The sequence below is a fragment of the Ochotona curzoniae genome, unplaced genomic scaffold, assembly GCF_017591425.1.
Source record: "Ochotona curzoniae isolate NIBS_2020 unplaced genomic scaffold, NIBS_Ocur_1.0 scaffold_2310, whole genome shotgun sequence".
Lineage (NCBI taxonomy): Eukaryota > Metazoa > Chordata > Mammalia > Lagomorpha > Ochotonidae > Ochotona > Ochotona curzoniae.
In genome coordinates this window covers 1-251,158 of record NW_024467091.1, presented here as the reverse complement: position 1 = coordinate 251,158, position 251,158 = coordinate 1, and the positions used below count along the sequence as shown (strand labels likewise).

The 251,158-nt window shown below is 45.2% G+C and overlaps 5 protein-coding genes across 5 annotated transcripts; all 5 read right to left on the bottom strand.

The window, feature by feature from the left end:
• Positions 1-16,781: 16,781 nt before the first annotated feature.
• LOC121169643 (testis-specific Y-encoded protein 3-like) lies at positions 16,782-154,320 on the bottom strand (the record flags this gene model as incomplete). The annotated part of the gene is made up of 7 exons (XM_041000209.1): positions 153,637-154,320; positions 152,518-152,629; positions 152,240-152,385; positions 17,444-17,521; positions 17,209-17,320; positions 16,973-17,118; positions 16,782-16,884 (listed from the first exon to the last, which is right to left on the bottom strand). Coding segments are annotated over exons 1-7 (1,381 nt in total), but the record flags the coding sequence as incomplete, so codon positions are not given.
• Positions 154,321-158,126: 3,806 nt separating this feature from the next.
• On the bottom strand, positions 158,127-160,550 carry LOC121169642 (testis-specific Y-encoded protein 4-like). The gene is made up of 4 exons (XM_041000207.1): positions 159,828-160,550; positions 158,709-158,820; positions 158,431-158,576; positions 158,127-158,216 (listed from the first exon to the last, which is right to left on the bottom strand). Exons 1-4 carry the CDS (start codon positions 160,548-160,550, stop codon positions 158,127-158,129), a joined length of 1,071 nt encoding a protein of 356 aa, XP_040856141.1.
• A 3,968-nt stretch (positions 160,551-164,518) lies between these two features.
• On the bottom strand, positions 164,519-166,898 carry LOC121169641 (testis-specific Y-encoded protein 4-like). The gene is made up of 4 exons (XM_041000206.1): positions 166,215-166,898; positions 165,101-165,212; positions 164,823-164,968; positions 164,519-164,608 (listed from the first exon to the last, which is right to left on the bottom strand). The coding sequence occupies exons 1-4, from the start codon at positions 166,896-166,898 to the stop codon at positions 164,519-164,521; spliced, it is 1,032 nt and encodes a 343-aa protein (XP_040856140.1).
• Positions 166,899-170,869: 3,971 nt separating this feature from the next.
• On the bottom strand, positions 170,870-173,249 carry LOC121169640 (testis-specific Y-encoded protein 4-like). Its single transcript, XM_041000205.1, has 4 exons — positions 172,566-173,249; positions 171,452-171,563; positions 171,174-171,319; positions 170,870-170,959 (listed from the first exon to the last, which is right to left on the bottom strand). Exons 1-4 carry the CDS (start codon positions 173,247-173,249, stop codon positions 170,870-170,872), a joined length of 1,032 nt encoding a protein of 343 aa, XP_040856139.1.
• Positions 173,250-177,057: 3,808 nt separating this feature from the next.
• LOC121169639 (testis-specific Y-encoded protein 4-like) lies at positions 177,058-179,437 on the bottom strand. The gene is made up of 4 exons (XM_041000204.1): positions 178,754-179,437; positions 177,640-177,751; positions 177,362-177,507; positions 177,058-177,147 (listed from the first exon to the last, which is right to left on the bottom strand). Exons 1-4 carry the CDS (start codon positions 179,435-179,437, stop codon positions 177,058-177,060), a joined length of 1,032 nt encoding a protein of 343 aa, XP_040856138.1.
• Positions 179,438-251,158: the final 71,721 nt, after the last annotated feature.

The following is a 251,158-nucleotide window of genomic DNA, read 5'->3' as shown; positions in this document are numbered from 1 at the left end:
GAGGGAGCAGCAACAAGTGTGATGTGTAGTAGCTGTTTTCATACTGTATACTGAGACATACAAAGTAACATAAATTGTTTTACACTTGATTACGTAGTCATCATGCTGCCAAATTGAATTTTTGTTTGTAATGCATATATTATCTTAATAACATCAATATATTTTGGTTAGATTATTCAATTGTTTTATTCACTTTTGTAACTCATTTTCAGATAAATATTCTGTTCTCTCATCAGATTGTCCTTTGGAAAATCTTTTTGATTGGTGGAATGTTTAATGCTTATGTGTGAATTACAGTGGCTGTATGGTCAGTAGTATCAGATGAAACTAACGAACTGCTTGTAACAAGCATTAAGAGGAAATGACTCTATTCTCCTGAAAAGTTGGATTCCCTGTAATGAAGGACATTTGAGGCATCCATCTTATATACTTTCTGTGGAATGCCCTGTTAATAAAACTTGGGATGTGACTGTTACCTAAAGAGTAATAGGTTTTTGTGTACAAAGATAGCTGTGCTTTGAGTCTGGTTGATATATCTGAAAGCACTATAAACATTCAACTAAGTCTTAGTTCCCTATATCTGCTCTCAGCCCCATACTTCCAACATCACTGGATTCTTCCATAGTTGTGAGAGTCTTTATCTATTTTTATTACAAAGTCAGATATACAGAGAGGAGGAGGGATGCAGAGGAAGATCTTCCATCCAATGATTCACTCTCCAAGTGACCCCAATCGCTGGTGCTATGCCAATTCAGAGCCAGGAGCCAGGAACTTCCTCCAGGTCTCCCACGCGGGTGCAGGGTCCCAAGGCTTTGGGCCATCCTCCACTGCTTTCCAAGGCCACAAGCAGAGAGCTGGGTGGAAAGTGGGGCTGCCGGGATTAGAACTGGCACTATATAGTATCCTGGCATGTTCAAGGAGAGGACTTTTGCTGCTAAGCCATGACGCTAGGCCCCGTTTTTCAGATTCTAAAAGCCAGGGATGTTTAGCCAGGATGCTGTACCAAAAAGAGCTTACTTTTATCTTTGATATTGAGATAAAAATACTTCCATAGTAAAGAAAAGTTAAAACAATAAGATTCTTCCAAATATGTCCTACAAATTATACTTAAAGATGTATTTTTGACAGAGAAAAGGAATAGTGGCCGCCAAAACCAAAGGCAAATGTGAAGAACATCCCAGTAAAATAACAACACAATACAACCCATTGCTAAAATAGCAAGACATATGACCACCCATACTATTAACCCTGAAAGTAAGTAGCTTAAACTCAATCAAACGTCATAGATTAGTAGACTGGATAAAAAAAAAAACAGATTTTTTTCCTATAGGAGACACATTTCACCAACAAAAATCAATGGAAACGATATTTAATGGATGTTGATTTTTTTTTATTAGTTTTGTCTCTTCTAAATATGTTGTTCTGACTAAATTTTCAATAAATCATAGATCATATGACAGCATCATTTTGTTCAAGAAGGCTCTTGATTTTCGTTTGCATTTCTTCAGTGACCCATTGGTCACTAGCAGCATGTTATTTAACTTCATGCTGTTGTTAATTTCTTTTTTAATTCCCTTCCTGTTGTTGATTTTGTTTTGTGGCTTTTCATTTCAGGGGATGTGTGTGTGTAATGTGAGACTGTGTAATGGAGATTAACGTACCCAGATGTGAGGATACAATGTAATATACATCTATACTTACAGAGTAAAAATGTACTCCCAATGAAACTGCTTACATATCTTGAAAATAGGATGCTGGATTCTGCCCTTGTCCATCCCTACAATTACAGACTTATGATTGGGTATGAAGAACTATAATTAGTGATGATATTGGGGAAATCACTGGGGGGTAGCTGGTTACTAGGGAAGAGATAAGGAAAATCCCAGGGCCTATGGAACTGTACGATAAAATGATAATTACACTGCTAATAAAAAGCACAAATTAAAAAAAAAAAGTAGAACATTTTCTAAAAAAAAATGATTCTTTTCACTCTCAAACCAATTGTTATTTCAATATATACATTTTCAGCACTGAACAACACACACTGGCTATCACACACTGGCCAGATCAATTACATTCCCTCTTGTTTCCAAGTAACAAATATTTTAACCATGGGAAGAATATAGTAACCATAAACACAGTATTTTAGACATAAGCCTATTTGAATAACATATCCAGTAAATTAGGTTTCTATATTTTGGGTGGTGTCTTTGACACCTAAGCCGCCATCCTTATGTCCCTTCTCTTGAGATCTTCTCTCTTGGAATTCATGGGCTTCAGGCAGCTCTGTGCAGGATAATTGTCTGTCCTTTGCTTTCTTCGGCCCTGTGCACTTCCTTTCAGCAGGCAATCCTGGAAGCCAAGATTTCTCTATCAGCATCTTTTACTAATGTTAAATGTACAGTCAGACTAGTATCCGTGCAGGAGTCTCTGAGGAGGCTGCTGTCTCCAAGCTTTATATGTGCTCGGGTTTCTGCTGCTGTCATTTGTGGGGTGAACCAGGAGACGGGAAGATCTCACTGTCCCTGTTTCTCTCTGTGAAATCTGATATTTCAATAAAAATAACCATACCTTTGGAAAACAGCAAATTGAAAGTACCTGTTTGTAGGTTATGACCTATCGTCTATTCCCTAAGCACTTCTATCAGACAGAGAAGAAAGAAGTGTATTTACTGATAAAACATTCTTTGAAAGCAATTGAAATCTGTAAATGAGATCAGAAGAAAGGTGGTCCAAGTAGCAATTAATCAATAGTTATTTTTCAGCTAAGGTCAGCACATAAAAGAGTGCATGAGAGCCTGTTATAGTTATAGCTTGTAATCAATTGGTAATCAGGGCCTGGAGCAATGGCCTAGAGACTAAGATCCGTGCCAGGATTCCATATCAGTGCTGGTTCTAATCCCGATAGTTCCTCTTTCCATCCAGCTCCCTGCTCGTGGCCTAGGAAAGCACTCTACTAAAGCCCAAAGCCTTGGGACCCTGTATCTGCGTGGGAGACCTGGAGGAAGTTCCTGGTTCCTGGTTTTGATCGGTGCAGCACTGGCCATTGTGGTCACTTGGGGAGTGAATTATTGGACAGATATCTTCCTCTCTGTCTCTTCTCCTCTCTGTATGTCTGCCTTTGCAATAAAAATGGATAAATCTTCAAGCAACAACAACAAAAACAGCAGCTCTTTGTAACGTCCCTGCTCTGCTTTATTAAAAAAAAACAACAAATTGTTCATTAGTCTTTGAGGAAACAAAATCATAATTTAAGTATAAATTTTAGAAATCTTTTAGAAATATTTAAAGAAATCCATATTATCATTTGTGAAAGGGTAGAAAGAGGAAGCTGTTCCACTTACTGTCTTTTGGCATGAAAATGATTTGATTGTCAATCTTAGCTGTTATAAATGGATCTGCTATGGACATGTAGGTGTATATCTCATATGTTGGTTTACATTTAGGATAAAGACACGTGGCGAGATGGTCTGCAATACACTGGATGCAATCTCAGATAACTAAGAGTCTATTTAATAACATTCCAATAGCCATTGTGATTATTTTACGGTATTACCAAAATAGCAAATCATAATTTAATGGTTCACCTTCTCTTAGTTTTGTTGCCATGTGTTTCTATGTTTTACCTTTAGAAGATAGTTTTTGTAAATATGAGTAGGAGTTGAGAAATTGGTTAAAAATTGGTTTTATTTATTTGCATCTCCCAAATGTCTAGATAACTTGGTTTTACTGTTGTGTTAGCCATTCACATTTCATCATTTCAAATGTTTGTGTCAGTGTCTTTTGCCACTTCTTAACCTGAATGTTTGTCCCACTGTTTTGACTTACCTGAGCTTTTATACTTTCTGGATATTAACACATGATCAAATATGTAATTTTCTAGGCTTTTTTGTTATCTATTTTCCCCATTTACCATTCTGCAAGTATTCTTTGTGTTGTAAAAATTTGTTATTTTGATGTGATCACATTTTTAAAGTTTTTAATTGCCTCTATTTCTGATGTTTTCCATAGAAGTCTTGAATTTTACACAGTCACCAGTATTTTTCTCTAGGACTTTGATGCCATCAGGTTGTAGATCTGGCTCATCGATAAATGCTATGATGACTTTTGTGGTCATGGGTGCTCTGATTTAGTGCTTCTGAAAATTAGGATCAAGTTTTCCAAGGCTTGTTGAAGAGACAATTCTTTCTCCCTCAATGAATTCAATTCACTGATCAATGATCACCTTTTGTTAGATGTGTGTATTTGTTGCTTGTAACGACTCTTCTGTTCTACTGGTTGTGGTCTATTTTTAGTCTGTGAACACAGTGTTTTGATTGTTACAGCTGGAGTCTGTACTGCAATGTCCCCAAATATATTTTTGTGATTGAACCTTGTATTAGCTGGTTGTTGTGTCCATATTCCCTAAAGGTTTTAGGGTTTATGACTGTAGATGTGAAAAAATATCTCAGGCAATAGAGTGGGAACTCTTTTAAACTAAACTTACTTTTGGTGTGGTAGGGGTTCTCATGTAGGCCCTAGTTGGTGCCTGTACTGCTGTTTTAGGGTTAGGGCTTCTAGTGAAATCATGGAATAATAGAAGTATGAGTGGTCTCCTACAATCATACTTCTGGGAAGCATAGAATCAATTTCTCTCTGTTAATATATTTTAACAATATTATTTCTTCAATTTTTTTTGAAATTTGTCTTAAAATATTGTATAGTTATTTTCTACCCTCTTATTGATTTTTTCCATAATGTTACCATGATCAATTCTAGAGAAGGTTCCATGCATTGTTGAAAATACAAGTGTATTCTCTATCTGTAGGATGAGAATTTGATAGATCTAAACTAATTCCATTTGCTCTAAACTTTGGGTGAGTTAGGTTGTTTCTTTGCTGAGTTTCAGTTTTTTTGTTTGCTTCTTTGTTATCTCTTTGTTGATCTTAAACGGTAGGCACTCACTATGATTGTGTCTGAGTATATTTCTCTCTTTAAGTCCATTAACACTTGTTTCACATAGCTTGATGTGTTGGCATTTGGTGCATACATATTTAGTATGGTGATCTCTTCTTGTTGAATGGATCGCTCGATCATTAGATGGTATTCTTCTTCATCTCTTTTAATGTTTTTCACATTGATGTCTATATCTTCTAAGAATAGCTACCCCTGCATGTGTTTCCTTACCATTCACTTGGAATATCTCTTCACATCCTTTAACTTTCAGTTTCCTCTGATCTTTGTTAGTGAGATGTATCTCCTGTAAGCAGCAGATAGATGGGTTTTGCTTTTTGATCCATTCCTGTAATCTATGGCATCTGATTGATGAATTTAAACCATTTACATTCAATGTTAATATGGATAGGGGGCAATTTGGTTCTGTCATCATAGTAATGTGGTGTTCTCTGCTTGAGTCATCTGGTGGCCTTTCAGTGGGATGTTCTCCACAGTGTCCTTGACTGCTTTCCTAGGCCACAAGCAGGGAGCTGGATGGGAAGTGGAGCTGCTGGGATTAGAACCGGCACCCATATGGGATCCCAGCTCCTTCAAGGCTAGGACTTTAGCCAATAGGCTATCATGCTGGGACCCCCAGACCTGAACTGACTTGGGAGCAGAAGAAAGCTCCTGGCTGTTGTGCTGGGATCAGCTCACCTCTGGCCATTGCAGCCACTTGGGGAGTGAACCCATGGATGGATGATCTTTCTCTTTCTATTTCCTTCTCCTCTGTTGATCTATCATTCCAGAAAAATAGTTAAATCTTTTACAAGAAGAAAGGAGTAAATGATTCAGGCAGCTTGAGATGACACCAGAAGCATGTGAAGTGGGAGCCTTGGAACATCAGCCTCCCCATTTGATGCCACTTGACAAAGTCTGCAACTAGGAAAGAGAAGCCCTGTGACAGAGCCCAGGGTGTTTGGAAAGTGTCAGAGTGTTTGGAAGTGGGCATTACTGAGAGGACAAACTTAAAGAGTTTGTATGCCTGGTGCTTCATGCTAAACCTCTCCATCCTCCTGTGCTGTGGTAATCCCGTGTTGTCCCTGAAGACATGTAGGCACTGAAGGTGACAAATCTTTCTCTGAGAACAAAAACTGCTGGGTGAGCCAACTTTCCTTCAGTTGCTGGCAGAGTTCCCTCAGGCTACCCTCATTAAATCTGCTCTTCTCTCTAAGTCCTTTTGTTTCTCAAGTATGCACTATGCCCCCTTCAGCAGTACTCAGTGCCATGCAATTTTGGCCCGGTGAGTTTTCAAGGTGGAAGAAAGCCATGAGTAGTTCAACTGAGATCCTATTGAAATCTGTAGCTTGCTCTTGGAAGTAAAGGCATCTGAATTCATAGAACAAATATACAAGCAGGCCTTTTTCATTTGTAAACTGCTTGGAGCTTACAAGTTCTTTGGCATGGTGCCGTTTGTGTTACAAAGTTTACTAACTTTTGTGGTCCCTGGTAGTAGTCTCTTATTGATGTATATTCTCTTGTGTAGACAAATCTTTACTTACTTTTATGGAATAACTTACTACTTATAAATTACATAAAGTTTCCCGTTTTCTCTGGTAGTAGTCTCCTGCTTGTGTAGGTAACTGTTTCATGTGCTTCCAGTGCTCTCCCGATTTCCTCTTCTGCATTGTGTAATCATCTATATTTCTATATCTTATAGAATGTCTCTGGATTATAGTTCATGGCAGGAGTGAGAATGTACATTTTTATTGGTTCAGTATCCTACTGTAGGTCCCTAGAAACTTGGCCACATTCAATATGCTGCTGGGCTGTGAGTGCTAAATGCATTCCTTTAACATTTTGAGAAATATTCCTCATTGCAGACTTTGCTTTAGGGTTTGAACATGAATACAGGTTATTTCTACCTTTTTTTAAAAAAAAAGATTTATTTATTTATACTGTAAAAGCTGATATACAGAGTCGGACAGAGACTTAGAGGAAACTCTTCCATCCAATGATTTACACGCCAAGTGGCCACAATGGCTAGAGATGAGCTAATCTGAAGGTTAGAGCCAGGAGCTTCTATGGGCCTCCTGTGCGGATGCAGAGTCCCGAAGCTTTGGGCCATTCTTGACTGCTTTTGCAGCCCACAGGCAGGGAGCTGGGTGGCAAGCCGGGCCACCAGGATTAGGCACAGCACCTATATTGGATCCTGACATGCTCAAGGCAAGCACATTTAACCACCATGCTATCACATCAGGCATGCAGGTTGTATCTTAAGAAATGCTTTTTCTGTGTACTGAGATTATCATGGCTTTCATTTTTTCATAGGCTATAGCATGTTGCATTTATTGCTTTCCAATATCAAACAAACACTGCACAATGATGTTTATGGTGAGCTGTGGGATTTGATGAGTAGTGTTTTCCTGAGGATTTTTGCAATGATTTCAATCAGGGATAGTCCTCTGACTACCATCATTGTGCTGTGTGATTAAGCAAATCAAGGTGCTTTGGGATTAAGCACAAAATTCTCAGAAGAAGTTTGAGAGGATTTCTGCCTTAAAATTATTTGGAATTTCTAGAGAAGAATTGCTATTGATTAGTCTTGGAATGCTAGAAGCTCACACTGAAGCCATCTAATCTGAGTTGCTTTATGTGGTGACAGTCATATTTCCTTCATCTATAACTTCCTCAGTTATTTCTCTGTTTAGGTATACTATGTCATCAGAGCTGAATATTGCTATATATTCACAATTTACTTTATGTTTGTTTGTTTCAAATAAGCTTGTAAGATGCATGGGGGCTTTTAGGTAGGGGTTGGATTGGGACAGGAGCTTTGCAAGCCTGGACTTTTTGGCAAAGGAGGGGAGAGGGAGGGGGTTGTGGGTGACATAGAGGGAAACAGTAACAGACAGTGTGTGTGTGTGTGTGTGTGTGTGTGTGTGTGTGTGTGTGTGTGCATATGACAGTAACAGAGACAGATGGGACTATTGGGAAGTGTGGGAGGTGGCAGGAGGAGAGCCGAGTCCTCGAGAGTCTTAGCTCTGGCCAAGGCTCTGACTGGATCAGTCACTTCTACTGTGGTAGGAAGCCAGAAGCCAGGCACTAACCACCCGGAGCAACCTAGGCAGTAATTTGAATGTCATGGGTGTTGGGCTGTGCATGGTGTGGGGCTGAGCAGCCTGTACCACAGGTGGTCTCGGCTAGCCTCAGCTGCACTCAGCTCGGGCAGCACCCTGTGAGCAAGAGTAGGTCTTGCTCACAGGTCCAGGAGAGCTGAGGCAGACCTGCCGGATCCAACCCACAAACTGTGTGCAGGGCTGTGGTTAGCCAGGCCTGGGGAAGGGAATGTGGCAATGTTCTGCTGAGGATCCAGTGGTGTGGTACAGCCAGAGGCACACTGCTGCCGGACTGGAAGTTGAGGTGGTAGCAGCAGAGCAGCTCCTGGCAAGTGCAAGTTCAGGCTGCGGCCCAGAGCAGAGCATCGGGGTTGTCCGCAGTGGAACCCCTGTAATCCTGAGCATGGCTGCTGGTGCTGTAGCTCGAGGGAGGCGAGGTCTGGAATCAGAGGCCTGGTGAGCTGAGGCCCAGCCTGTTGGGCAGCACACGGGGCTGTGGAAGAGAAGGCAGTGTGACTCATGCTGCAGGCTCCATGTTCACTAGTGCCACGGGTGTCTCCTTGACCCCAAGCGGATTACACACCACCCCGAGCTGAGGATTGTCAAAATGAGCAGGATGAAGATGTGCTGAGCTACGTGATTGGCTTGGAGGTGGGGACCCGCGGGTGTGTGTTGTTGCTGGTGAAGGGGTTGGGTGGTGGTGAGAGTGGGTTCCGGGGCTGGACGTTTGCTGGGAGGAAGCAAGAGAGTGTGGCTGGGGATGTGGAGACGGGGCGGGATGTGCCTCTGGGCACAGTGGGCTCACCATGCTCCCTTTGGCAGGTCAAGGAGCTGAGCTGTGGACAGGGGCACTGCAGGATACGCTTTTGCTTCTGGCAGAGCCCCTACTTCCGCAATGACAAGATCTGCAAGGATCAGAGCCTGCATGGTTGGAAAGCCATAGACAGTGGATTCAGTGTGTGTCCTGCCCAGTCATAGGTCCTTTTTGAGATCCCATTCCCACAGGATAAAGGGGTGCAGGTTCAGCGCAACCCAGTGGTTCTGTGACTGTGATGGTGATCCAAACGGCTCCAACCTGGGCTCCTGCCAGCCAAGCTTTTTGCATTGTCTGACAGACCATGCCTTTCCAGGCACCAACAGGATTGCCTGGATGAGGCCACCCCTCATATGCATCATCTCACTCGACTCCAGAGCCTTTGCTGGCCTCAGGCAGGGAGGCCGCCAGACGTTGGTGAGGGCCATAAACCAGTGCCAATGAGGTGGGATGGTGATATGTGATTATAGTAGGCAAAGATGCCTGCAAAGAGGTTCAGGTGATCTTAGGCCGTTCCTGCTTACATGCCCTCCTTCCCCTCCCTTTGCCCAGATCATCTGAGATAACCTAGGCTCAATGCCCTGTTGTACTAACACAGGGAGGATGTCAGCTTCACGGGAACCATACCAGAAGTAGAGTGAATAACCGATGGACTGGAGCATGAGCGTCCCTCGGCTGGAGGCTGGGAAGCCGGTGCAGTATAGCAGCAGGCTCCTGCAGACAGGAGATATGCCCTCATCCGAGCCCCGCAGAGGTGCCCCTGCACCTGTATGGCACAGGTGGGAGGCTTGAATGCTGCAAATACTTCCCCTTTGCTGTAAAGACTGGCGGGTCCACCCTCTTGCAGCCAGGCTACCAACCCTTACCAACTTCTGCCTCGGACTGACACCAAGGGTTGTAATCTGCTGCTAGTGCGTTTGACCCCTGCCACCAGCAACCCACCATGCCTGGGAGAATTGTCAAAGCATGGGCTGCCTGCCTTGCAGACACATTGGGATGTGTGCTGGGTCTGGTGTGGTTGTTGGGTATTCAGGCTTGGTTGGGATCCAGGTGCCAGTAGGGGGGGCAGCGAGAGCAGGAGCACAAGTGTCTGCACCACGGTGGCATCTGCCAGGAGCACAGTGGGCCGCAGTGCGACTGTGCTGGACATGGCAGCAGAAGCACGGGGTTGCAAGGCAGCTGGGATCACTTCACCACCCTGCGTAATGCCTGGGTACCATGCAGCATGAGCACAGCTGGGGTTTGGAAAGCCACACGAGACCCTGCCCTGCTTTTGTGTCTTCACCCAGGTGCGTGCAGCAGGTGGAGCCAGAGGAGGAGGAGCAGGAAGGGGAGGAGGAAGACCACTGAAATTTCCAGTGGCCCACACAGAGAATGACATGTCTCTCATTGCCAGCATGTGGGCATGTCCTTTCTCCAAAGGTGGTGTCCCTCCACACCCCTCATTCCCCATCCCTCCACAGCCACTGGGAACACAGTTTGACTATGAAATGACACAGAGCTTGAACGATGTGCTGCCACAGGAGATTCCTTTGGCTTAGGTGGTGCTCACAGTGGTTGAGAGGTACACATGTGTGCAAGGCGGGGTTAGCTGTTGTGCCTGCAATAGCAGCAGCAGCAGCTCTGGTGGTCTGGGGCTCTGCAGAGCTGGCCATTATGTGGCATGTCAGGTTGGACCCAGGCAGCACTCCTGGATTGGGTACAGCTTCTAGAGCTACAGGGCAGAATGGCTCCCTTCAAGAGAAGGGGAAGGGGAAGGACAGGCTGTGCCACACACACACAAGCTGGTTGTGAAGGCATGTGTCTGGCTGAGCAATATCTCTGCAATTCTGAAATCCCAAAGAAAAATCACAGAAGCACCAAGCCAGGGAGCTTGCCGCTTTCAATGTGAGAGGAAGCCTGCATAACTGCAGCATATGTCCATCTTGTGTGGTGCCTGGCCTGCAGCAGGGTGTTTGTCCTTCCAGCGACCTCTACAGCCATCTTTAGCAGGACCCAGTAAAGCATGCGCAAGAAATATATGCCATGCCACCCAGGTGGGAGGGATTCCTAAATGTGCTCTTAACACTATTCCCAAAGGGTCCCTTTTAGGAATGTGTGGGGGACATGTCAGTTTTCCTTCCAGGTGACTAGTACTTGGGACTTTTCCCTGAATTAGGCACCTTTCTCTACATCAGCCCTTATTTTGTACCTCATAATTTTACTTTCTTGGTGCCACTTTGTACTCTTAATTAACAAACATTATCCTTCAGTTTGTTTGCTCATGTACAAAAATGTTTTTCAATATTGATGAAAACCTATCTCAATCAACTTATATAAATATTGCTTTCTTATAAATTTTTGTGAAATTTTGTTTCTATCATTTTCATATGATAGCTCTAATTCTTCACCTTTGCTTCAGAATAAATCTGTATTTAATGTCAGCATTATATTTAAATGTTATACCATGATTTATGGGTTTGCTGCTGGTGGTGCCAGGCCAGGAACGTATTCATGCTCAGAGCCACGATTCCAGCCACCATGTCCACACGATGATTTGTCCGTGGGCCTGCCCGAACTCCAGACACTTCCCTTCATCATGAGTTCACCAAGTGGGCATGTTTGGTGTGCTGGCTGGACCTGGGGCTAGGGCCCCACCTGATGCCACCACGGTGTGGGGGATGGGATTGGGCAGGGGCTAACTTGTGATCTGGGGTTTAAACTTCCAGCAGTCTGTTGGCTGCTGGGGGGTACCAGGCATGAATCATCTCCATGCATGGAGCCCTGATTCCAGTCACCAAGTCCACATAGTGACCTGTCCCTGGGCAGCCAGTGTGCCATTTAGCACCAGGCTCTGTCTGCTGGGTGCCCAGTGACCAGCTCTGGGTTTTTGGGGCTTAGAATTGCTGATTAGGTAGCTCTGTGTTAAGCCCACTGTGCTTCTGGGATGTCAATCAATCCTAAAGACTTGCAACAACAGAGTAACTTTTCCTGTGAAGGTAAGGAAGGGTAATGAGACCTAGTAGGTTGGAGGAGAAGGACTAGGTGATTTTTATGGATAGGACTGATAAACCAAACTCCTTTAAATACTGTGTAGTACTTTTAATCACTGAATAATGTGAGCACCAAACACCAGTCCATGCAAAAGCTAAGGTTTGGGAGGTTATCTAGCAGGACCATGATAATGGATCAGGAATAGGGTCATGTTAGACGTGGCCATGAGATTAACTAGCACACAAGAGAACCACATCCAGATGTAGATTCTATGGTGGATGTGTGGGACATACCCTGTGGAAATACTAACCCTACTGGGTAGCTCAAGAATTGAAGGGGTGATGGACTAAACTAGGTGTGACCCAGGAGCATGCCTTCACTTACAGCTAAAGCAACCGACCACTGTCTGGACTGGTCAAGGCAGCAGCACCCGAATGTGCATCCTGAATAGAGTGAGGGGTGGGCCGGACTGCAACATTCACAAGCTCATACAAGGCCAAATGGAAGGCCAGACTTCGCTGGGCACTGGCATAAAACGCAACAGCACATATGAGAACTGGGTCAGGGAGTGGATCAAATTGAGGAACTTGTAAAACTCCCCTGATGATTCATAGCTCCTACTGGTGACATGTGGGTCAGACCTGGGGGTTGGATAAGCTGGGCAAAGTAGCTCCAACAGCTGCGTAATGTGTGGGTTGGTAGGTAATGGAATGGAGTGGACTGGGCAGAACTGAGCAAACCTTAACCCACAACTGAAACTAGAAACCGGCATAGAGCACAGGTTATGCCGAGCTAGGATGTTGCACCTACTGGTCTGCTTGAGCCAGAACGCTAAGCCACAGTGTCTAAGGCAGAGGCCAGGCAGGTTGGGGACAGAGCCATGCTGAGTCAGAGCAACTACTGGCATGCATATGATCTATGGCTGGGAACAGGCCTGGTTGGGGAGCTAAGGGGACAACCTTAACTGGATTGAGGTTCCCACCAAGGAGCATGGTGTTGGAATGGGGACTGCGTTCAGCACACGGTTGTAGATTCCCTTGACGCAAGGGTGGACTGGGACTGTACACACCAAGCAGGGCCAGATTCCAACACCTTCTTGTGCTCTGGAGGACCAGGGTAGATGTGGGACAGACTAGGCTAGGTCTCAACCCCTACTGAGCCATGTGTGAGCTGTATGTGGGTATGGACATTCCGTGGCTGGGCTGAAGCATCCAACAGTAAGAACTAGCTTGGGTTGAAGGCCAGTCAGGAAAAACCACTGTTCCTGCTAGGACAGGAGGTGAACTGAGTAGGGCTGGCTCATGGACCCACTGGCATGCCCAAAATTTGGCATTGGGAGAGGTTCTGATGGAGGAGACTAGGCAATTCCTCTGGCAGGACACAGAACCGGCAGGTAAGCGCAAAAAGCATGATAGGAAACAGCCCAGACAGGACAAGGAAAGTTGCCTACTGGCATACATTTGTCATGGGTCAGGGTCAGACCAGGCTGAATCAGTTCACAACATCCACTGACAAATCTGAGCACCAGAGTGGGCTGTGGGTCGAGCTAGGTTTGGTCACGACAAAGACCAGTATACAATACGGAATACCAACGTGAGGTTGCCTGTACCAGACGTGACTGTACTGCCCATCCAGCACGAGTGAGAACCAGAAAGGGAAGGGGCGGAGCCGGCAGTGGGGAATCTGGGTGGTGCTTCCATTACTTCACAGCTACTCCCATTGGAGAGCATGAGCTGGGAAGGGCGCAGACCTGACTAAACAAGGCTACAACACCTGTGTGCCTCATGTGGAACAGAGCAGGCAAAAGCCAGTCTGGGCTGATTATTCCAAGTAGTGAAAAAAATATATATGAGGGTTGTTTGGGCATAGCCACAGCATTAGCTGGCAGAAGCTGGCTGGGGCCTGATTCTGTCAAGTTACACTGCAGAACCACCTGGAGAGTGCATAATCCGGAAGTGGGAGAGGCCTGGAAAGGAAATAGTGGGATCCTCCTTCTTGGGTTACCTCTACCACAAGAAGGCATGGAAACTAGGAGAGGTGCTGGGGATGGCTAGACAGAAAGGCACCCAACAACATCCGTGTGGACTTCATAGTGGAGCTAGTTAGATGGAACTAGGTTTCAATGCCCATTGACATTTATGAGAGCCAAATGGGATGAGAGACAGAATGGACTAGTCTGCTGTACGTACTGGCAAACCAGGGTAAGGGGCGAGCCTGGTGGGGGTTATTGTGAGTTGCTCCAACTAAGCTGCAGTTCCCACTTTTTAATGTGAGGGCCAAGTATATGCTGGGCAGAACCAGGCTGGATTGCAATGCCCATTGGTTCCAGTGGAAGTTGGGGCTGATAACAGAACAAACCCAGCAATTGCAACCACCAGCTGAGTGGAGCAATGAACTGTGCCGGGCCCTGTATTTGCTAGTAAACACAAGAATCTGGTCTGAGAACACTCAGACAAAGTTTCTTTTGGGATCTCCCCAATTGAACTGCTGGACTCAGAACCCTAACCATGAAGAGACAGAGGACAGAACAGGTCAATCAACCACCTCAGCCATATGTTGGCAGTGAAAAACAGGGCAGAAACTCTTAAGATGAACTGTCAAACAGTGGATTCTTCAACAAACTCATAATGCTTGGAGTGGCGAGATTGGCAGTGATTCATAACTGGTGAATATCCAAACCACTTGAGCAAGTATCTCAGAGCATGCCCCACATCCAGGACCTGGGGTAGGTGGGAAATTGGGCTGAGCTTCTCCCTTATAACCCCCTTTACCTCAGATACATGAAGGAAAAAATGGAGAAATAAAAGTGTTAACCACTTTGCTGTAGCCCTTGAACTTTTTTCCCCAATTAACTATGTAAAGATTGCAAAAATATAATGAAAAATGGAAAAAGTAAAAAAAAAATTAAAAAAAGATACAGAGCTGAGAGATTAAAATATAATTTATGCTGTGCATGATTGAAATTACTTCCAGGCATCCTAACATTTTTTCAATTTTCTTATAATATTTTAAAACATTTATATTCCCCAGGTAAAGTTTTTAATAGGTTTACATTTTGGCCTCTTACAATTTAGATTTGTACTCTTGTAAGGTGGCATTTAATGTTTTATATATTGAAAATCATGAAAAAATGATTATGAGAAATTCTGTTGTCATTAAGAGGTTTTTTGAATCAATGAAGCACAGATATCTGCTAGGCACTGAAAAAATCAGTACTACAGTTAAGATTTCAAAAAAAAAAAAACCAACACCTCAAGGATTTTTGTTTATGCTAGTATTTAAGACATCATTGCCCATACTCAGATATCAGCACACTTTCTATTCTACCAAATTGAAGACTAATTGGTAATCCCACCAACAGTGAATAATCCAGCCATCACACTCATGGGAATTACCTACTCCAAATGAAACCAGGGCATGGCAGGCTTAGTTTTAATACCTTGTAATTAGCAAATCAATCCATATGAACTAAGACAAAGATCCTGGAAGTCACTCAATAGTTAAGTGTATGTAAAAATTGTGGTTCTTATCCACTATAGAATATTACAAACTCATAAAAAAGACATCTGGGGCTGGTGCAGCAAGGAAGCAGGCTAATACTTTGACTGTAGTGCTGGCATCCCATATGCGCAGCAGTCTACTCCTGGCTGCTCCATTTCAAATGTAACTCCCAGATTTGGGGCTGGGAAAGCAGAGGCTAAACGTAGTACTTTGGTCCCTACCCCCATGCGGGAAGCCTGTAAGAAGTTCCTGATGACTGTATATTGGAATCAGTTCTGACCTGCACTGACTCTTGCATATGCTACCCAGGTCAATATCAAAAGCGAGGAAGAGCATCACTAATCCCTTATTTGGAGCATTTTATCACAAGGCTTCTGTTGTAGGAGCTGGACTCAACAAAGAAGAACTCCAAACATCCCTGCTTCCTCTTTTCTCTCTGCTTCCAATACAAAACGGTTTTTTGAAATACTTATTTTGAAACACTTATTCTGGCACTGGTATTTGAGGGCAGGCTTAACCCATCTCTACAATGGTCTTAGCCCAAAAACTGTACAGAATAGCACATCCCAGGCTTGGAACAGGAAATCTCATGTGGACTTGATCTACATTTCTTTTCCCAATCTGGCGTAGAATCACTGGAACACACACAACATGCACATCACAGAATTTATTGTATTAGGTTGGGTTTACACAGCTGTTCCCAATGTGCACTCGAGGTCTGTATCTTCCTTCAGTGATGTGGCAGACAAGCTCATATATTCCATACCAGGATTTTCAGGGTTTTTACACATCTCCAACAGATTCCAGTCTAAATGAAAAGCTCTCTGAAACACACAAATTCATAAGGACACATGTCCCCCTCAGAACAACACTAAATGTGTATCAAAATGGAAAGGATCTGCATAGAAAGCTATCCAAAACTCACGTGTGACCCTTCATTAGCGCTCCCACAAGAGAGCACTAATGAGAGGGATTAAAATCTGTTTGCCCTTCTTCCAGAGCAATTGCTAGTGTTCACTGAAAAAATACATTGACATATATTAAAATACAAGGACATCTATTATTAAAATCTAAACTCCTAATGTGTCTTAGGACAAAGATGTAACCTAAATAGTCATGGATATTTCTGAAATCAGTGATGAAAGAAACTTAAGATGAAACAAAAATATAACTTTCTGGTATGGAGCTGAAGATGGACTTGACATTGATGGCCAGGAACAGGTCTGTTAAAGTGAAGTGATGCTTCAAATTTATTTAGTATCTGCGTGGGTGGCCATAAGCATGCCTACATGTTTGTGTTCACATACAACCATGAGCCAGTTTGTATCATACTTCTTCCAACATCAGCTTCACTCTGATAGGCAGGCTGACCAGAATTTTGTGAATCCCATTTTTCTCCACTAAACTTCAGCTACACCCTTTGGGAATTAAGGGACCATGTCCCTACACACAAGCTCTTACCCAAGGACACGGGCTGCTCATCACCTTTCTCCTTTCCATCTTCAGCTGCCTCAGTCCCAAGGTAATATGGCAGGGGTTTGAGCCAAATATCCTTGCAGATTATCTGTTAAGAATAAGGACAAATTAGCTCACTGTTAAGTTGCCCCGGAACTTCCAACATGCACTTAGAATTTCCCCCAGTGAGCACCCACCTCAGCAATCCTGCTGCGGTCTAGACAGTTGTGGTCCACAAGCCAGTTGAACATGCTGACACTGTTGTTATATGCCATGCACCTTGGAGCTTCACCCATATAACCCTGAAGCCACTTAATTGGAGAGGAACGATATGCTCTATAGCCTAAGGGATGAGAATGCAGAACAGAGCCAGATCACATCGCCAGTTACCTGTCACCCATGTCAAATATCCACTCTCTTAGTAACATCTCACCATTGATGTTAGCTCGATATTCCTTAACAATCACTGTGTTAGAGAAGTAAGGATTGCTGCGGAAGAACAACCTGATCTTGAAGCGATTCCTGGGATGCTTGAGTTTGACCACCTGTCAGGATAAGATGGAGCATGCTGATTTTTCACCAGTGAGTCTCCTTTCAACTGTTCTAAACTACTTCTGTTACTCACAGTGCCTTCTGAATAGGACTAGCCTGAGGCTCAAGGAACTCACCTGTAGGTTGGTCATGTAGCTAAGGATGTCTTCGTCCTTATCACAGATGATGGGAGATATCGGGGAATGGTTCACAAACTATCTATCAAGGAAATTTCACAAGAAAAGCTCAGTGAGTGTGAGTGTGTGTGTGTGTGTGTGTGTGTGTGTGCGCACAAGAGAGCCAAAAGCAAGGGGAATATGGAAAGAACGGGAAGTGGAAACAAGAAACCATAGTTGTTGGGTGTTCCTTAATATATCGTTACGTAGATCTTCTGTCTTCCAAGACTTGTCTGGATATTTCATTTTCACAACTCACAGGAAATAAGTGAAGAGCAAGCATCACATTCTCAGAGCTGTTTGAACATACAACAGAATCATGAATATCGAATTCGAGTCTCATCATGTGGGACTAGAATTCAGACCTACACAATGCACAGCTGGGTTATTAATATTACTGGATCACAAGGTCCTAATACATCCTAAAATAAGAGCTCCTGGTACATGTTAATCTTTAAGTGGTGGACAAAAGGAGGGCCTCTGTCCTCAGTATAGTGAGAGCCCTGATTCTTGTGAGCTAAGGATGAACTGCACCGAGCACTTCATACCTCTGTGTGCCACAGGTTCTTACTGGCAACCTGGCAGCAATGGCAAAGACAAGAATCTCGTTTCTCTGACAGGATCCACACCGAGCTGGTGCTTCCTTTGAGAGCCACCTCAAGCATCACAGTTATTGGCAGTAGTCTTCCAACCAGTTGTCAGTGACTGGGTTGGAGAATCGTTCTGTTACCCTAAAGTCTCCAACACAGGCAAGACTGTGCTTTCAAAGAACCTTCCTTCCAAGTTGGAGGAATACCTTGACAGTTGGTGGACTTGTGCATAACAGTGTAGGTTCAGTCAGCATGCCCTCCAGGCCTCCCTAGAGTGTTTTAATGTGCTGTGGAGGAAATTCACTTTCCTCACAACAGACACTTTTTCACAGTGATGCATTTCCTCAATGCTAATTGGGTAACTGGCTACACTCTCGACTCTGACTCAGCACATAAAAGGATACAACTTTAGACCAGAAGCCAGGGAGGTTGTGGATGATCATCCCTCTGCGTTCCATCAGAACCTTGCGTTTCTGCTTCAGCTTCTGCAGCAGCCTCTGCTTCAGTCTCTCATGGGCCACGGTCGATGGATGTCTCCCAGGGTACACTTGTAACTGGGGTGTCCTTGACCCAAATGCCGGTGGGGCCTGCTGGTTCTCATGCCGCCTTTCCTGGTGGGCAACACAGACTGCTAGGAGCTCCTGCTCCTCTCCTCCTCCTCTGCTCACCTCCCTCCAGCACGCTCCTCCCACCTCCTGCTCAGCCACTACCCCAGCACCTTCAAAGTACACAGCAGCCATGTTGATGCTGCTGCCGCCCAGCAGGGCCGGACTCTCTCCCTCAGCTCACAGACCTCACTTTCCTGGGGTTCTCCTCAGAACGGACACAGGGCCCCTTTTCCCAGCAATGGACACAAACCGCCTGGCACCTGACGGCAGTGGTAGCTGCGCAGGCCCTGCCGCCTTTCCTGCGAGGAGGCTCCATGTAGGGCCTCTTTCCTAAAGCCCCTCTTGGCCCTTCTACCCGCCCCGCACCACAGCCATACTCCACCTCAGTGGATTCTGGGCCCGGGTCTGCAGCTGTTGCCATCCTGAAAGGAGCGTGTGGGGAATGTCCCGACTTCTCCCTGCCTGAACACTGCCCGGGTCACCCCAGGGCCCCGCACTGTCTCCCGGAAGTGGCGACAGGCCAACGCCAGGCGCATGCGCAGAGATCTCGGCGTTGACGCGGGGCGGGGCGACGCAGTGCGTGGAGTGGACCCCCGACCCACCCCCAGCGTGCTGAGCTCTCCCGGGAAGTGCGGTGTGCGAACAGGAAAGCGAGTGTGTCAACCTGAGCCTGGCCCCAGGCTCCCTGTGCACAGGGAGGGGAGCCTTTGCGGGGTGTGCCCAGCTCAGCCTTGTACCAGGGATGCAGGGTGCGGGTGAAGGGGGCAGACAGCAGCCCTCCTGTCTGACACGGGCTGCCTGGGTTCAGCCCTGCTGCTGGGCCATGTTTCTGGTGTAGGCATGCTGAGGCAGCCATTGTGGGTCTGCTGGAAGAAAAGCATGTGGAAGGACACGTGCCCAGAGTGGGCTAATATACGATTGCTCTGGTGGTGGGTCCTGGGTGGCTTTGGTGGGCTCCCTGCCCCACCATGCTGTGGGTTGCTGGATCCCCTGTCCTTGGGATTTCAAGTCGACCTGTATTGCAGACAAGAACTTGGGAACGCACGTTCTTGGGAACTCTTCTTGCCAACTTCCAGGCATGATCCTCACATTGCAGGCAACTAAATGTTAGCAGTGTTGCGAAGTGTGAGTCTTTCAGTGGCAGCTTGTGCTGCCCTGAATGTTAAGGAACCCTAGTTGGACTGCACTGTCCGTGTCACAGTGTGGGTTCACAACAAGTTAAAAGTCTGAGAATGTCCAGCATTATTTTTCTGTTAAAGCCTAAGTGATTGCAAGAAAGATGAATAAATAAATAAATAAATAAATAAATAAATAAATAAATAAATAAATAATAAAAACATTGCCAGCAAAAACCAGTGGGCTTAACTTTTCAAAAGTAAAGTCACAATAAATATTCTCTATTCATATCGTATGGACTGTGTAGGTTCATTATGTAAAGGCACACAGTGAGAGTGAACAAAACAGAGAAGGTCTGTCACACACACTCAGAAATGGATCTGGATGAGAGAGCCTCCACAATGTTTAGCTTGCTCCTGGTTGGCTTCCCAAATGGCAGTCTACATGCTGACAGAATTGGGCTGTCTGGAGTTACATCTGGGCCTTTCAATTGGGCGGTAGGGTTCTAAGTACTGGGCTCATAGAGTTTGCCCACAGGAATGAGCACAGGGCCATATGGTATTGGAAGTCATGTCTTCCCCAAGACGCCCAGGGAATGCTTGTGACTGAGCCCAAATAGCAGCCACATTGTGATTCTTGTATTCAACGACTTTCTCCTTCCTGCATTACTTGATAAACATCCAGGGTTTCAAATGATAGGTGTCAATATAGAGGTATCAATGACACGGAGAGCAGCTTAGTACAGACCTTGGGTTGGATAGAACCTCTTGATGACCTGTAAAATATATGGTGTGCTCTATGTTCTTCAGCACATAGATCTACTTTCAGAGCTAAAAAAACAGCAGCAGTGAAGCAGCTCACTATGGATTAGCTTGAAGTAATATCAGGTCTTTCAAATGCAGAGTAATGCACACTCTCTTATTTTCTCCCTCCCTCCCCCACTCTTCCTTCCCTCCCTCTCTGCCTTCCTTCCTTGTCCCTTCCTTCCTCTCCTCCCTCCTTCCCTCCCTCCCTCCCTCTCTCCCTCCCTCCCTCCATCTACCCTCCCTCCATCCCTCTACCCTCCCTCCCTTCCCCAACCTTCCCTCCCTCCCTCCCCCACTCTTCCCTCCCTGTCATCCTTCCTTGTCCCTTCCTTCCTCTCCCTCCCTCCCTCCCCCAACCTTCCCTCCCTCCCTCCCCCACTCTTCCCTCCCTGTCATCCTTCCTTGTCCCTTCCTTCCTTCGTTCCTCTCCCTCCCTCTCTCCCTCTTTCACTCTTCTCTCCCATTCCTCCCCACCCCTCCCTTCTCTCTCTTTCTCACTTTCTGCTTACCAAGTATTGGTTGTTACTGGAACTGTGAGAGCTGCTCCTGGAATGTGGGTGGGTGGGAAACAGGAGCTGGCTAATCCTTCTGTGATGAATAATGGGCTGAAAATGGGATCATGACAGAGGAACATGTGGCAATAGCAAAGGTTCCTATGGTGGGCAGACATGAGGGCCAGTGATAAAATTTGCCTCTTTAGGTTTTCCCACTTAGAGCATCATGTCCTCTGCACACATGAATATTGGACTTCTTCTCTTTCTCTATTGAGCCAGCGACTTCTTTCTTTCCCCTCCCGGTAAGAATGGCAGAAGTTGATATGCTTGGCTTGTTTCAGATCTTGGAAGAAGTTCAGCTTTTGACAACATAATTTGATGTGGCTGTTGACTTTGATATATATATATATCCTTTATGCTTTTGACAAGAGTTTTTCTATACTTAATTAGTCATTTTTTTCTGAGGGTGGGTTTTGAATCCAAATATGTTTCTGATTATTTTTAATGGCCTTACAGTTTATTCTTCATCCCGTAGATACTATTCTTATATTCCTTGATTTACATATGGTGATATGTATTGCATTTACTGGATGAATTTGATAGATTAATATGTATGACTATTATATCTTTACATTTCACCTATCTTTAATTATTGTTTGCTTCATACTGTTTTGTGGTTCATTGATTGCAGTTATGCATTGGTTTTCTTATCCCTTTTGTTGTGTCTTGTAACTTGACATGCTGTGCTATTATCTTTATTCATTATTCATTTCTAGGTTTCTTTTAATTTTACCATTGACCCATTGTTCATTCAATAATGTGTTGTTGAGCCTCCATTTTATGGCATAATTCCAGAGTTTCATGAATTGTTGATTTGTTTTAGAGATTCATTATATGATTCTAGCTATTACACTTTGAGGTCTGACTGACCCAGAGTACACATAAACTCTGTTACTTCTTGCTTGATTTTTTGTGTAGTTGATATGGCCATTTACTAAGTTGGAATGTAGCTATCAGCCATTATTATTGTAGTGAAGACTTCTTTCGCTTTATGTCCATTAATAATCACATTTTATTAGCATGTAGCATTGTGAATATATATATGCATTTATTATAGGTTCTTCTCCATACTGAATTATTTCACTGTTCACTGTGATGCACTTTGTCATCTCTTTTAATATATATATTTTATATATAAAATATACATATATTTATAAATTTATATAACATATGGTTTTATATAATATATTATTTTATTTATAAAATATTTATTTATTTTATTTATATATATTATGTAACATATGTTATATATATTTAAATTTTATATATATATGTGACAAAATCTATTGTGTGTGATATCAGTATACATAAAGCTTCTCATTTGTGTTGTCGCTGGCATGGTATTTCTCACCCATCACCTCATTTTGTCTAGTCTTTTTTTTTTTTTTTTGGTGAGTTGTGTTGTTTTTGGGAGGAAATAGTTATGCCCTGTTGTTTGTTATGTTTAGCAAATGTTTATCTTCTTACGAGCCGTTGGATCTTTGCCTGTGGAATTATTAAGTTAACAACCTGATGTTGCCAGTTTTTCATAAATGTTTTCATGGTCTATTTGTCTATTTACCATGCATGTTTTAAAGTTTTATTGATTTTTATTGGAAAGTCAGATATACAGAAAGGAGGAGAGGCAGATAGGAAGCTCTTCCTTCTGCTGACTCACTCCAGCAAATGGCAGCAAGTGCCATAGCTTCCCTGATCGTGAGCCAAGACCTGTGAGCTTCTTCCAGGTCGCACATGGGTGCATGGTGCTAGGACTTGGGTTATCCTCAACAACTGCTTTCACAGACCTTATAAAGGGAGCTGGATGGAAAGCAGGATCACTGAGACAGGCACCAGAACTGGTGACCAGATAAATCCCAGAACTCGCTAGGTGAGAACTTTAATGGCAAGTTTAATGGCATGCTGGGCCCTCCTCTCTATTTTTATTGCTGAGTTTTCCCTTTCACTGTCTTCAACTGTAGTTAGTGCAAATCTCCCCTGTTCAGTTAGGACTTCAAAAAGCATCTTTTGTACCTGAATGAATAGTGGTAAATTCTTCAAAATATCATTCTGCAATTTTGTTTGCTTTTGTTTGTTTGCTTGTTTGTCTTCATTTACATGGACGGCATTTTAGGATGCAGACTTGTTATTTCTTTCTTTGAGGCCTGAAGTATCTATCTACATCTCTCCTGGCATATACAGTTTCTAATGAGAAGTTAGATATTAGTGTATTAGGGCACCTAAGAAAGTAATCCAGCATTTCTCTCATAACAGGTTAGGATCATATCCATTTATTCTTGACAGTTTGACTAAAGCATGTCACATTATACTGTTTGTTTCTGATTAGGCCGATCATGAGTTCTGTATATTTCTACTTTGATGTCCCTTTCATTCTACTCAAAAGGGCCATTTTCTACTGTTAGTTAGCTCAATAGGCCTTCTAATACTTTCTCTCAGAATCTTCACAAGACCCTAAATTATAAATGTCTGATTGCTTTGTATATACCCATGCATCTCCCAGACAGTTGCCAGTTTCATTTTTAAACATAGCTTTTTAATTTGATTGATTATTTTTAGCCTTTTGGGGCAGGAATTCAGCAGATCAAGCAAGTCAGAGATGATAGTGGCATCAGGCTATGCTGCACAGCATACAATTTTAAACCAAAGCTAAGTTTCTACCTTGCACAAATGAAAGATGTTAGAGCAACTTCCTGGAGCTGCAATGGTGACTCAACAGGCAAATCCTCCACCTGCAGCACTGGAAATCCATGTGGGCATCTGTTGAACAACTGCTGCCTCATTTCTGATCCAGCTCACTGATTATGAGCTGATAAAGCAGCCAAGGTTTGCTCAATCCTTTTACATTTGCATCCATGTAGGAGATCTAAAAGAATGTCTTGGCTCTTTCCAGATGCAGCCAGTCATTTGGGGATCAAACCAGTGCATAGAAGATTCATATTTCACAAAGGAAGTTCCATTAGCAGACTCAGTTGAGGAGAACAATGTTGTATCCACGTATCTTTGGTATTTGGATCACGATAAAATGTTGTCCAAACCAAGCTGTCCATATTGCCTCATATTGTATCTTATTTAAAGAACATGCATGTTATTTGGGGAAAAAAAAGTCTATGGCATATTAATTAATTACTAGTGGCTCCCTTGAAAGCTTCAATTATAACGTAAAATCAGTCATGTTATCTCTGCTCATCTGCAGATATGTGAAACATGTAGTTGATCAAAAAAGCAAAACAATAAAAAAGCTCATGCATCAGTTCTGAAGGGGAATACAATTTCTGTCCTTTCAAAAGTATTGGGAGTTAAAATGCTGCTGTCTTTAGTGTAGCTTCCACTTATTTATTCTTCTCATCACTTGAGGATCAAAGCTGAAAATACCTACACAGCTATATCTGCAGCTTATCTTTGTGGTTTAATTGTTATCTGTTACTGTATTAACTGACCCTTCTGGAATTCAATGCATATTTTCCCTAGTAGGAAATCATTTTACTAACTTTGGAAAGCCTTTCCATTACTTGATATGCTGTTACTTCTCCTGATTAGAAACCCCCAGCTGATATTTCTTCAGTCTATATAGACACTATATCTTGATACAGTATGTATGCATGCACATATATATAACCATATATATTCACACACATATATTTATATATATACTGATGTATATATACATATAGTATATATATGTACACATATATACATTATATGAATTTCTAATTGCTCATAGAGTTCATGGATCCAAAGTTGAAGCAAATCACAGGTTCTGATGAGACAAGTCATGATATGCTCTCCACTGTTGTACTAAAGAGAAGACTGCATTTTCTCTTTCTCAGAGACATTAGTAAGAACTTACTGCTAAGAAGACATTTCAACTTTGCCAAATGTATCCTCATTTTACAAATGTGTATTTGCTAGGTTGATGTGGAAGTTGAGAGAGCAAAAGTGATGGAGAAGGAGACCACCGCCACCATTCACCTGAAACAATGTTTTCCCCTGTATTGGAACCGTATATTATATTTGCACAACAACAGTCACAAGTCCAGCATTGTACTATTGAGACGTATTCTGACATTGTAGGCACATAGTATGCAGAACACTTTGATATGTAGCCCAGCATTCTAGTATATAGTTAATGGTTTCAGTGGGAGTCCATCTTTGATTCAGAAGTAGAGATGCATACTGTAATGCAACTCCGAATCATGGGGTACTTCCCTTCATTACACAGATCCTCCAGATAGATATGTGTATCTAAATGCTTGCCCATAAATCTATTGACCCTGTAATTTGCAGGAAGGTTTCCTTATATTGGAGAGACCATATGATATTGATGCTCCTGGGACTGGATCATTTCACTGATCATAACGCAATCTATTTGGTACCATTTTGCTGCAAATGTCCAAAATTCATTCATTCATTCTAATGGCTGAGTAGTATTCCAGAGAGCAGATATATCACAGTATCATTATGTACTCCTCTTTTGATGGGCATCTGTGTTGTTTCTGTGTCTTTCATGTTGTGGATTGTACTGCTGCAGATTTCTCATATGCAGCAGTTTTCTTGATCACATGGCTTCAGACACCACTTGGTTCAGTTTTCATTATATTGCCTATTATGATATTGAGTATTTCAAATCATCAATGTACTTGATTTTTTTTCACTTTTCTGACTTCTCTTGCTTTTTCATATGAGATGTTCATTACAAATAATTGCACATCTTTAGAGGAACTTATTAGTGTATTTGAATTTTCTGAAACAACAGTGCTACTTTACTTTTTCTTTATTTAATTATTTTTTATTTTATTTTTGACAATCTTTACATAGCTAATTAGGGTAAAAAGTGCTGAACAAAATGAGTAAGACTATTATTTCCATATTGATTGTTTCTTTCATGTATCTGAGGCAAAGGGGGTTTTGACAGAGAAGCCCCATGCAGTTTCCCACCCTCCCCAGGTCCCAGATGTGGAGCATGCTCTGAGATTCTTGCTCAAGTGGTTGTGATAGTTCACATGAATCACTGCCAATCTCACCACTCCAAGCACTATGAGTTCCGTGAAGAATCCACTGATTGACACAGTCCATCTTAGAGTCTCTGTTTGCCCAGTATTTTGCTACCAACATATAGCTGATGTACTTGATTGACTTTATTCTATCTTCTGTCTTTTCTTGGTTGGGGTCCCGAGTCCAGCACTTGCATTGGGGAGATCTCAAAAACAACTTTGAGGTGTTCCCAGGTTCTTTCATGCACTAGCAAGTACAGGGCCCGGCACAGGCCATCGCCTGATTCAGCTGGTGGTTGCAATTGCTGGGTTGGTTCTGTTACCAGCCCCAACTTCCACTGAAACCAATGGGCGTTGCAGACCAGCCTGGTTCTGCCCAGCACATACTCGGCCATCACATAAACAAATGGGAGCTGCAGCCTAGTTGGAGCAACCCATAGTAACCCCCACCAAACTCGCCCCCTGCCCTGGTATGCCAGTACATGTAGCAGAACAGTCCAGTCTGTCTCACATCCCATTTGGCACTGATATATGTCAATGGGTATTAAGGTATAGTTGCATCTAACCAGCTCCACTATGCAGTCCACATGGATGTTGTTGGGTGTCTCTCTGTCTAGCCATCCCCAGCCCCTGTCCTAGTTTTCATGCCCTCCCATGGAAGTGGTAACCCAAGAAGGAGGAGCCCACTATTTCCCTCCCAGGCCTCTCCCACTCCTGGATTATGCACTCTCCAGGTGGTTCTTTGGTTTGACTAGACAGAATTATCCCCCAGCTTCTGCCAGCTGATGCTGTGACGAAGCCCAAACAACCCTCACCCACTCATATTTTGTTTGCACCAGTAGGAATAATCAGCCCAGACTGGCTTTTGCCTGCTCTGTTCCACATGAGGCACACAGGTGTTGTAGCCTTGTTTAGTCAGGTCTGCGCCCTTCCCAGCTCATGCTCTCCAATGGGAGTAGCTGTGCAGTAAGGTAATCACCCCCCAGATTCCCCACAGCTGGCTCTGTCCCTTCCCTTCCTGGTTCTCACTCGTGCTGGATGGGCAGTACAGTCACGACTGGTACAGGCAGCCTCACCTTGCTATTCCGTATTGTGGACTGGTCTTTATCACGACCGAACCTAGCTCGACCCACAGCCCACTCTGGTGCTCAGATTTGTCAGTGGATGTTGTGAACTGATTCAGCCTGGTCTGACCCTGACGCATGACAAATGTATGCCAGTGGGCAACTTTCCTTGTCCTGTTCTGGGCTGTTTCCTATCATGCTTTTTGCACTTACCTGCCGGTTCTGTGTCCTGCCAGAGGAGTTGCCTAGTCTCCTCCATCAGAACCTCTCCCAATGCCAGATTTTGGGCATGCCAGTGGGTCCATGAGACAGCCCTACTCAGTTCACCTCCTGTCCTAGCAGGAACAGTGGTTTTCCTGGCTGGCCTTCAACCCAAGCTGGTTCTTATTGTTGGATACTTCAGCCCATCCATGCATCATCCATACCCACATACAGCTCACACATGGCTCAGTAGGGGTTGAGAACTTGCCTAGTCTGTCCCACATCTACCCTGGTCCTCCAGAGCACAAGACAGTGTTGGAATCTAGCCCTGCTTCGTGTTTACAGTCCCAGTACAGCACTTGTGTCAAGGAGACTACAACTGTATGCTGATCAGAATGCAGCCCCCATTCCAACACCATGCTCCTTGGTGGGAACCTCAATCCAGTTAGGGTGTCACCTTTGATTCCCAACCAGGCCTGCTCCCAGCCATAGATCATATGCATGCCAGTAGTTGCTCTGACTCAGCATGGCTCTGTCCCCAACCTGCCCGGCCTCTGCCTTAGACACTGTGGCTTAGTGTCCCTGGCTCAAGCAGACCAGTAGGTGCAACATCCTAGCTCTGCTTGACCTGTGCTTCATCCTGGTCTGTAGTTTCACTTGTGGGCTAAGGTTTGCTCAGTACTGCCCGCTATAACCTGTTCCATTAGCAATTAACACATTAAGCAGCTGTTGGAGCTACTTTTCCCAGCTTGTCCAACCCCCCAGGTCTGACCCACATGTTCACTAGCAGGAGGTATGAATCATCAGGGGAGTTTCTCAAGTTCCTCAATTTGATTCACTCCCTGACCCAGTTCTCATATGTGCTGTTGTGTTTTATGCCCGTGCGCAGCAAAGTCTGGCCTTTCATTTGGACTTGTATGAGCTGGTGAATGCTGCAGCCCAGCGCACCCCTCACTCTATTCAGGATGCACATTCGGTGCTGCTGCCCTGACCAGTCCAGACTGTTGTTGGTTGCTTTAGCTGTGAGTGATGGCATGCTCGTGGGTCACTTCTACTTCAGTCCAACACCATCCCAGCTCTTGCGCTATCCAATGGGGCTGGAGCTTCCACAGGGTTTGGCCCACATACTCCCCACAGAATCTACCCTCAGATATGGTTCTCAAGTGCTAGTTAATGTCATGGTCATGCATAATGTGACCCGTTTCCTGAAACATCATCATGTCAGGTATAGGATATAATCTTGTTGGACAAGCCCTGAGCCTTAGCTTTTGCAAGGGCTGGTGTTTGGTGGTAAGCATTGTCATTGGGAATCTTTAGGATAGATTCATATAGCAGAAGCACAGTGGGTTCCAATGGGAGCTACCTAAGCAGTGATTGAAAGAACCAAAACCCCAGAGTTACCCAGCGTGGCTGTCAGCAGGCAGAGCCTAGCGCCAAATGGTTGGCTGCCTGCCCAGGGACAACTGACCACATGCACGTTGTGGCTGGCATCTGGGATCTGGGCATGAGACACCTCGGCCTGAGAGCCCCCTCAGCAGCTGGGAGGCTGCTGGAAGTTTAAACCCCGAAGCCCAAGGTTGCACCCCTCCCCCATCCCATCCACCACTCAATGAGGGTGGTGGGTGTCCCCAGGCCCCTGGCCCCAGGCCCGCCCAGCCCCAGAGACTTCCCCTTCAGTGTACTCACCCTGAAGGGAGCAGCCCCTGGAGCCCAGGCAGGCCCAGGGACAGCTCACCACGTGCATGTGGTGGCTGGCGTCTGGGATCTGGGCAAGAGACGCCCGGGCCTGAGACACCCCCAACCGTTACTTTCTTATAGCTTCCTTCTGAGTTGTAAAATGCCATTTTGCCCGTTACTCCTAGGAACTCCAGACATCACTTAAGGTTTGTGGTTCTAAGAATTAGAGGATCAGACTGTCTATAAAAAGGAGAATTTCATATTCTTCCTTTCCAATATGTATCCCTTGAGTTTTCCTTTCTTGTCTAATCACTTTTTACTAAACTTTCAAGGACGAGATATAGCAGAATAGGCCAGAGCAGAGAGCCCTTTCTGGATCTATTGAGTGTGGCTCCAGCTTTTGCCAGTTCAACGGGTGCTGTTTGTGGATGCATCATACATATATTCTTAGTTGTTTTGATTTATCTTCCTTTGTCACATTCACATACGCTGCTGCTGGCCATAAAGTTGTCAGCTTTTGACCAAATGATTTCAGCTTTAAACCTTTGTAAGAACCTATAATTTCATCTGTCAAATTGTTAGAAATTATTATTCTGGTTCACTGACCTGTATACCCTGCATCAACTCTGCTTTCTTGGGATAAATTTCATTTTCTTTGGATGATGTATTTGACGAATAGTTTCTTTCTATCAAGTAGTATCTTGTTGGGATTTCTAAACAGATGCTCATGAGCACATGATTTGTGCAAGGTTATTTCATTTTCTTTCTTCCATTTTTCTTACGTTTTATGATCAACAATATCAGAAATGGTCTGCCCGGATTTGCTCACTTTCAGGATTTTCTTGTTAATGACTTACAAAGAATTGGATTAATTATTTCTTTTGTGGAAGAATAAGAAATAGTAATACCTGAAACTGGGCTTTTGTAAAATGTTATTTGTTAGATACTAAACCACAATGAAACACCAAAGCTAAAAAGACTAGAATGATGTCAAAACCAAGTTTATTGAGATCTACTCCCAAGTGAGGCTCATTGGTTTGCGAAGAAGCTAATGTTCATAGGCCACAAATTTGCACCTGAACTAAACCACACACTCGTTAATTAGTGATGCTAATGTGGCTTGACGTAAAGTTGCGTGTTGTCTTCTGATTGGTCGGCTCCATTTTAATGAGTGGGAACTTGTGGTGCCACCTAGGAGCTTTTCCCCTACCTCGGGTCCTCTGGGCTAACATTATTAATGATCCAATTTTAACCTGCTTAGTAACACAGTATTATTCTATATATTCCTACTTAACTTCACTGACTTACTTAGTTAAATGATATTTGTCAAGAAATTTGTTTTTCTAAATTTTTGAAGCCTTGACCTTAAATGCTGCTATTGACAAATAACTGATTTTGCTGTGATGGTCTCAATTGTAGAATCTGCCCTTTTACCAACAATTCTACTAAGGTGTTTGCTATCCATTCTGTGGTTTCATGGCCTGGTAGTATACACATTTCTTTGCTTATTTCAAGTAAACCTCCTATTGCTTTTTCACTAAATGCTGTACACTATGTTTTCAATTGTGTTTATGGCATGTCGACTTACGTTATCACTTGCCCTCTAGTAATTTTCAGCAGGATTCATGCTTCATTGTCTGTGTCCTAGGCATCCATTGGTAGATCATTTACCAAATAGGTTGCGTTTTTCAACTTGTGAGTGATTGATATGCATTTGCCTCTTAACATATTTGATATACCCAAAACCTCAGATATTGTATAGAATCATATTCAGATGTTCTTTTGGACTTAGCATATTTCCCTTTAAATGTTCTTAGTAATCTACTGTTATGTGTATGTTGCTTAATCATTACTAGCCTGCACTTAACACTGTTTGATAATTAGTTAAACTCCATCTGTTTCCCAGCACAATTTCACCCAAGCAAGATACAGAATTTTCCAAAGCAGAGACTTAATTCTGTATGTTTTCATTAGTCCTAAAGTAATCCTTTCTAAATGTTTTCAGGTATTTCTGTAAATCATCTTCACAGTTTTCATTTCAAGTCTTGTAGTTATTGTGATGCGGATAGGATCTGTGTGCTTTCCTGTGACACCTTTCCTGTGTTCTGGGTTGATCTTATTGGCTCTACAATCTCCCTGTGCTCTGTAACCCTCCTCTGTGCATCTGGAATAACTGTACCCTCAGGGGAGAGTCACAGCAATGTCACCGGATAAAGGAGATCTGCCTTACACTGCAGGGAACAGGGATCCCCAAGTGGCACCCTGTTCTGCACAGTGTATCTCCTCTATAGGATGCAGGAAAAAACACAGCATAAGAATAGCTTCAATGATGGATGCTCTCACCACATCCTCCTACCTCGGAGTCAGGCTGACCCACTTTGTGCCACAATCCCTATATCCTCAGGTGCTAAACCACATAGATAATCTGTGTACTCCTGAATATATGCACGTATGCTTCCATGATGCCCACTGTCTGTACTCTGGAACATCTGAATTCCAATGTTGCAAAAGGTCCAGCCTCACTTCAAATTCTCTTTTTTTTGCCCTGTTTCTCTCATTTCACAAGGTTCCCTCAAGCAAAGTGCTTTGCATGTTACTGACTATCTTACAAGAGAAAAGCGCAATGTTGTAGAAGGAGATGGAGAAAGGCATCAAGTTACACCGTGTCCCCTGCCAAATCTGCACAGCAGAGTCAAGTAGCTTTATTTTGGCAGGAAAAACTTCCTAAATGGATCTCCATGCTAGATTCCAGTAGCCTTAATTTGGAAGGCAGAACCTCCAACTTCTGTGTCTGGGAACCTGCCTTATTAGGGAGATGAACAGAAACCATGAGCCCTCCCTTTGCCTAGCTCTGCTCCAAAGAATCAATGGAGACCCACAATTTCCTAAATTGTCCAGATGTGAGGATGCAATACAATGTGCATCTCTACTTCCGGACAAAGATGGACTCTTAGTGAAACTGTTTACTCTATCTTGACAATAGGATGCTGGACTCTCTGACATTGTCCATGCCCACAATGATGTATATGAAGAACTATACTATTGTAATGTTATAGGGGAACTCGGTGATGGAGGAGGAAATTGGGGCAGGGATAAAGGAAACCCCAGGGCCTATGGAACTATATCATAAAATGATAATAATAAAACAAAGGAAAATAAAAAATAAAATAGGAGAAAGATGTATTGCTGCAAGAAGTGCATACAATCCATTGAAGATTATTCAATGTTTCCTACATATGCCTTATGGTATACAACTAGTCTTCCTAATCATACAGTTACCTAGTTGTAGATGCAATAGATATCCCTCTGATACCACTCAGTGTCATTAGACAAGTGACCTGCTGCTCAACAAAATGCACGATGAAATTCAGGCAGAGAATTTCCAAGCTTTAACATAACTTTCAGTCCATGGCATGTGTGAGTATCTAACAATCCACTTGGTACAAACACCCACAGGTGACTTAAATCCCTGTTACACCGAACTGTCTCCATTAATAAAATAATTTGAAGCTCAATAATTTCAATAAGGTTATATCTTATTATCTGAAATCCCTGTTACACATGCACAGAGAAGAGCTGTTCATTAAAAAAAAAAAAAGGATTTTCAGTATGTCATAGAGAAGGACAGAAAAACCAAACATATTTGACAAAGGACCATATTCAGTAACCCTTTCCACCCAGCCTTAAACCCACCCATGAGTAAGGACTAATATGCTCAATAAAATGATCTCAAGACATAGATACATGCTAAAATGATCTCACAGATAGTCAAATATTGAGCATCCAAAACCTTGTGTATCTCCCAACTCTAAAGAAACTGTCATTGCATCATGCAAATGTACCTCCAACTCCTTCCAAATTTAAGAGAGATCATGTCATTTTTAAGAATTATTTCACATAGTGTAACCCATACATACATGTGTACCATTTGTACATACACATTTATAAGAATGCAACTTTTTAATTGTCAGGAAATGAATAACCATAGGCTCAATGAACATATGTTGAACATTTTTTGGTAAATACTGAATTGATATGTGAATCAATCACAGAAAAAGCTGTGAATATTATAGGGTGTTAAAAATTATGCAAAAAATCATTGAGGGTACAGAAAATATTAAAGACAGGCACAGAAATTAAGACATCAATTAAACAGGAACTGAATATTGGGGATACAATTCAGGAAAATAAAAATATGAAGACAAAATCCAACTGTAGCTTCTCAGCCATATGAGCTTAATTTGTTACGTCAAATACAAGATATTGGAATGAGAGCGAGACAGAAACTGCATCAATGCACCCTTCAAACACGTGGATCATTGTTGCTCATGAAGGTGACGTGACAGACAAATCCTTCTGAGTTTCAGCTAAGGCCAGGATGAATGTAAACACCACAGTCCATCTGCTGCTGCTGCTTCTGAGAGGCTCCTTTTCAGGACGTTGCATCAGGTACTGAGACAAGCTCGCCATCAGGTGGCCTGATGAGGAATGTGGACATGCCAAGTAGATTTGACAACCTGCCACAAACATAGCCCAAGTGAATCTCTAAAGTGGAAATTGGGGTGATGTGTGTCTACTGAGGAAAGACTGATATCTAAAGGACAGACACAGGTCCAAATACAGCCTTTCACAAAGTAAAGTTCACGTACAGCTGTCTGGAGAAACAAAACTCAAGGGATTCCAGCAGATGTGACAGGCCAATCACATGGCTTACCCTCACAGATCTCAGAGTTATTTGCCATCTGAAGTAAGAACATCCCAGTCTCAAGTTGCTTCTGTCAAAGGTTGTTGGCCATGACTCATCCACTGCTCCTGGTCATCAAACAGCCGACCACAAAACCAGCAAGTAAGTTTGAATTTTGTGTTTCCACAGGCAAGGATGCTGCCACAGGACGTTTGTTCTTGCACATTTGAAACATTCAAGTCATTTTCATGCCCACATTCAAAGTTTCTCCCCATATGAGATTCCAAAGAAACATTTTCCTGCAACGCAAACAGATTTACAACAAGTTTCTATGTTCTTGTGAAAGCCCTTATGTCTCTTGTTTGAACTGAAGAGTTCCCAGGGACTACATCAGCTGCTGACTGAGTCTTCAAAGCTGTCACCTGATAAGTACGTTCTTCTGGTGAGGTTGACATAGCCATGTCAAGACTCTTGTTTCTAAACTGAGTGTGCTGCCTTGGCAACATCTGTTTATTTTATCTGCTTATTACTCTTTTCGTCTTGTTTGGTAGACACTGGCTACACTGTCATTCGCATGAGTGGAGAGCAGAGCTTGGTTCATACAAAACAGAAAGTTTCACATGAGAATAGTAACAGCACCTCCAAATATTTCACCTTTCCATTCTCTGGAAAAATGGGGAAAAATCATAAAATGTAGTAAAGGTAGAAAGATACATTTTTGCCAAAATGACACTAGATTTTATTAACCTCAATAGCTTTATGGTAGATCTCAATATGTGATCTTTCTTTCAAGATGTCTTTATTTTTATCTGAAAGACAATTTACATGTAGAAAAAGACAGGGACATGTGTTCCCTTTTCTTGTTCACTCACCATACAGCTACAATGTGGAGCACAGCTGATGTACATCTGGGGAGTTAAATGCTTCTTCCCGGGATCCCAACTGGCTGCCAAGGCAAAAAGACATGGGCCATCTTCAATATTTTTTTCTGGCCTTAAGCAGAGACTTGGATTGGAGCTGGAGCATCTGAGACATGAATCTTTGCTCACATGTCATGTCAATACGTGAATGTGGAGGATTAGCCTACAGACCCCCATCCTGGACACCTAATATATGATCCTCAACACCTTTTCTTTCATGTGTACATTTTTTTTTGTTTTTGTAATGAATATGTGCACATAACATCAGAATTGTTCAGGGTGCTGCTGGTAGTCCAAATGGCACTAGTTTGTGTCTCAGATGCTCCACTTCAGAAAGGCTTCCTACTTATACACTGGGAGAGCAGCAGGCAATGACTCACATCCTCGTGCCCCTCTACCCAAAATGGGAGAAAAGGAGAATTTCCTAGGTCCTGGACTTGAAGCAACTCTGCTCTGGCCAATGCTACCATTTAGTGAGTGAACCAGCAGATGGAAGATCTCTTTCTGTGTCCCTTTCTCTTTTCAGTCCACCTTCCTAACAAGCATAAACCCTTAAAAACTAATGGCATATACACCAAAGGCATACAAGGAGTCACTCACAACACCTTCAGACAGGTGTTTTCCGTATTAAAACTGTATTAACACAAAGAAAATTGATTTGATGCTTCCAAGAAGTATGATTCTCTCTAAACCATCACACTTCTACACTCCATGGTTTCACCAAAAGTCCTTCACCTAAAAGAGCAGCAGAGGCACCAACCAGGGTCTACATGAGAATCCCTACATGAGAAACCTGTGAGATAGAGGCAGCCTCAGCAACAGCTTCAAATAGCAGCCCTTACACACACAGTCATTAGACTCTCTGCACCACAATGCTAACCCAGTGTCTCTGCTATTATGTAGAGAACTCACAGCTATTTCAAATAGAGACACAGTGGTGGATAAAGAGACACGTAAGCTTCCTTGCTAACCACAAGCCACTTATCTACCTCTGACTGGCACAAAGAAGAGGTCTGTCATTTACAGACGAAATACAAAACTTTGATAACTACCACATATACCTGACTGACAAGGCTAGGCAATTTCTTGGGGTCTGCACAATTAGGGCATTCATGTACACACTGATTATCTGACTTCTGAAATGAATTAAACATCACACATCCTTAATCAGCTGACAGAAAGCAAACTATACCTGTGCCTGTTCTTAAGACCTGAAATTAAAAAAAAAAAAAAAAAGGAACTACATTGTTTCCAGTCCTTCCTAATATGGACGGCATCTGGCATTTCTGGGCCGTCTAATATTCTGAGACAAAAGTGCCCCAACCATCAAAGTGTTACTTTTAAAAATGGGTTCAAATCTAAGATAAATTTAGATGCAAGCATTTCTAAATATGGTTAAGTAGAAAACAACTGCACTAACCAAGATTTTCAGAGACATAAACAGCATAGAGATAGGATGGAGGGTCCAGAAGACAGTCAAATAGTAATTTTCAGCAGAGTATGAGAGAACAGTGGAAGCCCTACGAAACGCACAGCAGACACTGGAAATGCTATTTTCAGTCATCAGCAAGGACACAGCCCTCTCCTACTTCAAGTAAGAACAACTGTGCCACAAATCATGAAATCCAGCTGAGCAGAAAGAGGTGCACACAAAGTGTGTAGAGTGAATTGCTTCCAGAATTGATGGCAGTAGCAGGCCCCCACCAAAACTCTGGACCAAGGCAAGTGCTACAGTAAGGAAAGATCTAGCTGTACTGCCATGGGAGGAGGCAAAATCCTTATTCCTCTACTTTATGGAATATACAAACTGGCACTGGATAGACATCATTTTGACAGTGACTGTGATCAGGCTGCAGACACCCTGTGCACTTCTGAGTGGGTTGCAGAATTCACTGTTGGTGTGCAAAGGCCTAATCAGGGCTCCTCACTCACTATTACCCAAAGCTGGAATCTGATGGGAAGATTCGTATACATGTATCTACCATTAAGTATATTACAACATAAAGTATTGCCATGCCAGCTCCTAAGGCTGTTCATCCAGATCTGGCTAGAACTGGCATCTATGCTGGTCTCTGAAACTGGTTCTGCAGAGAATGTGAGCAAAGATTAAGCATCCTATTACTGTGGGATCTTCCACACAAATACTCTGGGAATTCAGTGATTGTAGGGTGTAGTGTGGATTGCTGTCTAGTGAGGCACACAGAGATGCAGTCTGATAGAAATCGCTGTGAGACCGACGTGATAATCTTTACAGGAACTGGAGCACTGTGCTGTAACTTGGAATTGATGTCATGGAAGAAGTAGAGGCCACATAGATTTACACCATTGTGATGATTGTCTCTCCAGGTCTGAGGGAAAACAAAAAACAAAAAACTTGACGGTCTCCCCTCATAACAAACAACATTTCCTCTGGACTATGTAACTTTTCCAAATGAACTCTGTAGAACTTCAGCATAAGGTGAAGAGACTGACCATATGCCTGAGAATAGACCCAAAAATAATATAAATAGAAGTAATGCCAGTGTTGCTATCATACAGCTGAGGGAGGAAATATTATTCATTGAAGAGATCTCTTTAAGAGTGAACAAATGGAAATAATATGAAAGAATTGTCGAAACTGTAACAAAAATGTGAAAGCCCTAAATGCAGGCTCTTTAATGATGCAGAAAAAAGTTAGTGCTGTAAGATAGTTCTTAGGAAAAATCTCAGTACTACAAAAGAAAAAAACAATGTGCTAAAGTAAATGGGGACCTTATCCAATGACACATCTGTCCTTGGAATTCCTGTGGGTGAAGAGGCAATGGATGAGAAAGCCTACTCACATAAATACAAAAAGAAAACGTCACTATTACGAAGAAAGAGAGGGTATTCAAGTACAAATCTACAACAAAACAACTCATTCTGGTGACCAGGGAAACATGCCACAGGTCATGTCATGTTAAAATTTCCACTAGTGAAATCAGAGTAACCATTCTAACAGGTGGACAAGAGAAACTCCAACCAGCATGCTGACTTTTCATGTGAAAACACACAACTGGGCAGCATGGAGGCACAGCACTGGTATAAAAGACACAAGAGCCATCAAGAATAACATGTTGAGGAAAACTGCTAATTTTTAAAATTCCTTATTTTTAATGTTTAAACATTTCTACAGAGAAGAGACTGAAAGAAAGATCTTGTGTCTGCTGGTGCACTCCCCACGTGTCTGCAATGTTTACAGCTGAGTTCATCCAAAGCCAGGAGATAGTGTCTTTTTCCAGTTCTGCCACAAATTGCAGTTTCTGAAGCTTGGGCTATCCTTTGCTGCTTTGCCAGGCCAAAAGTGGAATACCCAGAATATAAACTCATGCCCACATGGATCCCAGCACATGAAAGGTCAGGACTTGAGACACGAGATTACAGTGCTAGAACTGGAAAATTTTCACTTTCACATGAAGGCAAAATCAGCACCTTTCAAACCAAACAATAAATAGAAATAAGTTGGCAGCACAAGCCAGGAAAGTGTTACTTTTACATGTAGGTGAACTATGCACTTTCCCAAACAAACATGAATAGAAATATGTAGGCAAGACATGCCTTGTCCCAAGTTTGAGGTTTCACAATATTATACACCCAAAGTAGATTATTATAATCACCAGCAAGAAAGGAAGGAAGATAGAAAACATTGGTTAAAGGCAACAAAGAAATTCAAAGCAAACAATGAGAAAATATAAGCAAAAGTGGTAGGGCGATGTCTTTGCATTTCCAAAATGAGTCTGCATAGAAAGCTCTACATTTTAGCCAAAATTTACTGATTGTATAAATGGGCTGGAAAATAAGACCATTCTATTCTGGCCAAATAGGAGTATGCCTCGCCAGCATAGACACACAGCCCAAGATTTTGACAGAATGGCAATAGAAATCGTGCAAATGGAAATCAAAATGAGAATGTGTGTAATCTAATAGCAGAATTTTTAATACAAAGTCAGATATACAGAGAGGAAGAGAGACAGTGAGAAAGTCTTTCATCTGATGATTCACTCCCCAAGTGAGTGCAACAGCAGGTGCTGCACTGATCTGAAGCTGGAAACACGGAACCTCTTCTGGGTCTTCCACATGGGTGCAGAGTCCCAAGGCTTTGGGCTGTTCTTCACTGCTTTCCCAGGCCACAAGCAGAGAGCTGGTTGGGAGGTGAGGCTGCCAGTATACAACCGGTGCCCATATGGGATCCCTGCACATTCAAGGCAAGGACTTTAGCCACTAGGCCATGCACCCGGCCACACAGAAACAGATTTTATTTTATTTTCATATTTTTAAAAAATTAATTGTATTGCATTATGTGACACAGTGTTATAGGGACCTCTCCCCAAAACCTCTCCCCTTGGTGGATTTCTCCACTTTGCTCATTACCACAGTTCAAATTCAGTTGAAGCACTTTCATTAGAAGTATTTAACAAGCATAAAATCCAGCATCTTATTATCCCAGTGAGTTCAACGATTTCTTGGTGAGACCATCTCTGGTCTGAAGGTAAAGTTGGCCAAGTATTGTCCCAATCAATTAAAAGCCCCAACATAACATCAACAACAATTTACGCATTTTGGCATTAATTGACATGGTATTGATTAATCAATATGCTAATAGGAAAATGCAGATTCTTAACTGCATCCTGTGACTTCTTCATAGACATTTCAATTTTCGTTTATATTCAACCAGGTTCTATACACCTTGAAATGGCTATAGATTACTATTCTGCTGTCTCGTGTCTATTTTCATTTTAGTGTTTATCTGTTTATAGTGTTAAAGCATGACTGTGCTGAATTTGGTTGTTTTTCTGGTGGTCTAAACTGGCTTATAATCTTGCAAGACATGTGTTATCAGTTTAGGTACAGAACATTTTATTTCTAGGAGAGGTGTGCAGAGAACTCCCCAATACCCCAGTGAGGCGTAACTGATCTTTGTGTCCCAGTTAGTGAGGTATGTATGAGTGAATCCCCGCTGACCATTTCCTGTTTGATTCTAAGCTTTCTTTGTTGTTGACTGTCCGTTCTAGATTTTTTGTTGGGTTTGTGTTTGTACATTTGTTTTTGTTTTTTGTTTTTAAGATTTGTTTAATTTTTATTGGAAAGGCGGATATACAGAGGAGCAGAGACAGAGAGGAAGATCTTCCATCCAACAATTCATTCCCCAAGTGAGCACAACGGACGATGCTATGCCAATCCAAAGCCAGGAGACTCTTCCAGGTCTCCCATGCGGGTGCAGGGTCCCAAAGGTTTGAGCCAACTTCCACTGCTTTCCTGGGCCTCAGGAAGGGAGCTGGATGGGAAGCGTGGCTGCCGGGATAGAACCGGTGCCCACATGGGGTCCAGTGTGTGCATGGGGAGGACTTTAACCACTTGCGCTGCCGCGTCAGGCCCTGTTCATTTGTTTTGAGGGGTTTCTGGAGTCATCCTAATGGTCATCGCGAGAGAGGGTGGGGACTCAGAGCTGAAGCTAGATGAGGCCCAGAGAAAGCTCGTCTCTCTAGTCCCAAAGGAAGTTTATTATTCTTCTGTTTCTGCGGATTGCTCAGGGCTCCTGGTTGTCGTTGTGATGGTGCTGGTTTCTGCATGGCAGAGTTTGGACATTTTCCATCCCCTGTGGAAGCTCCAGATGGGGGTAGGTGACCTAAGAGTTCTTGGCCTTCGAAGGCACTCAATTTCCCCGTGGTCTCCTTGGCAGTTGGGATGTAGTCCTTGGTGCTGGTACTGATAGTCCTTGGTGAGGATCTGGGAGTCTTCAGGGTTGGGATACAAGCCTCCTTCTGTCCATCCCTCCACTCTGGGGCTCCCTGCCTGCTCCATATGCACAACCTCCTGTTAAGAGGCTGTCAGGATTGCTCCCAATCCCCCCCTTATGCCTGGGTCGCTTTACTACTGTCTAGTGCAGAGAAATCTTCCATCTCAGTAAAAAGTGTGAGGAAGACGTGAAACATAGCCTTTCAGGATCAAAACTGGTAACTAACAGACAACAGACTCAAGTCAGCACTAGACAATAGTAACTACATAGATTTTAATAGAAAATGAGTTTTAAGAGATGAAGATGTGTATTATTCTTTTGTTTTTTAGTTTTGTCAATCTTTACATAGTTAATTTGGGCAAAAAGGGTCAAGGGCTACAGGAAAGTGGGTAAGACTATTATTTCCATATTGTTTCCTTCATCTACCTGAGGTAAAGGGGGATATTGAAGGAGAAGCCCCACCCGGTTTCCCACCCACTCCAAGTCCCGCGTGTGGGGCATGCTCTGAGATGCTCGTTGAAGTGGTTTCAATAGGTCACCAGTTTTGAAATTGCTGCCAATCTTACCTCTCCAAACACGATGAGGTTGTTGAAAAATCCATTAATTCACATTGTCCATCATAGCGTCTCTATTTGTCCGGTATTTTGTTGCCAACTTATAGCTGAGGTGGTTGATTAACTTGTTCCATCTTCTGTCCCTTCATGATTTGGGTTCTGAGTCTGGCATTTCAATTGGGGAGATCTCCAAAGAAACTTCGTCTGAGGTGTTCCCAGGCCACATACTTGTATGCACCAGCAAGCACAGGGCCCAGCACAGTCCATCACCCAGTCAGCTGGTTGTTGCAATTGCTGGGTTGGTTCTGTTTTCAGCCCCGCCTTCTACTGGGACCAATGGGTGTTGCAGTCCAGCCTGGTTCGGCACAGCACATGCTCGGTCTTCACCAAAACCAGTGGGAGCTGTATCCTGATGAGAGCTGCCCACAATAACCCCCACTAGGCCCAACCCCTACCCTGGTTTGCCAATATGTGTGGCAGACCAGTCCAATCTGTCCCACATCCCCCCTGACTCTTGTACATGGCAAATGGCATTGAAGCTTGGATCCATCTAACCAGCTCAACAGTTAAGCCTTCACGGGTGTGGTTGAGTGCCTCTCTGTCTAGCTACCCCAGCCCCTGTCCTAGTTCTCGTGCCTTCCCTTGCAAGTGGTAACCCAAGAGGGGGGAACCCACTATTTCCCTCCCAGGTCTCTCACTCCTGGATTGTGCACTTTCCAGGTGGTTCTGCAGTTTAACATGACAGGATTAGCCCCAGCGCCAGTTTCTGACAGCTGATGCTACAGCTATGCCCAAACGGCCCTTTCCCATTCTAATTGTAGGTTTCACCCATAGGAACAATCCACCTATCCTGGCTTTTCCCTGATCTAGTCCACATGAGGTGCACAGATGTTGTAGCCCTGCTTAGTCTGGTCTGCCCCCATCCCAGTCCATGCTCTCCACTGGGAGTAGCTGTCCAGCAGGGGAACCACCCCCAATGACATTTTAACAAGTAAGGTGCATAACTGGTTTGGGGGGGGACTTACAGAGAAATCTCTCAAACTTTGGTGATGGGTACTTATTCTTTGTGCTCTATCTAACAGGGTATGTGTGAGTCTTTAATGTCCTATCTTTCTTTATTCTCTGCTTATATATTCCTGTGTGTGTGTGTGTGTGTGTGTGTGGGTGTGTAGAGGAGGAGGAAGTTCTGGGGCAACCTTGTTGGTCATTGTACCGACTGGAGGTCCAGAGCTGGAACTAGGCAAGGACTGGAAAAGGCTCTTCTCCCATGTTCTGAAGGAAGTCTATTGATCTTCTGATTCTGATGACCAATCGTGGTTCGTGGTTGTTGTTCTGATGATGTTGGTCCTATGTGGAAGGACTCAGGCTTCTTTCGTCTCATGCAGTTTGTCCAGAGAGGGGGATGTCTGCCCTCTGGGTTCTTGGCCTCCGAAGGCAATCCAGTTCCCCGTGTTCTCTTTGGCTGTTGTGATGACATCCTTAGTGCCCATTCTGGTAGACCTTGATGTGAGTCCAGAAGCCCTCAAGAGTGGGATACTAGCCTCTTCCTGTCCTGCAGCTCTGCTCTGGGATTCTCCCCTATTCTGTGCATATGACCATGTTTTAATGGATTACCAGGGTTGCTCCTGATTCCCTCTGCATGTCATTGTAGTTTTTTACTGTTGTCCAATACTGTTCCAAGTCTACCAGCTATAAGATACGTGTCCAGATCCTGTAAGTTTCACTTCACTGCTTCCTTACTCTTTCAAGGAGATGAGAGATTTCTCTGTGCTCCCATCTAGTTGTTGTGTACCACCAGGATTTAGGAGCGTGTTGGGTATTACAATCATTCAAAACACATGGGGTGAGACCATGTTAGTTGCATATTCATCTGAGGAAGATTTGTCATCAATGGAAATCTTTAGGATTGCTTCCCGTCCCTTAAACACTGCAGATTTGGCTAGGAGTTGTCTGAGCAGCATTCAGAGTGCCAAGTTCCCAGGCTCCCTGGCTGAGCAGCCAGCAGGCGAAGCCTGGCGCCAACTGGCCACCCGTGGTGGTCCCCTACAAGGACGCAAGGATCGCTGGTGCTTACTGAGCTAAAGGCGGCCCGAACGGAGCACTCCAACACCCGCATGGCACTGGGGCACCATCTCTCCGGCTTCAGTTATTATTCTTTAATTTGAAAAATTTTAAAGTTTGGGCCTGGTGTGATAGTGTAATGGTTAAGGTCCTCACCTTGAGTGCACTGGGATCCCATATGGGCGCTGGTTCTAATCCCGCAGCTCTATTCCAGCTCCCTGCTTGTGGCTTGGGAAAGAGTCAAGGATGACCCAAAGCCTTGGGACCCTGCACCCATGAGGGAGACCCAGAAAGAAGTTCCTGGCTCCTGGCTTCAGATCGGCGCAGCACTGACCATTGCAGCCATTTCGGGAGGGAATCATCAGGCAGATCTTCCTCTCATTCTCCTGCTTTCTAATAAAATAAATAAATCTTAAAATTTTTAAATTTATTTCTATTTGAAAGTCAAATATACAGAGGAAGATCTTCTTCCATCAACACTCCCCAAGTGGCTGCTACACCCAGAGCTATGTTGATCTGAATACTGGAGTCAGGAGCCTCGTTTGGGTCTCCCACATGAGTGCAACATCCCATGGTTTGGGGCCATGCTTGTTTGCTTTCCCTGGACACAAGGCTGAAGCTGGAATGACAGTGGGTTCGCGAACCTGAAATGGTGCCCATATGGGACCCCAGCACATGCAAGGCATGGATTCAGCCATTAGGCTACTGCATCTGTCCACACTATATTATTCTTAAGTGATCAATACAACAAGAGGAAGTATCTGTCTTAACTGTGTTATACCCAGTGCCACGGCACTGTTAACAGATCTAAAGGAAGACACACTCCTATACAACAATGAGGGTCTTCCTCAACATCCTATTTTCATCAATGGATAGATGTTCTTCTCAGAAAGTCAACAGCAGAGCATATATAAACTACAGAGAAAATGGACATATTTGAAAGCTACTGAAGAGTGTATGCCACAATTACGTCATTCACATTTACAGAGGGTGCATTCTTGTATCAGATCATGGGACATATTCTGGGATGTACCACGTGGTAGGCTGTACAAAGCCACAGCCAAATGAATAAACAGATTGAACTCAAACTATGTCACTTTCTGAATAATCTTGGATCAAGCTAGAAATCCACAACATAGGAAATTCTAGAAAATATGCAAACACAGGCTGACATACATCTCAGCAGATGCACGTAAAATAATGAGTAAAGCACAACATGTTTTCAAAACAATAATGATAATGATAGTAAGAAAAAGATTAAAGCAAGTATGGAATAGGAAGATAATTCTTCAGGGCAATCAGGGTATCAAAGCAGGTTCAAATTGAATAACAGAAATCACTTATGCTTATTTGCACAAAGCATGATCCTCCTTATAAGGGAAGTGTGAAGACTCTACTAGTGAAACTCATCTGGGAGGTTGGGGAAGTACCAGCTTATAAAATCAACTACCCAAATCAGTATCCTCTTCATAATCGACTCAATCCAATGACTGACAAAGGACTTGGAAGATTAGCTCCACCAAAAGTAGCTGCCAGACAATTAAATGCCTTGGAAAAAATCTAACCAAGAGAAAGAGGGATCTCAACAATGAAGATTACACAAGATTCAAGAAAGTAATGCCAGAGGACATAAACAAGATGAAAACAAACTTCATGTTGGTGGATTTGCAGAATCCTTGTCCTCAAATTCCTACACTCCACAAGCAAAATTACTTCAAATGAGACCCCGGTCTATTACCTGTGACATTCTTTTCTGATCTATAAGCATAAACCCTAAAACCCATATTGAAACACAGAGACCACAAACAGTTAATGCACACACTTAATTACAAGAATAGCTTGGCGGACGTCACAATACACACTCCAAGATGTTTACAGAGCAGTCACAATCAAAATAATGTCATCACAGAGCAAAAATCAACCACATCAATAGAACAGAAGAGACGTCACAAGAAACAAATACACACATCTAACAACAGGTGATTTTTGATTGGTGCATTGATTTCATTTAAGTAGAAAGAACTGTCTCTTCAACAAACCTTGAAAATCTTGATCTTAATTTTCAGACGCACTAAATGAGAGCACTCTCTAATACAAAAATCAGCCTAGAATGTATCCATGAAGCAGGTCTACAACAAGACAGCGTCAAAGTCCTGGAGAAAAATGCCAGTGACTCTGCAAAACTCAAGACTCTATGGGAAACTTCAAGCACTGGCAAGCAAAATAACGAAACAAACAAACAAAACAAATGAGATCACATCAAAATAACAGCTTCTCACAACACAGAGGATACTTCCAGCATTGCAAATAAATGGATGTTAGAAATTACTAAAAAATACATACAATGGATTATGTGCTAATATCCAGAAAGCATAATAGTTTAGGTAATTCAGGAACAGTGAAGCAAAAACTCATTTTAAGAAGTGGCAAAGGGGCTCAGCACAGTGTCATAGCAGATGAAACCCTTGCCTTGCACTCAGGGATCCCATATCGGTGCCATTAGTATCTGGCAGCCCTCCTTCCCATCCAGAAATAAGTGGCAAAGGACACTGACACACACATTTGAAATCATGAAATGTGAGTGGAAACACAACTGTGAAAACAGGTTCTCTAGATATTGGGGCGATGGAATATTTTTTTTAAAAGAAGGATTAACTAAACTCCTACTCCTATTTGCAATATCTATCACAGCAAAATTGTACAGCAACAAGAATAAACCATGATGAATCACTAAGTTATTATTTGCTATATTGGTAAAACCTAAACTAGTCACAATGGCCATGGGGAGGTCATTAAAGTGACACTTCAGACTTCTGAAATTATATCCAGCATATTGCAAACTATCTCACGCATATGCATTTTCCCCAAAGCAAAACAACATATGTACCTCCATGTACACAACAGACCAATTATAACAGCTAAGATTGACATCAAATCATATGCACTCCAAAACAGACGGTAATTGGAAGAGCTCTGTCTTCGTTCTTTCACCACTGAACTATCTTTCATAAGATACGTACGTGGTGGAGTCCCATATGCTCCCTGGTTCTAATCCTGGTGGCCCTGCTTCCATACTGCTCCCTGCTTGTGGTCTGGGAAAGCAGTCGAGGATGGCCCAAAGCCTTGGGACCCTGCACATGTGTGGGAGAACTGAAGAGCTCCTGGTTCCTGGCTTCAGGACAACACAGCACTGGCTGTTGGAGTCACACGGGGAGTGAACCGTCAGATGGAAGATCTTCCTCTCTGTTTCTCCTCCTCTCTGTATATTGGCCTTTCCAATAAAAATAAATACATAAAAAAAATAAAAAACGCACACACCTACTGCAACAAGGTGGAGGAATCCACCATCGGGGGAGGGTACAAGGAGGGTTGGGGGAATCCCAGAGCCTGTGAATCTGTGTCACATACTGCAATGCAATTAATAAAATAAAATTTAAAACACACACACACACACACACACATATTATCAACAACGAGAAGCACTTAAAGCAGGCAATCTAGAATTTAAGGAATATGTCACACTGTAAATTGATCAAATGAAAGATGAAATATCAGAAATTAATAATAGAATGGGACAAAATAAAGGTACAGTGGAGAGTCTCCAAAATAGAATGAAGCATGCTGAAGAAAGAATCTCAAAATTAGAAGATTTTCCTGTCATCACTGGAAGACAAAAAAAAAACACAAACAACAACAACAAAACAAAAATAAGCTGGGAGAAGAGCTGGATCAGCAAAACATACATATATTCAAAAATTTAAAAACACTGTCAAAAGACCAAATATAAGAATTAAGGAATCCAAGATGGTAAGATGGTGCAGAAAGAGAAGCTATGTTTACAAATATATTTAATGAAATAGTAGGGAAATTTTTCCTAATCTAGAGAAAGAACTAGGAAACATTCAGCAGGAGTACAGAACCCCCAACATTGTTCACCAGGTCTGATCTCCAGCATGACACATGTTTATCAAGCTCTCTTCAATCAAACATAAGAGAAAAATCCTTATATGTGCACATGAAAAAGAAAACCAACTGACATTTAAAGGAATGCCAATTAAATTCACAGGAGACCTTCTACAGGAAACTCAATAATCCAGAAGAGAATGGAGCAACTTTTTCCAGATTCTAAAAGCAAAAACTTGTTGGCCCAAGATAATGTACCCAGGAAAACTTCCTATGTCTTTGAAAATTAAATAAAACTGTTTGACAGCAAATTAAAATGAAAAGAATATGCCTCTTTCAAATCTGCCCTACATGTGATAATTAAAAAATGATACTTGTCAGAGAAAAGGAATAGTACCAACCAAAACCAAAGGCAAATGTGAAGAACATTCCAGCAATATAAAACAGAAGACTAAATCAATGAACAATCCACAGCTAAACTGACAGACAAGATTACCACCCATTCGAATCAACCCTGAATGTAAATGTCTTAAACTCATTAAACAACTATCATAGATTAGTAGGCTGGGTTAAAAACCAAAACCCATCTCTTTGTTCCCTATAGGAGACATTCCACCAGCAAAAATCAGCAGAAACTGGGCCCAGCTCGGTGGCGCAAGTGGTTAAAGGTCCTCGCCTTGCATGCCCGGGATCCCATATGGGCGCCGGTTCTAATCCCTGCAGCCCAGGTTCCCTTCCAGCTCCCTGCCTGTGGCCCGGGAAAGCAGTCCAGGACGGCCCAAAGCTTTGGGACCCTGCACCCGCGTGGGAGACCCGGAAGAGGCTCCTGGCTTCGGATCAGCATAGCATCGGCTGTTGCGCTCACTTGGGGAGTGAATTGTTGGACTGAAGATCTTCCTCTCTGTCTCACTTCTCTGTATATCTGCCTTTCCAATAAAAAAATAATAAAATTAAATCTTTAAAAAAAATCAGCAGAAACTATAATTCATGGATTTCTTGGTTCGTTTCACCTCTTCAAAATACATTTTTCTGATTAAATAATTCAGTAACTCATAATTCATATAGTAGCATCACTTTCATCAAGAAGGGTCTTGATTTTCCTTTTCATGTCTTCAGCAATACATTAGTCATTCAGTAGCATGCTATTTAACTTTATGCTGTTAATTCTTTTTTCTTCTTTTGTTGATTTTGCATTGTGGCTTATCTTTTAAGTGTATGTATAGCAACTGTGTAATGGAGAATATCATACCCAAGTATGAGGATACAATGCGATATGCATCTCTACTTCCAGACAAAGATGGATTCCCAATGAAACTGTTTACTATATCTTGACAATAGGATGCCAGACTCTCTGCCATTGTCCATGCCTGCAATGAGGGACGTATGACTGTGTATGAAGAACTATACTATGGTAACTTTATAGGGAAACTCAGGGAGGGGTGGGGGAGGGAATCGTGGAAAAGCTAAGGGAAATGTCTGGGTCTACGGAAATGTATTATAAAAATAACAATAGGAAGTGAAATTAATAGAAATAAATGCTTTTAAAAGGTGAATATGCATCTTGTTTTCTGCAGAAATCTAAAACTAAAAGAAGAAGAAATAATCAGAGGCAGTTGTCACACTGGGGTGGAAAGAATGGGCAAGCTGACCATCAGGAAGAGTACAATGGATTTGAAGCCAAGCCGGATGCGGACGTAACTACATTATTCTAGAGGCTGAAATAGAGTAGGAAAAAGGAATTGCAGGGAAATGCGGCCGATGCTATGGGAGCAGCCAGAAATGAAGAGTTGGTGTTCTGCTGACACAGCAATTCTAACTACCCAGCTTTTCACAGTCGGAATGCTGAAGTTGTGCCACGACCAGGAACCAGGGAATGTATGTGCAAGGCTTGGGAGGTTGAGGTCCTAGCTGGCCACAGAACAGCCTACAGAGGGAGACAGTGCTCTTCTCAGCAGAATACACTGCCTGAAACTTTCCTGTTACTGGGCACCAGCTGACACTCCCCTTCCAGAGCTTGCAGCTTAAACTTCTCTCCAGAAGGACCAATCCCTGTTCTCCTCCCCAGTTGCCGTGTCTGCTCTCTCTCTTCCTGAAGGACTCTTCCACCTCCATCCTCTCAGATCAGGGACACCATTCCTTGTCTGCTACACTTCTGAGGAGCATCTCTGAGCAGAGCAGCCCTTCCCACAGAGGCCTTGTAAATCTCCTGGAATCCCTCAGAAAACGGTAACTTATCAAGGCTTCCCGGCACAGACTGGCCAGTTGGCTCCTCCTTCTCCCTTGTCCACCAAGAACATCTGACCTGCTAGGGCCAGAGCACCAAGTCCAGTCTCCAGCCAGTGCACATTGCAACACTGCAGAGACTGTCAGACCTCTTCCCCCTCAGCCTCGTAAATGGCCGCTGTGATAACTCAGGGTCTTCCCTCCTCATGTGGTAATCCAGCATAACTCTCTGCCTCCAGTTCAGTGACTCACCAGAATGTCTAATCTCCACTGTACACATTAGGAAAGGCATCTCCAGCTTCATGAGACTCAATCCGTGCTTCCATTGTACAAGAAAGAGTCAGCAGTAGCAACAAGACCCCAACCATCTGGGTCCAGGAATGAAAGTGCAGATCAAGATGAGTCAGGGGCTGGGCAGAGCTGGGCGAGGGCAGGGCGGGTCCAGGGCGGGTCCAGGGCGTTGTGCACAGGTGCTGTGGGCCATGGTAGAGTTGGGGCTTTCCTATCACAGATGTGGAGAACTCAGAAGGAGCTCCTGGGACCAGGAAGTCAACATGGAGGAGAAAGGAAGGAACTCCTGGCACCAGCATCTATGAGTGAGTCTTGCATACTCCCACCTGGCTTCTCCCTATCACACTTTATTATTGCCCTCGTCAGAAAAGTTAAATACTGGTCATAACGAAGACCCAATTTAAGTGTCCATTTTCTTGAACTTGTACATCATTCTCAGTGCAATATCATCGTTAACTTTAGTACGTTGAGGCAGAAATACACACCTGCCCTACTCTCCACCCAGATCATCTGTGAGGACCTGTGGCTCAATCCCCTGCTGTACTATCACATGGAGGATGTCAGCTTCACGGGAACTGTGCCAGAAGTGGGGTGTGTAGCCCAGGGAGTCGGGACATGAGCATTCCCTCAGGTGGGAGGCTGGAAAGTTGGGTGCAGTAGCCTAGCAATCGTACTGGAGGCATGAGACGTGCCCTTACATGAACCCTGTTGAGACCCCCTGCACCAGTATCCAGGGGTCCACAAGCTCAAGTCTTGATTCCTACAAATCCTTCCCCTTTGCCATAATCTCTGGCTATACCACCCTCTTGCTGCCAGGCTTCCCACCTATGCCAGATACCAAGGGCTATACTTTGGTGTCAGTGTGGTTGACTCCTGCCATCAGCACCACACCCTCCGCCCCAGGATCTATCCCCACCCAGGAGCATGGCCAAAGCCTGGACTGCTTGCTTTGCAGACACACTGGGATGTGTGCTGGGTCTGGTGTGGTTGGTGGTTATTCAGGCTTGGTTGGGATCCAGGTGCCAGTGTGGAGGGCAGCGGGAGCAGGAGGACAAGTGTCTGCACCATGGTGGCAGCCTGCCAGGAGCACAGTGGGCCGCAATGTGCCTGTGGTGCACATGGCAGCAAAGGCATGTGGTCACACAACACAGCCGACCTAGGTACCACAGCAGTGTGAACACAGCCAGGGTTTGTGGGAGCTACATGGGACACAGCACTAGCTTTGGCCAGGTCAATGCAGGAGATGGAGAAGAGAAGGAAGAGAAGGAGCAGGAAGACAACTGAAATGTCCAGTAACCCACACAGAGAATGAGACTCCATATTGCCAGCCTGTGGGTGTGTCCTGCCCTCGAGGGTGTTGTCCCAAGCCAGAACTCAATCACCACATCTAGGAAATGGGAAAGGGCCTGCTGTATTAACAGCCAGTGAGAGCACACAGTGTGACTGTGAAATTACCATATTATAAGAGAAAAACGTGTGTGTTATTCATGAATGGAAGATAGAAGAAACTACAAAAAGAGTACTAATTCAGAAGAACCATTTCCCTGAACTGCTGGGAAAGAGGCTGAGGGAAGATTGGTGAGAATCCTGGCAATGTGCATTGTCTGTCTCTCACTGTCTGTCTAGGTCTCCCTCATTCGCTCCCGCTCTAATTCCCGCATTCCTGACCGCTGCACAGGTGCAGGAATGTACTTCCCAAAACACCATTGCTGCACAGAATTGTTCTTCAGTATACATGTTTGGCCTATGGTGGTGTCAGGAATCTCCACGCAAGGGGACAGAGGGACAGCTCCTTTAGCATATAGGAAGAGTCATGCAGCAGAACAAATCAGAGCATGCAGCAGCACAGGAGTGACAACGGGAGGTGGCTGGCGTGATGGATGACAGGGAAAATCTCAGGCTGGCGGACCACCTCAAGGCTCCCAGGAGTGCGTGGCATGGGACAGCTGCCTCCCTGGACCCGCACAAAGGATCCTTTCTTGGGGAGGCCCACAGGCCTAAAGGGCTCCTGCCCACCCTTGCCATACCCGGTGGGTGGCTGCCTGCCCCAACTGCCCTTGACACTGGTGTCCCTGCTACTGTGCCAACAGGGAGTGTCACGGGATGCCACGGCACTGCCGCATAGCCAGGTGACAGCCGGTGGAGGCTGCTGCCCTCAGAGGAACATGCAGACCCAGAGAGGAGACCGGTGCTTTCAGGCTGGTGAGGACAGGGATGCCTGCCTCCTCACAGCACAGCACAGCACAGGGCCACCCAGCACAACAACCAAGTGCCACCAGAGCACATTCCCCTCCAGCATTCATCCCGTAAACCCTGTGCTCCCACCACCATTCTTTATGCACCTCTCTGCTGACAGTGCTGACTCCTTGACTTAAATTCGATGGTGAATCACCCGGAGATCTTAAAGACCAGGGTGGGGCAGGTGCTGGTGTTGATAGTGCAGAGTAGTCTAAATGGATTTGCTGTGTCTGTTGGGCTGATTCTAGGCTAATTACAATGCAGCTTGTGCACTATGGGACAAGCCGTAATTACCCTGAGATTGTTTTGTTTTGTATTGTATTGTTTTGTTTTGTTTTGTTTTGTTTTGTTTTGTTTTGTTTTGTTTTAAGATGTATTGATTTGGACAGCAGAGCCACAGAGAGAGACAACAAACCTTCATATGGCTGTCTGAATTCCATTGGTTTCAATAGCTGAGGCTGCTGGACCAGGCCAAATCCAGAGGGCCAGAGCTCCATCTACTGTTCAGGTGAGTGGCTGGAGCTAAGGAAATTAGATTTTCAACAGCTGTTTTCCCAGGCACATTAGCAGGGCACTCGATCAGGAGTGGAGCTGCCAGGACTTGAAATGGTGCCCTGATCTGTGGTACAGCTGTCACCCCACTGCCCTCCTCACCCAGGTCAGGTGCCCAGATGTGGAATTCAGCGGTCACAGGGGGCTACCCCTATTGTCCTGCACACCAAGCTTGCCTCAGTTGGTCTGATGTGTGTTTCCCTTCTCTTTCCAGTCCATCATTGTCTCACAGGACAGAAATTCCTTCCCTGAAAATCGGATACATAGATGGTTGAATCTGAGACCACTGATATGGAGGATATGATGGACTTGGCCAGGCAGCATCAGCCATCTGGGGCTAGGATCCCTCCTGAGGAAAGCCAGAGTCCATCCCAAGCCTTGTAGGGGCCAGCAGGGATGCAGGACCCATCTGGGGTGACTGGTGAATGGGTGGTCTGTGAAAGGCACAGCAGACCTGGTGAGGCTGTGGCGAGTTCAAGTGGGACTAGACCTACTGACCATGGTCTTAGTACATCCTCTGATGCTTCTGAGTAATGTGAGCTCTGAATCACTGATTTTTGTCCTTCTGCCAATAAGTCTTTCAGTGTTAAGGTTGTAAGGAAATAGGCTAAAGAAGGATAGCTAAAAGCTAATTTCCCCATAGCCAGTCTCCTCAGAGATACTTCTAGAAATGATTGGCTAAGAAAGTGTTGCAATAACTGTCTGAACCTTCTTTAAGCGTGATACACATATAGGCAGATTTTTTTCTTTTCTTTCTGGGTTATGTTTTCAAGTTTTGAGTTACTATAGTTCCTGAGGTCAGTGATGGTGTGGTGTGTTAGTTGCCTGGTGTTGGTTGGTCCAGCAGCCTTCCTGGGCAGGAAATAGGGCAGCCCCCACCAGAGGCAATGTGCAGCCCAGTGCAGTCACAGTGTTGCCAGTGTCCACTGCAGGGAGAGTAGGAGGACATTGCAGAAAGCTCATGGGAAATGTACTTGCCTGGTACCTTCAGAGGTGGCATTGTTGTATAGTGGGAGAAGCTCCCTCCCGTGTCACAGTGCCATGTCTGCTTCTCAACCAGCCTTCTGGTAAAGCATCCTGAAGGAGGCAGGTGATGGCTCCTGTGACACCTGGGAGACCCAGGGGAGTTCTGTGCTGCTCGCTCCAGGCTGGCCAGTCCTGGCTGTCACAGGTCATGTGGGCAGTGAACCAGTGCATGAAAGACCTGTCTTTGCTCTGCCTTTCAGATAGATAAAAATAAATATATTTCTTAAAGATAAGCTAATTTAGGTATAAAATTTTGTTAAAGCCAACTGCAATTTTTTGTTTTGTTTTTGTTTTGTATTTAGTAGGCATTTTCTATGACTTTTTTGAAGACAGTTTATGAGCTTAAAGCAGTACAATTGCAGAAGTCACAGGCCTGGTATGGTTTATGGGAGACGACGGGCAGTCTCCCAGAAGCCTCTCCAGGTCGTGGCCAAGAAGCACCTGGTGAGCCCTAGTGGAGCTGGCATGTCAGTGATTGCTGGTTGTCTTTGTCAGGTAGAGACACCCCAGAGGAGGAACATAGCAAAGAGAGACCCAAAGGGAACAAATGCTTGGCCACATCTGAACATGGAGGACAAGAAGAAGGACAGGGAAAGGCTGCAGCTGCCATGGGCTCCTGGTGAGTGTGGGGCTGAAATGACCCTGATGCCCTCAGATGCTTGGCACTGGGGAGTTGGCTGTTTTGGAGCAGGCATGGACTGTGGCTGGTTCTGTAGGGTCCCAAGGTTGGGACCTACAGGCAGCTGAGGCTGACTGTGTGACTGCAGTGACCATGGGTACTAGCTCTGTGTTAAGTGCCAAATATTAATTTTGCTTCTTACAGCAGATTCAGGGGATAACTCCAGTGAAGAATTTGTTGCCAAAGGCTCAGGTACTGACCCCTCTCCCACCAAGGTTTTGGAGGGAGAAGCATCAACCTGCAGGGGCAGTCGCAGTCGCCATCGGAGAAATGTCAAAAAAAGGAGGGTCTTTCAAGAGGAGTCTGGGGGAAAACCTACAGGCAGAGAGTAGCCGGTTCCCAGGACCTGCCTGCCTGGCTGGGACAGAGCCCCTACACTCCACAGAGCCAGCCACACATCCGTGTCAGTGTGGGGACTGCAGCAAGAGTTTCTGCTACAAATCCCATCTTGTCATCCACCAGAGTTCACACACTGGTGAAAGGCCATTCCAGTGCAAGGAATGTAACAACAAGGGCTTGACACAAGCCTCTGACCTCCGTGTCCACCAGCGGATCCACACTGCGAGAAGCCATTTGTGTGTGTCGAATGTGACCACATGTTCTCATACGAGGCCAGCCTGGTCACACACAGGTGCATCCACACACAGGAATGGCCGCACATCTGCAAGTACTGCAGCCTGTGTTTCAGCCACAAGGGGAACCTCAATGTGCACTACCTCATCCACACTAACACAACATCCTACTGCTGTGAGATCTGTGACCTGTCCCTCCAGCAGTTGGGCATCTTCAGGCACCATCTCAAGATCCACCTGAGAACCTTGTCCTTGTACAGGAGCCATGACAGGCAATATTATGGCAGGCGGATTTTCCTGGCACCTGCAGCATGTGTGTGGAATGTCCCTCACCAGGAGCCCCCCACTGGCACACACCTGGTACCCGGCTGGCCTCAATTTTGACTTTGTTGAGCTGCAGGTCACCTCATTCATGGGTTCCTGAAGAGAGAGCCCATCACGCTGGTATCACCCTGTTTACAGCTTAACGACACTCTCCAAGTAGGGTGTCCAGTGCCAAGGAGAGGTGTAGATGTGTTCCATTTTAATAGTGTGGAACTCAGCTTGGGCCAAGTATTATACTGAACATCATGCCCGGCAATTTTTAAAAGATTTATTTGTTTTTATTGGAAAGGCAGAAATACAGAGAGGAGCAGAGACAGAGAGGAAGATCTTCTTTCCAATGGTTCACTCTGCAATTGACTAAAACAGCTGGAACTGAGACAATCCGAAGCCAGGAGTGAGGAGCTCTTCTGGGTCTCACATGCAGATTGCAGGAACCAGCTGCATCAACCAACACACACCTATGTGGAAGGGTGGCAAAACAGAATAGAGGGACATGCCTGTGCTTATCACATGGAAGAACAAGATGTTGAGTGACTGCACTGATGATTGGCCAGACCTGGGACTTGGAGACAATCAGGATGCAGAGTTCCTTTGTTGGTTCAGGTTTTGTGTGGCTTAAGGGAGAGGTGAGTATGTGGAACAGCGGGCATTGTTTAATAAACCTGTGTTGTACACACCTTCATTATTTTTAAAGTGAATAGACACAGATTTTAGAATTTATATAGCCATTTTGGGAAAGGCTCAGCAAATGGCAGCAGAGGTCTTGTTGTGCTGAAGTGTTGTGCTGGGACTTGACCTGTTTAATGTTTCAAATGAATGATGCTGTTTTATCTGGTGGACTTTGGAATGAGCATCTTGGTCTTTCTGTTTTTGTTGAGAAAACCTTCTGTGGAAGGTAGGGCTGGAAGAGGGAAGGATAAACCCCCATTCCTACAAAAATGTACTGTGGAAAACAATACAGACATTTGAAAACTTTCTGTCCAAAGGAGGTTAAAGTTGGTGCGTCATATGGAAGTTCTACCTGATTTTATTTTTCCTTTTTCAGAGATGCTTTTTTATTTATTTGACAGTCAGATTTACATGGAGGAGGAGAGACAGAGAGGAAGATCTTGGATCCATTGATTCTCTCTCCCAATAGCCACAATGGCCAGAGCAGTGCCAATTGGAATCCAGGAGCTTATTCTGAGTCTCCCATGTGCGTTCAGGGTCTGAAGGCTTTGGGTCATTCTCAGCTGCTTTCTGGCTACAAACAGGGAGTTGGATGGGAATCCGGGCCACCGGGATTAGAACCAGTGCCCATATGGGATCTTGGCATATACAAGGTGAGGACTTAGCTCCTAAGCTACCATGCAGGTCCTTTTTTTATTTTTCTTTTCTTTTCTTTTCATTTTACTTGGAGGATTCATTTCAAGCTCTTCTTGTTATCACTATACATATCAAATGTTAAACTTAAAGTAGAGACATGATCCCAGAACATCCCAAGTACACTATAGCAAATTTGTCTTTTCAACTCTAGTTCCCCTTCTGTTGACTTGAGCAAACAAGGCATTTGGCACAGCACTTAAGGCTGTCACAGTCCTCTGTCTGGTGGAGGCTCCACTCCTGTTGTTGTGCACCATGGGAGGTAACACCCTTTGCCCTAGTTCTGGGCTGCTTGCTGTGTGAGGCCTGGCTGCTGGAGGTAACAGGAAGAGAGCCAGCAGGTGACTCTGAAGGAAGACTTTCCTGGGATTTCCTCTGGATGCTTCCCAGGAAGCACTAAGGGATGGTTTCTTGCACAGGGTCTCTGGTGACTGGCTTGTGCTGATACTGCAGGACACTCCTGGCATGAAACTTGCCCTCTGCCATGCCCATGCCCAGGAGGCCACTGCATGGCTTCCTGTGCTCCCAACTCCTTGGCATTATTGAGGATTGGAAGTCAGTGGTGTCACCTGGTCTGTCAGTCCTCCCTGGGTGTGTACCCTTACTCTGGGGTTTATCCATGTGGTTCCCATTTCACTGGCTGAGCTGAGGACTTCCCACTCTGAGGGGATGCTCTTTCAGTGAGATGTGACAGTTATGCACAAGACCATCCTGTATGGGTTGTAGGTAGAGACAGAGTGTATTGTGATGTTCCATCCTGTTCTGGAGGTCTAGGCCATATATTAAAAACATGTTCTTTATCAGATTTATTTTATTTTTGATGGAAAATCAGATATCCTGAGACATAGAAGCAAAGATCTTCTGTTCATTGATTCGCCCCCAAGTGGTCGTAATGGCTGGAGCTGAACCAGGGTTGAGAGTCCAAGGCTTTGGACCATTCTCGACTGTTTTCCCAGGCCACAAGCAGGGATCTGGATGGGAAGTGGAACAGCCGGGGTATTAACTGGCACCCATATGGGATCCCAGCCCTTATAAGGCAAGGATTTTGCATTTGAGCTGTTGTGCTGGATATTAGTCCATTTTTTATTGTTCTTGCTTGTTTTATTTATTTAATTTGCATGTGATATTTCTTTTCCATGTGAACTTTTACGTGCACTGAAATTCCTATCACATATCCCTTTAAAAGTATCTTTGATCTCTTTTTTATTGTTAACATTGTATTATGTGATACAGTCTCAGGCAGTGGGATTCCCCCCACCCCTCTCACACCCCTACTCCCATCGTGGATTCCTCCACCTTGATGCATAAAAACAGATCGAGTTCAGTTGAGATACCTTCATTGCAAGTAGATACCTAGCATAGAGTCCAGCATCTTATTGTCCTGATTAGTTCAGCAGCTTCTTGGGGAGACCTTCTCTGGGCTGAAGGTAGAGCTGACAGAGTAAAGTCCCTGTCAGTTAAAAGCCCCAACAAAATATCAGCAACAGTATACAATGTTATGGAATTAATTGACATAGTATTGAGTAAACAATATGTTAGAGACAATGCAAGTTCAATTCTTCAATACACATGGGTTGATACAGTATCAATGACAGGTTCAAAAACAAACAAAAAAGGAAAACTACAGGTTAAATGAAGGCAAACATGTGATATCTAACCTTTTGGGATTCGCTCATTTCCCTTAGCATTATATTTTCCAGTTGGGCCCATTTAGCCACAAAGAACTGCATTTTGTTTTTTGTTTTTGTTTTTGTTTTTTTTTCAATAGGTGAGTAGTACTCCATGGAGTAGATGAACCACAGCTTTTTTATCCAATCTTCTGCTGATGGACATCTCAGTTGCTTCCATGTTTTTGCAATTACTGATTGTGCTGCTATGAACATAGGGATGCATGTTGGTTTGACGTGAAACAGGTGCTTTGTATATATTCCTAGGAGTGCTATTGCTGGGTCATATGTATGCAGATTTTGAGTTATTTAAGTGTTCTCCATACTGATTTCCATAAAGGCTGTACCAACCTGCATCTCCACCAGCAGTGGAGTAGGGTTCCCCTTTCCCCACATCCTCTCACAAGTGTGGTTGGTGTTCTTGTTTATGTGGGCCAATCTTACTGGTATTAGGTGGTACCTCATCAATGACTTACTTTGGATTTCCCTTATTGCCAGGGATCTGGAGCATTTTTTCATATGTTTGTTTGCCATTAGGGCCTGTTCCTTTGTGAAATGTTTGTCCATTTCCCGTGCCCATTTCTTGAGTGTTTTTTTGTTTTGGTGTTTTGGTTGTTTTGGAGTTCTTTGTATATCCTGGAGATTAGCCCCCTATCACCTATGCAGTGTGCAAAGATCTATTCCCATTCTGTGGGTTGCTTTTTTACTTTGCTGGTTATTTCTCTTGCTGTACAGAAGCTTCCTAGTTTGATGAGGTCCCATTTGTTTATTCTGTTCTTAACTGCTATTTCTTTTGGTGTCCTTCTTAGAAAGTCAGGACCTACTCCTAGGCCTTATTTCCATGTGAACTTTATGTGCACTGAAATTCCTATCACATATCCCTTTAAAAGTATCATTGATCTCTTTAAACAAAGAAACAAACAAACAAACAAAAAACAAACAGAAAAGTTTTATTGGGCTTCCTGACCTCTTCCTCCTACTAATGCTGGTGGCAGAGCAAACTAATTCCTACCTCTGACACCAGCATTCCATACAGATGCTGTTTTGAGTCCTTGTTGCTCCACTCCGATCCAGCTACCTGCCAATGCAGCTTGGAAAGCAGTATAGAATGGCTAAGTACTTAGGCTCCTGAACTACCATGGGAGAACCAGAAGCTTCAGGCACCCAGCTTCAGTTTGGCCTAGCTCTGACTGTTGTAGTCATTTGTATTGTGAATCAACAAATGCAAGATCTCTCTGATTATGTCTTTCCAACAAACTTTATGAAAAGACACACACAAATATATATATGATAAATATTTATATATACAGTATGAATGTATACATACATTATTCCTATAAGACATGTATCATAAAGATACAGATATGCACATTATATAATGCAGAAGAAATATGAGAACAAGAAATAGATCTATACAAGGGAATGCCATTATCGTGGTTTCTCTTAAGAAACAATAGATGGGGCCCAGCGCGGTGGCGCAAGTGGTTAAAGGTCCTCGCCTTGCACGCCCGGGATCCCATATGGGTGCCGGTTCTAATCCCGGCAGCCCCGCTTCCCTTCCAGCTCCCTGCCTGTGGCCTGGGAAAGCAGTCGAGGACAGCCCAAAGCTTTGGGAACCTGCACCCGCGTGGGAAACCCGGAAGAGGCTCCTGGCTTCGGATCTGCATAGCATCGGCCCGTTGCGCTCACTTGGGGAGTGAATCATTGGACGAAAGATCTTCCTCTCTGTCTCTCCTCTCTGTATATCCACCTTTCCAATGAAAAAATAATAAAAAATAAATCTTTAAAAAAAAAGAAACAATAGATGACACACATTGGAGGTGAGGGATAGACCTCGTGCCAAGTTCTGGCCATGATGCCTTGCATATGCATCAGACATCCACCTTCACCACTCTATAAAGGTGTGCTCCTCCTTATGTGTGGCTGAAAACAACATATAAGTGATCAGCCTGGCTACCAGTGTGCAGGCAGTTGTGGATTCTCCTTGAGCAGTGACCTGAGGGAAGGCCATCCTGGACATGTCCCAGATGTTTGATGATGATGACAGGATGGGCAGGACAGTAGGTGGAGGTAAAGAGAAGCTTGAAGGGTGTTGCAATGGACCTGAGAGGAGTGTGTGGCCTGGCAGTTCCCCTAGAAGAACCCAAGGAGAGGGAAAGAGGCTCCTATCTGGGGAATATGTGGATGGATGATATGGGAGCAGTGGGAAGTGTTGGGTGCTAGCTTTGGCCTCAGCAATACAGGATGGCAGGCAGCAAGGAATGTGTGGATGTGCTGGTGAACCCCAATGACTGATTGGGGCTAATGGGGTTGGGCCTGTAGCGCTTGGGACCTGAGGAAACATACAGTCTGCAGCATCCCTTCAGTGCCACCAAGACCACAGTGACACAGCACTGGGTGCCTCTATACTCACCTGTGAGCAGGTTCCTCCCATACCCATCTCACTTGAGCGTGACCTGCTGCTCCAGCCCCAGGGACTCTGAGCCAGCAAGCCCAGGTGTCCAGTACGTTGTTGTCAACTGCCTCTTACTGTTGTAACAGTGCCACAAACCCTCCTCTCTGCTGACCTCCTTCCTGACGCCTGGCAAATTTTTCATCAATGGCTCTGAAAGAATTTGTTTTGATTTTCCTGTGATGATTTATTTATGGGTCCAGCACAATAGTGCAATTTACTAAGCCTCTACCTCTCAATGCCAGGATCCCATATAGGTGCTGATTTGTGTCCCAGCTGCTGCAGTTGTCAGCCAGCTCCCTGCTTGTGGCCTGGAGAAGCAGTGAAGGATGTCACAAAGCAATGGAGCACTGCACTCATGTGGTAGATGAGGACAGAAGCCCTGGCTCCTGGCTTCAGCAGCAGGCCAGCCCAACCCTGGTTATTGTAGCCATCCAAGGATTTAACCAATGGATTGAAGATCTTTTTCTCTGTCTCGCTTTCTCTGTGTAAATCAACCTTTTCATTAAAAAGTAGTAAATATTTATTTTTATTATTTTATTTATTTTAACTTTGTCTTAATTTTAAAAAAGATTTTATGTATTTTTATTGGAAATCCAGATATGCAGAGAGGAGGAGTGACACAGAGAAAGATCTCCATCCATTGATTCACCCACCAAGTGGCCATCATTGATGCATCTCAGCTGATCCAAAGCCAGGAATATGGAGTTTCTTCTGGGTCTCCTCATTGGATGCAGGCTCCAAGACGTTGGGTCATCCTCAACTGCTTTCCCATGCCACAAAAAGTGAGCTGGTTGGGAAGCAGGGCTACATGGACACAAACTACTACCTAGATAGGATCCCAGTGTGCAGAAGGCGAGTTATTTAGTCGCTACGCTACAGTACTATGCCTTTTGCTTTATCTTTAAGATTTGTTTTTATTGGTGAAGCTGGATTACTGATTGAACAGAGACAGAGATTTCTATATGCTGGTTCACTCTCAAACTGGTTGAAGCAGCTGGAACTGAGCCAATCTGAAGCCAGGAGCTTCATCCAAGTCTCACATGAGAGCAAGGTTCCAAGGACTTGGGCCACCCTCTGTTGCTTTCCCAGACCGCAAGCAGAAAGCTGGATAGGATTGTGGAGCAGCTGGGAATTGGCACTCATATAGGAGGCCCGTGTTGCATGGAGCTAGATGTGAAGCAAGACCACTGGGATTAGAACCAGCACCTTTATGGTATCCTGGACTGTGCAAGGTGAGGCCTTCAGCCTCTAGGCTAGCATGCCAAGACCCAACTTCCAATCTTGGATCACTGTCATCAACTAACCAACTTTTCTATGGACCTACAGCCCTGGTGAGCATATTGGATATATGTTAAGGGTGAATAGATACATTGCCTTAAACAAGTCCAACTTAATTTACACTAAAATAAACCAGGGCACAGATCTGTAAATCTGTAACATCCTGATTCCAGCTTCCTGCTAACGTATAACATGGGCAGCATCAGATCATGGCACAAGTCCTTAAGCCCCTGGCACCCATGTGGGAAACCTAGATGAATCCTAGCTTCTGCCTTCGACCTGGCCCAACTCTGGCCTTCAACTCTGGCTGTTGCAGGTGTCTGAGGAGTGAACCAGAAAGTGGCAGATCTCTGCACATGTCTGTCCCTCTAAGCAGTGGATAATCTAAGATGTATCAGCCATTGCTGTGACTTTCTCCTGTTTGTCCTTTGGGAAAGTGTAATCTGCCCAGAGAATGTGTCAGCTTGCATCCACAGAAGCAGGACATCAGGAGACAAGGGGTGACTGTCCCTGCCTGCTTTCTGAGTGTAACACTAGGCTCACTGCCCTGATGCTTTGCAGCACCCTTCCAGGCAAACACTTGCACCTCTAATATTGATCCTATATCAATTCAGGGCTTTCACAAGCCTGCCAAGACCCCTCCAGCCAAGTTGGGTGATAGAACAAGTGATACCACAGTACAAGGTTGGGAGCCAGAATGCCTAGTTGCAAGGGTGGTGGTTCCTGGACAGGGACAGAATACATCTCTTCCACTAGGATCAGCCCTGTAATGTGACATGCTGAGGGAAGACATGCTGAGGGAAGATGAAGTCAGATTTTGTAGGGTAAGACAAAGATCTGCTCCGGAATTCACAGTGGGATTGTTTCAGGAATGTCAGCTCTTGAGACAGAAAATACAAGGCTCCTGGAACCACTTCTAGTCTGACATGATTCGGCAATCAGAGTAACTTTTGGGAACGCTCTCTGTGGCTCCTCCTGGATGTTGCAATGTCGTTTGAGTTAAGCCTCCCAGTTGTGCACTTTCTCTTTTAAGAGTCAACTTCCTTCCTCTTAACTTCCATAGAAATAACACTCGCTGAGTGCTGTCAATATTGCTTGTTTCGACTTTGATCCCAATTTTACAGCGTGTTAGGACAGGAACCCACACATTTTCTGGGAAGGGTCAGGGAATACTTCAGGCTCTATTTGTGAGCCCCTCTCTGTCACAACTGCTCAACTCTGCTGTTGTAGTATGCAAAAGGCTCTAAAGAACACATACAACACCCACGGATAGCTGTGTGCCAATACTACATGTGTGGACATTGGAATGCACATCCTACAGACATTTCACACATCATTAACTATTCTTCCCACTCCCCGCTCATTTAGCAAATGTGGAAATACCACATACTGTATGGTCCTGTACCAACAGGCCAGGAGTAGTTCTCTGCCTGCAGGTTGCAGGATGACAAGCACCATGCACAGCATGTGATTGATCTGAAGGCTATTTTCAGGTGGAGAAGCAGGTTCCTATGGGAGGGAGCTGTTGTTTGACTGGCCATGTGGGCATCAGCCTGCCTCCAGACAAAGTAAAAGCATGTGTGTGTATTTAGTGCAGCTCCTGGAGTCTGGGAGAGTGTAGGTTACTGGAGTGCTGTTGATCCTGGAAGGAGAAGGTACAACTGAATCCCTCACCTCACTATGTGCCAACCTGACCCTCTGCTGCATATGTCCTTGGTGTTTCTGGTGATCCTTGGAATAGCAGATGTCTGCATCCCTTGGAAAGACAGTGTTTCCACTTCCCACAGTGCCTTCTTCTTGCCATGCTCCTTAGGATGGGGAGGTGCCTGAGGCTGGGTTCCTAAATGGTCTTAATGATTTCAAGCACATTTTAACTACAGTTAGACATTCTCATCACCTTTGGTGGATATGCTAGTGTGTTCAAATGCCTCTCCTAGGACTCAGATGGGCATTCACCAGCATTCTGTCTTCTGTGATTGTAGGAACGACACTGTCTCTGTCAGTTCTGCTGTCCTGGCCTGCACAGTGAGGGTCATGAGAGATCCGGCCTCCAAGAACTGCTGCATGACCAAGAGTATATATTTATCATCAGAGTTGCAGTGAGATTGTAGACCTTATCATGCAAATATTCCAAAAATGTACACTGGGTAAGGTGCTCCAGGCTTATCTCCATAGGGTTCCTCTTTATTTTTGCATTGCTGGTTTGTCCTGTGTGCCCAGCACTGGGAATATGGTGATGAGAAGAACAGGCACAGTCACATTTACATGAAATCATCCTGGTAAACAATTGAAAATCTTCTGGCTTGGAGATTCTGAGATTTCATTGGCAAAGGTTCAGATGAGGCCTTGGTGAGGAGTAGGAGCTGGACAATGTCCATGGCTGGGTAAGGGGTGTTGCTAAAACAGAGAGATATGCATGCAAAAGTCCTGGAGAGGATGACACAGAGAGTGTGAGAACATGGTACACAGAAGAAAGTGGATGAGATTGTTATAAGCAAGGACAAAAAGGGAATAAGATATTCAGGGCCTTGTATACCATACAAAGGAGTTTGGATGCTATTCAAAATACTGAATAATGAATAATAAATGAATAATAATAGAAAATAATGCTCTGTGTGTGTGTGTGTGTGTGTGTGTGTGTGTGTGTGTGTGTGTGTATGTGTGTGTTAACAATCAACCTGTCCTTCGGTGAAGAATGAATTAGCTGGGAACCAGAGTGGAAACTAAGGCACAAGTCATAAATGTTTCAGGCATCAGAGATAAACTGGGCAACAGTAATTTGCCTTGAGACAACAAGAGAAACAATTATAGAACTAAGGATCATATGCCTTAGGTCATGGAAAGATAAGTGAATAAAAAAATAAAATCCATGTCTTTTGCAACTTCCTGTGTCACCCACGCTACCTTTCGGAGAGATGATAAAGCCCTCTGAGACAACAGATTCTGAGAAGTCACAAGAACAGAGTTCCTGAACACACCTTACCCAGTTTCCTCTGATGTTGACATCTTTCCTAACTATGGCACAATGACCAAAACAACTAACACAATGCAAACTATGAATCAAATTACATGGATCATTTCATTTCCACCATTGCTCCTGTTGAAGAAAAACTGTTACATGAAGCTGTAATCCATCACCCCACAATGAATTCCATTATCACATTGCTCTAGTCTTGAGATCCACCCCAAGAAATTGTGATTAGAGTTAAATGGTTCTTCTCTGGAATGTCTCCTGGTTGGATTTTGTCTGATGTTTTCTCATGGTTACACTGAAGTTATATTTTTGGGGGAAGAATAATACCAAAGTGAGCCTCTGTTCTTCTCCATAATTAATATCAGGAGTCATAAGGAATGAAGGTGCCTGTTACTTATGGTGTTAATTTTGGACCCAAGATTTCAGACTTCTCACTTCTAAGTTGCCATTTTGTCCTCTAGTAAAACACACTAATTTTAGGGTTCGCTCATGATTTTGTTGGAAAAAAAATATTGCTATAGTAAAAATTATCTCAATTGTGACTTTTGCAATACCCTAACTCCTCCTACATGCATTTACTGGCCTTTACACTTAAAGAAGCACTGATTATTCTCTCCCTTTTACTTTAAAACTGCATATTTTTATTTTTTAAAAAATGTATGTATTTGTTTTTATTGGAAAGTCAGATTTACACTGGGAAGAGAAAGATCTTTCTTCTGCTGGCTTACCTCCCAAGTGGCCGCAATGGCTTGAGCTCAGCTGATCCAAAGTCAAGAGCCAAGAGTTTATTCTAGGTCTCCCATACAGGTACCACATTCCAAGGGCTTGGGACATCACTGACTGTTGGTCCAGGGCATAAACAGGAACTGGATGGGAAGTTGAGGAGCTGGAATATGAACCAGTGCCCATATGGGATCTGGTGCATACAAGGTGAGGTCTTTAGTCACTAGACTACCATGCTGGGCCCTGTTCAAGTATTTATTTATTTATATCCACGTGAACTCATGGATTTCTGCTACTTTATTACCAGCATTTGTTCATCAGTGGGATAATTATCATCACAAACCACCCTGGACATATTCAGTCTGGTGAATATTTTTGAAATGACTTAAAAATCCTTAGTTTCCCATAAGAACAGGCCATGGTTTATCTTGCTCATTCCTTCACCAGCATTTCTTTGCATTCAGAATTTCAAATGCCACAAAGTAGAACCTGAATCACATGTATCAAGCAAATATTGGATGTGTGGAGCACCAATTAGATGGAGGGAGAAAAGGAGGGAGTAGGGATGAAGGAAGGAAGGAAGGGAGGGAGAGAGGGAGGCAGAAAGATGTGGGAATTGATTTAGAGAGGATGAATGGATGGAGGGATAGAGGCATAGATAACAATTGGATGGAAGAATGAGTGAACTGGTGTATAGACCAACATATATATTTATATGTTGTTGGTGGTCAAGCCAGTAAGTAAGTGGGCAGTGAGTTGATGGACAGGTTTGTGAATGGATGTGATGGATGAATGAATTTAAGCAGTTTTTTCATGGGACAATGGGAGGCTTAGCTGGTCTCTAAGTCCTTGTATAGCTCTTTTCCTCTGTGATGATCTCTCCCTGTTCTCTGCTCACTAATCTTGATAAGCTGTTATAAACCTGAATGGCTGATGCTTCTGCTTCCCAGCGCCATTTGAAGAGAAAAGTAAGACTCAAGGGAATCCCACATTTGAATTCCCATAGCAAAGAGTCTCTTGAGATTCCTCTGGATCTTGGGACCCTTCCAGAAATCCTGGGAATGGTTGGGATGTGGATCAGGTGCTGACTCTGCCCTCGGATGAGGGCATAACTAGTAAAATAAACCACTGCCATTTTTATATTCCATTCAGGTACACAATCAGAAGAGCTTCTCTCCTTCATTCACTTTTCTGGTAGGAGTAAGGCAAGCATACCTGAAGGATATCAAATCTGTGGAGTGACACCCTCACTCACTCTCACTTTAATTGGGGTTGACAGACTTTGGGTTCTTTTTTTGTTGTTGTTGTTAAAGATTTATTTATTTATTTATTTTTATTAATAAAATTTATTTTGACATTCTTTACATAGTTATACTAAGAAAGTTCAAGGGCTACAGGTAAGTGGATAATACTAGTATGTTTTCCATACTGTTACCTGCATGTTTAAAGGTGGGTATTAAAGGAGAAGGCCCACCCAATTTCCCACCCTCCCCAGGTCCCCGATGTAGGGCATGCTCTGAAGTTCCTGCTCAAGAGGTTTTGATATTGCCACAGTTATGAATCGCTGTCAATCTTGCCACTCCAAGTATTATGTGTTCTTTGAAAAATCCACTGATTGACATAGTCAATCATAGCTGAGATTGTTGGTTAACCCGTTCTGTCTTCTCTCTTTTCTTCGTTAGGGTTCTGAGTCCAGCATTTAGATTAGGAAGATCTCCAAAGAAACTTCTTGTATGTGCTAACAAGTACAGGGCCTGGCACCGTCCATTGCTCCAATCAGCTGGTGGTTGTAATTGCTGGGTTGGTTCTGCTTTTCACTCCTGACTTCCACTGGAACCAATGGGTGTTGCAGTCCAGCCTGGTTCTGCCCCGCACATACTTGGCCCTCACATAAACCAGTGGGAGCTGCAGCCTAGTTGGAGCGACCCACAATAACCCCCACCAGGCCCACCTCCTACCTGGTTTGCCAGTAAATGTAGCAGTAATCCAGTCTGTCCCACACTCCATTCCACCCCAGCTGCTGTCCTAGTTTTGATGCCCTTCGGTGGAAGTGGTAACCCAAGAGGGATGAGCCCACTATTTCCCTCCCAGGCCTCTCCCACTCCCAGATTCCACTTAATGCTGCCCAAACAACCCTCGCCCACTTTAATTTTGTTTGCACCAGTAGGAATAATCCGCCGAGCCCGACTTTTCCCTGATCTAGTCCACATGAGGTGCACAGGTGTGGTAGCTCTGCCTAGTCTGGTCTGCCCCCATCCCAGCCCATGCTCTCCTGCGGAAGTAGCTGTCCTGCAAAGGAACCCTCCCTTATCCCCTGCTGGCTCTGCCCACTTCTTTTCTTGTTCTCAGGCTGGTTGGACGCTGCGGTACAGGCAACCTCACCTTGCCATTCCGTATTGTGCACTAGTCTTTGTTGCCACCGAACCTGGTTCGACCCACACTGGTGCCTGCATTTGCCAGTGGATGACGTGGACAGATTCAGCCTGGTATTGCCCCCACATCTGCCAATTGTATGCCAGTGTGTAGCTTTCCATGGCCTTTTCTGGGCTGTTTCCTATCATGTTTCTTGTGCTTACCTGCCGGGTCTGTGTCCTGCCAGAGGAGTTGCCCAGGCTCCTCCATCAGAACATCTCCCAATGCCAGGTTTCACTCTTACCAGTGGGTCAATGAGCCAACCCTACTCAGTCCACCTCCTGTCCTAACAGGAACTGTGGCTTTTCCTGACTGGCCTTCCACCCAATCTGGTTCTTGCTGTTGGATGTTCCAGCCCAGCCATGGTTTGTCCATACCCACGTATGGCTCACACATGGCTCAGTAGGTATTTGAGACCTTGCCTAGTCTATCACACATCTGCCCTGGTCCTCCAGGAACACCAGGGGGAGTCGGGGTCCAGCCCAGTTCGGTGCATCCAATCCCAGTCCACATTTGTGCCAAGGAGACTACAACTGTATCCAGATCAGAACGCAGCCCCCCTTCCAGGCCATGCGCCTCTTGGTGGAAACCTCAGCCCAGCTAGGGTTGTCTTCTTTTCTCCCCAACCAGGTCTGTTCCCAGCCATAGATCACTCGCATGCCAGTGGTTGCTCTGACTCAGCTTGGCACAGCTCCTCACCTGTCCCGACCTTGCCTTAGACACTGTGGCTTCACGTCCCTGGCTCCCGTAGACCATTAGGTACAAGAGCCATCTTGGAATGACCTTTGCTCCCTCCTGGTTTCTAGTTTTACTTGTGGGCTAAGATTTGCTCAGTGGTACCAGATCTACTCTGTTCACTACCAGTTGACAACATTAGCCAGCTGTTGGAGCTACCTTTGCAGGAAAAGCTCCAAGCCCAGGCTTCTGCATGGACTGGTATTTGGTGCTCAGCATTACTAGTAATTACAAGTTTTACAAAGGAAGAGTTACTGCCTGTTCAGACTTTGGGTTCTTAGACTGTTAAAAACAGTTAGGGGCCAAAATAAGTTTGTTTGCTTGTCTCAATTTTAAACATCATTTGTATATATTTATTTTATTAGCAGTAAAGCATTTTAATTTAAAATGTGCATTCATATAAATAGTCAACAGGTTCATAAGGAGACATTCAGCATCCTTAGCTATTTATTTTATTAGCAGTAAAGCATTTTAATTTAAAATGTGCATTCATATAAATAGCCAACAGGTTCATAAGGAGACATTCAGCATCCTTAGCTATCAGCAGTTTTCAGGTCAAAATCTCAATGAGTTATCACCTCACATTCATTAGGATGGCTGTATTCCAATAGGAGAATGACATAGAGTGTTGACTAGGATGTGGAAACATCATCTACTGTTGCTGGGAATGGACAGTGGGTCTGTTGTTTTGGAACACTCAGGAAAATTTTCCAAACTTTGAACATTGCACTGCCAATGTTCAATGTTACTCTTGGAGGTATGCGCAAAGAAATTAAAAGAGAAATTGCCAGGAGTCAAGATGGCCGACGGAGTTTGACTGATGTAGCCAAGGGTCCTGGAAAACAGGGACAGGAGCAGTCTGAAGTGAGCCCGAGTGGAAAAGAACCATGGGGAATTCTGTATTCCCCAGTCCCGCCAGGATTTAGAGAAACAGCACACGACATTGATATATGGGGATCAACAACTGGAGAAGGAGAAAGAGGGAGCCCTGGGCTGCAGAGACTCCAGCGAAACTTTGGTGAATTACTAACAAAGGGGAGAAATTGGGGAGTGATCTGAGGTGAATCAAGAAAGCAGGTAAGCAGTCAAGAGGCAGACCTGGCTGAAAGTCAAACAAACAGCACCCTCCCACCCTCCAGCAGGAGTTAAATCCGGGCTAGCAAAATCAGACTAACGCAATTCAGTGAGTCACTAGCACAGAGAAAAACACATCCTTAACAGGAGGAACAAAACAACACCAGCAAGAATTCAGGTCACCTACTAGGTGCCAGCAGAGGTCAAGGGGGTTAAGCCAGCAATACCTCACAGATATGGGGCAGTCACAGAAAAAATAAATGAGCCAGAGGAAGCAGCCAGTACCACCCCAAAAACACCAATAGACCTGGTCAATTGCAGAGATTACAGATGAAGAAATTGAAGACGTATCAACTAAGGAGTTCAGAAAAGTAATTATGATACTTTTCAGAAACAATAAAAAACAATGTGAGGAACTTCAGGAAATGAAAACCCACATGATCACAGAAACAAAATTACTCAGAAATGAAATTCTTGACCTCTAAAACAGAGTCAAAAACCTTAACCAACAGAATTACTGCATCAAAAGATAGGATATCCGAATTGGAAGATTCCCAGAATGAAAGCAGGCAGATCATTAACCAACTGGAAACACAATTACACCAGGCATCCAAGGCAATCCAGGAGATGAACAACAACATCAAGATGTTAAATATCAGAATTATGGGGCTCCCAGAAGGAGTGGAAAGAGAGACAGACATACAACTGGTGCTCAATTAAATTATATAGGAGAACTTCCAAAATGCTCCACACATGAGCCCAGTCCAAATCCAGGAAGGCCAGAAAACACCCCATAGGCTTGTCCCATAAAGATCTTCTCCCAGATAAGTGGTAATCAAGCTCCCTTTCAACAAACACAAAGAAAGAATCCTGAGGCTAGCCCAAAGCAAAGACAAGCTTACATTTAGAGGCAGGCCCACCAGAATCACTGCTGACTTCTCAGAACAGATGTGCCAGGCTAGAAGGGAATGGAATAAAATCTTTCAAATACCAAAACAAAACAAATATAACCAAGAATATTGTACCCAGCAAAAATCTCATTTGTATTTGAGAATGAAATTAGATACTTCCATAGCAAAGAGAAATTAGAAGAATGTGCCAACAAAAAAAACAGCTCTACAGAATCTTCCGAAATGCGCTACTTCCAGAGAAAAAGGAACCAAACCACAAGCAAGAATAGCAAGTGGGAAGACCACCACATTAAAGCTCATGCAAGAAAAGACACTCAGAAACCAACAAACCTCAAAGACATACGCGCATGGCAGGACAAAATCACAATCTGTCAATATTAACACTTAACATGAATGGCCTCAACTCATCAACCAAAAAACAAAGATTGACAGACTGAATTAACAAACAGGACCCAAATATCTGCTACCTACAAGAGACACATCTAACCAGAAAAATACTCTTAGAATCTGAAACTGAAGGGCTGGGAAAAGATATTTCATGCCAATGGACGAGAACAAAGGGCAGTTGTAGAGGTCCTAATTTCAGATGATATACACTTCAACATGACAAACATCAAAAAGGACAGGCAAGGACAATATGTATTGTTGAAAGGCAAAATCCATCAGGAAGAAATTACCATTTTTAACATTTATGCTCCAAGCTGAAATGCACCCAGCTACATGAAACAATTACTTATAGACTTAAAAAGAGACATAGATGAACCTACAACAATGCTGGGACATCTGAATACTCCGTTAACACCAAGAGATAGATCAATGAGACAAAACTCAACAGAGAAGCTACACAGCTCACACAAACAATAGAACAACTGGACCTACTAGACATATACAGAACAGTCCATCTTAAGGCCACAGACTATACTTTTATTTCAGCAGTGCATGGCACCTTCTCTAAAATAGACCACATGACAGAGCACAAAGCAGTTTGACTAACCACAAAAAAATCAGAAATAAACCATGTACATTCTCAGACCATCACAGAATGAAACTGGAAATCTACAATTCAAAATGCCCCAGGAAATATGTAAACTCTTGGAGGTTGAACAATATGCTCTTAAACAAGCAATTGGTTAGAGAAGAACTTAAAGACAATAAAAAAATTTATGAAAACCAATGACAACTCAGATACAATAATCCAAAACTAATGGGACACCACCAAAGCAGTATTACGTGGTAAGAATGGGAAACAAAAAATTATCAAAACAAGGGAGGAACCGAATCAAATAGAAATCACAAAGATTATACAAAATTTCAATGAATCAAAAAGATGGTTTCTTGATGATTTAAATAACATAGACACCCCACTGGCCCAATTAACAAACAGAAAACAAGAGAAAGTAAGATTTAGCAGCAAAAAAATGAAAAAGGCAACATAACCACAGACACTGCTACCATTAAGAGAATAATTAGACTGCAACAAAGAACTGTACTCCAACAAATTAGATAACCACTTGGAAAAGTACAAGTTCCTTGACTTCCACCACTTACCAAAACTTATCTCAGAGGCAACAGAGGACTTGAATAAATCCATAACTGAATCAGAGATAGAGTCAGTGATTTAAGATCTCCCAATAAGGAAAGCCCAGGCCCAGATGGCTTCACCGCAGAATTCTTCAAAATATTCTAAACAGAGCTAACCACAATCCTCTACAAGCTCCTCAAAGCAATAGAAAAGGAAGCAACTCTTCCAAACTCACTCTATGATGCCAACTTGACTTTATTTCCTTAAGCGGATAGAGACTTAACAGAGAAGGAAAACTACAGACCAATCTCCCTGATGAACATTGATGCCAAGATTCTCAATAAAATCCTAGCCAATAGAATTCAAATAACATCAGACAAATAATTCATCCGGACCAAGTAGGATTCAACCCTGGAATGCAGGGATGGTTCAATATTCAAAAACCAAAAATATGATACACCACATCCAAAAACTGAAGAACAAAAACCATACAATGGCATCAATAAGATGCAGAATTAGGCTTCGGCAAAATCCAACACCACTTTATGTCCAAAACTCTAACCAGGGTTTGCATAGAAGGAACAATCCACAACATAATCAAAGCAATACACAAAAAAACAACACCAGCATGAAACAGAATGGAGAAAAATTGGATCCCTTCCCACTGAGATCTAGAACAAGACAAGGATGTCTGCTATCTCTGCTGCTATTCAACATAGTCCTAGAGGTGCTCACAAAGGGCCTAAGACAAGAAAAAGAAATCAAAGGAATCCAAAAAGGGAAATGAAGAAGTCAAGTTTTCACTATTTGCAGACGACATGATCCTTTACATAGAAGAACCAAGAGACTCAGTACAGACGATGCTGCAACTTACATGAGTGTTTGGAAGAGTGGCAGGGTACAAAAGTAATGAACAACAACAACAAAAAAAACCCAGCCATATTGTATGCAAACAGCCCCAAGATGGAAGAAGATCTAACCAGCAAGTAACCTTTCAAAGTAACAGAGTAAAGTATGAAATATCTAGGAATAAATTTAACCAAAAGTGTAGAAGACCTTTTTCATGAAAACTACAAAATACTTTTTAAAAGAAACTGTGCAAGACCTTGAAAGATGGAGAACTATTTCATGCTCTAGGCAAAATTAATATCATTTAAATGTCTACGCTACGAAAAGCAATATATACTTTCAATGCAATCCCAATTAAATTACCCAAAACATTCTTAATTGAACTGGAAAAAATGATACAAAGGTACATCTGCAACAACAACAACAACAACAAAAAATGTGAATCGCCAGTAACATTTGAAGAATACGAATTTATCAGGGGAAATCACAGTTCTAGACCTCTGGACATACTACAGGGCATTGATTATCAAAACAGCCTTGTACTGGTACAAAGATAGAGAAGAGGACCAATGGAACAGAATAGAAGCAATAGAAGGAAACACACATAGATACAGCCAAATAATCTTTGCCAAAAATACGACAACCCATACAAATGGGAAGGTCTCTTCAACAAATGCTGTTGGGACAACTGGATGATAGACTGTAGAAACAAGAAGATAGACCCATATTTTCACCATACATTAAGATCAAATCTAAATGGATGAAAGACTTAAACCTACATCCAGAAACATACACACCTTTGGAAGAAAATGTAGGAAACACAATATAAGATCTAGGTGCAGGCCGTGACTTCCTAAAAAGCATACCAAAAACAATAGCAATCAAGACCAAAATAAACAAATGAGACTACATCAAACTAAGAAGCTTCTGTACAGCAAGGGAAACAATCAACAAAGTAAAAGAGCAACTCCCAGAATGGGAGAAGATCTTTGCACACTACATAGGTGATAGGGAACTAATCTCCAGGATATACAAAGATCTCCAGAACAACCAAAACACCAAAACAAGCAAGCTACTCAAGACACAGGAAATGGGCAAACATTTCACAAAGGAACAAACCCAAATGGCAGAAAAACATGTGAAAAAATGCTCAAGTTCCCTGTCAATAAGGGAAATCCAAATTGACACATTACTGAGGTACCACCTAACACTAGCAAGGATGGCAGACGTACAAAAAGCCACCAACAACACTTGCTGGCGAGGATGTGGGGAAGAGGGAACACTACTCCACTGCTGGTGGGACTGTAAACTTATACAGCTTCTGTGGAAATCAGTATGGAGGATTCTCAAAACACTGAAAATCAGCATACAATATGACCCAGCAATAGCACTACAAGGAATATATCCAAAACACCCGCTACATGAGAAACCAACATGCACCCCTATGTTTATAGCAGCCCAATCAATAATTGCAAACACTTGCAAGCAACTGAAATGTCCATCAACAGAAGATTGGATAAGAAAGTTCATATACTCCATGGAATACTACTCAGCTATTGAAAAACACAAAATGCATATTTTTGTGGCCAAATGGGCCTAAGTGGAATCGACTTTACTAAGAGAAATGAACCAATCCCAAAAGGTTAAATACTACCTTTGCCTCAATTTGAGATGAAAAGATGACAATCTGGAAAATAGTACCTGTATATTGTAATATTATTGTAATCTCTTGACAGCCTGTATCCATTGCAATAAGATAATGTGTTGTAATCTATAAAGCAGCAACTAATGTAAGTCAGACTGCTTAAGAACTACAGCAAAGAACTGTAAAACCTTAAACACTCTTAGTACTTTATGTTAACCTGCAATGGGGAGAAAATGCAGAGAAATTTACCATCTCCCAAAAAGTGTGAGGAAGTCGTGAAATATAGCCTATCATGATCAAATCTGGTAAATCATATACAACAGATTCGAATCAGTACTAGACAATAGTAAAGCTACCCAGGAATAAAGGGGTGGAGGCGAGGATCGGGAGCGACCCTGAAAGCCTCTTAACAGGAGGTAGTGCATATGGAGCAGGCGAGGAGAACCCAGAGTGGAGCGGAATGACAGGAGAAGGCTCCTATCCCAACCCTGAAGACTCCCAGATCTTCACCAAGGACTATCAATATGAGCACCAAGGACTACATGCCAACTGCCAAGGAGACCATGGGGAAATGGAGTGCCTTCGGAGGCCAAGAACTCTTAGGTCACCTACCCCCATCTGGAGCTTCCACAGGGGATGGAAGAAGTCCAAACTCTGCTGTGCAGAAGCCAGCATCATAGGAACGACAACCAGGATCCCTGAGCAGTCTGCAGAAACAGAAAAATAATAAACTTCCTTCGGGATTAGGGAGGCTAGCTTTCTCTGGTCCTCGCCTACGTCCAGATCTGGGTCCCTACCCTCTCTCGCGATGACCATTAGGTCACTCCAAAAACCCCTCAAAAGAAACAAACAAACATACAAACCAACAAAATACCAAGAACGGACAGACAACAAGGAAAGCTTAGAATCAGACAGGAAATGGTCAGCGGGGATTCACTCATTCCTCACTAAGTGGGACACAAAGATCAGTTAGGCCTCACTGGGGTATTGGGGATTTCTCTGCACACCCCTCCTAGAAGTAAAATGTTCTGTACCTAAACTGATGACACATGTCTTGTTAGAGTTATAAGCCAGTTTAGACCAACCAAAAAACAACCAACTTCAGCAAAATCATGCTTCAATAATATAAACAGCTAAATACTAAAATGAAAATAAACATGAGACAGCTAAATAGTAATTTACAGCCATTTTGAAGTGTATAGAACCCAGTTGAATATAAACCAAAATGTTTAATATAAACCAAAATGTTGAAATGTGTATGAAGAAGTCACAGGATGCAGTTAAGTACCTGCATTTTCCTATTAACATATTGGTTAATCAATACCATGTCAATTAATGTCATAATGTTGTAAATTATTGTTGATGTTATGTTGGGGCTTTTAATTGATTGGGATGATACTTTGCCAGCTTTACCTTCAGACCAGAGATGGTCTCACCAAGAAATCCTTGAACTCACTGAGATAATAAGATGCTGCACTTAATGCTTGGTAAATATTTCCAATGAAACAATCTCAACTGAATTTGAACTGTGGTAATGGATCAAGGTGGAAAAATCCACCATGGGGAGAGGTTTTGTAGTGGGATGGGGAGACTCCCAGTGCCTATAACATTGTGTCACATAATGCAATACAATTAATAAAAATTAAATAAATAAGTAAATAAATAGGATTTACACCAAAAAAAAAGAAAAAGATAGAAAAGATTTATGCTGTAAATGCTATGGAATTACTTCTAATACTTAGAGAATCACTGTGAGAATAAAAACCTGAAAATATCTAACACAGACTCATTTTAAGTGAATTTACCCAGGATTACTAGATATCTAAAGATGTATATGTTTAAATTTGAATCAAAATAAGTATATATTTGTTACATTAACGTTTATAAGTTAGAGGTTATACAAGTTTTCTAGCACCTATGCCAAGACAGTACTATCACTCTACTGATTTACATAAAATTAGTCTATTGAAGTCTCTCCCAATATTGTAACATTCAAGTACCATAAATGAGTGAGGAAAAGTATGTGGAGATGGACTGAAACATATCATGTCAACACTCACCCAACACTTCTCCTTTCTTTCTAAAGAGTCCTCAAATCCATGGCAATGGTCCAGGTTAGCCATATTCCCCTCAGATCCATGAAAGAGCCCTAGCTGTTCAGCCTGACCCTCAGATCCATGGGCGAACCCTGCATGACCGGCAGAACTCTCACATCCGTGGCAGAGTCCCAGGTGGTCGAATGGCCCTCTAATCCATGGCAGAACTGTGGGTGAGTCATATTCCTTTCAAATTCATGTCTCAGTGCCATGTGGTCTGCACAACCTCAGATCCATGGCAGAGCCAAATGTGGTTTGCATTGGCCACACATCCGTGAAAGAGCCCTGAATGAACTGCACACCCCTGAAACCCATGGCAGAGCCCCTGTTGTTCCCATAGCCCTCGTAACCATGGCAGAGTCCTGTCTCATTTGCATGCTTCTCAGATCCATGGCAGAGCCCCATTTGGTCATCACAATCTTCAGGTCCATGGAAGAGACCCGCTTGAGCTACACAGGCTTCAGATTCATGGCAGAGCCTAGAGTAGTTCACATGGACCTCAGATCCATGGCAGAGCCCTATGTGGTCCATACAGCCCTCAGATACATAGCTGATTCCCATGTGGTCTACATGGTTCTCAAATTTATGGCAGATCCCCATATGAATTGTGTAACTCTCACATCACTAGCAGAGCCCCATGTCATTCTAACAGCCCTTATTTATGGCAGGGACAATTTGGTCCAAACAGCCCTGAAATGCATAACAGAGTTCCTTGTCATCCTCATGGTCTCAGATTCATGTCTGAGAGTGTGGTCCACACACTCTTCAGATCACTGTCAAATTCGTCTGTGGTCCTCACACACCTCCTATCCATGGCCTCTCTCTGTGTGCTGCATGAACCACAAATCCACAGCAGAGCATCAGTTAATCTTCACAACCCTCAGATCCATGGTAGACATGTATGTGCTTCTCACTCCCCTCAGATCCAAGCAGAGTCTCATATTGTCTTTATGGGCCTCAGATCCATGTCATAGCCTTATGTGAGTCATATGCCTTTCAGATCCATGCAGAAGAAAAAGTGAATTGCACAACCCTCGTTCCATGGCTGAGCCTCTTGTGGTCCTCATAGCCAACAATCCATGACAAAGAGCTGCATGAACCACATAACCCCCAAGTCCATGTTAGAAACTTGCATGAGTCATGCACCCCACAGATCCATGGTAGAGCCCTGGGTGATCCACACTCTACTCAGATCCATAACAAAGCCTTTCATAAGCCACATGCTCCTCAAGAACATGGCCACACATGAGCCTACAGCCTTCAAATTTATGACAGAGTACCATGTGGTCCACACACATCAGGTCTATGGATGAGACCCATGTGGCCCTCATGGCCCTTAGATGCATTTCTGCAATAGTCTAACTCCATCTGCTCTCAGAACTCTTGAAGGGTGTATGGATGAGGCACAAAGAGGAACAAGAAAGCCTACTACAATTCCAAGATTATAACGGACAATGCAAGAAAGCTGTTCCCTTCATTTATACAGAATAACTCAAAGGCATTGCCACAGAATTTTGACGTCATTGGCATGTGGGTGTATGCAATAAAAATTCTGCTATTTGTTTCACCTAAAAACAATAGAAGTTCCTGCTACAATGCTTATTCTACAACTCAGTAATTGTCTTTCAATAATGAGATTATTTCTCTGCCTTATGTATTGTGTTATTCCAATTTTCGTTCAATTTTTTAAAAAGATTTATTTTTATTATTTCTTTATTGGAAAGGCAGATATACAGAGAAGAGAGGCAGAGAGGAGGATCTTCCATCCGAAGATTCACTCCCCAAGTGAGGGCAACGGCCAATACTAAGCTGATCCGAAGCCAGGAGCCTCTTCCAGGTCTCCCACACGGGTGCAAGATCCCAAAGCTTTGGGCCATCCTTGATTGCTTTCCCAGGACACAGGCGGGGAGCTGAATGGGAAGTGGGGCTGCGGGGATAGAACTGGCGCCCATATGGGATCACGGGCATGCAAGGTGAGGATCTTTAACCACTTGCACCACTGCACGGGCCCTTCGTTTAATTTTAATTTGCTGAACTATGTATTCATTTTAATATTTGCTTTGTTTTTGTTTCAGAGTTATTTCTCTGAACTTCTGTTTGCACTTCGTGCTGTATTTAATGAAATTGCATATAACCTTTTAAAAAGTGTTCTATCCCCCACGTATCTTGATGTCATCTTCAGTGAAATATGAGTTTAAGCTAAATATTTTTCTCCCTTGTTGAATGTTTGCTGGTGATCTTATATTTTGTGCCCATGTTTCTTCTTTAATTCCTGGTTTTAGTCCATATCTATTCAGAAGATTCTTCTCATTGGATTTGTTATGGAAGCTGTTTTTCCCACTGGTTTGTATATTGGAGACATGGTTAATCACATGAAGAAGGATATTCCAAGGTGCAGCAGAGCAGATAAAATCCAAGAAAATAAGAGAGGACAGGATGAAGGCAAAGGAACACCTGGGGAACCACCAACACAGGAAAGCAGCAGCAGAGATAGAGAGGATGCATATTGCTGTGGCATTCGGAGGCCCACTCATGCAGGGAGTTGGAGACTGAGTTCCTGGTTTTAGTTTTTATTTCTTTTTCTTTTTTCTTTAACTATACTATTCCATCCAGCAAATTTCTTCCAGTCTCCAATGTGAAGCTTTGATCTTGGACTCAAAAGCACCTATCCCCAGCTTGCCACTATAAAACCATTGTGATAATAATCAGTGGCTACACCATTGCCGTCTCAGACTTGCATCCAATCCTGAATCCAACAATACCAAGAATAGGGAGGGAATAGTTATTACAGGTTACAGACACTGAATAGCTCACTTTATCTTGCCTGTTCTTGCTGGAAATTGTGAATGGTTCTTCCAAGAGGGGCAGAGCAGCTCAATGGGAAATCTTGTCCAAGACTGGAGGCAAAAAAGAACAGTGGTTCCAAACATATCACATGGTGGAAAAACTGGAAGAATTGTGTATCTCCAATTACTTTCTCTTCCTGCTCTTAGTTGGAAACAAAAAATTGTGAAGACTTGAAATAATAAGCTATACAATTCAAAGATTTCTAACTATTTTATGCATTGACATTATACAGTGACATTGTACAGCCTTGCTCTCATGCCTGCTTAATTGTCTATATAATTACCCTATTTCTCTGCAATACGACTGGAGGAGTCATGTGAATGTTATTTACAAAATTGTGTCATTAGGCCCTTCCATATGTTTGTAAGATCTGTTTCCAAAATTGTATCAATGCAATATATGGAAGAAACGTTGTGTTTCTATTTAGTTTACGTTCCCTGACAATTGACAAGGGTAGGAATCTTTCAGTGGATCTCATGTCTTCAATACAGTGGTTATGGTAAATGAGGGGAAGACCCAGCTCAAGAAGACTGAAGGAGGGATTGATGTCATCACTGAGGGATGAAAGCAGAAATACATTGACTTCAGAAGTTGACATGTGTACAACACCTGGTGGCAAGTAGATGGAGCTGCCCAGATTTAAATTTCTATGAGGCTACTAACATAATCTCTGAAGATACGTGGATTCTTGGAGCAAAATCCTGATTTATTACCAAAAATAGGATTTTTTTTTTAATTAGAGCAGGGACAATAAAATTTGGAATTAGTGTTTCTCTCAAACCATTGGGAAATGATGAGGAGTGATGTAACAGACAGTTGAATTCTGATGATACAAGCACTGATCTGCGTAGAAGCAGAAATTCAGAAAATAGTGTATGGACACATGAGATGTTCTTAAATCACAATGATACCAGCACATGCCTCATATTTATAAGGAATTAATATTGGACTCACTTAAAACCTTAGCAGACATTCATAAATTCCACACTTTCAAAATATGTGATACATATGTGTCATATAGGGGAACCCCAGTCAAACTCACAGCTGACCTCTCATAGGAAACACTATAGACCAGAAGAGACTTCAGTGACATATTCTAGATTCTAAAAGGGAACAATTTTCAACCCAAAATAACTTACCCTGCAAAGCTCCCCTTTGTATTTGAAAATAAAATAAAATTCTTCCACAATAAAGAAAAACTTAAAATTTTTCTCATCTAAACCTGACCTACCAATGATACTCAAGGATGTTCTCATGAAAGAAAAAGCAAAGAGCAACTACCAAATGCAAAGGTAAAGGTAGAGAACATTCCCCTGAAAAGCTAACATAAGACTCAAATATAGAACAACACATCGCCAAAATGACAGGACCAAACTGCCACTTATCCATAATAACACTGAATGAACATGGTTTAAATCATCAGTCAAATGCCATAGATTGGAGGACCGGATCAAAAAACAAAACCCAACTATCTGCTACTTACAGGAGACACATCTCACCAAAAAAAAGATCAGAAAAAGTTGAAAGTGAAAGGATGGAAAAAGATATTCCAAGCAAATGGTAAGCAAAGATGAGCAGATGTAGCCATTCTTATATTAGATATAAAGAGCATCAAAAGAGATGAAGACAGATAAGACATAATGATCAAAGGATGCTTTCAGCAAGAAAAGATCAGCATAATATGTTTATGCTCCAAACGCCAAAGCATCTAGCTATGTGAAACGAGTATTAACAGGCTTAAAGGGAGAAATAGACTACAATACGATCATAGTTGGAGACCTTAATACTCCATTAACACGAATAGACAGATGAAAAACCTGAAACTCAAGAAGAAACAGTAGAACTCACCCAAACACTAGAACAAATGGGTTTAGTTGACATCTATTGGACTTTTCATCCTACAGACAGAGAATACACTTTTTTACATCAGTACATGAAACTTTCTCCAGAATTGATCATGTTATAGGCCATAAAACAAGTCTCAGCAATTTTTTAAAAGTAGAAAGCATACCATGTATTGTCTCAGATCACCAAGGAGTGAAGCTTGAGACCAAGCAGTCAAAACACCAAGGAAGACACACAAACATATGGAGACTGAATAATATGTTACTAAATGAACAATAGGTTAGAGAAGAAATCAAAGGGGAAATTTCAAAATTGCTTGAAACAAATGAAGGTATCAATACAACTTATCAAAACTTGTGGAACACAATCAAGGAAGTGCTGAGAGGAAAGTTCATTTTAATCCATGCTTATGTCAAGAAACTACAAAAGCACCAAGCAAATCAGCTAACCTCACAGCTGAAAGAACTAGAAACACAATAAAAAAGCAATCCCAAGATTAGTAGGAAAAAGAAATCATCAAAATAAGGGAGGAAATAAACCAAATAGAGACCAAGAGAACTATACATAAGATCAATCAATCAAAAAGTTGCTTCTTTGAGAAAATCAACAAAATAGACTCCAGACTAGCTCAACTAATCAAAAAAAGCAGGGAAAAAATACACATCAATAGTATCAGAGATGAGAAAGGAGATATAACAACAGATACCTCAGAAATACCAAGAATCATCAGAAACTATGACAAGCAACTATATGGAAACAAATCAGAAAACCTAGAGGAGATGGATAGATTCTTGAACACATTCAGTCCACCAAAATTGAATCAAGAAGCAATTAACAATCTAAACAGTCCAATAACATGCACTGAGATTGAATCAGTAATTAAAGCCCTCCCAACCAAGAAAAGTCCTGGACCAAATGGCTTCACTGCTGAATTCTACCAAAAATTGAGGAGAAACTTACCCAAATCGTACAAATCCTATGAAGCTAATATCACCTTAGTAACAAAGCCAGAAAGTGAAACAACAGAAAAAGAGAACTACAGACAGATATCCTTGATGAACATTGATTCAAAGATCTTCAGCAAAATACTAGCCAACAGGATCCAACAACACATCAGGCAGATTATTCACCCACACCAGAAATGCAGGAATGGTTCAACATTCGCAAAATGCTTAATGTGGCACAAAACATCAAAGAGTTGAAAAATAAAAACCATATGATCCTCTCAATAGATGCAGATAAGGCATTTGATAAAAGTCCAACACCACTTCATGTTACTTCATGTTAAAAACCCTACACAAGATAGGCATAGAAGGAACGTGCTATAACACAATCAAAGCGATTTATGAAAAACCCAATGCCAGCATCATACTAAATGGGGAAACATTGGAAGCCTTCCCACAAATATCAGGAACTAGACAGGGATGTCCATTCTCACATCTACTCTTGAATATACTTTTGGAAGTCCTTCCCAGAGCTATTAGGCAAGAAAAGCAACTCAAAAAATATAAACTGGAAATGAGAAATTGAAATTATCGCTATTCGCAGATGACATGACTCTAAAGCGGAGACCCAAAAGACTCAGTCAAGAGACTATTGGAACTCATAAGAGATTTTGGCAGGATAGCAGTATACAAAATTAATGAACACAAATCAATGGCACTAGCATACACAAATAATTCCATGGCTGAGAAAGAAATTGTAAGTACAGTCCCCTTTAAACTAGGGGAGAGTTAGTTTAAATACCTAGGAATTAAGCTACATAACTATGTGAAAAACCTCTATGATGAAAAGTATAAATCATTTAAAAGGAAAATACAAGACCTTGAACAATGGAGAACCTTACCATGTTCTTGGATTGGCAGGATCAACATTATTAAAATGACCATAATTCCAAAAGCAATATACAGATTCAATGCAATCCCAATCAAAATCCCAATAACATTCTTCTCAGAAATAAAAAAGATGATACAAAAGTTCATCTGAAATCACAAAAGACCATGAATAGCTAAAACTGTCATGGAAATTAGAAACCAAACTGAAGAATCACAATTCCAAGCCTCAACACATGCTACAGAGTAGTGGTTATCAAAACAGTCTGGTACTGGTACAGAAAGAGAGAAGATCAGTGGAACAGAACAGAAACACCAGAAGGGAATCCACACATGCATAGTCAACTAGTCTTTGAAAACTGAAAACAATCCAGGTAAAAAACATGGTCTATTCAACAAATGCTGTTGGGACAACTGCATAGCAGCTTGGAGAATAAAGAAGCAAGACCCACACCTGTTGCATTATACAAAAATCAGCTCTAAATGGCTCAAGGACCTAAATCTACACACAGAAACCATCAAACTATTACAGCAAAACATAGGAAACACAGTCTAAGATATAGGAACAGGGAAAAACTTCTTAGAAAAGACGCCTAAAGCAAAGGCAATCAAATCCAAAATGAGCAAATGAGACCACATCAAACTAATAAGTTTCTGTACAGCAAAGGAAACAAAATTAACAAAGTGAAGAAGCAACCAACAGAATAGGGGAAAATTTTTGCATACTACACAAGTGATAGGTAACTAATATCCAGGATCTACAATGAGCTTCAGAAGCACAGGGACAGCAAAAACAAACAAACAAGCAAACAGACAGACAGACAAAAACAACCTTGTAACAAAATGGGCAAAAGAAATGAACAGACATTTTTCAAAAGAACAGGTTCAAATCGCTAGCAGACATGAAAAGATGCTGACTCCCTAGTCATCAGAGAGATACAAATGAAAACTACATGGAGGTACCACCTAAATCCAATGCGACTGGCCTACATTCAGAACTCAAACAACAACACCTGCTGGTGTGGATGTAGGGAGAAAGGCACCCTCCTTCATGCTGGTGGGAGTGTAGGCTAGTACTACCACTGTGGAGATCAGTATGGAGAGTGCTTGGAAAATTGCAAATAAACCTGCCATATTACCCAGCTCTCCTGCTCCTAATAATATACCCAAAAAGAGTTAAATCTGCATGTGAGAAGGGGATCTGTAATCCTATATTTACACCAGCACAATCTACAATAGCAAAGACATGGAAACAAACCAGATGTGCATCCAAGGAAGAGTGGTTAAAGAAACCGGTGGTACATCTACTGCATGGAATATTATTCAGTTATTTTTTTTACATATTTTTTATTGCATTTCATTTTATAACAACATTTCATAGGCACTGATGTTCCCTCTCTTCTCCCCTTGCCCTCCGCCCATGGTAAATTGCTTCACCTTATTGCATTATTACAGTTCAAACCTAGTCTTATTTCTTTCAGTGCAAGCATATGCCTTGCATAATGTCCAGTATTACAGCTGCACAATCTAAAATAACAAAGACATGGAAACAAACCAGATGTGTGTCCAAGGAAGAGTTGTTAAAGAAACGGTGGTACATCTACTCCATGGAGTATTATTCAGCTATTAAGAAGAATGAAATTATTCTATTTACAACCAGGTGATCCCAACTAGAAACCATTATGCTTATGGAAAGTGTAACTCCAACAGTCCAATACATACTGTTTTTTTTTGTTGTTGTTGTTTTTGTTGTTGTTGTTGTTGTTTTTGTTTTTTTGGCTGTATCCCATGTGTTTTGATGTTTTTATTTCAGTTTGGCTCCTTCCCAATAATCTCTTTTCTGTAGTAGAATTCATCACATGCTCATGAAGTATATGATGGCCAGATCCAAGCAGATTTGATTTGAGACCAGGTGCCAGGAACTTCTGGGTCTCTCCCATGTTAATGCACAGTCCCGAGGCTTTGGGCCATCCTCTACTGATTTTCCCGGACACAAGTAGGGAACTAGAGGGGAAGTTGAGTAGCCAGGATATGAACCAGTGCCCACATAGCATTCAGACAGCCCCAGGGCAAGGTTTTAGTGACTGTCGCAGTCTTACAAAACAAAGAGAAAGGTTTTACAATTCTTTGATGTAGATCTGAGTCACATTGATTGTTGGTTCATTGGTTTCTTCACAATGTTTTATTGCATGAGGTACAGGCTGTTTGGGATTGAAATAATATTACTGTTTTTTGGATTGACATCATTTCATAATGCGCCACTGAGTAACCAACACAACGTGAAAAAAAGGAAACCATGTGAAAGGAAAAGCCTGACTGTCTATCTTGGTGTTGAAATTTGCAATGTCGTATATAATATAATAATAACATAAAAATAATATAATATAATATAAATAAAAAATATATGACAGAGAATATAGAAATATATGCTATATAATATAAAATTCATGTATATGAAATGTACATGTATGAGGTTTACATATATATATTTATGTGATGTACAAATGATAAATAATTGCGGATTGTGCTTGTATGTCTACTGCAATTAGTAGATATTAATCAATGGTAATTTATATAGTATTTAGTTTTGTGCATGCTTTTATTTCATGTGTGTTGTGTGTGTGTTTTGATATGAGATGTTTCTGCCAGTGTGTTCTTGCTGAGAGTTTCCTGAGAGTGTCACTTACTGAGAGAGCACAGCATGGTGGAATGGACTTTAAGACTTGTAATGGTTTAAGGACTTTAAAGGGTCGATGGTGTTGTAGAAACAGTTAACTGTTGTGTCCATGACTTGTTTCAAATTCCATTCTCAAAAAGATCATATGCAATGAATTTGGAAATTGGCAAGGTTGTCTTAGGAACACATAGTAAAAATATATACTCATATATATATACATATATATATATAAATAATATATACATGATATGTATATGAATATAGAGCCTCTCATTGTAAAATGTGCTTGGTATGTTGTGTAGTTTGCATTTATGTATGTGTTATTCTTAGATTTTGTGTATATATATATGATATGATTTTGATGCTGTGGCTATTGCATCAGTAGAAAAGGTTTGAGAAGTCTCCTGTATGTGTCAGTCATACAGACATGAGACATAGCATGTGGCAAAAGCAAGTGACATTACATCACACACAGTGCATAGAAGCCCTGAAGAGTTCGCAGTTGTTCTGACTTGCAGTGTCAATATCTTTCTATGAGTGTGCATGCTCAAATGAATTGGTGAGCTGGCAAAGACATGTGAATGGAAATGCATTGTGAGGATGGATTGTGAAAAGGGGAAGCAATTTATTCCACAATGAGGCCTAATAGAGCATGTGAACTTGTGAAAACCAGCTTGCTCCCAATGCATGGGGGAGGCTCTGGAAAGATCTGTGTTATTCTCACTCCCATGTCCACACATGAGGATCTCCCACAGCTGTCAAATCTGACTTGGTGCTCAACAAGCTTTGACTTGTTCCTGGGAATGCATCCCCAATGAATCACTCCTCAAAGACCTCCTCCTAGTGACTGTGTTGAGGAGCATGCTTTGTGTGGGGGTAGAGATTGAGGAAATCATATGCTTTGCACCTAATTGCAAGCCTTCTTGGATTTCAGGCTTTGCCCTTATAATCTGGCCTACCATCCTCTGTGGGAAGAATGTCTTTAAAGCAAGCTGAAACAAAAGAGAAGGTAGTGAGATGGAGAAGGGCTCTCTTTCTTTCCTAAGACACACTCACAGCATCACTCACATCTCAGGAGCCTCTTCTGGAACCTTTTTGAATGCTGGGTGCAAAATGGCTGCCTGGCAGTCTACAGATGGTGGCATCGTCTGAGTTGTCTGTTTTCAGAACAAGAGCACATCAAGTGAATACGCTATCAATCACAAGCGCACTCATGGGACTTGATGTTGTCTGGGTGTAGATAAATTTGCCATTCTTTCCCTCTATTTCCTTCATGAAAATTTAACACCAACTGAGGCATGTACCTTGTCCAAGGTATCACATCATGCATATCTAGGAACATTCCCTTAGTCAATGACCAATAGTAACAAGAACATATACATTTGCTTGCCATTTAGGTTTGTTTGTGAAATATTTGCCCATTTCCTGTGTCCATTTCTTGAGTGGTTTTTCTGTTTTGGTGTTTTGGTTGTTTTGAAGTTCTTTGTATATAGTGGAGAATAGTCCCTATCACCTATGTAGTGTGCAAAGATCTTCTCCCACTCTGTGGGTTGCTTTTTTACTTTGCTGATTGTTTCCCTTGCTGTACAGAAGCTTCTGAGTTTGATGAAGTCCCATTTGTTTATTCTGTTCTCAACTACTATTGCTTTTGGTGTCCTTCTTAGAAAGTCAGGACCTAATCCTAGGTCTTGCAGCGTATTTCCTACATTTTCTTCCAAGAGTTTGAAGATTTCTGGATGTAGGTTTAGGTCTTTTATCCATGTAATTTTGATCTTAGTGTATGGTGATAGATGTGAGTCTATCTTTTTGTTTCTGCAGGCTATCAGCCAGTTATCCCAAAAACATTTACTGAAGAGGCCTTCCCATTTGCTTGGACTGTCATTGGCCTTTTTGTCAAAGATTAATTGGCTGTATCTGTGTGGGTTCCCTTTTGGTGCTTCTATTCTATTCCATTGATCTTCCTCTCTATCTTTGTGCCAGTACCAGGCTGTTTTGATAACCACTGCTCTATAGTATGTCCAGAGGTCCGGGATTGTGATTCCCCCTGCTAACTTCTTATTCTTCAGGATGGTTCTAGCTATTTGTGGTTTTTTGTGCTTCCAGATGAACTTTTGAATCATTATGTCCAGTTCTGTGAAGAATGTTATGGGCAATTTGATTGGAATTGCAGTGAAAGTGTATATTGCTTTTAGTAGTATAGACATTTTGTGCTATTGATTTTGCCTATCCAGGAGCATGGGATGTTATTCCATCTTTTGAGGTCTTGTTCAATTTCTTTTTTGAATAGTTTGTAGTTTTCTTCGAATAGGTCTCCTACACTTTTGGTTAGATGGATTCCCAGATACTTCATACTTATTTCTGTCATTTTGAATCGTGTCTTGCTGGTTAGACCTTTTTCCATCTTGGGGCTGTTTGCGCACACCATGGCTGTTGATTTTTGTTCATTAATTTTGTACCCTGCCACTCTGCCAAACTCTTGTATAAATTCTAGTAGTTGCTGTATTGAGTCTCCTGGTTTTTCTATGTATAGGATTATGTCATCTGCATATAGTGAAAGCTTGACCTCTTCATTTCCCATTCGTATGCCTTTGATTTCTTTTTGCTGTCTTATGGCCTCTGCAAGTACCTCTAGGACTATGTTGAATAGCAGTGGTGATAGCGGGCATCCTTGTCTTGTTCCAGATCTCAGTGGGAAGGGTTCTAGCTTTTTCTCCATTTAGTATAATACTGATGTCGGGTTTTTCATAAATTGCTTTGATTATGCTGTGGATTTTTCCATCTATGCCTTCCTTGGTTAGAGTTTTTAGCATGAAGAGGTGTTGGATTTTATTGAATGCTTTTTCTGCGTCTATTGATACTATTATGTGGTTCGTGTTTTTTAGCTTTTGGATGTGATGTATCACATTTATGGATTTCTGAATGTTTGGCCATCCCTGCATTCCAGGGATGAATCCTACTTTTTCTGGATGAATGATCTGTCTGATGATTTTTTGCATTCTATTGGCTAGGATTTTGTTGAAGATTTTAGCATCAATGTTCGTCAGAGAGATAGGTCTATAGTTTTCCTTCTCTGATGGTTCTCTATCCGGTTTTGGGATTAAGGTGATGTTGGCTTCATAGAATGAGTTTGGAAGTGTTGCTTCCTTTTCTATTGTTTTGAAGAGTTTGTAGATGATTGGGGGTAATTCTGTTCGGAATATTTTGTAGAATTCTGTAGTGAACTCATCTAGGCCTGGGCTTTTCTTTGTTGGGAGATCATTGATGACTGTTTCAATCTCTGCCTCAGTTATGGGTTTATTTAATTCTTCTGTTGCCTCTGGACTAAGTTTTGGTAAGTGGCGGGAGTCTAAAACTTTTCTGTTTCTTGATGGTCCTCAAATTTATTGGAGTACAGTTCTTTGTAGTAATTTCTAATTATTTTCTTGATGGTTGCAGTCTCTGCTGTTATGTGCCTTTTTCATCTTTAATGCTGAAAAAATGTTCCAGCTCAGTGGCAGTAAAGGAAATCCAAAGTAAGACATCAATGAGGTACCACCTAATACCAGTAAGATTGGCCCACATAAAAAAGAACACCAACAACACTTGTTGGCAAAGATGTGAGGAAAAGGGAACCCTACTCCACTGCTGGTGGAGCTGCAGGTTAGTACTATCTTTATGGAAAGCAGTATGGACAACACTTAAACTCAAAATCTGCATACCATAGGATACAGCAATAGCACTCCTAGGAATATATACAAAGCACCTGTTTCACGTCAAACCAACATGCACCGCTATGTTTATAGCAGCACAATCAGTAATTGCAAAAACATGGAAGCAACCAAGATGCCCTTCAGAAGATGATTGGATAAGAAAGCCTTGGTTCATCCACTCCATGGAATACTACTCAGCTATTAAAAACAAAATGCAGTTCTTTGTGGCTAAATGGGCCCAACTGGAAAATATAATGCTAAGGGAAATGAGCGAATCCCAAAAGGTTAGATTCCACATGTTTGCTTTAATCTAACCTGTATAATTTTTCTTTTTTTTTTTTTCTTTTTGTTTGTTTGTCTGTTTGTTTTTGAACCTGTCATTGATACTGTATCAACCCATGTGTTTTTAAAAATTGAACTTGCATTATTTCTAACATATTCTCTACTCAATACTATGTCAATTAATTCCATGACAGTGCATATTGTTGCTGCTCTTTTGTTGGGTCTTTTAACTGACCAGGACTTTACTCTGTTAGCTCTGCCATCAGACCACGGAGGGTTGCCCCAAGTGGCCACTGGGCTTGTCTGGACAATATGACGCTGGATCTATGCTGGGTATATGCTTGCAATGAAGGAATCTCAACTGAATTTGATCTGTTTTTATGCAGCAAGGTGGAGGAATCCACCATGGGGGGAGGGTTGTAGGAGGGGTGGGGGGAATCCATGTACCTATAAGACTGTTTCACATAACACAATGTTACTAACAGTAAAAAAAAAAAAACATATACTGAATTGCACAGATGCATAAGTCTACCCGTCCATAGGTGATGTATTCATTGTTGCATGTGTGTGTATCTATGTGTTTGAGTGTATGCATTTGAGTGTGTTGTGTATGTGTGTGTTAGACTGGGTTCATGTGTTCAATGTATGATCTACCTAGCTGATTTTCCTGTGTGATTTTTCCTGTGATAAAGAACTTTTTGACTATGTCAGTCTACAGGACACCAGGTAATACATGTCCCAACCGGCATACTTGAGATCAAATAACACACAATTCTTCTTTTTTTTTTTATTGCCTTTCATTTTATAACATCATTTCATATTCTCTGATGTTCCCCATTCCTTTAGCCGTGTCCTCTCCCCATGATGGATTGCTACACCTAATTGAAGCATTGTAGTTCAAATCCAGTCTTGTTTCTTTCATTGCAAGCATGTGCCATGCAGAGTCCAACATCTTATTGTCCACCTGAATTCAACACTTTTTTCGGGAGACCAACTCTAGTCTAAATGCATAGCTGGCAGAATATTGTTCCAACCAATTAAAAGCATAATATAACATCTACCACAGTTTCCAACATTATGGTGTTGATTGACATTGTATTGAGTAACTGATATGGTAGAATATGCAGGTTCTTAAACACATCCTGTGACTACTTCATTATCATTTCAACTTTAGTTTGTATACAACTGACTTTTATCTACCTTAAAATGGCTATACGATACTTTTCAACTGTCTCATGTCAATTTTCATTTTAGTATTTAGTAGTTTATTGTATTGAAGCATAATTTTATGGAGCCTGGTAGATTTCAGGATAGTCTAGACTGTTTTATAGCTTTAACAAGGCATATGTCAGCATTTGAGGCACAGAACACTGTTGGGAGGAATGTGCAGAAAAATCCTGCATACCCTAGTTAGGAGTAATTTATTTTCGTGTTCTACCTAGTAATATAGATGTGAGTCCCCACTGATCATTTCCTGTGCAGTTCTAAGCTTTCCTTGTTGTTCTCTGTCTATTCAAATTTGTTGTGGTTTGTTCTTTTTTGATTTTGGGGGAGGGAGGGATGGTCTCCATGGTGAACATAATGGTCATTGCAAGAGAGGCTGGGAATCCAGAGTTGGAACTAAATTAATACCAGAGAAAGCTCCTCTTCCTCATGTACCAAAGCAAGTGTACTGTTCTGTTTCTGTAGACTGCTCAGGCTTCCTAACTGTTTTTCCGGTGACATTGGGCCTGCGAGGAAGGATTTGGGCTTCTCCCATCCCATGTGGAAGATTCAAATGAGAGTGGATGACGTCAGAGGACTGGCCTCTAATTCCCCATGGTCTCTTTGGCAGTTGGGATGTAATTCTTGGTGCCCATGATGATAGTCCTTGGTGAGAATCCGCGAGTCTCCAGGGTTGGGATACAAGCCTCCTCTTGTCCACCTGATCCACTCTGGGATTCCCTCCTGCTCTATGCATATGACCTCCTGTTAAGAGGTTGTCAGGATCACTCTTGATTCCACCTGTTGTCTAAATATTTTTACTACTGTCTAATGCTGATTCGAATCTGTTATCTGTAAGTTAACTCTTATGTCTATAAGTTACTGGTTATGTCTTCCTCACACATCTAGGGAGGTGGAATTTCTCTCTGCTCTCCCACCCATTACCGGGAAGCATACGGTCATAAAAGTGTATTAGCAGTCTGACTCACATTGATTGTTCATTCTTTGATTACATCACAGTATCTCATGGCATGAGAAACATATTATTAGAGGTTGAAATAATATTACATTTTTTAGTTACCATATTTCTGATTGACAGCATTTCATCTTAAGTAAAACTTTTGGGATTAGTTCATTTCCCTTTGCATTACAGTTTCTAGTTGCGCTATTGGCCACAAAAAAGTGCATTTCATTTTTTCTTTAATAGCTAAACAGTATTCCATGGAGTAAATGAATCATAGCTTTCTTATCCAGTCTTCTGTTGATGGGCATTTCAGTTGCTTCCAAGTTTTTTGCTTCCAAGCTACTCTCTGCCTATCTTAGGTATTGCTTGAATCAGGAGTGGGAGCAAGCCTGAGAAGACAATAGTGTAGCTACGGCATATTATGACAATATTTGGATAGTGGTAACCTGGGAGTAGGGAATTTGGAGTCTATGACCAGTGTTTCACATGGGAACCTGACACGAACTCTCTGAAAGCTTTGGCATGGTTTACAATAAATAAATAAATAAATAAGAACCTAATGACTCAGTCTCCACATACTTATGTGAGTGTGCCTCTTATTGCCATGGACTTTTCATCCTCCCTATCCCTGCTGCTTTCCTGTGTTGGTGATTCACCAAGTGTCTCTTTGCCTTTATCCTGGCCTCTCTTATTTTGTTGGATTGTGCCTGCTCCACATCAACTTTATAATCCTCCATCTGTTTAAGCATGTCTCCAATGTACAAACAGTGGAAAACAAAACTTCAAAAACAATTCCAAGGAGAAGAATCCCCTGAGTAAGTATGCAATATAACCATGAATTAAAGAAACATAGGTACAAAAGATAAAATTACCAGTGTCTACCCAACAAGGGAGAAAAACAGATAGATTAAACTCATATTTTATTGAGAATGATATCAAGATACCCAAGGGATATGAAATGTTTTTATTTTTTTTAAAGATTTATTTTCATTATTTTTTCATTGGAAAGGCAGATATACAGAGAGGAGAGACAGAGAGGAAGATCTTCCGTCCAATGATTCACTCCCCAAGTGAGTGCAACGGGCCGATACTATGCCGATCCGAAGCCAGGAGCCTCTTCCGGGTCTCCCACGTGGGTGCAGGGTCCCAAAGCTTTGGGCCATCCTCGACTGCTCTCCCAGGCCACAGGCAGGGAGCTGGAAGGGAAGCGGGGCTGGGTGCTGCCGGGATTAGAACCGGCGCCCATATGGGATCCCGGGCATGCAAGGTAAGGATCTTTAACCACTTGCGCCACCGCGCTGGGCCCAGAAATGTTTTTAAAATGTTAAAAATTTAGTTAAAAACACCAAGAAGTTTGTATAGAATTTCAGCAAAATAAGGAATATATCTCACCAGAAAGAGCAACATTGAAACAAAAAGATTCACCATTTCCTTTTCAGGAAATTTCACTTGCCAAAGAAAAATGGAATGACATACTAAAGATCTTAAAAGGAATCTATTGCTTTTTGTAGAGATTTATCTATCTTCATTACAAAGTCAGGTATATAGAGAGAGGAGAAGAGACAGAAAGGAAGATCCTCCTCTGGACGATTCACTCCCCAAGAGAGGACAACGAGTGCAGGATCCCAAAGCATTGGGCTGTCCTTGACTGTGTTCCCAGGCCACAAGCAGGGAGCTGGATGGGAAGTGGAGCTGCTGGGATCAGAACCAGTGCCGAAAGTGGGTCAAGGCATGTTCAAGACAAGGACCCATCCTCTAGGACACACCACAGGGCCCAAAAGGAATATTTTGTCATCCATGTATGATTAATCAAAAATGCTTTTGCTTATCTTTGAGAATAAGAGAAAAAAACTTCCACTGCCAAAAAAAAAAAAAAGCCCAGCCAAATCATGTAGACTAGTCCTGCAGTACAAATACAATTTTAAAAATGTGCTCTACTGAATGAGAAAAGAAATTGCACTATTAAAACCAATGTCAAATACAGATACATAGCAAAAAAGGGAGAGAGTAACAGAGCAAACAGTTATTAGCAAAATGACCAGTAAAATCATTACTTATCACTTTTTTTTTGTACATTTATTTTATAATGCCATTATATAGGCTCTGGGGTTCTCCCAACTCCTCCCTGTACCTTCCCATGGTGGATTACTCCACCTTATTGCACTATTACAGTTCAAATCCAGTCATGATTCATCCATTGCAAACAAGGATCATATATAGAGTCCAGTATCTTCATCCAGATGAATTCAACAGTTTCTTGAGGAGACTATCTCTGATCTGAAAGCAGAGCTGGCAGAATAACATCCTGACCAATTAAATGGCACAACACAACAGCAACAACAATTTACAACATTATGGAGTTAATTGGCATGGTATGAGTGACTGATATGTTAGAAAATACAAGTACTTAACCACGTTCTGTGACTACCTAATTGACATTTCTATTTTGCTTTATACACAATTGGCTGCTGTACACCTCAAAATGGATATAGGATACTACTCAGTTGTCTCATACCCATTTTATTTTTGCATTTGGCAGTTTATAGTATTGAAGCATAATTTTTCCTGAACTTGGCAGATCTTAGGATAGTATAAACTAGCTTATAACTCTAACAAGGCAATATATCAACAATGAAGGTACAGAGCAGTTTCAGGAGGGGTCTGCAGACAAATCTTCAATATCCCAGTGAGAATTAAGTCCACACTGACCATTTCCTGTCTGGTTCCAAGCTTTCCTGGTTGTTCTCTATCTGTTCTGATTTGTTTTAATTTGCTTTGCTTTGTTTTCTTTTGTTTTGCTTTAGGGCATTATGGGCAGCTCCAGAGGGACCCTGATGGTCATTGTAGGAAAGGTTGGAGATCCAAAATTGGAACCAAATAAAGACCAGAGAAAGCTCCTCTTCCTCATGTATCAAAGCAAGTTTACTGTTCTTCTGTTTCTGCAGATCGCCAGGGGTCATGGCTGTTATTCTCATGACATTGGATCAGTCGAGGGACGATTTGGGCTTTACCCATCCCATGTGGGAGATTCAAAAGGGAGTGGATGACATCAGTGTACTGGCCTCCGAAGGCACTCCAATTCCCCATGGTCTCCTTGGCAGTTGGGATGTATTCCTTCATGCTCATACTGAGAGTCCTTAGTGAGGATCCACGAGTCTCCAGGGTTGGGATACAAGCTTCCTCTGTCCACCTGCTCCAATGCAGGGTTGCCCCTTGGCTCTATGCATATGGCCTCCTGTTACGAAGTTGTCAGGATCACTCTTGACTAACCTGCATGTCATCAGAGTTTTGCTATTGTCTAATGCTGATTCCAGTCTGTTTTCTAAGTTACGTGTTATGTTCTTGACAGGTTATACTTCGTGTCTTCCTCACATATTCTAAGGGGATAGAAAATTTCTCTGCTCTCCCACCCATTACCAAGAAGCATAATGTGGGGTTTGGGAGAGATTGAGGGCAGGCCCCAGGGATTGGTGCTTGAGACTGTCACAGGTGATTGCCTAAGAATGATTGGTAAGTGGGTAGAGTTGTGGATGGGGTTGAGAAATTGGGGGTGGGATTCTCAGGTAAAATGCCAGGTTACACCTGATTGGCAGATGGCTAGACCAGTGCAAGTTCGTGAGCTGTGAGATTGTGGAAATGGCGGGGGGGTCCAAGATGGGATATTCAAATAACTGCTTACACTCACTGCCCCATTCAATGTATATTTAAGCTTGTATCTTTGTTTCAAATTTATAACAAGCATTATGGGCCCAGCGCGGTGGCGCAAGTGGTTAAATGTCCTCGCCTTGCACGCCCGGGATCCCATATGGGCGCCGGTTCTAATCCCAGCAGCCCCGCTTCCCTTCCATCTCCCTGCCTGTGGCCTGGGAAGGCAGTCGAGGATGGCCCAAAGCTTTGGGACCCTGCACCTGCGTGGGAGACCCGGAGGAGGCTCCTGGCTTCGGATCGGCATAGTATCGGCCCGTTGCGCTCACTTGGGGAGTGAATCATTGGACGGAAGATCTTCCTCTCTGTCTCTCCTCTCTGTATGTCCACCTTTCCAATAAAATAAATAAATAAATAAATAAATAAATAAAATAAAAAGATAAATAAATAAAATAAAAAGATAAAATAAAAAATATAACAAGCATTAGAACTTTGGGTAAATATATTCTAAAGCTGTTATTTAATAGTTTTCACTTGATATTGTTACTAAGCATGATTAAATTTTCCTCACTTCTCTTCTATTACCTCTGTAAAACTCCAGAAGGCCTTCAGATATACAGTTAGATCTCTAGAATTTATATAGGCATGGCTAACTGACATCTCAAAGACTGCCTCTAAAGCCCACTTTCCCAGAGGCCCAGAGGAAGAGTAGTGAGCTGGTTCCAGGAGGAACCCTACTGCTATTTCCAAACAACATTCTTTTGAGAAAAAGAGATCATGAATAACCAAGTCTATCCTGAAAAATGAAAAACAAAAGGGGTCACAATTCCACACAAGATGTAGATAGAACAGAGTAGTGCCATCAAAACAGCCTGGCAATGAGAAAAATTTTACTATTAAACATAAGTAATGTAAAAGTATTTAGAAAAATGTTACTTTCATCTTTTCTATGAAACAATCTCTTGCAAGACAACAGGGTCTTAAATCTGTACGATTTTGATACAACTGATTTTGAAATACTTTTGTTAAACCAAATCACTTCTGTGAGTACTATGTGGACTTATGTTTAAGTCACACTTTAAAGTAATTTGTATTGCATGTAACTTACTTTGACCCAAGCTTTTCTTTAATTAACAATATGTTGACTCTGAAGTCAGTTTTACACAGTGTAGGTGCAAGTGTGAGGAAGTGAGAGACATTATTTCAATTGCTTTATAGTCTCCAAAGAATTTAATGGCTATGTTAGCAACAGTAAAACTAGAAAATGCGTTATAATGTTTGTTCCAGTTATGATTTGCTAATAATAGTTAGCTAGGCAAAGGTAAGTAAAACAACCCATAACTGGCACTGCACAGCAGATCTGCACTGACACAGAGTAACTTTTAATTATCCTTGAAAGTCAAATATGTTGTGTTGTTTAGTCATTTCCTGTTAAATTCTCTTTACATTATAGTTAAAAGATATGAATGGTCTGTTTCAAGATCTAGTAAAGCTGTTTTATATGACTAAATGCTGGAAGCCAGCTCCAGCCAGGTTGGGGAGCCTTAGAAGGGTGTGTAGCATCAACCAAAACAAAAGGACATTGCAGCCACCTGGTGCCTTCTTGTAACAGCGCAAGAAGAAGCTGTCCTTTTTATTCACACAGTCACAATACAAGCTTCTGCACAATCATTTGGTCATTCTATGTTTACCTCGTGTTTAATTTTTTTTTTTTTTACTTCCTGGTCTAGCAGAGATAATTCTGTCAGTTATCATAACCATTTCCTTCCAAGCAAGCCCTTATTCATTGTTCACTAGCAGGCACTGGGTGACAGCCGGGACTCCAAGGCCAAGGCACACGTGATTACCTACTAAATCGTAATATATTCCTACTACATTTCTATGTCCACAACTTGCCCATCATTTCATGGGAGAAATGTGTTACAACAGAAAAACTGGAATAAAATCCAAGACAGAGGTTTCAAATATTAAATCCCCCTGCAATTACAGGCTCTATAACTGCACAAGTAACCAAGCAATAATCAAAAACATATTTCTATGCAATTAATAAAACAACCTATATTTCCTCTTGTTAAAACATCAGAAAAAAACTTGTAGCTAAAAGAGCTACAAGTTCAACGCTGTAAAGAAAGGCTAAACTTTTAGGGTCACAGTAACTATATTTTTTGCCATAGCAGTTTCGGCTCATGAAGCTATCACTTCCATTATACTTTGTTACATTCTTACCAAGTCAGTTCCGGGGAGTCATGCCACATGTCTTGGAGGGTCATTGACATCAGGAGGGAACAGCAATGACTAAAAGCACTTGGGGAGAGCAGCAATAATAGGCCAGAGCCCAGCCTTTTCCTTGTAGTGAGAACCTTTTGACCTTAGCCCACGTCAGCGGTGCCTTCACCCTGAGCACATACCAATCTCCTCAGGGTGATAGAGCAGGGATCCTTGACCATTCAGGGACCATGTCCACTAGCTGGAGAGTGCCCATAGGCCTCAAACCTGGTGGGCTGCAAATAATGCCCCCCCCAGCAGGTCACCATTCAGAGTTGCCCTTCGATCAAAGTCCAGCGCCAGTCCTAAACTGCCCAATTGAGAGATGCCACACCACATCCACACAAATGCTCAGCCCAAAACAGTGCCTACACTCACCCAGGCTTCACTCACCTCAAAGTAACAAAGGCACATACTCTTCAGTAAGGCTCATAAACTTCCCATTTTTAGACTCCAACACTGTTTTACCTGAGACACCAAACTTTATCCACCTGTGGGGAAGCCCATCATTCTCCAGGACAAACCTGAAGGTATGCAAGTTGGCATGTTTGGTCCCCTCCCCACCCAAAGCAACCCAGAATTCCAGCATTCCATTAACTGCCTGTCTGCCCTACATTCTGGTTTCCATGACAATCCACCGCTCTTTGTTGAGGCAGGAGATGTCCATAGCTGAAGGATATCAGTGAGCGTGGAGCCTGCCTCTTGATCACTATCCTGCAGGTGCCACAGCCCATGGCTGGGTTCTGGTTATTGGGCCTGGCTCATAGCAAGGCCCTGCCTCTTCCTTCTCTCAGAATTCTTGCCTAATGACAGACTCAGAGGAGTTGGTGTGGGATGCCAGAATCATGTATGTTGAGATTCCTGCCAAAACAAGCTTGGACATGCCAGGATCAGAATTGAGAAATCTGGAGGTGAGAGCCTCAGGCACACTGCTATCTTGGTGAGGATGGCACAGGAGTTGCAGGACAGACTTTAACACTGGCAAAATGACACTATGTTCTTCTGTGGCGACTGTGATTACACAGCCAACTCTCATGTCTTCTATCATCCCAAAACGCCTTCCAAGAAATTCCCATTAGTACTCCAAAGAATAGTTGGTAAAGATTGGCAAGTCACAGACAACCCACTAACAAAAAGTGAAGTAGAAATATAGCATGCTGGTTATATGGACCTATGCAGCATCAGCCCATTTTTTGGCCTGTGTGTTTCCTTTCCTCTTGTCCCACCTGTTCAGGGATGAATATGGACAAGGATGCTTGTGTTCTGGCTATGCAGACCTCTCTCCTGCACTCTATCCTCCCAGCCCATCCTGCTTTTGGTGCTCTGGATGGATGGCTTCACCTTTCAGTTCTCTCTCTAGCTGTATTCTCAGGAAGTGAAGATTTTGCTTTAATCTATCTCTGAGAGCCTCCTCAACTGGCTTTCTTTTTTTTTTTTTAAAGATTTATTTTTATTATTTTCTTATGGGAAAGGTGGATATACAGAGAGGAGAGACAGAGAGGAAGATCTTCCGTCCGATGATTCACTCCCCAAGTGAGCGCAATGGGCCGATACTATGCCGATCCCAAGCCAGGAGCCTCTTCCGGGTCTCCCACGCGGGTGCAGGTTCCCAAAGCTTTGGGTCGTCCTCAACTGCTTTCCCGGGCCACAGGCAGGGAGCTGGAAGGGAAGCGGGGCTGTCGGGATTAGAACCGGCGCCCATATGGGATCCCGGGCGTGCAAGGCGAGGACCTTAACCACTTGCGCCACCGCGCTGGGCCCATCAACTGGCTTTCTTATGAGTGCTGGCAGTCAGAGCCCCTGGACCACACTGATGCTTTTGAGAATAGAGGCCTAGCAAAGAAAGTGAGGACCAGGAGAGATAAGCAGCGACTGAAAAGCATTCTTGGGAATAGACTCAGCAATATTTGATTAACGCCATTCACTACCTTGAAAACAGTGCCTATCACAGGCTGCTGACATGAGATCCTAGAACAGCAACTGTGCTATTAGGTAGACAAAATGTGGAAAATGTATGAACATTTGACAGTTAACATGGAATAGCTAATTCCAAATGGAAGTACAACCAAGCTTGTACATAAATGGTTTGTTTATATTTTTGGAAGTCAGAGTAAGAGAGAGAGAAAGAGACAGAGAAATCTACCCATTTATTCACTACCCAGTCAGTGCAGCTGAACATGGTTAACATTAGCAACTGGAAGCTTTTATGTGGGTAGAAGCATGCCAAGCCTTAGAGCTTTACCTGCTGTTCCCCAATTGCAATGGCATGAGATGAAGTGAAAGTGACAGGAGGGACTGAAACCAGTGCTCAGGAATGGGATTGCTAATGTTGCAGACTGGTGACTATGCTCAATTTGTTTATTAACTCTCACAAGTTGTTGATGGAATATTCAGGGTTTTCCCTGTGTAAGCTCATGCCAACTATGAATATAGACAACATATTGCTTTTTTTCCAAATTGGATAAGTGTTGGGGGCACTGACCATTTCCTGCCCTGTGATTGGCCCTTTGCCCTGATTGGTGTGCCTTGGTTCTCTTTAAATTGATTGGTCAAGTTTGACAGTTAAGCGGGGGCTTGGCGGGGGAGGGGCTGGAGCGTAAGGGTCATAACGGACACAACAGAGTTAATGGACGGAACGGGAGATCAGAATAAAAGCACCTTGGAGACTCTTTCAAGTGTCCGGTGATTTCTTCCGTGGGACGGGAGGACCCCCGATATCTGGTGCTGTGACTCGGATAGAAGATAACTGGCTCTGTGAATCGATAAGAGTCAGCTGGTGAACGCCAGGAAGGTAAGCTGAGCAGATCGCTCAGGGAGCCACTTAGAGCGGGGAATTAGTTTACAACTGAGCTTTTTGCTCAGGAAGCAGCAGCAGCAGGGCGCCCATTTAAGCTGAGGTTTCAGGTTACCTCAGGGAGCCGCTGATAGTTAGCCTAGTTCGCGGGTAGCAACCATTAAAGCTGGGTTTGCCACCATTCACGATCGTGGTTTACCGCCATTCAGGGTCGCAGTTTACCACCATTCAGGATTGCGATCTAGCGCCCATTCAAGTTCGCGGTTAACGATCAATTTCGCCATTTGACAATCGGTCAAGTTTGCAGGTTAGCGAAGATCAGCGGTGTTAGAAACATGGGCAATTTAATTTCTTCAAGGCAGGAAGAAGCTTCCTTAAAAGGCGGAGATAGCAGTGAAGAATGCTCAGACTCAGGCAGTCAGGCGGGGGCCTCTGGCGAGGATATTGATGAACTCGCACAGAAACTAGAGACCCCTTCAATGCAATCAAAAAGGTCTATCTGGCAGCCGGATCCCCCTCCGGGAGACCCCCCACTCACGCCAACTGCGCCGCCCTGGCAATGCCAGGAGCGAAAGCGAGATCGAGTATGTGCCCCCTCCCCTCGGGGTACAAGTTCATGGTGCGATTTTGCCGAGGCAGGCCAAGTGTTTCCAGTTACAGAGGATAGAACACAAAATCCCCCAGTTTGCTCCTGGGTCTCACTTGATTTCAAGTTAATTAAAGATTTGAAGACCACTGTTGATTCCTATGGTGTTCATGCCCCCTTCACCCTTGCGGTGCTGGAACAGATAGCAAGCTCAGCATTGACTCCTGATGATTGGAAAAATTTAGCTAAAGCCACCCTGTCCCCTGGACAGTATTTGGTCTGGCGGTCAGCATTAGACACTGCACGCCGTAATGCCCAAGCAGGCAATCCTGCATGGGACGTAGACGTACTCCTTGGGGAAGGTGCTCGAGCGGGACAGGAAAACCAAATAGATTACCCCGAGCCTGTTTAAGCCCAGGTAGCCACTATAGGGAGCAATTCTTGGAGGGCCCTTCATAGCAAAGGCGATCTGCGCTTTTCCATATCTAAAGTGACCCAAGGGCCTAATGAGCCCTATGCGGACTTTGTGAACCGCCTCATGGAGGTTGCATCAAAATTGTTTTCTGATGTAGAACAAGCTATGCCATTAGTGAAGCAATTGGCCTATGAAAATGCTAATAAATGGTGTCGTGAAGCCATACGCACTTGGAAGCATAAGGACTGGGATACATGGATTAAAATCTGTAGAGATGTGCATGATCAAGTTACAGCTGGAGTTATACAGGCAAGGGAACAGGCTAAAGTGATAATGAATGCTATGAAACAGGAGAACGGGTTTAAAGGGCTTAATCAGATATGCTTCAGATGCGGTAAACTGGGGCACTTTAAAAGACACTGCCGCCAAAGAGAGCCCACTCATCCTCCTCCTCAGCCTCGGCTATGCCCGAGATGTAGGAAAGGGAATCACTGGGCTAATGAGTGTCGCTCAGTGCGAGATATTTCTGGCCACCCCCTGGAAGGGAACTTTAAGCCAAAAAACGGGCAGAGGGGCCTAGCATCTCGGGGCCCCCACAGAGCATACGGGGTGCACCAGGGGCAGATAGAACAGACAACCAGGCAATACGCCGAGCCACGCCTGGAAGCGCAGGATTGGACCTCTGTGCCACCTCCCACATGGTATTAACCCCTGAGATGGGCCCACAGGCACTTGGTACTGATTTTCATGGACCACTTCCTAATGGCACACTGGGATTGGTGTTTGGACGGAGTTCTAAGACCATACAGGGCCTGATTGTTCACCCAGGAGTAATTGATTCTGATTATACTGGCATTGTCAAAGTTATGGTTTCTTCACCAAAGGGAATAACTGTTATAATTCCAGGAGAGCGTATTGCCCAACTGTTAGTCCTTCCTAGCTGTCATGAGAGTTGGCGGAGTCGCCACGCCACCCGTGGGGACAAAGGCTTTGGATCCTCCGGAGACGCCTTAGTTAATCTATCTGTCTCCCTCAAGGACCGACCATTGGCCACCCTTATGCTACGTGGCACCCCATTCGAAGGCCTTTTGGACACTGGGGCAGATGTCAGCATCATTAGGCAATCAGATTTGCCAAAAAATGGCCCCTAAAGCAATCTAATCAAACCTTATGAGGCTTAGGAGTGGCTAGCCAACCACAACAGAGTGCATGTGTTATTTCCTGGGTGGACCACGAAGGTCACAAAGGGTCCTTTCAGCCTTATGTTTGTGCCATCCCTGTGACCCTATGGGGCCGGGAACTATTAAGTGCTATGGGACTTCGTCTTAGCAATGAGTCCTACCAAACAGGAAGCCAACAAGCATGGAATATCATAGAGAATATGGGTTATTCAGGAAAGGGTCTAGGTAAAGAAGAACAAGGAAGAATAGAACCAATCGTGGTTAGACAACACCCAGGAAGGGCAGGGTTGGGTTTTCAGCTGGGGCCACTGCGAAACAACAGCCATTGAAGATTACGTGGATATCAAATGAGCCCATATGGGTATCGCAGTGGCCCCTAACCTCTGAAAAGTTAATGGCTGCCCAGGAGTTAGTGTTAGAACAATTATCATTGGGACGTATAATGCCTTCAGTATCTCCATGGAACACACCTATCTTTGTTATTAAAAAGAAATCAGGGAAGTGGCGGCTTTTGCATGATCTTCGGGCTATAAATGCCACTATGCAACCTATGGGTGCAGTACAACCTGGTATGCCTTTAGCCACCATAGTGCCTAGAGAATGGTATCTTATTGTGATTGATATTAAGGATTGCTTTTTTTCTATACCTCTACATCCACAAGATTCAGAGCGTTTTGCCTTTACTTTGCCTTCTATTAATCATCAAGGCCCAGATCAGAGATACCAATGGGTTGCACTCCCACAAGGTATGATGAATAGTCCTACTATATGTCCACTATATGTAGCTCAAGTACTGTGCCCTGTAAGACGAAAGTTTTCGCGGCTTTGCATATATCATTATATGGATGACATTCTTGTGGCAGGAAAGCAGAAAGAAGAAGTGCAGGCCGCCTTAGTGTGCTTGAAGCAAGAACTGGCACAGTGGAAATTGCACATTGCCCCTGAGAAGATTCAAGAGGGCCCCAATGTAAAATATCTGGGACTACAGATGACAGCCCATCAGGTTGCCCCATTACAGGTTAAAATCAGAATGGATGGTTTAAAGACCCTTAATGATTTCCAGCAGGTATTGGGACATATTAATTGGATCAGACCATATCTTCATATTACCACCAAAGATTTAGAGCCCCTGTTTTCTATACTTCATGGAAACCCCACATTAGATTCACCCTGAGAGCTTACTTTGGAGGGATGCAAGGCCCTTGAATTGGTCCAGAGTAGACTCCAAGAAGCTCAGGTTGAGCCTTGTGATCCTTCACAACCATTGTCTGTTCTGATTATACCTGAAAGTATTCCTGCTGCGCTGCTATGGCAGGGGGGGGGGGCTTTAGTCTGGATCTATTTACCCATGCAACCCTCCAAAGTGCTTGCCACCTTCCCTGAACTTATGGGCCAAGTGATTCTTAAAGCAGTGGAGAGAGCCCGAGAAGCCTTTGGTGTTTATCCTAGCTTATGTGTTACCCCTTATTCTAGAGAAATAGTTGCCAGTCTATGCCAAATGGTAGATATTTGGGCCATTTTGCTATCCTGCTTTTCTTGCAATTTGATACGCATTATCCATCCCATCCATGGGTGCAGTTTTGCAAAGAAGTCCCATTGTGCTTTCCCAAGGTGGTTAAGGAGCGGCCCATTAGTGGAGCTCGGCTTGCTTTTACAGATGGGGCTAAAGGTGGTACAGGGGCAGTTGTCTTGGATACCCAAATTTTCCCAATTGCGGTTGCTTCCACTTCTCCACAAACTGCAGAATTGGCCGCCGTTGCTTTGTCCTTGTGGCTAGTGCCTGAGCCCCTGAACATTCTTTCTGACAGCTTATATGTGGTGAATGCCTTGAGATGGTAGAATATATTTTACCTCGCTCTAAGGTGCATGAGGCCCTGTTTCAAGTCCGACAATTGTTATTATCCCGGACCAATCCTCTTCTTGTGGGCTTTATTCGGGCACATTCCAACTTGCCTGGATCTTTAGCCCAAGGCAATGACAAGGCTGACTCTGCTTCTAGATTCCTCTTAGCATTCTCCGTGGAGGAAGAGGCAAAGTGCTTTCACCAACTGTGGCATGTTAGCACACAAACCTTGGTAAAGCGCTTGCCAATCTCTCGGGATGCTGCCCGCACTATTATTAGACAATGCCAAACTTGTGTCCCATTTTTATCCCAGCCTTGCTTTGGGGTTAATCCCCGTGGTCTTATGCCTAATCATATATGGCAGATGGATGTTACCCATGTTCCCAGTTTTGGTCGCCTTTCTTTTGTTCATGTCTCTATTGATACTTGCTCTGGGGTTCTTTATGCCTCAGCTCATACAGGGGAAAAGGTTCAAGATGTTATATCTCATTGCCTTCAGGCTTTTGCAGCCTGGGGAGTCCCACAGTGTTATAAGACTGATAATGGACCTGCCTATACAGCCAAAGCATTTGATAAGTTTTGTTCTGAATTTGCAATTAAACACTCTACTGGCATCCCATATAATCCCACAGGCCAGGCTGTGGTAGAGCGTGCCCATGCAACTCTCAAAGCATTATTAATAAAACAAAAAGGGGGAGTAGGAGCCACCCTATATCCCAAAAGTCCTAAACATCAATTGGCTTTAGTTACTTATATTTTTAACTTTTTGATTCTGGATTTGGATGGCCATTCTGCTGCCGAATGCCACACTGTTGGCGCAGGCCCCTGCAAAGATTGGGTGATGTGGAAGGATGTTTTAACAAAACAATGGATGGGCCCTCATCTTGTCTTGCGATGGACGCGAGGAGCAGTTTGTGTTTTTCCGCAGGATTCTGATGGACCGGTGTGGGTGCCACAATGTTTGACGCGAGTGATAAGAAAGCTGGAGCAAGATGTACCTGTGGACGTGGTGGATGGTGCCCAGCCTGATGTTCATTCAGATACCGAGAGGAGACAGCCAGAATCTCCAGCTAAAACTGCACCATAAAAGGGGTGCAGCAAATATTGACTCGCTGTCTAGGGCCTTGGAAATGGCCCCCAGAATGGACTGCTGTCAAAGTACTGTGACTCCTAAAAGAGTAGCACCTGATCTTGCTGTGACGAATTGATTTCCTACCTGTTCAAATTCTGCCTTTGTGGGGTATAACTATACACATGGTAACCTTGTTCAATCTGTTTCTGCTCAGTCTTGGAATGTCTGGGTACTTTGCACTAATAGGGGTGGGTGTTCAGATATATCAGCTTTTGCATTTATTGATAAGGTAGTGATAAGAAATTGTAATTATAGTAGTAATAGTTCTAGAATATGGGAAGAAAATGTTAAAGTTAATTGTAGTTGTGATGTTATCTATAATGCTATTTATGTATATGTACAAGCTCCATTTATGTTTATTGTTTCCATGAGTGCTAATGTTACCCTTTTGAATTGCTCTGTAGTTAAGTGAGACCTTAAACAGTGTTGGAATGGCTCTGGCAGTGGGGTGCTGGTATGCATTCCACAACTTATTTCCATCATATGGGGACCTCCTGTGTGCTTAGTCTACCTGGAATGTGTGTCACTCCCTCTATTGTCACCAATGGTTCCTGAGTATTGAATTTGTCCAGAGAGTTATCCGCTATGCTATCCCCTAGTGGAAGCTGGGCCATACGATTCGATAATTTGACATAGGAACTAAGATCCCAAATTATAGCCATAAATAGCATAAAAGTAGAGATTGCCACAGTAAAGCAATGGACAAATTGCATACTAAAGGATCTTTCCTTTGCACACCAATGGGCTGGTATAGTAGCCCTGGGCCTTATATCATTCTTTGGGGTCTGTGGATGCTTCATCCTTGAGCACAGCGTCAGCAGCAGTAACAGCAGCTGCTAGTGCAAGCTGTGCTTGCCCTTCACAACAGATAATCCCTAAAAGTCTGGCTAGGCATGCTGGACTGGTAGCCAGAGATGGGTAAGTATCCGATATGGCTTCACCAACCTAAGACAGGTGCCACATTCCTAGCCACGTGGTTAGCCTATGATGGGTAAGGGGAGCCTGAACTCGGAACACCTAAGACAGGCACAGTCCCTTGCTTAATAAAACAAGAAGGGGGAGCTGTTGGGGGCACTGACCATTTCCTGCCCTGTGATTGGCCCTTTGCCCTGATTGGTGTGCCTTGGTTCTCTTTAAGTTGATTGGTCAAGTTTGATAGTTAAGCGGAAGGCTTGGCGGGGGAGGGGCTGGAGCATAACGGTCATAAAGGACACAACAGAGTTAATGGACGGAACAGGAGATCAGAATGAAAGCGCCTTGGAGACTCTTTCAAGTGTCGGGTGATTTCTTCCGTGGGACGGGAGGACCCCCGATAGATAAGTTATTTCCTTGCCTCATTGTTTTGTCTAGGAAAAACTTCAAATCAAATAAAAGTAATAAGTATGTAAAAACCATGCCTTGTTCTGATCTTAGAGAAAAGTTTTCCCATTTTTAAAAACTAAGTGTGGGGCCCAGCATGGTGGAGCAGTGGTTAAGTCCTCGCCTTGCACGCCCGGGATCCCATATGGGCGCCGGTTCTAATCCTAGCAGCCCCGCTTCCCTTCTAGCTCCCTGCCTGTGGCCTGGGAAGGCAGTCGAGGACAGCCCAAAGCTTTGGGAACCTGCACCCGCGTGGGAAACCCGGAAGAGGCTCCTGGCTTCGGATCGGCATATTATCGGACGTTGCGCTCACTTGGGGAGTGAATCATCGGATGGAAGATCTTCCTCCCTGTCTCTCCTCTCTGTATATCCATCTTTCCAATGAAAAAATAAAAAAGATAAATCTTTAAAAAAAACTAAGTATGGAATTAACTATGAATTTTACATATGATTTTTATTTTATTTTTAGGAAATTTTCTCCTATCCCTAATGTGTTCATCACTTACATTCTGAAAATCAAATTAGTTTATTTCATTGAATACAATAGAGCTAAGTAGGAGCTGAGGTGGAAATAAAAGCTTTCTTTTTTTTTCTGTTTGAAAGAAATAAAAGTTTCTTCAACACATAAGTGTATATCTTAAAGATAATTAAAAGATATTTTCATGTCACATCTGTATCACAGGAACAATCACTACCTACTTATTGAAAATTCTTTTCTTGTAAGAGTTCACAAAATTTTTAAATATGTATTAATCCTTTCTTCTCTCTTTCTAGCCAGGCTCCTTAGATGACCTGCAAAATGAAACACCCCAGACAGCAGAAGGTGAGTAGGTCTTAGAACCCATTCATTAAAAAAAAAAAAAAAATTACAATAAAAAAAATAAAGGTAATTCTTTTAAGTCCCTCACAGGTAAGAGAAGAGAGGACACCAAATACTATTTACTGTCTTCTTCCTGTCATGATCTTTCATAATAGCTGTCATGATCATAAACTGTAAATAAGACAAGCCAAATTATCACTACTTCTTGTTTTGTTTTCACAGTATTTCAGACTTTTTAAGGTTTAACATCAATACACACATTTAAACCTTCCAACAACCCTATAAATCTTTACCTAAATACACTCATTTAAAAGATTAGGAATATGCAGTATAGGAATGTTAAGTGTTTAGGAAATCGATTTAGAGCAGAGAAAGTCTCCAAGGTCCTAGTGGCTAAATCCTCATTTTTCACACTCCGGGGTCCCATGTGGAAGCCAGTTCATTTCCCAGCTGTTCCACTTCCCATCCAATTCCCTGCTTATATACTGGAAAAGCAGCAGAGGCTGGCACAAAGCCTCAGAACCCTGCCCCACATGAGAGATCTGGAGGAGGCTCCTGGTTCCAGGCTTCATATCAGCTTGGCTCCGACTGTTGCTGTCTCTTGATGAATGATTTGGTGAATTGATAATGTTTGTCTCTCCTTCTCTGGAAATATTCCTTATCAATAAACATAAAATCTCAAGAGAGAGGGAAAACCCTCAAGCCTGAAGACTCCCAGGTTTATTCCTGAGAATGTATCAAATAGGAAATTACTTAAACCTCTCTCTGTGTTCGTTCATACCTTAAACAGAATTGTACCTTAAATTCATGTTCTCATTCTTGTGGGACAAAAGAACATCCTCTTTCTCTGGGCAATAAGTAGATAGTCTTTACGTGTTTGGAATTATTATTTTTTTTTCCAGTTGCTTTTGCAATGCACCATGAGTTTTTGAGTGTCCAGGGGATTACAAATACTTCTCCAAAATTTTGACACAATTTGGGTCATGAAGAACTTCTGCAAGTTTTCTGGGAAATTCATTCAACATTTTCTGATGAAACAAAAAAGGCAAGTTCAAGGAATTCTAAAGATTTTTTTTTTCCCATTGGTATTTGGTTATAAAAACATGATAAATATTTAGCATCAGTATAAGAAAAAAAGTTAAACTCACATTAATGAGTATGTAATAGCTAGAAAGTATCTATGCCAATTTACAGGTCAGGAAAAGTAGCTGTGGAGAAGTAGCTAACAGTACACCTGGATTCAGGCAAATTGATATAAGCAACAGCTCATCCAATCTCCAAATCAAATATTCTCAGGATACTATTATTTTTAGCTTTTATCACCATTTTACTTTTTGAACAATCATCTGATTTCACCTCTTCCTCACCTCATTTATGCAACCAAATGTTTCCGCTGCATTTCATCCTCTCTTTGCTTTCCTATATCTTCCCTTGACTGTCCACAGGTTCATAAGACATACTTTCCTAAGAAGCCCTACCTACCTGCTTTCACAAATGTTGTTCTCCAGGTTATCTTTCTAAATGTCCTTCCCTTTTCCATTTTCATCTGTGCAGAAGAAGTTGAAAATGATCTAGATGGAAACAGCCTGAAATGATGTGATCACGAGAAATACACGAGAAATACAGACACTGTTTTCCCTATAGTATTCAAACACCTCAGATAGTTCCCATGTTTGCTGATACATTAAAGAATGCCATGCAACTGAAAACACTTTGCAATCCCAAAGGATAACTAAACTGGATAGTGAGTTTAAAAACAAAAATATTTCTTCGTCAATAAAGGGAAAGCCCAACAGGCCTTGACATAATAAAATGAGTGTAAAGCAATCATCAGGAACAGAAAATTTACTAAACACAACTGGCTCAAAGAAGGGCCAGGAAACAGTGCTTCATCCTAAAGAATCAAATATCTCAGAAGAGCACTCTACACAAAAGTTTGGTAAGAAAAATAATTTCAGGAGTTGTCTCCAGCCCACTAGGAAGCCCAAGGTGGGTGAGGATTGATGAGGATGGTCAAGCTGTGAGAGGTGCAATTGCATACTTGGGTCACACTCAACACAAAATGAATAGAGCCTCTAGAAACACAATTATATTTTAAGCTCGTTGAGGGCTGATCTAAAAAAAAAAATGGGATAAGGTTACTTAGGTTATATACAAAAACTTTATAGAGAGGAAGTCAGTTTTCCTAGGAATAAAGATGCTAGTTAATATGCCTGTTTCCCATGGCAAAGTCCCTGGGTTCCAGAACTGACTCTATCTCTGACTCTAACATGTTGTTGATGTACAACTTAAATATGCTTGGTGATGAGACAAGTGATTGAGACCTTACCAACCTTCTGTGAGATCTAGATAAAGCTTCCTGATCTGAGTCTGGATTGGCTTCTTTCAAGGTTACCTTAAGATTGAACCTTGCTAACTGAGGGTCCTAATGTTTAGGAATGGGAGCAGTCTGAATTGAGCTTTGATAGGAAAAGAACCATGAGGAAAACTTTGGAAGTTTCCTCAGTCCTACCAGGGCTAAATCAGTTAGCAAGAAGCAGCCAAAGTAATGCAAATAACTGGGATCTGCAACCTGAGAAGAAAAAGGGGGAGTGAAAAATAACAAATTTTGGGAGCAAAACTCGATGAGTCACACAGGGAAGTTCTCGCCCTTAGCAGGAGGTGATGGGCAGGTGGATCTGAGCACAAAATGCCAGCAAAAGTGCTTGAACTCTTGCCTTGGATCTGGGCAGTCTGGGAGTAGGAAATTTTGGGATCTGGGCAGATGTGTGGCAAAGGGCAACTAGACACAGAAACACAGATACTGGGACACCCTGAGAACTGGAGCTCCCTAGCACTGGGCGTTGTCAATCCCAGGGCTACAAAAACTCCACAGAATTTACACTCACAAACTACAGTAAATATCACCTGGTTTTAAGAGCCCACAAGTCTGTAGACTTAATAGGGGAAGGGAATCCAGGCACCACAAAGAAAACAGAAATCTAGGTCAGCAAGACCTCAGAACAGCCACTAGGTTTCAGCAGAGTACAAGGGCTTGAAGCCAGCAATACCTTATATCACATAGACATGGAACAATGTCACAGGAAAATAAATAAGTCGAGGAAGGAGCCAGAACCACCCTAAAAATTCTCCAAAAGACCAGATCAGTTGCAGAGATATAAGACAAGGAGTTCAGAAAAATAATTATCAAACTCTTCAGAGACAATGAAAAACGATGTGAGAAACTTTAGGAATTGAAAAACCGCATGATCACAGAAACAAAATTAGTCAAAAATAAGATCCTTGACTTGAAACACAGAGTTGAGAGCATATCCAACAGAATTATTGGAGCAGAAGACAGGATATCCGAATTGGAAGATTCCCACAATGAAAGCCGGCAGATTATTGAGAAATATTTGAACAAAGCCAGAAGGCTATCCAGGAAACAAATGACAACATCAAGAAGTCAAATATCAGAAGTACAGGCCTTACAGAAAGAGTGGAAAAAGAGTCAGTTATACAACTGCTTGATGAAATTATACAGGAGAACTTTCAAAACACTTAGGACACGAGCCCAGTCCAAATCCAGGAAGGCCAGAGAATGCTCCACAAATTTGATCCCAAGAGATCTTCACACAGACACGTGGAAATCAAGCTCCCCTCCAACAAATATGAGGAAAGAATCCTGAGACTACTACAAAGCATAGACAAGCTGACATTTAGAGGCAGGTCCATCAGGATCATCGCTGAGTTCTCAGAACAGATACTCCAAGAAAGAAGGGAGTGGAAGAAAGTCTTTGAAATCCTGGAACAGAACAACTGCCAACCAAGAATAATGTACCCAGCAAAGATGTCATTTGTATTTGAGAATAAAATCAGATACTTCCATAGCAAGAAGAAACTAGAAGAATATGCCAGTCCAAAACCAGCTCTACAAAATCTCCTGAGAAATGCACTGTTCCCAAAGAAAAAGCAAGCAAATCATAAACAAGGATGACAAATTGCAAGTCCTCCCCACTAGAACCCACCCAAGGTAAGATAATCAGATACCAATGACCACAAACACACACACACACACACATGGCAGGACCTAATCGCAATTTCTCAATATTAACCCTTAACACAGATGGCCTAAATTCATCAGTCAAAAGACATAGATGAACAGATTGGATCAACAAAACAGGATTCATTCTCTGTTGCCTGCAAGAGATGCATCTAACCAGAAAAGATACGAAGAAATGAAAGTGAAGGAATGGAACAAGCTATTTCACGCCAATAGCTGAGAAAAAAAGGCTGGTGTAGCTGTCCTAATTTCAGATGATATAGACTTCAATATGACAAAGAAGACTGCTTTATATTGTTGAAAGGAATGATCCATCAGGAAGTGATTACCATCCTTAACATTTATGCTCCAAGCCCAGATGCACCCTGCTATGTGAAACAATTACTTACACACTTAAAAGGAGACATAGATGGGAGATCTGAACACCCGATTAACACCAATAGGTAGATCAACGAAACAAAAACTCAACAGAGAATTTACAGAGCTCACACAAACAATAGAATAACTGGACCTACTAGACATATACAGAACAGTTCATGCTATGGCCACAGACTATACATTTTTTTCAGCAGTGCATGGCACTTTCTCTAGGATACACCACGTGATAGGACATAAAGCAAGTCTAACTAATTTCAAAAAAATCAGAAATAAACCATGTACCTTCTCAGACCATCACAGAATGAAACTGAAAATCTACAATTCAAAATGCCCCAGGAAATATGTAAACTCTTGGAGTGTGAACAATATGCTCTTAAACGAGCAATGGGTTAGAGAAGAAATTAAAGACGAGATGAAAAAATTTGTGGAAACCAATGAAAACTTAGATACAACAATCCAAAACTTGTGGGACACCGCCAAAGCAGTGTTATGTGATAAGCTTATTGCAATGGAGCTCATGCCAAGGCCAAAGAAAGGCATCAAGCACAGGAATTAAGCACACACCCCCAAGAATTGGAAAAACAGCAGCAGAAGAGTCCCACGCACAATAGGAAACAAGAAATCATCAAAACAAGGGAGGAATTGAATCAAAAAGAAATAAAAACGATACACAAACTCTATGATTCAAAATGCTGGCTTCTTGATGATTTAAATATAATAGACACCCCACTGGCCCAATTAACAAACAGAAAACAAGAATGAGGAGCATCAAACATGAAAAAGGCAACATAACCACAGACACTGCGACCATTAAGAAAATAATTAGACTGCAACAAAGAACTGTACTCCAACAAATTAGAAAACCACCAGGAAATGGAAAGGTTCCTAGACTCCCAACACTTACCAAAAATAACCTCAGAGGCAACAGAGGACTTGAATAAATCCATAACTGAATCAGTGATAGAGTCAGTGATTTAAGATCTCCCAATAAGGAAAGCCTAGGTCCAGATGGCTTCACCGCAGAATTCTACAAAATATTCTAAACAGAGCTAACCACAATCCCTAACAAGCTCTTCATAACAATAGAAAAGAGAGTAACTCTTAAAAACTCATTCTATGATGCTAACTTGACTTTATTTCCTTAAGCAGATAGAGACTTAACAGAGAAGGAAAATTACAGACCAATCTCCCTGATGAACATTGATGCCAAGATTCTCAATAAAATCCTAGCCAATAGAATTCAAATAACATCAGACAAATAATTCATCCGGACCAAGTAGGATTCAACCCTGGAATGCAGGGACGGTTCAATATTCAGACATCCATAAGTGTGATATACCACATCCAAAAACAGAAGAAAAAAATCATATAATTGTATCATATGATGCAGAAAAGCTTTTGACAAAATCCAACATCACTTCATGCTAAAAGCTCAAACCAAGGAAGGCATAGAAGGAACAATTCACAACATAATCAAAGGAATATATGAAAAACCCAACACCAGCATCATACTGAATGGAGAAAAACTGGATCCCTTTCCATTGATATCTGGAACAAGACAAGGATGTCTGCTATCACCACTGCTATTCAACATAGTCCTAGAGGTGCTCACAAAAGCCCTAAGACAAGAAAAAGAAATGAAAGGGATCCAAATGGGAAATGAAGAAGCCAAGCTTTCAATATTCACAGACTACATGATCCTTTACATAGAAGAATCAAGGACTCAATACAGAGGACCCTGAAACTTACACAAGCATTTGAAAGAGTGGCAGGGTACAAAATAAATGAATGAAAATCAACATCCATAGTATATGCAAACAGTCCAAAGATGGAAAAAGAACTAACCAGCACAATACCAATCAAAATAACAGAGAAGAGTACAAAGTTTCTATTCATAAATATATACAAACTTGTAGTAGACCTTTTTGAAGAAAACTACAAAATACTTTAAAAAATAAACTGAGCAAGACCTCTAAAGATGGAGAAATATTTCATGCTCCTGGACAGGCAAAATTAATATCATTAAAATGTCTGTACGACCAAAAACAATATATACATGCTTCACAATCCCAATCAAAATACCCAAAACGTTCTTCACTGAACTGGGAAAAATGATACAAAGGTTCATTTGGAAACAGAAATAGATACAAATAGCTAGAAGCATCCTGAAGAATAGGAAGTTAACAGAAGGAATCATAGTCCTGGATCTTGTAATATTCTATATAGGGCAGTGGTTATTAAAACAGCTTGGTACAGGCACAAAAATAGGAGGAGGATCAATGGAGCAGAATAGAAACAACAGAATGGAACCCACACAGATACAGCCCAATAATTTTGCCAAAAAGACAAACAACAATCCGTACAAATGGGAAGGTCTCTTCAACAAATGCTGTTGGACAACTGGTTAATACCCTCCAGAAACAAGAAGATAGACCCACATCTCTCACCATATATTAAGATCAAATCTAAATGGATAAAAGACCAAAATCTACACCCAGAAAACTTCAAACCTTTTGAAGAAAATGTTGGAAATACTCTGCAAAATTTGGGTGTAGACCGTGACTTCCAAAAATGGACACCAAAAGCAATAGCAATCAAGACCAAGATAAACAACTGGGCCTCATCAAACTAAGAAGTTTCTGAACAGCAAGGGAAACAATCAACAAAGTAAAACAGCAACACACAGGATGGGAGAAGATCTCTACATAGGTGATAGGGGTCTAATCTCCAGGATATATAAAGATCTCCAGAACAACCAAAACACCATAACAAACAAACTACTCAAGAAATGGGCATAGGAAATGGGCAGACGATACAAAGGTTCATTTGGAAACAGAATACAGAATAACATAGGGCATCACAAAGGAACAAACCCAAATGGCAGACAAACGTATGAAAAAATGTTCAAGTTCCCTGTCAATAAGGGAAATCCAAACAAAGACAACAATGAGATACCACCTAACACCAGTAAGAATGGTTCACATAGAAAAAACCCACCACCAACACTTGCTGGTGAGGATGTGGGGGAAAGGGAACCCTACTCCACTGCTGGTGGGACTGTAAACTTGTACAGCCTCTGTGGCAATCAATATGGAGACTACTCAAACAACTGAAAATCAGCACACCATATGTCCAGCCATAGCATGCCTAGAATATTCCCCAAACACCCACTACATGAGAAACCAACATGCTCCCCTATGTTCATAGCAGCCTGTCGCTGTCCCGCAGCGACGGACTTGGTGCACAGAGCCGATAATAACACGCGTGGACGCTGACTGATGGTCAAAGCCAAAGTTTATTAGGGGCATCAGACTTTATACTCTGAAAGTTCCTATGGGATAGGGGAGGAAGTATCGAGCTCATAAACAAAACCATCAACTGTTATCGCACTCTAGATTAGAATTCCTTTAGTCTTTACATCACACTAGGTGTTCTCATTTACATGCTGTTTACTCAACCCGTGGGAACTATCTCCCAATCAGGTATGCAAGAGATAGCCATTTGGTCATTTTCATGCAAATACTGCCAAATGAACTGTAAACCTGTGCTCCCTGGCCTTCCATGGACACAATGTCCTCATACAAATCCCCCTTCTGTGTTTTATAAAATTAGGCCTGAAAGTTGTAGCTGGGGGAACATGCTCTTGGAAGAGCAGAGAAGAATGGGGAGAAACAATGTTATATATATTAACAGCTATAATTTCTCCCGAGCTAACATGGTTTTGAATTCAACCTAAATCAGAGTTGCACAGGAACAGTGAACAGTTAACATCCATCATATGTAACAGCTGAGTATAAACTTAACATCATAGTTTCTATACAGTTAGTATTAACAGTTGATGAAAGTTTTGGGGAGAATCTCAACTTACAATTTAAGCCTTGCCATTTATATAATTGAAGTGTGATTTTACAGATTTCTGTGCATTTAGGATAATCAAAACCGTCTTATAATTCTACCAAATCATAGAAAAGTGTTAGGCAGGTGAGCAGGGAAATCTCCAACAACCTAGTGAATGAGGAAGAATTTAACTCTATATCCTAACCTAGTAAAGTCCATGAAAAGCAAATAGGGAGCCTGACCAGTAAGTACAGGCTGAGCGATTATAAGTTAATGGCCTTTGTTCTGACTGTTCCAAATACTCTATATTCATGTCTCTCTGTAGCCTGATCAGTTAGGTATAAGTTGAGTGATTATCAGTTAGCTGACCTTTATTAGTCTCTAGTATCTAAAATAATTTTGGGGCTCACAAGCAACCCTGATGGTCGGTGTAAGAGAGGGCTGGGAACCATGGCTAGAGCTAGGTAAGAATTAGGAAAAGCTCCTCCTCTGAGTCCAGTCATCTCTGAGTGCCACCCAGGGCTCCTGGCTGAAGTTCCAATGTCACCAGACCCTACCACGAGGGAAATGGGCTACTTCAATCTCGTGTGGGAAATTCACTAGGAAAGGACTGACCTGAGAGTTCTCAGCCTCCAAGGGCACTCACCTTCCTTGTAATCCCCTTGGCAGTCGGGATATGGTCCTCCTTGATGAGGCAGGCATCCACTGCTTCTGTAGTGAAGGCACATGGGAGACCTCCGGGGGTCTCTGGGACTAGGATAGAGAGCTCCTCTTATCCTCCTGCTCCACCTTGTGATCCCTTCCTGCTCTGTACACACAACCTCCTTTAAGAGGGTGTCAGAGTCGTCCTTGGATCCCACCACAAATTAATATGGCTTTTCTAATGTCTAAGGCAGTTAAGAATTTATTATCTATGAATAATAATTTACACTTAAAGTCTTCCTCAAACATCTTAAGAAGGTGGAGAATTTCTCTGCACTCCTGACCTGTAATGGAACAAGAGGAATATTAAACCAATTTAGTTTTCAGTTCTTAGAGGCAGTTCCACTGGGGGTTCCATCTTCTCCAGGGGTAGCACTGCGTTGAAGGGAGTTGCTGCACTTCCAAGGTCAGATGAGTCATAGGGAAACCACAGTTTTGAGAATCTATCAGGAAATTCTAGGGATAAAAGCATAGCCTTTCCCATAGATTATGAGTGTTCCACAGTATCAATCATTCAGTTGTATTATCAAGTACATCATGTCAGGGACAGTTGTGCTTGATGCACCAATCTCTTAGAACCTTCCATGTCACCTGGTATTGGGAGGGGTCTGTCCTCCTCCTCCAATATTTCCTTGATGGTGATGGATCTTTCATTATGATGTCGTGAAGCTGTCTTACTGCAGGCGCTTCCTCCAGAGAATGGGGTCCAGGACTTTACTTTACGAGTAGGCATCCACACAGGCTGCAGCTCAGTTTCTGGGAAAATAAGCATATCCTCTTCCCACAGTTAGCAAGGGGTCAGGACCTCTACACTTGTGAGTGGCTAGGTCCCTCCATTGAACCAAAGACATCTGCGTTGGGCCTGCAAACTGCCTCCAGTAATACAGAGCTGCTGCTTACTAGAAGGCAAAATCTGAAGAAAATTTAAGGTGAATAAGACCAAATTAGTGCACGCACAGGGGTAGCATATTCCCCCCTCTGATTTTAAAACATATTGTTGGACAAAATAAATTAGATTTAGTAACAGTTTAAAATCATGCAGATACTTTTACAATTCTATCAGAAAGCTCTGAGCAACCTGCTCTTGTTGATAAACAAACAGCAACACATGATAACAATTTTAAACAACTTTTACAAAAGACAAAATGTTAAGACACACATGTATGCGTGCACACACACAGACACACACACACTTTTGGAGACTTAAAATATTATTCTCAACCAAGCTTAGTAGTAGTGTTCACCAGAAATCTGTAAGTGAAATGATATTAAATCAATAATCTTGAACCAAGAAACTCAGTGAACAACATTGATCGCCACTATGAAATCCCTCTGTCAATCTAAAAATGCAAATTTCAGTTTTCCCAGTAATATAGGCATCCTAAGAATGCATAGTAAACAACCAGATACAACTTTAGAGATAAATCATTAAAAGCATGTAAACTAAAATTTAAACCTTCACAATTCCATGGAAGCATACAACATTTTGACACAATAAAATTTTACTGCATTTTGGATTTGGCAATAATCTTAATATAATTCAATAGCCTGGTCAACTGTCTCCACAAAACAGGAGATAGATCCATTGGCATTCTTGAGGCCTCGTAAGAATACCAAGGGAAGCCCTAGGATTTGAAACCTTTGAATACTTAAATGCTTTTTTAAAGGTAGCTGAAAATATCTGAAAGATTTGTTGTTGAAGTTAGCATGACACATTATACATTACAATTGGTTCCCAGTTTTCTTGTATTACAAAACCTTGACACATTAAAGGCAGTGAGAGATTTGATAACTAGCCAAAAGCACAAGAATTACATTAATACATGCAAACACTTTGTAGACGATATCACATTAATTTAACTTATAGCTTGAAATAATCTAACAGTGTGTTACAGTTCAATTCTATACCAAAATTACGATAAAATTTCACTCCTTTTGTAAAAATGTCTCCCCAAAAAAGCTTCAAGATTTACAAAAGCCCAGTCTTTTCTTTGAATTCCAAGTTCCCAAAAGTTGCAATGTTCCAGCTCCCTGGCAATAAGGGAAACCCAAATTAAAACATCGATGAGGTACCACCTAACACTAGTTAGATTGGCCCACATAAACAAGAACACCAACGACGCTTGCTGGCGAGGATGCGGGGAAAAGGGAACCCTACTCCACTGCTGGTGGAGCTGCAAATTGGTACAACCTTTATGGAAATCAGTCTGGAGAACACTCAAACAACTCAAAATCTGCATAACATGTGACCCAGCAATTGCACTCCTAGGAATACATCCAAAACACCTGTTTTACGACAAACCAACATGCATCCCTATGTTCATAGCAGCACAATCAGTAATTGCAAAAACATGGAAGCAACCAAAATGCCCATCAGCAGAAGGTTGGATAAGAAAGCTTTGGTTCATCTACTCCATGTAATACTACTCACCTATTAAAAAGAACAAAATGCAGTTCTTTGTGGCTAAATGGGCACAACTGGAAACTATAATGCTAAGGGAAATGAGTGAATCCCAAAAGATTAGATACCACATGTCTGCCTTGATTTAACTTGTAATTTTTTGTTTGGTTGTTGGTTATTTTTTGAACCTGTCATTGATACTGTCTCAACCCAGATGTTTCGAAGAATGGAACTTGCATTATTTTTAACATATTGTTTACCCAATACTATGTCAATTAATTCCATAATGTTGTATATTGATACTGAGGCCTTGTTGGGGCTTTTAACTGACCGGATCTTTACTCTGTTAGACCTATCTTCAGACTAGAGAAGGTCTCCCCAAGAGGCCACTGAACTTATCTGGACAATAAGACGCTGGACTTTATGCTAGATATGTGTTTGCAAGGAAGGAATCTCAACTGAACTTGAACTGTGGTTATGCATCAAGGTGGAGGAATCCACCATGGGGGGAGGGGTATGGGAGGGGTGGGGGGAATCCCCAGTGCCTATAAAACTGTATCACATAATACAATGTTAACAACAATTAAAAACAAAAAAAAGCTGGAAAAAAAAAAACTGTGGTACATCTACTCCATGGAGTATTATTCAGCTATTAAGAAGAATGAAATTATTCTGTTTACAACCAGATGATCCCAACTAGAAACCACTATGCTCAATGGAAAGTGTAACTCCAACAGTCCAATACTCCATGGAATATTATTCAGCTATTAAAAAGAATGAAATTATTCCATTTACAACCAGATGTTCCCAAGTAGAAACCATTATGCTTATGGAAAGTGTAACTCCAACAGTCCAATATATACTGTTTTTTTTTTGTTGTTGTTGTTGTTGTTGTTGTTGTTGTTGTTTTTGTTTTTTTGGCTGTATCCCATGTGTTTTGATGTTTTTATTTCAGTTTGGCTCCTTCCCAATAATCTCTTTTCTGTAGTAGAATTCATCACATGCTCATGAAGTATATGATGGCCAGATCCAAGCAGATTTGATTTGAGACCAGGTGCCAGGAACTTCTGGGTCTCTCCCATGTTAATGCACAGTCCCGAGGCTTTGGGCCATCCTCTACTGATTTTCCTGGACACAAGTAGGGAGCTAGAGGGGAAGTTGAGTAGCCAGGATATGAACCAGTGCCCACATAGCATTCAGACAGCCCCAGGGCAAGGTTTTAGTGACTGTCGCAGTCTTACAAAACAAAGAGAAAGGTTTTACAATTCTTTGATGTAGATCTGAGTCACATTGATTGTTGGTTCATTGGTTTCTTCACAATGTTTTATTGCATGAGGTACAGGCTGTTTGGGATTGAAATAATATTACTGTTTTTTGGATTGACATCATTTCATAATGCGCCACTGAGTAACCAACACAACGTGAAAAAAAGGAAACCATGTGAAAGGAAAAGCCTGACTGTCTATCTTGGTGTTGAAATTTGCAATGTCGTATATAATATAATAATAACATAAAAATAATATAATATAATATATAAATAAAAAATATATGACAGAGAAATATAGAAATATATGCTATATAATATAAAATTCATGTATATGAAATGTACATGTATGAGGTTTACATATATATATTTATGTGATGTACAAATGATAAATAATTGCGGATTGTGCTTGTATGTCTACTGCAATTAGTAGATATTAATCAATGTTTATTTATATAGTTTTTAGTTTTGTGCATGCTTTTATTTCATGTGTGTTTGTTTGTGTGTGTGTTTTGATATGAGATGTTTCTGCCAGTGTGTTCTTGCTGAGAGTTTCCTGAGAGTGTCACTTACTGAGAGAGCACAGCATGGTGGAATGGACTTTAAGACTTGTAATGGTTTAAGGACTTTAAAGGGTCGATGGTGTTGTAGAAACAGTTAACTGTTGTGTCCATGACTTGTTTCAAATTCCATTCTCAAAAAGATCATATGCAATGAATTTGGAAATTGGTAAGGTTGTCTTAGGAACACATAGTAAAAATATATACTCATATATATATATATATATATATATATATATATATATATATATATAAATAATATATACATGATATGTATATGAATATAGAGCCTCTCATTGTAAAATGTGCTTGGTATGTTGTGTAGTTTGCATTTATGTATGTGTTATTCTTAGATTTTGTGTATATATATATGATATGATTTTGATGCTTGTGGCTATTGCATCAGTAGAAAAGGTTTGAGAAGTCTCCTGTATGTGTCAGTCTTACAGACATGAGACATAGCATGTGGCAAAAGCAAGTGACATTACATCACACACAGTGCATAGAAGCCCTGAAGAGTTCGCAGTTGTTCTGACTTGCAGTATCAATGTCTTTCTATGAGTGTGCATGCTCAAATGAATTGGTGAGCTGGCAAAGACACGTGAATGGAAATGCATTGTGAGGATGGATTGTGAAAAGGGGAAGCAATTTATTCCACAATGAGGCCTGATAGAGCATGTGAACTTGTGAAAACCAGCTTGCTCCCAATGCATGGGGGAGGCTCTGGAAAGATCTGTGTTATTCTCACTCCCATGTCCTCACTTGGGGATCTCCCACAGCTGTCAAATCTGACTTGGTGCTCAACAAGCTTTGACTTGTTCCTGGGAATGCATCCCCGATGAATCACTCCTCAAAGACCTCCTCCTAGTGACTGTGTTGAGGAGCATGCTTTGTGTGGGGGTAGAGATTGAGGAAATCATATGCGTTGTTCCTAATTGCAAGCCTTCTTGGATTTCAGGCTTTGCCCTTATGACCTGGCCTACCATCCTCTGTGGGAAGAATATTTTCAATGCAAGTTGATACAAAGCAGAATGTAAGTGAGATGCAGAAAGGCTCTCTTTCTTTCCTAAGACACACTCACAGCATCACACACATCTCAGGAGCCTCCTCTGGAACCTTTTTGAATGCTGGGTGCAAAATGGCTACCTGGCAGTCTACAGATGTGGCATCGCCTGAGTTGTCTGTTTTCAGAACAAGAGCACATCAAGTGAATACGCTGTCAATCACAAGCGCACTCATGGGACTTGATGTTGTCTGGGTGTAGATAAATTTGCCATTCTTTCCCTCTATTTCCTTCATGAAAATTTAACACCAACTGAGGCATGTACCTTGTCCAAGGTTATCACATCATGCATATCTAGGAACATTCCCTTAGTCAATGACCAATAGTAACAAGAACATATACATTTGTTTGCCACTTGGGTTTATTTGTGAAATGTTTGCCCATTTCCCGTGCCCATTTCTTGAGTTTTTTGTTTTGGTGTTTTGGTTGTTTTGAAGTTCTTTGTATATAGTGGAAAAAAGTCCCTATCACCTATGTAGTGTGCAAAGATCTTCTCCCACTCTGTGGGTTGCTTTTTTACTTTGCTGATTGTTTCCCTTGCTGTACAGAAGCTTTTGAGTTTGATGAAGTCCCATTTGTTTATTCTGTTCTCAACTACTATTGCTTTTGGTGTCCTTCTTAGAAAGTCAGGACCTACTCCTAGGTCTTGCAGCGTATTTCCTACATTTTCTTCCAAGAGTTTGAAGGTTTCTGGATGTAGGTTTAGGTCTTTTATCCATGTAGATTGGATCTTAGTGTATGGTGATAGATGTGAGTTTATCTTTTTGTTTCTTCAGGCTATCAGCCAGTTATCCCAACAACATTTACTGAAGAGGCCTTCCCATTTGCTTGGACTGTCATTGGCCTTTTTGTCAAAGATTAATTGGCTGTATCTGTGTGGGTTCCCTTTTGGTGCTTCTATTCTATTCCATTGATCTTCCTCTCTATCTTTGTGCCAGTACCAGGCTGTTTTGATAACCACTGCTCTATAGTATGTCCAGAGGTCCGGGATTGTGATTCCCCCTGCTAACTTCTTATTCTTCAGGATGATTCTAGCTATTCATGGTTTTTTGTGCTTCCAGATGAACTTTTGAATCATTATGTCCAGTTCTGTGTAGAATGTTATGGGCAATTTGATTGGAATTGCATTGAAAATGTATATAGCTTGTGGTAGTATAGACATTTTAATGCTATTGATTTTGCCTATCCAGGAGCATGGGATGTTATTCCATCTTTTGAGGTCTTGTTCAATTTCTTTTTTGAATAGTTTGTAGTTTTCTTTGAATAGGTCTCCTACACTTTTGGTTAGATGGATTCCCAGATACTTAATACTTATTTCTGCTATTTTGAATGGTATCCTGCTGGTTAGATCTTTTTCCATCTTGGGGCTGTTTGCGCACACCATGGCTGTTGATTTTTGTTCATTAATTTTGTACCCTGCCACTCTGCCAAACTCTCGTATAAGTTCTAGCAGTTTCTGTATTGAGTCTCCTGGTTTTTCTATGTACAGGATTATGTCATCTGCATATAGTGAAAGCTTGACTTCTTTGTTTCCTATACGTATGCCTTTGATTTCTTTTTCTTGTCTTATGGCCTCTGCAAGTACCTCTAGGACTATGTTGAATAGCAGTGGTGATAGCAGACACCCTTGTCTTGTTCCAGATCTCAGTGGGAAGGGTTCTAGCTTTTCTCCATTTAGTATGATACTCATGTTGGGTTTTTCATAAATGGCTTTGATTATGCTGTGGATTTTTCCATCTATGCCTACTTTGTCTAGAGTTTTTAGCATGAAGAGGTGTTGGATTTTGTCGAAAGCTTTTTCTGCGTCTATTGATACTATTATGTGGTTCGTGTTTTTTAGCTTTTGGATGTGATGTATCACATTTATGGAATACTGAATGTTGAACCACCCCTGTGTTCAGGGATGAATCCTACTTGATCCAGATGAATGATCTGTCTGATGATTTTTTGCATTCTATTGGCTAGGATTTTGTTGAAGATTTTAGCATCAATGTTCATCAGAGAAATAGGTCTGTAGTTTTCCTTCTCTGATGGTTCTCTGTCCGGTTTTGGGATTAAGGTGATGTTGGCTTCATAGAATGAGTTTGGGAGGGTTGCTTCCTTCTCTATTGTTTTGAAGAGTTTGTAGAGGATTGTGGGTAGTTCTTTTTGGAATGTTTTGTAGAATTCTGTAGTGAAGCCATCTGGGCCTGGGCTTTTCTTTGTTGGGAGATCATTGATGACTGCTTCAATCTCTGCCTCAGTTATGGGTTTATTTAATTCTTCAGTTGCCTCCAGACTGAGTTTTGGTAAGTGGCGGGAGTCTAAGAACTTTTCTGTTTCTTGGTGATCCTCAAATTTGTGGAAGTACAGTTCTTTGTAGTAATTTCTAATTATTTTCTTAATGGTTGCAGTGTCTGTTGTTATGTTGCCTTTTTCATCTTTAATGCTGTTGATTCTCGCTTTCTCTTTTTTTTTTTTTTTTTTTTGGTCAATCGGGCCAGTGGAGTGTCTATTTTGTTTATTTTCTCAAAAAACCAACTTTTTGATTTGTTGATTTTATGTATAGATTTTTTGATTTCTATTTGGTTTATCTCCTCCCTTGTTTTGATGATTTCTTGTTTCCTAAGGTGTTGGAGGCTCTTCTGCTGCTGTTTTTCCAGTTCCTGGAGGTGTGTGGTTAATTCCTGTATGTGGCATCTTTCTTGGGCCTTGACATGGGCTCCAATTGTGATGAGTTTACCTGTAGCACTGCTTTGCCGGTGTCCCACAAGTTTTGGAAATTTGTATCAGAGTTTTCATTGGTTTCCATAAATTTTTTTTATCTCATCTTCAATTTATTCTCTGACCCATTGTTCGGTTAATAGTATACTGTTCAACTTCCAAGAGTGACTATATTTGCTGGGGAGTTTTGAGTTGTTGATCTCCAGTTTCATTCCATGGTGGTTTGAGAGGGTACCTGGTATGATTCTAATGTTTTGGATGTTATTTAGATTTTCTTTGTGTCCTATCATATGGTCGATTCTGGAGAAGGTGCCATGCACCTCTGAGAAGAATGTATAGTCTGTGGCCTTAGGATAAAAAGTCTACTAAGTCCAGTTATTCCATTGTTTGTGTGAGCTCTGTTGCTTCTCTTTTGAGTTTTTGTTTCATAGACCTGTCCATTGATGTTAAAGGTTTGTTGAGGTTGCCTACAAATATTGTGTTTGTATCTATGTCTCACCTTAAGTCTGTAGGTATTTGATTCATGTAACTAGGTGTGTTGAAATTTGGTGCATAAACATTAACGATGGATCATTCCTTTCACCAGTATAAAATGGCCTTACCTGTGTCTTTTCATGTTAGTTAGATTGAAATCTATCTCGTCTGAAATTAGGACAGCTACCCCAGCTTTTTTTTCTCGTCCATTGGCATGAAATATCTTTTTCCGTCCCTTCACTTTCAGTTTCTTTGCATCTTTTCTGGTCAGATGTATTTCTTGTAGGCAACAGATAGTTGGGTCTTGTTTGATGATCCATTCCATTAATCTCTGTCTTTTGAGTGGTGAATTTAGACCATTTGTGTTAAGAGTTAAAATTGAGAGGTTGTGATTTTTCCTTACCATGCGATTGTGTTTTGTTTGTATTTTTATCTGTGTAATTGCCCTTTTTGTGTGGGCTTCAGTTTGGAGACCTTCCTGTTTGCCATCTTTGTTTATGGTTTGCCTCCTTTTTTTCTGGGATTAGCGCATTTCTAAGGAGATTTTGCAGAGCTGGTTTTGTGTTGGCATATTCTTCTAGTTTTTCTTTGCTATGCACGTATCTGGTTTTGTTTTCATATACAAATGAGATCTTTGCTGGGTACATTATTCTTGGTTGACAGTTGTTTTGTTTCAGGGCTTGGAAGATCTTTGTCCATTCTCTCCTTGCTTGTAGGATCTCTTCGGAGAAGTCAGCAGTGATTCTGATGGGTTTTCCCCTGTATGTGGTCTTTTCTCTACTTCGTACTTATCTCAGGATTCTTTCTTTGTCTTCGTTGGAGTAGAACTTGAGCACCGTGTGTCTGGGTGAAGATCTCTTTGGATCGTGTCTGTTGGGAGTTCTCTGTCCATCCTGTATGTGGGCTGGATTCATGTTCCACTTGTTTTGGAAAATTTCCTGTATAATTTCATCGAGCACCGTTTGCATTCCTGACTCTCTTTCCGCTCCTTCAGGAAGCCCCATAATTCTGATATTCAATTTTTTTAGGTTGTCTTTCATTTCCTCTATGATCTTGTTGAATTTGTTTAGACTTGCCTACAGGTCTTTAATGAGCTGGGTGCTTTCATTCTGCATATCTTCAGTTTCCGAGATCCTCTCTTCTGCTGCATTTATTCTGTTGGTTAGACTCTCCACTTTGTGTTCCAAGTCAAGGATTTTGCTTTTCACTTGTTGCAATTCTGTGGCTGTGTAATTCCTGAATTCCTTGAAGTCTTCCCAGTTATTATCATTTTCTATGCCAAGTTTTATCATCATTTTTTTAAATTCCTTGTCTGGTAGAACTTCCATGTCTTCATCTTTCATCTCTGATATAGATATTTCCTTTTGGTCTTTTTCTGGTGGGGAGCTGGCTCTGTCACCTGGATCATTACTTTTTCTGATGATTTTTCTCATTGTGTTATTGTTTTCTGTTGATTTGGGGAATTTATTCTCTGATTTGTTTATTCACAGTTTCTGGTCTCGGTGCAGTAGTCTGGAGTAGGTATGAATCTGCTACTGTTATTTGGCTTCATGATGGATTTAGGTGCACACCTCCATGCCTCTCTGCTTGCTGGGGTCTTGGGTGGCTGCACGTAGCTGATGCTAGTGTGCTGCTATTTCAAGATGCTCCACACAGCACCTGTGGTTGTCTGTGTCCTGGGCGTTTATCTGTTGCAAACGTCAGCGCCTCCAAGAGGTTCCTGTCATGGTCTGCTTGTCCCCTGTGGTAATGGGTACTTCAGGTGCCAGTACTCCTTAGGAGGTTTTAGGTGCGGTTCTGCACTTCCTAACCCTGACACAAAATCCAGATGCCAGTGTGCTGAGAAACCTCAAGGGCAATCCTACTATCATGTCCCACCTGCCTGTACCACCTCAGGTCGTGCAGGTGCGAGTCAGTGCTTGCATTGACCTGGTGCAAAACCCAGGTGTTGCAGCACTGAAGGCCTTCCAGGTGCTATCTTACTGAGAGCCTGAGCCAAGCCACATCCCAGGCGCCATGCAGCTGAGGGGACTGTAGTTGGGTTCTGACCAGCCCCTATGCTAATTGGAGTGATCGACTCTGACATAGTTTCAGTTTTGGAGGAATCGATTTGCAGGGTTGGAGCATGAGCCTGGAGCAGATTCCCATGTTGGAAATTCCACGGGTGGGAGGGGGGGGGAGCGGGGCACAGGCAGAATCTGGCTCCCTGTTGTCTCTCCCAGAGAGCAGGATCCGCCTGGCCCTTTATCCTAGCTGTCCCTGCCTTGCTGTGGTCCTGATTTGCTGGCATTATTGTAAAGATGCATCCACGGCAGGTCCTGCCAGGTGCTTGCAGAGCCTGGTGGCTGAGGCAGACTTGCCGCTGGGGTTGCTGGAGTGGGGGAGGGCGGCAGCAGAGTTGGGCCCCCTGTACCTCTCCCAGTGAGCAGGAACTGCCTGGCCCTTTACTCTGGCTGTCCCTGCCTTTTTGTGGTCCTGACAGTCTCTGGTTTGCCAGCACTGTTGCAAAGATGCTCCAAGGCAGATGTGGCCCGGTGCCTGTGGAGCCTGGTAGAGCCCGGTGGAGCCCGGAGCCTGAGGCAGATTCGCTGCTTGGGTTGTTGGGGTGGGGGAGGGGTGGGAGTGGAGTGGGGCTCCAAGTGGCACTGGCTCTGGAGCGAGCCTCTAGTTCACACTGCACTGAAGTCTCTTTCCCTCCTGCAGACAGTAGCTATCACTGGTGGGGACATTCAAGAAAGGCAGACTGCCCAGTTTTTATCTGTCTCCTCTGGGTCGGCTAGGCTTCCCGCTTGTGCTTCCCCTGCTTGGGGTGACTCACCACGTTTGGAGCAGATCTCTGTGTTCCCTGCTTTCTTTCTCTGGATTCCTTCCAAGTTACGTGATTCTTCTTAGTTGCTGGGTCTTCAGGAAACCTTCAAACACTTTTTTCTGCAGTTTTCTCTATTCCACAATTCCCTTAACTATATCCCGTCCTGCTTTTAGCACATCCTCCTCTACGCCTGCCCTCCTCGCACTGCCATCTTCCTGCCTCCTCAATTACTTTCTTACTTGTTTGTTGGTTGAGGTTATTTTCACAATCTTTCTATGCATAGATATCAACATATAAATGTGTATGAATATGCACATATATGTCTGTGTATATACATTTATATGTGATATATATATTCCTTCTGTTTTTATGTGTAAGGTTTGTGGGATGTTATTTATACTTCCTTGGCTGAAATGTAACTGTTTGTGACGATCAGTAAGCCACCAGAACCAGTATTTGGAAAATTTCATTGTGGCATTCTCACCACATGTATTTCTTTGAAGAGCTAAAGAATCTGTGGTTACAGAGACCAGTGAGGCCAGTGGTATCTATGAAATCTTCTCACAGAACCATTCTGTGTAATGTTTCTCAAGCATGATAAGGAAATGCAAAATGAAGGCAGATTTGAGAAATTGGTTGAAAGATTATTGATTCCTTTTATGATTAGGAGTAATATTAGGAGTAGACAATTTGCACATAACTTATCACTGCCCATGTTCTCACTTGGGGACCTCCCATTGCTCACATTATACTTGGTTTCTGTTTAGCTGTGTGCCCTGTAATTGAGTCCCCCCAAGTGATCATGTCCTGAAACACTGCAGCTTAAAGGGAAAAAGAACTTGGGCTGCGGCTTATTTACAAATATTCTCTAATTTTAGACTTGTTATTTGAAACTTTCTTACCATCTTCTATTAAAAACATTTCATTCCAAGCTGAAATAAATGTGACATCATCATCATCTGAGGAGGAACTATTTGCTTCTTTCATTTGGTGAGATGGGTGTTTCATACATATCTCAGGAATGTCTTCTTGTGGCTATTGAAATGCTGCGTAAAAAGAAGTGGCCCTCTGTTCAGAATAGTACATGAGGTGTATATTTTGTTAGTCAAGATGGGACGTGCTATCATTGGAAGGAACTTAGCTTCAACATACCTAAAATTAGATATGCTACCCCATGAGCACTCTTATATATTCCCTGGCCAAGGAGTCAAATGAAACGTCATCAACAAACTTCATTTTATCTGAGTTTATTGTTATTTGGGCACTGTGTGTGTGTTTGCAAGAGAGAGAGAGTGTGTGTGTGTGTGTGTGTGTGAGAGAGAGAGAGAGTGAGTGTGTCAGCATGTGTGTATGTGAGTCTATATACTCATCTTAGTCATGGGAATTTTCTATTTCAGAACTTTTCATCGTATACAATGTATCCATGTGTGATGTTTAAGTATTCCTTTGCTATTCAACATATCTGCTTTGGTGTTTAACAGTTATAGTACCATTATGAGTTGTTTTGAAATGCTCTCTGATCAATATGCTTTATTGTAGATTTCTCAAGCTAATTAATGGCACCAACTGTGTTAAAATGGAAATTGTTAAAGCCAGCCAAGTATTGTTCCAAACAATTAAAAGCCCCAACATAATATCAATAATAATTTACAACATCATGGCATTAATTGACATGGTATTGATTAAGCAATATGTCAATAGGAAACTGCAGGTTCTTAGCTGCATCCTGTGACTTCTTCATAGACATTTCAATTTTTGTTTATATTCAACTGGGTTCTATACACCTCAAAATGGCTATAGATTACTATTCTGCTGTCTTGTGTCTATTTTCATTTTAGTATTTAGCTGTTTATAGTGTTGAAGCATGATTTGCTTGCTTTACCTTCAAACCAGAGATGGTCTCACCAAGAAATCCTTGAACTCACTAGGATAATAAGATGCTGCACTTTATGCTGGGTAAATACTTCCAATGCAAGAACCTCAACTGAATTTGAACTGTGGTAATGCAACAAGGTGGAAAAATCCACCATGGGGAGAGGGTTTGGGGAGGGGTGGGGAGAAGCCCAGTGCCTATAACACTGTGTCACATAATGCAATGCAATTAATCATAATACCAAAGAATAGTTGAAATACATGAAATTTGATACGTACAAAAGATGGGAATTGTTAAACGTGAGAAAATTAAACATTTTACAATTCAAAGATGATTCTGTATTACAATTCCAGTTTGACTTAATACACAGAGGCATCAAAAATCAAATTTAAAGAAGCAGCAGAGTGACAGGTGTTAGAACTAAACAATTTAGGTGGTATACACAGAGAATGTACATACAAAATATGAAACCATTCCCTTCTTAACCCACAGAAAAAGTAGCCTTTGTGTAGTTAATTCGTAGCCCATAACATAGGCTGAGTTCATTTTCACCTACACAGGCTAAGATATCTGAGAATAGCTTGCTACATTTTGTTTTAGTTTCTGCCAATGTGTGACACTTGTTAATACACAGTAGATAAATTCACTAAGCTTGCGTTGAGGTTATATCTAAGCCATGGGTAGGCCATTCTTTTGCAATTGCTTTCATTTTTTGAGTTCAAAGCAGTTTGAGCTTTTCTAAGACAGCCAATTCTTAGAACACTTCTAGTCATGATCTGATGTGTCATTGTGATACCACAAGTTAATTGAAGGAATAAAAATAAAGTCTATCCTACTAAACACCCAAACATAATGTGTGCACCTTTGTTAGAGTCGGGATTAGACATAAGGAACTGAAACAGATTTAGCATGTGCAGGAGTCTTGTGTCTCTCAGTGTTTTGTACCATGAACCTCAGACACAACTTTGTTGGATAATGTTTTTGACTCTTTACCTCCACTACATTTTTAACTCTCACTCCCTTCACTTCACCTCAATATGAACACAGGCTCAAATGAAGCAATATACATATGTTTACTTTTTCAAATATAGTTTCAAAGAATATAAATCTTCATGAATGTTCAGATCATTGTTGCTATTGATTGTTAACACAGCTCAATACGTGGTTCTCATTTCTTGAGATTATCTGTTGTCACGAATGTGTTTTATTTGTCTGTAATTAACCCACAGGATTCACACAAGGCAGAAAAACATGTCAGTGATTTCAGTGTTCTGGTTATATATGCTCTCATAACATTAGCACACATTGTGTTGAAGCTAATGTGTAATTGATTTAGTGCTTACTAAAGTGAATATTGCAGTGAGTATTGAGTTTAGAAGGAAATTTCATTTATTTGTATGACAGCTTTATACACTCCTGTATATGTCAGTGTCACACCATTCCATTTTGAATTTCTGTATATTGTCCTATACAGTGTATTTTGTGGTGAGTTTGTGTGTGTGTGCTTGTGTGTGTGTATGTGTGTGTTGTAGTGCATGTACCTAAGTGTTTTGCATTTTCACGGGTTGAATTTTCTGTGGCTTCAGTGACCTGTGAGATGAATGGATGTTCGTGACTATATTGTCACTAATATAAAGGTGTGTGTCAGTTGGAGAGTTGATGGAGAAAAAGAAGGAGAAATGGAGGAGGAATCTGTATTCCTTTAAAAATAATTAATGGAAAATAATAGCATGTTAGGAAAGGAAAATGAATTCTCATCATAAACTCAGTTGTTGTCCATGTGGTCTAAAATTAGGCTTTTTTATTGGAATGGGTGGCAGTGTATCCATTACCCATGGTTATAGATAATCTAAGACTTGCAGGTATAAATATCTCACTGTGCAGTCAATACAGGGTAGCGAAGGGCAGGATGAATGCAGACAGACTTTAGTTGATGGGTTAGGGCCTGTGGCCCGGGAAAGCAGTCAAGTACGGCCCAAACATTTGGGAACCTGCACCTGCGTGGGAGACCCAGAAGAGGCTCCTGGCTTTGGATCAGCATAGTTTCGGCCATTGTGCTCACTTGGGGAGTGAATCATCGGACGGAAGATCTTCCTGTCTCTCCTCTCTGTATATCTGCCTTTCCAATAAAAAAAATAATAAAAATAAATTTTTAAGAAAAACGAATGGGTTCATCCAAGTGGAAAGAAAATATACACCATCACAGGTGGAGCCACTTTCTCCTTCATATGTGAGATGGGGTGGGACCTCAACACACATCTCAGCATCCTCTTGTGGCTTCATGGATGCTGATCAGAAAATGACAACAAGTTAACCTTGGGATGTGGCATCTTACTTGTCTGTTTTCCAAAGTACAGCACATAACACACATGTTGTTTTTCTCATGGGAATACTCACAAATCTTGCTGTCACAGGAGTGAGGGTGATTCCATGCATGGCAGGTGCTATGACAGAGGCCACTCAAAACTTATTGCAGAAATCCTAATTTTCTTCCAGGATTTTCTTTGTCTTAACACATTGATGGACACAGTAGTTTTGTGTCACTTGTTGGTTTGCATCTGGTTTGAAGCTGAATGTATTGTTGAATGTATTATAGTTTTGTTTAATTATGTTTTTTTTTTAATGAATTCATGAGTGCTGTGAACAGCTTGAATACAATGGTCGTATGTTAATGTCTGGAGCTTGTGAATGTTACCATGTAAGCCAAGGGCAAGTTGGCAAATTGTGTGGCATAAAAGATTGTGTGGTGCAGAAAGATGCCTTCAGTGACATATGCAGATGTCAAATATGAATTAAAGAAACATACAAAAGGGAGATAGGAAGGACAAAGGGAAGGAAAGGTATGTGGCATTGGTAGCTATGTGTTGAAGGTAAGGATTGGAGAACCTGAAAACAAGCAGTATCTGAGAGAAAGGCAGGAAAATTCTACTTTAAGAAACTGTTCATGTGAAGACTTAGTTCAAGAAAATGAGTGAATCCCAAAAGGTTAGATACAACAAGTTTGCCTTAATCTAACCTGTATAATTTTTCTTTCTTTTTTTTCTCTTTCTGTTTGTTTGTTTGTTTTTGAACCTGTCATTGATATTGTCTCAACCCATGTGTTTTGAAAATTTGAACTTGCATTATTTCTAACATATTCTCTACTCAATACTATGTCAATTAATTCCATGACAGTGCATATTGTTGCTGCTGTTTTGTTGGGTCTTTTAACTGACCAGGACTTTACTCTGTTAGCTCTGCCATCAGACCATGGAGGGTCGCCCCAAGTGGCCACTGGGCTTGTCTGGATAATAGGATGCTGGATTCTATGCTGGGTATATGCTTGCAACGAAGGAATCTCAACTGAACTTGAACAGTGGTTATGCAGCAAGGTGGAGGAATCCACCATGGGGGTAGGGTTGTGGGAGGGGTGGGGGGAATCACAGTGCCTATAAAACTGTATCACATAATACAATGTTACTAACAATAAAAAAAAAAGAAAATGTGTTTTGAATGAAATAACACAACGATTCATTCACTCATTGCCCCTCTCTTTTCATCTTTGTTCTCCCTCCACCACAATTAGTGGCATCCCTTCTTCTCTTTTACATGGCAGTACCAGACTATTCTCTGCCAAAGACTATTCCCAGACGTACCTGTCACAGTCTTTGCAGCTGGTGGGCAGTTTGTTCCTTCCAGATGTTTTGTCTTTTGCTTGTGCTTCATGGCCCAGCACTAGGGAATTACTCAAAGCTGGTCCTTTCCCCCTAAACTCTTTGTGTTATAGTCAGTGAATTGTAAAACATAATAAAATTAGAATATTCAAAAACAACAAATTTCATTGATATCCCCTCCTCTAGTTTCCTAATGTCCTGCCCGCTACTCAACACAGAGTCAGGAATGTTATAAGTCCTCTCCAAGGTACCAGAAACATTCTATCAGTGATTGATGATGTCACTCCATTCCAATGTCCCAGCCAACAGTTGCAGGATGACAGCTCTGCCAGAGCCAAATTTATATGTGATTTATTTCATCTAATGGAAACCTAGTGTTGATTTTAATTTTTCTATCTTTTCTTGAAACCAAGAAGAGAAGATGGAGAAATTATGTGATGTGAAATCATGATATGATCCATATAATTTGATTTAGAACCACACTTATTCTTCTGTCACAGAAGATATTCAATAATATTATTTGTATTATCTAAATTTTGCATAAATATAAATATTCTAATAAAACAAATTCATTCTGCTGGAAAAAAACCACAAAACACACACTGATTGAAAAATGCACAAAGTACATGTGTGAAACTATCTCACATATTTTGAATAGTGTGGAATTTATGAATGTCTGCTAAGCATGTGCTGGTATCATTGTGATTTAAGAACATCTCATGTGTGCTTCTACGCAGATCAGTGCTCGTATCATCAGAATTTAACTGTCTGTTACATCACTCCTCATCATTTCCCAATGGTTTGAGAGAAACACTAATTCCAAATTTTATTGTCAATTGTATAATAAAAAAAAATATACTATTTTTGGCAAGAATCCAGAATTGTGCTCCCAGAATGCATGTATCTTCAGAGATTGTGTTAGTACTCTTATAGAAATTCAAATCTGAGCAGCTCCATCTTCTTGTCACCAGGTGTTGTACACATGTCAACTTATGAGGTCAATGTGTCTACTTTCATCCCTCGCTGATGACATCAATCCCTCCTTCAGTCTTCTTGAGCCGGGTCTTCCCTTCATTTACCATAACCACTGTATTGAAGACATGAGATCCACTGAAAAATTCTTACCCTTGTCAATTGTCAGGGAACGTAAACTAAATAGACACACAAAGTTCTTCCATATATTGCATTGATACAATTTTGGAAATAGATCTTACAAACACATGGAAGGGCCTAATGACACAATTTTGTAAATAACATTCACATTACAACTCCAGTCGTATTGCAGAGCAATAGGGTAATTATATAGACAATTAAGCAGGCATGAGAGCAAGGCTGTGCAATGTCACTGCATAATGTCAATGCATAAAATAGTTAGAAAGCTATGAATTGTATGGCTTATCATTTCAAGTCTTCACAATTTTTTGTTTCCAACTAAGAGGAGGAAGAGAAAGTAATTGGAGATACACAATTCTTCCAGTTTTTCCACCATGTGATATGTTTGGAACCACTGTTCTTTTATGCCTCCAGTCTTGGACAAGATTTCCCATTGAGCTGCTCTGCCCCTCTTGGAAGAACATTCACAGTTTCCAGCAAGAACAGGCAAGAAAAAATGAGTCATTCAGTGTCTTGTAATCTGTAATAACTACTCCCTCCCAATTCTTGGTATTGTGGGATACAGGAGTGGAAGCAAGTCTGAGACGGCAATGGTGAAGCCACTGATTATTATCACAATGGTTTTATAGTGGCAAGCTGGGGATAGGTGCTTTTGGGTCCAAGACCAAAGCTTCACATTGGAGACTGGAAGAAATTTACTGGATGGAATAGTATAAAGAAAAAAGAAAAGGAAATAAAAACTAAAACCAGGAACTCAGTCTTCAACTCCCTGCATGAGTGGGCCTCTGAATGCCACAGCAATATGCATCCTCTCTATCTCTGCTGCTGCTTTCCTGTGTTGGTGGTTCCCCAGGTGTTCCTTTGCCTTCATCCTGTCCTCTCTTATTTTCTTGGATTTTATCTGCTCTGCTGCACGTTGGATAATCCTTCTTCATGTGATTAACCATGATTCCAATATACAAACCAGTGGATAAAACAACTTCCATAACAAATCCAATGAGAAGAATCTTCTGAATAGATATGGACTAAAACCAGGCATTAAAGAAAAAACTTGGGCACAAAATATTTAATCACCAGCAAACATCCAATGAGGGAGAAAAACGTTTAGATTAAATTCATATTTCACTGAAGATGACATCAAGATACGTGGGGGATAGAACACTTTTTAAAAGGTTATATGCAATTTCATTAAATATACCACGATACAGAAGTTCAGAGAAATAAAGGAATATATTATACCACAAATACCAACACAGAAACAAAAACAAGGCCAACTATAAGAAATGAAGAAACAGTTCAGCAAATTAAAATTGAGTGAAAACCTGAATAGAATACATGAGGCAGAAAATAATCTCATAATTGAAAGGCGATTACTGCAATACTGATGAAACCGTCAAAAAACAAGCAAGTGGAAATCAGTCTAGCTAAGAACAAATTCTGGGATTTAGGGACACCTTCTAAAGGCAAAATATAAACTTTATGGCATTTTCTGAAAGTACAGAAAAAGAACCTGGGACTAAAAATGTACTAGTTCTGTTGACCGTTATAGATCCTTCCCAAACTCTCTTCAGTTAAATTTATAGAAAATATGCTTAAATATTCACATACACAAAAATGCTCACATACAAGCAACTAAGACTCACATATACCTTTCACAATATTCCAAACAAAACTTCAATGACATACTGAAGATCTTAAAAGTAAAATATTGTCAACCAGTGATCATTTCATGAAAAATGTTTTCCTTTGTCTTTGAAAGTAAAAGAAACATACTTCTGCACCCCAAAAAGCTCAGTGACTTTACATTCACTAGACCTGCAGTACAAATATAAATTTTAAAAGCTGTTCTACTGAATGAGAAAAGAAACAGTACCACCAAAGTCAAAGACAAATTCAGTATGAAACACAAAATTCACAATGTCTAAAACAGTGAACCTGATGTGGGACCACTTGCCATAGTATTTAAAAATGGATTTGTATCACTCTTCTCCCTTATAGTGATTCACTTGTCTCTTGGAGTGATGGTAAAACTCATCTGCAAGGAGTATGGAATGACACATTTACTAGTCTTAGCATCCAAGAATTACCTGCCCGGATTTCTTCCATTTCTCACTCTCATCATCGGGCTTCCTCTGCAGAAGGCATTACTAATCCATTCTTCCAATCTCTTTCATATATTTATTTCTCAAAAGACCTTCTACTGATTTTGTATAGTATACATTTACGAATTACACCAATTGTTCTCCTTTTTGTGTTGTCTGAGGGATGTGAGGCTTATGATGGTCACTTACATGTACCTGAGTGACGTATGTACCACGTGGGCACTGCCATGAATCTGAGGGGTGTGTGGCTTATGCAAGGCTCTGTCATGGATCTGAGTAAGTTGGATCAGCCAGGGCTCTGCCATGGATCTGTGGGGGGTTGTGGCTCTTGCAAGGTTCTCATGGACCTGAGGGTCGTGAGGCTCATCCAGGACGTTGCCATGGATCTGTCATCCATGAGGACCATATAGGGTTCTGCCATGGATATGACATTTTTGCAGACCAAAATGGTGCTCAGGCATGAATTTGAGACTCATGAGGATGACAAGGGGCTCTGCCATGCATCTCAGGGCTGTTCGGACCACATGGGGTGCTGCCATAGATAAGAGCTATCAGGACCACCTGTGGCTCTGCCATAGATCTGAGAGCAGGTCATCCTTGGCTCTGCCATGTATCTGAGGCCCATGTGGACCACGTGGGGATCTGCTATGTATCTCAGGACCATGTTTACCATGAGGGGTTCTGCCATGGATCTCAGAGCCATGTGTCCTATGTGGGGCGTACCATGGTTCTAAGGGTAATTCATCATACTTAAATTTGTTCATGTATCTGAGGAGACTGTGGACCATATGGGCTGGCTCTGCCATGGATCTGAAAGCATTGCAACTCACTTTTTATTCACTGTGCATTTCACATGGGTCTCTGCCATGGATCTGAGAGGCATGTGGATGATGCAGTGCTCTGCCATTGTTCTGATTGCCATGTGGACCATATGTGTTGAGTAATGGATTTGAGGGACATAAGGCTTTTGCAGGGCTCTGCCATGATATTGAAGGTCTTGTGCTCATTCAGAGCTCTGCCATGATATGTGGTGTATTCAGATCACATGGCACTCTGACATGGATGTGAGGACTGTGCATTTTAATTGAGCTCTCCCACAGTTATGAAGGTCTTGATGTTCATTCAGGGCTCTGACATGTCCTGTGGGCCAAGCAGACCACATGTGGCTCTACCATGGATCTCAGAGCTGTGCAGACTGCATGGTAGTCTACATTGATCTAGGATTGTGTGGATGACGTGGAGATTTGCCATGGATCTGATGGGCACGCAGGTCACACATGGCTCTGCTATGGTTCTGAAGAAGAAGCAGACCATTTTGGTGCTCTCCCATGGATCTGAGGGGCGTGTGGCTCAAAAGGGCTCTGCCATTGTTCTGTGGGCCATGCGGACCTTACAGGACTGGACCATGACTTAGAAGGGAGTGTAGCTCACATGGTGCTCTGTCACTGATCAGAAGGGCATTTGGACCACATGGGCATTTGCCATGGATCTGAATACCTTTAAGAGCATAGGGGCTCTGTCAATGTTCCAAAGGTGACATGGTTCACGTAGGGCTCTGCCATGATTCTGAGGGTGACATGGTTCACATGGGGCTCTGCCATGTATCTAAGGCCTGCAAAGACCACCTGGGGCTCAGTCATGGTTCTGAGAGCTGTGCAGGTCATGCGTGGCTCTGTCATGGATCTGAGGGCCATGCAAACCATGTGGGGATCTGCCATGGAGCTGAGGGCAATGAGAATTATATTGCTCTGCCATGGATCTGAGTGCCATGCAGCTCACAGGGATCTGCTAAGGATCTAGAGGTGTACGGCTGATTCAGGACTCTGCCATGGCATTGAAGGTCACTGCTCATTCAGGGCTGTGCCAATATTGTGTGTCTTATGGATCATGTGGGGCTCTGCCATGGATGTGAAGACTGTAGACCTCAGCCAGCCTTACCATTGGGTATAAGGGTGATGCATGATACTCAGGGCCATGCAGACTGGATGTAGGGGTGTGTGGACCTAGTGATGCTCTACCATTTATCTGACTGGTGTGACAATCACACAGGTGTCTGCCATCGATTTGAGGGATGTGTGGGTCGCATGAGGCTCTACCAAGGAGTTCTTAGCTGTGTGGATCTCTTGAGGCTCTGCCAGTGATTAAAAGATCATGCAGTGCTGCAGTCTGTGTAGTTGATATCACGCACATTAAGAGGTGAAGTGTATTGTTCCATTGCAGGCAGGGCATCACGGAACTTCTGCTGTATGGCAAGGCCCAGCAGATGTCTCTAAAACCACTTGAATGCAACTCCACCTTCCCTTGCTTGGACATTGGACCACCCTTCAAAAGAACACTAATCCATTCAGACTTTCTTTGCTACTGTGGAGTTGGCCTTTCTTTCAATGTGAGCTTGGAGGTTAATGTCAATAATAACATCGTGCAAAAGTGCCTTTTATTACTCATACTGTTTTGGCTGTGCCCATTGAGCTTATGGTAATCAAGGGACCTGCATTTATGTTTTCATTCTTTCTTTGATGTTGAGGTTCTCCTTTTCTTTGTGATATAAGATGGACTTGTAGAATACGCATTGTAGCAGGAAGTTCTATTGTTTTAAGGTGAAACAAATGGCAGAATTATTCTTGGATACACCCACTTGACAACCATGTCAAAAGTCTGTGGCAATGCTTGTGAGTGCTTCTGTATAAATAAAAGGGACAGCTTTCTCGCATTGTTCATCATGCTCCTAGAATTGTTGTTGCCTGTTTGTTCCTCTTTGTACCTCATCCATACACCTTTCAAGAGTTCTGAGCTCAGCTGGAGTCAGACGCTGGCAATGCAGCCCATGCAGTCTCTTCCACGTATCTGAGGTGCATATGGAAAACATTGTGCTCTGCTTACAGAGCACACAGGACTTTGCCACAAATTTAAGGGACATGCAGATTGTGCAGGCTTTGCCAAAAGCCTAAGACCTGCGGACCAGCTGGGGTTCTGCCATAGAACTGAGCGTTGAGAAGCCCATGCTGGGCTCTGCCATGAATCTGAGTGCCTTTAGAACCACATTGGGCTCTGCCATGGATAAATCCCGTATAGACCACATGCTGTTCTGCCATGGATCTGAGGGTTGTGTGGCTCACCTTGATCTCTGCCATGAATCTGAGGCCCACGTGAACCACATGGGGCTGTGCTTTGGGTCTGAGGGCTGTGTGGCTTATGCATGGCTCAGCATAAGACACATATGCAGGGCCGAGTCTTGAGTATGAAGCCTGTACAGAACATGAGGGTGTATTCCATGACTGTGAGGGGAGTGTGGGACACATGGGGTTCTCTCTGATGAATCAATGGCCTTCTCACCCACATGAGGCTCTGCCATTGATCTGAGGGCTGTGAGGAGTACATGGGGCTCTGCCATTAATCTGAGAGATGTGCAGCTCACATGGGGCTCTGACATGGATCAGAGGGGAATATGGATCACTAGCGGCTTTGCCATGGATCTGAGGCCTCTGAGGACACATGGGGTCTCTGACATGGATCTGAGGCTCTGGATGCCCACGTGTTCTTCCATGGATCTGAGGGTTGCATGGCTCACCCAGGACTCTGTCATGGGGCAGAGGACCAGCAACCATATGGGGCATGCCATTGACATAAGGTTGTGAAGCTTACGCTGTGCTCTGCCATGAATCTGAGGTTCTTGTGGTCATGTGGTATTCTGCCGTGTGGACACATGGGGCACTGCCATAGATCTAAGGGTTAAAAGCACACCATAGGGCTCTGTCATGGATCTGATAGCTGTGCAGATCACACAGGGCTCTGCCATGCATGTGAGGGCTATGTGGTTCGTGTGGGCCTCTGGTATGAACCTGATGGTTGTGAAACACTTTGTGTTCTGCCATAGATCTGAGGCACTTAAGGCTCACCCACAATTATGCTATGGATCAGAGGGACATGCAGGTTATATGGGACATTGCCAAGGGTCTATGGACCGGAGGACCACATGGGGCTCTAAGTGGATCTGAGTGCTGTGAAGCTCATGCTGGGCTCTGCCATGAATCTGAGTGCCTTTAGCACATTATGTGTTTCTACCATAGATCAGAGGGTCGTGTGGCATAGCCATGGCTCTATGATGTATCTGATTGGTGCAGCTACATGGGTTCTCCCATGGATCTGAGGAGTGCATGAAGAACATGGGGCTTTGACATAGATCCAAAGGTAGTGCAAACCGCTTGGTGCTCTGCCAGGGATCTAAGTGCCTTGAGTATGACAAGAGGCTCTGTGATGCCTCTGACGGATATTGGGATCACATGTTGTCTGCCATGAATCTGAAGGGCATGCGAACCATGCATGGCTCTGCCATGGATCTGAGAGATGTGTGGTTCATACAGGGCTCTGACAAGGATCTGAGGATTGTGTAGCTCATTTTGTTTTCTGGCATGTGTGAGAGGCTTAAGGCTTATGCAGGGCTCTGTGATGTATCTGAGGGCTATGAGGGCCACATGAGGCTCTGCCATGGGTCTGAGTTTTTGAGGGTAATGCAGGGTTCTGCCATGGATCTGAGCAGCATGTGGCTCCTGTGATGCCCTGCCATGGATCAGAGGTGCATGTGGGACACATGGGGGTCTCCTCATTGGAGCAAAGGCCTTCTGGACCACAGGGGAATCTGCTATTAATCTGAGAGCTGTGTATTGTACCTGGGGCTCTGCTATGGATCAGAGGTAAATGTGGCTCACCAGGGGCTCTGCCATGGATCTGAGGGTCATGAAGACCAAGATATCTCTGAAATGTATGTCAGTGTCCTGAGGACCACATGGGGGTCTGTCATGGATCTGAGGGCCGTGAGGACCACACGGGGCTCTGCCATGGATCTGAGGTCTGTTTAGCTCACGTGGGTTTCTTTTGTGGATCTGAAAGTCATCAGACCACATGGGACTCTGACATGAATCTGAAAGTTGTGTAGCTCACACAGGGCTCTGACATGGAACTGAGGACCATGCAGACAACATGGGACACTTTCATGGATCTGAGGTTTCTGTGGGCCAAATGGGAGTCTCTGCAATGAATCAAAGGTCTTCCAGACCACATGGGGCTCTGCTATGGATCAGAGGGAAGTGTACCTGAACAGGAGGTTTGCCATGGGTCTGAGGCCAGTGAGTACCACAGAGGTTTCTGCCATGGATCAAAGGGAAGTGTACCTCAACAGGAGCTTTGTTATGGGTCTGAGGCCAGTGAGTACCACATGCATTTCTGCCACAGATCTGAGGGCCATGACGACCTCATGGGTCTCTGACATGGATGTGAGGGGCTTTTGACCACTTGGGGTTCTGCCATAGATGTGAGAAGCAGACAAATCAAACAGGACTCTGCCATGGATCTGAGGGTTTTGCAGAATGACATGAGGCTCTGCTATTGAACTGAAGGTTGCAATTCTCAGGACCCAGGTGTGCTTCACCTAACAGAGTCTACACAACGGATTTGAAGGGCCTGCAGTCCATATGTGGCTCTGTCATGCGTGAGGACCTTGCAGCTCCTGCAGGGCTTTCTGATTTGTATGATGGCCGTGAGGCTGACATAGGGCTTTGCCTTGGATCTCAGGAGCTTGTGGCTCATGTGGGGCACTGCCATGGGTTTGAGGGCTAGGTGGCCAATGTGGCACCCAGCCATGAATCTGAAGGCCCTGCAGACCACCTGAGGCTCTGCCATAAATCTGAGGTATGCAGCTCATGCATGCTCTGTCATGAATCTGAAATGTGTACGGCCCAAGTGGGGCTCTTTCAGGCGTGTGATAGTTGGGGCTTTGAGGGCCCAGGTGAACCTCACCTGCCACAGTCCTCACCTCATATACAGGCAGAGGACTCACACTAACTTTCCTCTCTCTGATCCCACTTGTGATGGCTCAAAGTCCCTCCTCCAAACACTAGCATTTGGGGTCATCTCACACACTCTGAACTTGTGGGACACAGATGTTATAACTCATAATCAACTGAGTGGAATAATGGCTGGTGTCCCCAAGCAAAATGGGGTCCTGACAGATGGAATTCCCCAGTCCCCATGTGTCCTACTCTCTGCAATGTCCATGATGACTCAGGAGCTGCCATTCTCTCCTCCTTGCACTCCTCCTGGAGTTGAGGTCAGACACAGTTCCCTCTGGAACATTCTCCACTGAGGACAACAGTCCTTGTATTGGAAATCAGGTGTAGGGATCCTGTAGCTTGTGAGGTGGGTTGTTGGAGGGAGCCACTTCCTATCCAGCTTTCTGTTTGTGACCAGGGAAAGCAGCAGAGGGTGGCCCAGGTCCATGGACCCCTGTTCTCATGTGGGAGACATGGAAGAAGCTCCTGGCTTCAGATTGGCTCAATTCCAGCCACTTCAACCAGTTTGAGAGTGAACCAGCATATAGAGATCTCTGTCTCTGTTCTCTCTGTAAACAAGCATCACCAATAAAAACAAATCTTAAAATAAAAAACAGAAGCTTAGTGCTGTAGCCTGGAAACTAATTTCCTCGCCTTGTACACACTGGGATCCTATCTAGGTAGCAGTTTGTGTCCATGTAGCCCTGCTTCCCAACCAGCTCACTTTTTGTGGCATGGGAAAGCAGTTGAGAATGAACCAAAGTCTTAGAGCCTACATTCACTTAGGAGACGCAGAAGAAACTCCATGTTCCTGACATTGGATCAGCTGAGATGCAGCAATGATGGCCACTTGGTGGGTGAATCAATGGATGGAAGATCTTTCTCTGTGTCACTCCTCCTCTCTGTATATCTGGATTTCCAATAAAAATACATAAAATCTATTTAAAAATTAAGACAAAGTTAAAATAAATAAAATAATAAGAATAAATATTTACTATTTTTTAATGAAAAGGTTGATTTACACAGAGAAAGCAAGACAGAGAAAAAGATCTTCAATCCATTGGTTAAATCCTTGGATGGCTACAATAACCAGGGTTGGGCTGGCCTGCTGCTGAAGCCAGGAGCCAGGGCTTCTGTCCTCATCTACCACATGAGTGCAGTGCTCCATTGCTTTGTGACATCCTTCACTGCTTCTCCAGGCCACAAGCAGGAAGCTGGCTGACAACTGCAGCAGCTGGGACACAAATCAGCACCTATATGGGATCCTGGCATTGAGAGGTAGAGGCTTAGTAAATTGCACTATTGTGCTGGACCCATAAATAAATCATCACAGGAAAATCAAAACAAATTCTTTCAGAGCCATTGATGAAAAATTTGCCAGGCGTCAGGAAGGAGGTCAGCAGAGAGGAGGGTTTGTGGCACTGTTACAACAGTAAGAGGCAGTTGACAACAACGTACTGGACACCTGGACTTGCTGGCTCAGAGTCCCTGGGGCTGGAGCAGCAGGTCACGCTCAAGTGAGATGGGTATGGGAGGAACCTGCTCACAGGTGAGTATAGAGGCACCCAGTGCTGTGTCACTGTGGTCTTGGTGGCACTGAAGGGATGCTGCAGACTGTATGTTTCCTCAGGTCCCAAGGGCTACAGGCCCAACCCCATTAGCCCCAATCAGTCATTGGGGTTCACCAGCACATCCACACATTCCTTGCTGCCTGCCATCCTGTATTGCTGAGGCCAAAGCTAGCACCCAACACTTCCCACTGCTCCCATATCATCCATCCACATATTCCCCAGATAGGAGCCTCTTTCCCTCTCCTTGGGTTCTTCTAGGGGAACTGCCAGGCCACACACTCCTCTCAGGTCCATTGCAACACCCTTCAAGCTTCTCTTTACCTCCACCTACTGTCCTGCCCATCCTGTCATCATCATCAAACATCTGGGACATGTCCAGGATGGCCTTCCCTCAGGTCACTGCTCAAGGAGAATCCACAGCTGCCTGCACACTGGTAGCCAGGCTGATCACTTATATGTTGTTTTCAGCCACACATAAGGAGGAGCACACCTTTATAGAGTGGTGAAGGTGGATGTCTGATGCATATGCAAGGCATCATGGTCAGAACAGGGCACGTGGTCTATCCCTCACCTCCAATGTGTGTCATCTATTGTTTCTTAAGAGAAACCACCATAATGGCATTTCCTTGTATAGATCTATTTCTTGTTCTCATAATTCTTCTGCATTATATAATGTGCATATCTGTATCTTTATGATACATGTCTTATATGAATAATGTATGTATGCATTTATACTGTATATATAAAGGTTTATGTGGTATATATATATATATAAATATGTATATATGTATTTTTGTGCCTTTTCATAAAGATTGTTGGAAAGACATAATCAGAGAGAGCGTGCATTTTTTGATTCACTATACAAATGACTACAATAGTCAGGGCTAGACAAAACTGAAGCCAAGAACCTGGAGCTTCTTCTGGGTCTCCCATGGTAGTTCAGGAGCCTAAGTACTTAGCCATTCTATACTGCTTTCCAAGCTGCATTGGCAGGTAGCTGGATCGGAAGTGGAGCAACAAGGACTCAAAGCAGCATCTGCATGGAATGCTGATGTCAGGGATAGGAATTAGCTTGCTCTGCCCCTAGCATTAGACGGGGAATAGGTTGGGAAGCCCAATAGATATTTTCTGTTTGTTCATTTGTTTGTTTAAAGCAATCAATGATAATTTTCTTTTATTATTTGAAGGGCAATATACAGAGAAGAGACAGAGAGGAAGAACTTCAGTACCATGATTCACTTCCCAATTAAGCACAACAGCCGATGCTATGGCGGTTCAAAGCCAGGAACCTCTTCTGGGTCTCCCACACAGGTGCAGGATCCCAAAGCCGTGGGCCATCCTCGGCTGCTTTCCCAGACCACAAGCAGGGAGCTGGATGGGAAGCAGGGCTGCCGGGATAGAACCTGCACCCATATGGGATCCGGGGCGTGCAAGGGCAAGGACCTTAACCACTGTGCCATTGTGCCGGACCCTCAATGATACTTTTAAAGGGATATGTGATAGGAATTTCAGTGCACATAAAAGTTCACATGGAAAAGAAATAGCACATGCAAATTAAATAAATAGAACAAGCAAGAACAATAAAAAATGGACTAAGACCCAGCACAATAGCTAAAATGCAAAATCCTTGATTACAAGGGCTGGGATCCCATATGGGTGCTAGTTAATATCCCGGCTGTTCCAATTCCCATCCAGATCCCTGCTTGTGGCCTGGGAAAACAGTCAAGAATGGTCCAAAGCCTTGGACTCTCAACCCTGTTTCAGCTCCAGCCATTACGACCACTTGGGGGCGAATCAATGAACAGAAGATCTTTGCTTCTATGACTCAGGATATCTGATTTTCCATCAAAAATAAAATAAATCTGATAAAGAACATGTTTTTAATATATGGCCTAGACCACCAGAACAGGATGGAACATCACAATACACTCTGTCCCTACCCACAACCCATACAGGATGGTCTTGTGCATAACTGTCACATCTCACTGAAAGAGCATCCCCTCAGAGTGGGAAGTCCTCAGCTCAGCCAGTGAATGGGAACCTCATGGAAAAACCCAAGAGTTAGGGTACACACCCAGGGAGGACTGACAGACCATGTGACACCACTGACTTCCACTCCTCAATAATGCCAAGGAGTTGGGAGCGCAGAAAGCCAGGCAGTGGCCTCCTGGGCATGGGCATGGCAGAGGGCAGGTTTCATGCCAGGAGTGTCCTGCAGTATCAGCACAAGCCAGTCACCAGAGATCCGGTGTAAGAAACCATCCCTTAGTGCTTCCTGGGAAGCATCCATAGGAAATCCCAGGAAAATCTTCCTTCAGAGTCACCTGCTGGCTCTCTTCCTGTTACCTCCAGCAGCCAGGCCTCACACAGCAAGCAGCCCAGAACTAGGGCAAAGGGTGTTACCTCCCATGGTGCACAACAACAGGAGTGGAGCCTCCACCAGACAGAGGACTGTGACAGCCTTAAGTGCTGCGCCAAATGCCTTGTTTGCTCAAGTCAACAGAAGGGGAAATAGAGTTGAAGAGACAAATTTGCTATAGTGTACTTGGGATGTTCTGGGATCATGTCTCTACTTTAAGTTTAATATGTGATATGTATAGTGATAACAAGAAGAGCTTGAAATGTATCCTCCAAGTAAAATGAAAAGAAAAGAAAAAAAAGAAAAAAAGGACCTGCATGGTAGCCTATCACCTAAGTCCTCACCTTGCATATGCCAAGATCCCATATGGGCACTGGTTCTAATCCCGGTGGCCCGGACTCCCATCCAACTCCCTGCTTGTGCCCAGAAAGCAGCTGAGAATGACCCAAAGCCTTCAGACCCTGAACGCACATGGGAGACTCAGAATAAGCTCCTGGATTCCAATTGGCACTGCTCTGGCCATTGTGGTTATTGGGAGAGAGAATCAACGGATCCAAGATCTTCCTCTCTGTCTCTCCTCCTCCATGTAAATCTGACTGTCAAATAAATAAAAAAGCATCTCTGAAAAAGGAAAAATAAAATCAGGTAGAACTTCCATATGACGCACCAACTTTAACCTCCTTTGGACAGAAAGTTTTCAAATGTCTGTATTGTTTTCCACAGTACATTTTTGTAGGAATGGGGGTTTATCCTTCCCTCTTCCAGCCCTACCTTCCACAGAAGGTTTTCTCAACAAAAACAGAAAGACCAAGATGCTCATTCCAAAGTCCACCAGATAAAACAGCATCATTCATTTGAAACATTTAAACAGCACAACACTTCAGCACAACAAGACCTCTGCTGCCATTTGCTGGGCCTTTCCCAAAATGGCTACACAAATTCTAAAATCTGTGTCTATTCACTTTAAAAATAATGAAGGTGTGTACAACACAGGTTTATTAAACAATGCCCGCTGTTCCACGTACTCACCTCTCCCTTAAGCCACACAAAACCTGAACCAACAAAGGAACTCTGCATCCTGATTGTCTCCAAGTCCCAGGTCTGGCCAATCATCAGTGCAGTCACTCAACATCTTGTTCTTCCATGTGATAAGCACAGGCATGTCCCTCTATTCTGTTTTGCCACCCTTCCACATAGGTGTGTGTTGGTTGATGCAGCTGGTTCCTGCACACTGTGTGGGAGACCCGGAAGAGACTCTTATTCCTGGCTACCGATTGTCGTGGCTCCAGTTTTTAGTCACTTGCAGAGTGAACCATTGGACAGAAGATCTTCCTCTCTGTCTCTCCTCCTCTCTGTATTTCTGCCTTTCCAATAAAAACAAATAAATCTTTAAAAAAAAATGGCGGGCGTGCTGTTCAGTATAATACCCTGCCCAAGCTGAGTTCCACACTATTAAAATGGAACACATCTACACTTCTCCTTGGCACTGGACACCCTACTTGGAGAGTGTCGTTAAGCTGTAAACAGGGTGATACCAGCGTGATGGACTCTCTCATTCAGGAACCCATGAATGAGGTGACCTGCAGCTCAACAAAGTCAAAATTGAGGCCAGCCGGGTACCAGGTGTGTGCCAGTGGGGGGCTCCTGGTGAGGGACATTCCACACACATGCTGCAGGTGCCAGGAAAATCCGCCTGCCATAATATTGCCTGTCATGGCTCCTGTACAAGGACAAGGTTCTCAGGTGGATCTTGAGATGGTGCCTGAAGGTGCCCAACTGCTGGAGGGACAGGTCACAGATCTCACAGCAGTAGGATGTTGTGTTAGTGTGGATGAGGTAGTGCACATTGAGGTTCCCCTTGTGGCTGAAGCACAGGCTGCAGTACTTGCAGATGTGTGGCCATTCCTGTGTGTGGATGCACCTGTGTGTGACCAGGCTGGCCTCATATGAGAACATGTGGTCACATTCGACACACACAAATAGCTTCTCGCAGTGTGGATCCGCTGGTGGACACGGAGGTCAGCGGCTTGTGTCAAGCCCTTGTTGTTACATTCCTTGCACTGGAATGGCCTCTCACCAGTGTGTGAACTCTGGTGGATGACAAGATGGGATTTGTAGCAGAAACTCTTGCTGCAGTTCCCACACTGACACGGATGTGTGGCTGGCTCTGTGGAGTGTAGGGGCTCTGTCCCAGCCAGGCAGGCAGGTGCTGGGAACCGGCTACTCTCTGCCTGTAGGTTTTCCCCCAACCCCTCTGGAAAGACCCTCCTTTTTTTAACATTTCTCCCACGGCGACTGCCCCTGCAGGTTGATGTGTCTCCTTCTAAACCTTGGTGGGAGAGGGATCAGTACCTGAGCCTCTGGCAACGAATTCTTCACTGGAGTTATCCCCTGAATCTGCTGTAAGAAGCAAAATGAGTATTTGGCACTTAACACAGAGCTAGTACCCATGGTCACTGCAGTCACACAGTCAGCCTCAGCTGCCTGTAGGTCCCAACCTTGGGACCCTACAGAACCAGCCACAGTCCATGCCTGCTCCAAAACAGCCAACTCCCCAGTGCCAAGCATCTGAGGGCATCAGGGTCATTTCAGCCCCACACTCACCAGGAGCCCATGGCAGCTGCAGCCTTTCCCTATCCTTCTTCTTGTCCTCCATGTTCAGATGTGGCCAAGCATTTGTTCCCTTTGGGTCTCTCTTTGCTATGTTCGTCTTCTGGGGTGTCTCTACCTGACAAAGACAACCAGCAATCACTGACATGCCAACGACACTAGTGCTCACCAGGTGCTTCTTGGCCATGACCTGGAAAGGCTTCTGGGAGACTGCCCGTCATCGCCCATAAACCATACCAGGCCTGTGACTTCTGCATTTTACTACTTTAAGCTCATAAATTGTCTTCAAAAAAGTCATAGAAAATGCCTACTAAATACAAAACAAAAACAAGACAAAAAATTGCAGTTGGCTTTAAAAAATTTTTATACCTAAATTAGGTTATCTTTAAGGAATATATATTTATTTTCATCTATCTGAAAGGCAGAGCAAAAACAGGTCTTTCATGCACTGGTTCACTGCCCACATGACCTGTGACAGCCAGGACTGGCCACCCTGGAGCGAGCAGCACAGAACTCCCCTGGGTCTCCCAGGTGTCACAGGAGCCATCACCTGCCTGCTTCAAGATGCTTTACCAGAAGGCTGGATGAGAAGCAGACATGGCACTGTGACACGGGAGGGAGCTTCTCCCACTGTACAACAATGCCACCTCTGAAGGTACCAGGCAAGTACATTTCCCATGAGCTTTCTGCAATGTCCTCCTACTCTCCCTGCAGTGGACACTGGCAACACTGTGACTGCACTGGGCTGCACATTCCCTCTGGTGGGAGCTGCCCTATTTCCTGCCCAGGAAGGCTGCTGGACCAACCAACACCAGGCAACTAACACACCACACCATTGAGGTCCACTTGAACTACAGCAACTCAAAACTTCTAAATACCCCTGAAAAGAAAAAAAAAATGAGCCAGTGTGAGTGTCACCCTTAAAGAAGGTTCAGACAGTTATTGCAACACTTTCTTCAACCAATCATTTCTAGAAGTATCTCTGAGGAGACTGGCTATGGGGAAATTAGCTTTTAGCTATCCATCTATAGCCTATTCCCTTAGAACCTTAACACTGAAAGACTTATTGGCAGAAGGACAAAAATCAGTGATTCAGAGCTCACATTACTCAGAAGCATCAGAGGATGTACTAAGACCATGGTCAGTAGGTCTAGTCCCACTTGAACTCGCCACAGCCTCACCAGGTCTGCTGTGCCTTTCACAGACCACCCATTCACCAGTCACCCCAGATGGGTCCTGCATCCCTGCTGGCCCCTACAAGGCTTGGGATGGACTCTGGCTTTCCTCAGGAGGGATCCTAGCCCCAGATGGCTGATGCTGCCTGGCCAAGTCCATCATATCCTCCATATCAGTGGTCTCAGATTCAACCATCTATGTATCCGATTTTCAGGGAAGGAATTTCTGTCCTGTGAGACAATGATGGACTGGAAAGAGAAGGGAAACACACATCAGACCAACTGAGGCAAGTTTGGTGTACAGGACAATAGGGGTAGCTCCCTGTGACCGCTGAATTCCACATCTGGGCACCTGACCTGGTTGAGGAGGGCAGTGGGGTGACAGCTGCACCACAGATCAGAGTACCATTTCAAGTCCTGGCAGCTCCACTTCTGATCGAGTGCCCTGCTAATGTGCCTGGGAAAACAGCTGTTGAAAATCTAATTTCTTTAGCTCCAGCCACTCGCCTGAACAGTAGATGGAGCTCTGGCCCTCTGGATTTGGCCTGGTCCAGCAGCCGCAGCTGTTGAAACCAGTGGAAGTTAGACAGCCATATGAAGGTTTGTTGTCTCTCTGTGTGGCTCTGCTGTCCAAATCAATGCGTCTTAAAACAAAACAAAACAAAACAATTTCAGGGTAATTAAGGCTTGTCCCATAGTAGACAAGCTGCATTGTAAATAGCCTAGAATCAGCCCAACAGACACAGCAAGTCCATTTAGACTACTCTGCACTATCAACACCAGCACCTGCCCCACCCTCGTCTTTAAGAACCTCACCAATATGGGGTCATTTGGAGGAACCAGTCTCCAAGTTTATAGAGAACAGCAAGAATCCTCTTGGCAAATGCCAACCTTACCACAGGCATCATTGCTCAGCTTGGCATGTGCATTGAGCTTGGTTCCACAGGATATCCTGGTGGTGGCCATTGACTTGCGGCACCACCCAGCCTAACTTCCTCTTTTATGCCTGCTCCACTCATCACATCTGCTTGCCTCCTTGGTACTGGCCACACACACATTGTTCTGCGTTCCCCTGGAACGCAAGTATTCCAGACCGGTTCTCAGCCCAAGCAATACTAGCATCTTACACTGATTTTCCTAAGTTAAATGGAGTCCCTGATTTCTACTGCCCTGGACCCAGCCGTGCCCTGCCTGAGTGTGACCAATGTTCTTTTCTCCACTGCACCGAGGAAGTACAAGTTGGTTCAAAGAAAGTACAAGGTGGGGAAAATGGACTTATAACATCAGATGCTGTCAGTGGTATAATCTGGGCAGTCTCAAGAAATATGTCTCAATTACACAAAATTTTTAAAGATGATTCATAATGTTTTAAATCCACAATAGGATGACACTTCACCTAATTTCTGCATCTATATGATTACACAGTCAGGGTTGACATTGCAGATAAATGTTCTGTTAATTTGAGGCCGACTCACCTGGCGCGGCGTCTGTTCCCGGAACACATGCCAACTTCTGCGGGGTAGTAGTGCAGTGGGTTGAGCCACAGGTCCTCACAGATGATCTGTGTGTAGAAGAGGGTCGGGAGGGAGGAAGAAAGCTGGCAGGCATGATGAGGAGGGCTCGGAGAGCTTGCAGCCTGACTCGAGAGCACCCAGCAAACCTATCTTGTGTTCAGCAGGGCGATGGTGAGGAGGTGCAGGGCGGGGTGCTGGGACTGAGAGGGAGGGAAATATAGGAAAGATGATGGTGCTGTGGGGCTGTGGGACGCAGCTCACCCTGGCAAACTTGCTGGAACCTGGAACACTGCGTCCCAACAACCAGTCAGAGAAACAGTGCCCACGCAGGTGCGTCCTGCAGCCGCCACGTTCTGCTTCATGCTCCCTCAGCCACCGGATAGCCGTAGATTGAGAAGCCCTGTATCCTGCAGGGGAGCAAGAAGCACGGCTCAAAGGCCAAGCTTGCTTCCTACCTCCTGTGAACCACCCCCAGACGCAGTCCCTGTCGTCCCACATTAGCAGGCAGGCACGTGCGTGCTCCAGGAGGAATTACATACCCATGCCCGTCTGGTCATACACTTTAACCAGCACTTCATTCTTGAAGTAGGGGTTCCTCCTGAAGGACAATTCTATACGGCAGTGTTCTTTGGGGAAGCTGAATTCCTGCACCTGGACAGGGGTCAGGAATGGGGGGAATCAGAGCGGCAGCGAAGGAGAGAGAAAGAGACAGAGATATAGAGAGGGTGGCTTGTGCTCTGGCAACAGGCATTCCTGTTGCTATTGGCTGCCTCCAGCAGAAGGCCTTCCCCCGACCCAGGCACTACTCCACTACCGCCATACACAAACCCCCAACCCTAAACCAGGCTGCTGACTCGCCTGCAAATCGTTCAGGTAGCTCAGCAAGTCCCTGTCTTGCTCACAGAGAATGCCCGAGATCTCCGGGTGATTCACCATCGAATTTAAGTCAAGGAGTCAGCACTGTCAGCAGAGAGGTGCATAAAGAATGGTGGTGGGAGCACAGGGTTTACGGGATGAATGCTGGAGGGGAATGTGCTCTGGTGGCACTTGGTTGTTGTGCTGGGTGGCCCTGTGCTGTGCTGTGCTGTGCTGTGCTGTGAGGAGGCAGGCATCCCTGTCCTCACCAGCCTGAAAGCACCGGTCTCCTCTCTGGGTCTGCATGTTCCTCTGAGGGCAGCAGCCTCCACCGGCTGTCACCTGGCTATGCGGCAGTGCCGTGGCATCCCGTGACACTCCCTGTTGGCACAGTAGCAGGGACACCAGTGTCAAGGGCAGTTGGGGCAGGCAGCCACCCACCGGGTGTGGCAAGGGTGGGCAGGAGCCCTTTAGGCCTGTGGGCCTCCCCAAGAAAGGATCCTTTGTGCGGGTCCAGGGAGGCAGCTGTCCCATGCCACGCACTCCTGGGAGCCTTGAGGTGGTCCGCCAGCCTGAGATTTTCCCTGTCATCCATCACGCCAGCCACCTCCCGTTGTCACTCCCATGCATGCCCCTGCGTACCCATGCATCTTCACACTCTCTCATTGGTTAGCCCACATGTTCCCGAGAGGGGATCTGTCCTTCCAGCCCTGCTCCTCAGCCCTCCTCCTCACCCCTCTCCCACCACCTGCACTGCACCCATCGCTGTCTGCGGCAGCGGGATGGTGCCTGAGGCAGGATACCACCTGTGGCCAGAATCCTGGGATGTCCTGCAGGATGGCTCTGCGGCGGCGCTGGTGAGTCTCGTCATTCTGCTGCACCTGCCTCCTGAGCAACGCACAGGCCCTCCTACCGCGGCTATTCACCAAGCTCAGCTCCAGCTGCAGGAGCTGCAGCTGCTCCCAGGCGGGCCTGGAGCCCCAGCGCGCCTCCTCCCGCCTCAGCTCCTCTGCTGCAAAGTCTTCTTCTGACACTTCCTCCTTCTGCTCATAGCCAATGGACTCCAGCTCCACCTCGGCTGCTACATCCTCCCGCTCCAGGAGAACCTCCTCCACGCTGGCACTGCGGGCTCTATCTTCGCAGGGCTCCAAGTGCTGTTGCTGCTCCTGCCTGGGCTCCATCACAGCGCTGGCATGGCCCAGGGAGGCTGCCACAGCTGCAGATGAAGCCACCACAGCCACCCCCGACAGAAGGGCCCCTGGCTGCCTCCCCAGCGGAGGCTCAGGGACCTGCCCAGCCTCGGCTCTGCTGCTCACACCCACCAGGCCATGTGCTCTCATGGCAGCCCCGCAGTGCCCCGACTGCTCACCACTTGCCATCAACCCCTTGCTCCTGGGCTGTCCCTGCTGCCCCGTGCTCTCCACCACCACGCAGCGCGCACCATGAACAGAGTTCGCGACGTGCCCCGCCCCTGCCCTTCCCGCCATGCCTCCTCCTGACGTGCCCCGCCCCTGCCCTTCCCGCCATGCCTCCTCCTGACGTGCCCTGCCCCTGCGCTTCCGCCATGCCTCCTCCTGACCTGCCCGCCCCAACCTTTCCCTCCATGCCTCCTCCTGACGTGCCCCGCCCCTGCCCTTCCCGCCATGCCTCCTCCTGACGTGCTCAGGCCCCGGCCTTTCCTGCCATGCCACCTCCTGACGTGCCCCGCCCTGCCCTTCCCGCCATGTCACGCTGCGATGTGCCTCCCCCTGGCCTTTCCTTCCATGCCACCTCCTGACGTGCCCTGGGCGGGCCGTTTGCGATTTCACCTCCTGACGTTCCCTGCACCGGCCCTTCCCTGCGTGTGCCACCTCCTGACATGCTCAGCCCCAGCACTTCCCGCCATGCCACCTCCTGACGTGCCCCGCCCCGGTCCTACCCGATGTGCCACCTCCTGACATGCGCCACCCTGGCCCTTCCCTGCATGTGCTACATCGCGATGTGCCCCGCCCCAGCCCGCCCTTGGACTAGCAGTTTTGGCCCTAGGAGGGAAAGCTAAGTGTTTCTTGCAGCTTTCACACAGCCGGCAATCGTCTGGGACTTGAATCCGGCAGCTGCAGGACTAGTAGCAAGGCCACCCAGAGGGCAGGGAATGGCGACCCACTTCCTGTGCCACCTTTGCAGCCTGTGCTGCTGCACGCTCTGAGTTGTTCTGCTCCACGACTTCCTGTATGCTAAAGGAGCTGGCCCTCTGTCCCCTTGCGTGGAGATTCCTGACACCAGCCATGGGCAAAGCAGGTCAGGGCTCCAGTGTGCAGCACTGTCTCATCAGCCTGAGGGGCTGAATGCCTTTGCCAGGCAGTCGCTAGTCCTTGAGCCCCCCTTCCCCTCCCCAGCCAGGCCCCCACTCACACTCACTCACTCAACACTCACAACAAAGCCCGGCAGCATCTCTTGGGCAATTGCCAGGAGGCTCACATCTCTGCCCCCCCAGCCTCTGGCCCACCCACCCGTCCACGTTGGACGCAAAAAACGGCCCTTCCAAAGTCAGACGCTGCTTGGCGTTTCACGCGTCTCCCATTCACGCTGACCACACACATTGCTCTCCCCCATCTCCGGGCACACTGGGACCAAGAGCACCAGGTGCCAGGATGGGGCAGCCTCGGGGAGGGCGCTGGGAAGGGAGTGGGGCCGGGTGGGTTTTAGGTGAGTTGCGGGGGCTGGACGAGGTGGGAGGACCAGCAGAACATTCCACATCACACCCAGGAGGCAGACAGCAGGGGCATGCCCTCAAGAGCCACCTGCAGGCCTCCACAGGCACGTGGCCCTGAGCTGTGTGAGCACTGACGGAACCCCCTGCACCCTAAGGGAAGGAGCCCAGGCCACAGATAACGTCTCAGATGGACAAGCTCCTCAAACCACACAGGCTGCGGGGCTGTCATTTCCACAGACCTTTCACCATGCCTGTGGCCTCAAACACTCTCCTAGGTGTGTACAAATTGCTCTGCTCCTGTTAGGCCCCTGGCGTGCAGAACATGCACAGAAGCAGCAGCATGACACACACCCTTGCTCCAGGCAGAAATCTCGACCGGTTCTACAGGGACCAGGGTGCACAGGACAGTGGGCCCCACACAAGGCCAGGCTGAGGGAGGGTCCACCATCAGAGGACTGGTGCCGGACTTCACGGGGAGGTGCAATATGCCTGCCATGGCAGAAACATCAAGGGAGCTTCTCACAGATGTGGGGACTTCGTGTGTGCATTGGAGCAGGAGAGCAGGCCCAACCATGCGGGCCGCGTCTCAGGCTTCTGGGCAGGGTATGGAGGTGAGGACGCGTGGAGGTGTGGAGGCCAGGATGCCAGTACCTCTTCCGAACAGCAGCTGTGGAGCGGGGCTGGCCTTCCTGTGGACTACGTGCCAGGGAAACAATGCAAGATTTCCAGGTCTCCTGGCTCAAAGGCCCCCAGCCATGATAGGCTGTCTGGGGCAGTGCATCCTTGCTGGATCCTAAAGGCATCGAAGTTGGAATGAGGCGGGCAGGTGTGAGCTGGGAGTAGAGGCAGCTCTGTAGACAGAGGCCCAGAAACACCCCACTACCACACACTGCTCCGCCCTCTATCCCACCTCTCGCTCCTCCTCCAGGGATTGAGGTGGCCCATGCAGGTCTCCTCCAGCTGTCCCGCTCCTGCCTCCTGAGCCCTGTGCAGCCCAGCGAACGTGGCAGCCAGCAGCCCTCAGTGCCGGTGCCGCATTGGCAGTGGCCCTTCGCAAGCTTCGTTCCTGCGTCTGCCTAAGGAGGGGTGGCAGAGCCCGGGTATTAGATCCTTCCTTCTCCACACCACAGAATGGCTGCCTGCGTCCACACTGCTCTCTCCTCCCAACACAGCCCACACCACGGACCCCAGCTCCCAGACTCGTAGACACTGCGCACTCCGGCAGCACATTCTTCTGCAACTTGCTCAGCAGGCCTGTCCTGCCACTCTGCCTCACTTAGGAATCCTCAGGCTGCTACTCAAGCAAACAACTAGCCTGGGGGACTTGCCAGCTATGCTCTCGCCTTGCCCCGACATTCCTGGCGACCCCCACTATGGGATGGGATCCACGCAGAGAGGTAGCAGTGTATGCCCAACCTGGAAGGCAGCTGTGCCCAATGCGCTGGGTGCTCAGTTGCCTGCTCATTGCAAGCACCCATCACCTGCCTCGGCAGGAAGGGCACAGCACTCAGAGAGGCCCTGTCTCTGCATCCCTCCCTCTCACCACCCACCCCTGACGTTAACACTCTCTTCCATTCCTCCAGGTGCAGTGAAGTGCAGAAGCCACACTGTTTCCACAGGCTATGCCAATCAGCTCGCCACAGGGCTCTGGGGCACATCATCTAAAGCAATCCCCACACCCCAACACCAAGCAAACAACAAGAGCTTCACGGGCAGGGCTCAGCCTTTATTTGGCATTGGACCGACACCGTGGATTCTTGGCTCGTGCCAGGTGTCCCTGACACTTGACTTGCGGGGTTCCTTATCGTCCTGTCAGTAAGCACCCTGGTGGACTCTTCTCCTCTGCCCCGGTTAGTTAAATCCAAGGTCCCCTTTTGGCTCAGGAGCCGTGCAGCTGGGGTGGGGATCGGCCACGCTGCAACCAGCTGTCTCATCCATCCGTTCCGGATCCCTGTGGGGAGGGCTGCAGGGCAACACAAGCATGTACACACGCGTTCTGTGGCCGAGCTCTGTCTGCCCCTGCAGGAACTATGCACAAGACAGAGGCCTGAGCAAACGGCATCGCACATGTAAATGCATGCACACACTCGGGGAGAGTCAAACCTCAGTGCGTCTTCATAAACAGCAGGGCAAGGATAGAGTCCCTCAGCTGCTTCCCCAGGTGAGCTCCTTGTGTCTTTCTGAGACCTGGGGCTAATGCCCACCTGTGCTCCAGGGACATAGCCACTGCATGTGAAATGGTCCTGGGAGTCTGTGCCTTCCCTGGCACACTCCTGAAGAAGGACTAGGATGGTGGAGGGTCCATTGGACTAGGTGTGATGGTGAGTCACCCCTGCTGCATGGCACGAAGCATGGCAGGAAGCACCACGGCAGAGGATGGCAGCAGGACTCAGTCCATCCTGAGGTGCCACAATGAAGCCTTAAAGCCCGGTGGTGACTGAGAAGGATGCCTGGCATGTTCTGCCTGCCATGGAGACATGGGCGGCCTAGCAAGCTTGGGAGCATATTTGCCCAGACTTGGCAGAGACAGTCAGGCATGAGAAGTCTTCTCCACCTTCAGTCAGACTCACTTGTTTCGCCCAGTGTGAATCTGAGGCCTGCTCACCTGGCGCGGCGTCTGTTCCCGGAACACATGCCAACTTCTGCGGGGTAGTAGTGCAGTGGGTTGAGCCACAGGTCCTCACAGATGATCTGTGTGTAGAAGAGGGTCGGGAGGGAGGAAGAAAGCTGGCAGGCATGATGAGGAGGGCTCGGAGAGCTTGCAGCCTGACTCGAGAGCACCCAGCAAACCTATCTTGTGTTCAGCAGGGCGATGGTGAGGAGGTGCAGGGCGGGGTGCTGGGACTGAGAGGGAGGGAAATATAGGAAAGATGATGGTGCTGTGGGGCTGTGGGACGCAGCTCACCCTGGCAAACTTGCTGGAACCTGGAACACTGCGTCCCAACAACCAGTCAGAGAAACAGTGCCCACGCAGGTGCGTCCTGCAGCCGCCACGTTCTGCTTCATGCTCCCTCAGCCACCGGATAGCCGTAGATTGAGAAGCCCTGTATCCTGCAGGGGAGCAAGAAGCACGGCTCAAAGGCCAAGCTTGCTTCCTACCTCCTGTGAACCACCCCCAGACGCAGTCCCTGTCGTCCCACATTAGCAGGCAGGCACGTGCGTGCTCCAGGAGGAATTACATACCCATGCCCGTCTGGTCATACACTTTAACCAGCACTTCATTCTTGAAGTAGGGGTTCCTCCTGAAGGACAATTCTATACGGCAGTGTTCTTTGGGGAAGCTGAATTCCTGCACCTGGACAGGGGTCAGGAATGGGGGGAATCAGAGCGGCAGCGAAGGAGAGAGAAAGAGACAGAGATATAGAGAGGGTGGCTTGTGCTCTGGCAACAGGCATTCCTGTTGCTATTGGCTGCCTCCAGCAGAAGGCCTTCCCCCGACCCAGGCACTACTCCACTACCGCCATACACAAACCCCCAACCCTAAACCAGGCTGCTGACTCGCCTGCAAATCGTTCAGGTAGCTCAGCAAGTCCCTGTCTTGCTCACAGAGAATGCCCGAGATCTCCGGGTGATTCACCATCGAATTTAAGTCAAGGAGTCAGCACTGTCAGCAGAGAGGTGCATAAAGAATGGTGGTGGGAGCACAGGGTTTACGGGATGAATGCTGGAGGGGAATGTGCTCTGGTGGCACTTGGTTGTTGTGCTGGGTGGCCCTGTGCTGTGCTGTGCTGTGCTGTGCTGTGAGGAGGCAGGCATCCCTGTCCTCACCAGCCTGAAAGCACCGGTCTCCTCTCTGGGTCTGCATGTTCCTCTGAGGGCAGCAGCCTCCACCGGCTGTCACCTGGCTATGCGGCAGTGCCGTGGCATCCCGTGACACTCCCTGTTGGCACAGTAGCAGGGACACCAGTGTCAAGGGCAGTTGGGGCAGGCAGCCACCCACCGGGTGTGGCAAGGGTGGGCAGGAGCCCTTTAGGCCTGTGGGCCTCCCCAAGAAAGGATCCTTTGTGCGGGTCCAGGGAGGCAGCTGTCCCATGCCACGCACTCCTGGGAGCCTTGAGGTGGTCCGCCAGCCTGAGATTTTCCCTGTCATCCATCACGCCAGCCACCTCCCGTTGTCACTCCCATGCATGCCCCTGCGTACCCATGCATCTTCACACTCTCTCATTGGTTAGCCCACATGTTCCCGAGAGGGGATCTGTCCTTCCAGCCCTGCTCCTCAGCCCTCCTCCTCACCCCTCTCCCACCACCTGCACTGCACCCATCGCTGTCTGCGGCAGCGGGATGGTGCCTGAGGCAGGATACCACCTGTGGCCAGAATCCTGGGATGTCCTGCAGGATGGCTCTGCGGCGGCGCTGGTGAGTCTCGTCATTCTGCTGCACCTGCCTCCTGAGCAACGCACAGGCCCTCCTACCGCGGCTATTCACCAAGCTCAGCTCCAGCTGCAGGAGCTGCAGCTGCTCCCAGGCGGGCCTGGAGCCCCAGCGCGCCTCCTCCCGCCTCAGCTCCTCTGCTGCAAAGTCTTCTTCTGACACTTCCTCCTTCTGCTCATAGCCAATGGACTCCAGCTCCACCTCGGCTGCTACATCCTCCCGCTCCAGGAGAACCTCCTCCACGCTGGCACTGCGGGCTCTATCTTCGCAGGGCTCCAAGTGCTGTTGCTGCTCCTGCCTGGGCTCCATCACAGCGCTGGCATGGCCCAGGGAGGCTGCCACAGCTGCAGATGAAGCCACCACAGCCACCCCCGACAGAAGGGCCCCTGGCTGCCTCCCCAGCGGAGGCTCAGGGACCTGCCCAGCCTCGGCTCTGCTGCTCACACCCACCAGGCCATGTGCTCTCATGGCAGCCCCGCAGTGCCCCGACTGCTCACCACTTGCCATCAACCCCTTGCTCCTGGGCTGTCCCTGCTGCCCCGTGCTCTCCACCACCACGCAGCGCGCACCATGAACAGAGTTCGCGACGTGCCCCGCCCCTGCCCTTCCCGCCATGCCTCCTCCTGACGTGCCCTGCCCCTGCGCTTCCGCCATGCCTCCTCCTGGCCTGCCCGCCCCAACCTTTCCCTCCATGCCTCCTCCTGACGTGCCCCGCCCCTGCGCTTCCGCCATGCCTCCTCCTGACGTGCTCAGGCCCCGGCCTTTCTCGCCATGCCACCTCCTGACGTGCCCCGCCCCAACCTTTCCCTCCATGCCTCCTCCTGACGTGCCCCGCCCCTGCCCTTCCCGCCATGCCTCCTCCTGACGTGCCCTGCCCCTGCGCTTTCGCCATGCCTCCTCCTGACCTGCCCGCCCCAACCTTTCCCTCCATGCCTCCTCCTGACGTGCCCCGCCCCTGCCCTTCCCGCCATGCCTCCTCCTGACGTGCTCAGGCCCCGGCCTTTCTCGCCATGCCACCTCCTGACGTGCCCCGCCCTGCCCTTCCCGCCATGTCACGCTGCGACGTGCCTCCCCCCTGGCCTTTCCTGCCATGCCACCTCCTGAAGTGGCCTGGGCGGGCCGTTTGCGATTTCACCTCCTGACGTTCCCTGCACCGGCCCTTCCCTGCATGTGCCACCTCCTGACATGCTCAGCCCCTGCACTTCCCGCCATGCCACCTCCTGACGTGCCCCGCCCCGGTCCTACCCGATGTGCCACCTCCTGACATGCGCCACCCTGGCCCTTCCCTGCATGTGCTACATCGCGATGTGCCCCGCCCCAGCCCGCCCTTGGACTAGCAGTTTTGGCCCTAGGAGGGAAAGCTAAGTGTTTCTTGCAGCTTTCACACAGCCGGCAATCGTCTGGGACTTGAATCCGGCAGCTGCAGGACTAGTAGCAAGGCCACCCAGAGGGCAGGGAATGGCGACCCACTTCCTGTGCCACCTTTGCAGCCTGTGCTGCTGCACGCTCTGAGTTGTTCTGCTCCACGACTTCCTGTATGCTAAAGGAGCTGGCCCTCTGTCCCCTTGCGTGGAGATTCCTGACACCAGCCATGGGCAAAGCAGGTCAGGGCTCCAGTGTGCAGCACTGTCTCATCAGCCTGAGGGGCTGAATGCCTTTGCCAGGCAGTCGCTAGTCCTTGAGCCCCCCTTCCCCTCCCCAGCCAGGCCCCCACTCACACTCACTCACTCAACACTCACAACAAAGCCCGGCAGCATCTCTTGGGCAATTGCCAGGAGGCTCACATCTCTCCCCCCCCAGCCTCTGGCCCACCCACCCGTCCACATTGGACGCAAAAAAACGGCCCTTCCAAAGTCAGACGCTGCTTGGCGTTTCACGCGTCTCCCATTCACGCTGACCACACACATTGCTCTCCCCCATCTCCGGGCACACTGGGACCAAGAGCACCAGGTGCCACGATGGGGCAGCCTCGGGGAGGGCGCTGGGAAGGGAGTGGGGCCGGGTGGGTTTTAGGTGAGTTGCGGGGGCTGGACGAGGTGGGAGGACCAGCAGAACATTCCACATCACACCCAGGAGGCAGACAGCAGGGGCATGCCCTCAAGAGCCACCTGCAGGCCTCCACAGGCACGTGGCCCTGAGCTGTGTGAGCACTGACGGAACCCCCTGCACCCTAAGGGAAGGAGCCCAGGCCACAGATAACGTCTCAGATGGACAAGCTCCTCAAACCACACAGGCTGCGGGGCTGTCATTTCCACAGACCTTTCACCATGCCTGTGGCCTCAAACACTCTCCTAGGTGTGTACAAATTGCTCTGCTCCTGTTAGGCCCCTGGCGTGCAGAACATGCACAGAAGCAGCAGCATGACACACACCCTTGCTCCAGGCAGAAATCTCGACCGGTTCTACAGGGACCAGGGTGCACAGGACAGTGGGCCCCACACAAGGCCAGGCTGAGGGAGGGTCCACCATCAGAGGACTGGTGCCGGACTTCACGGGGAGGTGCAATATGCCTGCCATGGCAGAAACATCAAGGGAGCTTCTCACAGATGTGGGGACTTCGTGTGTGCATTGGAGCAGGAGAGCAGGCCCAACCATGCGGGCCGCGTCTCAGGCTTCTGGGCAGGGTATGGAGGTGAGGACGCGTGGAGGTGTGGAGGCCAGGATGCCAGTACCTCTTCCGAACAGCAGCTGTGGAGCGGGGCTGGCCTTCCTGTGGACTACGTGCCAGGGAAACAATGCAAGATTTCCAGGTCTCCTGGCTCAAAGGCCCCCAGCCATGATAGGCTGTCTGGGGCAGTGCATCCTTGCTGGATCCTAAAGGCATCGAAGTTGGAATGAGGCGGGCAGGTGTGAGCTGGGAGTAGAGGCAGCTCTGTAGACAGAGGCCCAGAAACACCCCACTACCACACACTGCTCCGCCCTCTATCCCACCTCTCGCTCCTCCTCCAGGGATTGAGGTGGCCCATGCAGGTCTCCTCCAGCTGTCCCGCTCCTGCCTCCTGAGCCCTGTGCAGCCCAGCGAACGTGGCAGCCAGCAGCCCTCAGTGCCGGTGCCGCATTGGCAGTGGCCCTTCGCAAGCTTCGTTCCTGCGTCTGCCTAAGGAGGGGTGGCAGAGCCCGGGTATTAGATCCTTCCTTCTCCACACCACAGAATGGCTGCCTGCGTCCACACTGCTCTCTCCTCCCAACACAGCCCACACCACGGACCCCAGCTCCCAGACTCGTAGACACTGCGCACATCCGGCAGCACATTCTTCTGCAACTTGCTCAGCAGGCCTGTCCTGCCACTCTGCCTCACTTAGGAATCCTCAGGCTGCTACTCAAGCAAACAACTAGCCTGGGGGACTTGCCAGCTATGCTCTCGCCTTGCCCCGACATTCCTGGCGACCCCCACTATGGGATGGGATCCACGCAGAGAGGTAGCAGTGTATGCCCAACCTGGAAGGCAGCTGTGCCCAATGCGCTGGGTGCTCAGTTGCCTGCTCATTGCAAGCACCCATCACCTGCCTCGGCAGGAAGGGCACAGCACTCAGAGAGGCCCTGTCTCTGCATCCCTCCCTCTCACCACCCACCCCTGACGTTAACACTCTCTTCCATTCCTCCAGGTGCAGTGAAGTGCAGAAGCCACACTGTTTCCACAGGCTATGCCAATCAGCTCGCCACAGGGCTCTGGGGCACATCATCTAAAGCAATCCCCACACCCCAACACCAAGCAAACAACAAGAGCTTCACGGGCAGGGCTCAGCCTTTATTTGGCATTGGACCGACACCGTGGATTCTTGGCTCGTGCCAGGTGTCCCTGACACTTGACTTGCGGGGTTCCTTATCGTCCTGTCAGTAAGCACCCTGGTGGACTCTTCTCCTCTGCCCCGGTTAGTTAAATCCAAGGTCCCCTTTTGGCTCAGGAGCCGTGCAGCTGGGGTGGGGATCGGCCACGCTGCAACCAGCTGTCTCATCCATCCGTTCCGGATCCCTGTGGGGAGGGCTGCAGGGCAACACAAGCATGTACACACGCGTTCTGTGGCCGAGCTCTGTCTGCCCCTGCAGGAACTATGCACAAGACAGAGGCCTGAGCAAACGGCATCGCACATGTAAATGCATGCACACACTCGGGGAGAGTCAAACCTCAGTGCGTCTTCATAAACAGCAGGGCAAGGATAGAGTCCCTCAGCTGCTTCCCCAGGTGAGCTCCTTGTGTCTTTCTGAGACCTGGGGCTAATGCCCACCTGTGCTCCAGGGACATAGCCACTGCATGTGAAATGGTCCTGGGAGTCTGTGCCTTCCCTGGCACACTCCTGAAGAAGGACTAGGATGGTGGAGGGTCCATTGGACTAGGTGTGATGGTGAGTCACCCCTGCTGCATGGCACGAAGCATGGCAGGAAGCACCACGGCAGAGGATGGCAGCAGGACTCAGTCCATCCTGAGGTGCCACAATGAAGCCTTAAAGCCCGGTGGTGACTGAGAAGGATGCCTGGCATGTTCTGCCTGCCATGGAGACATGGGCGGCCTAGCAAGCTTGGGAGCATATTTGCCCAGACTTGGCAGAGACAGTCAGGCATGAGAAGTCTTCTCCACCTTCAGTCAGACTCACTTGTTTCGCCCAGTGTGAATCTGAGGCCTGCTCACCTGGCGCGGCGTCTGTTCCCGGAACACATGCCAACTTCTGCGGGGTAGTAGTGCAGTGGGTTGAGCCACAGGTCCTCACAGATGATCTGTGTGTAGAAGAGGGTCGGGAGGGAGGAAGAAAGCTGGCAGGCATGATGAGGAGGGCTCGGAGAGCTTGCAGCCTGACTCGAGAGCACCCAGCAAACCTATCTTGTGTTCAGCAGGGCGATGGTGAGGAGGTGCAGGGCGGGGTGCTGGGACTGAGAGGGAGGGAAATATAGGAAAGATGATGGTGCTGTGGGGCTGTGGGACGCAGCTCACCCTGGCAAACTTGCTGGAACCTGGAACACTGCGTCCCAACAACCAGTCAGAGAAACAGTGCCCACGCAGGTGCGTCCTGCAGCCGCCACGTTCTGCTTCATGCTCCCTCAGCCACCGGATAGCCGTAGATTGAGAAGCCCTGTATCCTGCAGGGGAGCAAGAAGCACGGCTCAAAGGCCAAGCTTGCTTCCTACCTCCTGTGAACCACCCCCAGACGCAGTCCCTGTCGTCCCACATTAGCAGGCAGGCACGTGCGTGCTCCAGGAGGAATTACATACCCATGCCCGTCTGGTCATACACTTTAACCAGCACTTCATTCTTGAAGTAGGGGTTCCTCCTGAAGGACAATTCTATACGGCAGTGTTCTTTGGGGAAGCTGAATTCCTGCACCTGGACAGGGGTCAGGAATGGGGGGAATCAGAGCGGCAGCGAAGGAGAGAGAAAGAGACAGAGATATAGAGAGGGTGGCTTGTGCTCTGGCAACAGGCATTCCTGTTGCTATTGGCTGCCTCCAGCAGAAGGCCTTCCCCCGACCCAGGCACTACTCCACTACCGCCATACACAAACCCCCAACCCTAAACCAGGCTGCTGACTCGCCTGCAAATCGTTCAGGTAGCTCAGCAAGTCCCTGTCTTGCTCACAGAGAATGCCCGAGATCTCCGGGTGATTCACCATCGAATTTAAGTCAAGGAGTCAGCACTGTCAGCAGAGAGGTGCATAAAGAATGGTGGTGGGAGCACAGGGTTTACGGGATGAATGCTGGAGGGGAATGTGCTCTGGTGGCACTTGGTTGTTGTGCTGGGTGGCCCTGTGCTGTGCTGTGCTGTGCTGTGAGGAGGCAGGCATCCCTGTCCTCACCAGCCTGAAAGCACCGGTCTCCTCTCTGGGTCTGCATGTTCCTCTGAGGGCAGCAGCCTCCACCGGCTGTCACCTGGCTATGCGGCAGTGCCGTGGCATCCCGTGACACTCCCTGTTGGCACAGTAGCAGGGACACCAGTGTCAAGGGCAGTTGGGGCAGGCAGCCACCCACCGGGTGTGGCAAGGGTGGGCAGGAGCCCTTTAGGCCTGTGGGCCTCCCCAAGAAAGGATCCTTTGTGCGGGTCCAGGGAGGCAGCTGTCCCATGCCACGCACTCCTGGGAGCCTTGAGGTGGTCCGCCAGCCTGAGATTTTCCCTGTCATCCATCACGCCAGCCACCTCCCGTTGTCACTCCCATGCATGCCCCTGCGTACCCATGCATCTTCACACTCTCTCATTGGTTAGCCCACATGTTCCCGAGAGGGGATCTGTCCTTCCAGCCCTGCTCCTCAGCCCTCCTCCTCACCCCTCTCCCACCACCTGCACTGCACCCATCGCTGTCTGCGGCAGCGGGATGGTGCCTGAGGCAGGATACCACCTGTGGCCAGAATCCTGGGATGTCCTGCAGGATGGCTCTGCGGCGGCGCTGGTGAGTCTCGTCATTCTGCTGCACCTGCCTCCTGAGCAACGCACAGGCCCTCCTACCGCGGCTATTCACCAAGCTCAGCTCCAGCTGCAGGAGCTGCAGCTGCTCCCAGGCGGGCCTGGAGCCCCAGCGCGCCTCCTCCCGCCTCAGCTCCTCTGCTGCAAAGTCTTCTTCTGACACTTCCTCCTTCTGCTCATAGCCAATGGACTCCAGCTCCACCTCGGCTGCTACATCCTCCCGCTCCAGGAGAACCTCCTCCACGCTGGCACTGCGGGCTCTATCTTCGCAGGGCTCCAAGTGCTGTTGCTGCTCCTGCCTGGGCTCCATCACAGCGCTGGCATGGCCCAGGGAGGCTGCCACAGCTGCAGATGAAGCCACCACAGCCACCCCCGACAGAAGGGCCCCTGGCTGCCTCCCCAGCGGAGGCTCAGGGACCTGCCCAGCCTCGGCTCTGCTGCTCACACCCACCAGGCCATGTGCTCTCATGGCAGCCAGGCAGTGCCCCGACTGCTCACCACTTGCCATCAACCCCTTGCTCCTGGGCTGTCCCTGCTGCCCCGTGCTCTCCACCACCACGCAGCGCGCACCATGAACAGAGTTCGCGACGTGCCCCGCCCCTGCCCTTCCCGCCATGCCTCCTCCTGACGTGCTCAGGCCCCGGCCTTTCCTGCCATGCCACCTCCTGACGTGCCCCGCCCCTGCCCTTCCCGCCATGCCTCCTCCTGACGTGCCCTGCCCCTGCGCTTCCGCCATGCCTCCTCCTGGCCTGCCCGCCCCAACCTTTCCCTCCATGCCACCTCCTGACGTGCCCCGCCCCTGCGCTTCCGCCATGCCTCCTCCTGACGTGCTCAGGCCCCGGCCTTTCTCGCCATGCCACCTCCTGACGTGCCCCGCCCCAACCTTTCCCTCCATGCCTCCTCCTGACGTGCCCCGCCCCTGCCCTTCCCGCCATGCCTCCTCCTGACGTGCTCAGGCCCCGGCCTTTCCTGCCATGCCACCTCCTGACGTGCCCCGCCCCTGCCCTTCCCGCCATGTCACGCTGCGACGTGCCTCCCCCCTGGCCTTTCCTGCCATGCCACCTCCTGACGTGCCCTGGGCGGGCCTTGTTGCGATTTCACCTCCTGACGTTCCCTGCACCGGCCCTTCCCTGCATGTGCCACCTCCTGACATGCTCAGCCCCTGCACTTCCCGCCATGCCACCTCCTGACGTGCCCCGCCCCGGTCCTACCCGATGTGCCACCTCCTGACATGCGCCACCCTGGCCCTTCCCTGCCTGTGCTACATCGCGATGTGCCCCGCCCCAGCCCGCCCTTGGACTAGCAGTTTTGGCCCTAGGAGGGAAAGCTAAGTGTTTCTTGCAGCTTTCACACAGCCGGCAATCGTCCGGGACTTGAATCCGGCAGCTGCAGGACTAGTAGCAAGGCCACCCAGAGGGCAGGGAATGGCGACCCACTTCCTGTGCCACCTTTGCAGCCTGTGCTGCTGCACGCTCTGAGTTGTTCTGCTCCACGACTTCCTGTATGCTAAAGGAGCTGGCCCTCTGTCCCCTTGCGTGGAGATTCCTGACACCAGCCATGGGCAAAGCAGGTCAGGGCTCCAGTGTGCAGCACTGTCTCATCAGCCTGAGGGGCTGAATGCCTTTGCCAGGCAGTCGCTAGTCCTTGAGCCCCCCTTCCCCTCCCCAGCCAGGCCCCCACTCACACTCACTCACTCAACACTCACAACAAAGCCCGGCAGCATCTCTTGGGCAATTGCCAGGAGGCTCACATCTCTCCCCCCCCAGCCTCTGGCCCACCCACCCGTCCACGTTGGACGCAAAAAAACGGCCCTTCCAAAGTCAGACGCTGCTTGGCGTTTCACGCGTCTCCCATTCACGCTGACCACACACATTGCTCTCCCCCATCTCCGGGCACACTGGGACCAAGAGCACCAGGTGCCACGATGGGGCAGCCTCGGGGAGGGCGCTGGGAAGGGAGTGGGGCCGGGTGGGTTTTAGGTGAGTTGCGGGGGCTAGACGAGGTGGGAGGACCAGCAGAACATTCCACATCACACCCAGGAGGCAGACAGCAGGGGCATGCCCTCAAGAGCCACCTGCAGGCCTCCACAGGCACGTGGCCCTGAGCTGTGTGAGCACTGACGGAACCCCCTGCACCCTAAGGGAAGGAGCCCAGGCCACAGATAACGTCTCAGATGGACAAGCTCCTCAAACCACACAGGCTGCGGGGCTGTCATTTCCACAGACCTTTCACCATGCCTGTGGCCTCAAACACTCTCCTAGGTGTGTACAAATTGCTCTGCTCCTGTTAGGCCCCTGGCGTGCAGAACATGCACAGAAGCAGCAGCATGACACACACCCTTGCTCCAGGCAGAAATCTCGACCGGTTCTACAGGGACCAGGGTGCACAGGACAGTGGGCCCCACACAAGGCCAGGCTGAGGGAGGGTCCACCATCAGAGGACTGGTGCCGGACTTCACGGGGAGGTGCAATATGCCTGCCATGGCAGAAACATCAAGGGAGCTTCTCACAGATGTGGGGACTTCGTGTGTGCATTGGAGCAGGAGAGCAGGCCCAACCATGCGGGCCGCGTCTCAGGCTTCTGGGCAGGGTATGGAGGTGAGGACGCGTGGAGGTGTGGAGGCCAGGATGCCAGTACCTCTTCCGAACAGCAGCTGTGGAGCGGGGCTGGCCTTCCTGTGGACTACGTGCCAGGGAAACAATGCAAGATTTCCAGGTCTCCTGGCTCAAAGGCCCCCAGCCATGATAGGCTGTCTGGGGCAGTGCATCCTTGCTGGATCCTAAAGGCATCGAAGTTGGAATGAGGCGGGCAGGTGTGAGCTGGGAGTAGAGGCAGCTCTGTAGACAGAGGCCCAGAAACACCCCACTACCACACACTGCTCCGCCCTCTATCCCACCTCTCGCTCCTCCTCCAGGGATTGAGGTGGCCCATGCAGGTCTCCTCCAGCTGTCCCGCTCCTGCCTCCTGAGCCCTGTGCAGCCCAGCGAACGTGGCAGCCAGCAGCCCTCAGTGCCGGTGCCGCATTGGCAGTGGCCCTTCGCAAGCTTCGTTCCTGCGTCTGCCTAAGGAGGGGTGGCAGAGCCCGGGTATTAGATCCTTCCTTCTCCACACCACAGAATGGCTGCCTGCGTCCACACTGCTCTCTCCTCCCAACACAGCCCACACCACGGACCCCAGCTCCCAGACTCGTAGACACTGCGCACTCCGGCAGCACATTCTTCTGCAACTTGCTCAGCAGGCCTGTCCTGCCACTCTGCCTCACTTAGGAATCCTCAGGCTGCTACTCAAGCAAACAACTAGCCTGGGGGACTTGCCAGCTATGCTCTCGCCTTGCCCCGACATTCCTGGCGACCCCCACTATGGGATGGGATCCACGCAGAGAGGTAGCAGTGTATGCCCAACCTGGAAGGCAGCTGTGCCCAATGCGCTGGGTGCTCAGTTGCCTGCTCATTGCAAGCACCCATCACCTGCCTCGGCAGGAAGGGCACAGCACTCAGAGAGGCCCTGTCTCTGCATCCCTCCCTCTCACCACCCACCCCTGACGTTAACACTCTCTTCCATTCCTCCAGGTGCAGTGAAGTGCAGAAGCCACACTGTTTCCACAGGCTATGCCAATCAGCTCGCCACAGGGCTCTGGGGCACATCATCTAAAGCAATCCCCACACCCCAACACCAAGCAAACAACAAGAGCTTCACGGGCAGGGCTCAGCCTTTATTTGGCATTGGACCGACACCGTGGATTCTTGGCTCGTGCCAGGTGTCCCTGACACTTGACTTGCGGGGTTCCTTATCGTCCTGTCAGTAAGCACCCTGGTGGACTCTTCTCCTCTGCCCCGGTTAGTTAAATCCAAGGTCCCCTTTTGGCTCAGGAGCCGTGCAGCTGGGGTGGGGATCGGCCACGCTGCAACCAGCTGTCTCATCCATCCGTTCCGGATCCCTGTGGGGAGGGCTGCAGGGCAACACAAGCATGTACACACGCGTTCTGTGGCCGAGCTCTGTCTGCCCCTGCAGGAACTATGCACAAGACAGAGGCCTGAGCAAACGGCATCGCACATGTAAATGCATGCACACACTCGGGGAGAGTCAAACCTCAGTGCGTCTTCATAAACAGCAGGGCAAGGATAGAGTCCCTCAGCTGCTTCCCCAGGTGAGCTCCTTGTGTCTTTCTGAGACCTGGGGCTAATGCCCACCTGTGCTCCAGGGACATAGCCACTGCATGTGAAATGGTCCTGGGAGTCTGTGCCTTCCCTGGCACACTCCTGAAGAAGGACTAGGATGGTGGAGGGTCCATTGGACTAGGTGTGATGGTGAGTCACCCCTGCTGCATGGCACGAAGCATGGCAGGAAGCACCACGGCAGAGGATGGCAGCAGGACTCAGTCCATCCTGAGGTGCCACAATGAAGCCTTAAAGCCCGGTGGTGACTGAGAAGGATGCCTGGCATGTTCTGCCTGCCATGGAGACATGGGCGGCCTAGCAAGCTTGGGAGCATATTTGCCCAGACTTGGCAGAGACAGTCAGGCATGAGAAGTCTTCTCCACCTTCAGTCAGACTCACTTGTTTCGCCCAGTGTGAATCTGAGGCCTGCTCACCTGGCGCGGCGTCTGTTCCCGGAACACATGCCAACTTCTGCGGGGTAGTAGTGCAGTGGGTTGAGCCACAGGTCCTCACAGATGATCTGTGTGTAGAAGAGGGTCGGGAGGGAGGAAGAAAGCTGGCAGGCATGATGAGGAGGGCTCGGAGAGCTTGCAGCCTGACTCGAGAGCACCCAGCAAACCTATCTTGTGTTCAGCAGGGCGATGGTGAGGAGGTGCAGGGCGGGGTGCTGGGACTGAGAGGGAGGGAAATATAGGAAAGATGATGGTGCTGTGGGGCTGTGGGACGCAGCTCACCCTGGCAAACTTGCTGGAACCTGGAACACTGCGTCCCAACAACCAGTCAGAGAAACAGTGCCCACGCAGGTGCGTCCTGCAGCCGCCACGTTCTGCTTCATGCTCCCTCAGCCACCGGATAGCCGTAGATTGAGAAGCCCTGTATCCTGCAGGGGAGCAAGAAGCACGGCTCAAAGGCCAAGCTTGCTTCCTACCTCCTGTGAACCACCCCCAGACGCAGTCCCTGTCGTCCCACATTAGCAGGCAGGCACGTGCGTGCTCCAGGAGGAATTACATACCCATGCCCGTCTGGTCATACACTTTAACCAGCACTTCATTCTTGAAGTAGGGGTTCCTCCTGAAGGACAATTCTATACGACAGTGTTCTTTGGGGAAGCTGAATTCCTGCACCTGGACAGGGGTCAGGAATGGGGGGAATCAGAGCGGCAGCGAAGGAGAGAGAAAGAGACAGAGATATAGAGAGGGTGGCTTGTGCTCTGGCAACAGGCATTCCTGTTGCTATTGGCTGCCTCCAGCAGAAGGCCTTCCCCCGACCCAGGCACTACTCCACTACCGCCATACACAAACCCCCAACCCTAAACCAGGCTGCTGACTCGCCTGCAAATCGTTCAGGTAGCTCAGCAAGTCCCTGTCTTGCTCACAGAGAATGCCCGAGATCTCCGGGTGATTCACCATCGAATTTAAGTCAAGGAGTCAGCACTGTCAGCAGAGAGGTGCATAAAGAATGGTGGTGGGAGCACAGGGTTTACGGGATGAATGCTGGAGGGGAATGTGCTCTGGTGGCACTTGGTTGTTGTGCTGGGTGGCCCTGTGCTGTGCTGTGCTGTGCTGTGAGGAGGCAGGCATCCCTGTCCTCACCAGCCTGAAAGCACCGGTCTCCTCTCTGGGTCTGCATGTTCCTCTGAGGGCAGCAGCCTCCACCGGCTGTCACCTGGCTATGCGGCAGTGCCGTGGCATCCCGTGACACTCCCTGTTGGCACAGTAGCAGGGACACCAGTGTCAAGGGCAGTTGGGGCAGGCAGCCACCCACCGGGTGTGGCAAGGGTGGGCAGGAGCCCTTTAGGCCTGTGGGCCTCCCCAAGAAAGGATCCTTTGTGCGGGTCCAGGGAGGCAGCTGTCCCATGCCACGCACTCCTGGGAGCCTTGAGGTGGTCCGCCAGCCTGAGATTTTCCCTGTCATCCATCACGCCAGCCACCTCCCGTTGTCACTCCCATGCATGCCCCTGCGTACCCATGCATCTTCACACTCTCTCATTGGTTAGCCCACATGTTCCCGAGAGGGGATCTGTCCTTCCAGCCCTGCTCCTCAGCCCTCCTCCTCACCCCTCTCCCACCACCTGCACTGCACCCATCGCTGTCTGCGGCAGCGGGATGGTGCCTGAGGCAGGATACCACCTGTGGCCAGAATCCTGGGATGTCCTGCAGGATGGCTCTGCTGCGGCGCTGGTGAGTCTCGTCATTCTGCTGCACCTGCCTCCTGAGCAACGCACAGGCCCTCCTACCGCGGCTATTCACCAAGCTCAGCTCCAGCTGCAGGAGCTGCAGCTGCTCCCAGGCGGGCCTGGAGCCCCAGCGCGCCTCCTCCCGCCTCAGCTCCTCTGCTGCAAAGTCTTCTTCTGACACTTCCTCCTTCTGCTCATAGCCAATGGACTCCAGCTCCACCTCGGCTGCTACATCCTCCCGCTCCAGGAGAACCTCCTCCACGCTGGCACTGCGGGCTCTATCTTCGCAGGGCTCCAAGTGCTGTTGCTGCTCCTGCCTGGGCTCCATCACAGCGCTGGCATGGCCCAGGGAGGCTGCCACAGCTGCAGATGAAGCCACCACAGCCACCCCCGACAGAAGGGCCCCTGGCTGCCTCTCCAGCGGAGGCTCAGGGACCTGCCCAGCCTCGGCTCTGCTGCTCACACCCACCAGGCCATGTGCTCTCATGGCAGCCCCGCAGTGCCCCGACTGCTCACCACTTGCCATCAACCCCTTGCTCCTGGGCTGTCCCTGCTGCCCCATGCTCTCCACCACCACGCAGCGCGCACCATGAACAGAGTTCGCGACGTGCCCCGCCCCTGCCCTTCCCGCCATGCCTCCTCCTGACGTGCCCCGCCCCTGCCCTTCCCGCCATGCCTCCTCCTGACGTGCCCTGCCCCTGCGCTTCCGCCATGCCTCCTCCTGACCTGCCCGCCCCAACCTTTCCCTCCATGCCTCCTCCTGACGTGCCCCGCCCCTGCCCTTCCCGCCATGCCTCCTCCTGACGTGCTCAGGCCCCGGCCTTTCTCGCCATGCCACCTCCTGACGTGCCCCGCCCTGCCCTTCCCTCCATGTCACGCTGCGACGTGCCTCCCCCCTGGCATTTCCTGCCATGCCACCTCCTGAAGTGGCCTGGGCGGGCCGTTTGCGATTTCACCTCCTGACGTTCCCTGCACCGGCCCTTCCCTGCATGTGCCACCTCCTGACATGCTCAGCCCCTGCACTTCCCGCCATGCCACCTCCTGACGTGCCCCGCCCCGGTCCTACCCGATGTGCCACCTCCTGACATGCGCCACCCTGGCCCTTCCCTGCATGTGCTACATCGCGATGTGCCCCGCCCCAGCCCGCCCTTGGACTAGCAGTTTTGGCCCTAGGAGGGAAAGCTAAGTGTTTCTTGCAGCTTTCACACAGCCGGCAATCGTCCGGGACTTGAATCCGGCAGCTGCAGGACTAGTAGCAAGGCCACCCAGAGGGCAGGGAATGGCGACCCACTTCCTGTGCCACCTTTGCAGCCTGTGCTGCTGCACGCTCTGAGTTGTTCTGCTCCACGACTTCCTGTATGCTAAAGGAGCTGGCCCTCTGTCCCCTTGCGTGGAGATTCCTGACACCAGCCATGGGCAAAGCAGGTCAGGGCTCCAGTGTGCAGCACTGTCTCATCAGCCTGAGGGGCTGAATGCCTTTGCCAGGCAGTCGCTAGTCCTTGAGCCCCCCTTCCCCTCCCCAGCCAGGCCCCCACTCACACTCACTCACTCAACACTCACAACAAAGCCCGGCAGCATCTCTTGGGCAATTGCCAGGAGGCTCACATCTCTCCCCCCCCAGCCTCTGGCCCACCCACCCGTCCACATTGGACGCAAAAAAACGGCCCTTCCAAAGTCAGACGCTGCTTGGCGTTTCACGCGTCTCCCATTCACGCTGACCACACACATTGCTCTCCCCCATCTCCGGGCACACTGGGACCAAGAGCACCAGGTGCCAGGATGGGGCAGCCTCGGGGAGGGCGCTGGGAAGGGAGTGGGGCCGGGTGGGTTTTAGGTGAGTTGCGGGGGCTGGACGAGGTGGGAGGACCAGCAGAACATTCCACATCACACCCAGGAGGCAGACAGCAGGGGCATGCCCTCAAGAGCCACCTGCAGGCCTCCACAGGCACGTGGCCCTGAGCTGTGTGAGCACTGACGGAACCCCCTGCACCCTAAGGGAAGGAGCCCAGGCCACAGATAACGTCTCAGATGGACAAGCTCCTCAAACCACACAGGCTGCGGGGCTGTCATTTCCACAGACCTTTCACCATGCCTGTGGCCTCAAACACTCTCCTAGGTGTGTACAAATTGCTCTGCTCCTGTTAGGCCCCTGGCGTGCAGAACATGCACAGAAGCAGCAGCATGACACACACCCTTGCTCCAGGCAGAAATCTCGACCGGTTCTACAGGGACCAGGGTGCACAGGACAGTGGGCCCCACACAAGGCCAGGCTGAGGGAGGGTCCACCATCAGAGGACTGGTGCCGGACTTCACGGGGAGGTGCAATATGCCTGCCATGGCAGAAACATCAAGGGAGCTTCTCACAGATGTGGGGACTTCGTGTGTGCATTGGAGCAGGAGAGCAGGCCCAACCATGCGGGCCGCGTCTCAGGCTTCTGGGCAGGGTATGGAGGTGAGGACGCGTGGAGGTGTGGAGGCCAGGATGCCAGTACCTCTTCCGAACAGCAGCTGTGGAGCGGGGCTGGCCTTCCTGTGGACTACGTGCCAGGGAAACAATGCAAGATTTCCAGGTCTCCTGGCTCAAAGGCCCCCAGCCATGATAGGCTGTCTGGGGCAGTGCATCCTTGCTGGATCCTAAAGGCATCGAAGTTGGAATGAGGCGGGCAGGTGTGAGCTGGGAGTAGAGGCAGCTCTGTAGACAGAGGCCCAGAAACACCCCACTACCACACACTGCTCCGCCCTCTATCCCACCTCTCGCTCCTCCTCCAGGGATTGAGGTGGCCCATGCAGGTCTCCTCCAGCTGTCCCGCTCCTGCCTCCTGAGCCCTGTGCAGCCCAGCGAACGTGGCAGCCAGCAGCCCTCAGTGCCGGTGCCGCATTGGCAGTGGCCCTTCGCAAGCTTCGTTCCTGCGTCTGCCTAAGGAGGGGTGGCAGAGCCCGGGTATTAGATCCTTCCTTCTCCACACCACAGAATGGCTGCCTGCGTCCACACTGCTCTCTCCTCCCAACACAGCCCACACCACGGACCCCAGCTCCCAGACTCGTAGACACTGCGCACTCCGGCAGCACATTCTTCTGCAACTTGCTCAGCAGGCCTGTCCTGCCACTCTGCCTCACTTAGGAATCCTCAGGCTGCTACTCAAGCAAACAACTAGCCTGGGGGACTTGCCAGCTATGCTCTCGCCTTGCCCCGACATTCCTGGCGACCCCCACTATGGGATGGGATCCACGCAGAGAGGTAGCAGTGTATGCCCAACCTGGAAGGCAGCTGTGCCCAATGCGCTGGGTGCTCAGTTGCCTGCTCATTGCAAGCACCCATCACCTGCCTCGGCAGGAAGGGCACAGCACTCAGAGAGGCCCTGTCTCTGCATCCCTCCCTCTCACCACCCACCCCTGACGTTAACACTCTCTTCCATTCCTCCAGGTGCAGTGAAGTGCAGAAGCCACACTGTTTCCACAGGCTATGCCAATCAGCTCGCCACAGGGCTCTGGGGCACATCATCTAAAGCAATCCCCACACCCCAACACCAAGCAAACAACAAGAGCTTCACGGGCAGGGCTCAGCCTTTATTTGGCATTGGACCGACACCGTGGATTCTTGGCTCGTGCCAGGTGTCCCTGACACTTGACTTGCGGGGTTCCTTATCGTCCTGTCAGTAAGCACCCTGGTGGACTCTTCTCCTCTGCCCCGGTTAGTTAAATCCAAGGTCCCCTTTTGGCTCAGGAGCCGTGCAGCTGGGGTGGGGATCGGCCACGCTGCAACCAGCTGTCTCATCCATCCGTTCCGGATCCCTGTGGGGAGGGCTGCAGGGCAACACAAGCATGTACACACGCGTTCTGTGGCCGAGCTCTGTCTGCCCCTGCAGGAACTATGCACAAGACAGAGGCCTGAGCAAACGGCATCGCACATGTAAATGCATGCACACACTCGGGGAGAGTCAAACCTCAGTGCGTCTTCATAAACAGCAGGGCAAGGATAGAGTCCCTCAGCTGCTTCCCCAGGTGAGCTCCTTGTGTCTTTCTGAGACCTGGGGCTAATGCCCACCTGTGCTCCAGGAACATAGCCACTGCATGTGAAATGGTCCTGGGAGTCTGTGCCTTCCCTGGCACACTCCTGAAGAAGGACTAGGATGGTGGAGGGTCCATTGGACTAGGTGTGATGGTGAGTCACCCCTGCTGCATGGCACGAAGCATGGCAGGAAGCACCACGGCAGAGGATGGCAGCAGGACTCAGTCCATCCTGAGGTGCCACAATGAAGCCTTAAAGCCCGGTGGTGACTGAGAAGGATGCCTGGCATGTTCTGCCTGCCATGGAGACATGGGCGGCCTAGCAAGCTTGGGAGCATATTTGCCCAGACTTGGCAGAGACAGTCAGGCATGAGAAGTCTTCTCCACCTTCAGTCAGACTCACTTGTTTCGCCCAGTGTGAATCTGAGGCCTGCTCACCTGGCGCGGCGTCTGTTCCCGGAACACATGCCAACTTCTGCGGGGTAGTAGTGCAGTGGGTTGAGCCACAGGTCCTCACAGATGATCTGTGTGTAGAAGAGGGTCGGGAGGGAGGAAGAAAGCTGGCAGGCATGATGAGGAGGGCTCGGAGAGCTTGCAGCCTGACTCGAGAGCACCCAGCAAACCTATCTTGTGTTCAGCAGGGCGATGGTGAGGAGGTGCAGGGCGGGGTGCTGGGACTGAGAGGGAGGGAAATATAGGAAAGATGATGGTGCTGTGGGGCTGTGGGACGCAGCTCACCCTGGCAAACTTGCTGGAACCTGGAACACTGCGTCCCAACAACCAGTCAGAGAAACAGTGCCCACGCAGGTGCGTCCTGCAGCCGCCACGTTCTGCTTCATGCTCCCTCAGCCACCGGATAGCCGTAGATTGAGAAGCCCTGTATCCTGCAGGGGAGCAAGAAGCACGGCTCAAAGGCCAAGCTTGCTTCCTACCTCCTGTGAACCACCCCCAGACGCAGTCCCTGTCGTCCCACATTAGCAGGCAGGCACGTGCGTGCTCCAGGAGGAATTACATACCCATGCCCGTCTGGTCATACACTTTAACCAGCACTTCATTCTTGAAGTAGGGGTTCCTCCTGAAGGACAATTCTATACGGCAGTGTTCTTTGGGGAAGCTGAATTCCTGCACCTGGACAGGGGTCAGGAATGGGGGGAATCAGAGCAGCAGCGAAGGAGAGAGAAAGAGACAGAGATATAGAGAGGGTGGCTTGTGCTCTGGCAACAGGCATTCCTGTTGCTATTGGCTGCCTCCAGCAGAAGGCCTTCCCCCGACCCAGGCACTACTCCACTACCGCCATACACAAACCCCCAACCCTAAACCAGGCTGCTGACTCGCCTGCAAATCGTTCAGGTAGCTCAGCAAGTCCCTGTCTTGCTCACAGAGAATGCCCGAGATCTCCGGGTGATTCACCATCGAATTTAAGTCAAGGAGTCAGCACTGTCAGCAGAGAGGTGCATAAAGAATGGTGGTGGGAGCACAGGGTTTACGGGATGAATGCTGGAGGGGAATGTGCTCTGGTGGCACTTGGTTGTTGTGCTGGGTGGCCCTGTGCTGTGCTGTGCTGTGCTGTGAGGAGGCAGGCATCCCTGTCCTCACCAGCCTGAAAGCACCGGTCTCCTCTCTGGGTCTGCATGTTCCTCTGAGGGCAGCAGCCTCCACCGGCTGTCACCTGGCTATGCGGCAGTGCCGTGGCATCCCGTGACACTCCCTGTTGGCACAGTAGCAGGGACACCAGTGTCAAGGGCAGTTGGGGCAGGCAGCCACCCACCGGGTGTGGCAAGGGTGGGCAGGAGCCCTTTAGGCCTGTGGGCCTCCCCAAGAAAGGATCCTTTGTGCGGGTCCAGGGAGGCAGCTGTCCCATGCCACGCACTCCTGGGAGCCTTGAGGTGGTCCGCCAGCCTGAGATTTTCCCTGTCATCCATCACGCCAGCCACCTCCCGTTGTCACTCCCATGCATGCCCCTGCGTACCCATGCATCTTCACACTCTCTCATTGGTTAGCCCACATGTTCCCGAGAGGGGATCTGTCCTTCCAGCCCTGCTCCTCAGCACTCCTCCTCACCCCTCTCCCACCACCTGCACTGCACCCATCGCTGTCTGCGGCAGCGGGATGGTGCCTGAGGCAGGATACCACCTGTGGCCAGAATCCTGGGATGTCCTGCAGGATGGCTCTGCGGCGGCGCTGGTGAGTCTCGTCATTCTGCTGCACCTGCCTCCTGAGCAACGCACAGGCCCTCCTACCGCGGCTATTCACCAAGCTCAGCTCCAGCTGCAGGAGCTGCAGCTGCTCCCAGGCGGGCCTGGAGCCCCAGCGCGCCTCCTCCCGCCTCAGCTCCTCTGCTGCAAAGTCTTCTTCTGACACTTCCTCCTTCTGCTCATAGCCAATGGACTCCAGCTCCACCTCGGCTGCTACATCCTCCCGCTCCAGGAGAACCTCCTCCTCGCTGGCACTGCGGGCTCTATCTTGGCAGGGCTCCAAGTGCTGTTGCTGCTCCTGCCTGGGCTCCATCACAGCGCTGGCATGGCCCAGGGAGGCTGCCACAGCTGCAGATGAAGCCACCACAGCCACCCCCGACAGAAGGGCCCCTGGCTGCCTCTCCAGCGGAGGCTCAGGGACCTGCCCAGCCTCGGCTCTGCTGCTCACACCCACCAGGCCATGTGCTCTCATGGCAGCCCCGCAGTGCCCCGACTGCTCACCACTTGCCATCAACCCCTTGCTCCTGGGCTGTCCCTGCTGCCCCGTGCTCTCCACCACCACGCAGCACGCACCATGAACAGAGTTCGCGACGTGCCCCGCCCCTGCCCTTCCCGCCATGCCTCCTCCTGACGTGCCCCGCCCCTGCCCTTCCCGCCATGCCTCCTCCTGACGTGCCCTGCCCCTGCGCTTCCGCCATGCCTCCTCCTGACCTGCCCGCCCCAACCTTTCCCTCCATGCCTCCTCCTGACGTGCCCCGCCCCTGCCCTTCCGCCATGCCTCCTCCTGACGTGCTCAGGCCCCGGCCTTTCTCGCCATGCCACCTCCTGACGTGCCCCGCCCTGCCCTTCCCGCCATGTCACGCTGCGACGTGCCTCCCCCCTGGCCTTTCCTGCCATGCCACCTCCTGAAGTGGCCTGGGCGGGCCGTTTGCGATTTCACCTCCTGACGTTCCCTGCACCGGCCCTTCCCTGCATGTGCCACCTCCTGACATGCTCAGCCCCAGCACTTCCCGCCATGCCACCTCCTGACGTGCCCTGGGCGGGCCGTTTGCGATTTCACCTCCTGACGTTCCCTGCACTGGCCCTTCCCTGCATGTGCCACCTCCTGACATGCTCAGCCCCTGCACTTCCCGCCATGCCACCTCCTGACGTGCCCCGCCCCGGTCCTACCCGATGTGCCACCTCCTGACATGCGCCACCCTGGCCCTTCCCTGCATGTGCTACATCGCGATGTGCCCCGCCCCAGCCCGCCCTTGGACTAGCAGTTTTGGCCCTAGGAGGGAAAGCTAAGTGTTTCTTGCAGCTTTCACACAGCCGGCAATCGTCCGGGACTTGAATCCGGCAGCTGCAGGACTAGTAGCAAGGCCACCCAGAGGGCAGGGAATGGCGACCCACTTCCTGTGCCACCTTTGCAGCCTGTGCTGCTGCACGCTCTGAGTTGTTCTGCTCCACGACTTCCTGTATGCTAAAGGAGCTGGCCCTCTGTCCCTTTGCGTGGAGATTCCTGACACCAGCCATGGGCAAAGCAGGTCAGGGCTCCAGTGTGCAGCACTGTCTCATCAGCCTGAGGGGCTGAATGCCTTTGCCAGGCAGTCGCTAGTCCTTGAGCCCCCCTTCCCCTCCCCAGCCAGGCCCCCACTCACACTCACTCACTCAACACTCACAACAAAGCCCGGCAGCATCTCTTGGGCAATTGCCAGGAGGCTCACATCTCTCCCCCCCCAGCCTCTGGCCCACCCACCCGTCCACGTTGGACGCAAAAAAACGGCCCTTCCAAAGTCAGACGCTGCTTGGCGTTTCACGCGTCTCCCATTCACGCTGACCACACACATTGCTCTCCCCCATCTCCGGGCACACTGGGACCAAGAGCACCAGGTGCCAGGATGGGGCAGCCTCGGGGAGGGCGCTGGGAAGGGAGTGGGGCCGGGTGGGTTTTAGGTGAGTTGCGGGGGCTGGACGAGGTGGGAGGACCAGCAGAACATTCCACATCACACCCAGGAGGCAGACAGCAGGGGCATGCCCTCAAGAGCCACCTGCAGGCCTCCACAGGCACGTGGCCCTGAGCTGTATGAGCACTGACGGAACCCCCTGCACCCTAAGGGAAGGAGCCCAGGCCACAGATAACGTCTCAGATGGACAAGCTCCTCAAACCACACAGGCTGCGGGGCTGTCATTTCCACAGACCTTTCACCATGCCTGTGGCCTCAAACACTCTCCTAGGTGTGTACAAATTGCTCTGCTCCTGTTAGGCCCCTGGCGTGCAGAACATGCACAGAAGCAGCAGCATGACACACACCCTTGCTCCAGGCAGAAATCTCGACCGGTTCTACAGGGACCAGGGTGCACAGGACAGTGGGCCCCACACAAGGCCAGGCTGAGGGAGGGTCCACCATCAGAGGACTGGTGCCGGACTTCACGGGGAGGTGCAATATGCCTGCCATGGCAGAAACATCAAGGGAGCTTCTCACAGATGTGGGGACTTCGTGTGTGCATTGGAGCAGGAGAGCAGGCCCAACCATGCGGGCCGCGTCTCAGGCTTCTGGGCAGGGTATGGAGGTGAGGACGCGTGGAGGTGTGGAGGCCAGGATGCCAGTACCTCTTCCGAACAGCAGCTGTGGAGCGGGGCTGGCCTTCCTGTGGACTACGTGCCAGGGAAACAATGCAAGATTTCCAGGTCTCCTGGCTCAAAGGCCCCCAGCCATGATAGGCTGTCTGGGGCAGTGCATCCTTGCTGGATCCTAAAGGCATCGAAGTTGGAATGAGGCGGGCAGGTGTGAGCTGGGAGTAGAGGCAGCTCTGTAGACAGAGGCCCAGAAACACCCCACTACCACACACTGCTCCGCCCTCTATCCCACCTCTCGCTCCTCCTCCAGGGATTGAGGTGGCCCATGCAGGTCTCCTCCAGCTGTCCCGCTCCTGCCTCCTGAGCCCTGTGCAGCCCAGCAAACGTGGCAGCCAGCAGCCCTCAGTGCCGGTGCCACATTGGCAGTGGCCCTTCGCAAGCTTCGTTCCTGCGTCTGCCTAAGGAGGGGTGGCAGAGCCCGGGTATTAGATCCTTCCTTCTCCACACCACAGAATGGCTGCCTGCGTCCACACTGCTCTCTCCTCCCAACACAGCCCACACCACGGACCCCAGCTCCCAGACTCGTAGACACTGCGCACTCCGGCAGCACATTCTTCTGCAACTTGCTCAGCAGGCCTGTCCTGCCACTCTGCCTCACTTAGGAATCCTCAGGCTGCTACTCAAGCAAACAACTAGCCTGGGGGACTTGCCAGCTATGCTCTCGCCTTGCCCCGACATTCCTGGCGACCCCCACTATGGGATGGGATCCACGCAGAGAGGTAGCAGTGTATGCCCAACCTGGAAGGCAGCTGTGCCCAATGCGCTGGGTGCTCAGTTGCCTGCTCATTGCAAGCACCCATCACCTGCCTCGGCAGGAAGGGCACAGCACTCAGAGAGGCCCTGTCTCTGCATCCCTCCCTCTCACCACCCACCCCTGACGTTAACACTCTCTTCCATTCCTCCAGGTGCAGTGAAGTGCAGAAGCCACACTGTTTCCACAGGCTATGCCAATCAGCTCGCCACAGGGCTCTGGGGCACATCATCTAAAGCAATCCCCACACCCCAACACCAAGCAAACAACAAGAGCTTCACGGGCAGGGCTCAGCCTTTATTTGGCATTGGACCGACACCGTGGATTCTTGGCTCGTGCCAGGTGTCCCTGACACTTGACTTGCGGGGTTCCTTATCGTCCTGTCAGTAAGCACCCTGGTGGACTCTTCTCCTCTGCCCCGGTTAGTTAAATCCAAGGTCCCCTTTTGGCTCAGGAGCCGTGCAGCTGGGGTGGGGATCGGCCACGCTGCAACCAGCTGTCTCATCCATCCGTTCCGGATCCCTGTGGGGAGGGCTGCAGGGCAACACAAGCATGTACACACGCGTTCTGTGGCCGAGCTCTGTCTGCCCCTGCAGGAACTATGCACAAGACAGAGGCCTGAGCAAACGGCATCGCACATGTAAATGCATGCACACACTCGGGGAGAGTCAAACCTCAGTGCGTCTTCATAAACAGCAGGGCAAGGATAGAGTCCCTCAGCTGCTTCCCCAGGTGAGCTCCTTGTGTCTTTCTGAGACCTGGGGCTAATGCCCACCTGTGCTCCAGGGACATAGCCACTGCATGTGAAATGGTCCTGGGAGTCTGTGCCTTCCCTGGCACACTCCTGAAGAAGGACTAGGATGGTGGAGGGTCCATTGGACTAGGTGTGATGGTGAGTCACCCCTGCTGCATGGCACGAAGCATGGCAGGAAGCACCACGGCAGAGGATGGCAGCAGGACTCAGTCCATCCTGAGGTGCCACAATGAAGCCTTAAAGCCCGGTGGTGACTGAGAAGGATGCCTGGCATGTTCTGCCTGCCATGGAGACATGGGCGGCCTAGCAAGCTTGGGAGCATATTTGCCCAGACTTGGCAGAGACAGTCAGGCATGAGAAGTCTTCTCCACCTTCAGTCAGACTCACTTGTTTCGCCCAGTGTGAATCTGAGGCCTGCTCACCTGGCATAAAGAATGGTTGTGGGAGCATAGGGTTTACGGGATGAATGCTGGAGGGGAATGTGCTCTGGTGGCACTTGGTTGTTGTGCTGGGTGGCCCTGTGTTGTGCTGTGCTGTGCTGTGAGGAGGCAGGCATCCCTGTCCTCACCAGCCTGAAAGCACCGGTCTCCTCTCTGGGTCTGCATGTTCCTCTGAGGGCAGCAGCCTCCACCGGCTGTCACCTGGCTATGCGGCAGTGCCGTGGCATCCCGTGACACTCCCTGTTGGCACAGTAGCAGGGACACCAGTGTCAAGGGCAGTTGGGGCAGGCAGCCACCCACCGGGTGTGGCAAGGGTGGGCAGGAGCCCTTTAGGCCTGTGGGCCTCCCCAAGAAAGGATCCTTTGTGCGGGTCCAGGGAGGCAGCTGTCCCATGCCACGCACTCCTGGGAGCCTTGAGGTGGTCCGCCAGCCTGAGATTTTCCCTGTCATCCATCACGCCAGCCACCTCCCGTTGTCACTCCTGTGCTGCTGCAGGCTCTGATTTGTTCTGCTGCATGACTCTTCCTATATGCTAAAGGAGCTGTCCCTCTGTCCCCTTGCGTGGAGATTCCTGACACCACCATAGGCCAAACATGTATACTGAAGAACAATTTTGTGCGGCAATGGTGTTTTTGGAAGTACATTCCTGCACCTGTGCAGGGGTCAGGAATGCGGGAATTAGAGCAGGAACAAATGAGGGAGACCTAGACAGACAGTGAGAGACAGACAATGCACATTGCCAGGATTCTCACCAATCTTCCCTCAGCCTCTTTCCCAGCAGTTCAGGGAAATGGTTCTTCTGAATTAGTACTCTTTTTGTAGTTTCTTCTATCTTCCATTCATGAATAACACACACGTTTTTCTCTTATAATATGGTAATTTCACAGTCACACTGTGTGCTCTCACTGGCTGTTAATACAGCAGGCCCTTTCCCATTTCCTAGATGTGGTGATTGAGTTCTGGCTTGGGACAACACCCTCGAGGGCAGGACACACCCACAGGCTGGCAATATGGAGTCTCATTCTCTGTGTGGGTTACTGGACATTTCAGTTGTCTTCCTGCTCCTTCTCTTCCTTCTCTTCTCCATCTCCTGCATTGACCTGGCCAAAGCTAGTGCTGTGTCCCATGTAGCTCCCACAAACCCTGGCTGTGTTCACACTGCTGTGGTACCTAGGTCGGCTGTGTTGTGTGACCACATGCCTTTGCTGCCATGTGCACCACAGGCACATTGCGGCCCACTGTGCTCCTGGCAGGCTGCCACCATGGTGCAGACACTTGTCCTCCTGCTCCCGCTGCCCTCCACACTGGCACCTGGATCCCAACCAAGCCTGAATAACCACCAACCACACCAGACCCAGCACACATCCCAGTGTGTCTGCAAAGCAAGCAGTCCAGGCTTTGGCCATGCTCCTGGGTGGGGATAGATCCTGGGGCGGAGGGTGTGGTGCTGATGGCAGGAGTCAACCACACTGACACCAAAGTATAGCCCTTGGTATCTGGCATAGGTGGGAAGCCTGGCAGCAAGAGGGTGGTATAGCCAGAGATTATGGCAAAGGGGAAGGATTTGTAGGAATCAAGACTTGAGCTTGTGGACCCCTGGATACTGGTGCAGGGGGTCTCAACAGGGTTCATGTAAGGGCACGTCTCATGCCTCCAGTACGATTGCTAGGCTACTGCACCCAACTTTCCAGCCTCCCACCTGAGGGAATGCTCATGTCCCCACTCCCTGGGCTACACACCCCACTTCTGGCACAGTTCCCGTGAAGCTGACATCCTCCATGTGATAGTACAGCAGGGGATTGAGCCACAGGTCCTCACAGATGATCTGGGTGGAGAGTAGGGCAGGTGTGTATTTCTGCCTCAACGTACTAAGGTTAACGATGATATTGCACTGAGAATGATGTACAAGTTCAAGAAAATGGACACTTAAATTGGGTCTTTGTTATGACCAGAATTCAACTTTTCTGACGAGGGCAATAATAAAGAGTGAAAGGGAGAAGCCAGATGGGAGCATGCAAGTCTCACTCAAAGATGCTGGTGCCATGAGTTCTTTCTTTTCTCCTCCATGTCGACTTCCTGGTCCCAGGAGCTCATTTTGAGTTCTCCATGGCTATGATAGCAAAGCTCCAAGTCCACCTGTTAGGGTCCGGGCTAAAGCCTCCCGGACATCAAGGTGCAAGCTAGTCAACCCCCAGAGAACGACAAAGAGTGTCACTGGTAATGCAAACAGCATCAGAGTTTATTGTGCCAGCATGCTGTGGCCAGACCGTACTTTAGGCACACAGGTCAGCCAAGCAGGGTGGTTGGACCCTGAACAGCCCAAGACAGAAGCTTATATAGGCCCTTTTGGGCTGTAAATAGATTAAAATAACAACCTTAGACATGTTCATTTTATGGCCTTCAGGCACAGGCAGCCTGTTCTGTTCCCATACCCATTATCTGTATGGCTCATCCCATTTTCACACCCTTATTTTCCTCCTGTTTTTGGGACCAGAGAAGAATTGTGCCCTTGCACCCCTGCATTTGGGTTCACAAAGTTGCAGGCCAGCAAAGAACAGATCTATCACTAAAGCAGTATCCTCCCAAGTTTCAGGCGCCTCTTGCCCTAGCAAAGTAGTAGATTTCTGTACACAAAGGAACCACACACTGCCCAACAATAGCAGTTTACCCACACTCTAACACACCATGGCCCACTGCACCTGTGAACTAAGCCCTGGATCTGCTCTGGATGAGACCTGGCCTCACCCTCATCCAGCCCTGCCCAGCCCCTGACTGATTTGATTTGCATGCTTCATTCCTGAACCCAGATGGTTGGGGTCTTGTTGCTACTGCTGACTCTTTCTTGTACAATGGAAGCACAGATTGAGTCTCATGAAGCTGGAGATGCCTTTCCTAATGTGTACAGTGGAGATTAGACATTCTGGTGAGTCACTGAACTGGAGGCAGAGAGTTATGCTGGATTACCACACGAGGAGGGAAGACACTGAGTTATCACAGCGGCCATTTATGAGGCTGAGGGGGAAGAGGTCTGACAGTCTCTGCAGTGTTGCAATGTGCACTGGCTGGAGACTGGACTTGGTGCTCTGGCCCTAGCAGGTCAGGTGTTCTTGGTGGACAAGGGGCAGGAGGAGCCAACTGGCCAGTCTGTGCCAGGAAGCCTTGATAAAGTTACCATTTTCTGGTGCGCTTCCAGGAGATTTACAGGGCCTCTGTGGGAAGGGCTGCTCTGCTCAGAGATGCTCCTCAGAAGTGTAGCAGACAAGGAATGGTGTCCCTGATCTGAGAGGATGGAGGTGGAAGAGTCCTTCAGGAAGAGAGAGAGCAGACACGGCAACTGGGGAGGAGAACAGGGATTGGTCCTTCTGGAGAGAAGTTTAAGCTGCAAGCTCTGGAAGGGGAGTGTCAGCTGGTGCCCAGTAACAGGAAAGTTTCAGGCAGTGTATTCTGCTGAGAAGAGCACTGTCTCCCTCTGTAGGCTGTTCTGTGGCCTGCTAGGACCTCAACCTCCCAAGCCTTGCACATACATTCCCTGGTTCCTGGTCGTGGCACAACTTCAGCATTCCGACTGTGAAAAGCTGGGTAGTTAGAATTGCTGTGTCAGCAGAACACCAACTCTTCATTTCTGGCTGCTCCCATAGCATCGGCCGCATTTCCCTGCAATTCCTTTTTCCTACTCTATTTCAGCCTCTAGAATAATGTAGTTACATCCGCATCCGGCTTGGCTTCAAATCCATTGTACTCTTCCTGATGGTCAGCTTGCCCATTCTTTCCACCCCAGTGTGACAACTGCCTCTGATTATTTCTTCTTCTTTTAGTTTTAGATTTCTGCAGAAAACAAGATGCATATTCACCTTTTAAAAGCATTTATTTCTATTAATTTCACTTCCTATTGTTATTTTTATAATACATTTCCGTAGACCCAGACATTTCCCTTAGCTTTTCCACGATTCCCTCCCCCACCCCTCCCTGAGTTTCCCTATAAAGTTACCATAGTATAGTTCTTCATACACAGTCATACGTCCCTCATTGCATGCATGGACAATGGCAGAGAGTCTGGCATCCTATTGTCAAGATATAGTAAACAGTTTCATTGGGAATCCATCTTTGTCTGGAAGTAGAGATGCATATCGCATTGTATCCTCATACTTGGGTATGATATTCTCCATTACACAGTTGCTATACATACACTTAAAAGATAAGCCACAATGCAAAATCAACAAAAGAAGAAAAAAGAATTAACAGCATAAAGTTAAATAGCATGCTACTGAATGACTAATGTATTGCTGAAGACATGAAAAGGAAAATCAAGACCCTTCTTGATGAAAGTGAAGCTACTATATGAATTATGAGTTACTGAATTATTTAATCAGAAAAATGTATTTTGAAGAGGTGAAACAAACCAAGAAATCCATGAATTATAGTTTCTGCTGATTTTTTTTAAAGATTTAATTTTATTATTTTTTTATTGGAAAGGCAGATATACAGAGAAGTGAGACAGAGAGGAAGATCTGCAGTCCAACAATTCACTCCCCAAGTGAGCGCAACAGCCGATGCTATGCTGATCCGAAGCCAGGAGACTCTTCCGGGTCTCCCACGCGGGTGCAGGGTCCCAAAGCTTTGGGCCGTCCTGGACTGCTTTCCCGGGCCACAGGCAGGGAGCTGGAAGGGAAGCAGGGCTGCTGGGATTAGAGCCGGCGCCCATATGGGATCCCGGGCGTGCAAGGCGAGGACCTTTAACCACTTGCGCCACCGGGCTGGGCCCAGTTTCTGCTGATTTTTGCTGGTGGAATGTCTCCTATAGGGAACAAAGAGATGGGTTTTGGTTTTTAACCCAGCCTACTAATCTATGATAGTTGTTTAATGAGTTTAAGACATTTACATTCAGGGTTGATTCGAATGGGTGGTAATCTTGTCTGTCACTTTAGCTGTGGATTGTTCATTGATTTAGTCTTCTGTTTTATATTGCTGGAATGTTCTTCACATTTGCCTTTGGTTTTGGTTGGTACTATTCCTTTTCTCTGACAAGTATCATTTTTTAATTATCACATGTAGGGCAGATTTGAAAGAGGCATATTCTTTTCATTTTATTTTGCTCTCAAAGAGTTTTATTTAATTTTCAAAGAAGTAGGAAGTTTTCCTGGGTACATTATCTTGGGCCAACAAGTTTTTGGTTTTAGAATCTGGAAAACGTTGCTCCATTCTCTTCTGGATTATTGAGTTTCTTGTAGAAGGTCTCCTGTGAATTTAATTGGCATTCCTTTAAATGTCAGTTGGTTTTCTTTTTCATGTGCACATATAAGGATTTTTCTCTTATGTTTGATTGAAGAGAGCTTGATAAACATGTGTCATGCTGGAGATCAGACCTGGTGAACAATGTTGGGGGTTCTGTACTCCTGCTGAATGTTTCCTAGTTCTTTCTCTAGATTAGGAAAAATTTCCCTACTATTTCATTAAATATATTTGTAAACATAGCTTCTCTTTCTGCACCATTTTGGATTCCCTTAATTCTTATATATGGTCTTTTAATAGTGTTTTAAATTTTTTGAATATATGTATGTTTTGCTGATCCAGCTCTGTTTCCAGTTTATTGTTTTGTTGTTCTTGTTTGCGTTTGTGCTTTTTTTTTTTGTCTTCTCCTGATGACAGGAAAATCTTCTAATTTTGAGATTCTTTCTTCAGCATGCTTCATTCTATTTTGGAGACTCTCCACTGTACCTTTATTTTGTCCCATTCTATTATTAATTTCTGATATTTCATCTTTCATTTGATCAATTTACAGTGTGACATATTCCTTAAATTCCTAGATTGCCTGCTTTAAGTGCTTCTCGTTGTTGATAATATGTGTGTGTGTGTGTGTGTGTGTGTGTTTTTTAAATTTTATTTTATTAATTGCATTGCAGTATGTGACACAGATTCACAGGCTCTGGGATTCCCCCAACCCTCCTTGTACCCTCCCCCGATGGTGGATTCCTCCACCTTGTTGCAGTAGGTGTGTGCGTTTTTTATTTTTTTTATGTATTTATTTTTATTGGAAAGGCCAATATACAGAGAGGAGGAGAAACAGAGAGGAAGATCTTCCATCTGACGGTTCACTCCCCGTGTGACTCCAACAGCCAGTGCTGTGTTGTCCTGAAGCCAGGAACCAGGAGCTCTTCAGTTCTCCCACACATGTGCAGGGTCCCAAGGCTTTGGGCCATCCTCGACTGCTTTCCCAGACCACAAGCAGGGAGCAGTATGGAAGCAGGGCCACCAGGATTAGAACCAGGGAGCATATGGGACTCCACCACGTACGTATCTTATGAAAGATAGTTCAGTGGTGAAAGAACGAAGACAGAGCTCTTCCAATTACCGTCTGTTTTGGAGTGCATATGATTTGATGTCAATCTTAGCTGTTATAATTGGTCTGTTGTGTACATGGAGGTACATATGTTGTTTTGCTTTGGGGAAAATGCATATGCGTGAGATAGTTTGCAATATGCTGGATATAATTTCAGAAGTCTGAAGTGTCACTTTAATGACCTCCCCATGGCCATTGTGACTAGTTTAGGTTTTACCAATATAGCAAATAATAACTTAGTGATTCATCATGGTTTATTCTTGTTGCTGTACAATTTTGCTGTGATAGATATTGCAAATAGGAGTAGGAGTTTAGTTAATCCTTCTTTTAAAAAAAATATTCCATCGCCCCAATATCTAGAGAACCTGTTTTCACAGTTGTGTTTCCACTCACATTTCATGATTTCAAATGTGTGTGTCAGTGTCCTTTGCCACTTATTTCTGGATGGGAAGGAGGGCTGCCAGATACTAATGGCACCGATATGGGATCCCTGAGTGCAAGGCAAGGGTTTCATCTGCTATGACACTGTGCTGAGCCCCTTTGCCACTTCTTAAAATGAGTTTTTGCTTCACTGTTCCTGAATTACCTAAACTATTATGCTTTCTGGATATTAGCACATAATCCATTGTATGTATTTTTTAGTAATTTCTAACATCCATTTATTTGCAATGCTGGAAGTATCCTCTGTGTTGTGAGAAGCTGTTATTTTGATGTGATCTCATTTGTTTTGTTTGTTTGTTTCGTTATTTTGCTTGCCAGTGCTTGAAGTTTCCCATAGAGTCTTGAGTTTTGCAGAGTCACTGGCATTTTTCTCCAGGACTTTGACGCTGTCTTGTTGTAGACCTGCTTCATGGATACATTCTAGGCTGATTTTTGTATTAGAGAGTGCTCTCATTTAGTGCGTCTGAAAATTAAGATCAAGATTTTCAAGGTTTGTTGAAGAGACAGTTCTTTCTACTTAAATGAAATCAATGCACCAATCAAAAATCACCTGTTGTTAGATGTGTGTATTTGTTTCTTGTGACGTCTCTTCTGTTCTATTGATGTGGTTGATTTTTGCTCTGTGATGACATTATTTTGATTGTGACTGCTCTGTAAACATCTTGGAGTGTGTATTGTGACGTCCGCCAAGCTATTCTTGTAATTAAGTGTGTGCATTAACTGTTTGTGGTCTCTGTGTTTCAATATGGGTTTTAGGGTTTATGCTTATAGATCAGAAAAGAATGTCACAGGTAATAGACCGGGGTCTCATTTGAAGTAATTTTGCTTGTGGAGTGTAGGAATTTGAGGACAAGGATTCTGCAAATCCACCAACATGAAGTTTGTTTTCATCTTGTTTATGTCCTCTGGCATTACTTTCTTGAATCTTGTGTAATCTTCATTGTTGAGATCCCTCTTTCTCTTGGTTAGATTTTTTCCAAGGCATTTAATTGTCTGGCAGCTACTTTTGGTGGAGCTAATCTTCCAAGTCCTTTGTCAGTCATTGGATTGAGTCGATTATGAAGAGGATACTGATTTGGGTAGTTGATTTTATAAGCTGGTACTTCCCCAACCTCCCAGATGAGTTTCACTAGTAGAGTCTTCACACTTCCCTTATAAGGAGGATCATGCTTTGTGCAAATAAGCATAAGTGATTTCTGTTATTCAATTTGAACCTGCTTTGATACTCTGATTGCCCTGAAGAATTATCTTCCTATTCCATACTTGCTTTAATCTTTTTCTTACTATCATTATCATTATTGTTTTGAAAACATGTTGTGCTTTACTCATTATTTTACGTGCATCTGCTGAGATGTATGTCAGCCTGTGTTTGCATATTTTCTAGAATTTCCTATGTTGTGGATTTCTAGCTTGATCCAAGATTATTCAGAAAGTGACATAGTTTGAGTTCAATCTGTTTATTCATTTGGCTGTGGCTTTGTACAGCCTACCACGTGGTACATCCCAGAATATGTCCCATGATCTGATACAAGAATGCACCCTCTGTAAATGTGAGATGAAGGATGCGTATGACGTAATTGTGGCATACACTCTTCAGTAGCTTTCAAATATGTCCATTTTCTCTGTAGTTTATATATGCTCTGCTGTTGACTTTCTGAGAAGAACATCTATCCATTGATGAAAATAGGATGTTGAGGAAGACCCTCATTGTTGTATAGGAGTGTGTCTTCCTTTAGATCTGTTAACAGTGCCGTGGCACTGGGTATAACACAGTTAAGACAGATACTTCCTCTTGTTGTATTGATCACTTAAGAATAATATAGTGTGGACAGATGCAGTAGCCTAATGGCTGAATCCATGCCTTGCATGTGCTGGGGTCCCATATGGGCACCATTTCAGGTTCGCGAGCCCACTGTCATTCCAGCTTCAGCCTTGTGTCCAGGGAAAGCAAACAAGCATGGCCCCAAACCGTGGGATGTTGCACTCATGTGGGAGACCCAAAAGAGGCTCCTGACTCCAGTATTCAGATCAACATAGCTCTGGGTGTAGCAGCCACTTGGGGAGTGTTGATGGAAGAAGATCTTCCTCTGTATATTTGACTTTCAAATAGAAATAAATTTAAACATTTTAAGATTTATTTATTTTATTAGAAAGCAGGAGAATGAGAGGAAGATCTGCCTGATGATTCCCTCCCGAAATGGCTGCAATGGTCAGTGCTGCGCCGATCTGAAGCCAGGAGCCAGGAACTTCTTTCTGGGTCTCCCACACGGGTGCAGGGTCCCAAGGCTTTGGGCCGTCCTTGTCTCTTTCCCAAGCCACAAGCAGGGAGCTGGATGGGAAGTGGAGCTGCTGGCATTGGAACCGGCGCCCATATAGGATCCCGGCACGCTCAAGTTGAGGACCTTAACCGTTACACTATCACACCAGGCCCAAATGTTAAATTTTTTTCAAATTAAAGAATAATACACATCTTCATCTCTTAAAACTCATTTTCTATTAAAATCTATGTAGTTACTATTGTCTAGTGCTGACCTGAGTCTGTTGTCTGCTAGTTACCAGTTTTGATCCTAATAGGCTATATTTCACATTTTCCTTACACTTTTTACTGAGATGGAAGATTTCTCTGCACTAGACAGTAGTAAAGTGACCCAGGCATAAGGCGGGGATTGGGAGCAATCTCTTAACAGGAGGTTGTGCATATGGAGCAGGCAGGGAGACCCCAGAGTGGAGGGATGGACAGAATGAGGCTCGTATCCCAACCTCAGCAAGGACTATCAGTAAGAGCAGCAAGGACTACATCCCAACTGCCAAGGAGACCATGGGGAAATGGAGTGCCTTCGAAGGCCAAGAACTCTTAGGTCACCTACCCCCATCTGGAGCTTCCACAGGGGATGGAAGAAGTCCAAACTCTGCTGTGCAGAAACCAGCATCATCAGAATGACAACCAGGAGCCCTGAGCGGTCTGCAGAAACAGAAGAATAATAAACTTCCTTCGGGACTAGGGAGGTGAGTTTTATCTTGTCCTCGCCTAGCTTCAGCTCTGGGTCCCCACCTTCTCTCGCAATGACCATTAAGATGACTCCAGAAACCCCTCAAAACAAATGAACAAACATACAAACCAACAAAAAACCTAGAACGGACAGACAACAACAAGGAAAGCTTAGAATCAGATAGGAAATGATCAGCAGGGATTCACTCATACCTCACTAACTGGGACACAAAGATCAGTTACGCCTCACTGGGGTATTGGGGAGTTCTCTGCACACCCCTCCTAGAAGTAAAATGTTCTGTACCTAAACTGATGACACATGTCTTGCTAGGGTTATAAGCCAGTTTAGACCACCAGAAAAACAACCAACTTTAGCAAAATCATGCTTCAACACTATAAGCAGCTAAATACTAAAATGAAAATAGACATGAGACAGCAGAATAGTAATCTATAACCATTTTAAGGTGTATAGAACCCGGTTGAATATAAACGAAAATTGAAAATCTATGAAGAAATCACAGGATGCAGTTGAGAACCTGCATTTTTCTATTAACATATTGGTTAATCAATACCATGTCAATTAATGCCAAAATGCGTAAATTGTTGTTGATGTTATGTTGGGGCTTTTAATTGATTGGGACAATACTTGGCCAAATTTACCTTCAGACCAGAGATGGTCTCACCAAGAAATCGTTGAACTCACTGGGATAATAAGATGCTGGATTTTATGCTTGTTAAATACTTCCAATGAAAGTGCTTCAACTGAATTTGAACTGTGGTAATGAGCAAAGTGGAGAAATCCACCAAGGGGAGAGGTTTTGGGGAGAGGTGGGGGAATTCCAGTGCCTATAACACTGTGTCACATAATGCAATACAATTAATTTTTTAAAAATATGAAAATAAAATAAAATCTGTTTCTGTGTGGCCGGGTGCATGGCCTAGTGGCTAAAGTCCTTGCCTTGAATGTGCAGGGATCCCATATGGGCACCGGTTGTATACTGGCAGCCTCACTTCCCAACCAGCTCTCTGCTTGTGGCCTGGGAAAGCAGTGAAGAACAGCCCAAAGCCTTGGGACTCTGCACCCATGTGGAAGACCCAGAAGAGGTTCCGTGTTTCCAGCTTCAGATCAGTGCAGCACCTGCTGTTGCACTCACTTGGGGAGTGAATCATCAGATGAAAGACTTTCTCACTGTCTCTCTTCCTCTCTGTATATCTGACTTTGTATTAAAATTTCTGCTATTAGATTACACACATTCTCATTTTGATTTCCATTTGCACGATTTCTATTGCCATTCTGTCAAAATCTTGGGCTGTGTGTCTATGCTGGCGAGGCATACTCCTATTTGGCCAGAATAGAATGGTCTTATTTTCCAACCCATTTATACAATCAGTAAATTTTGGCTAAAATGTAGAGCTTTCTATGCAGACTCATTTTGGAAATGCAAAGACATCGCCCTACCACTTTTGCTTATATTTTCTTGTTGCTTGCGTTGAATTTCTTTGTTGCCTTTAACCAATGTTTTCTACCTTCCATTCTTTCTTGCTGGTGATTATAATAATCTACTTTGGGTGTATAATATTGTGAAACCTCAAACTTGGGACAAGGCATGTCTTGCCTACATATTTCTATTCATGTTTGTTTGGGAAAGTGCATAGTTCACCTACATGCAAAAGTGACAGTTTTCTGGCTTGTCCTGCCAACTTATTTTTATTATTGTTTGGTTTGAAAGGTGCTGATTTTGCCTTCATGTGAAAGTGAAAATTTTCCAGTTCTAGCACTGTAATCTCGTGTCTCAAGTCCTGGCCTTTTATGTGCTGGGATCCATGTGGGCATGAGTTTATATTCTGGGTATTCCACTTTTGGCCTGGCAAAGCAGCAAAGGATAGCCCAAGCTTCAGAAACTGCAACTTGTGGGAGAACTGGAAAAGACACTATCTCCTGGCTTTGGTTCAACTCAGCTGTAAACATTGCAGACACGTGGGGAGTGCACCAGCAGACACAAGATCTTTCTTTCATTAAAAATATTAAAAACATTAAAATAAGGAATTTTAAAAATTAGCAGTTTTCCTCAACATGTTATTCTTGATGGCTCTTGTGTCTTTTATACCAGTGCTGTGCCTCCATGCTGCCCAGTTGTGTGTTTTCACATGAAAAGTCAGCATGCTGGTTGGAGTTTCTCTTGTCCACCTGTTAGAATGGTTACTCTGATTTCACTAGTGGAAATTTTAACATGACATGACCTGTGGCATGTTTCCCTGGTCACCAGAATGAGTTGTTTTGTTGTAGATTTGTACTTGAATACCCTCTCTTTCTTCGTAATAGTGACGTTTTCTTTTTGTATTTATGTGAGTAGGCTTTCTCATCCATTGCCTCTTCACCCACAGGAATTCCAAGGACAGATGTGTCATTGGATAAGGTCCCCATTTACTTTAGCACATTGTTTTTTTCTTTTGTAGTACTGAGATTTTTCCTAAGAACTATCTTACAGCACTAACTTTTTTCTGCATCATTAAAGAGCCTGCATTTAGGGCTTTCACATTTTTGTTACAGTTTCGACAATTCTTTCATATTATTTCCATTTGTTCACTCTTAAAGAGATCTCTTCAATGAATAATATTTCCTCCCTCAGCTGTATGATAGCAACACTGGCATTACTTCTATTTATATTATTTTTGGGTCTATTCTCAGGCATATGGTCAGTCTCTTCACCTTATGCTGAAGTTCTACAGAGTTCATTTGGAAAAGTTACATAGTCCAGAGGAAATGTTGTTTGTTATGAGGGGAGACCGTCAAGTTTTTTGTTTTTTGTTTTCCCTCAGACCTGGAGAGACAATCATCACAATGGTGTAAATCTATGTGGCCTCTACTTCTTCCATGACATCAATTCCAAGTTACAGCACAGTGCTCCAGTTCCTGTAAAGATTATCACGTCGGTCTCACAGCGATTTCTATCAGACTGCATCTCTGTGTGCCTCACTAGACAGCAATCCACACTACACCCTACAATCACTGAATTCCCAGAGTATTTGTGTGGAAGATCCCACAGTAATAGGATGCTTAATCTTTGCTCACATTCTCTGCAGAACCAGTTTCAGAGACCAGCATAGATGCCAGTTCTAGCCAGATCTGGATGAACAGCCTTAGGAGCTGGCATGGCAATACTTTATGTTGTAATATACTTAATGGTAGATACATGTATACGAATCTTCCCATCAGATTCCAGCTTTGGGTAATAGTGAGTGAGGAGCCCTGATTAGGCCTTTGCACACCAACAGTGAATTCTGCAACCCACTCAGAAGTGCACAGGGTGTCTGCAGCCTGATCACAGTCACTGTCAAAATGATGTCTATCCAGTGCCAGTTTGTATATTCCATAAAGTAGAGGAATAAGGATTTTGCCTCCTCCCATGGCAGTACAGCTAGATCTTTCCTTACTGTAGCACTTGCCTTGGTCCAGAGTTTTGGTGGGGGCCTGCTACTGCCATCAATTCTGGAAGCAATTCACTCTACACACTTTGTGTGCACCTCTTTCTGCTCAGCTGGATTTCATGATTTGTGGCACAGTTGTTCTTACTTGAAGTAGGAGAGGGCTGTGTCCTTGCTGATGACTGAAAATAGCATTTCCAGTGTCTGCTGTGCGTTTCGTAGGGCTTCCACTGTTCTCTCATACTCTGCTGAAAATTACTATTTGACTGTCTTCTGGACCCTCCATCCTATCTCTATGCTGTTTATGTCTCTGAAAATCTTGGTTAGTGCAGTTGTTTTCTACTTAACCATATTTAGAAATGCTTGCATCTAAATTTATCTTAGATTTGAACCCATTTTTAAAAGTAACACTTTGATGGTTGGGGCACTTTTGTCTCAGAATATTAGACGGCCCAGAAATGCCAGATGCCGTCCATATTAGGAAGGACTGGAAACAATGTAGTTCCTTTTTTTTTTTTTTTTTAATTTCAGGTCTTAAGAACAGGCACAGGTATAGTTTGCTTTCTGTCAGTTGATTAAGGATGTGTGATGTTTAATTCATTTCAGAAGTCAGATAATCAGTGTGTACATGAATGCCCTAATCGTGCAGACCCCAAGAAATTGCCTAGCCTTGTCAGTCAGGTATATGTGGTAGTTATCAAAGTTTTGTATTTCGTCTGTAAATGACAGACCTCTTCTTTGTGCCAGTCAGAGGTAGATAAGTGGCTTGTGGTTAGCAAGGAAGCTTACGTGTCTCTTTATCCACCACTGTGTCTCTATTTGAAATAGCTGTGAGTTCTCTACATAATAGCAGAGACACTGGGTTAGCATTGTGGTGCAGAGAGTCTAATGACTGTGTGTGTAAGGGCTGCTATTTGAAGCTGTTGCTGAGGCTGCCTCTATCTCACAGGTTTCTCATGTAGGGATTCTCATGTAGACCCTGGTTGGTGCCTCTGCTGCTCTTTTAGGTGAAGGACTTTTGGTGAAACCATGGAGTGTAGAAGTGTGATGGTTTAGAGAGAATCATACTTCTTGGAAGCATCAAATCAATTTTCTTTGTGTCAATATAGTTTTAATACGGAAAACACCTGTCTGAAGGTGTTGTGAGTGACTCCTTGTATGCCTTTGGTGTATATGCCATTAGTTTTTAAGGGTTTATGCTTGTTAGGAAGGTGGACTGAAAAGAGAAAGGGACACAGAAAGAGATCTTCCATCTGCTGGTTCACTCACTAAATGGTAGCATTGGCCAGAGCAGAGTTGCTTCAAGTCCAGGACCTAGGAAATTCTCCTTTTCTCCCATTTTGGGTAGAGGGGCACGAGGATGCGAGTCATTGCCTGCTGCTCTCCCAGTGTATAAGTAGGAAGTCTTTCTGAAGTGGAGCATCTGAGACACAAACTAGTGCCATTTGGACTACCAGCAGCACCCTGAACAATTCTGATGTTATGTGCACATATTCATTACAAAAACAAAAAAAAATGTACACATGAAAGAAAAGGTGTTGAGGATCATATATTAGGTGTCCAGGATGGGGGTCTGTAGGCTAATCCTCCACATTCACGTATTGACATGACATGTGAGCAAAGATTCATGTCTCAGATGCTCCAGCTCCAATCCAAGTCTCTGCTTAAGGCCAGAAAAAAATATTGAAGATGGCCCATGTCTTTTTGCCTTGGCAGCCAGTTGGGATCCCAGGAAGAAGCATTTAACTCCCCAGATGTACATCAGCTGCGCTCCACATTGTAGCTGTATGGTGAGTGAACAAGAAAAGGGAACACATGTCCCTGTCTTTTTCTACATGTAAATTGTCTTTCAGATAAAAATAAAGACATCTTGAAAGAAAGATCACATATTGAGATCTACCATAAAGCTATTGAGGTTAATAAAATCTAGTGTCATTTTGGCAAAAATGTATCTTTCTACCTTTACTACATTTTATGATTTTTCCCCATTTTTCCAGAGAATGGAAAGGTGAAATATTTGGAGGTGCTGTTACTATTCTCATGTGAAACTTTCTGTTTTGTATGAACCAAGCTCTGCTCTCCACTCATGCGAATGACAGTGTAGCCAGTGTCTACCAAACAAGACGAAAAGAGTAATAAGCAGATAAAATAAACAGATGTTGCCAAGGCAGCACACTCAGTTTAGAAACAAGAGTCTTGACATGGCTATGTCAACCTCACCAGAAGAACGTACTTATCAGGTGACAGCTTTGAAGACTCAGTCAGCAGCTGATGTAGTCCCTGGGAACTCTTCAGTTCAAACAAGAGACATAAGGGCTTTCACAAGAACATAGAAACTTGTTGTAAATCTGTTTGCGTTGCAGGAAAATGTTTCTTTGGAATCTCATATGGGGAGAAACTTTGAATGTGGGCATGAAAATGACTTGAATGTTTCAAATGTGCAAGAACAAACGTCCTGTGGCAGCATCCTTGCCTGTGGAAACACAAAATTCAAACTTACTTGCTGGTTTTGTGGTCGGCTGTTTGATGACCAGGAGCAGTGGATGAGTCATGGCCAACAACCTTTGACAGAAGCAACTTGAGACTGGGATGTTCTTACTTCAGATGGCAAATAACTCTGAGATCTGTGAGGGTAAGCCATGTGATTGGCCTGTCACATCTGCTGGAATCCCTTGAGTTTTGTTTCTCCAGACAGCTGTACGTGAACTTTACTTTGTGAAAGGCTGTATTTGGACCTGTGTCTGTCCTTTAGATATCAGTCTTTCCTCAGTAGACACACATCACCCCAATTTCCACTTTAGAGATTCACTTGGGCTATGTTTGTGGCAGGTTGTCAAATCTACTTGGCATGTCCACATTCCTCATCAGGCCACCTGATGGCGAGCTTGTCTCAGTACCTGATGCAACGTCCTGAAAAGGAGCCTCTCAGAAGCAGCAGCAGCAGATGGACTGTGGTGTTTACATTCATCCTGGCCTTAGCTGAAACTCAGAAGGATTTGTCTGTCACGTCACCTTCATGAGCAACAATGATCCACGTGTTTGAAGGGTGCATTGATGCAGTTTCTGTCTCGCTCTCATTCCAATATCTTGTATTTGACGTAACAAATTAAGCTCATATGGCTGAGAAGCTACAGTTGGATTTTGTCTTCATATTTTTATTTTCCTGAATTGTATCCCCAATATTCAGTTCCTGTTTAATTGATGTCTTAATTTCTGTGCCTGTCTTTAATATTTTCTGTACCCTCAATGATTTTTTGCATAATTTTTAACACCCTATAATATTCACAGCTTTTTCTGTGATTGATTCACATATCAATTCAGTATTTACCAAAAAATGTTCAACATATGTTCATTGAGCCTATGGTTATTCATTTCCTGACAATTAAAAAGTTGCATTCTTATAAATGTGTATGTACAAATGGTACACATGTATGTATGGGTTACACTATGTGAAATAATTCTTAAAAATCACATGATCTCTCAGGCCCGACGCAGTGGCGCAAGTGGTTAAGGTCCTCGCCTTGCATGCCTGGGATCCTATATGGGCGCCGGGTCTATCCCGGCAGCCACGCTTCCCTTCCAGCTCCCTGCCTGTGTCCCGGGAAGCCAGTGGAGGACGGCCCAAAGCTTTGCGACCCTGCACCCGTGTGGGAGAGCTGCAAGAGTCTCCTGGCTTTGGATCGGCATAGTGTCGGCCGTTGCGCTCACTTAGGGAGTGAGTCATTGGACGCAAGATCTTCCTCTCTGTCTCTCTTCTCTGTATATCTGCCTTTCCAATAAAAAAATAATAAAAATAAAATCTTAAAAAAATGACATGATCTCTCTTAAATTTGGAAGGAGTTAGTTGGAGGTACATTTGCATGATGCAATGACAGTTTCTTTAGAGTTGGGAGATACACAAGGTTTTGGATGCTCAATATTTGACTATCTGTGAGATCATTTTAGCATGTATCTATGTCTTGAGATCATTTTATTGAGCATATTAGTCCTTACTCATGGGTGGGTTTAAGGCTGGGTGGAAAGGGTTACTGAATATGGTCCTTTGTCAAATATGTTTGGTTTTTCTGTCCTTCTCTATGACATACTGAAAATCCTTTTTTTTTTTAATGAACAGCTCTTCGCTGTGCATGTGTAACAGGGATTTCAGATAATAAAATATAACCTTATTGAAATTATTGAGCTTCAAATTATTTTATTAATGGAGACAGTTCGGTGTAACAGGGATTTAAGTCACCTGTGGGTGTTTGTACCAAGTGGATTGTTAGATACTCACACATGCCATGGACTGAAAGTTATGTTAAAGCTTGGAAATTCTCTGCCTGAATTTCATCGTGCATTTTGTTGAGCAGCAGGTCACTTGTCTAATGACACTGAGTGGTATCAGAGGGATATCTATTGCATCTACAACTAGGTAACTGTATGATTAGGAAGACTAGTTGTATACCATAAGGCATATGTAGGAAACATTGAATAATCTTCAATGGATTGTATGCACTTCTTGCAGCAATACATCTTTCTCCTATTTTATTTTTTATTTTCCTTTGTTTTATTATTATCATTTTATGATATAGTTCCATAGGCCCTGGGGTTTCCTTTATCCCTGCCCCAATTTCCTCCTCCATCACCGAGTTCCCCTATAACATTACAATAGTATAGTTCTTCATATACATCATTGTGGGCATGGACAATGTCAGAGAGTCCAGCATCCTATTGTCAAGATAGAGTAAACAGTTTCACTAAGAGTCCATCTTTGTCCGGAAGTAGAGATGCACATTGTATTGCATCCTCACATCTGGACAATTTAGGAAATTGTGGGTCTCCATTGATTCTTTGGAGCAGAGCTAGGCAAAGGGAGGGCTCATGGTTTCTGTTCATCTCCCTAATAAGGCAGGTTCCCAGACACAGAAGTTGGAGGTTCTGCCTTCCAAATTAAGGCTACTGGAATCTAGCATGGAGATCCATTTAGGAAGTTTTTCCTGCCAAAATAAAGCTACTTGACTCTGCTGTGCAGATTTGGCAGGGGACACGGTGTAACTTGATGCCTTTCTCCATCTCCTTCTACAACATTGCGCTTTTCTCTTGTAAGATAGTCAGTAACATGCAAAGCACTTTGCTTGAGGGAACCTTGTGAAATGAGAGAAACAGGGCAAAAAAAAAGAGAATTTGAAGTGAGGCTGGACCTTTTGCAACATTGGAATTCAGATGTTCCAGAGTACAGACAGTGGGCATCATGGAAGCATACGTGCATGTATTCAGGAGTACACAGATTATCTATGTGGTTTAGCACCTGAGGATATAGGGATTGTGGCACAAAGTGGGTCAGCCTGACTCCGAGGTAGGAGGATGTGGTGAGAGCATCCATCATTGAAGCTATTCTTATGCTGTGTTTTTTCCTGCATCCTATAGAGGAGATACACTGTGCAGAACAGGGTGCCACTTGGGGATCCCTGTTCCCTGCAGTGTAAGGCAGATCTCCTTTATCCGGGTGACATTGCTGTGACTCTCCCCTGAGGGTACAGTTATTCCAGATGCACAGAGGAGGGTTACAGAGCACAGGGAGATTGTAGAGCCAATAAGATCAACCCAGAACACAGGAAAGGTGTCACAGGAAAGCACACAGATCCTATCCGCATCACAATAACTACAAGACTTGAAATGAAAACTGTGAAGATGATTTACAGAAATACCTGAAAACATTTAGAAAGGATTACTTTAGGACTAATGAAAACATACAGAATTAAGTCTCTGCTTTGGAAAATTCTGTATCTTGCTTGGGTGAAATTGTGCTGGGAAACAGATGGAGTTTAACTAATTATCAAACAGTGTTAAGTGCAGGCTAGTAATGATTAAGCAACATACACATAACAGTAGATTACTAAGAACATTTAAAGGGAAATATGCTAAGTCCAAAAGAACATCTGAATATGATTCTATACAATATCTGAGGTTTTGGGTATATCAAATATGTTAAGAGGCAAATGCATATCAATCACTCACAAGTTGAAAAACGCAACCTACTTGGTAAATGATCTACCAATGGATGCCTAGGACACAGACAATGAAGCATGAATCCTGCTGAAAATTACTAGAGGGCAAGTGATAACGTAAGTCGACATGCCATAAACACAATTGAAAACATAGTGTACAGCATTTAGTGAAAAAGCAATAGGAGGTTTACTTGAAATAAGCAAAGAAATGTGTATACTACCAGGCCATGAAACCACAGAATGGATAGCAAACACCTTAGTAGAATTGTGGGTAAAAGGGCAGATTCTACAATTGAGACCATCACAGCAAAATCAGTTATTTGTCAATAGCAGCATTTAAGGTCAAGGCTTCAAAAATTTAGAAAAACAAATTTCTTGACAAATATCATTTAACTAAGTAAGTCAGTGAAGTTAAGTAGGAATATATAGAATAATACTGTGTTACTAAGCAGGTTAAAATTGGATCATTAATAATGTTAGCCCAGAGGACCCGAGGTAGGGGAAAAGCTCCTAGGTGGCACCACAAGTTCCCACTCATTAAAATGGAGCCGACCAATCAGAAGACAACACGCAACTTTACGTCAAGCCACATTAGCACCACTAATTAACGAGTGTGTGGTTTAGTTCAGGTGCAAATTTGTGGCCTATGAACATTAGCTTCTTCGCAAACCAATGAGCCTCACTTGGGAGTAGATCTCAATAAACTTGGTTTTGACATCATTCTAGTCTTTTTAGCTTTGGTGTTTCATTGTGGTTTAGTATCTAACAAATAACATTTTACAAAAGCCCAGTTTCAGGTATTACTATTTCTTATTCTTCCAAAAAAGAAATAATCAATCCAATTCTTTGTAAGTCATTAACAAGAAAATCCTGAAAGTGAGCAAATCCGGGCAGACCATTTCTGATATTGTTGATCATAAAACGTAAGAAAAATGGAAGAAAGAAAATGAAATAACCTTGCACAAATCATGTGCTCATGAGCATCTGTTTAGAAATCCCAACAAGATACTACTTGATAGAAAGAAACTATTCGTCAAATACATCATCCAAAGAAAATGAAATTTATCCCAAGAAAGCAGAGTTGATGCAGGGTATACAGGTCAGTGAACCAGATGTCTAACTCTAACAATTTGACAGATGAAATTATAGGTTCTTACAAAGGTTTAAAGCTGAAATCATTTGGTCAAAAGCTGACAACTTTATGGCCAGCAGCAGCGTATGTGAATGTGACAAAGGAAGATAAATCAAAACAACTAAGAATATATGTATGATGCATCCACAAACAGCACCCGTTGAACTGGAAAAAGCTGGAGCCACACTCAATAGATCCAGAAAGGGCTCTCTGCTCTGGCCTATTCTGCTATATCTCGTCCTTGAAAGTTTAGTAAAAAGTGATTAGACAAGAAAGGAAAACTCAAGGGATACATATTGGAAAGGAAGAATATGAAATTCTCCTTTTTATAGACAGTCTGATCCTCTAATTCTTAGAACCACAAACCTTAAGTGATGTCTGGAGTTCCTAGGAGTAACGGGCAAAATGGCATTTTACAACTCAGAAGGAAGCTATAAGAAAGTAACGGTTGGGGGTGTCTCAGGCCCGGGCGTCTCTTGCCCAGATCCCAGACGCCAGCCACCACATGCACGTGGTGAGCTGTCCCTGGGCCTGCCTGGGCTCCAGGGGCTGCTCCCTTCAGGGTGAGTACACTGAAGGGGAAGTCTCTGGGGCTGGGCGGGCCTGGGGCCAGGGGCCTGGGGACACCCACCACCCTCATTGAGTGGTGGATGGGATGGGGGAGGGGTGCAACCTTGGGCTTCGGGGTTTAAACTTCCAGCAGCCTCCCAGCTGCTGAGGGGGCTCTCAGGCCGAGGTGTCTCATGCCCATATCCCAGATGCCAGCCACAACGTGCATGTGGTCAGTTGTCCCTGGGCAGGCAGCCAGCCATTTGGCGCTAGGCTCTGCCTGCTGACAGCCACGCTGGGTAACTCTGGGGTTTTGGTTCTTTCAATCACTGCTTAGGTAGCTCCCATTGGAACCCACTGTGCTTCTGCTATATGAATCTATCCTAAAGATTCCCAATGACAATGCTTACCACCAAACACCAGCCCTTGCAAAAGCTAAGGCTCAGGGCTTGTCCAACAAGATTATATCCTATACCTGACATGATGATGTTTCAGGAAACGGGTCACATTATGCATGACCATGACATTAACTAGCACTTGAGAACCATATCTGAGGGTAGATTCTGTGGGGAGTATGTGGGCCAAACCCTGTGGAAGCTCCAGCCCCATTGGATAGCGCAAGAGCTGGGATGGTGTTGGACTGAAGTAGAAGTGACCCACGAGCATGCCATCACTCACAGCTAAAGCAACCAACAACAGTCTGGACTGGTCAGGGCAGCAGCACCTGAATGTGCATCCTGAATAGAGTGAGGGGTGCGCTGGGCTGCAGCATTCACCAGCTCATACAAGTCCAAATGAAAGGCCAGACTTTGCTGCGCACGGGCATAAAACACAACAGCACATATGAGAACTGGGTCAGGGAGTGAATCAAATTGAGGAACTTGAGAAACTCCCCTGATGATTCATACCTCCTGCTAGTGAACATGTGGGTCAGACCTGGGGGGTTGGACAAGCTGGGAAAAGGAACTCCAACAGCTGCGTAATGTGTTAATTGCTAATGGAACAGGTTATAGCGGGCAGTACTGAGCAAACCTTAGCCCACAAGTGAAACTACAGACCAGGATGAAGCACAGGTCAAGCAGAGCTAGGATGTTGCACCTACTGGTCTGCTTGAGCCAGGGACACTAAGCCACAGTGTCTAAGGCAGAGGCCGGGCAGGTTGGGGACAGAGCCAAGCTGAGTCAGAGCAACCACTGGCATGCATATGATCTATGGCTGGGAGCAGGCCTGGTTGGGGAGCTAAGGGGACACCCTAACTGGATTGAGGTTCCCACCAAGGAGCATGGTGTTGGAATGGGGGCTGCATTCTGATCAGCATACAGTTGTAGTCTCCTTGACACAAGTGCTGTACTGGGACTGTACACACCAAGCAGGGCCAGATTCCAACACCTTCTTGTGCTCTGGAGGACCAGGGTAGATGTGGGACAGACTAGGCTAGGTCTCAACCCCTACTGAGCCATATGTGAGCTGTATGTGGGTATGGACATTCCGTGGCTGGGCTGAAGCATCCAACAGCAAGAACTAGCTTGGGTTGAAGGCCAGTCAGGAAAAACCACTGTTCCTGCTAGGACAGGAGGTGAACTGAGTAGGGCTGGCTCATGGACCCACTGGCATGCCCAAAATTTGGCATTGGGAGAGGTTCTGATGGAGGAGACTAGGCAATTCCTCTGGCAGGACACAGAACCGGCAGGTAAGCGCAAAAAGCATGATAGGAAACAGCCCAGACAGGACAAGGAAAGTTGCCCACTGGCATACATTTGTCATGCGTCAGGGTCAGACCAGGCTGAATCAGTTCACAACATCCACTGACAAATCTGAGCACCAGAGTGGGCTGTGGGTCGAGCTAGGTTTGGTCGCGACAAAGACCAGTCCACAATACGGAATGGCAAGGTGAGGCTGCCTGTACCAGACGTGACTGTACTGCCCATCCAGCACGAGTGAGAACCAGCAAGGGAAGGGACAGAGCCAGCTGTGGGGAATCTGGGGGGTAATTACCTTACTGCACAGCTACTCCCATTGGAGAGCATGAGCTGGGAAGGGCGCAGACCTGACTAAACAAGGCTACAACACCTGTGTGCCTCATGTGGAACAGAGCAGGCAAAAGCCAGTCTGGGCTGATTATTCCTACTGGTGCAAACAAAATATGAGTGGGTGAGGGTTGTTTGGGCTTAGTCACAGCATCAGCTGGCAGAGGCTGGGGGATAATTCTGTCTAGTCAAACCACAGAACCACCTGGAGAGTGCATAATCCAGGAGTGGGAGAGGCCTGGGAGGGAAATAGTGGGCTCCTCCCTCTTGGGTTACCACTTCCATGGGAGGGCATGAAAACTAGGACAGGGGTTGGGGATGGCTAGACAGAGAGACACCCAACAACATCCATGTGGACTGCATAGTGGAGCTGGTTAGATGCAACTATACCTTAATACCCATTGACATATATCAGTGCCAAATGGGATGTGAGACAGACTGGACTGTTCTGCTACATGTACTGGCAAACCAGGGTAGGGGGCGAGTTTGGTGGGGGTTACTATGGGTTGCTCCAACTAGGCTGCAGCTCCCATTTGTTTATGTGATGGCCGAGTATGTGCTGGGCAGAACCAGGCTGGTCTGCAACGCCCATTGGTTTCAGTGGAAGTTGGGGCTGGTAACAGAACCAACCCAGCAATTGCAACCACCAGCTGAATCAGGCGATGGCCTGTGCCGGGCCCTGTACTTGCTAGTGCACGAAAGAACCTGGGAACACCTCAAAGTTGTTTTTGAGATCTCCCCAATGCAAGTGCTGGACTCGGGACCCCAACCAAGAAAAGACAGAAGATAGAATAAAGTCAATCAAGTACATCAGCTATATGTTGGTAGCAAAATACTGGGCAAACAGAGACTCTAAGATGGACTGTGTCAATCAGTGGATTCTTCACGGAACTCATAGTGCTTGGAGTGGTGAGATTGGCAGTGATTCATGTGAACTATCACAACCACTTGAGCAAGAATCTCAGAGCATGCTCCACATCTGGGACCTGGGGAGGGTGGGAAACTGCATGGGGCTTCTCTGTCAAAACCCCCTTTGCCTCAGATACATGAAAGAAACAATCAATATGGAAATAATAGTCTTACTCATTTTGTTCAGCACTTTTTACCCTAATTAGCTATGTAAAGATTGTCAAAAATAAAATAAAAAACAATTAAATAAAGAAAAAGTAAAGTAGCACTGTTGTTTCAGAGAATTCAAATACACTAATAAGTTCCTCTAAAGATGTGCAATTATTTGTAATGAACATCTCATATGTAAAAGTAAGAGAAGTCAGAAAAGTGAAAAAAAATCAAGTACATTGATGATTTGAAATACTCAATATCATAATAGGCAATATAATGAAAACTGAACCAAGTGGTGTCTGAAGCCATGTGATCAAGAAAACTGCTGCATATGAGAAATCTGCATCAGTACAATCCACAACATGAAAGACACAGAAACAACACAAATGCCCATCAAAAGAGGAGTACATAATGATACTGTGATATATCTGCTCTCTGGAATACTACTCAGCCATTAGAATGAATGAATGAATTTTGGACATTTGCAGCAAAATGGTACCAAATAGATTGCGTTATGATCAGTGAAATGATCCAGTCCCAGGAGCATCAATATCATATGGTCTCTCCAATATAAGGAAACCTTCCTGCAAATTACAGGGTCAATAGATTTATGGGCAAGCATTTAGATACACATATCTATCTGGAGGATCTGTGTAATGAAGGGAAGTACCCCATGATTCGGAGTTGCATTACAGTATGCATCTCTACTTCTGAATCAAAGATGGACTCCCACTGAAACCATTAACTATATACTAGAATGCTGGGCTACATATCAAAGTGTTCTGCATACTATGTGCCTACAATGTCAGAATACGTCTCAATAGTACAATGCTGGACTTGTGACTGTTGTTGTGCAAATATAATATACGGTTCCAATACAGGGGAAAACATTGTTTCAGGTGAATGGTGGCGGTGGTCTCCTTCTCCATCACTTTTGCTCTCTCAACTTCCACATCAACCTAGCAAATACACATTTGTAAAATGAGGATACATTTGGCAAAGTTGAAATGTCTTCTTAGCAGTAAGTTCTTACTAATGTCTCTGAGAAAGAGAAAATGCAGTCTTCTCTTTAGTACAACAGTGGAGAGCATATCATGACTTGTCTCATCAGAACCTGTGATTTGCTTCAACTTTGGATCCATGAACTCTATGAGCAATTAGAAATTCATATATGTATACATGTGTATATATATACAAGTATATATACATCAGTATATATATAAATATATGTGTGTGAATATATATGGTTATATATATGTGCATGCATACATACTGTATCAAGATATAGTGTCTATATAGACTGAAGAAATATCAGCTGGGGGTTTCTAATCAGGAGAAGTAACAGCATATCAAGTAATGGAAAGGCTTTCCAAAGTTAGTAAAATGATTTCCTACTAGGGAAAATATACATTGAATTCCAGAAGGGTCAGTTAATACAGTAACAGATAACAATTAAACCACAAAGATAAGCTGCAGATATAGCTGTGTAGGTATTTTCAGCTTTGATCCTCAAGTGATGAGAGGAATAAATAAGTGGAAGCTACACTAAAGACAGCAGCATTTTAACTCCCAATACTTTTGAAAGGACTGAAAATTTTATTCCCCTTCAGAATCAATGCATGAGCTTTTTTTATTGTTTTGATTTTTTGATCAACTACATGTTTCACATATCTGCAGATGAACAGAGATAACATGACTGATTTTACGTTATAATTGAAGCTTTCAAGGGAGCCACTAGTAATTAATTAATATGCCATAGACTTTTTTTTAGAAACTGGCATGTTCTCTAAATAAGATACAATATGTAGAAATATGAACATCTTGATTTGTACAACATTTTATTGTCCAAAGACACCTGGATACAACATTGTTCTCCTCAACTGAGTCTGCTAATGGAACTTCCTTTGTGAAATATGAATCTTCTATGCACTGGTTTGATCCCCAAATGACTGGCTGCATCTGGAAAGAGCCAAGACATTCTTCAAGATCTCCTACATGGATGCAAATGTAAAAGGATTGAGCAAACCTTGGCTGCTTTATCAGCTCATAATCAGTGAGCTGGATCAGAAATGAGGCAGCAGTTGTTCCACAGATGCCCACATGGATTTCCAGTGCTGCAGGTGGAGGATTTGCCTGTTGAGTCACCATTGCAGCTCCAGGAAGTTGCTCTAACATCTTTCATTTGTACAAGGTAGAAACTTAGATTTGGTTTAAAATTATATGCTGTGCAGCATGGCCCAATGACACTATCATCTCTGACTTGCTTGATCTGCTGAATTCCTGCCCAAAAAGGCTAAAAATAAACAATCCAATTTGCCATAAGGATATCTCAATCTGTCAAAAGACAAATTAAAAAGCTATGTTTAAAAATGAAACTGAAGAATTTACCAATATTCATAAAGGTACAAAAGATGCTTTTTGAAGTACTAACTCAACAGAGGAGATTTGCAAACTACAGTTGAAGACACTGAAAGGGAAAACTCAGCAATAAAATTACAGGGGAGGAACCCACAAGGTAGCCTTGCCATTAAATTTCTCACCTAGTGTGTTCTGGGATTCCATCCGGTCACCAGTTCTGGTGCCTGTCTCAGTGATCCTGCTTCCCATCCAGCTCCCTTTCTAACGTCTGTGAAAGCAGTCAAGCAATCATAAAAATGAGTGTCTAAAACAAATCAACAACTCATGAAACTCTGGAATTATGCCATAAAATGGAGGCTCAACAACACATTATTGAATGAACAATGGGTCAATGGTAAAATTAAAAGAAACCTAGAAATGAATAATGAATAAAGATAATAGCACAGCATGTCAAGTTACAAGACACAACAAAAGGGATAAGAAAACCAATGCATAACTGCAATCAACAAATCACAAAACAGTATGAAGCAAACAATAATTAAAGATAGGTGAAATGTAAAGATATAATAGTCATACATATTAATCTATCAAATTCAAATTCATCCAGTAAATGCAATACATATCACCATATGTAAATCAAGGAATATAAGAATAGTATCTACAGGATAAAGAATTAACTGTAAGACCATTAAAAATAATCAGAAACATATTTGGATTCAAAACCCACCCTCAGAAAAAAAATGACTAATTAAGTATAGAAAAACTCTTGTCAAAAGCATAAAGGATATATATATATATCAAAGTCAACAGCCACATCAAATTATGTTGTCAAAAGCTGAACTTCTTCCAAGATCTGAAACAAGCCAAGCATATCAACTTCTGCCATTCTTACCGGGAGGGGAAAGAAAGAAGTCGCTGGCTCAATAGAGAAAGAGAAGAAGTCCAATATTCATGTGTGCAGAGGACATGATGCTCTAAGTGGGAAAACCTAAAGAGGCAAATTTTATCACTGGCCCTCATGTCTGCCCACCATAGGAACCTTTGCTATTGCCACATGTTCCTCTGTCATGATCCCATTTTCAGCCCATTATTCATCACAGAAGGATTAGCCAGCTCCTGTTTCCCACCCACCCACATTCCAGGAGCAGCTCTCACAGTTCCAGTAACAACCAATACTTGGTAAGCAGAAAGTGAGAAAGAGAGAGAAGGGAGGGGTGGGGAGGAATGGGAGAGAAGAGTGAAAGAGGGAGAGAGGGAGGGAGAGGAACGAAGGAAGGAAGGGACAAGGAAGGATGACAGGGAGGGAAGAGTGGGGGAGGGAGGGAGGGAAGGTTGGGGGAGGGAGGGAGGGAGAGGAAGGAAGGGACAAGGAAGGATGACAGGGAGGGAAGAGTGGGGGAGGGAGGGAGGGAAGGTTGGGGGAGGGAGGGAGGGAAGGTTGGGGAAGGGAGGGAGGGAGGGAGGGTAGATGGAGGGAGGGAGGGAGAGAGGGAGGGAGGGAGGGAAGGAGGGAGGAGAGGAAGGAAGGGACAAGGAAGGAAGGCAGAGAGGGAGGGAAGGAAGAGTGGGGGAGGGAGGGAGAAAATAAGAGAGTGTGCATTACTCTGCATTTGAAAGACCTGATATTACTTCAAGCTAATCCATAGTGAGCTGCTTCACTGCTGCTGTTTTTTTAGCTCTGAAAGTAGATCTATGTGCTGAAGAACATAGAGCACACCATATATTTTACAGGTCATCAAGAGGTTCTATCCAACCCAAGGTCTGTACTAAGCTGCTCTCCGTGTCATTGATACCTCTATATTGACACCTATCATTTGAAACCCTGGATGTTTATCAAGTAATGCAGGAAGGAGAAAGTCGTTGAATACAAGAATCACAATGTGGCTGCTATTTGGGCTCAGTCACAAGCATTCCCTGGGCGTCTTGGGGAAGACATGACTTCCAATACCATATGGCCCTGTGCTCATTCCTGTGGGCAAACTCTATGAGCCCAGTACTTAGAACCCTACCGCCCAATTGAAAGGCCCAGATGTAACTCCAGACAGCCCAATTCTGTCAGCATGTAGACTGCCATTTGGGAAGCCAACCAGGAGCAAGCTAAACATTGTGGAGGCTCTCTCATCCAGATCCATTTCTGAGTGTGTGTGACAGACCTTCTCTGTTTTGTTCACTCTCACTGTGTGCCTTTACATAATGAACCTACACAGTCCATACGATATGAATAGAGAATATTTATTGTGACTTTACTTTTGAAAAGTTAAGCCCACTGGTTTTTGCTGGCAATGTTTTTATTATTTATTTATTTATTTATTTATTTATTTATTTATTTATTTATTTATTTATCTTTCTTGCAATCACTTAGGCTTTAACAGAAAAATAATGCTGGACATTCTCAGACTTTTAACTTGTTGTGAACCCACACTGTGACACGGACAGTGCAGTCCAACTAGGGTTCCTTAACATTCAGGGCAGCACAAGCTGCCACTGAAAGACTCACACTTCGCAACACTGCTAACATTTAGTTGCCTGCAATGTGAGGATCATGCCTGGAAGTTGGCAAGAAGAGTTCCCAAGAACGTGCGTTCCCAACTTCTTTTCTACAATACAGGTCGACTTGAAATCCCAAGGACAGGGGATCCAGCAACCCACAGCATGGTGGGGCAGGGAGCCCACCAAAGCCACCCAGGACCCACCACCAGAGCAATCGTATATTAGCCCACTCTGGGCACGTGTCCTTCCACATGCTTTTCTTCCAGCAGACCCACAATGGCTGCCTCAGCATGCCTACACCAGAAACATGGCCCAGCAGCAGGGCTGAACCCAGGCAGCCCGTGTCAGACAGGAGGGCTGCTGTCTGCCCCCTTCACCCGCACCCTGCATCCCTGGTACAAGGCTGAGCTGGGCACACCCCGCAAAGGCTCCCCTCCCTGTGCACAGGGAGCCTGGGGCCAGGCTCAGGTTGACACACTCGCTTTCCTGTTCGCACACCGCACTTCCCGGGAGAGCTCAGCACGCTGGGGGTGGGTCGGGGGTCCACTCCACGCACTGCGTCGCCCCGCCCCGCGTCAACGCCGAGATCTCTGCGCATGCGCCTGGCGTTGGCCTGTCGCCACTTCCGGGAGACAGTGCGGGGCCCTGGGGTGACCCGGGCAGTGTTCAGGCAGGGAGAAGTCGGGACATTCCCCACACGCTCCTTTCAGGATGGCAACAGCTGCAGACCCGGGCCCAGAATCCACTGAGGTGGAGTATGGCTGTGGTGCGGGGCGGGTAGAAGGGCCAAGAGGGGCTTTAGGAAAGAGGCCCTACATGGAGCCTCCTCGCAGGAAAGGCGGCAGGGCCTGCGCAGCTACCACTGCCGTCAGGTGCCAGGCGGTTTGTGTCCATTGCTGGGAAAAGGGGCCCTGTGTCCGTTCTGAGGAGAACCCCAGGAAAGTGAGGTCTGTGAGCTGAGGGAGAGAGTCCGGCCCTGCTGGGCGGCAGCAGCATCAACATGGCTGCTGTGTACTTTGAAGGTGCTGGGGTAGTGGCTGAGCAGGAGGTGGGAGGAGCGTGCTGGAGGGAGGTGAGCAGAGGAGGAGGAGAGGAGCAGGAGCTCCTAGCAGTCTGTGTTGCCCACCAGGAAAGGCGGCATGAGAACCAGCAGGCCCCACCGGCATTTGGGTCAAGGACACCCCAGTTACAAGTGTACCCTGGGAGACATCCATCGACCGTGGCCCATGAGAGACTGAAGCAGAGGCTGCTGCAGAAGCTGAAGCAGAAACGCAAGGTTCTGATGGAACGCAGAGGGATGATCATCCACAACCTCCCTGGCTTCTGGTCTAAAGTTGTATCCTTTTATGTGCTGAGTCAGAGTCGAGAGTGTAGCCAGTTACCCAATTAGCATTGAGGAAATGCATCACTGTGAAAAAGTGTCTGTTGTGAGGAAAGTGAATTTCCTCCACAGCACATTAAAACACTCTAGGGAGGCCTGGAGGGCATGCTGACTGAACCTACACTGTTATGCACAAGTCCACCAACTGTCAAGGTATTCCTCCAACTTGGAAGGAAGGTTCTTTGAAAGCACAGTCTTGCCTGTGTTGGAGACGTTAGGGTAACAGAACGATTCTCCAACCCAGTCACTGACAACTGGTTGGAAGACTACTGCCAATAACTGTGATGCTTGAGGTGGCTCTCAAAGGAAGCACCAGCTCGGTGTGGATCCTGTCAGAGAAATGAGATTCTTGTCTTTGCCATTGCTGCCAGGTTGCCAGTAAGAACCTGTGGCACACAGAGGTATGAAGTGCTCGGTGCAGTTCATCCTTAGCTCACAAGAATCAGGGCTCTCACTATACTGAGGACAGAGGCCCTCCTTTTGTCCACCACTTAAAGATTAACATGTACCAGGAGCTCTTATTTTAGGATGTATTAGGACCTTGTGATCCAGTAATATTAATAACCCAGCTGTGCATTGTGTAGGTCTGAATTCTAGTCCCACATGATGAGACTCGAATTCGATATTCATGATTCTGTTGTATGTTCAAACAGCTCTGAGAATGTGATGCTTGCTCTTCACTTATTTCCTGTGAGTTGTGAAAATGAAATATCCAGACAAGTCTTGGAAGACAGAAGATCTACGTAACGATATATTAAGGAACACCCAACAACTATGGTTTCTTGTTTCCACTTCCCGTTCTTTCCATATTCCCCTTGCTTTTGGCTCTCTTGTGCGCACACACACACACACACACACACACACACACACTCACACTCACTGAGCTTTTCTTGTGAAATTTCCTTGATAGATAGTTTGTGAACCATTCCCAGATATCTCCCATCATCTGTGATAAGGACGAAGACATCCTTAGCTACATGACCAACCTACAGGTGAGTTCCTTGAGCCTCAGGCTAGTCCTATTCAGAAGGCACTGTGAGTAACAGAAGTAGTTTAGAACAGTTGAAAGGAGACTCACTGGTGAAAAATCAGCATGCTCCATCTTATCCTGACAGGTGGTCAAACTCAAGCATCCCAGGAATCGCTTCAAGATCAGGTTGTTCTTCCGCAGCAATCCTTACTTCTCTAACACAGTGATTGTTAAGGAATATCGAGCTAACATCAATGGTGAGATGTTACTAAGAGAGTGGATATTTGACATGGGTGACAGGTAACTGGCGATGTGATCTGGCTCTGTTCTGCATTCTCATCCCTTAGGCTATAGAGCATATCGTTCCTCTCCAATTAAGTGGCTTCAGGGTTATATGGGTGAAGCTCCAAGGTGCATGGCATATAACAACAGTGTCAGCATGTTCAACTGGCTTGTGGACCACAACTGTCTAGACCGCAGCAGGATTGCTGAGGTGGGTGCTCACTGGGGGAAATTCTAAGTGCATGTTGGAAGTTCCGGGGCAACTTAACAGTGAGCTAATTTGTCCTTATTCTTAACAGATAATCTGCAAGGATATTTGGCTCAAACCCCTGCCATATTACCTTGGGACTGAGGCAGCTGAAGATGGAAAGGAGAAAGGTGATGAGCAGCCCGTGTCCTTGGGTAAGAGCTTGTGTGTAGGGACATGGTCCCTTAATTCCCAAAGGGTGTAGCTGAAGTTTAGTGGAGAAAAATGGGATTCACAAAATTCTGGTCAGCCTGCCTATCAGAGTGAAGCTGATGTTGGAAGAAGTATGATACAAACTGGCTCATGGTTGTATGTGAACACAAACATGTAGGCATGCTTATGGCCACCCACGCAGATACTAAATAAATTTGAAGCATCACTTCACTTTAACAGACCTGTTCCTGGCCATCAATGTCAAGTCCATCTTCAGCTCCATACCAGAAAGTTATATTTTTGTTTCATCTTAAGTTTCTTTCATCACTGATTTCAGAAATATCCATGACTATTTAGGTTACATCTTTGTCCTAAGACACATTAGGAGTTTAGATTTTAATAATAGATGTCCTTGTATTTTAATATATGTCAATGTATTTTTTCAGTGAACACTAGCAATTGCTCTGGAAGAAGGGCAAACAGATTTTAATCCCTCTCATTAGTGCTCTCTTGTGGGAGCGCTAATGAAGGGTCACACGTGAGTTTTGGATAGCTTTCTATGCAGATCCTTTCCATTTTGATACACATTTAGTGTTGTTCTGAGGGGGACATGTGTCCTTATGAATTTGTGTGTTTCAGAGAGCTTTTCATTTAGACTGGAATCTGTTGGAGATGTGTAAAAACCCTGAAAATCCTGGTATGGAATATATGAGCTTGTCTGCCACATCACTGAAGGAAGATACAGACCTCGAGTGCACATTGGGAACAGCTGTGTAAACCCAACCTAATACAATAAATTCTGTGATGTGCATGTTGTGTGTGTTCCAGTGATTCTACGCCAGATTGGGAAAAGAAATGTAGATCAAGTCCACATGAGATTTCCTGTTCCAAGCCTGGGATGTGCTATTCTGTACAGTTTTTGGGCTAAGACCATTGTAGAGATGGGTTAAGCCTGCCCTCAAATACCAGTGCCAGAATAAGTGTTTCAAAATAAGTATTTCAAAAAACCGTTTTGTATTGGAAGCAGAGAGAAAAGAGGAAGCAGGGATGTTTGGAGTTCTTCTTTGTTGAGTCCAGCTCCTACAACAGAAGCCTTGTGATAAAATGCTCCAAATAAGGGATTAGTGATGCTCTTCCTCGCTTTTGATATTGACCTGGGTAGCATATGCAAGAGTCAGTGCAGGTCAGAACTGATTCCAATATACAGTCATCAGGAACTTCTTACAGGCTTCCCGCATGGGGGTAGGGACCAAAGTACTACGTTTAGCCTCTGCTTTCCCAGCCCCAAATCTGGGAGTTACATTTGAAATGGAGCAGCCAGGAGTAGACTGCTGCGCATATGGGATGCCAGCACTACAGTCAAAGTATTAGCCTGCTTCCTTGCTGCACCAGCCCCAGATGTCTTTTTTATGAGTTTGTAATATTCTATAGTGGATAAGAACCACAATTTTTACATACACTTAACTATTGAGTGACTTCCAGGATCTTTGTCTTAGTTCATATGGATTGATTTGCTAATTACAAGGTATTAAAACTAAGCCTGCCATGCCCTGGTTTCATTTGGAGTAGGTAATTCCCATGAGTGTGATGGCTGGATTATTCACTGTTGGTGGGATTACCAATTAGTCTTCAATTTGGTAGAATAGAAAGTGTGCTGATATCTGAGTATGGGCAATGATGTCTTAAATACTAGCATAAACAAAAATCCTTGAGGTGTTCGTTTTTTTTTTTTTGAAATCTTAACTGTAGTACTGATTTTCTCAGTGCCTAGCAAGATATCTGTTTTTGATTGATTCAAAAAACCTCTTAATGACAATAGAATTTCTCATAATCATTTTTTCATGATTTTCAATATATAAAACATTAAATGCCACCTTACAAGAGTACAAATCTAAATTGTAAGAGGCCAAAATGTAAACCTATTAAAAACTTTACCTGGGGAATATAAATGTTTTAAAATATTATAAGAAAATTGAAAAAATGTTAGGATGCCTGGAAGTAATTTCAATCATGAACAGCATAAATTATGTTTTAATCTCTCAGCTCTATATTTAAAAAAAAATTTTACTTTTTTTATTTTTTATTATATTTTTGGCAATCTTTACATAGTTAATTAGGGAAAAAAGTTCAAGGGCTACAACAAAGTGCTTAACACTTTCATTTCTGCATTTTTTCCTTCATGTATATGAGGTAAAGGGGGTTATAAGGGAGAAGCTCAGCCCAATTTCCCACCTACCCCAGGTCCTGGATGTGGGGCATGGTCTGAGATACTTGCTCAAGTGGTTTTCATAATTCACCAGTTATGAATCACTGCCAGACTCCCCACTCCAAGCACAATGAGATTGTTGAAGAATCCACTGTTTCACACAGTCCATCTTAAGAGACTCTCCCATGGTTTTCTCTGCAGACATATGCCTGAGGTGGTTGTTTGACTTGTTTTGTCCTCTGTCTCTTCATGGTTAGGGTTCTGAGTCCAGCAATTCTATTGGGGAGATTCCAAAAGAAACTTTGTCTGAGGTGTTCTCAGACCAGATTCTTGTGTTTACTAGCAAATACAGGGCCCGGCATAGTTTATTGCTTCACTCAGCTAGTGGTTGCAATTGCTGGGTTTGTTCTGTTACCAGGCCCATCTTCCAGTGGAACCAAAGGCTATTGATATCCAGCCTGGTTCTGGCCAGCATATACTCGCCCTCATATTAAAAAGTGGGAACAGCAGCCTAGTTGGAGCAACCCACAAAAACTCCCGCCAGGCTCGCCCCTTACCCTAGTTTGCCATTATGTACAGCAGACTAGTCCATTATGTCTACATCCCATTAAGCTCCCATATATGACAATGGGCAATGAGACCTAGTTACATCTGACTAGTTCCACTATGCAGTGCACATGGATGTTGTCCCGTGCCTTTCAGTCTAGTGACGCGAGCACAACAGAGGAGCTGAGGCGGGAGGAGGCGCGCTGGGGCTCCAGGCCCGCCTGGGAGCAGCTGCAGCTCCTGCAGCTGGAGCTGAGCTTGGTGAATAGCCGCGGTAGGAGGGCCTGTGCGTTGCTCAGGAGGCAGGTGCAGCAGAATGACGAGACTCACCAGCGCCGCCGCAGAGCCATCCTGCAGGACATCCCAGGATTCTGGCCACAGGTGGTATCCTGCCTCAGGCACCATCCCGCTGCCGCAGACAGCGATGGGTGCAGTGCAGGTGGTGGGAGAGGGGTGAGGAGGAGGGCTGAGGAGCAGGGCTGGAAGGACAGATCCCCTCTCGGGAACATGTGGGCTAACCAATGAGAGAGTGTGAAGATGCATGGGTACGCAGGGGCATGCATGGGAGTGACAACGGGAGGTGGCTGGCGTGATGGATGACAGGGAAAATCTCAGGCTGGCGGACCACCTCAAGGCTCCCAGGAGTGCGTGGCATGGGACAGCTGCCTCCCTGGACCCGCACAAAGGATCCTTTCTTGGGGAGGCCCACAGGCCTAAAGGGCTCCTGCCCACCCTTGCCACACCCGGTGGGTGGCTGCCTGCCCCAACTGCCCTTGACACTGGTGTCCCTGCTACTGTGCCAACAGGGAGTGTCACGGGATGCCACGGCACTGCCGCATAGCCAGGTGACAGCCGGTGGAGGCTGCTGCCCTCAGAGGAACATGCAGACCCAGAGAGGAGACCGGTGCTTTCAGGCTGGTGAGGACAGGGATGCCTGCCTCCTCACAGCACAGCACAGCACAGCACAGCACAGGGCCACCCAGCACAACAACCAAGTGCCACCAGAGCACATTCCCCTCCAGCATTCATCCCGTAAACCCTGTGCTCCCACCACCATTCTTTATGCACCTCTCTGCTGACAGTGCTGACTCCTTGACTTAAATTCGATGGTGAATCACCCGGAGATCTCGGGCATTCTCTGTGAGCAAGACAGGGACTTGCTGAGCTACCTGAACGATTTGCAGGCGAGTCAGCAGCCTGGTTTAGGGTTGGGGGTTTGTGTATGGCGGTAGTGGAGTAGTGCCTGGGTCGGGGGAAGGCCTTCTGCTGGAGGCAGCCAATAGCAACAGGAATGCCTGTTGCCAGAGCACAAGCCACCCTCTCTATATCTCTGTCTCTTTCTCTCTCCTTCGCTGCCGCTCTGATTCCCCCCATTCCTGACCCCTGTCCAGGTGCAGGAATTCAGCTTCCCCAAAGAACACTGCCGTATAGAATTGTCCTTCAGGAGGAACCCCTACTTCAAGAATGAAGTGCTGGTTAAAGTGTATGACCAGACGGGCATGGGTATGTAATTCCTCCTGGAGCATGCACGTGCCTGCCTGCTAATGTGGGACGACAGGGACTGCGTCTGGGGGTGGTTCACAGGAGGTAGGAAGCAAGCTTGGCCTTTGAGCCGTGCTTCTTGCTCCCCTGCAGGATACAGGGCTTCTCAATCTACGGCTATCCGGTGGCTGAGGGAGCATGAAGCAGAACGTGGCGGCTGCAGGACGCACCTGCGTGGGCACTGTTTCTCTGACTGGTTGTTGGGACGCAGTGTTCCAGGTTCCAGCAAGTTTGCCAGGGTGAGCTGCGTCCCACAGCCCCACAGCACCATCATCTTTCCTATATTTCCCTCCCTCTCAGTCCCAGCACCCCGCCCTGCACCTCCTCACCATCGCCCTGCTGAACACAAGATAGGTTTGCTGGGTGCTCTCGAGTCAGGCTGCAAGCTCTCCGAGCCCTCCTCATCATGCCTGCCAGCTTTCTTCCTCCCTCCCGACCCTCTTCTACACACAGATCATCTGTGAGGACCTGTGGCTCAACCCACTGCACTACTACCCCGCAGAAGTTGGCATGTGTTCCGGGAACAGACGCCGCGCCAGGTGGCCGGCCTCAAATTAACAAAACATTTATCTGCAATGTCAACCCTGACTGTGTAATCATATAGATGCAGAAATTAGGTGAAGTGTCATCCTAATGTGGATTTAAAACGTTATGAATCATCTTTAAAAATTCTGTGTAATTGAGACATATTTCATGAGACTGCCCAGATTATACCACTGTCAGCATCTGATGTTATAAGTCCATTTTCCCCACCTTGTACTTTCTTTGAACCACCTTGTACTTCCTCGGTGCAGTGGAGAAAGGAACATTGGTCACACTCAGATGGGGCACGGCTGGGTCCTGGGCAGTAGAAATCAGGGACTCCTTTTAGCTTAGGAAAAGCAGTGTAAGATGCTAGTATTGCTTGGGCTGAGAACCGGTCTGGAATACTTGCGTTCCAGGGGAACGCAGAACAATGTGTGTGTGGCCAGTACCAAGGAGGCAAGCAGATGTGATGAGTGGGGCAGGCATAAAAGAGGAAGTTAGGCTGGGTGGTGCCGCAAGTCAATGGCCACCACCAGGATATCCTGTGGAACCAAGCTCAATGCACATGCCAAGTTGAGCAATGATGCCTGTGGTAAGGTTGGCATTTGCCAAGAGGATTCTTGCTGTTCTCTATAAACTTGGAGACTGGTTCCTCCAAATGACCCCATATTGGTGAGGTTCTTAAAGACGAGGGTGGGGCAGGTGCTGGTGTTGATAGTGCAGAGTAGTCTAAATGGACTTGCTGTGTCTGTTGGGCTGATTCTAGGCTATTTACAATGCAGCTTGTCTACTATGGGACAAGCCGTAATTACCCTGAGATTGTTTTGTTTTGTTTTAAGACGTATTGATTTGGACAGCAGAGCCACACAGAGAGACAACAAACCTTCATATGGCTGTCTAACTTTCACTGGTTTCAACAGCTGCGGCTGCTGGACCAGGCCAAATCCAGAGGGCCAGAGCTCCATCTACTGTTCAGGCGAGTGGCTGGAGCTAAGGAAATTAGATTTTCAACAGCTGTTTTCCCAGGCACATTAGCAGGGCGCTTGATCAGAAGTGGAGCTGCCAGGACTTGAAATGGTGCCCTGATCTGTGGTGCAGCTGTCACCCCACTGCCCTCCTCCACACCCAGGTCAGGTGTCCCGATGTGGAATTCAGCTGTCACAGGGGGCTACCCCTATTGTCCTGCACACCAAGCTTGCCTCAGGTGGTCTGATTTGTGTTTCCCTTCTCTTTCCACTCCATCATTGTTTCACAATGGACTGTCTCACAAGGACAGAAATTCCCCTACACTCCACAGAGCCAGCCACACATCCGTGTCAGTGTGGGGACTGCAGCAAGAGTTTCTGCTACAAATCCCATCATGTCATCCACCAGAGGTTACACACTGGTGAGCAGCCATTACATTGCAGGAATGTAACAAGGGCTTAATGCAGGCCTCTGACCTCCGTGTCCACCAGCGGATCCACACTGCGAGAAGCCATTTGTGTGTGTCGAATGTGACCACATGTTCTCATACGAGGCCAGCCTGGTCACACACAGGTGCATTCACACACAGGAATGGCCGCACATCTGCAAGTACTGCAGCCTGTGCTTCAGCCACAAGGGGAACCTCAATGTGCACTACCTCATCCACACTAACACAACATCCTACTGCTGTGAGATCTGTGACCTGTCCCTCCAGCAGTTGGGCACCTTCAGGCACCATCTCAAGATCCACCTGAGAACCTTGTCCTTGTACAGGAGCCATGACAGGCAATATTATGGCAGGCGGATTTTCCTGGCACCTGCAGCATGTGTGTGGAATGTCCCTCACCAGGAGCCCCCCCACTGGCACACACCTGGTACCCGGCTGGCCTCAATTTTGACTTTGTTGAGCTGCAGGTCACCTCATTCATGGGTTCCTGAATGAGAGAGCCCATCACGCTGGTATCACCCTGTTTACAGCTTAACGACACTCTCCAAGTAGGGTGTCCAGTGCCAAGGAGAAGTGTAGATGTGTTCCATTTTAATGGTGTGGAACTCAGCTTGGGCAGGGTATTAAACTGAACAGCACGCCCGCCATTTTTTTTAAAGATTTATTTGTTTTTATTGGAAAGGCAGAAATACATAGAGGAGGAGAGACAGAGAGGAAGATCTTCTGTCCAATGGTTCACTCTGCAAGTGACTAAAAACTGGAGCCAAGACAATCGGTAGCCAGGAGTAACAGTCTCTTCCGGGTCTCCCACACAGTGTGCAGGAACCAGCTGCATCAACCAACACATGCCTATGTGGCAGGGTGGCAAAACAGAATAGAGGGACATGCCTGTGCTTATCACATGGAAGAACAAGATGTTGAGTGACTGCACTGATGATTGACCAGACCTGGAAGTTGGAGACAATTAGGATGCGAGCTCCTTTGTTGGTTCAGGTTTTGTGTGGCTTAAGGGAGAGGTGAGTACGTGGAACAGCGGGCATTGTTTAATAAACCTGTGTTGTACACACCTTCATTATTTTTAAAGTGAATAGACACAGATTTTAGAATTTATATAGCCATTTTGGGAAAGGCTCAGCAAATGGCAGCAGAGGTCTTGTTGTGCTGAAGTGTTGTGCTGTTTAAATGTTTCAAATGAATGATGCTGTTTTATCTGGTGGACTTTGGAATGAGCACCTTGGTCTTTCTGTTTTTGTTGAGAAAGCCTTCTGGGGAAGGTAGGGCTGGGAGAGGGAAGGATAAACACCCATTCCTACAAAAATGTACTGTGGAAAACAATACAGACATTTGAAAACTTTCTGTCCAAAGGAGGTTAAAGTTGGTGCGTCATATGGAAGTTCTACCTGATTTTATTTTTCCTTTTTCAGAGATGCTTTTTTATTTATTTGACAGTCAGATTTACATGGAGGAGGAGAGACAGAGAGGAAGATCTTGGATCCATTGATTCTCTCTCCCAATAGCCACAATGGCCAGAGCAGTGCCAATTGGAATCCAGGAGCTTATTCTGTGTCTCCCATGTGCGTTCAGGGTCTGAAGGCTTTGGGTCATTCTCAGCTGCTTTCTGGCTACAAGCAGGGAGTTGGATGGGAGTCCGGGCCACCGGGATTAGAACCAGTGCCCATATGGGATCTTGGCATATGCAAGGTGAGGACTTAGCTGCTAGGCTACCATGCAGGTCCTTTTTTTTTCTTTTCATTTTACTTGGAGGATACATTTCAAACTCATCTTGTTATCACTATATACGCCACATATTAGCGTTAAAGTAGAGACATGATCCCAGAACATCCCAAGTACACTATAGCAAATTTGTCTCTTCAACTCTAGTTCCCCTTCTGTTGACTTGAGCAAACAAGGCATTTGGCACAGCACTTAAGGCTGTCACAGTCCTCGGTCTGGTGGAGGCTTCACTCCTGTTGTTGTGCACCATGGGAGGTAACACCCTTTGCCCTAGTTCTGGGCTGCTTGCTGTGTGAGGCCTGGCTGCTGGAGGTAACAGGAAGAGAGCCAGCAGGTGACTCTGAAGGAAGATTTTCCTGGGATTTCCTATGGATGCTTCCCAGGAAGCACTAAGGGATGGTTTCTTGCACAGGATCTCTGGTGACTGGCTTGTGCTGATACTGCAGGACACTCCTGGCATGAAACCTGCCCTCTGCCATGCCCATGGCCAGGAGTCTACTGCCTGGCTTTCTGCGCTCCCAACTCCTTGGCATTATTGAGGAATGGAATTCAGTGTGTCACATGGTCTGTCAGTCCTCCCTGGGTGTGTACCCTTACTCTGGGGTTCATCCATGTGGTTCCCATTCACTGGCTGAGCTGAGGACTTCCCACTCTGAGGGGATGCTCTTTCAGTGAGATGTGACAGTTATGCACAAGACCATCCTGTATGGGTTGTGGGTAGAGACAGAGTGTATTGTGATGTTCCATCCTGTTCTGGAGGTCTAGGTCATATATTAAAAACATGTTCTTTATCAGATTTATTTTATTTTTGTTGGAAAATCAGATATCCTGAGTCATAGAAGCAAAGATCTTCTGTTCAATGATTCATCACCATGTGGCCGCAATGGCTGGAGCTGAACCAGTGTTGAGAGTCAATTCTCGACTGCTTTCCCAGGCCACAAGCAGGGATCTGGAGGGGAATTGGAACAGCAGGATATTAACTGGCACCCATATGGGATCCCAGCCCTTGTAAGGCGAGGATTTTGCATTTGAGCTATTGTGCTGTGCCTTAGTCCATTTTTTATTGTTCTTTTTATTTAATTTGCATGTGCTATTTCTTTTCCTTGTGTACTTATATGTGCACTGAAATTCCTATCACATATCCCTTTAAAAGTATCATTGATCTCTTTAAACAAACAAACAGAAAAGATTTATTGGGCTTTCCGACCTGTCCCCCTACTAATGCTGGGGGCAGAGCAAGCTAATTTCTACCTCTGGCACCAGCATTCCATACAAATGCTGTTTTGAGTCCTTGTTGCTCCACTTCTGATCCAGCTACCTGCCAATGCAGCTTGGAAAGCAGTATAGAATGGCTAAGTACTTAGGCTCCTGAACTACCTACCATGGAAGATCCAGAAGCTTCAGGCTCCTGTCTTCAGTTTTGCCTAGCCCTGACTGTTGTAGTCATTTGTATAGTGAATCAACAAATGCAAGCTCTCTCTGATTATGTCTTTCCAACAATCTTTATGAAAAGGCACAAAAATACATATATACATATTTATATATATATACCACATAAACCTTTATATATACAGTATAAATGCATACATACATTATTCATATAAGACATGTATCATAAAGATACAGATATGCACATTATATAATGCAGAAGAATTATGAGAACAAGAAATAGATCTATACAAGGAAATGCCATTATGGTGGTTTCTCTTAAGAAACAATAGATGACACACATTGGAGGTGAGGGATAGACCACGTGCCCTGTTCTGACCATGATGCCTTGCATATGCATCAGACATCCACCTTCACCACTCTATAAAGGTGTGCTCCTCCTTATGTGTGGCTGAAAACAACATATAAGTGATCAGCCTGGCTACCAGTGTGCAGGCAGCTGTGGATTCTCCTTGAGCAGTGACCTGAGGGAAGGCCATCCTGGACATGTCCCAGATGTTTGATGATGATGACAGGATGGGCAGGACAGTAGGTGGAGGTAAAGAGAAGCTTGAAGGGTGTTGCAATGGACCTGAGAGGAGTGTGTGGCCTGGCAGTTCCCCTAGAAGAACCCAAGGAGAGGGAAAGAGGCTCCTATCTGGGGAATATGTGGATGGATGATATGGGAGCAGTGGGAAGTGTTGGGTGCTAGCTTTGGCCTCAGCAATACAGGATGGCAGGCAGCAAGGAATGTGTGGATGTGCCGGTGAACCCCAATGACTGATTGGGGCTAATGGGGTTGGGCCTGTAGCCCTTGGGACCTGAGGAAACATACAGTCTGCAGCATCCCTTCAGTGCCACCAAGACCACAGTGACACAGCACTGGGTGCCTCTATACTCACCTGTGAGCAGGTTCCTCCCATACCCATCTCACTTGAGCGTGACCTGCTGCTCCAGCCCCAGGGACTCTGAGCCAGCAAGCCCAGGTGTCCAGTACGTTGTTGTCAACTGCCTCTTACTGTTGTAACAGTGCCACAAACCCTCCTCTCTGCTGACCTCCTTCCTGACGCCTGGCAAATTTTTCATCAATGGCTCTGAAAGAATTTGTTTTCATTTTCCTGTGATGATTTGTTTATGGGTCCAGCACAAAAGTGTAATTTACTAAGCCTCTACCTCTAAATGCCAAGATCCCATATGGGTGCTGATTTGTGTCCCAGCTGCTGCAGTTGTCAGCCAGCTCCCTGCTTGTGGCCTGGAGAAGCAGTGAAGGATGTCACAAAGCAATGGAGCACTGCACTCATGTGGTAGATGAGGACAGAAGCCCTGGCTCCTGGCTTCAGCAGCAGGCCAGCCCAACCCTGGTTATTGTAGCCATCCAAGGATTTAACCGATGGATTGAAGATCTTTTTCTCTGTCTCGCTTTCTCTGTGTAAATCAACCTTTTCATTAAAAAATAGTAAATATTTATTTTTATTACTTTATTTATTTTAACTTTGTCTTAATTTTAAAAAAGATTTTATGTATTTTTATTGGAAATCCAGACATACGGAGAGGAGGAGTGACACAGAGAATTAGTAGCATCGAAGATAACAAAGGCAACATAACAACAGACACTGCAAGCATTAAGGAAATAATCAGAAATTATTACAAAGAACTGTACTCCAAGAAATCAGAAAATCATTTGGAAATAGGAAGGGTCCTAGACTTGCACCACTTACCAAAACTCACCTCAGAAGCAACAGAAGGACTGAATAAACCCATAACTGAATCAGAGATAGAGTCATTGATTTAAGATCTCCCAATGAAGAAAACCCAGGCCCAGATCTCTTTACCGCAGAATTCTACAAAACATCCCAAGCAGAGCTAATTGCAATCCTCCACAAGCTTTTCAAAACAATAGAAAAGGAAGCAACCCTTCCAAACTCATTCTATGAAGCCAATATCACTCTAATAGCAAAACTGGATAGAGAAATAACAGAGAAGGAGAGCTACAGATCAATTTCCCTGATGAACATTGATGCCAAGATTCTCAATAAAATCCTAGCCAGTAGAATTCAAAAAAACATCAGATAGATCATACACCTAGACCAAGTAGGATTGATCCCTGGAATGCAGGGATGGTTCAACATACAGAAATCCATAAACGTGATACACCACATCCAAAAACTGAAGAACAAAAATCATATAATAGTATCAATAGATGCAGAAAAAGCTCTCAACAAAATCCAACAACACTTTTATGTTAAAAACCCTAACCAGGGTTGGCATAGAAGGAACAATCCACAAAGTAATCAAAGCAATATACGAAAAACCCAACGCCAGCATCATACTGAATGGAGAAAAACTGGATCCCTCTCCACAGAGATCCGGAACAAGACAAGGATGTCCGCTATCCCCGCTGCTATCCAACATAGTCCTAGAGGTGCTTGCAGAGGCCATAAGACAAGACAAAGAAATCAAAGGAATCCAAATGGGAAATGAAGAAGTCAAGCTTTCACTATTTGCAGATGACATGATCCTTTACATAAAAGAACCAAGAGACTCAATACAGAGACTACTAGAACCTATACGAGTTTGGAAGAGTGGCAGGGTACAAAATTAATGAACAAAAATCAACAGCCATAGTCTACACAAACAGCCCCAAGATGGAAGAAGATCTAACCAGCAAGTTGCCATTCAAAACAACAGAGAAAAGCATGAAGTATCTAGGAATTAATTTAACCATAAACATACGAGACCTTTTTGATGAAAATTACAAAACACTTAAAAAACAAATTGAACAAGACCTCAAAAGATGGAACAACATCCCATGCTCCTGGATAGGCAAGATTAATATCATTAAGATGTCTATACTACCAAAAGAAATATACACTTTCAATGCAATCCCAAACAAGCTACGCAGAACATTCTTCAATGAACTGGAAAAAATGATACATAGGTTCATCTGGAAACACAAAAAACCACAAATAACTAGAACCATTCTGAAGAATAGGAACCTATCGGGGGAAGTCACAGTTCCAGACCTCTGGACATACTATAGAGCAGTGGTTATCAAAACAGCTTGGTACTGGCACAAAGACAGAGAAGAGGATCAATGGAACAGAATAGAAACAACAGAAGGAAACCCACATAGATACAGCCAATTAATCTTCAACAAAAAGACAGACAACAATCTGAGCAAATGGGAAGGTCTATTCAACAAATGCTGTTGGGACAACTGGATGATAGCCTGTAGAAACAAGAAGATAGACCCATACCTTTCACCATACACTAAGATCAAATCTAAACGGATAAAAGGCTTAAACCTACACCCAGAAACCTTCAAACTTTTGGAAGAAAATGTAGAAAATACATTACAAGATTTAGGTGTAGGCCCTGACATCCTAAAAAGGACTCCAAAGGCAATAGCAATCAAGACTAAAATAAACAAATGGAACCTCATCAAACTAAGAAGCTTCTGTACAGCAAAGGAAACCATCAACAAAGTAAAAAAGCAACCCACAGAATGGGAGAAGATTTTTTACACACTACATAGGTGATAGGGAACTAATCTCCAGGATATACAAAGGTCTACAGAACAACCAAAGCACCAAAACAAACAAACTACTCAGAAATGGGCAGGGGAAATGGGCAGATGCTTCACAAAAGAACAAACCCAAATGGCAAACAAACATATGAAAAAAATGCTCAAGCTCCCTGGCAATAAGGGAAATTCTAATGAAGACAACAATGAGGTGCCACCTAATGCCAGCAAGGATGGCTCACATACAAAAAACCAACAACACTTGCTGGCAAGGATGTGGGGAAAAGGGAGCCCTACTCCACTGTTGGTGGGACTGCAAACTTGTACAGCCTCTATGGAAATCAGTATGGAGGATACTAAATCAATTGAAAATCAGCATACCATACGACCCAGCAATAGCGCTCCTAGGAATATATCCAAAACACCTGTTTTATGAGAAACCAACATGCACTCCAATGTTTATAGCAGCACAATCAGTAATTGCAAAAACCTGAAAGCAACCAAAATGCCCATCAACAGAGGACTGGATAAGAAAGCTATGGTTCATCTACTCCATGGAATACTACTCAGCTATCAAAAAAATGAAATACAGTTCTTTGTGGCCAAATGGGCCCAACTGGAATCGATTATGCTAAGAAAAATGAATCAATCCCAAAAGATTAGATACCACATGTTTGCCTTAATTTGAGACAAAAAGTTGTTAATCTGGAAAACAATACCTATACATTGTAATATTATTGCAATCTTTGACAACATGTATCCAATGCAACAAGACAATGCATTGTAACCTATAATACAACAATTAATGTGAGTCAGAATGCTTAAGATCTACATCAAAGTTCTGTAAAACCTAAAACACTCTTAATACCCTATGTTACTCCATAATGGGGAGGGAATGCAGAAAAATCCTCCATCTCCCTAACAAGTGAGTGGAAGATGTGAAAAATAGCCTATCAGGATCAAATCTGATAACCCAAAGACGACAGACTTGAATTGGCACTAGACAATAGCAAAGCTACACAGACATAAGGGAGGAAGCGGGAGTGACCCTGAAAGCCCCTAAATAGGAGGTCATGCATATGGGACAGTGGGGAGACCCCAGAGTGGAGTGGGGGGTCAGGAGGAGGCTGGCATCCCAACCCTGAAGACTCCCAGATCCTCACCAAAGACCATCAACACGGATACCAAGGACTACATCCCAACAGAAGACCATGGGGAATAGGAGTGCCTTCGAAGGCCAAGAACTCTGAGGTCACCCATCCCCATCTGGAACCTCCACAGGGGATGGAAGAAGTCCAAAATCTGCAGTGCAGAAACCAGCGCCATTGGAATGATGGCCAGGAGTCCTGAGCAATCTGCAGAAACAGAAGAATAAACTCCCTCTGGGAACAAGGAGGTGAGCTCTCTCTTGTCCTGGCCTGGCTCTGGCTCTGGGTCCCCACCCTCCCTCACGGTGACTATTAGGATTGCTCCATTAACCCCTCAAAACAAACATACAAATATACATACAAACAAAAAATCTAGAATGGTCAGACAACAACATGGAAAGCATAGAATCAGACAGGAAACGGCCAGCATGGACCCAAACAGGCCTCACTAGGCAGGACACAAAGATAAGTAATGCCTCACAGGGGTATTGGGGATTTCTCTTCACACCCATCCTAAATTTAAAAAAAACAAAAAACAAAAAACAATGTATTGTATCTAGACTGATAACTGTATGGAAACAGGTTGAATACAAACCAAAATTGAAATGTCTATGAAGAAGTCACAGGATGTAATTAAGAAACCACATCTTCCCCATCAACATACTATTAATCAATGTCAGGTCAATTGATGCCATGAGGTTGTAAATGGCTGTTGAGGGCATGTTGGGGCCTTTAATCATTTGGGATGAAGCTTAGCTGGACTTACCTTCAGACCAGAGATTTCTCACCAAGAAATCGTTGAACCCACTAGGATAATAAGACACTGCACTTTATGCTTGGTAAATATTTCCAATGAAAGAACCACAACTGAATTTGAACTGTAGTAATGCAACAAGGTGGAGAAATCCACCACGGGGAGAAGGTTTGGGGACGGGTGGGGGGAATTCCAGTGCCAATAACACTGTGTCACATAAAGCAATACAATTAATAAAAAAAAATAAACACAAAATTACCAATAACATCACTGACTTAGTCTCTCCATCTCAGAAGTCAGAAGAAAAAATGAGAATGAAGAATTTCAGGTGTACAACTTGCAAGAAAGAAAGAAATGGCCAGACATACAAAGAGTTCAGTGAGACTGAGGATGATGGCTACCTGTGTGATACTTTGGCACATCCATAAAGAGAAGTCCTATAGCCTGAAATCAAATTCCACTTGTACTTTGGTGTTCTATCATTCCGTCTTCTGGTAACTTGGGGTGCAAGATTGAGGCTGAGTGATGTGCGTAGTTGGCTGCTTCTGTTGCTCTCTATTTCCAGTACTGTTTGCTATCCTTTCCTAATCCCTTCCACTCTCACCTCCAGATTGTGAGAAGTGTCAGAAGTTCTTCCTGAAAAGCTGTGCTGCTCATGGACCCCCAGTGTTCCTAAAGGACAACCCAGTGGATAAGGGGCATCCTAGTCGTGCTCTCCTCAGTGTGCACACTGGGCTTCAAATTGGTCCATCCAGCATTCCTGAAGCTGGGCTTGGAGTGTTTAATGAAGCATCTGATCTGCCACTGGGGTTGCACTTTGGTCCTTTTGAGGGCAAGATCACAGAAGTGGAAGAGGAAGCCAATAGTGGGTACAGCTGGCAGGTAAGAAGTACATCCCTTTGCAGTCTGATGAATTTCCACCTGCTGCTGTGTCCTGTGTCATTTGTCCTTCTACTCACTATGGCATGAGTGGAGCCAACATGATTAGATCACAGAAACCTTTTTGAAGATCAGCATTGATGAGACAGCTGGGCTGTAAAAGCAAAGCAATTGTGATCTCTGCTGTGGCTTCTACTGTAAGGAAACAAATCAGATTAGGTGTGTACCAACACTATATTATGTCTCAACATATGGTTGGACTCATGAAATCTCATGGAACATGATGGTAGTTGAGTTAATAGTTCTGTTAAACTATCCCCATTCCAGAAACATATTAACTGATTTTTCTGAAACTCAGCCAATGAGAGGAACACCTATGAGTACGTGGATGGCAAGGACACTTCTTTGGCCAACTGGATGAGGTAAGAGTCATGGCATGTTACATCTGGAGAGGATATTTCTCTCAAAGACAAGATCACTTTCCTTTCTCCTTCACTTTCCGCAGTGACTTTTGCATGATATGTCCCCTTTTATGTCTGTTTGAATGACCTTTGAATATCATTACCATTTTCTAAAAGCACATCCTATGTAAATACTATTTTTTTATCATAGCATACATCAATATTTTTAAAAACAGAAGATGGGCCTTGAGGAATCTAGATCAATTGGGGCCATTAGACTCACTCTTTCTCTAATTGGCATCGATTAAGCCCTTCCTGCATCAAAAATGTCCTAAACAAATGGACATTGCATGAAATTGGTGTCCTGACAGTAATGGATTTTAGTCTTTAGAGAATTATACACTGTCTAAACAAATTAATACAGAAGACCTTTACTCTATGAGAGAGAAAGCCACACCAAGCCTGTTGGGAAAATAAAAGAGATAAAAGAGCCAGGTTCTGGGAAAGGCATTGTCATGCAGGGGGCTAAGACAGTGACTGGGGTGCCTACATCCCAAGTACTGGCTACTCTACTGCCAAACCAGTTGCTTCCCCATGCATCCAGGGAAGTTTCAGAGGATGTCCTCATTCTTTGACTTCTGCATCCTTGTGGAAGACCTGATTGAAGCTCCTGCCTGCCACTGTGTCCTTTCTGTCTCTTCACTCCACCCTTTTTCTTGGTATCTCTGTCATTTGCCCCTTGTTCTGTTTGCGTCTCTACCTTTCAATTAGAAAATAATCATAATACATATTATCAACTAAACAAAACAAAACTGGGGATGTGGATGAGAGAAGGAAGCTGCATCTGGACAATTGTTTCTGTGAGTAGTTCTGCGAGAGGATCAGAAACAATGAAATCTCTTCCATATTTCTGGGTCTAGAACTCCCAAGATCCAGGAGAAAGATCCAAGAGAAAGGACTCCAAAGGATTGCCTTTGGGAAAGCTGAGTTGTGCAGCATGTGTGGAAAGCTAGAGGTAGGGAGTGTGTCCACTCACCAAATTCTGTGGCAGAAAACTGAATGAAATTTGGACTTTAGGGAAACTCTGTGTGCTTCATGGCCAGTCAAGTTGGGAGTAAGATGGACTAGGGTTTTGAGGATGACTAGTGAGGAAGGAAGTAAGAAAGCATGCTTCTCAGAACAAATACTGTATGTACAAATTGGACATGGGACTTCACTGATCTCATGAAAGATATATGTTTGCAGGGAGAGCTCTTGCAGAATTGGGCTTCAAGCAGGATGGAGGCTATCACAGAACAGATGAGATTCAGTTATAACAGTGCATTGAATTCAGCATTTATCTCCACACCAGGTATGTGAACTGTGCCTGGAATGATGAGGAGCAGAAATTTCTTTCAGGTTTCTCACATACAGCCACAAACTAAGGCCATATTCTGTTGTTTTCTCAGATGTAGTATCAGCAGAGTTGCTCAGCAGCAGCACAGCCAGTAGTCCAGCAGTCATATATACAGGCTGGCGGCACTGAAGTCTGAGGCTAAAAGCACCTCACCACCATGCTATTTTCCCTCATTCACATTTTCCTGATGAGAAAATACTCTTGTGGAGATTTGGGTCATCACACTGAGGTTGACAAAGTCTTATGTGTAAACCTATCAGAGGGTAGTGGGTAGCTGAATCTGTGGTCAGAGAGCTAGACAGTCAATGGAGGGATATATCTTTGATTCAGAAATTTCTAGTGCATACACATCTGAGGATCAAGTTACATGCCACATCTGCTATTACTGTTTTGGACAGAGGTTCCTGATTAGTTTTCCTTAAGCCTCCCTGGAGCTGTAACCCAGTATTTCCTTTGGATATATGAGCGGCATATCTATTCAAAGAATGTGGGAGAGAAACCTGTTGTTAAATATGCATTGGGGTGTTTAGGAGAGAGCTCTTATCTCCAGGGAGAAATGATTGCCTCTTTTTTACTTTGGCTCTGATACTGCCCCAGGAAATGGCATCTTTTGGTTCCTCTGCCTGCTGTTTTCAGGCTCTAACCTTAGTGTTGAAGATCAACAGATGGAAGGTGTGTTAGAGTATAGGTATAATGTTAGTATGTTAAAATGTTAAGAATATTAGTGTTAGGTGATTACTGTTAGAATATTAGTGTTAGTGTTAGGCCCTTTGGGGTGAGAAGCCACTACTTTGCTAGGTCAAAAGATGCCTGAACTGTGGTTAAGCTCCACTTTAGTGATAAATCTGTCTCCCTTGTTTCTTTGTGAACTTATCTACCATCTAACCCAGGTGTAGGAAGGCAGGGGCACAGTTCCCCGGCCCCAGGGACGAGGAGCCATAAAAGACTGGAGGAGCCATAAAAATAAGGGTGCCAGGATGGTATGAGTCATAAATAATAAGTATGGGAGCATAAACAATAAGTATGGGATCGTAAATAATGAGTGTGAGAACAAAACAGACTGCTTGCACCTAAATTTGTTACTTTTAAGTTGACTTTGATATATGTTACAGCCAAAACAGGGTATATAATCTCCAGCCTTATGTTAAGTTGGGGTCTGATCCTCTTGGCTGGCCTGTGTGCCCCAAGTACGATCTGACACCAGCATGCTAGCACAATAAACTCTGTTTGCTTTTTGCATTACCAGCAAGACTCTGTCGTTTTCTGGGCGTTGACTAGCTCGCACCCTAATGTCCGGGGGGTGGAGGGTAGTTCTGGCCCAGACTCTAACAGGTGCAACTACATGTAAGTGTTTCTATGACTATGTGGGTGTCATGAAAATGTGCACTTGAGTGCATGTCAGGGAATTGTAAGGACAGATGTGTGTATGTGCCTATGTTCATGAGTAACACATATCAGTGTGTGTGTCTCTCCTATATGCTAATTATCCTCTTTCATCTGGGTCTTTGGGGGAGAAACCAATGCTCCTGAGACAGAAAGGGTCCCAGTATCATTTGCTGGGTGTGTCTGAGGGTAGAGAACTCATATTGAGTATGATGGGGACTGGGGAGAATCAGTGAGAAAAGGTCCAAAGTTTCAGGGCCTTTGCAATCATGCGTAGACACGCTACAATTAGGAATCCATCTACACAGATGCTGCACCCAGTTCAGGGACACCTGTGGCTCCCAGGAGGGCGCTGCTCAGAACTATAGATGAGCTGGTGCCAGTTCTGGTTCTAGGTGGAGAATACCTCAGGTAGTACAAGGGCTTGGGTAGCAGTACTCATTTGTCTAGCCAGAGAAGAATTGGACAGTATTAAATGGCAGATTTTCAATAGTTAGGGTGAGAAAGTTTCAATTTTTGCTGAGACTTGATTTGGGCCATGAGATGTATTCTAATCCTAAAAATGTTCCTTTTGCTGATGAAAAAAGTGTGTAATTTGTAGATGTTAGGTAAAATATTATGCAATATGTCTGTGAGGTACATCTGCTGGATAGCATGATTTGACTTAAATTTAGGTTTATTGGCTTTCTGTCTGGCTGATTCATTCTGTGACGTATTGAAGTCATCTGTTTTTTATATTAGAACCACTCCCTCCCATCATGTCTGATACTATTGGCTGTATTTATCTGACTGCTCTTGCTTTTGTGTTTGGTGAATATATACATTCACGGTTATTATATCCTCTTGCTGAGTTGAGATTGTTACCATACCATAAATTTTGTTTATTTTCTGTAGTATATCTTGAGTTTCCACCTGGTTTTGTTCAGAGAATATTTCTAATTTTAAGCATTTCTTTTTAAAAATATTATTATAATTTTGTGATATAGTTCCATGAGCTCTGGGATTTCCCTTTCCAGTTCCCAAATCCATTCCCACTCAACTGATTTCCTTTATAGTCATACAATAGTATAGTTCTTCATAAACAGTTAAAAGGTCATCCTTGTAACATTCACATATAATAGCAGAAAGTCCAGCATGCTATTGGCATGACACATTTCACAATTTCATTGGGAATCCATCTTTGATCTGGAAGCAGAGATGCGTACTGCTTTGTATCCTCATGCCCGGATATGATGGTGTCCATTAGACAGTTACTATACTTCCCCTTAATAAAAAGCCACAATACAAAATCAACAGCAGAAAGAAAAATAGAAATGTACAATGCCATGAGGTTAAATAACATGCTACTGAATGACTAATGTGTCACTGAAGAAATGAAAGGCAATCAAAACTTTTTTGCAGAAAATAATATAATCATTGAGAGTGAAAAATGATTATAAGAAAAAAAAGTTTTGAAGAAATGAAAATAAAAACAAAATCATCAGAATCTATAAGATACAGTTTCCTCTGATCTTTGCTGGTGAGATATGTCTCCTGTAGGAAACAGATAGAGATGTGTTTTGGTTTTTTTTTAACCCAGTCTGCTAATCTATGCATTTGATTGGTGGGTTTAACCATTTCCATTCAGGATTAATATAAAGAGATGGTAATTTGGCCCTGTCATTTTAGCAATGGGATATTCATTGTTTGATTTTTTTCTTGTTATTTTACTGAGATGTTCGTCACATTTACCTTTATGTTTTATGGATGCTACTCCTTTTCTCCATCAAGAGAGTATCTTTTTAAATATCATTGCAGGGCAGGTTTGAAAGAATTGTATTCATTTTTCTCTTAGATGGTACATTTTATTATGTTTCTTATAATGAAAACACACTTCAAAAATTTACTGGGCACTGTTGTTTCAGACCCACTCTTGGAAAAATACTTCAAAGAAGTCCCCACAACCTGTCTGGAAACTCAATGCCAGAAAATAATCAAATCAGCGGCTAGTTGCACAAATATATAGAACTGTCATGTCCAACAAAGGTATCTTATATACTCTGAGCTCTGATTAAGTGGGTTAAATCCAAGCATTTTCATGAAAGTTACAAAGCCCTTGATGGCTTGGCTCATTTCCTATGGCCAACCATGTAGCCTGTTCTTGGTTCTTTGTACAGATTGGTGTTCTCTAACCTTAAGGTTTGCAAATGAAAAACTATTTGCTCCAAATACCTTCACTACTTGTTTCTTCCCTTACTTCCTGGAGAGAGGAAAAACTCTAATTTCACACACCACAAGTCCTCCGTATGTATAAACTGTATAAACTGTACTAGGTGAAAACTGGGGATTGAGAACTCAATCTAGCTTTTGCACGTGGATTGTGTTGCCATCACTTGAACTTCTGCTTCCCAGGTATGCTTTAGAAGGAAGCTGGAATTTGGAGCCTTAGCAAGAATCAGACTCAGGAACTCTGATATGGAGCATGGTATCTCAACCATTTTTTTGTTTGTTTACTTCTAATTCTTATTTAAAAAGGATCAGAGGTGGAGAAGCCAGAACTCAAATCCATACTCATGCAGCATGTGGGCATCACAGGTAATGGCTTAAATTACAGGTTAACTTACAGGTAGTGACCATGATGCTGACCCCTCCACCAGTGTCTTAACCATTAGAGCAAATGTTATGCATCTGGCTCTCATTGATCCTTTGAAGTTCAATTTCAATATTCATTAGGGAATTTTTCTTTCAACTAATGAGTTTTGGACCTTGCCTCTGGACCCATCTAGCCATCCATTCACACTTTCATCAAAGTCTGGCTTTTCCCTTTGTAGCATTTAATACAATTATATATAATATTATTATCATCTGTACAATTCAGTTTTCTATGTGATAGGGACTATTTCTCTTGGCAATCACCACATTATCATGGATCCAGTACCTTTTGTATATAGGGTGGTATTCACTACTCTCAGACAGTCCCTTTAATACATAGATTCATCTTACTAGAATTCTCAAAGCAGTAGGTGGAGAAGTGCAGAGTTTAGGATCTTGCTGTGGGAGACAGAGGCTGATGGCCAAAGAAGTTTAGGGTTAAGTTAGTAGGAAAGCAAAAAGTGAGTGAGAAGGTAACTCCATGCAATCATGCAATGAGCTTACTCCTTCGTCCTTCTTCCTCTTGTCTAGAAGCTGTTTGCTGAACACCCTTATGACTCTCATAGAGGTGGAAGCAATGGTCCTGGCAGCTTCACCAAACAGCCTAGCACTCAGACGAGTCATGTATATTCTGAAAGTGAATACATTTCTTGCTCTCAAATACACTCTTATTTGAAAGGCCTGCCCACTATTCCACCCACATGGTTGCTCATGGAGAGCAGTCAAGGCATATTCTTTTTTTTTTCTTTACTGTGGAAGAATTTTCATTTTTAAAAACAAAGAAGAAGAGGAGGTTTTAAGATGGCCGACGTAGGAGGAAGGCTGTGAGGGAGCGTCCAGTGAGAGAGGGATAGAACGCTACAGAAGCAGCAAAGAGGAACAGCAGGGAACCGCAGGGAAAGGTGCGTGAAGTTCCCTGGACAGTGTGGAGCCAAAAAGATCCACACAACTTGGAAGAACAACGAGAACAGAACAAAACAAAGGTAGAGAAGCCGACATCCCACTCCAGACCTGCTGAGTCACTTTTGAAAATGGCCCGACAGGAGATGCAGCTGACCCAGAGACAAGGAAATCAGGAGGGATCATCGACAGCAAAGGTCTTCAAAAGCAGCAGAGGCAGACTGTAGTAGCCGGAGGTTCAGTGAGCAAGGGAAGGGTTAACAGCCTCTGCATTCCTCCCCCCCTGCAGAGGCTCCAGCCTCTGAGAACACAGGGCAAGCGCCTTGAAACTGCCAGGTCTGTGCCTTGGAAGTGGCGCACAGTGGTCCAGGGGGCTGAGAAGACACGGAGAAATTGCCCCAGATATTCCTGTGCTGAGTGGGCCAGTGCATCTCGGTGCGCAGAGGCTGCCAGCGAGGGTCTGGAATCCCCCACACCCTGATATCCTGTGGGTGGGCGACAGCACCAGGAGGACTCTGAACACCGCGCTGGGCGGGCTGGGCGGCCCCGCCTGCAGCAACCGCCTCCGCAGCACAGGAGTCAGGAGGGCTCTGAGCACTGGGAAGTGTAGCGCTGTGTGTCCCTGACATGCAGGTGCCACTCCCATAGTGTGACTTGCCCACTCCTCGCCTCCCATCCTGCAGTTCTGAGCGTGGGCGACACACCAGGAGAGCTCTGAAAACTCCTGCGCCACACTGACACTGTGCGAACCCGCTGAGAAGTCATTTTAATAGGGTGCCTGGGTCACTCCTCCTCTACGGTCCTGTGAGGAGGAGCCACACCAGGGTGGCTCTGAACACCCACACACCACGAGTGGTGGAATCACTGCACAAGAGCCACGCCCAGAAAGTGCCTCACCCACAGTCCCGTGTGTGGGAGACACACCAGGTGGGCTCTGGAAAACCCTGCAGTCCCTGACATGGAGAACGCAGGGAGAAAGCACATAAAACCTTCTATGCCCTGTGGATTCCCGTGCAGGGGGCACACCCAGAGAGCGCCTCCATCCCTCCACGCCTGGGGGTGTCACACCTGTAGAAGAGGTGCCCAGAGTGTGCCTGGAATCCACTGGGCCCCCAAGGTGGTGCTCTACAGTCCCGGGCGCTGAGAACGCCCCAACGGTGCCTTGAAAATTACCTGCAGCACCACACCTGCAGGCTCCAATCTCTACAGGAAAGCACCTGACGACCCCTCAACACACGGGTCCATTGGCCTCACCAAAATACACCAACGCAATGGGAAAAACCACCAGAAAAAGTTGTGCTCCAGATGAAAGAGCCAGCACCCCACCGAACAAGGGCCAAAAGCCATTAGCAACATCGGAGATGTGAGGTGAAGACATGGAAGAGTTACCAGAAAAGGAATTTAAGAAAATAATGCTAAAATTTATCAGAGACGAGGACATGAAGAGGGAAGACTTCAAGAACTGCATAATCGCCAAACTACAACAAATCAAAACCAAACTGGATGCCCAGGAACGTAAAATTGAAAGCCTGATCAACAGAATAAATGCGGCAGAGGAAAGGATCTCCGAAACAGAAGACACACAAAATGAAGGTGCCCAGTGAATTAAACAGCCGGAGACAAGCCTCAGCGAAACTAATAAAATGATGCAAGAAATGAAGGATTACCTTAGAAAATTGAATATTCGGATCATCGGCCTCCCAAGGGAGTAGAAAGAGAATCAGGAATGCAAGCAGTGCTTGACGAAATTATACAGGAAAACTTCCAAAACACTTGGAACACGAATCCACCCCGCATACAGGATGGACAGAGAACTCCCAACAGACATGATCCAAAGAGATCTTCACCCAGACACACGGTGCTCAAGTTCTACTCCAATGAAGACAAAGAAGGAATCCTGAGACAAGTACGAAGTAGAGAAAAGATCACATACAGGGGAAAACCCATCAGAATCACTGCTGACTTCTCCGAAGAGACCCTACAAGCAAGGAGAGAATGGACAAAGATCTTCCAAGTCCTGAAACAAAACAACTGTCAACCAAGAATAATCTACCCAGCAAAGATCTCATATGTATATGAGAATGAAATCAGATACTTCAATAGCAAAGAAAAACTAGAAGAATATGTTCACACAAAACCAGCTCTGCAAAGTCTCCTTAGAAATGCGCTAAACCCAGAAAAAAAGGAGGCAAACCACAAACAAAGTTGGCAAATAAGAAGGTCTCCAAACTAAAGCCCGCACAAACAAGGCAATTACACAGACAACAACACACACAAAACACAATCGCATGGCAGGGCAAAATTGCAACCTCTCAATTTTAACTCTCAACACAAATGTTCTAAATTCACCAATCAAAAGACAGAGATTAATAGAATGGATCATCAAACAAGACCCAACCATCTGTTGCCTACAAGAAACACATCTGACGAGAAAGGATGCAAAGAAACTGAAAGTGAAGGGATGGAAAAAGATATTTCATGCAAATAGATGAGAAAAAAAAGCTGGGGTAGCTATCCTAATTTCAGACGAGATAGATTTCAATCTAACTAACATCAAAAGAGACAGGGAAGGCCATTTTATACTGGTGAAAGGAATGATCCATCAAGAAGCAATCACCATCATTAATGTTTATGCACCGAATCTTACTGCACCTAGTTACGTAAAGCAATTACTTACAGACTTAATGGAAGACATAGATACCTGCACAATTCTTGTAGGCGATCTCAACACACCTCTAACAACAATGGACCGGTCTACGAAACAAAAACTCAACAAAGAAACAACAGAGCTCACACAAACAATAGAACAACTGGACTTAGTAGACATATATAGAACTTTTTATCCTAAGGCCACAGACTATACATTCTTCTCAGTGGTGCATGGCACCTTCTCCAGAATCGACCACATGAGAGGATATAAAGCGAATCTAAACAACTTCCAAAACATTAGTATCATACCATGTACCCTCTCAGACCACCATGGGATGAAACTGGAAATCAACAACTCAAAACTCCCCAGGAAGTATAGGCACTCTTGGAAATTGAACAATATGCTATTAAACGAACAATGGGTCAGAGAAGAAATTAAAGATGAGATCAAAAAATTTATGGAAACCAATGAAAACTCTGATACAACATTCCAAAACTTGTGGGACACCACCAAAGCAGTGCTACGAGGTAGATTCATCGCAATCGGAGCCCATGTCAAGGCCCAAGAAAGACGCCAAATACAGGAACTAACCACACACCTCCAGGATCTGGAAAAACAGCAGCAGAAGAGTCCCACGCACAATAGGAAACAAGAAATCATCAAAACAAGGGAGGAGATAAACCAAATAGAAATAAAAAAAACTATACATAAAATCAACAAATCAAAAAGTTGGTTTTTGAGAAAATAAACAAAATAGACACTCCACTGGCCCGATTGACCAAAAAAAAAAAAAAAAAAAAGCAAGAGAAAGCGAGAATCAATAGCATTAAAGATGAAAAAGGCAACATAACAACAGACACTGCAACCATTAAGAAAATAATTAGAAATTACTACAAAGAACTGTACTCCCACAAATTTGAGGACCACCAAGAAATAGAAAAGTTCTTGGACTCCCACCACTTACCAAAACTCAGTCTGGAGGCAACTGAAGAATTAAATAAACCCATAACCGAGGTAGAGGTTGAAACAGTCATCAAGGATCTCCCAACAAAAAAAAAAAGCCCAGGCCCAGACGGCTTCACTACAGAATTCTACAAAACATTCCAAAAAGAACTACCCCCAATCCTCTACAAACTCTTCAAAACAATAGAGAAGGAAGCAACCCTTCCAAACTCATTCTATGAAGCCAACATCACCTTAATCCCAAAACCAGATAAAACCGTCAGAGAAGAAAAACTACAGACCTATCTCTCTGATGAACATTGATGCTAAAATTCTCAACAAAATCCTAGCCAATAGAATTCAAAAAATCATCAGACAGATCATTCATCCGGATCAAGTAGGTTTCATCCCTGGAATGCAGGGATGGTTCAACATTCGGAAATCCATAAATGTTATAAACCACATCCAAAAACTGCAAAACAAGAACCACATAATAGTTTCAATAGAGGCAGAAAAAGCTTTCGACAAAATCCAACACCTCTTCATGCTAAAAACACTAGCCAAAGTAGGCATAGATGGGAAAATCCACAACATAATCAAAGCAATTTATGAAAAACCCAACACCAGTATCATACTGAATGGAGAAAAGCTAGAACCCTTCCCACTGAGATCTGGAACAAGAAAAGGATGCCCACTATCACCACTGCTATTCAACATAGTCCTAGAGGTACTTGCAGAGGCCATAAGACAAGAAAAAGAAATCAAAGGCATACGTATAGGAAACGAAGAAGTCAAGCTTTCACTATATGCAGATGACATAATCCTATACATAGGAAAACCAGGAGACTCAATACAGAAACTACTAGAACTTATACGAGAGTTTGGCAAGTGGCAGGGTACAAAATTAATGAATGAAAATCAACAGCCATGGTGTACGCAAATAACACCAAGATGGAAGAAGATCTAACCAACAGGATACCATTCAAAACAGCAGAGAGAAGTATCAAGTATTTGGGAATAAATCTAACCAAAAGCGTAGGAGACCTATTCGAAGAAAACTACAAACTACTTAAAAAGGAAATTGAACAAGACCTCAAAAGATAGAATAACATCCCATGCTCCTGGATAGGCAAAATCAATATCATTAAAATGTCTATACTACCACAGGCAATATACATTTTCAACGCAATTCCAATCAAATTGCCCAAAACATTCTTCACAGAACTGGATACAATGATTCAAAAGTTCATCTGGAAACACAAAAAAACATGAATAGCTAGAATCATCCTGAAGAACAAGAAGTTAGCAGGGGGAATCACAGTTCTGGATCTCTGGACATACTATAGAGCAGTGGTTATCAAAACAGCCTGGTACTGGCACAAAGACAGAAAGGAAGATCAATGGAATAGAATAGAAGCACCAAAAGGGAACCCACACAGATACAGCCAATTAATCTTTGACAAAAAGACCAATGACAGCTCAAGCAAGTGGGAAGGCCTCTTTAGTAAATGTTGTTGGGACAACTGGCTGATAGCCTGTAGAAACAAAAAGATAGACCCACATCTATCACCATACACTAAGATCCAATCTACATGGATAAAAGACCTAAACCTACATCCAGAAACCTTCAAACTCTTGCAAGAAAATGTAGGAAATACCCTGCAAGACCTAGGAGTAGGTCCGACTTTCTAAGAAGGACACCAAAAGCAATAGCAGTTGAGAACAGAATAAACAAATGGGACCTCATCAAACTAAGAAGCTTCTGTACAGCAAGGGAAACAATCAACAAAGTAAAAAAGCAACCCACAGAGTGGGAGAAGATCTTTGCACACGATATAGGCGATAGGGGGCTAATTTCCAGGATATACAAAGAACTTCAAAACAACCAAAAAACCAAAACAAACAAGCCACTCAAGAAATGGGCACGGGAAATGGGCAAACATTTCACAAAGGAACAAGTCCAAATGGCAAACAAACATATGAAAAAATGTTCCAGCTCCCTGGCAATAAGGGAAATCCAAATTAAAACATCGATGAGGTACCACCTAACACCAGTAAGATTGGCCCACATAAACAAGAACACCAACGACGCTTGCTGGCGAGGATGCGGGGAAAAGGGAACCCTACTCCACTGCTGGTGGAGCTGCAAATTGGTACAGCCTTTATGGAAATCAGTCTGGAGAACACTCAAACAACTCAAAATCTGCATACCATATGACCCAGCAATAGCACTCCTAGGAATATATCCAAAACACCTGTTTTACGACAAACCAACATGCATCCCTATGTTCATTGCAGCACAATCAGTAATTGCAACAACATGGAAGCAACCGAAATGCTCATCAGCAGAAGATTGGATAAGAAAGCTTTGGTTCATCTACTCCATGGAATACTACTCAGCTATTAAAAAAAACAAAATGCAGTTCTTTGTGGCTAAATGGGCCCAACTGGAAACTATAATGCTAAGGGAAATGAGCGAATCCCAAAAGGTTAGATACCACATGTTTGCCTTGATTTAACCTGTAATTTTTGTTTGGTTGTTGGTTATTTTTTGAACCTGTCATTGATACTGTCTCAACCCAGATGTTTCGAAGAATGGAACTTGCATTATTTTTAACATATTGTTTACCCAATACTATGTCAATTAATTCCATAATGTTGTATATTGATACTGAGGTTTTGTTGGGGCTTTTAACTGACCGGATCTTTACTCTGTTAGCTCTATCTTCAGACCAGAGAAGGTCTCCCCAAGAGGCCACTGAACTTATCTGGACAATAAGACGCTGGACTTTATGCTAGGTATGTGTTTGCAAGGAAGGAATCTCAACTGAACTTGAACTGTGGTTATGCAACAAGGTGGAGGAATCCACCATGGGGGGAGGGATATGGGAAGGGTGGGGGAATCCCCAGTGCCTATAAATCTGTATCACAGAATACAATGTAAACAACAATAAAAAAAAAAAACAAAGAAGACCTAGCATGATAGCCTAGTGTCTAAGGTCCTCACCTTACCCTGTGGAAATTCAAGTTCCACTAGTTACCTCACGTGTTGGGTGTGGCATTGGGCTGAGCTAGGTGTGACCATGGAACCTCCCATCACTTATGGGTAAAGGAACTGACAACAGTCTAGGCAGCTGCACCTGTATGTGCATCCTAAAACAGGATGTGGGGTAGGCCAAGCTGTAGTTGGAAGGTGTCAGACAAAGCAGGGCTAAGCAAACCTCAACTCACAAGCAAGAACAGAATTTAGGATGGAGCACAGTTCATGCTGAATTATGTTCTTACACTGACTACTCTGCATGAGCTAGGGATACTAGGACACAGCATTGAAGGTAAAGGTCAAGACAGGATAAGCCAAGTGGTCAGAGCAACCACTGTCACATGTGTAATCTAGGGCAGACAATAGACCCAGTTGGGGATCTGTGAAAGTACACACTTGGTGTGTTGGGGTTCCCCATAGTAAGTGCAGCGGCTGGAGTGGGGCTGCATTCTGGTTTGGATATGGCTGAAATCTCCCTTTGCACAAGTGTAAAGTAGGTCTGAGTGCACCTAACTGAGCTAGATTCTATCACCATTTGCATGTCTGGAGAACCTGGGTAGAGGTCCAACAGACAAGATTGAGTCTCTGCCCCTATTTATCCATGTGTGAGCAGTGTCTGGGTATGAATGAACCTTGGCTGTGCTGAAACATCCAATAGTAAGAACTGAAATGAATTGAAGGCCAGCAAGGAAAGGCAACTGTTCCTGCCAGGACTTGAGGTGGACTATGTAGGGCTGGCCCATGGATCCACTGGTGTGAGTGAAAGATCTGGCAATAGGAGAGGTTCTGATGGAGGAGCTTAGAAAATTCCTATGTTGGGACACAGTTCCTGAAGGTGAGCATAAGAAACACGATAGGGAGCAACCCAGATCAGGCAAGAGAATGATACCCACTGTGGCATACATTAGGCATAGTTCAGGGACATACCACGCTGAACCAATTCACATCATTGGCTGGCAAATCTGAACACCAGAACAAGGTGTGGGCTAGGCCAGGTTCGGTTGCAACACGTACCAGAGCACATTACGGAAAGTCAAGGTGAGGTGAGCCATTCCAGATGTGGCCACTGTGCCCCAGTAGCACACATGAGAACTAGGGAGAGAGGGGAATATGGAGGGCTTACCTGTTGCTCAGCTGCTGGACTGCAACTTTCACTGGAAAGCTTGTGTTGGGATGAGGGCAGACCAGACCAGGCTGAGCTGCAACACATATGGTCCTCATGTGAGTTAATCAGGGTAATACTAGTCTGTGTTGATTGTTCCTGCTGGTGCAGGCATAAATTAGAGTGGTTGAAATTTTGAAGGGCTTTGCTGCAGCATCAGCAAAGTTGAACCACAGAACCACCTGCTGAGTGCATAATGCAGGTCTGGGAGTGGCCTAGGAGGGCAATAGTGGGTGCCTCCCTCTTGGGCTGCCAAGAGCATAAAAACCAGAATTGGGGGAGTGGTGGTCATACAGAACAGCACCTGCCAGTATATGTGTGAATTGGATAATAGGACAGGTTGAGTTGAACTAGGCATCAATGCACATTGGCATGTAGGATAGACTGGACTAGTCTGAGTTACATACTGGCAAGCATGGGAACCTGGGTAGGGGGCAGGCCTGGTAGAGTTATAGGGAGCTACCCCGACTAGGCTGCAGCTCCCACTGGTTTGTGAGGGGTCTAGTATGAAGTTGGCAGGATTGAGCTGGGCTGAAAAAGCCATTGGTTCTAGTGGAAGACAGGGCTGGAATCAGAACTGAGGCAGCAATTGCCACAACCAGCATATGCATAAGCTGATTGGGATGACAGACTGTGCCAGACTCAAAACTGGCAAGCACACACAAGAAGGATGTCTGGGAACACCTCAGATGAAGTTTCTTTGGGAATCCCTCCAACTAAACTGCTGATCTCAGAACCTCAACCATGAAGAGACTATGTTTGCCCATGGATTCTGAAGCGATTTCATCACGCTGGGAGTGCCAAGATTGGCAGCAATCCAGAAATGTTGAACTTTCAAAACTGCTTGAGCAGGACCCTTGAAGCATGCCCCACATCAGGGACTGAGATGTGTGGGATGCTGGGTGGGACTTCTCCCTTTGATTTTCTCCTTACCCCAGATAAAGAAAAAAATATATATATTAATGTGGAAACAATGGTCTTACTCATTTTCCTGTAGCACTTGACCCTTGGTGCCCTAATCTATGATGTAAGATTATCAAAATAAAAAAATATTTTAAAAATTATAAAATAATTTTGTGTATGATTTTGACCATGATATCAAGAACTCAGATTTTTTGTTTAAAGATTAAGTATTAAAGGAAAGTCAACTACAGATTGACCTGTAACATACAATTGATCTTAAAAAAAATATCTTTTGCTAACTTTAATATCCCTGTAAATATTTACTTTTTAAAATAATATTTATTTTGATCTGTTGGAAAGTAGTTACATAGAAGGAAAGATAAATGTTTCTATAGCAATAGCTTAACACATATATTTAGGACCAGATAACCTGATTATCATTCATGGACATTACCTTGAAACTCTTGTAAATTCCTCTGTGCATAGCCTATGAGACATAAATCTACTTCAACTATAAATATTTACTTTTTACATACTTTTTTATCATAAAAATGTCTTCTGTCATTAAAACAAACCATGAAAATACAAGGACCATCAGTTAGCCTAAGAGCTAGGTTGGTGACTGGCTGAATTACAGGTGAACATGGAACCCCCCGACAGTCACAGGTACTATAGCTGAGAATAACCTGGGCAGGTCCAAGCTGCAGCACCTGCATGTGCATCCCAAAACAGGGTGTAGGGTGGGCCAGCCTGCAGCATCCACCAGCTCATACAAAGGCCAAAATGGAGGATCAGGCTAGCACCTGTTGAAGCATATGAGATCTGGGTCTGGGAGTGGGCTGAGAGTGGAAACTGGGAGACTCCCCTACTGGCCCATTGCTCCCACTGGCGGGCATGTGTTCCAGACCTAGGGGTGAGGCAAGCTGGGCAAGGTAGCACAACCCATTGGCAAGTGTGTGGGGTGATTTTGGAAGGGAAGACTGGGCATGGCCAAGCAGATCTTAGCCTACTGTTGAGTGCAGAAACAAGGCTGGAATCAGGTCATGCTGGGCTAGCTTATAACACCTACTAAGTCAGAGAGGGAAGCCAACTGAGCACGGCCAGGTTGTAGCACCCACCAGTGATAGTTCTCTAGGTCAAGCAAGGCTATAGTATCTGAAGGCAAAGGGTAAGATGAATGGGGCTATACCAGCAATCATTGGCACATGTGAGATCTGTGGAGGGGAACAGGTCTGGCTGGGGAGCAAATGGAATGCCCTGGCCAGGTTGTGATCTACATCAGAGAGTGTGATGGCCAGGGTGATTGCTGCGGTCTGGTCAGGATATAGCTGAAGAATCCCTTGGCAAGTGTGTGGGCTGGATATGGATTGTGAAAGTCTGGGCAAGAATCCAATAGCTACTGATACTCATGAGAACCAGGGTAGGTAAAGGACAGGCTAGGCTAGGTCTCTGAACCTGCTGAACCATGCATGCACTGTGTTTGGGTATGGATCAGGATTGGCTTGCCTGTAGCACCCAACAACAAGAACTAGAATGGGTGAGATGGTCAGGAAAGACTACTGTTCTTTCCAGAACAGGAGGTGGACTAAGTAGGACTGGTCCATGGACTCATCAGTGTGCACAAAATCTGGCATTGGGAGAGATCCAGTTAGAGGAGCCTGGAGAACTCTTTCATTGGAACATGCTCTCTAGAGCTGAGTGCAAGACAAGACACAGAGCAGTCCAGACAAGGCCAAAATAATGGCACCAACCGGCGTACATTTGGTGCAGGTCAATGGTAGGCCAGGTTGAGTCAGTCCATATCATGAAGTGGCAAAGCCTAATGCCAGAATGGAGTGTAGGTCAGGCCAGGTCAGGGCACACCATCAGCTTGCCCACATAACGGCCGGGATTTGGGTCTGACCGGGTTGGGTTAGGCTGCATCCCCAACCAACATGATTTGGCATTGGGGATGGGCCTCTCCTGGCCAGCTACAGCACCCACTGGCAAGGGGTGCTTGTGAGGGAGCTGTGCCATACTGGAGCACAACATTCAACCAGTGTATGTGAAACACAGAGGGTAGTGGTGATGGGCCCAGTGAGGGGGTTGCAAGGCCCCCTTCCTGGGCCACTATTCCACAGGTGAGTATGAGAGCTGAGATGGGGGCAGACCTGGCAGAGCAGGGCCACATCTAATGTCCTACAAGTGAGCTGGATCACCCAAAATCCAGGCTGCACTGAACATATGGCACGTGATAGTGTAGCACAAGCAGAAATCGACCTGGATCCTCTAACTGGATCTCTCCCAATGCCAGATTTTGTGCACACTGATGAGTCCATGGACCAGTCCTACTTAGTCCACCTCCTGTCCTGGAAAGAACAGTAGCCTTTCCTGACCATCTCACCCATTCTAGTTCTTGTTGTTGGGTGCTACAGGCAAGCCAATCCTGACCCATACCCAAACATAGTGCATGCATGGCTCAGCAGGTTCAAGACCTGACCTTTAACAACCGACCTTTAACAACCGACCTAGTTTCAGAAGAAGTATTGGTAGCAGATTGTGCATCCGAGCAATCTTAGATGCCAGTGGGATCCTGGTGGACGAGGAAGATGACAAAGGCAACTGTGAGGATCTAAGCACTTGAAAGTAAGATATTAGATGCTGAACCATCATGCCAGACCAGATTTAGACTTCTCTAGTTAAATTATTAAATTATTTCCTGTTAGCTTTTGGAAAAAAATACTGTCTTTCTGTTGCATTAATAAAATTTCAAGAATATACAATGTTAAGATTACAATGAAACTAGAACTCTATAATCTATAAAAAAAACCCTGAAAAATAAGTATGCAATATAGTAAAGTAATGTCATAATTGATTATGTAAAAACATTAATTTAGCACATTAAACCAACTGATAAACCATGATAGTGCCTATTTATCCTGGTTGTAATGCTTTCAATCTAGTTTCCTGATAATTCATTCTTGGAGGCAACAGATGATGGAGTTAGTGCCCAGGACATCTGCTATCTAGATGTAAACCCACGTGGGTGTCTGAGCTCCTGACTAATCTGACCCAGGCCTGGCTATGATGGGAATTTGGACAGCTAACCTATCAGCATAAAGATCACATTATGCTGTTGTGCCTTCCAAGTTAATAGGAAAAAAGGAAATGAGATCATCTATGCATAAGATCAACAACAAGAGCAGAGTTAAATTATACCTTTGATTGGTCTCTTGGCCCTGTCTTGCAGCCAAGGTGTGGATGGTTTCTGCAAGCAGGCTTATTCACCTGCATGCCCATGTCTGTCACAAGAGATTCCAAGGCAATGCAAGTATGTCACATTGTATTTTTGTAACATAGAAATTCAGAAATGTAGCACATTGAACAGCTCAAGAGAGACAGGTGTCATTTTTTCTTTTGTCATACAGCCAAAAGGACATGCAGAAAAAGGCAAAGACAGCCTGGCATGATGGCTCAATGGCCAAATCCTTGCCTTGCATGTGTTGGGATCCCATATGGATACCGGTTCATTTCCCAGGTGCCCCGCTTCCCATCCAGCTCCCTGCTTGTGCCCTGGGAAAGAGGTCGAGGATGGCCCAAAGTCTTGGGACCCTGCACCCATGTGGGAAACCTGGAAGAAGTTCCTGGATCCTGGATCCTGTCTTCAGATCAGCTCACATGCAGGTTTTGCAGCCACCTGGGGAGGGAAACCAACCTTGGAGGATCTTTCTCTCTCTCTCTCTGTCTCTCTCTCTCTCTCTCTCTCTCTCTCTCGCCTTCTCTCTGTAATTTTCCCTTGCCACTCCTTCTCTCTATAACTCTTCCTTTCCAATAAAAATGAAAATTTCTTAAAAAGTCATTTGAGTGTAAAGTCACAAATGTAATGAACATTTTTACATATACTTGAAAACACTTCTGAATTCAGAAATAGGGTCAAATAACTACTTCCGGTTTATGTTGGTGTTGAATGCTAACACCTATTACGTAAATAGGATGCAGGTTACATTTAAATGACTTCCTTTGGATAAGTCTGCATGATGATTTATCCTAAAGTAGTTAACACTAACAGACCATTGTATTTCTTGGGTAAAGCATATTTGGTGATTAAGGTCTGCTTTTAAAATTTTTAGTGTTTTAGGAGATTATGGCATCCTCCTAGATGGTGCTGTGGTATTTTATACTTATAATGATGAATTTTATGACATAACTTCCCATCTAATTGTAAGATTAATTTGCAGGGAAGTGTTTCCTTCTTTCACTTGGTCAAGCTTCCTCTTTTACTTTTGAAGTACATTGAAATGGGATTTAAAGGATGATAAGTTAAGCACACCTAATATTTAGTTATAGATGAGAATTTATTTTTAGAGTCACTTGTTATGTGACAATGAAGAAGGGAATGAATTCAACAGGGTACTGCTTTCTAGTGAACAACAACAATAAAATATTGGTTCTTTAATACATCTAGGAACCAAAGCTTAATTGAGTTACCAAACCATCTCTATTTTTCATATGGTATTTTTGAATAAACCGATTATGATTTTAGTGACTCAGGCACTGAAGAGCTGAATGCACTTAAATTTTCTTACTATTTATATGTTAGTATAGATGACTTCCATAGAATTTGCAGTTATGTTTTAAAGAAAGCTAAAGAAACAATGACAAATGAATTTTATTGATTCAGGATGCGTGTGTGTGTGTGTGTGTTCCTGTTACAGAAAATTGTGCTAAGGAGAAGCTTTGATTTTCTTTTATTTTTTTTTCCTTGCATTTCTTTTTATGACATTATTTCATAAGCTCTGAGATTCCCCCAGCTCTGAGATTCCCCCAGCTCCTCCAGGTACCCTCCCACCATGGT

Bases quoted from the DNA above. Each gene is read 5' to 3' on its own strand.
- LOC121169639 (XM_041000204.1), bottom strand. From the start codon at position 179,437: ATGGCGGGAAGGGCAGGGGCGGGGCACGTCGCGAACTCTGTTCATGGT. The intron at 177,752-178,753 runs GTATCCTGCCTC...ACCCCTGTCCAG, and splicing joins CAGGATTCTGGCCACAGGTG to GTGCAGGAATTCAGCTTCCC. The intron at 177,508-177,639 runs GTATGTAATTCC...GCTCCCCTGCAG, and splicing joins GTATGACCAGACGGGCATGG to GATACAGGGCTTCTCAATCT.
- LOC121169640 (XM_041000205.1), bottom strand. From the start codon at position 173,249: ATGGCGGGAAGGGCAGGGGCGGGGCACGTCGCGAACTCTGTTCATGGT. The intron at 171,320-171,451 runs GTATGTAATTCC...GCTCCCCTGCAG, and splicing joins GTATGACCAGACGGGCATGG to GATACAGGGCTTCTCAATCT. The intron at 170,960-171,173 runs GTGAGCTGCGTC...TTCTACACACAG, and splicing joins GTTCCAGCAAGTTTGCCAGG to ATCATCTGTGAGGACCTGTG.
- LOC121169642 (XM_041000207.1), bottom strand. From the start codon at position 160,550: ATGGCGGAAGCGCAGGGGCAGGGCACGTCAGGAGGAGGCATGGCGGGA. The intron at 158,821-159,827 runs GTATCCTGCCTC...ACCCCTGTCCAG, and splicing joins CAGGATTCTGGCCACAGGTG to GTGCAGGAATTCAGCTTCCC. The intron at 158,577-158,708 runs GTATGTAATTCC...GCTCCCCTGCAG, and splicing joins GTATGACCAGACGGGCATGG to GATACAGGGCTTCTCAATCT.
- LOC121169641 (XM_041000206.1), bottom strand. From the start codon at position 166,898: ATGGCGGGAAGGGCAGGGGCGGGGCACGTCGCGAACTCTGTTCATGGT. The intron at 165,213-166,214 runs GTATCCTGCCTC...ACCCCTGTCCAG, and splicing joins CAGGATTCTGGCCACAGGTG to GTGCAGGAATTCAGCTTCCC. The intron at 164,969-165,100 runs GTATGTAATTCC...GCTCCCCTGCAG, and splicing joins GTATGACCAGACGGGCATGG to GATACAGGGCTTCTCAATCT.